Source organism: Parambassis ranga, chromosome 14 (genome assembly GCF_900634625.1).
Source record: "Parambassis ranga chromosome 14, fParRan2.1, whole genome shotgun sequence".
NCBI classification, from domain to species: Eukaryota; Metazoa; Chordata; class Actinopteri; family Ambassidae; genus Parambassis; species Parambassis ranga.
In genome coordinates, this window is record NC_041034.1 from 11,866,112 (window position 1) to 12,143,158 (window position 277,047).

Consider the following 277,047-nt stretch of genomic DNA (forward strand, 5'->3'; position numbering starts at 1 on the left):
AGTTTGTTTTGCTCCATAACATGCACGTATAATGTCTTTTTATAATGTCTTTTTAGGTCAACAAAGTGAGGTCCCTGTGTCACATGTAGTCAATGAGCACACACACAACTAAGTCAATAAGATATGAACAAGAAAAGCACAAAATGAAGAAAACAAACCAGCTCTCATTACTTCTGTCATCAACATTTGAACATTCTGATTTCACAGCATTTCTGTGAACATCTGATTCAATCTGCAGTGAGGCTGTTGAAAGGTTTAAAATAGGATTTTTGCTCTGATAAACAAATATGTGAGGCCTCTAATGGAGTTTAAAATCAATGTGAGTGTGTGTGTGTTGGCTATGGTTGACTATGAAGAATATAATCATATATGTGCAAAAGACTGTGTCTGAGTTCCTCCACAATACCTTTTAACTGTGCCAGTATTTGCCTTAAAAGGACGGCTTCTGGAGGTGAAGGACAGGCTGCTCCTTCCTGGGCAAGTGCTTGGTTGTAGAATCCAGTTTGGAAGTCCTGTCCTGGAGGTACACAGGTGGCCTAGCGGCCTGCCATGTGTTTCCTCATCTGTTTTGGCTCTTGGCTTGAAGGACCATGCAAAAGACTGTCTTTGGGCTTGAACCTCTGTCTGGTGCACATTCAAACACTGGATCCAAGAGACATTTCAAGCATTTGTTTGGGCATGGTGACAAAGGGTTTTTCTTACAGATAGATGGATGTAAGGATGTATAGATGATTTTTCTAGGAAAACAATAATCTTACATAGTAATGCATCATCTTACTTGGTGTGGCAGCATGTCAGGAAACAAAGGGAGAGTGTGGAGAGCTCACAGCCTCTTAATACTTCCTGTCTCCTCCCCTACACAGGTGAGCACACCCGCCCACTTCCTGTCTCCCAATATCTGAGATATTATATGAGATTATATATGAGATTCTTTAAAATATGTTATGAAATAATATTGAAAATATAGTTGGTAAGAGACACAGACATACAAATGTTAAATGTTAATTGTGGTTATGATGACAAGAGCACAGATTAGATGTGTCCTGTCTCTGTTGGTGGTGTGCAGGAAACGCAACAGGCTCTCTGGGTGGAGGCTATTTACTGGATCTCCTCATATTGTTGACGTGTGTTTGTGTTGTAAATGGCAGAAAAAGTGACATTTTTGATGACTTGATCATAAATCATTTTAAGAATCAGTTATCATGTGTCTACTTAGTTATAATGAATGCAGACATGTAAGTTTCAAGACAAAGAAATAACTATTTAGTGTTCAAATCCAAACGTTTATATATATGCGCGACATCGCTTACTTTGCATAAAATCTGATGATTTGTCGCCACCAAGTGAAATTTCTCTGGCAATTCGAATGGTCTCGTGCACGTGCACGCCCGCGCAATGAAAAAAAAATGAACCTGCTTTTTGTTATTGAATGTTAAACATGTTAAAGCCGAGGTCAATGCGCTGTCAGCAGAACCGGGCGTAACAAAATTTCGAGAATACCGATTTATGGCGCGTCGTGCGTGCGTGGGGGCAACCCCGTCTCAGCCTCCATCTGATGGCAGCATCAGGCAGTCCCGTGAAACATTTGCGTGGGAGTTCCCTTCACCGCCATGTCGGGATAGTGCACATCTCTCTCTCTCCCTCTCTCTCTCTCTCTCTCCTCCCCCACATCAACAGCTTAGCACAGCAGAAGCAGCTCCTACAGCATCCAGCAGCCAGCATCATCCATCCCTGCCTGGGGAGCAGCAGCAGTCCTACCCGGCGCAGCACCGACGCACGGAGGGGGCTCATCGTCTAAGTGATGCCACAGCATCAGTCGCATTTCGACAAGAAAAACCGAGAGTAGATCCAAACGGAGGGAGAGAAAACGCTTCAGCCTCGAAGACATCAACTGCCCATGAAGATGTCTAACGCGGACATCGTCTTAAACACCGCCGATCGGATGGTGAAATGTAAGTTAGCCTACATTTTCCGTTTGGTTATGGCTGTATTACATAACATCTCAAGTGTTTGGCTCCTTGCGCTTTGGCAGAACGTGGCCTTTATTACTGTGTCGTGCAGTGATGGTGTATATGCGGCCATCAAGTTGTGTTGGTGGTGATGGTAGTGGGCAACTGGAAGCTTTGATGTTGATAAACAATCCGGTTTTCTTTGCTGCACAGCCCCCACGAAGACCAAGCTCAGAGGCGGCAGCAGCAGCACTGGGAGATGTGGAATATATATGTATATATTATATATATATATGTGTATATTTTAATTACAACAATTTATTCATGTTTTCAATCTTGCCTGTCACGATCTGACTGTATCTTGCTTCCAGTAGGCATGAGAAGGAAGGAAAAAAAACAGCTGAATAGCTGAGCTTGTGGTAAAAGCTGGGGCAGTGATGCAGCAGGATTTCATGGGCTTTGACAGGGCCAACTGAGAGAGGAAGAGGCTATGAAATTGACATTTAATGGGGTATATTTCACCAAGAGTGAGTCATGTTTTTTAATTTGATTAGAAGGAATTCCACAAAGCTGAATGAGTATCTGGATCAATGTGCAATGATGAAGCACTCACTGTTGCCATAACTCACTGGACTGTGGACCAGTTCACTGTCAGCACTGTGTCTACATTTAGTATATTATCATAATGGGCGAGCAGCTCAGTCAGCATTAACAACTTTGTCCTGTAAGGCTCTGGAGTTGTGGAGTAATCAGCACTGTGAGACAATGTGACAATGACTACAGGCCCAGCAAGCACACTCTATGTGCAAGCAATTTCAGACATCACAATGCTTACTTCAATATTTATAATTGGATGTTTTACCCAAATAATTGGTTCATTCATTATCTATTTTCAACCATGATGACCATAACAACACACAGAAGTTGACCCTGTTATCAGTTTGGAAGGAACAAATAACTAAGACTAAACTATTGTGTTTATATCTTGGCAAACGACTCACTGACATCAGGGATCCAAAAATATGTCAAACAGAAGGTTTATATCAGCAAGCGCAGCGCAGCCAAGAATTCTGACTCAGTTTTTTGCTTTTGTAACATGATCATGTAACACTTAAAGAAGAGTCCGAAACACTTAGGCAATATGTTTCATTTTAGCCTCACACCACATTGTTTGGACCTGTGACCCTTTGGTTCATCATTTCCCCACATCTCCATCTGTCAGCTCCCTTTATTAAATTTTGTGTGACAGGCATATGGATATTCCTTTTGTCACTTTTATCTACTGTCCTATTTTTGTATTTAGCTTTGAAAATGTAGTAAAAGCCTTTCTTTTTGCTTAAAAGTGGAAAAAATAGACTCATGCATCCATCGGGTGATCAAAGAAAGCTATCAAACCATGGTGAGTTTTGTGCTCAGACTGACATTTCCTGCAGTTATTGTGCGTGATGCATGTAGCAAACTACCAAGCACTGACACTACAAGCTACTCCAAGCTATTTTTATCCCTGTGTACATAACCTAAACCACAGCATTTTTTACACGTTTTTCTCCGACAAGGCCTAATAACAGTGAAAGACCACCAAGATGCATGTTATCATGACATCTGTTATGTCACCTTTAAACTATATTACATCATCCTGAGACATTATAGGTCAATGCAAAACTCCCTGTCAGATAAACTAACAAACACTGAGCATCATTTTAACTCTTACTACCACACAGCTGTGCCATAAATGGGAATCTTTTTTGGGCATTTTAACATGGATGCCTGAAAGCACAGCCTCAAGTGACCATTTAAAGAACTGCAGTTTTTTTTTTACACATTTGCTGTTTTCGAGGTCCGTGCAGTGCAACACGTCCTCACACAAAAACAATAGAATCAGTTCTTTCCCGATGATTACCACCATTCTTATTTCTATTAAAGTCAACAATAAAGACTGACAAAGTAAAAAGATAGGAAAGGTGAGGTGGACAGCGGTATTTTAACTTCCATCCACAGCAGTCTTTGATTTTGGTAATTAGGTTAATATTGCATTTCAAATTTCTAACAAAGCCTCTTTATCATGCAATGGTGACAAGTCTGACCTTTCACAAGCCATTTTCAACACCTTGACAAATTGATCACGATCATTTTTGTGGAAAGAATTGGTGGCTAAGTTAACACCTTGTGACATACAAAGCAGGTCATTACAGCTGGAGGTGGAAAGAGTTAACAGAGGAAGATAATCAAGGCAGTATGCTGAAAGTGTGACTCCTTGGCCTGTGTATGTTAATTGGACCTCTCATAAATGCTCCCTGTCCCGTTAGTCCAATCAGACGAAGCCATGCAGTGCTTCCTGTCTGAACCCAGGCTTGCTCATTAGCAACATAAAACCACCATGCTCACACTCTTTCAGTTGTGCAGCACAAAAGCTTTGTGTGTTTTTGTTTTTTTTTTTACGGTAATGCCGCACAGTTTGACGTTCCCACTGTACATGTGTTTTCAACGCAGTACTGTATGTCAACCTCCAATGCAAATTGCGTTTTCAGTGTTGGTACTGGCTGTATTCCAACAGTCAGCTGCTGATGCTGCTGATGCTGCTGCTGCTGCTGCTGCTACTGTTGCCCGGCAACATACTGTATTTCATAGTTCAACTCTACTCGGATGCTGTGAAGAAGTCAGCGTTTCATCTCTCCATCTATACCAGTGTGCTTGTATATCCCTGTCAACATATTCTGTTAGGTGTTAATGAAGAAACTGGTTTGTTTTTATTAATGGTGTTAATCATCTGTTGTTTCATTATACCTAAATATGTGTAAGGTCATCCTTATTGTTAGAATTGTGGCATCAGTTTATAATCAGCTACAAGGGCAATGTCCTACTGATGTAGAGTTATTTAATTATTAAAGCCCATAGCAACAACAACCAATCTTTTAGTTATATCACATTATCATTTGTTAATTATGATGTTTTTCTACCAGTGTTGCTACCCTATACCTCATGGGCCCATTCACTTCCTGTCCACTCTGACTGTGCTGACTTTGTACTTGCTGGTAAAGTGTCAAAGCACACATCGCCATCACAGATACACACTGCACACTGTGAAAATTTTTTAGTCCCATTACATACACTCTCTGGGGCTCGCCTCATTATCCCAGGAGCAGCGACTTTGAGATTTCTCTAGTCAAGCATTCATTATTAAAGAGCGTGTTGATCATGTTCAGTTTAAGCCTGAGCTTTGAGACTCTTCCTTTTGTCTTCCCTTCATTTGGCACTGCTGAGTGGCCCTGTTTGCCATGCACTGCACAAAGCTGGAAAGTGCGTACCCTTTCTCCTGAATATACTGCCGCCAATGGCTTGTGTTATATGGAGTGTTTCGCTGCATCTAATGAATTCTGCAAGTGGACTTTATTTTTTCTTTTCATGTGAATTATTTACAGCTCAGACACTTAGAAAGAGTTTTCTATGTTAAGCCTGATGATCTGTAGATTAACATCAATACTGGCATCCTGAAAGCTTGTAGCCACAGCACACACAGAGCTCAGCACCAGATCTAATCTAATATCTAGTCTAAATAACCTTTGCTGCCTCTGAAGTAATGATCTGTGGTTGGATTTCACAGTTTCACAGGCGGTCTGTTGGGTAGGTGACTGGTGCATTTTAATGGCCACAGGCTTTAGCAATCCATAGAGAGTGCTGGATGAATAGATGGAGTGCTTAGCTGTTTTATCCAGCATTTAGAAAATACTTAGCAAGTAACCACACGTCTGTAGAGGTATAAATATTATTAAATTGCATGTGTGAATGTATCCCAGCCACTGAAGTGACACTGCAACCTCTAGATAGATAGATAGATAGATAGATAGATAGATAGATAGATAGATAGATAGATAGATAGATAGATAGATAGATAGATAGATAGATAGATAGATAGATAGATATTAAGCGGACAGCTTTGATGCAAAAAATGCACATATAGTGTCAACAGAGATGGATGCAGCTGCAGCACATTATTGCCTGCAGGCCAAACATGGGTGGACTTTTCTGAAATAGATTTCTGCATGAATTCCTTGATGATATATTGTCTGTAATCTGAGCACTGTTTATCTCACAGTGGCACAAGAATTGTCTTCTCAGTACTTCAAACAGTAGCCATAGTTACTGTAATATCCTCTGTGCTTAAATGTCACAATGTGCCTGGTCTCTGTCTTCAGCTGTCCCCTTTCCTTTGAGCCACCGCCTTACAATGAAGGAAGTATTTGACTGTGAAGGGAAACCTCGTGTGGATCTCCTGAAGGCTCACCTCACCAAGGAGGGGCGCGTAGAGGAAGCGGTGGCACTTCGAATCGTCAATGAGGGAGCAGCTATCCTGCGTCAGGAGAAAACCATCCTAGACATCGAAGCACCAGTCACAGGTACTGGAGACATTTACCTGCTGCTACAGGTCATAACTCAAGTCAACTTTAATGTTTTTTAATGGCACACCAAGATGTTGTTACCCTGCTGTTTGACAGTCATGATAGAGCGGGTATTAGTTTGTAGTGTGGTGTGTTGTTCCCTGTCCATCAACATGTCACACTTGTCAAACATAGCTGTTATAATAGCTTTAAATTGTTCACTGCTTATGCTGGAGGCCCCGGGAACATTGGCCATTAGCCCAAGAGAGGTCATGACACAATGGATTGCATGATTGATCTATTTGATGATGATAGGTCTGCCTTTTTTTATGGTGATTATTTTCTGGAAGAGAACAAAGACAGTGGAAGTGCATTAGACTTCAGAAGGAGGCGGGGGATGTGGACTACCTCTGTACCTGTAGTGCAAAAATAACAACAAGGCAGCTGACTGGAGCACAACTGAGGATTAAACATAGATGAAAGAAGAATTTACTGTATATGAATATAGCAGAAAACTGTCACTTTTAGGCAGAATGAGCACATGTAGAACTTGAAGTACTTCAAACAGTGTGTCTCTCTTTATCTTGTGATTCTGGTCTGCTGGGGAGGAATTTAGTACACTTCAGTTTGTGCTTTGTTTTGTTCTGTATTGTTCTGTATTGTTCTGTATCTGTATGTTACAACAACAAATCTTAAGCTTAAGCTGAGGCTAGGACTAGATGAGTTTGGAGCTAACATGGCTCCAAATGACAATATTTACTGCTGTCTCCTCTGTTCTTCGGACTTGTTTAGCCTTCTGATATTGTTTTCTTCTCAAATGAATAGTCTTCATTTTAAAGAACATAAATCCTTTTACAGGGTAATAAAATATGTTGTATCTGTACTGTGTACATATTTAATAGTATCAGTATCAGGAGATCAATCAAGTTTTTTCTTAATTGGTGCAACCTGACTCCAATGTTGGTTTTGGACTGCTGTAATCCTGGCCCTGCTTTATTTTGAATAATATGTGGCTCGTACTTTATTTTAGACATAGACCAACTACATTACTGACTTGTATGTCGTGGTTAGAGGAAATAAAGAGAAAATCAAAGTATAAATTGCTTAAATGTTGGTGCATGTGCATGTTGGCAGACACAAGCAAAATTCCTGTGAGAGAATTAATGAGGAGACTTTCTGTTGTCATGGTATTAAAAGAACACAATCTATACAACTAATTAATATCTTAACAAACCTCTAGACTCTGACAGAGTGGTAGAACTGTAGGTGTGTTTTAACAGTATATAATTTGAACTTTGACTTGCTGTGTCAAAATAAAAGGATTATTTTTGGTGATCTACTGCATTACAACACATACCATGTAATCACAACACCTCGTCTTCAGCCTGAAACCTTTGCTGCAAATCATACACCCTCTCTCTCTCCAGCTAAAAAAAATAACTCTGGAAAAACAATAGGATTTTATAAAAGAAAAGATGATTGATGTTACCTCTTCTTCTGTGAGATAGTGAAAAAGTAAGTATTGCTGCAGGCAGTGACACTGTAAAAAAGAGACAGAAAAGTCAAATATCTTGGTTGTGGTTGCAACAACTCCATTTCCAGTTCATTCAGTGCAGTTTAACATGTATATTTATATTATTTATATTTGATGTCACAAACTGTCTAGTATTAAATATGCATTATGCTTTTAATTAGCTTTCCTTCAGCTTAATTGCCCTAATTGAAAGCAAGCAGCTAAAACAGAGCAGCAATGAAATGCACATGGCCTCACTCTTTATCTTGACTGACATCAGGGAAATGGAGGTTTTATGTATTAAGCATGAAATATGTATGATGAGGTGAGGATTGTGTACAGGCGTTTGCATTAATTTTTTTTGTTATTGTTTCTGCAGCTGTATGTGAATTTTCACTTGCATGCCTTGTGTTCCACGACTGTTTGGGTATACGTACTTGCATGTATTGGTATGTGCGCATGTGTGCATTTGATTGCTTTAGTCACACAAGCACTCTCCCACTCACATTGCTCTAAGCTTTGAGTGGGCGAAGGCCACTGTGGAGCTGATAGGGGAGACGGAAAAGCAAGAGGAGATGGAGGATGAGTAGGAGAGAAGGAGACAGAGAAAGACGATAATGAAAAATTGAAGGCAGTGAGGAAATGAGATGTAGGTTTGCACTCCTGAGCCATAGTGTTCTCTACACACACAAAAAAAGTATTTGTTCCCCCGGGGTATAAAGTTTTTCGTTTTTCTACCTCTTTGAGGTGAGATTTTCTTATTCCTCAGAAGCAGAGAGGACAGAGGTCTTTCCGCCAGCAACCAAAGAAATGTGTCAATATAGTGACAATGACCTGAAATAACAGCAAAATTTACACTGTTATATCCCCCAATTATTAAACAATTAGCTAATGTAAATATATAATAGAAACACTTAGTAATGCAATGCAGGTATATCATTATAATATATGACCTATCTGATTATTATGTTGTCATTTAAAGTTTGTCAGGGAAAAAAAAGACTCATCTTGCACTCAGGGGTGTGTGCTAAATGTGGATCCAATAAAATTCTTTCTCAGATTTCTATGCCCTTCCTTCTCTCCCCCTTGAACCAACCCTGCTTCACAGTGCTGAATGCTGGGAGCAGACTGGGCTTTCAAAATGGTGGGGACGCACAAATATATACGAAAAATAAACAACACTCCAGTAGAAGATGCTAAAAACAATATCAATGCAGCAAACTATGATTGTTCATGCAAAGAATGCAAAGAATAAAGATTTTGAGTTCTATATTGTTATTTTCTAACATCAGCTGTCCTTTGGCTGTTTTTCAGTCTGTGGGGACATCCACGGTCAATTCTTTGATCTTATGAAGCTGTTTGAAGTGGGAGGATCACCAGCCACAACACGGTACCTGTTCCTCGGGGACTATGTTGACCGTGGATACTTCAGTATTGAGGTAAAACCCGTAAGAATACATGTTGGGATCAAACTGAAAGAATGCTTCACAGATACATGAGTAACACTTTGTTTTGTTTTGACAGTGTGTTTTATACCTTTGGTCGCTGAAAATCCTCTATCCAAAGACACTATTTTTACTTCGTGGAAATCATGAATGTAGACATTTGACAGAATATTTCACCTTCAAACAAGAATGTGAGTACCTCTCAGTCTTTCCCCGCCTCCATTTCCCTGTCTGTCTAATGTCATGTGTATCCTGGAACACTTTTTTCTAATAATGCACCTGTTTGTTGCCTGTCATGTTAATTCAGTGTGACACCACAAACAGGGACAGGATCTGTGTACAACTGAAAATGTGTTTTTTTTTTATCACGATACAACAGTACATCTGATTGCATTCCTGTCTTCTGTCAGGTAAAATCAAATACTCAGAGCAGGTGTATGACTCGTGTATGGATGCATTTGACTGCCTTCCTCTGGCTGCACTCATGAACCAACAGTTTCTGTGTGTCCATGGCGGACTGTCACCTGAAATACACACCTTAGATGACATTAAAAAGGTAAAGGCTCCCTGCCTCAGTCCTACCAGATCACGTTAGGTATGTCGTCTGTGAGAGTATAATATAAATATCTTTGTCTGTTTGTGAAGTTGGATCGGTTCAAAGAGCCTCCAGCGTTTGGGCCAATGTGTGACCTGCTGTGGTCGGACCCTCTGGAAGATTTTGGAAACGAGAAAACCCAGGAATATTTCAGCCACAACACGGTGCGAGGCTGCTCCTACTTCTACAGGTAAGTTTGTTTTCTTTATGCAGCACTCAGGGTTGGGTTGTTGTTGCAATCTGTGCCCCTGGGTCAAATTAGACTGCAATAGTTTATCAGCTTTTTCCTAATCCGGTGTTATTAGACTTAGACTATGACACATATTGATGGTAATTTCTTGTTTTGGTCCAAGCAGTGCTTGATAATTAATTCCTGACAAAAGATTAGGATTCAAATGAAAGAACCTAAGAGCGTTTGTATCTGCAGCAGTCTATCCATTCTCTATTAATGTGTGAGAATGTGTTGTGTAACCAATAAAAAAAGATGGTAAAAAGAAGATGACGTGCATCTAAGGTCAAGAGTTAGATGATGAGATTCTGTTTAATCTTTCGAGATCACTGCTGTAGTACAGGGTGTAAAGACTGTTAAACAGAATGCTTAACAGCCATGCAATTGAGTTCTTACTATCAAAAATAGATTTTAACTTAAAAAGTTATGGAAAAAAAAAATTAAACAAAGGTTTATACTTCAGCAGAACTTAAAAGAACAAATCTGAAAAAGAGCCACGCTTGATAAAATAAATAAAACAGCTTATAGTGTTTGTGTCCATGAATCACTGGGACACACTGTATGTGGTTAGCATGGTTAGCTGTTAGCTTACAGAACAGATTATTACAGACAAGTTATTTGCTGGGAGTCAAATAAAAACAGAGGCAGAAAGAGGCTGGAGCAACATAATTTGAAGGCACACTGTGACAGTGCATGTAAAAGAAGGAGGAGTGAGAGCTGTCCTAATACTGTTGTGAGATGGAAGAGATCTGAGGAAAGTAGGTGGTGGTGAGGAGACGAGATTAGGTGGCAGTTATGGTGAGAGTTTTCTTAATGAAGGTTTAGAACAGTACAGAACTCCTGCGTGGGAGCTGCAGTTCTACTCAAAACACACACAAAAAAAGTAGGAAGACTTATTCTTCTATCACATGACATGCTGGACTGAGCATGCACGGTAATTATCGGACTGTAATTCCCATTTATTTGCAAGCACGCGTGTCAAAGGTGTCATCCTTAGAGCTGTTATCAGATTAATTAGTTCCACAGAAGTGCAGTTTGGATCCAAGATAAAAACACTAATGCATGTTAGCTTCAACTGCAAAACATAAAAGACTGATAAAGTCACGTGAAAGCTTTTAAAGCATCTGAACTTCCCCTTTTCATGTCTGTAAAATGGTCACTGATAGCTGCTCACAGTGAGGGAGAGCTCAGTGAGGATTATTCTGTGGATGTGTGGAGGCTGCTGCTATAATAGTCATCTGTCTCCCCATGGCTTTGTTCTGCCTTCACTCTCAAACTTACCTCTCCATCATTATGACTCTTACCAACCGTACAGTATGTATGCAGCACAGAGCAATCACATCCTCCTGGGGATTTTTGGGAAATGGAATCTGAAATAGAAGTAGATACAGCAGGTTGAGGGGAAAAAAGGACATTAAGAATTCAATCAAATATAATGCAGTTATTTGACTTAAAGCTATGCACTGGCAATGACTGATGGCTATAATACATGAAATCCATCTGGGTTTTATTTTTCTTATTTATTATTTATGCACAGTATTGGCTACACTGCATCTTATGGGACATCACACCCTTAATCAAGCTTTTGCCAGAAAGGTTCAATAATCAAGACTTCTGTGAATCTTTAGCCTCTTTTCATTTTTCAATGCTCTCCAACAAGGTGTCATTCACAGTACAGTAATATACTGTGATAATCAAAACTACAGTGAAAATTCTGTGTGTTTCATTTTAGTGTAGATCATTTTATTTTGACATTCTTGTGTTGTTAATTCACAAGAATACAATAAAAACTGTCATATATTGTATTTTTGGCGGCTCTGTCTCAGGTTGTAGAGCAGCATGAGGTCGGTGGTTCAATCCCCGCTCTGGCCACATGCTGACGTGTGCCTAAATTAAAATATGAAAACACAAACTAAACAAGTCTAATTTCTAATCATGAGAGAAGTAAAATTGAGTTTAGGAACATTTTTGTATATTTTCTCTTTTATACTGGCTAAATTGAATGTGATGACCATCAGCCTGGCAGATGGATTTCATAGGTGAAAGAAAAAAAACCTCTCAGTTTCACACTCACAACACAGCGCTTCCATCTCTGTGTGTCTCTTTCACTCATCTTCACTTGTCAGATTTCTCTCTCTCTCTCTCTCTCTCTCTCTCTCTCTCTCTAACAGGCTCACTGACACATTATTTTGCGTTTTCACAAAGTGGAGAGAAGGAATGTGAGCCGCAGGCGAGCACTGTGTGTGCGATGTTCTCTCTCACAGTAATCAATAGATAGCGTTGGAGCGGACCGAAATTAAATCAGCAGTATCAGTGTATGTTGGGTGGTTGCTGCATGACACAGGTCATGTAACACAAAAAATACAGTTTGGCAAATTGAATCTTCAGCCAGTGTGGTGCAAGAATTGTCCGTATTCCTAAAGTGTGTTGAAGATGTGTTTTAATAGAAACAGTTATATAACATTTTGCAGACATCACTGTGCAGTTCTGTTACGATGCAGTGTTGACTACAATGGAAAGTGCTACAACACATTCATGCAGTTATTTATTATAGTGGCCACTAAAGGGATGTCATGTCAGTCATGTGACCTAGATAAGCGGTGGGATGGCACAGTTTCTCCAGGTGCTTGGGGCACAGCAGTCTCCTTGTTTTTCTTCCGGCACAAACCTTTAAACACTTAAATATTTTAAACACTTCTGAAAGTTTGATGGGTCCAAGGATGGCAGTGACTGTAAGAGAGAGAGAGAGAGAGAGAGAGAGGATTGTTGCTGGGGAGGATTTACTGTATGTCATTAAGGGTCTGAAAAAAAACTGTTTCATTATTTTTACCATATATGAAGAAAAGATTCTATTGTGCTTCTCAAAGGTGAGCTCATGAATATTGTTTATTATAATTAACTAAATGGGTTAATCCAACTTTAATTGACAGATTAGCTGATAACAAACAAAATAAAATTATACTGCGGTTATTGATAATAATTGATTAAAAGAAAGACGTAATGACTGGCAACGTGATCTTTACTTGCTCAATGGGATTTAATATTGTGTGCTAATATGTTAATCAGTGTCAGTCTTTGAAATTAGAGCGCACAGTGTCGAGCCTGAATTACAATGTACAGTCAATATTGATCTTTGTAAACAGCAATCAGCAGACTGAGACTAGAACAAAGGTTTTATATCTTATATAAGTCTAATAGGACCGGGTATAAGAGTGTTACTCAGCAGACGGAGGAGTACTGTTGGTTTTCGGGTGGTGTGTAGGCATCAGCACTGTTTGGTTGGGTCATAAACAGTAAGGCGATATGACAAACACAAATATTCTGCCAAAATCTTCGCTTGAGACATAATCAGAAATCTTGCAGCATGTGTTTTGTACAGACAGAATGATTAGACTGCTTCATTGCAAAGATTGCACTAGATAGCAGCTGTTTAGTGCCATGTATGACTGTAGCCGTGCACATGTTTCCTGTCAGAGTAGAGCTGTGGGGCAGGAAGCTGTGACTGCACTTTACTCTGTCAGCTGGTTTTTTGCTGCAACAGGTCGCTGTTGAATTGGTTTTTCACACCTTTGCATCACCCTCAATTGAGACTTTCATAAATACATTTATGAGAAACATGTCATTATTTTTTCCATTTCTTTATATGAAATTAGTTAGCCTATATGTAGTAGTGCTGTGGTAAGTGTAAAAAAAAGAAAAGCAAATTGTGTATGATGCTACATTACAGTAAAATCCTTTTGATTGATGTTCATATTTTCTTTTTTCCAGTTATCCAGCTGTTTGCGAGTTCCTACAGAGCAATAACCTATTATCAATCATCCGAGCACACGAGGCACAAGATGCCGGGTATGTGATCACTCCAACGCACAGAAAAACACAAATCTACCCACACAAACAAAAGAGAAACTTATTTACATGTATAAGAACCTGCTGTTTTTTTTTGTTTTGTTGTTTTTTTGTCTTCTGTCACCTTCACCTGCACTTTGAAGCTACCGGATGTACCGTAAAAGTCAGACCACTGGATTCCCATCCCTCATTACCATCTTCTCAGCGCCAAACTACCTGGATGTTTACAACAACAAAGGTCAGATTTTATATATATACATTTTATTAGTATAATTTATATGACTTTTACAGTCATTAGATTCAGTTACTGTGTAATTAAATATTACAAGAATATAGCCTGGAGAAGCCCTGATCCGTACAGCCTTAAAGAGACATGTAGAAATTTTGAAAAGTGGCCATATATATGTCTGATAAAAGAACTGACAAAACCATCATACATGGGTATATGTAACTTCATGTAGCTGTGAGCGGGCATAAGAATGCATTAGGGAGCTCCTGTTTGTTTGTGTTCTCATATCTGTCTTGGTTGCCATAGGCTATGGGAGATGGGGAGCGTGGGAGGGACTGTCGGCACCGCTGACTATCTCCATGTGGCTTTATCCCTATTGATGTAACAGTGTCAGCAATCTATGGCCTCATCTAGGCCACCTAGTGGCTGATTATTACATGTTCTTAGCATATGAAACACCATTGTGCATATACCTACAGCACTGTGATGTAAACATTCTGCACAGTGTATTAAATTCTAATAAATAATTGTGATTAACCCACAACAGAACTTGAGTTGTAAATATTCAGTAACAATTAAAAGCACAGCTCAGGCTGAGGTTAAATTTTCCAATGTAATGCAACATTTTAGCATTTGTGGTGCTCAAAGTGCAAACAGACATTTATAAGCTGCTTACTCACAGATCTACATACATTTGTGTGTGCAATTGAATGTAGCAACTATTAACTAGCAAACTACACTGCACCAGGGGACCAACTGCTCAGTTGTAGAGGAAGCTGTTAATGTTTACATCCAGCCATGCTGTCACAAACATGAGCCTGTTGTTTCTGGCAGCTGCTTTGTGTGTCATACAATTGTGAAGTGTAGTCCTTATCTACATCACATGGATAAACAACACTACGGGCCAGAGCAAACAGCTTTTGTGGTGAACTGTCTCTTTAAGCAAAATGTACCCTCTGTAATAATAATAACTATTTTGTCTCCTGTTGTAGCTGCTGTTCTGAAATATGAAAATAACGTCATGAACATCAGACAGTTCAACTGCTCACCACATCCCTACTGGCTGCCAAACTTCATGGATGTCTTCACCTGGTCTCTGCCATTCGTTGGAGAGAAAGGTATGAAATGAATACAACCCCATGTCCCTGAGCTGGTATGGCCACAATCTATTGCTTAATAACTGAATAACTTTACTGTTTGCTCCACAGTCACAGAAATGCTGGTGAATGTTCTGAGCATCTGTTCAGATGATGAACTCATGAATGATGAAGATGAGATATTTGATGGTGAGAGGTTTTGCAAACAACTACGACTACATTATTTATGTTTTTGCAGCAAAGGTTCACAATTCATACATATCATAAGTACAACAAGGATTTAAGTATTGCATCTATGAAACATTACAATGGGCTTGACTTGCTGTGTGTTATTACACATCATAAAGTCCAATTCATTACAGGCCTATACTGCATATAGATGATTTTAAATGCATTAGCATGCTGTTGTTTCTCGTGCACTATAAATGTGACGGCATCCCTAAATTTTTTGCAGCCAATGCAGCTGCAGCGCGCAAGGAGGTGATCCGAAACAAGATCCGTGCCATCGGGAAAATGGCAAAAATGTTCTCAGTTCTCAGGTAGACTCTTTGTGTGTGTGCACATGTTGTCCACTGTTGTTGTCAGATTGGAAGCATCAAGTTTTCTTGATTTTTGCAGTTCGACCAGGGTTCATCAACGTTTTTTGACCTGTGTAACCCATTTGTGTTTCTTTGCAGAGAGGAAAGTGAAAATGTGTTGACGCTTAAGGGCCTGACGCCCACAGGCATGCTGCCTAGCGGGGTTCTCTCTGGAGGCAGACAGACACTGCAGAGTGGTGAGTACAAGGCTCAGCTGGAGCCGCTTCTTTATCGTTTCTTTCCACTTTTTTGTTTCTCTGTCTTCATTACCATTATCGTTCCTACCATCTCTCTCCCAGTCTTTCTGTTTCTTCTTCTCTACTTTAAATAAAGAGCAGCCTGCAAGGATTTTGGACTTACTACATTTTGGCAATAGAGAAGCACACACACAATGAAAGCAGTTTTTTTAGGGAGTGTTCACACTTGGCACGTTCATGTGCTGAACAAATGTGAATGCTGCCATCTAAACCTTGATGAGCACCACACCAGAAATCTGGTGAATTGGACTGAAATCTGAACCAAAGTAACACGATGAACCAAAAATAGGATGTAATATCATATGAGCCTAAATATCTCTTTTTGACAGCAAAGGAATTGGAGTGAATATGGTTTCTGTCCTCCTCTTTCCATCACAGTATCTCTGTCACTGTCCTTCATTATTCATCTTATTTTTCATATCAATTTTCTAACCCCTGACTGACACTAATTTTCTCAGCATGGCACCTCTTCTGAGTTCGGCTGCATTACCAGTCAAAGCATTTATATATCTCATCTGACCCAACATGAGCCGTCTTTTCTTGCTGGGGCTGCGTTTTTACATTTGCATGGCTTTATCAGGAGTAACCTGCTCCCCTCCTCCCCCTCCTCAGCCACCATTGAAGCCATTGAAGCCATCGAGACGCATGATGAGGACAGAGAAGGTAAACAGAGTGCACCTTCTCCCACCCCTCTCAATATGATTGGTCTACTGCTATAAAAGCCACCTGACACTGCACACAACAGCTCACACAATAACTTAACTAATACAACTGGTTTGACTAGCACTTTACTTTGCAGTACATATGATCAATAGATAGATAGATAGATAGATAGATAGATAGATAGATAGATAGATAGATAGATAGATAGATAGATAGATAGATAGATAGATAGATAGATAGATAGATAGATAGATAGATAGATAGATAGATAGATAGATAGATGAGAAGGAGGACAAACAAACACCACATAAAGATAGAAAATCATTTTAAGGTATCAAGGAATGCTCATGATAAATTTAAACTGCAAAGTCAAGTGCTGCTAAGAGATGCATGACTAAAGCACATTGTTTTGGGTTTGGCTTGTAAATGGCCTCCATCTGGTTCTAAAAAGTGTAGCATGCACAAGAACAAGAAAACAGAGCAGAGCATCAACATGAAATATGCATCCTGAAGCCTGAGGTCCTGAGGTAATGTGTGCTTACTAACCAAGCGGCAGCAGTATGAGAGCAGCTTACAGCACTTTTATTTCAAAAGAGAAGTGGGATGATAGCAGGCCGACACTGAACTGATGTTTAGAATGCTTCTTGACCCTCTTATATGGCAGCTTTCTGTGTACTCGAAGAGTTGAATAACAAGTGAATTTAATTCCTTGTAAAGACAATAGTATAAACAACAATGTAAGGTGTCATTTGGGATGTGCTGCCATCACATGGTGATCCTGATCATTTCACATGTGTTTTTCTGTCCAGCAATCCGTGGGTTCTCCCCTCAGCACAAGATCACAAGCTTCGAGGAGGCCAAGGGCCTAGACCGCATCAACGAGCGCATGCCACCTCGCAAGGATGGGGTGAACCACGTGGGTCACTCCATGGGAAAGATGAATATGTCAGAGGCGAATGGCACAGAAGACAACAGCAACATCCAGTGATGAGCCTCGGAGCAGTGCTGCTGTTGGAGCTGTGCAGCAAGACTTTGCTAGATCGTGAATTCAGGCCTCAGAACATAGAAATAATACGGGCCCACAGATAGAACATGAAATCTGCAGCAAATCTAAAACGGGCGAAAAGGTCATTTATTTCATGACAGTATGTCATTGCACAGTTGTGGGAGGGGGGAGCTGGGCTTCACAGCAAAAGGCAGGGATGAGGAGAGGCCAGCAGCAGGCTGCAGCTTCACTGGAAAAAGTCTGGCTGAAAGTTATGTCTGCCTGTTGTTCCCTTTCTCAGTTCAATTACAGACTGAATCGCTGGGGGGTTGTGTTGTTTTGAGTGCTGACACATGACTGCTTCTTTCTTTACAGGGCCTGACAGAAGAAATAATTGCAGTATCCATGCCACACAAATCCTTTCACTGTTTTGTAAAGTGTTTATTATGAATCACTCACAAATTCACTTCATGAGCAAAGTAATCTTGTTTACCTACATGTTTTGCTAGTATTAAACAACACCCCTTTGTAAGAAAGAAGAAAAATGGAAGTACAAAGCGTCCGAAACTTGCAGTGCACTCTTACCAGTGGACTTAAATTTATTGATTTACCTTGTAGTAAGATGCTGATATACTGCGAGGAGGGAGGACAAGGTTCTCATTTGTCTGCATCTCTGGCCAAAGCCACTCTGGGTGTCTCATAATCTGCTCCTTTCTTCAGCTTCCTCAGCATCTGTCACATCATGAGGAAATGAAGGGAGGGGCTTTTGGGATCCTGCTTTATGTAGTTACCTCAGCATCACCAAGATTTAACATGTCACACACAACCCTATATATATAGATGCAAGTTCACCACCTCTTTGCTACCTGAAGCATGGCATTAGATAAAGTTTTAACTCACATGTCAAACAAATCATTAGAGCATCCTCTGGTTTTCTCATCTCTTCTGCATTGACTGTGACTGACCAACAAAGCAGCATTAACACCAGTTTCTGGACCACAGAGAAAAATCAATCAAGACACAACCTGATTATTTCTGCTCATTGCTAAAGAAAAATATGTGCAGTCACTCATTGGACATCAGCGCCCTTTATGAGTTTTTGCACCTTGTTTTGCTGCAAATTCAGTGAAACTTCATGCCTAAGAGCTACACAAACATCAGGAGGAAATTCTACAAAATGTGTGAATTTATAAAAATCAAATATATTTTGTGTAAAGAGTATTTAATGACCATACTTGCTTATTTGATCCATCCTGTTTCAAAATCTCATTCATTACTGTTATTTATTTTAATATTCACTTTGTCAATTTGGATTGATCTGTCATCAGTCGATCCTGAAAATGGAATGCAGTCTAGTGTAGACATTTATGAAACCATTATTACCATTTCTATAATTTTCTTCAATCATTACTCATCAACCATTTTTCTCTTTGCTCTACTTCAAACAGGCTTATTAAAACTCTCCAGACTAATGCAGCCACACCCACAGATAAAATCTGTGCTCAAATATTGTGTTAAAACGCCCATTATAACCAACAGTCTAACAATATAACAGTCAATGAACCACACATATAATATACATTTTTAGCCTTTTCTTTGATACATGATTTTTTTCTACTTTATATTCCATCTTTCTATTTAATAATAAAGTATGTGAATAAAGGATGGACAAGTGATTTTTAAACACAGCATCTATGGTATGGAACGCATCAATGCATGCAGTTAAGTTCCTAATTGTTATGTGAAATTAAATTGTGATAGTTGTGTTTCAAATAGTAAACTTGAATTTTATTTTTATTTTATTTTATTTTTGGAATTTGTAGTTTTATTTGTCTTGTTTTATAAATTTTATAAATAGGCTTCCTTTGATTGTTTTGGTCCATTTTTTTCATTCTGTTATTTATTACCACTGCTTTTAATTTTATATTGATTTATTGTATGCAGAGATGCCCTTCTAAGGTGTGAAGCCTTGTGTTATATATACTTTTTTCTGTTGTACTGATGTACAGAAAATGTTCAATAGTGTGAATGAATATAATCTCAGTGAAAAGCAACTTTCAGGCTGCCAAAGCATGATAGCATGGTTTTCAGATGTAAATGAATCGGACACACAGAAAATCATGTGTCACACGTACATTTAACAGGAAACATTGTACTCTGGTTGTATTTACTGCTGATATTATTATGATTATGATTCTTATAATTACTATTATTGTTACGATTTAGCTTATGGTTATTTTCCCTCCTCTGTTTCTGGTTCTTGTATGGTCTACATGCATATTTCAACAAACTATAATGGATTTTATCTTGCAACATTTTTTTTATTATTATTATTTATGGGAATATGTTTTGGCATTTGACTTCCTAAATAATACACACATTGTAAGCATGCCCTATGGGACAAATCACATTTTTTTACTCTTGAATAAAATATGCATGAACAAAATGTGTGCAATAGTTTCTATAGCTCAGTAGATATCATGTTAATTTTACCTTTCTTACATGTTTATATTGAATATTCTGCCACTGCATAGTTACATTTTACTAAACAGTGAGGCAACATCTATCAAAGCGCCAATATTATTATTATTATTTTATTTATTTATTGAAATGTCTAAAATATTCATTTTTCTATGACACGTAAATGCACCACGTGTTATTTTTTTTTAAAGCTAACTGACTGCTTACTATTAGCATCGTTTTTTTCTGATAAAATGAGGAGATGATGCTGTATTTGGAGCTAAACTTAGGCAAAAAGCTGCAACAATTGTATCTTAAGCACAAATACTGATGTCAGTTTTTTTCTTGTGACACTAACTTCCGAGTTGGAACAAAAGAAAATCAGCTGTCTTTCGTTTTTTCACAGGTACATGAATGCATCACAGTCGCCTTTAATGAAAGCACGTAAATGCAGCATTACACCTGCTGAATATAATCAAACTGTTGGGTAACTAAAGCAGACTGATGAAATCCTGCATCTCCGTTCAGTCCTTTACAGAATGACAGGACCGGATGTGACGTCGCTCTGGTCTTACCTCTAGCTCTTGTCCATCACAGGACAGGACGGGAGAGGGGTTTCACTCCAATGTATCAGTGTGGCCCTTCGAACACCGCAACAAAATCAGACAACAGCAGCGGTGTTCGGACTTCCAGCGTAAATAATGGCTCAGTGGCAGGCCTGTTCGCAGCCTGACAACAACCAACACCGTGTGCTGTTCGGATAGAAGGACGCGGAGGGAGGACTGCAGGCTCGCAGCTAGCTAACGTTACGCAGCTGTTAGCTTATCGGCTAGCTGAAGCGACTCGCTTTTGCCATATGATATTGACGCACATTGCACCGGGACAGACCTACACACACAGCGGCTGTACCTGTTAAATAACCCCGTGAAGACTGCAATGGACAAAGAAGAAGCGGACCGGCTGATAGAGAAGGCGAAGCTGTGTTTACGATCCGGACGGAAAGATCGGGCGTTGCAGCTGCTATATGAAGCGCAGAATATATACCCCAGCACCCGGGCTAGAGGTAAAATTAGCTGACGCACATTTTGCAAGAGCTGTGTGACTAGCTAACGTTGGCCAACTTGACACAGACATTTCAGTACAGGTAATGTATTTTCAGATTTTAGGATGAATGCACAGAAACGCTGTTTTCAGATGGGGACACGATAATAGCCTCCTTCCTTTAATATTTCATGTCTGTTGAGGGTGCATGTGAAATTTTAGAGCTGCTTAAGGCTCCCCGTACCCTTGCAATTCATAAAGAGAACCACAGACAGTGAGGTAGCGCTGTGTTTGGCAATTTAAACCAGGATAACTGAACTGTCATAAATCACTTGTAGCTCTTTGACATGACATGCATGAGGCACCCTAAATGCACCATGGCCAGAGCTCTTCATTTGGCAAGAAGTGATATATATTTGATATGCACTGCATAGTTAGTGTCACACTGCTCATATGCAGGTAGGTGACAAAAGCAAGAACTAACTAAGAGAAGGAGAAGTATAAACAAATCCTTTTTATTTGGGGCAAAACTGGGATGTTCAACACCCTCACTCAGATATTTAGGGGTTAACATTGCTCTACATAACAAAGGTTGTTGTCCAGTAGTCATAATTTCCATTCTTTGGCTGATCCTTGTTTTGACTTCCTGTGTTTTTCCTTGTCAGTTGACCACACACACATTGTTGTTGCTGTTTACAGTGCTTATAGATGCCATACTAAGAAATGGAAGCAGTGCTGCTCCAGAAGCAAACCACGTGCCCCCTCCAACAGGGTGGAGAGATGAGGACATAAAACACAATGAAGCAAGTAATGCAGGCGGCGACGACAAGAAGAGCTACACTGAAGAACAGCAACAGAGTGTTCTCAGGTGTGCCAGGAATCTTTTACTGTTTGTTTTTCACATTATGTGAAAAGGCCATTTACTCTTTGTCTTTGCATGTAGATTTAACAGTGTATGTACAGTAACCTCTCATGAGTCCATCTGTTTGTTTACATGTCCATTGGGTTTTCTTAATGCAGGATAAAGAATTGCAAGGACTTCTATGAAATCCTTGGAGTTCACAAAAATGCCAGTGATGAAGATTTGAAGAAGGCATACAGGAAGTTGGCTTTGAAGTTCCACCCTGACAAGAACTTTGCCCCAGGAGCCACAGATGCTTTCAAAGGTTCTTATATATGTTTTGCAACAGCTTTTTTTCTCAGTTGTACAAAACACAACACAAAACATTCCTCTACTGATTGTGTAGTTGATAGCACTGTTAGAGGTCACCCTCATGCTGGTAGAGTATCATTTAAACAAATGTCAGCAGGGCAAAGGCGTTAAGCTTGGTCTGCCAGTTTTGATCAGCTGTGCTTCGATTTATGCCAAGAAAACTGAACAAAGCATACATAGAAAAATAAATGCTGGGGAAGAGGTACATAATGATGTGACATTTCACACACAAGGACATGGGTATATGCATACAGAATAGTGTGGAATTTGTGCATTTAATCCAGCAGCAGATGTAGTCACAGCCAAATTCACAGTTATGTGTGAAGGAAAGGCAGGAGCAGCACATGCCAATGTAACAACACATCTCTGATTAGAAATGGTGGTCTATGTTCTCCTGGACCATGCTGTGTTAATTTAAAGGTGTTGAAATGACAGGTAAATAAGTACATTTATACACTAACATTCTGAATATGACAATAGTCCAAACTGAGCTTTATTCTGAGTATAGTATATCCTGATAACGACTTGGCGATGTGTCCTTGGGTAGAAAAAAGCACTATATACAAGAAAATACAACCGCCATTAGCAAAGCACAGCCTTGTACCTGATTAAAGCAAGGTTTTGGTACATATGCATGCCCAAAAGAAAAGCCCACAACACAGACATACAGGGGAAAGGGAATACAAGAGGAATAAGCAGGGGGAACATGCATATGTGTTGTAGTTATTTGTTTTCTGTTGAAATTGTGCTTTGGATTTATTGTATGCCAAATGTCTCCATTCTCACTCTACAGCAATAGGCAATGCATATGCAGTGTTGAGTAACCCAGAGAAGAGGCAGCAGTATGATCAATATGGAGATCAGTCTGCATCGAGTGCTCCTCAGCAGTCCACCCACAGTCGCCATGGACACTACCGAAGCTTCCATAGAGACTTTGAGGCTGACATTTCCCCCGAGGAGCTCTTTAACATTTTCTTTGGAGGAAGGTTTCCCACAGGTATGTCACAATTGTCAGAATATTTATTTCATCTCTTAAAAAATAGGGATATTATCTACTATCTATTATGGAAATGTACCGGTAGATGCTGTATAACTGTGTCTCTCTACAGGAAATGTTCACGTGTACACCAACCAGGGAACCTCCTACTCTCAGTTCTATCAGCCTCGTCGCCGACGTACTTATGAAAGGCGTGAGGAGGTGGTGGTGGAGGAGAATCAGAGTCAGGTCAGTGACTCACTAAACACAAGGATAAATCCGTTTTCATCTTTGCATCTTCATTTTTGGAAAGTTAGGGGATGTATTTTAACATGGCTGCAACCCTCAAGAGACTAATTCTTTACAAGACGGTGGTTTGCATTAAAGATGTGCTGGCATGTGTGCAGTGTAATCAGTTCAGCCTGCATAAAGTATTACATGCTTTGTAATCTGTGCTGATTTTATCTTCCCACAGAACACCTTCACAGCACTTCTGCAGATTCTCCCCGTGCTGGTGCTAATCCTCATATCAGTGTTTACTCAGATGATGGCCACTAACCCGCCCTACAGTCTCTTCTATAAGCCGTGAGTGTGCAGTGCTGTGTATCAGTCTTACTGCTGTGACATTTTGACAAATCCTTGGCTTTCACCATGCTACATTTGAATTGTGTTCTGATCACAGGGCCATGGGGCTGGTGGTGTCCCGGGAAACTCAGCACATGGGTGTACCGTACTATGTAGATAAAAGTTTTGAGAGGGAGTACCGCGGAGCTGCGCTGGAAGAACTCGAGAAAACCATTGAGAGTGACTATATTGAACACTTACAGAGCAGCTGCTGGAAAGAGAAACAACAAAGTAAGCAAGCAGCCTGATTGACTATGGACTTTATTACTGTAAATGTATTAAAAATCAGATCTGGAATTCTTCTATGTTGTTTTCTGTGACGTAAACAGACTCTCCAGTTACATGGAAGCTAGCTGCATCTGTACAATTTGTCCATAAACGAAAATAAAGGCAACCATCTCTCAAACACTTCACACAATGGGCCAGGAGAAGTCAGGAAATCAAGTTGAACTGAAATGTCCTACCTGCCAGCTAATGTAGAAAAACTGTTGACTATAGCTTTGTATTTCTCGTACTGATGCATGCTGTTGAAAGTGATGATACATCTTTGTTTTCCTTTTCAGAGTCGGACTTGGCAAACCTCGGACAGCTGTACCGAGACGAACGGTTAAAACAGAAGGCAGAGACGATGAGGCTGGACAACTGTGAGAAGCTACATCGATTGGTTGGGCGTCAGAGAGTCAAATGAGAACAGTGTGAGAGGAGGAAAAACGTTTCTTTGCAGACTTTACAGTAATGCGTTTTTAGTGAAGTGTGTAACTTGTCCAATCTGGCCGCTTTGTAAAGAAACCTATGGGTACAGCGCAGTCGGTGGGAGATGATGCAGCTGGAATCAATGTGCCTTCTCTCCTCTTTGGTGGTAGAAAAATAAGAGTTGCATGTTAGCTGCCAACTCTGGCTGTGGTGGTAGCAGCTATCAAGTGCAAACTCACTGTGGCAGTGTGTATGATGTCTCCGAGCCTTTAAACTTTCTTATAGAAATGGCATGACATACGCGGTCACCCTTTGTGGTTACGAAGGCTGTTGTATACTCACATGTATCCGTTTAGGTTTTGTAGTTCTATTTATTTTTGGATGTTTTGTGTCCCTGCTGATATTTGTGGTGTATTTATTTAGTAGTTAGTAGGTGAGCGTCTTGGCTCATCATTTCTGTAGGAAATAATGAAGTATTTATATAATACTGTAGTCTGTGGACAAATCAGAGTGCGTCTGTACTGTGAAATGACAAAGGACCTATTTATGATAATAACACAGACAAATCAGGCCATTTGACCTCTAGTAGAAGTGTAGGGGATACAGTAGAGATGTTACAAAACAGTTTTCTAATTAACATGCTTATTGTTAAATGTAACGAGTTGCCTCCCATAGCAGAGCATGCTGCACTGCTCCTTCCATTGGTGTTCATTGTTAGTTTCTTCCAATCAGGAACCAGTGTGTATTTAACCCAGAGAAACGACATAAAGGCTAAATTCTGAAGAAGTCCTTTTAGTTTGTCACAAGTACAGATGTCAATTCAACCACAAATCCCATTCACAGTGTCCCCCTGCTACTAATGTGGAGTTCAGCTGCTGTGTGCATCAGATTATGGGAGTTTAAATGGAATGCAATAACCTGTGTTTTTTTTTAAAAAAAAAAAGGTTCTCTACCCAGATTTACAGAGTTTTATAAAAACCTGCACTCTTCATTTTTACAGACCTTTTTTTTTAAAGAAGGCACATTTTAATCAAGTCTCTGAACCTTTTCCTCCCACTGATTAGACTTATAACTGCTACACGTCATTGTGGAATTGTTACACTTTTTTAACCCCACATGATGAAAACCCTTCATATTTGTTGCTGTGCACTAAGACTGCCAAACTGCCTTAGCTGTTCTCATTCTTGTGAAATATTCAGGTTCATCTCGAGCACTTTTAAGTTGATAATTTACTCCTGTGTTCCATATTTTACTCCTGCATGCACCCTAGTGAGAGTGTTTTCTTGGCTGCATTTTTATTTTAGTCCATCTTCATGACTACTGACACTATAAATGTTAACTGATGAGAATATTCAGGCGCACACTGCAAGTCACATACATACTGTGATATATACACATCAGGATTTGGTATCAATCAGTGTGGAAGTACACTCGAGTAAATGGAATGAAGTTTTCAGCCAAAAATAACAGAAAATTAAAGTTGTAACCAAAATATTTTTTCTTCTTTCCTGTCTGATTTAATTAACTGATATCTGTGAAAGCTTCTTGTGTTTGGTCATATCATGAAAACAGCAGTGACATGTGATAAATAAGCACATATGAATGAATTTCAGTACCTTTGTTAAGTATTATCACCTTGAAACTATGTATTGACTACATGAACTACATCTTGAGGTATAACGCTCAAAGTTCAGGACAATTCAAGCCATTGACAGCCTAAATTTAAACCTTCATAACACCTGTGAAGATACCAGTATCACTAATCAGGTGATCTGCCAGTAAGTAAGACAGTTTAAACAAATTGAGATAACATTTTACTTTTTATGCTTTAACACTAGGTATCAGTACATTAAACAGAAATGAGCAAGGGGAAACTGAACAAAGTGGATCACGAGCAGACTCTAGAGTTTAATAAAAGGAATGATTTTATGTGGTTCCTTGGGCTGATTTACAGAACACTTAAACCCAGTCCTGAAAATGTCTGCGAAATACACAACCAACTATCCCACACATGACAATTTAAACATTTAAAAAGTAAGAATTCAATTCAAACCATTTAAAAGTCCAACAAGAAGATCAAGCATTTGGATTGGACAGTTCTTAAAAAGAAACGTTAGGTTGTTACAGTAACTGCGGTGGTCTGTTTTACGTTGGCACTGTGGAAACATTTTGTGCAAATTCAAGTTTAACATGGTAGGTTTGAGGCTCTTTTTGGAGTTTTATTCTGTTAACACTGATATCCACAAAACAGAAATGTGACATTTTTTTCTTAAAACCACTGAAATGACTGTAGGTACCATAGGGAATCAACACAAACAACAGCTATACTTAAAATGGTCTAAAAGTTTTTAGATATTTTAAAACTGAGTTTTACCAGGAATGAAAATGTTCAAAATCAGTATGTGTCCCTCTGATTATCCACTTTTTGGGCACAGTCTATAACCATTTACAATCAGACTCTTTGAACTTTTCACCCTGAGCCAATTTGAGCCTAACCATAGGCTAGGAGTAGGTTTCATCCTCAATTATATAATGAAGCTTGTGACCAGGTTAAGTCTATGTGATCTGTAGTTACGTCTATGAAAAGGTTGACCTAGTCTTTCCGAATGCCCCATTGTAATCTGGGATTATACAGTATGTAATCCATGTCTGTATGGCTATCTCAGAAGAAATGAACTTCTCCACTTTACAGTCCACGCATTTAATCTGAGAGTGCAAGTTAAGGTTACGCTGCACATTATGCAGAGTAAGAAAATCTGTGCAACTGACAGACAACAAGCTCTGTCTTTTCACTTCTCCTCAGGGGCACCGCTGGACAAGATTACTGTGTGCTGTTTTTTTTTTTTCATTTCTTCATCTTCAGGTCAGCTTCTATGGCACTTCGGCGCCCTCTGGTGCCTCCATCCTGCAGGGAAAGTACAAAAATTCAATCCATGTAACAAACAAGTAAAACATTAAACGATATGAGAATAATTCACATTATATTATTACATTTGTTTACTATGTAAATGCATTTTTCTTTATTTTGATATCTGCACTTTTTCATTAGGTGAAACACGTACAGGAAAGAAATGGAAGGCTTTAAAGGGTTTTGTAAGAGTACTTACAAAAAGAGAAAGGAGGAAGGCAGGGGAAGACATGGAGACAGTGTCCTGTAAAAGGAAGAAGATGCACATCAGAGCTGTGATTCAGAAATACCCCAAAAGATTAAAGAAAAAGGAAAATAATGCCAACAGAAAGGCTGAAGCAAGCTTTAAGAGAAGCACTCAGAAGATTGTCCCACACACACTGGGTGGTGTTCTTTTATGTCCCTGCTGCCCTGCCACTGCTCTACGTATTATCTTAAGAACATGCTAGCATGTTAAGCTTATAAATTACACCTTACATATACTACAAATAGTCACTAAACTCTCTACCTTCCAGTCAACTACTGGTTTTAATTATTCAGTATGCTATGAAACATCAAAAAGGTACAAACACCCAAAAATGGAAAAATATTTGTGGTGGAGTTATAACATAAATCTGGTAATTTGATAATATATAGTAGCATATTTCAAACCATACAATACCAACAAATTATTTGCTCAACAAGACCCGACAATAAAGAGTTCGTTTCCTGTTTATACTGTAATAAGCTTTAAAAATGTGATGTTTCTAATCTAAGCTTGTGAATTTTCATAGCATATAAAACCAATGGCTGCCTAAAAGGAAATCAATCTAAAAATCAAATGATTTTTTTGACTGATCACTTTCTTCTACCTTTATGCCAGCCTGGTTGTCTCACCATTGTCACTTCTTCTGTACTTTCTGCTTTTGTCAAAATTCTAGTGAAGCACCTTGTCAGTGGAGTCCTGTTTACGTGTGTTCTCACGGCCCCTCAGGTTCTTGGCGCTGATACCGGATTCTGACGTCTCCATGATGAGCTGGGTGGCTAGAAACTGCTGGATCTGCTCCAGGACGTCACGCTGCATCTCCAGGGCCATGTGGTATACATCGTGATCCAGGCTGTTGTACATAACTGCGTTCTGAAACATCAGCATGATGTCCCTCTGGAACTCAGCAGTGGTACGTATCAAACCTGTCTCTATGTTCTTTTTTATGGTGGCCAGGTCCATGGGCCTGTAGAAGTGAAGAACACAGAGCACAAGCTGTGTTAGCTCACATTATATATAAACCTTTTGTGATGAATAAAAATATTTGCCTAAGCAAACATATTCTGTGCTGACCTGTGCACAATACTGTGGTATCCAGGTGCAATTTCATCAGTCACTGGCTGAAGGAAGACATTTGCATACCTGCAACAATTTCACATACAATCTGTTAACAACGGGAGGACAAATACCAAAGTGACAATCAGAGTCTGGTTTCAAAAAGTACACTGTGACCTGTGATTGGCTGCTGCACGCCACACAAGCATAATGGCTTTCTTCCAGATCTTGTGAGCCTGTTGAGCTTCCAGGTCCTCGCTGCCCACAGAACTGCACAGTCATGGTACATTAGAAGAAAGCAAAAGAACTTAATCTCTTACTGAGAAATAAAATGTGATTGCATGTTATCGGGATCACCAAAATGTGTTACACTCACAACTGCGATGAAGCTGGGCTGCTGGGGATGGAGTCCACGGTGGTGTGGAGCTGCAGAGACGAGGAAGCCGTGTGGAGGCTGTATCCATCCTCACTTTCGCTGGCCGCAGGTTCTAGCTCCATCTCGCCGTCTGGCTCTGAGAACTCCTCTGCTCCATCACCCTCTTCTACTCTACATATTTCTGGGCCATTCACCTCACCATCTACTTTAGAGGTGTTCCTTCCTTCTCCATTCTTCACCTTCATCTCCTGCAAACATGGAGGAATGGTGCAGAGTAATTCAAACAAAGCTTAGAGTGCAGGGATACTGTGGAGCTACACACTCTGCATGTTAGTACAGCAATTACACACATCATGTTCTCTTGTCCTCGTTGAGTGCTATACCTTGAGATGCCTTTCTGTCAGTGGGCTATCTTCTAATACTGAGTCTGCCAAGATAGTAAAGACGAACAATAAGAAGGAAGTGGTTATGAAGTACACACTAATGTTTAAGCACTGGTGTGCATACCTCTGTGGGTGTTGTCGGGTCTTTGCTGTACCCACTTGTCATTTTCACATTTTATGGTTGTAATGTGTTTTTTCAGGTGCACCGCTCCTCCAGTCTCTCTCATTGCCTCCGACTGTGGAGGTGCTTCACTATGGCAGTGCTCCAAACACTTTGAGTTGCATGATGATGAGGGAGTGGGAGGAGGGCTCCTTGCTCCCATGGGAAAGGCTTGACTGTTGCACAGAGAGGAGAGTGAAGCTTCTGTCCTCCTCTCGAGGCTACTGGGAAGAGATGAGGACTGTGGAGCCCCTGTGGGCTGAGACTCATGTGGCCGGAAAGGCCCAGCATCCCAGGCACCAGACAGAGTGTGCCCGTTCTCCTCACAAAGAGACAGAGCAGCCTCAACTGCAGCTGCATCTAAAGCCTCTGCAGCCTCATCTGCCTGTAGGAAAAGAAATGACTAGAATAACTGTGATGCTGGTGCATAATCTGGCTGAACATGAATAATGACCGTAATGACAACGCCTACGCTGCAAACCACACATGCACTTTCAGTTATTAGATCAGACTGCTGTGAAAATATACTGTATTTTTTTGGTGTTTTTAAACCTTGTCTTCAATGATGGCAATAATGTCGCCCACTGTCTTCAGGTCCAGCTCATCTCCCATGTAGGACACAGTCACATCTTCCTCGCTGAGCTCTGGCACCTTTTCCTCTGTTGGGGCAGGCTGGCATCCAGGGGGCACCGACGGCACCATCACCTCTACACACAGGCAACAACTAATTTTACTATTTGTAAGTCACTGTGTAGATGTTCTATTATTATCTGGCAATGTTTTAACCAAAATTATTCAGTTAATGGTGAGGGTATGAAGAGGTCTGGTGTGAACTGTGCAGGTGAATGCAAACAAACCTGTACTTGCTGAGACAGCAGAGTCAATGGGGACAGGAGCGGCAGCAGAAAAGGGGACACTGGAGGGAGCGTCTGCACTGACCATAAAACCTAGTGGAGGAGAGAACTGGGCAGGTCCTGCCTCCAGGAGACGGGACAACATTGGGGCACCTGCAGTGCAAGCATGTGCAGACAAAGCCCTTTTTCATCCGAAGCATACATAATTCATGATTTAAAAGCAAAATTAACAAATTGTATCTGTACCTGCTGCTTGAGAGGGAGGTTGAGTGGGTGAAAGTAGCTGTAAGTCATGCGCATTAGTAGTGGCCAGATCACTCTCCCCTATCTGGGATACAGAAGAAAAGAGAGGTCATACCTTTAATGTATAATATTTTGTCTGTTTTCCTTTGCAGAGAGCACATCAAGTATTTTACATTCGCTGCTGTTAAATCTGTAATTATGTTACTGATTTAAACACAGATACACATCATGTCAAGTTGTATTTTGAATGTAATTTAATACATAATACCAATCTAAAGTTTAATGTCTTAGACTAGGGTAGAATCACTGTGTATGTGTGTGCAGACAGCACTGTATGTCAGAGCAGAAACATTACCTTAGGAATGTTAGAAGGCAATGATCTAATCCAATTTCACATGAGCACAGAAAGCATAAATCAAGGAATTGAATACATGGCATTAAGTATGTTTTTTGATTAATCACAGTTTTCAGGATATTAACATTTTTTACTATTATTAGTAAAAACAACGTATTTTTTACTATTTTAGGCTAAAGAGGGCTGAGAGCTTTGACCTTGGAATGCCTCTGGTTACTGATGTCACCAACAACAACCACTACCTCCACCAACAATGAAACTGTATTCCTGATTAAACACTGTACATCTGCAAGAATAAACCCTGAAATGTGTGCTCTAAAATGGCAGGTATAAAATAAATAAAAAACTGCAAATGATTCTAAAAAAAAAAAAAGGAAGCACAGTTTGCCATTGCTTCATTCAGACAAGAGTCAGGGCACTGAGTGAGAGAACCACAGAACACATACAGTATTTGCCAGACGTTTGAGTTCTGGACCATACCTGGGCATCAGACCCAGTCCTCAGTGTGCCCATTGTTAAACTAGCAGCAACTACAGTAGTAAAGATTGCTATTTCAGCTTTTATGTAAAAGGGAAGTACTTAGTCATGCATGAAACATCCACATTCAGATGCTGCAGAGTAACATTAAGCAGTGGATGTCTGATAACATGCTGTAGAGTTAGAGGGGCTGTTGGTAAGTCAACTTACCAATCTGGAATTTGTGGCAAGAATATTGCCTTTCTTCAATAACTCTGACAGGAGTGGAGATGGCGGCGGTGTGGCTTTTTGGCTTAGGAGCTTCTTTTGCGTGGAGTCATCCAGGAATGCCCCGTGGCTAATGTCATCATTGCCACATACAGAAGTCTCAGCAAATAACCTGGCAGTTCCTGAAGCCTACAGATAGACAGAGAGGAATACAATACAACCAATACAACAATCAATACAACACTCCCATACTCTGAACTATTAAACTCTTTCCAAAAATATTCATTATTAAAGTAAAAAATGTCTAAAAAAATGTAGAGACTTACATTTTTTGTGGATGTACCATCTGGCGTTAAGCACTCGAGTGGGTCACATGGTGAGAACTCCTGGCCTGGGGAGCTGCAGCCTGATGGTGAGTGCATGGTGACGCTGGATATTCGCTTAGGTGTGTTCTTTGCCACCTGTCTGGCTGAAAGATGGAGTGGCAGCATAGAAAGGATTTTCTTATGAGTATCTGAATAAATATTAGTATAAGTAAATTAAAAATGATCCTGAAATATTATTCTATGATTATATCCCCCCCCAAAAAAATACCCAGTAAAACTGAAGGAGATACCCTGATAGGCAGCATCTGTGTTTTTTCTTTTCAACTCTGCTTCTTCTTCCTCCAACTTCTTCTTCCTAACAAACAATGTTTTTCCTTATTCGGTGCATAAGCTTTTAAAAAAAGACATGTTGGGGTGTCATTATATAAACAGGACTCTTACTGCAGGATTTCTTCCCACAGCTCTTCTAGTTTGGAATCCAGATGTCCTGCTTGAATCAGCTCAGCCTCTCCCTTCAGCTTCCTATGAGAACAGCCCATCAGCCATCGGTCAGCAGTTTACTCTCCTTTACCTTTATTTTTGTTTTGTTGGTCTAAAGCCACGGCACGTACCTGTGCTTCTCCTGCGTTTCTTTGATTAACCTCTTTAGTTCCTCAATTCTCTCAGCTGTCAGCCTGCGTACTATCACATCTTCTACCGTCTCCACCACATCACCTTTGTCGCCACGCTTCCGCCTGAAGGTAACATCAGGTAAATCAGTTCATGACATTGTTTTGCTGTTCTCTAGGTAATCTATTGTTTGTTCAATGCTTACTTTGGTGCCTCTGTTGTTTCTAGGAGCTCAGAGTACTTAGATGCACAGTGCTGTGAAAACCAAAAGGAAAACTAAGGATACATTGCACACACGTTGCAAAATATGTTCATACCATTTCAAAATATTCTCATACCTTTTGAGAGAACCAGTCAGGTGGGCGCCCAGGTTCTGCAAATGGTTTGATGGCTCGGCTGACAGACACCCTGATGAGATGAAGAAATCTGAGATGAAATAAGTCTGACTTCAAAACGCTGTCCTATTTCTGTCCTGCTTTCTTCTATGGTCTAAATCTATTGTGTCATTTCATATTTGATCCTCTATTTGGGCAGCAGATGCTGGTCTTCCCAAATCTGTAATAATCTCAGAATACACCAAGAGAGCATATATTAACATAAATAAAACCATGATCAAAGCTAGGATGTGATACTAATGAGTGTATTAACTAAAGATGATACACCATGCATTAAAGCATCATAAGCAACGCATGAGTTAATCATATGATTTGTATTCTCATTATTTTCTGTTACAGATGTTTATTACCAGTTCTGGTCTCCACTCTTCATGACAGATGTGGCCAAACACAGCTTCTCCCTCACTGACCATGGCTCTGTTGGTCCAATGACTAGTAGCTTGTGCTCTGCAGATGTGATTAAAGAAAATATAATGCATTGTAACAAAACCTCTTTACTATATAGTGAAATTTCCCAGTAAAGTACTGCTATGTATTGATCTATCCCCCTGTCTGTTGTGGTTCTCAGGCCTGGTACCTACAGTACTGTTATTCTCTGGAGCTGTGCCTCATTTCTTATGCTGTTTAATGAACGATCTGCACACCGTACCAGCGTTTTTACAGTAACTGCTCGGGATCATCACACAAAGAGGTGGTCGTTCATACAGTGGGTGTTAATGAGGAACCACCACTACTGTAAACAGAGCTGTCAATGTGATGACAGCATTTAATCCCACCAGGCTCCCCTGCAGGGATAGAAGAGAGGCTGCCATGAAGGGAAGTTAGTGGTGATAACATCCACAGTACGACACATAGACCCCCACACACACACCGCTAACGGGTAGCATGTCATGACATTTGCTATGTTACTCACTTCCAGCCCCGTTTGCCATCTTCCTGTCATCCCGACACTCCATACATCTTGGTAGACGGAAACCCAGCAGTTAACAGCGCTGGCGACGTCCAAAAACAACGATGTGCACACAAATACCGCACGTTAACATCAATGGATGTTTTGGATGTTTCAAGATTTTTCTCACTAGCTAGCACGATGAATCACCGTTGTCCGTTAAAGTCACAGTCGTGTGTGTGTGTGTGTGTGAGTATGCCTTAGCTGTTAGAAACTTAAGGATTAACTAGCTAGCTCAAATGCTATGTGTGACTGTGTTTATAAAGAGTCCCAAAATAGAGGATTTATTACGTCTGAACATCAACAATGTCTCAGGCACGGGAAAGAAATGTTAGCTTACTGTATTGTTATTTGTCATTCTGGCTAACAGCAGCGAACTGTTCGTACACGCCCACCACAGAAATGATGGTACAGCCCTGGAGGAGGCAGCTGCAACTTAGCTAACTAGCTTGATTTGGTTCATGCCGTGATGCTGCCGCTTTTTACTCTACTCTGACTCTTAAGCGTGTTGATTCAACAGAACTGACGTGTGCATTTGATATGTTTGTTTCGTGTTTGAGCAGAACTTCAATCGCAAACTCCCTCACACACAGCAAATAGTATCATACATTTAGCATGCTAGTGCAGATATAAGTGCACCACAGTCTGCACTGATGAGGCATCATTCGAATGTTAATGAATTGCAGTCCTTGCATTGCAGCATAATTAAGATGACAGGAAGTAAAACTGAAGTGAGGCCAGAATATGTTCACAGCTTTGTTTGTGGTTGTGTAAGTGTGTGTCACACAGTCAGCAGGAGCTGGACCCACAAACAAGAAAAACTGGTTTGTGCTCAGCAGCCTGTGATATGACAAAAATAAATCAGGGGAAATGGAGACTCACACTGCAGTGAATACTTTGACTCTATTCTTATTTTACTGTGTGAATCTTTATTTTAATAAATAACTTTATAAATATTAAGAGTTGTAGCAGATGTCATACACAAGAGGGAGTATTTTCCCTTATTTTCTCCTTTTGATAGACCCCTTAGACTGGAATTATAAACAGATTATAAGCTATTTAATTCACTATTAACATGTGAGATGGCAGCTGTAAGAAGCCGGGTTGTGTTAAATGACATACGTCCCTTTTAATACTGAAGAGGAGCAAATTGTGTGCATGACTGCTAGTGAAACATGAATATCTACTCTTTGTTTTCATCCATTATATGCTTTCATATCTTTATAAATGCCAGAAAATCCAAACATTCCTGTCTGGAATTATGCAACACAACCTGACAAATTACATTTTTTGGGCCCTTGGTGACAGGCTATATAGCTGCTGCACTCATGGTCAGGTCCTGGATCCTCCATAAAAAGAGAGGCAATTACTACAGGGGAAACAAATGTTAATGAGGCACTTGACATTTAACTCCATAACACTGCCACTTTACCCCCTGCTGCTCTGTGGAATAACACTAAGCTCAACAGGACAGACTGGCAGCCTTGAAGAGAGGAGCGACAGAATGAGGCTAACAATTGTGTCGATTGAGAAAACAACACACCTCGACAGTCACCTTACCCTAAAAACGTATTCGAATTAGGCTTTTAAACCATTTGTTTAGAGCTTTTCTTTTGTTTATTCTGCACATCCTGTTCAGATGTCAACACCATGTAACTCCATATAATCTCTACAGGGAAACTCCTACAAATACAAAACAGCATCAGAATTTGAGATTATGTCCTTCTTCCTACTGTGCCTGTTCAAAAGAACTTTGTCACATAATACATTTCAGGATATCGCTAATACCTCGAAATAAATGTAATTAATAATAACATTTCTAACTATTTAAGAAATTAATTAAAGTCTAAGAAAACAATTCTGCTTACTCTCCTGAGGTTTTTCCTCATTGTGGTGTTTTTTATAACTGGTATTTTTCCTCAGTTTCACAAGGTTAAACAAATTACTATTAGGCTTTTTTTCTTTTCATGAAAACCTCTGTCGTCTCAGGTGAGCGAGTCATAGAGACTCCAGAGATGAAGGTCACACCACATGTTGCCTTTAACCGCTGCACTGCTGCTCTGAGCCCATCCTGGAGGCAGAACCGCCGCTAATTATTTGAAGGAGGGAACCTGCTATTGAAGCGTTCCTCCTCGTCTTTGCCATTTAATCTCATTTGTGACTGTAAGTTGGTACAGTGGACCCTCACTGGAGGCGAGTTTACTTTTATTCCAGGAGCCCATCGGTTGCTTGTAGATCTCGGTGGTAAGTCGACTTGTAATTATTATTAATATTATTATTATTATCAGTATATAGGATAAATAAATGATCAGTTTCTTTTTTTAAATTCCTTTTGATCAGATGCATGAAACAGCTAGATATAACAATATGCTTCTGTGCTCAACTGCTGATGTTCTGTGCATATTTAAATCATGTGAATTATATTAATTAAGAATGTATTTATTACTGACATCGGCATAAAGTAAATATATAGTGTTGATGGTGTTTAGTTTAGTTTTTCATTATCTGATTTTTCCTCTGTAAGAGTTTTAATTAGCCACATGATAGAGCTGTGTATCAGGACAGAAGTGGATAAAAAGCATCAATAGTATCTATAAATGTGCAGTTTGTGACAGAGCAACAAGTTAATGTTGGGTGTATTTACACTCTGAGGTGAAGCGGATGCCTCCCCCTTGGGAGGGCTGCTCTGCCTCTGCTCCCCTGCCCGCCTCCTTTGGGACCCTCCCTGCACCACTGGCAGCTGAGACACAGGGAGCACAATTAACAAGCAAATTGAAACAGACTCACATAGATACCCTCAATTATTAGTCACTCACTGCGCGTTCTGCATGAGGTGCATTCTGTTACATTTATGTTTTTGCTGTAGGCCGGCTGACTCTAGAGGGAAGGAGCAGGATGTCCAACAACATGGCCAAGATTGCAGATGCTCGAAAGACAGTGGAACAACTGAAGCTGGAGGTCAACATAGAGAGGATGATGGTCAGTTACAACACTGAAGAATATCAAAGCAAATGCAGAAGTTTGAAAAACAACATCTTCTGTTCCTTCTGTACAGGTATCTAAAGCAGCGGCTGAACTGATGGCCTACTGTGAAACTCATGCCAAAGAGGACCCCCTGGTGACGCCTGTGCCCTCATCAGAAAACCCCTTCAGAGAGAAGAAATTATTCTGCGTGATACTATAAACTGCACGTGTGCCACGTCATCATATTGTAGCCATTTTATTGTTGGAATTTATTGACACAATAATAATGTTTTTACAACCTTATCTTCTAGTTAAAATTGGTCTTGGAGATCAAGATTTGAACATGATAATGATGGCAATAAAGATGTATTGAAAATGGGTGCAAAGGTCATTGCAGCAGCGTAGCACTGCTGCCTTCCCTTGTACACACAGCTTATATATTAACCCAATTGTATATCCTAATCTTGCGTTTTAAAACACTAAAAATATGTGATGCTATCTTGAATGTGTGTTTTCAGACTGACAAATGTCAAGATAGATGCTGTTCAATCTGATTCCTGTACTTAAACTACATTCCCTTTAACAGCGTGACGAGATTAAAGATGAAACATGTTGAAGTGAATGTCTTTTGTTGTAAAATGAACCTTAATAAACAGCACGATTGTTAATCAGGTATTGTTTTTCTGCCGGTTTCCCCTAGAGAGGGAGGATGTTTCTTTGTCACTGAAACTAGTGCAAAAGAGGGGCGGGGCTTAGTGCAGGATAGAGGTGCAGACAACAGGTGTGTACAGTTTACACAGGGTAGAGCTCTCACTCTGACCACTGCCAGGATTAATCCATATCCTGTGGAATAAAGCAGCCAAAACTAAGGTATGTACATTTTGTCAAACATAAGAATGAGATTAAAGAATTATTATTTTATTTTTTTTACATTTAGGATTTATATAGAGACTGTTCTGTAACAGCAAATGTGTGCTTTAGAAAAGCAAGCAAGCGAGCATTAAACAACAACAGACAGTGAATATATGAACTGTCTGCTTACATGTATGTTATTGGTATGAAAATGGATCAACTGTGAGTACAAGAAAACTAATGTGAAGTTTATATCAAGTCAAAGTAGGCAAGTCCAGAAAAACTTGTCTAACTGAACAGGCAGGGAGGACAGCAAGAGGCAGTTTGAACACAGAAAAAAAAACCTCAGGTAGTCACTACTGGTGTTATTCTGATATCCACACAAATAGGTCAGCAACCATTTTATAAAAAGCACATTGCTGGCTTAACTGATGGCTTTACTGTTGTTTTTCCTCTCTAATATTCTCACCTGCCAAGAGCCCTGATTTAATGTCCCTTTTGCAAGACAAATGAGAGGCTATGCTCTGAAATACAAGGCCCTCCCTCTGCCTGATAAGATAAAGTGCAGGATACAGTAGGCAGTGTTTACTCATTTACATTAAATGTGTACAAATGTTTGCTAATATATATATATATATATATATATATATATATATATATATATATATATATATATATATATATATATATATATATATATATTTCTCATGATTTCAGGAGTAACAATGGCCAACTTTGGAGGTCATGCCATCCCTGGATCTTTTTTTCTCTTGTATGGCTTCTGGCTTGCTGTGAAATACATTCTCAAACACTACTGGAGGACAAGGCAGCATAAAGGAAGACAGGTCACGCCACCTTTCTTCAAACGTATGGAGTACTTTGAAGGAGGACTGCAAATCTTTGCTTCATTTGTCGGTCAGTTATTTTTTTTTTAAACCTCATTATCATTTAAACCTGCTCTCAGGCCTCATGTTATTCATCTGATGTTCTGTTTCAGGTATTATGGTCGAGCAGTTTGTGGTGGACGGGCCACACGCTCACCTCTACAACAAGGAGAGCAGCGAGTGGGTCAAGCTGATGAACTGGCAGCACAGCACAATGTATCTGTTCTTTGGGATTTCAGGAATAGCACTGGTTGCCACAACTAGATGCAAAGTGGTGCCAGCTGGTACAGACCGTGTTGCTCTCTCATTGGCTCTTTTTGTTGAAGGTGAGCACTTCACGTTCTACTGTATATTTTTCTTCACTGTCACATGTCTCCGGTGTGTATATGACAGCTGTGTTTTGTGTTTGGCCAGGGTTTCTGTTCTATTACCATGTGCACCACCGACCCCTCCTGGACGCTCACATCCACTCCCTGCTGCTAGTGGCTGTATTTGGTGGATCAGCCAGCACAATGTTGGAGGTGTTTATAAAAGACAACATCATTTTGGAGCTGCTCAGAGCGTGCTTCTTCATCTTGCAAGGGTCATGGTTCTACCAGGTGATTACTTTTGGTGATCAATACCAAAACAAGGAAAACTTTTGAAAGCTTCTCACGCATCATGCTGATCGCACACCACGTTTCTGTTTTTGTAAAGACATACAACATAAACACAGTTACCATCTGTCCTTTCAGATTGGATTTGTTCTCTACCCCTTAAGTGGACCGGTGTGGGACCAGACCCTGCACGACAACATCATGTTTGTCACAATGTGCTTCTGCTGGCATTTAGCTGTAGCTCTGCTTTTAGTAACTTGCACTTCCTCTGTGGTTTGGTGGTAAGTATCCCATCCTACACCTACACAACATTTTAGATCTAAACCTTTACTATAGATTTACACTGAACCCTCTTTAGAACCTACCTATATTATTCAGGTTTTTACTGTCCTCTACTGGTGCACTTTATTTGTGCCCTAACACATAATGTAAATTAACTTCAACGTCAAATACATTCAATTTTGACAGTAGAAACCTGCCTGAAAATCCCACAATATATTCTTATGCATCCTCATGCATGTTAGATGAAAATGAGATGATTACAAACAGCTCACAGGCACCTTATTCGGGTGTTTTCCCTGTATTTTTCACAGAAAGTCTGTTTGTAATTTGTATGTTGATTCAAGTCTTTTATCCTGTTCTTGCAGGACTGTGTCGAGATTCTCAGAAAAGGGACAGGACATAGAGATTGGAATGAGAAATACATTGTCCAAAACAAACTCTCAGAAAGCTCTGCTTGAGGAATCTGATGAAGAGTAAAGATTATTCTTTGAAATTTTCTATCTAAAGGTATGCAACCCTGTTCTGCTCATTGTACTGCTATTTTGTAAAAAAATATATATATGGAAAATAAATCTTGTGTGATCTGTTTTATGATATATGTCTATCAAATAAAACACAACACACTATGAGAGGTTATAGAGTTATATATTAACAACACAACATTCAAACGAAACAGACCTGCTCACTTCATAGACAGAAAACATAAAGATGTGGGAGAGCAAGTTTTTTAACCACTGATGGTAACTTTGAAAACACAGGAAGTCTAAATCTGAATCAGATCGCATCTAGAAGAATTCAATCTTTTGCGAAAGTAGAAACACATATAACCCTGTAAAGCTTGAGAACAGATTTAGAACCATCAGTTTTAGAACACTAAACCTACAGTTCCTCACTGGTTGACAAGATGAGCTCACTGTTGAGGAGCAGGCGGAGGATCGGGTGTACATTTTGGTGAAGGTGCTGTTGTGACTACAACTGTTGAAACAGATTTTGGAGAACCTGTGGCCATGTGCTGCTGTAGTGGCTGTGCCTGCACTGTCTGGATCCGGACCTGACAGAAGAAAGCAAGGACAGCAGTGTGTGAATGTTCACTCATAATACAGTGTATGAAAAACCAGTCACAGATTAAAAGTTTACATTAAGATCTCAAATAATGTTTATTAAAACAACAAACCTACAAAGAACTAGTTTTAACTGTGCATTAGTTTCCCTTTCATTTGAACTGCATGTGCTAAGCAACCTAACCTGTGTGGCCTGTCCTTGCTGCTGAAGCTGCTGGAACTGTTGTGCTGTGACAAAGCTGACTGGTTTGTTTCCTGCAATCAGCTTTGTGCCTGCAGGCATAGTCGTCAGGATGATGTTCCTACCCAGGCTGCTGATGCTACTCAGAAATGATAGAACAAAATCATTCTTACAGCCAACACATATTCAAGATCCTCCAAAATTCAGTTATTCACAGTAGGCACACACTCTAATGACACTTACTTTGTGTTAAGACTTCCTTTAACAATTGGTGTTGTCACAACACTCTTGCTCTTCAGTGGTTGGTTGAGGACGGACAGGGGCACAGTGATCCGTGCAGGTAGCTTCCCCTAGAGTGTGGTCAAAGAAAAAGATGGTTCTTGAGCTTTGTGGCATCATTTAAGTAAGAGCAACATAACAATACCTCTGAGACTGTGCACACTGATTATTATTGCAAATGATTAAAAACATCTTTACAGCCCTATTGATTTATAAAGTGGAATGTAGACTGCAGAAAAATGTGTTGGAGAAACTATGCAGATCAATAAGTTAACTAGAGAGGCTTAAATATCCAGTGTAAACTTTAACTTCATCTTGTCACAATAAATAGAATTTCTTTTGAATATGCAGACAGCAAATAATTCTCTTACGGTTTGTGTTGTAACAACTGTAGCAGGAACCTGCCGCACAGTAGATGTAGCTGTTCCCAGTGTCAGAGGTGAGCCTGAGGCTCCAGGAGCCACAGTGATGCCCTTAGCACCAGCCACCACACTGGCTGCCATGGTCACTACATTAGCACCTGTGGACACTGTGAGAGATTTACTCCCAGGGGTGGTTGTCATTGTGATCATCTGACCCTGTTTCTGTGGAATAACACCAAGGCCTGGCATTATCCGAATGGTTGCACCACTCTTGTCCGGGGAGCTGACGGTGGAGAAGGTCCGAGATTTTTGGTCAGCCACAGAGACAGCCAAAGTAGGCATCAGACGTATGGCTGTGTCCCCGGCAGCCTTCAACAAGGTGGAGGCGACGGGGGTCGCTTTAGTGGTCTGTGTGTCTCCTGTACCGGATGTAGCACCAGAGGTAGAGGAAGGTGAAGGGTGGGGTGGTGTCACGTGAAGAGTGGCTGATATGCTCTTGCCGCCTGTGGCGGCAGTGCCCAAAAAATCTGAAGAGAGTTTGACAGTTGCAACTGGGGATTTGGCTAGAGTTGCCATCATGTCTGGGGTGATCCGTAGCACCGTCTGGCCTTTAGCATCTGTGGTAATGGAGGATGGTGGAAGACGAAGGACGTCTTTACCCTGGATGCGAAGGTTTGTAGCGGTTATTGGAATTCCTGTTCCTCCTGGAGTTTTAATTCCCAGTTGTCCAGTGATGGACACCTGCAAAGAAACCACAATAATAGGTATATCTTCTGAACATTAACCCGATACATGGACTTTGCCACTTATGTATGGATACATTTAGAATCTTGTTTACTGCCATGTAAGTGAAAAGGTTTCACATTACCATGAATTTGCTTTGGTTGTTTGGTGCATACATAAAACAAGTAACATATAGGTTTATTCTGTACTCATTTCTGTTTCTCGCAGTCTATGACTGCTCAGAATTGTCATAGTTAAAACAAAAAGCTTCACCTGTTTGATGTTTGGGCTGGCAACTCCCTGCATCACAGCTGGAGAAGCAGGGTTGTTAGCTGGGCTACCAGGCGAGCCCGCCTGAGGTTTGGCCACAGTTACGGCTGACACGGAGAGGGTTGTTGGAACCTGGACTGGACTACTTGCAGACTGATTCCTGAGAGGCACAGACACCACTGCCTAATGATACACACAACAAACAGACAATATTAATTATACATTCACAATACAACCACTGATATTAGTTTTGTGTTAAAGTGTTCTGGTTACTTGTGGAATGCCCTTGGCTGCCACTGACACTGGCATCCTGATCTGGTGAGGAGTTTGATGTACTAATGTGGCCTGCTGACTCCCTGTGGCAGAACCGACACCAGACTGTGCAGAAACAACCCGCACCTGAGGGAGGGAGCCTGCTGCCAAGTGACTCACTATCCGAGCCGCGTGCTGGGATGTAACGGGCTGTGAAGCTGATGGACAGGCCTGACTGGTTGGTAAGACAGTTCCCAGCTGGGGCAGTGAGGGAGGAGACACAAGCAGAACACTGGGAGAACGAAAGAGAAGCAACACACAAGAGAGCACTCAATATTAAACACAGGTAGGTATAATGTGAAATATCAATTAGAAAAAAAACAAAATCTTAAGTCATACTAACCCTGGGTTGTTTTTCATTGCATCTGGGACTCCGGTCTTTGTTGGAGTGGTGGTTGTGCTGGGTAAAGGTGACTTGGGAGTTCCAGGTGTGGTTGGGGTGGGTGTCGTAGGGATTGGTGACATAGGATTAGAGCCTACATCCTGTCCTGCCTCCAGAGATCCAGGGGTTTTGTTGCCTCCATCTTTACTTCCAGACTTCTAAAGCATAAATGTAGATTGAGATAAACAACAACTACTATAGAAGCACAGCAGTGCAGTGTATTCTGGAGAACAGTGTGGAACAGTGAAGGCAGTGAACTCACAGGTTTAGATGCAGGTTTAGGTTTTTGCTGTAGAGCTTTTCTTGCTTTTGCAGCTGCCGCTTGAGCCTGGTGGATCCTCTCTGAACAGAATGAAAATCAAATGAATTATATTTCTACATATTACATATATTTTTATCTACTTTCTTTTAATATACCTATATGAATATGTGTTGTTAACAGGGTAAAGAGGTACAAAGAAAAAAAACTTGCACAGTAAGCATGTTGTTGCCTACCAAACTCTTCTTGACTACGATGGCGGTGCAGGTAAATCCACAGTTTACGGCCAATGTCGTACTTCACACAGGGATCTTTCTCGTAGTGAAGTCTGTCCAGAGCCCCACTGACAACAGTGTTTACCTACATGAAAAACATTGATCTTCACTAACCGAAAATGTCTCCATAAAGCAAAGCTTAAAAATAAACTGTGAAACTGGCACACATGCAAAACTTAATCTTCTATAACACCGCTTACAGACGCTAAAGTAACAAATGGAAAACCTTCATTTACCTGTGCACTTGTGACCTCTGGAGCTAGAAACTGTGAGTCTTTCAACAGCTCACAGATCTCAGCCCTTGTTCCTTCTCCATTAGGTAACCTAGCTGCTGCATCCCGCACTGTATAAGTAGGGAAAAGGGTAGAAGTCAGAAATAAGTGCTTTACTTCCACACAGTCCACACAGACTGCAATAGTGTAAAAGAGAAGCTCTAACCCAAAGAGAGAATGGTGACGTATGGTGGCCTGTCTGAGCGGAGCAGCGTGTGCTCCCTGGCTTTGTTGAGAGACATCTCCTTATCAAACACCCCTTTAACCGGTCCAACTACAGATTCAAAGCCATGCATCCTGAAGGTAAAAGCTTTGTGAGGCTGGTTGTATCGTTGAAGCTCCTAATAAACAAAAATAATTTAGATGAAAGAATTCATGACAAGTAAAAAGTGCAAAATGTTACTATTCCAACAGCAAAAACAAACCTGGACTTGGAACACTTGTCTCTCATCTCCAGTGCTGGGCCGCACCACATAATCAGTCGAACTACAGAAAACAAAAATGACTATAACACATGCGATACAACGAGTATATAATAACGAGTAACACTTGCCATATATGATTTAGTGAACACCAACCCACAAGCCAAAACCTATTAGTGATATCAATTTATAAATCATTGAAGCTTACACTCTTGGTGCAGGAGAAGTCATCTCTAATGTATCTTCAGTTTCTGTCTGTTGATAAAAACAAAACCTTTCCATTACTGGCAAACATTATGATAGCATATCTCAACAGAAAGTGCAAAATCAGCACTGAAACTATTATGGTATGTATATACTACCTTGACAACAAAATCTTTGGAGTCCATCCACAGCTGAAAGAGAGCACTAAGATCCTTTTCTGCATCCTGAGTGGGACCTAAAAGAAGTATAATGTTAGACTCCATGCACAGAATAATTCTGAACACACAGCTCTACATCAGTTGGTGTTTCAACATTCTTACCAATCCACCTCCACTGCTGAGATTCATCCACAAACTCCACAAATGGAGAAAAGCCACTAGGGAGTGCCATCATTCCATCTGATAAGCAAAGATGAAAAATAATACACTGACATTCATATAATGCTAACATTATATAAAATGCAAATGCTAACATTTCTGATCCTTTCAGTGTGGATGACCACTGATTCGTACCTTTAGTCTCTCCTCCAAGAAACTGCAGGGCTTGAAGAATCAAGTCAGCCCAACATGATGCAGATGAAAACCACACATTGAGAGAACTGGCTGGAGAGGACTGCCATATTTGAACTTTCTCCTCCAACTGAGGAATCATACAGGTGACGTTACATTGTGTGATCAGAAAATGAGTGTTTTACTAAAAGGTATGATGTGATTCTGAAATGAGAACATACCACTGAAGTACTGGCAAGACCTTCTGCCCTCAAGATGTTCTCCAGCAAGCTGAAAAAGCTTACTGCTATTTCCTCAACTATAACTGGGCTGCTCTGACACTCCTCCACAATTCTGCAGAAAAAACATCAGGCATGACAGAACAAAGAATTAAAGGATATTTACAATACAGTTCAATTCTTTTGTGGTGTGGCAGCAGACTCACTCCTCCTTGATGTTGGGCATTGGAGTAGATGGCGTGTCAGGCAAGGAGTTGATGATGTTCACTGGTGGAGCTGATTGAGTGTCTGATGGTGTTAGAGCTTCACAGGGATCCTCGGGTTCTACTTTTATTGTCCTCAATTTCTTTTTCCTTCTTTCATCTCTTATTTTCTTCTTAGGCAGAGCCAGATCAAAGAGGGCTTGAAAAAAAAAAACCTTAAGTCAACCGAGGCCAGACTTTACCTAAAATATATTTTATATTTAGATTATTTTACTCACGCATGGTACCCTTACGTCCAATATTTGCTCTTGAAAGTATATCTCCGAGGTGGATGTCAGAGGTTATCAGGTCCGGATGCTCCTGAGGAAATCAAATATAACTAATGTACGTACCATACAAACATCAAATCACCAGTTTTTTTTTTTTTCAACTGTTACAACTTACTGGCTGTCGCTTCCTCTTTTCGCGATGGTTTTGCAGCATGACTTTCAAATCGTGCTCACCCAGTTCTATTTTTTCTGTTATAAAATAAAACAATTTTAAACATGATATTGCCTCTGCTCAAACAAGTAATCTCATGTGGAAAAAAACTGCCTACCAGTAGTCTTCATGTCTTGGGTGGAGAGGCTCGGAAGAACTCTGAGTGACAGAGTTGTTGTTGGAGAGGAGGGTGACTGAGGTGCGGGCGTCCATAATGAGATGTCTACGAACATATGCAATAAGGCATACAAAACAATTAACTTTCACAATAGATCTAGTCTTTGTACAGATTTCATATTAATACAGGGTTTAAGAAATCATTGTATTTTCCCCAAGAGTTCTGCGAGTATTAGAGAATACTAACTGAAGTACAGACTCACCATCATCATCAGATGAAGCATTGCTGTCCCCACACTCAGTTTTGACCTCCTTCAATATGCGGCTCAACCTCCGTTTTACCCTCGGCTCACGTATTTCCGCTTGAGTCTTGGTTGACAACCTTCTTTTCGATGGGAAGTCCAGACCATTGTGAACTGCAAAGTCCAGCAGCTCCTACAACAAGAAGACACATTGAGACCAACTGCAAGATGATATGCCTCTTGCTTCAAACTTAAAATAAATACCTTTCTGGAGACAAGGATCTGCTTTAAAAGTCTGTGGTAATACTGCTGAAGGGAGTACACATGGCGTTTTCTTTGGGACTTGGCACACAATTGTCTATACTTGACCACCTCAGGGTTGAAGTATCCATCTGGGTTGAGAAAATATGAATTATAATCAGAGAGTGATTTGATAATTAATTCAGTATGACAGTTATTTGTTTTAAAGGATAATACGTGGCCAACCTCTGAATAGTTTTTGTGCTAGATGAAGAGGGTTTCCAAAGTTAAAATTTCTGTTGTTGAATAGATCACTGATGGTGCTGTCCTGCTCCACAACATTGTTGTCAGGAAACTGTGGCAAAAACTGTCGAAGATGCTGCCTCTGGGAATCTGACAGTACCTCACTCCATGTGCTTTCACTCATCACAGAGAAGAAAATCTCAGGCTGTTGAAGACATAATTAAAATAAAAGTTTAATGTATGATTTGCCCGTGTCTTATGGTGTCAATAAGGGGGGGGGGGAAGAAGTATAGAGCAACATTAGGTCACCGAGGGGCTGACAACTCACGTCTTCAAGTAGGTCCTCTGGAAGGCTCACTCTACAGTTCCCTAGCATGCATTCCTCTGTAATTTGTCCATCGCTTTCCTCTTTGGGATCAAGAGGGTCTGTAAGCATGTGTGCCAGCGCATCCATTCTTCTCCTCTGCACTAACCTTTAAATATTTCACACAGAAAAACACAAAGTCTGCAAAAAGTGCAAAGTCTCACACATCTTAAGTAAAGCAAACTGAGGCGAACACCGGGGTTCCTTCCTCGATAGGCAACGTTCTTAGTTTTATAGTTTTAAAAAATGTGACGTTTCACTGCTACAAGCGACCTATTAACAAGCTTTCATCAAAGTCAAAACATTAGCAACACGCTAAGGAGCTAACATACGCTAGGTACGGGCAAACGTAGCTAGTAGCTAGCTACAAGCTCGCTTTACTTGTCATTAATAGTTAACGTTGTATTTCTTGTGTCAATGTACATAGTATATTGGCAAATAAATACAAAACACGAGGTCGGTTATAATGTGCAAATAGTTCTTACCTTAAACTGCTTTATGTTTTGAAAGAAAGAGGGAACTATTTTGCCGACGTACACATTTCTTCTTCTACTGAAAATGGTGACTTCCCGTTGGACGCTGCTGCCCACGTCTGCTGCCCTCCACAGGAAATGAAGGGGTCTGTACTGTTGCAAAAGTACAATCTTAAACTTTAAAACTTTGTCTGTATGAATATTGTACCATTAATCTTTTATAGTATTGGTGTTAATATCTTACGAGCCAAATGATTTTATAACGAATCTCATATGTAGCAGGCTAAGAGCTAGCTAAGAACACAGGTAGTCTAGTCAACAGGGAAGCTGTAAGCTATTTCCTGTCATGTTAAAAGAGCTAGTTATTGTTAGCATTAATTAATTAGGCTACAAATACTTCCTCAGGACAGTAATCGCAAAAACATGCATTTATAAATACAAATATTGTTACTTATTTGCTATATACTATTTACGATATGATACAAATTAATTGATAAACATTGATAAAATACACTTTTACATAGGAAAATCTATAGGCCCCTATGTTTCACATTGTCATGTTATGAAATGTTTTATGTTTTTGTTACAGATTTACAGTTTCTTCATAGACTTTTGTAAATGCTGTTTTTAATTATTTGGGCATTAAAAGAAAATACAATATTTTTCTTTAATGTAATTGTGACACACTAGAGAGAAAAAAAACAATGGCCTAGACGTGAAGACTTGCTGCAGCTTGCTCCACCTCTTTGTGATGCTGTAATGAACAGCTGTAATGAACAGTCAATCCCTCTGCCTCATAACACAGGCGACATAGGACAGACAGGGGGACACGCATTGCCCTTCAGAGATCTTCAGCAACATTTTCCTGCCCTATGTGGTGGACTTACAGGCACCAGGATTCACAGTCGTGAAACTAACAGTTTCCCATTTCTCAAAGGGTTTTGCTTTTAAAGCCTTGAGAGGATGGCAGAAGGTGCAGATGAGGAAGAGATCCAGTTCCTGCGTACAGTAAGTGATGCTGTTTACCTCTTCCCAGATAGTTTACTGTTAGCAAACGTATTTAGTCAGCAGCGAACAAGAACAAGAACAGACAAATATTTATTGTGTTTCCTTACTTAGACAGCGAAGATTGACAATGACAGGTGGTTGACTTTGTCAGCATTGTTACCTATTTATATCCCAATGGGTGCTCGGTATACTACTGCTTTGTCATAGTGAAGAAAAGAGAAAAAAAGAAGAAAAGTCCTGTTGCCAGGTTGCTACATTTTAACAGATTTGGGAAAAAATCAATTATACATGATTATATAAAAGTACAACCCCAATATATTTAGAGAACAGACTCTCATTGGGATTACAAATACATAAAGGTGATTATATACATAGTTTTCTTTAGTTTGTATATAGCAAACTTTACACAGACTGGCTGCAGTGAATACTGAAGCCTCAGTTTGTGGTGTGCCCACTCCACACCACACCATGTGAGCCATGTGGACTGTACCAACAGTCTGTTAGAAAAACAGGCATTTGTAATCATTTGATTGTTATATGTAATATAAACTGATTTTATTGTCCCCATCTGGACAATAAAATGGTAGTACTGGTTGGTACTGGTTACATTACACTCTCAGTATTTAATGGCAGTGACGGAAATGCACAAATTTTCTGTAAGTGTAGATTATAGGACAAAGGATGCTGTCATTATTTTGTGTCTTTAGTCATACTTTACTACGGGGAGGTTTTCAGAACTTTACAAAGATTTACCCCTGTGATATATACTATATTAGGTGAATAAACAGTAATGACAGTATATCAAATATTCAGTTTATTTTTGCTGCTGCACCCCTGGGCTATCAGGTTTCCTTTTTAGATCTCTGTGTCAGAAGCTACAGAAGGGCATTGTGGCCTTGCAAGCAGACCACTGTAACATAACACTCTTTAGTCGATGGTCAATGTTTATACTGTGTTCAACAGAGTATCACTTGAGATTTTTCACAATCCTGGTAACTCTAGCCATGATGTCATGACAAGCCACTGAACTTCTATATGTTGGATTTTGTTGATTAAAGTTGCAACAGTCTGACATATGATAAGCATAAACACATAAAACATAAATCGGGCTGTTTTTCTAAAACTCTTTTTCATATGACAATGTCTCCCAGGTTGAAACCCAGCACTAAGTAAAATATGTTAACAATGTGTCATAAAGTTACTGCCAGTCTGTAGCTGTTCACCCTGAACTCAGCTGAGTTCTATATTTACTGTGTGAGGATTAACAGGTTCAGAGCTTGGCCCATTTTGGCACCTGCTTACTTCAGTCCATGTGGGAACCTGACTGTTAAAGAAGTACTAGCAATGTTTCCAATCAGATGCTATTTTGATAATTCACCCAAGCCTCTCAACAACTACTGCTTAAGACTGATTAAGACACTCATACTATTTTTACATGCACAAAATATATGTTTGCTTTAAAAATAATATTCTTACTAAGTACTGAGTACATGGCTAATATACATTTTTCATACAACTGTCTGTTTCTGTCACCAACGATCATTGAATGAGGTAACACAATGGTAACTGAGGCTATTGTCTGTAATGTTTTGCATCTCCTATTGCATTACAATTGTTATTTACATTTTACAGTAATTGTATTAGTTGTAGTAGTAACTGGGCATCTGTGGCAACATTCCTGCACAAAATCTCAAGCATACACAGTTAGTGATGCACAAATATTCGTGAAATTAGTGTACATGTAAACATTCTGATGGGGATTATGACTGCTACACCTGCCATATTGTTTTGTTGTTAAGACAATGGCAGTGACACATTAGTTAAATTACATACCATGAAGACATATCTGCAGTTAATTGACATGTTAGTGAAGGCCGACTGTTGCATTGTTATACATTTGTCAGCTGTTTTAACATGCATTTCAGGGCAGCTGTGACACCATATATTTAGCCAAAATGCTGCCAAAGCAAACAACTGTCATTCACAGACAGAGCAGCTACCATAAAGAACAAGGGAGTAAAGGGTTTTCTTTCTTTCAGATTATTTTTGTATCTGTTGAATATGATCAGCCACTGGGGACTTTATATACATCTGCTTGGAATTGAGATAGTACACTTACATGAAAAATATACAGAAATAATCTTAGGTTGTATGGCAGTTTAGGTCCTTTTTGCCTATATGCATACTTTTCTCTTTGTTTTATTTATACTTAAAGTTGTGTAGCAAATTACATATGTTTACACTCTATATTGAACTCAGTGATATTTGCTTGCTTTAATGTGCTATTAATAAGGTTCTAAAAAAACAGCTGAGGTGGATGAAAGTAAAATTTGGGACATTCCCCTTCTCAGCAAGCTGACTAATTACATTAATGAATCAGTGCAATGTGGGCCAGTTTTTTTCTTTGCTGTCAAATTGTAAATATCTGTTGCTTTCCAGAAAGGGATGTGTGAACAGCAGGTGCAGTGGCCTGAAATAGAGAGTGGGCCGTGGGTCTTGGAGCCAGAAAGGCAGGGAGATTAAAGCTTTGCCAATGACAGGCACTGAGAAGTATAGTAACCTGACGTACAAGTGAAGGTTAAGGAGTTGTGTAAAGGAACAGCTGTATTCATGTCTAACTGCTGAAAATATAACACAGATGGCTACAGTTTATGTGCTAATAATGAATTGTAAGATGGATGATGTATTGATGTCTAAGTTTCCTGTAATAATCCTCCACTCCTCCACTGTGCACTTATTTTGTCTCTGTAGGATGATCAGGTGGTGCTTCAGTGTACTGCATCTATCCTGAAGGAACAGATCAAGCTGTGTCTCTCGTGTGAAGGGTTTGGGAATCGGCTGTGCTTTCTTGAGACCACCTCAAATGCTCAGGTATTTAAAGGACACAGTGTTCGATGTCTTCACCTTGAGATTTGTAAGTAACCACTGAATTCTGGCCATTTTGTGTTTCAGAATGTCCCTCCAGACCTTGCTATCTGCTGCTTCATTCTGGAGCAGTCCCTGTCTGTCCGAGCATTACAGGAGATGCTGTCCAACTCCTCTGTGGATGAGGTAAGACCCAAAATAAAGGAAACTAGCAAAAAAATATTAATTGTACCCTTTATTGACATCCTCATTCTCTTATCTTCCAACCTGTAGGCCGTTGATTTGGATAAATGGGTATGTTTGTTCAGTTGTCAGTCAATGTCCTATGACTTTTCTATTGAACTCTTTAGGCTGAGCCATATTATGTTGCACACATTGCATCTTAATATTTCAAATCAGTTTGACTCTGCCTCTGTTTTCCAGTCATCACAGGGTGGCGGTCATCGGACCCTGCTGTATGGACATGCAATCCTCCTGAAACACACTCACTCCAGCATGGTGAGCGCATTTACAATCAATGTCACTATTGTTTCCCTGTTTTACCCACAGCAGGTCTCTTTGAAGTTGTTGTTCCTGTCTTTATCCTGCAGTACTTGAGCTGTTTGACTACGTCACGCTCACTGACAGACAAATTAGCTTTCGATGTAGGCTTGCAGGAAGACTCCACAGGTAACTATGAATGTTACTGCCCTGATATATCCCCCTCCACCTCAGACACACACCAGATGTAGGTTACTTAATCTATTTGTCCATCACAGGGGAGGCCTGCTGGTGGACCATCCATCCAGCCTCCAAGCAGAGGTCTGAAGGTGAGAAGGTCAGGGTGGGAGATGACCTCATTCTTGTCAGTGTGTCGTCAGAGCGTTACCTGGTAACCATCATTTCTTTTACTTGCACTGTGAGTAGCATTTTGTTTCAGATTATTATTTGGATATTACCGCCTCCATTATTTTCCAGCATCTCTCCTATGCCAGCGGTGACTTGATGGTAGATGCTTCCTTTATGCAAACACTGTGGACAATGACCCCTGTGATGTCTGGATGTGAACTAGCAGAGGGTCAGTAATTCCTAATGAAAAAAAAGTGTTTTTCTCTGCAAACATGTTGACATTGTGTTTATAATCTTGTTTTTTAGGCTTTTTGACTGGAGGGTATGTGCTTAGGCTGTTTCATGGTCACATGGATGAGTGTTTGGCAATCCCAGGAGCTGACCAAGGGGATGACCAGCGCAGGTGACCAGTAACTTTCATTGCATTACATGCCTCATACCGATGGAGTTTTATTTTTAATTTTTTTTTTGCATTTTTAGCCTGTTCGACTGACTAAATAGACAATATTAATAATGACATGGATAATTGTCGTCCTTTTTTGGATCACAAAATATATGCAAAATATTCTGGAATTCATCAACCCTAAATTTGTTGCACATTGTTGACGTGTTTTAGTGTTTTTTTTCCTTAGAGTTGTTCACTATGAAGGAGGGGCAGTGTGCAGTCATGCTCGATCTTTATGGAGGCTGGAGCCACTACGTATTGGGTGAGTGTCCTGAGATTGAGCCATTGAGCAGTTCAGTGCTCAATCATTTATGTCCTTTAATATCTTTTGCTAGATGGAGTGGAGGACACATTAAGTGGGGCCAGTCTTTCCGGATACGTCACATAACAACAGGCAGGTACCTTTTTCTGGATGAGGAGAAAGGACTTCTGATGGTGGACCCAGAGAAGGCCAATTCCAAGATGTCAGCCTTCTGCTTCAGAATTTCAAAGGTCATTGTCCTGCAGAGTCAATTGTGCCAGTGTTTCAGTAGAGACAGTTGTATCTTAGTATACACTTTTTTTTAACCTACAGGAAAAAATTGAAGTCACCCAGAAGCGAGATGTGGAAGGTATGGGCATCCCTGAAATTAAGTATGGAGAGTCAATGTGCTTTGTACAGCATGTTTCATCCGGCCTCTGGCTCACATATGCTGCTGTGGATGCCAAGTCTGCACGTCTAGGTCCTTTAAAGAGAAAGGTAAAGCAGAGTTACACATCAAGATGATGCAAAATATAAGTGTAAAATATGTCTCATGCCCTGCCTGTATGCATAAGCAAACACATCTGTTTTGAGATCATGTGTGCTTGATTTTTTTAGGCTATACTCCATAAAGAAGGTCATATGGATGATGCTCTGACAGTTGCTCGATCACAGACAGAAGAATCTCAAGCTGCCAGAATGATTTACAGCACAACAGGCCTCTTCAGCCAGTTCATCAAGTACACAACTTCATGATATTCTGTTCATGTCTTAGCTTGTAGTCATGTTTTCTTTTTCATACATGTTCATCTTTTATGTCTCCAGAGGCCTGGATGCTTTGAGTGGGAAAAACAAATCTGCCAATCCTCCATCTCTGCCAATGGATGCAGTGGTGCTCTCCCTGCAGGACCTCATTTTCTACTTCCGACCCCCTGAGGAAGAACTAGAGCATGAGGACAAGCAGTTCAAGCTCCGCTCCCTCAAGAACAGACAGAACCTCTTTCAGGAAGAGGTTGGTGCAGCTAATGAGGATTTATTGTTAATGGAAACTGCTGAATTCTACAGTAATGTTTGTCTGGTTGATATATTTCCAGTCTGTGTTTACAAGTTTTTGCTGGTTTTAACAGGGAATGATTACCCTTGTTCTGGAATGTGTGGATCGGCTAAATGTGTACAACACAGCGGCACACTTCTCTGAATATGCTGGGGAAGAAGCTGCAGAGTCATGGAAGGAGATAGTAAATTTGCTTTATGAATTACTCGGTATGACCATGTGGTGTTTGTAATTGATGACAATCCTTATACAATACCTCTACTTATTGGTAATTATAATATTTCTTGTGAAGCTTCTTTGATCAGAGGTAATCGTGCTAACTGCGCCTTGTTCTGTGATAACCTGGACTGGCTGGTCAGTAAACTGGATCGTTTGGAAGCATCTTCAGGTATCCTAGACACTCGGATGATTTTTTAAATGCTTTTGTCTAATTGCATTAGTTGCACTCTTCTAACCAGGAAAAATAACACCAATGTTTGTGTATTTACTTTCCTATGTGTATATGACAGGAATCCTGGAGGTGTTGTATTGTGTTTTAATTGAGAGTCCAGAGGTGCTGAATATTATCCAGGAGAACCACATCAAATCAATCATCTCTCTGCTGGATAAGCATGGACGCAATCACAAGGTCAGCAAACACGTAACATTTTGTTGATGAAACATTTCAAATATTTAATACAGTTCACCCTCACTCACCTATTTCTTTTAGGTCTTGGATGTACTCTGCTCCCTGTGTGTGTGTAATGGAGTGGCAGTTAGGTCAAATCAGAATCTCATCACAGAGAATCTGCTACCAGGTCGTGACCTCCTCCTTCAAACTAACATCATCAACTATGTAACAAGGTGAGTCAGTCTGTACTAGTACCTGCTCTTTCTGCTAATAATTTAAACTCATCATAATCTTCCTTCTTAGCATGAGACCCAACATTTTCCTCGGAACCTGTGAAGGATCCACTCAGTATAAGAAGTGGTATTTTGAGATGATGGTGGACTATGTGGAGCCATTCCTGACAGCTCAGGCGTATCACCTGCGTGTGGGCTGGGCTTTGACAGAGGGCTACAGTCCTTATCCTGGTGGAGGGGAAGGCTGGGGGTGTAATGGGGTTGGAGATGATCTCTACTCCTATGGTTTTGATGGGCTTCACCTCTGGACAGGTAAAGTAAACATGATGTAAGCCTAGAAGTCGTTTTTACATGTATCTAAGTTCAGCACCATCACTGTTTTTCTGCACTTTCGCTCTGTTTGCAGGTCGTGTTCCGAGTCATGTTGCCGCACCTAACCAGCACCTCCTGGCAGCAGAGGACGTGGTCAGCTGCTGCTTGGATCTGAGTGTGCCCAGCATTTCCTTTCGAATCAATGGTCATCCTGTTCAGGGAATGTTTGAGAACTTCAACCTGGATGGCCTATTTTTTCCAGTTGTCAGCTTCTCTGCAGGCATCAAGTATGACATTGAGAACTAAAAAATTTAAATGTGCCATAGCATCTTCAAAAATTAATATAATTTTTTGTATTCTAAATTCAAGGCTGCGATTCCTTCTTGGAGGTCGTCATGGCGATTTTAAGTTCCTCCCACCTCCAGGCTATGCTCCGTGCTACGAGGCGGTGCTGCCCAGGGACCGTTTGCGCATTGAGCCCATCAAAGAGTATAAGCATGACTTTGATGGCATCCGGAATCTTCTTGGTCCAACTCAGTCTCTGTCACACACAGCCTTCACTCCTTGCCCAGTGGACACAATTCAGGTAAAATTCTTTTCCATTTTTTAAAAATGAAAATGGCAAATATGGCAAATAATTTAATCTGAAAAAAGTTTATATTTTTTTTCAGATAGTGCTTCCTCCTCATTTGGAACGCATTCGAGAGAAGCTTGCGGAAAACAGCCACGAATTATGGGCTGTTACTCGAATTGAACAAGGGTGGACGTTTGGACCAGTGAGTGTTTTCGTTTGTTGGTGATCTTTATCATAGTAAATGTTGTTGACTACTCTAACAATGTTTCCCTTTTTAAAAGTTTCGTGATGACAACAAGAAGCTGCACCCCTGCTTGGTAGATTTCCAGAGTTTGCCTGAACCAGAGAAGAACTACAATTTAGCAATGGCAGGAGAGACACTGAAGTATGTTGGAGCCTTCTCTTAATTAGCAGCACTGGGATTGTGTCTCTGCGTGTTTCTGATGACTCATATGATTAATTTCAAAGGACTCTGCTGGCGTTAGGCTGCCATGTAGGCATGGGAGATGAGAAAGCAGAGGAGAATCTGAAAAAGACCAAACTCCCGAAAACGTAAGCTGCAAAAATTTACTGTATTGATTCATTATGTGAGATTGTTTTTCTCCCTTTATTATACATAAAGGCCTTGTGAAGGACCGATTTTCATCCCAGTATATTGTTTGTTAGTTACACACAGAGCAGTGGATACAAACCGGCCCCTTTGGATCTCAACCATGTCAAGCTGACACCTAATCAAAACACTCTAGTAGAGAGGCTGGCAGAAAATGGACACAATGTGTGGGCAAGAGATAGGGTTCGCCAGGGCTGGACATACAGTATTGTGCAGGTAATGTCTTTCTTTTTATGGAGAGGTCGCTGTAATAACAATCAGTACAGTATATGTATTTAGTAGTATTTAGATCCATACTTGTTGCCTGAATGTGATGGTTGCACGATTGATTCTGTTTTATTGTACAGGATATACTGAACAAGCGTAATCCCCGCCTGGTTCCTTACAACCTACTGGATGAAAAAACTAAAAAGACCAACAGAGACACAGTTTGTGCTTCTGTTCGCACTCTGATTGGTTATGGTTACAACATAGAACCACCTGACCAGGAAAGCAGTAAGTTTGCACTTGGTGCTATAAGTAGGATTTTCATTTCATCCCAGAATATTCTGTCATTTATCAAATCCACAAGATTTGTAAACATGCATCATTGTGTTTGGTTTAATGCAGGTGGACATGGACCTGGCAGCACACGTGAAAACAAAATTAGAGTGTTCAGAGCAGAGCGGTCTTACGCTGTCACACAGGGGAAGTGGTACTTTGAGTTTGAGGCTGTAACAGTCGGAGAGATGAGAGTGGGCTGGGCTCGGCCCAGTGTTCATGCAGACACTGAACTTGGTGCTGACGAATTGGCTTATGTCTTTAATGGCTTTAAGGTGGGAAACATAGTTCACGTAGAGGTGAGTGATGCCTAAGCCCCTGTATAACTTAATCTTAAATTATCTCCTCTTCAGGCCCAACGATGGCATATAGGAAACGAGCCCTTTGGCCGTCAGTGGCAGTCCGGTGATGTGGTGGGCTGTATGATTGACCTCACAGAGATGAACATCATGTTTACACTAAATGGAGAGATGTTGATCAGTGACTCCGGCTCAGAGATGGCCTTTAAGGATATTGAAATAGGAGAGGGTAAGTACAGTAACAAGTGACAGCCTTGCTGGATTTGTCTTTGTGACTCAGACTGATGTCCATGCATGAATTGGATATCTCTAGGCTTCATACCTGTGTGCAGTCTGGGTCTGGCGCAGGTCGGCAGGATCAACCTGGGTCAGAATGTCAGCAGTCTTCGTTACTTCACCATCTGTGGGCTGCAGGAAGGGTTCGAACCCTTTGCTATCAACATGAAAAGAGACATCACCATGTGGTTCAGCAAGAGCCTCCCCCAGTTCATCAATGTGCCTACTGATCATCCTCACATTGAGGTATTGCACATGCTTGTCCCATTGCCTTGTTCAAACTCTATAGTAAAGTAAGTATTTTCACATATCACCATTGGGTTTCTTCTGTTCACCCTTTAGGTGTCACGTGTTGATGGGACAGTGGAAAACGCTCCTTGTCTCAAAGCGACCCACAAGACATATGGATCTCAGAATGCCAACACAGACTTGCTGTTCTTTAGACTCAGCATGCCGATTGAGTTTCACGAGACCTTCAAAGTCCCAGCAGGGACCACTCTTCTTACTCGTGCTCTGACCATCCCTGAAGATGAAGTGTTAGAGGTTGACCCAGACTCTGACTTTGAAATACTCAAAAAATCTGCAACTCGAAAGGAGCAAGAGGAAGAGAAGAAAGAACCATCTGTACCTAAAGAGACCCCTACCATAAAAAATGGAGAGAATGAGAAGGATGCCTCTACTGAGAAAAGCAAGAAGAAAGGGTATGGAATCCTGTATTGTGACATGAAAAAGGGTTGTATGCCTTGACAGTTTCACAGTAGTGTTTATAGTTGCTACTGTTATTTGCAGTTTCCTTTTCAAGGCTAAGAAGGCTGCCTTAATAAGTCCACCGCCTGTTGTTCCGACCATGCCCCGATTGGTGGAAGATGTAGTACCTGATGACCGGGATGACGTTGACATCATTCTCAACACCACTACAGTATGACTATAACTTTAAGATTAAGATTAAGAAACCTTTATTAGTCCCACAATGGGGAAATTGCATAACTCAGATCCAATAATAAATATACATAATATTGCCTTTGTCTGTTGTGACTTTAACATGAAAATATACCAATAGTTCTTTTTCCCATCCACCTCCTTCCTTCATCAGTACTATTATTCAGTGCGAATCTTCGCGGGACAGGAGCCAGGTGGTGTGTGGGTGGGCTGGATCACACCTGACTATCATCAGTATGATCCTCATTTTGACATGAGCAAAGTGAGAAATGTAACAGTCACCGTGGGTGACGATAAAGGCAACATTCATGACAGGTACGTACTTGTACAGAAGAAAAAATCAAATGTGTTTATTATTTAAAAATGAATAATAATTTTGTCTTCTTCAGTATAAAACGCAGTAATTGCTACATGGTATGTGGAGGCGAGTTCAGCAGCTCTCAGCAGACCCGAGTCAGCCAGGAGGATTTTGTCATTGGCTGTCTTGTTGATTTGGACACAGGACTCATGACTTTCACTGCTAATGGGAAGGAGATAAACACATTTTACCAGGTTAGATAAGCTTCAGTCTCCTATCCATGCTATAGCTTATAGAGTCCATTTTATTTACAGCAACTATATATGTTCTTTCAGGTGGAGCCGAACACAAAACTGTTCCCAGCTGTCTTTGTTCTGCCTTCCAATCAGAATATGATTCAGTTTGAACTAGGCAAGCTAAAGGTCTGTCACCAAGTATCAATGTATTGAGTACATGCCTCCTTTATATAGACAGAGTTTTTGGGTTAATCCTTTCTACTTCTCCACTTGTCTTGATAGAACATCATGCCTATCTCAGCTGCCATGTTCCGGAGTGAACGCAAAAACCCTGTCCCTCAGTGCCCTCCCAGACTGGATGTCCAGGTATTAACCCCAGTCATCTGGAGCAGAATGCCCAACCACTTCCTGGCTCCAGAGACAGGGCGTGTTAGTGAGAGACTGGGCTGGATTGTGCAATGTCAGGAGCCGCTCACCATGATGGCTCTACACATTCCAGAGGAGAACAGGTCAGAGCTGCTGAGCATTTACAGATTAAGAAATGTTATTAAAGCTTCTTTTAGCTAAATGTATCCATTTGTTTTAACTAGATGCATTGACATCCTGGAACTGTCGGAACGCATGGACCTGTTGAAGTTTCACTACCACACTCTAAAGCTGTACGGCTCAGTGTGTGCTCTGGGAAACAACCGTGTAGCACACGCTTTATGCAGCCATGTAGATGAATCTCAGCTCTTCTACGCCATAGAGAACACCTACTTACCTGGTCCAATAAGAAGCGGCTTCTATGACCTGCTGATCAGCATGCACCTGGAGTCTGCTAAAAGAAATCGTCTGGGAACCAACAAGGAGTTCATAGTTCCAATGACAGATGAAACACGCAGTATCATCCTGTACTCTGATAAATCACATGCTTTGCCTGGGGTCGGCCTTACTACATGCCTGCGTCCCAAACTCCACTTCTCCTCTGTTGGGTTTGTGGGAACAGACCCAGACATTTATACACTGAGTCCAGTCGTTCCCTTACAGGTGAGACCAAAAACGTTTAGCACTTTGGAGTCATGTTTGGATTTATTTCTAATTATATATTTGCTTGTATTTTTAGGTTCTAAAGACAAAGGCCTTAAACATGCTGACTGAAGCAGTGCAAGATGGAGGTCAAGCCATGAGGGACCCTGTGGGGGGCAGTGTTGAGTTCCATTTTGTTCCAATCCTGAAGCTCATCAGTACCCTTCTCATTATGGGCATGTTTGATGATGAAGATGTTACACACATCCTGAAGTTGATTGAACCCACTGTCTTTAGTGGCAAAAAAGCAGAGGAGCCTGTTGAAGAGAATGCCAAGATGAAGGAAGAAAAGGACCCAAAACCAACTGTAGCAGCTGTCAAAGAAGAAGAGCATGAAGCCATGGTGGAAGAAGAAGTGGAAGAAGAGGAATTTGAAGATGGTGGGTTGGGTGAGGATGAGGAAGAAATGGAGGAGGAAGAGGAAGAATTAGAGGAGATAGAGTCAGCCATGCCACATGATGAAATGGTGGAGGAAACAGACAACATAAATGGTGAGAAAGGAGCTGAGGAAACAGAGAAAGAAGTGAGACCTGTAGAAACAGGTGGAGATGCAAAGGAAGAACACCTAGAACAAGGGCTTTTCCAGATGAAGCTGCCAGAGTCTGTGAAACTGCAGGTATGAGCCTCCTTATTGCTATAATACAGATGTATATTACTATATATATAATTGATTCACATGGTTTTGTGCTTTCAGATGTGCACACTACTGCAGTATTTCTGTGACTGTGAGCTACGTCACAGAGTGGAGGCCATCATTGCATTTTCAGACCAGTTTGTGAGCCAGATACAGTCCAACCAGAGGCAACGCTACAATGAACTTATGCAAGCTTTCACCATGAGTGCCGCTGAGACTGCCCGCAAGACCCGTGAATTTCGTTCTCCACCACAGGAGCAGGTACATTTAGACAAATCCAAACTGCATTAAGAATTTTATTATTAAATCAAAGAAAAGCTCCTTAAAAAATATATCCTTGTACTATCTCTCCCCTGTAGGTCAACATGCTCATGCACTTTAAAAACTGTACCGAGGATGAGGAGTGCCCTGTCCCTGATGAAGTCCGTGAATCTATGCTGGATTTTCACAACCATCTACTCGTACACTGTGGTCAGTTTTCACACTACCAAAATCAGCATTTACAATTTATTTTGCAGATTGCAGTGTTTAATATCTTATTTAACTTGCCCTTGTCAGGTGTTCATATTGAAGAAGAGGAACAAGAAGAAGAAGTGGACAATTCTGTCCGTGGGCGACTGTTCCGTTTGCTGGAAAAGGTGAAAAAATTCCGTGAGAAGAAAGTAGAGTTAGAGCCTGAGCCGCAGGAGGATAAAAAACCAAGTAAGCGACTTTTGCCATATTATGCAAAACTTTCTCCATTTATGGTCTGTTCTTTGACCATTTGTTCTTTTATACCAGGCACATTACAGGAGCTCATTTCCCATACTACGATCCACTGGGCCCAGGAGTCATTTATCCAGAACCCTGAGCTAGTACGTATGATGTTCAGCCTTCTTCACAGGCAGTATGACGGGCTTGGTGAGCTCATGCGTGCCCTCCCCAAGGCTTACACCATCAACGCAGTGTCAATTCAGGACACCATGGACCTTCTCGAGTGCCTGGGCCAGATCCGCTCACTGCTTATTGTCCAAATGGGTCCAGAAGAAGAGAGGCTCATGATCCAAAGCATTGGGTTGATATAAGATTAAATTATTGTAAAAATTCTTAAATTATTTGATAATTGCATATCACTAAAACCGAACTTTGTGTCTTTTGTAGGAACATCATGAGTAACAAAGTTTTCTATCAACATCCCAACTTGATGCGAGCTCTGGGCATGCACGAAACTGTCATGGAGGTCATGGTTAATGTCCTGGGTGGTGGGGACTCAAAGGTATTTTTTTAATCTATTTAATTGCAGCTAATCCTAGTTTAAGAAAAATCAATATAACATTTGTAACTTTCTTTGTTCCAACAGGAGATCAGGTTCCCTCGCGTGGTCACAAATTGCTGCCGTTTTCTCTGCTATTTCTGTCGCATCAGTCGTCAGAATCAACGTTCTATGTTTGACCACCTCAGCTACCTTCTACAGAACAGTGGCATTGGCCTGGGTGATTGTCCTCTTGTAGTTTCAGTATTTAACTCGATGATTTATTCTTGATATGTGAAGGAAAATAGAGCTGGATGTTGTGTGTTCTTCTTTAGGAATGCGTGGCTCCACCCCCTTGGATGTGGCTGCAGCCTCTTGTATTGACAATAATGAGCTGGCATTGGCTCTGCAAGAGCAGGATCTAGAAATGGTAAATAACTGTAGTAGCGAACATAAAAGTAAACATTGTAGACATGTATTCGCATTTAACACACTGGCACCTTTCCAGGTGGTGAAATATTTAGCTGGATGCGGACTTCAAAGCTGCCCAATGCTGCTAGCTAAAGGTTACCCTGACATCGGCTGGAATCCCTGTGGTGGAGAGAAATACCTTGACTTTCTTCGTTTTGCTGTATTTGTCAATGGTCAGTTTTTATTTGCTACACATTGTAATTTATCATTTACACTTTTCTCCCTTATATTACAACAGCTTTTTTCTCTCTTAACCTTTAGGAGAGAGTGTTGAGGAGAATGCCAATGTGGTCGTACGTCTCCTCATTCGTAGACCTGAGTGCTTCGGTCCAGCCCTGAGAGGCGAGGGTGGTAATGGTCTTCTGGCAGCAATAGAGGAGGCCATTAAAATATCAGAGGACCCTGCACGAGATGGCCCTTCTGTTAAGAAAGACAGGCGTTTTCCCATGTAAGAGCTGTTGAATGTGGTTGAAAGGTTTTCTGATATCACTTAATGAGGCTTCACAACAATTTAGAGAAACTTTTTTGTGATAGGTTTGGAGGAGAGGAACAGCATGAGGAGAACAGGGTGCACCTGGGAAATGCCATCATGTCCTTCTACTCTGCTCTGATTGACTTACTGGGGCGCTGTGCTCCTGAGATGCATGTAAGTCCTTCAGTATTTGCCACAATGAGTTTAGTGTATCTAACAGATTCGTTTTTTATTAAAACAAACATTTTTCTACAGTTGATCCAAGCCGGTAAGGGTGAGGCTCTGAGAATCAGGGCCATTCTGAGGTCTCTGGTCCCTATTGAGGATCTGGTGGGGGTTATCAGTCTTCCAGTTCAGATTCCCTCTTTTGGAAAAGGTAGGAATGTGGGAGCTCATGTAGAATTTGTTATGTTGTTTTGTCTAAACTCTGATTCTGCATCATGTCATTGACAAAATATTTATTGTGCTTAGACAACAGTATCATAGAGCCAAAGATGTCAGCTAGCTTTGTGCCAGATCACAAAGCTCCCATGGTACTGTTCCTGGACAGAGTTTATGGTATTGATAACCAGGATTTCCTGCTCCATGTGCTGGAGGTGGGCTTTCTGCCTGACATGAGGGCCGCTGCCTCCCTGGACACGGTAACCCTCACATAGTTTAAACAGTGTTAATAGTTTTTGGTCCCTGTCGAGAGGTTGACTAACTGATGATTTTTTTTCCAACAGGCTGCTTTCAGCACCACAGAGATGGCTCTCGCACTGAACCGCTACTTGTGTTCTGCTGTGTTACCACTGATAACGAAGTGTGCCCCACTCTTTGCTGGCAGTGACCACAGAGCCATCATGATAGACTCCATGTTGCACACAATCTACCGGCTGTCTCGTGGACGAGCTTTTACAAAAGCCCAGAGAGACATTATTGAAGAGTGTCTGATGGCATTGTGCAAGTGAGTCTAACGTCATCAAAAACATTTGTGCCAGGTTTATTGTTGAAGGTTACTTGATTAACCTTTTTTTGTCTTTAGGCATCTGCGTCCATCCATGCTGCAGCACCTGCTAAGACGGCTGGTGTTTGATGTGCCTATTCTCAATGAATATGCCAAAATGCCACTGAAGGTAATGTCTTATGATATTAGAAATAACATTTATTTTGCATTTAATTATGTTATCATTTCAATTTTGTTAACTTGTAACCTGCAGCTTTTGACCAATCACTATGAGCGTTGTTGGAAATATTATTGCCTCCCTAATGGTTGGGCCAACTTTGGAGTTGCATCAGAAGAGGAGCTGCATCTGACTCGCAAACTGTTCTGGGGGATCTTTGAATCACTTGAACACAAGGTGTGCAAATACGATAATGATTTTTGAAATTTCATTGGATCATATGTGAGTATATCTTCATGTTCTGTTGTCGTGATTCCAGAAATTTGATGCTGAAATTTTCAAAATTTCAATGCCATGCATCTGCGCCATTGCCGGAGCCATTCCTCCTGACTATGTAGATGCCAGCTACTCCTCCAAGACTGAGAAAAAGGCATCTGTAGATGCAGAGGGAAACTTCGATCCTAAACCAGTGGAGACAACAAAGTGAGATGACCTTTGTTTTATTGTCATTTAAGAAGGTATCCCTGTGTTCAGTAGTGTTTAAGACTTCTTCTTTTAATCGTAGCACCATCATCCCTGAGAGACTGGATCCCTTTATCAACAAATATGCTGAATATACACATGACAAATGGGCCTTTGAGAAGGTACGGTTGTTTTTACCCATGGTAAACACTCAACTTTAATAATGATTGAGGATTTATAGTTCCAACTGTATGCATATATGTTTCAGATTCAAAATAACTGGTCATATGGTGAGGTGCTGGATGAAAACGCAAAAACCCATCCCATGCTCAGACCTTACAAAACCTTCTCAGAAAAGGTAAGTTTACAGAAATGCTGTGCATTGAATCTTACTGTACTTTAACTCTTCCTGCTTCTTCTCACACCACTTTTTTTATTAAGGACAAAGAGATCTACCGATGGCCAATCAAAGAGTCAATCAAAGCCATGCTGGCATGGGAATGGAACTTAGATAAAGCAAGAGAAGAAGAAGAGACAGAAAAGAAAAAGGCAGCTTCACGAAAGATCTCCCAGACTGCTCAGGTATAGAGCAGTTACATACTATACTAATATTTATATTACTAATATTCAGTAACATTAAAATAGCAATGCTATCTTTTTGTACAATGTGCAACCTCTGTTTTAGGCGACGTATGACCCAAGCCACGGCTACAGTCCACAGCCCATTGATATCTCACATATGGCTCTTTCAAGAGATCTGCAGGTAAGGTGGCAAATATTTGAATCTTCTGTCTTATAATCTTAACAACTTGTTATTCATAGCTTATATTGGTCCATAGTCAATGGCAGAGCAACTGGCAGAAAATTACCATAACACATGGGGGCGGAAGAAAAAGTTGGAGCTCCAAGCCAAAGGTGAGCTTGTTCACAGGAGAGAATATGGAAAAGAGGTTTGGTTGTTCCTAACTGTTTTGGTTGCGCTTCTGTTTTTAAAGGAGGGGGAACACATCCTCTGCTGGTACCCTATGATACTCTGACTGCAAAAGAAAAGGCACGAGACAGAGAGAAGGCTTATGAGCTGCTCAAGTTCCTGCAGCTTAATGGATATGCCGTCACAAGGTAATAATTACACTAAGAAACACAGTTAGCATGCATGCTTCTGTTAGGAAAACAGTATTAAACTGACATAGTTTAATATTGTTTTATAGTGAAAATACTCCTCTGTTATAACAGGCAAATGCAAAGTATAATGAGGTATACTCTGTGTGTCTGTAGGGGCCTAAAGGATATGGAGTCTGACATATCATCCATTGAAAAGAGGTTTGCTTATGGCTTTCTTCAGAAGCTGTTGAAATGGATGGAAATTGCCCAGGAGTTCATCGCTCATCTTGGTACTGTGGGACAAAGATTAGAACCAGACAGCAAAACATGTAATAAAGTGTGTTTGTGTAACACTGTCTGTAATGTGTTTTACAGAGGCCGTGGTAAGCAGCGGACGAGTGGAGAAGAGTCCTCATGAGCAAGAAATCAAATTCTTTGCCAAGGTGAGACCATTAAAAAAATGTGAATAAAACCATGTTATTTGTTTGTTTGTCGTGTTGAAACCTTCTGATACTCTTTCTCTTAGATCTTGATGCCCCTCATTAACCAGTATTTCAAAAATCACTGCCTCTACTTCTTATCAACACCGGCAAAAGTTCTGGGTAGTGGTGGGCACTCTTCCAACAAGGAGAAGGAGATGATTGCAAGGTGAGCACTCCATCAGAGGTGTTTTGTTGTGTTTTCTTTTTACATATTATGCTCCCCTTTATTCAGTATTTCTTTTTTTCTTTCATTTCCTTTCCTACCCTTTTCTTTTTCTCTCAGTATCTTCTGTAAAATGTCTGCTTTGGTGAGGCACAGAATTTCTCTCTTTGGTAAGATGTCAGTCAACAACAATACTACTCAGGCTTTTCAGTCTTTTCTGTTTTTCTTTTCACACTGCGTAAGATGAAATGTGTTTTTTCAGGTTTGAAGAAGTGTTGTTGATCTTATTTTATCTGTGTATTGCAAATAAACATAACAGCAAAGCTGTATTTGTACATGCAGGAACGGATGCTTCAGCGATTGTTAACTGTCTTCATATTCTGGCGCGGTCATTGGATGCAAGGTTTAGTACTTCTGATTCACACTATTAATAATAATGTTTATTGTCTTCTTTTGGTTTGCATTGTAACCTCTCTTATCTTATATTTTAGGACAGTGATGAAATCAGGGCCTGAGATTGTGAAAGCTGGGCTGCGGTCGTTCTTTGAGAGCGCTGCTGATGACATAGAGAAGATGGTGGAGAATCTCAAACTGGGCAAAGTGTCCAAAGGAAATCAGGTACATAGCATTTGCAAACTGATTTAACATTGGACATTAAAAAACATCCAAGCTCATATTCATGTGCTGTTTCTATCCATTCAAGCAAGTTAAAGGCGTTTCCCAGAACATTAACTATACAACCATCGCCCTGCTCCCAGTGCTCACGTCCCTGTTTGATCACATCGCTCAGCACCATTTTGGAGATGATGTCATGTGTGAGTGCTCACCCCTATTTCATATATTAGGATTTCATTTATTACTTTACCTGACTCTGCTACATCCACTCTGTTGCTTGGCACAGTGGATGATCTACAGATGTCATGCTATCGTATCATGTGTAGCATCTACTCCCTTGGGACTGTCAAGAACCCACATGCTGAGAGGTAACTTCACATTTGCATATGTAAAAAGCTGTAAACAAATGTAGATACCTGCAGAAGACATACATATTTATTGTACTTGTCCTTTCCATTTATAGGCAGAGGCCAGCTCTTGGAGAATGTTTGGCTCACCTTGCAGCAGCCATGCCAGTGGCCTACTTAGAACCTCATCTAAATGAATTTAACGCTTTCTCTGTTTACACCACAAAAACACCCAGAGAAAGAGCTAGTGAGTCTAACACTCAGTAGCTTTTCTTTTCTGTCTTGCACTTGAATTTATTTTCACTTTTTTCACTTCTATAGTCTTGGGCCTCCCCAATGAGGTCCAGGAATTATGTCCAGACATTCCAGAGCTGGATATTCTGCTGAAGGAGATTGGAGACTTGGCAGAGTCCGGAGCTCGTTACACTGAGATGCCTCATGTTATTGAAATCACTTTGCCCATGTTGTGTAACTACCTGCCTCGTTGGTGGGAAAGAGGGCCAGAAAACTTTCCTGAGATGGAAGGCCGGGTCTGCACCGAGGTCACATCAGAACATCTAAATCAGCTGCTCGGCAGCATCATGAAAATTGTAGTCAATAACCTGGGTATTGATGAAGCTTCCTGGATGAAGAGGTTGGCTGGTGAGCCCTGTTTTGATCTCTTTAAATGTATGTCTGAGTGTGTTGTCCTAACAATGAGGTGACACCATTTGTTATCTGCTGTAGTGTTTTCACAGCCCATTGTCAGCAGGGCAAAGCCAGAAATGCTCAAGTCCCACTTCATACCAACAATGGAGAAGCTGAAAAAGCGCACTTCAAAGGTGGTGGCCGAGGAGGACCATTTGCGTATGGAGGGGAAATCAGAGGGGGATGAGGAAGATGGCACAATACGGGATGAGTTTGCTGTCCTCTGCAGAGACCTGTATGCCCTCTACCCTCTGCTCATACGATACGTGGACAACAACAGGTACAGTCAACTTACTTACCAGCTGTATCTGCCTTTTATTGACTTTTTGTCGCATACTTTCTTACCCAGCCATGTGTAATTACCCTGCTACAGGGCAAGATGGCTGACATGCCGTGACCCAGATGCAGAAGAGCTCTTCCGTATGGTCGGAGAGGTCTTTATTTTCTGGTCCAAATCTCATGTGAGTATGTTTATTTGATATACAATGCAGTCAACTTCTTTATTTTGTGTTTCACCATTTCTCTTACACTATTTCTCTTGTAGAACTTCAAGCGGGAGGAGCAGAACTTTGTGGTGATCAATGAGATCAACAATATGTCATTCCTCACCGCTGACAGCAAGAGCAAAATGAGCAAGGTTAGTCAGTAAAAGGCAGAGCCAGCACTGCACTCATGCTGGTGTAGTGTCAGACCACTAATCAGTCATTATAAGAACTGTATGTTTCTTTCCTGCTATAGCCTGCTATATCTTTTTGAGGTTTTATTTTTTATTAGTCATTTTTGAGAAGGATAGCAGTTGTGTTAACAATATTCTCTCTTTGGCTGTCCATTGTCCTCTTCTTTTGGGTTGCGGCTGGGTTTCCAGGGCGGGGACACAGAGGTTAGACTTTGTTTCTGCACGACCGCTGTGCTGACCGCATGGCACCTCACTTTGGGGGAGCTTTTCATCAACCTCTCCAGCACACTGGCACATCTGATCCACACACACTCTGCAAAATGCTCACTCACTCACATATACATAGACAGAAATGTGCACGAAGACCTGCACATATCATTTAGAGAAGACAAGTAATTCATCCATTGCCAGGGACAAATGCTTCTTTGTACATGCAGCTGTGCCTACTCCACCAAAAATACTGCAGTCAGTCATGAGTGACACAAAACTCAACTGAGAATGTGTCATTGCTATAAATATGTTGTTATTTATATTAATAGAATGTGAATAATTTAGCCACAAGATCCTCCGAAGGAGCAACAGATGGCATTTAGATCCAGTTACAGTAGTATTGCTGTACCCTGATGTAAGAGTGTCTGACACATAGTCTGGACATAACACAGACATATGGCTTCAACTAGTGCAACATTATTCATACGAACCATATCCACATACACTCTCATAAAGGATCATCGGACAAATGGGCAGCCCCATCATCTGTGGGCCCTCCCCAGTCCTGCCAGTGTGTTATGGGGGGGAGTCTGGAGGCGCTTGATGAAAGTACTCAGCTGTAGAGTTGGGCTCATGGCACCGGGCTCTGCACCAAACCCAACATGGGCAGTGAGAGCATAGTGCCATCATCCTGTCACTGAGTTTGCTCTTTTTTTGATCATAGTTGAGTTGGAGTCTTCTAGTGTCTTTTGTTTCTTTTTCATGGAAGGATGGTTGACCTGTAGGTTTTTGTAATGTAGCTTTTTGCCACTAGGGGATGATGTTAGTCTTCTCTGTGCTCTTTCTTCTCTCCTCCCATTAAATGCCATGGTACTCCATGGTTTAGTTTCCTTTACACTCCCTAGTTATCCACACTAACACATGGCTTGATGCTTAATGTCACTGAAGCAGATTTCCAGTGACATTTGTTGGGTTCTCTCTTTGAAAATTACCACAGACCTAACCAATACATTAATTGACACTTATTATCTAAAATATTTCCCAAAATGCTTTGCACCCTGTTTCCCCTAAACAACTCTTCCATAACATACATACCTGTTTAATTGCATAGAGCCTCGGAGAAAACATTTTTCACAAGGTAAGATAGTTGTTGAGCCATTGTAGTATCAGTCAAGAGTGTCAATTGTCAGTACAGTCACCAAACCAGATTTGTTTCTTTGTCCAGCTTGCACATTTCTGTGAGGTAACCATAGTTAGATCTCCATGCTCAAAAGACCTATTCATGGAGCATGCATTTAATAAACTAAATATTCATCCATTTGTTTTGGAGGACTCTAGAAAGAGCAGATAACAGAAGGACTGAACTTTCACATAGACAGAGCAGGATTAAATTACAGACATAGTTTTTTTTGTACTGTATATGTGTGTGATCTCTAACAGCCTGCTACTGATAAACATAACTAATTTCAAGAGTTTTTTTCTTTAACTTCAGCTAATATTTTAACATGTCACTAAGGACTGTGTTTGAAATCGAATCCACATTTGGAGAAAACATACATTTTGTACATCAGAATGCTGAAATGGTGCTCTCTTGAATGAAATATTTCCTGTTGCATGTTGTAAATGTAATTTCACTGATTTACTTTTATTAAGACCCATTCCTTTTAGCCACCCTTTCCCAAAAGGCAGCTACTGTATGCCCCGTCCTCACAAACCCTCTACTTACCATTTTGAGCTCAGAGAAACATGTTATATTAAAGGTAATAACCAGAAACAGAGCACCTTTGTTGACAGTGACGTTTAGTAAGAATACTACATGGAAAGAGATCTACTGTCACTGCCTAGTAACAGAGCACTGTGTAGTGCTCAGCGAATGTAGGATGTCGCTCAGCAGGTAGTAATGAAACAATCACACCATCAGTTTTATTTAATGCCAACTGTGTATGTTGGGTATATGTATCTTATACATACAGTCAGCCACTAGTGTCATTCCCAGCAGAGATTATACAGCTAAGGTCTGGTGATTTTATAGGATACTGTGATTATTTTTGGTGTATTGTTCCTTTAAACAGGGTGGAGGATCAGATGCTGAACGCACCAAGAAGAAGAAACGAGGTGATCGCTACTCTGTCCAGACTTCACTTATTGTGGCTGCCCTGAAAAAGATGCTTCCCATAGGCCTCAACATGTGCTCTCCTGCTGATCAGGAGCTTATCAACGTGGCCAAGATCAGATACTCTTTGGTAGTCTTTTTTCTTTAGTCAAAAGGAGTTTAGTACTGTAATGTAGAGGACAATGTTTGCTAAAACTCTTTACTTCACAGAGAGACACTGATGAAGAAGTCCGAGAGTTTCTACAGAACAACCTGCATCTTCAGGGCAAGGTATCATTGCTGGGCTATGAGAATAGTGCAGAAATGCAGGAATTTGTTGTGTGTATTTTTTTTAGAAATATTTGTATCCCTGCGTTGTGGAAAGGTGGACAACCCATCCATGCGCTGGCAGATGGCTCTGTACAAGGAGATGGCAGGAAAAGCTGAAGATGCTGATGCTCCAGTGAATGTCGTCAAGAGAGTTCAGGAGGTTTCTGCTGTCCTCTATCACCTTGAAGTGGTGAGCAGAAAATGAATCATGATCACTCCACACAAGTTGGAAACTTTTTATTAATTTCTGTCTTCTCTGTTAGACGGAGCATCCGTTTAAATCCAAGAAGATGGTGTGGCACAAACTGCTGTCCAAACAGAGACGCAGGGCTGTGGTTGCTTGCTTCAGAATGACGCCATTATACAACATTCCAAGGTGACACTACATCTGTGGATGGTGTGTAACAACGACGAATGCTAGCGTTAATTGACCTATTTTGGTGTTTGCAGGCACAGAGCTTCAAACATGTTCCTTGAAGGATACAAACGCAACTGGCTTCACCTTGAGGGTTACTCATTTGAGGACAGGATGATAGATGACCTATCTGTGAGAGTCATCCCAAACCTTCTTCAGTTTTTTTGTGTGCTTTTCCTCACCCTTTCTTCTTCTGTACATCCCAGAAAGCAATGGAGCAGGAGGAAGGAGAAGAAGAAGAGGAGAAGGAAACTAAGCCTGATCCCCTGCATCAGCTCATTCTGCATTTCAGTCGTACCGCTCTAACAGAAAAGAGGTGGAGAAATGCAGACATGCCCTGTGTTAATCAGGCAAACATAGCACTGTGTTATTCTTATTTCACCTGCGTTCTCCCCTCTCCATTCCAGTAAACTTGATACAGATCATCTTTATATGGCATATGCAGACATTATGGCAAAGGTAAGCTGCCACAGAGTGTTAATTTGAAACATAAATCATCATGCACTCTGAAAAATGTTCACATTTATTTTTATTTTTATCACCTTTTATTTAGAGTTGCCATATTGGTGAGGAAGAAGAAGGGGGAGAGGAAATGGGGGAAAATGCTAAGGATGAGATGTCCTTTGAGGTGCGACAGTCAGAACTGGTAATGGGCGGCCAGGGGCTGGGGACCAGGAACACAGTGGAGCGGTAGCTCTCAACGCATTGAGTGGCCTCATCATTGGAACATTACTTCACATCCACATCCTTCTCTCTGTCTGTCTCTGTTTTTGTCTCATCACCTCTGTCTCTGTGCTGCCTCTTCTGTTTGTTTGTTGTGCTTCATCCATAAAGAGTTTCTTAATTTAGAAACTCAAAGCTCCAGTCCAGATGTATTTTTAATTGTCTCAATTACTATAATCTCTCTTTATTCGACTATAACAAATGACATACAATTTCACTTTCAACATACTATTTTTAAGACTTACTTTTTTGTACCTGGATTCTGGATTGGGTCTTAGTAAATTTAATAAATGTGCAATTAACAACAACAATGATAATAACAATTAAAATATTAAACATGGCACTAATAATCATCTTTTAAATCAGCTTGGTGGACAGTGCAAACCACTTTGGATTAAGAGGTGGAGATAAAGCAGTGTAAGAAAACCATCTGATACTACAGCTTTTTATAGTGTCCTTACCTCTAGTTTAACCTGTTACAGGGTCTGGTCTGGCAGGGCTTTTATACTTTGATTTGCAACACCAGCTGGCTCTATGCAGCCTTTACTACATTCCTTGTGTGCAGTTTATGAGTCTTAGACACTGTACTCATTGATACACTGTTTTACTGTTAGAACCAATAGAGACAGAATTGTGGAATAACTCTTTTTTAAATGATAAATTGTTAAATGCAAACTCCATTCAATACTTGTAGTGTGCTTTGAGTGTGATTTAACACATACTAACTGACTAGTGATGTCATTCCTCCCAGTTTATATAGCTGTCCTTGTCATTGTTCTCTCTGTCTCTTTTCCATTACTCCATGTAACTCCTCTAACCTTCATAACACCAGTCTGTACTAACTGAATGCTACTGATCAGTGTTCCCCTTCCCCCCACTCACATAGCATACTGACAGACTACAGTGAAAGCAAGTGTAGGAAATATATAGCTATATGCTCACACACATAGTCATAGTACACATGCATCATGCAGTATTTAAATCAGTTGTCAGGCTTCATTACAGATAGTCAGGGACTACAGTGTAGGAATGAGGTCCAAGTGCACGACACATAGAGGGTAGTGCGCGGCCAGGCATATGTGGGTGGGCGGGAAGGGTGGGAGGGAGGGAGGGCCGGAGGGAGGGCGAGAGGGCGGTTGGTAGTGGTGTTTTAGGGTCAATATGTGGCGTGCTAAAAGTTGATTTGTGATGTGGCTGAACAGAGGAAAGGTCTCTCACTTCAGAGATATTGATTTGATCCTTTAATTAGTTTTTGGCTGAAATTTTGAATTTGAATAAACAACTGGGTATAATTAAAGCCAAAATTTCACCTTTTCAAGAATATTTCCAAATTTATCTTTACAATAAAGCCAAAGAAATATCTCTGATACAGAGGGATTACAGCTGTCATCCAAAGTGTCTTATGTGCAGGTGTGCTGCAGTTAAGACACTTTGGTGAGCTTTATTATGGCTGAAAGGCTAAACCAGTGGGGCTGCTTCCTGTAGTCTAACGCTTGCTCCAGCCAGCAAACGTGATCTGTAGTGTAACATTTCCACGACTAATAAAGTGAGCTGTCAGAATGTGTGCAAGAGTTAGACTTTAAAATTTGCAATGCCAACCAATAATGCCTGTGACATGATGATGTTTCTGCTGTTGAAACAGAAAAGAAAGTAAGTGTATGAAATGGCAGTAATTGTATTAAGTTATTTATTGATTGATTTATTGTTCATTAGTAATTACTTGAAAATAGTTAGGGAGCTGTATGAAAGGTGATTGAATGGGAAATGAAATGGAGAGTATAAATTGATAGAATGGACTTTTAGAATGATCCTCTTTGTGTTTTAAAGTGACAATAATCAGATATCTGACCTGACTGAGTCCATACTATCTCTTTAAATTCTCTCTGTAAAATATAACAGTAACACATGCTCATAAAGCGCTTGTCCACCGCAGGAAAAAGAAATGGAGAAACAAAGGCTTCTCTACCAACAGTCCAGACTTCATAATCGTGGTGCTGCAGAGATGGTCCTGCAAATGATCAGCGCCTGCAAAGGTAGCCTTGCTCCTTATCTTTTGTCGACACTTTCTGCCTGCAAACCAGCCAGCACTGTTTTTATGGCTTCCTGTTTCCTGTCCTGTAGGCGAGACTGGTCCAATGGTATCTACAACCCTCAAGCTGGGTATCTCTATCCTTAATGGGGGAAATAGCGAGGTTCAGCGGGTATGTGATCCTCCAACAAACCTGTTAGATTTTATTCAATGTCATAAAAAGGAGGCTGATTCTTTCTGTTTTTCATCAGAAAATGCTGGAGTACTTAAAGGACAAGAAGGATGTCGGCTTCTTTTTGAGTGTGCAGGCCTTGATGCAGACTTGCTGGTCAGTTCTTACTGAATCACTGGACACAGTTTTATTTTTATGTAGTAACTTGACTTTAAAATAGGTGAAATAAATACTCATCTTAGAGAATAGGTTGCACAACTCATCTCTTTCTGTGACTAGACCACCATCTGATCAATTACCATTGCAGGTGCAATGTAATGCTGTGTTTAAATAGTGGGTGAGCACATGTAAAATATGGGTTATTTTCTCTGCAGTGTCCTGGATCTAAATGCCTTCGAGAGGCAGAACAAGGCAGAGGGCCTGGGCATGGTTTCAGAGGAAGGCACTAGTAAGTCATTGTAGTTTTTAAGTCATCATCATCTTTTTCACATATTAAGACACAGCAGGCAACAATATTACACAGCAGCTATTCTTTAGTGATTGAGGAACTGGAAGCAGACTGGAAAGGTTGTCAGAAAGTATTTACAGATATGTTTCCACTGAGAAATATGTGAGTATCGTGTGATACCATTATTCATTGTATCACATGAAAAGAAATCTAACATATCAACACCCATTAATTCATCTTCCTTCTTCAATCTATGGCACTACTGTACAAATTTGATTAAAGTGAATGATTATGTTTTCTAACATCAAGCATTATTAACACCTGTAGAAAAAATACATTTGAGGATTTTAAATGGAACTTAAATGAGTTTTTCTCTTGTATGTGTAGTAGTTTGACATGCCTATTGGTCATCTAATTCTGGAGGTTAATTAGAAATTCTACCTGAATGAATTTGCCATGGAATGTTGTTAATCTCCCCCTCCTCATCTCTTAGTCCTCTACTGTTGTCAACACACTGATCCTCTCTCCCTTCCCCACGATCACTGCCACCTCTCCCTTGTCCCTCCTTTCATGGTCCTCAGACATGAACCTAGATCGGGGTAAATCATCTTGCTGTCCATCTGCCTCTCTGCTCTCCTGTTCCTCTCTCTGTTCCCTGTCTCTCTTGCTCCATTACCTCCTTTTTTCTTCTAACAGTGAAATTCTTTCAAAAGAGAGGATTGGATGCCTCTGTCCATCTTTCATGTTCATAGCGTCTCCTCAAATGTCTTTTCAGAGAGTAGCGAGTGGAATCTGGTCGTTTCTGAAAAATACTAAAACTGTGAATGAAACCTTCATGGAGAATATTTTTGTTTTAAACAGTGATAGAGCTCCTCAGTGCACATTTTTCAGTCACATGATAAACTTATTGAAATATAGCCACAAACATAGACGATAGAGTTTTCAGTTTAAGGAAGGTGGCACGTTCATGTACAAACCTCAACTTAGCTGCTTGGCAAATGCAATTTATTTTCATGTGACTAAAGAATGTGTTGTCCTTTTCCCTGATATTCTCTTATCATGCACTTGATTCCAATCAGCATTTTGATGGACAGTACCCCCAACCTCTCTGATATTTAACTCCTCTAGCTTCATTAGAGCAAAGTTAGTATCTGCTGCATGTTTCTGGGGTTGTGTGTGTCTTCTGTGCGGCCAGTGGTGGACTGGAAAAAACAAAACTTCTGCTATAAAACAAAGGTTTCTAAACATATAAAAATGTTCTCAAAACTACTCAGTTTTTACTTTGTTTACACACAGTTTCTAGATATACTGATCAGTTAATATTCCACCCCTGACTACTGCAATCTTTGCGGCTGTCTTTCTGTCTGCACAGCAGTGCATTATTATTGTCTGCTCACTTTATACATGTTGTTTAAGTGTCTGTCTGTTTCTGTTTCTGTGTCAACCTTTCACTGCATTAAATGCATGCATGTGATGCTGATGCCACCTGTATGTTGCTTGTCATGTGAATGTACATAAGGCCATTGTCAGACCACAGTCATTTGTATTTTTTCTATTAATATAATTTATATTAGTGTGACTCATTCCTTAATTTACTGTAACAGTCAACACTCAGTCAGACTACTAAAATCCATTTGGACATAATAGTAAGTTGAGAAACAAATCACGTTCAGGCAGGTGTTTCAGGAAATACCAGTAAAACCTTTTAAAGTGTATGTCATCTCATTTAACTTGAATGTTGTGATTTTTATTTATTTTATATTGCTTGTTTTTTCCTAGATGAGAAAGTGATGAGTGACGACGAGTTCACCTGTGACCTCTTCCGTTTCTTGCAGTTGCTCTGTGAAGGACACAATAATGGTGAGAGCTACTCATACTTTACGACATTAAATATAAATTCTATTTATAGCAATATTTAACTGCTGTGTCTATTTTTCTACAGATTTCCAGAATTACTTGCGGACACAGGCAGGCAGCACAACTACCATCAACATCATCATCTGTACTGTAGATTATCTCCTCAGACTGCAGGTGCAGCATATTATTATAACAGAGAAGAAGTGTGCCCTCTTCCGTGAAGACGCCATAATGTGTCACTGATCTTTCTACAGTAGCCCAGAATAGACAAACTAAACACTGACTCACTTTTCATTTTGTCATTCAAGGAGTCAATCAGTGATTTCTACTGGTATTACTCTGGCAAGGACATCATTGATGAACCAGGCAAAAAAAATTTCTCCAAAGCTATGACCGTGGCCAAACAGATTTTCAACAGTCTAACTGAATATATTCAAGTAAGATTTGAACAATTCGGGCCTTTATAATATGTCCTTAATGTCCATTTACTTTCTGTATAACACACAGTGTGTCTCCTCAGGGCCCCTGTACTGGCAACCAGCAGTCCCTGGCCCACAGCAGGCTGTGGGATGCTATTGTCGGGTTCCTTCATGTCTTTGCCCACATGATGATGAAACTGGCACAGGTAGGCACAAAAGGGTCGTCAACTAAGAAAATACAAATGAGAAACATGTCAACAGAAAGTCACTGTTGCCTCAGTTCCCCATTATCACGGGGCGACTGAAGTTGCTGACCTAAAATCTGCACTTCTGTAATCTGTATTGACCACATTGAACACATTTTATTTTTAGTGATAAAACTCAGTGGAAACCTCTGAAAACAACAGAATAAAACTACATACATGGTCAACGTCATAAATACCTTACTGTAGATGTTCAATGGAGATTAGCTCTACTGAGTACAAACTACAGTATGTCAGCATAGGCCTAGTTGTGAACTGTTGTTTCAAACTGCCTGTAGCATGCCTTTGGGGTGAAAAGCCACTTTATGGATTTTATGTTGATTTTCTAGTACGGACTGGTTTCAGAGGCATTGTGCACATTTGACCTGTCACAGTGTAAGTGTAAAAGATAAAATTACTGAAGGCTTAGTTCCATGAAGCTGCTTCAGCTTCAGGGTCCTGACACTGTGCATCTTGGTTCCCTGTCATGGCTTACTAGCACACTTAAACAGAACATAGCCATTGTTAATATATTTAGTCACACCTCTTCTTTCTATGGGAAGTCTGATTTTTCATTGCCAGAAATGACCTTGATATGCATTTATCATGTATATACCATTTACATTTTGCAAATCAAAATGTATGTAACAAAGTATTAAAATATAAATTAAAATATAAAATGCATTTAAAGGTCATTAAGAAAGCAAATGTGAGTGAAAGTGTGGATTTTAGACTATACGGTGCAGTTTGTAGTACTTCAATGGGAAAGCACTTTTCGACTCCATATAGTTCAGTCATCCTCTGTGGATGAATGAGGCTAATAACAGCTTTATTATTAGCACAGCGTATGCATGTGTAACCCTGTAATCATATGCTCAAGTGAAGATACGAGCCACATTACATCCATAAGTCCCCAGCTCAGCACACTCTAACACATATGAAGCACCTAACATGTGCGCTGTGGCTTTGTATTCTCACAAGTATAAGCTGTTTCACATTTCTCATTATACTTGTAATGCGATGACATATTATTTGGAGTTTAATATGTTTACAAATATTGTTTAAAAAATATTTGTCATACACAAAGGTATTTGAACATGCAATAATGTTTTCTTGTTTAACAACTGAATAATTCATTTATTATTTAAACTGTCTTCCACATGGTCAATGCAGGGTAAAGTATGTATCCATTTTACTTATTTATTGATGTGATATTGTGTTTACTAGTATTTCATTTAGTGTTGGTTTCTCTTGTCAGGCTGTTTTATATCCACCTGCTATAAAAACCCTAAATAAGAAACAAGCTCTGTATTAAAGGATACTTCTGCATTTTTTAAACCTTAGCCCATTTTTCCTGAAGATTCAGATGACAGACGGAGACTAAAGCAAAAGTTATTGCAATTATTATCTTCATTAATTGCAAATTTATATGTTAAATGATGGTCCAGGATTATCTAGTATATCTACTGTAGCTTTGCTTGATAAATTATACAGCTACTACAAAAAGTTAATTTTACATTATCCCTTAGTTATTGTATAATGCATAATACAGCAATGGTTTGATCAATCCACTTCTATAGCACGTGAAGCTGTGTGTTTTCCTCAATAATCTCACCAATATGCATATGTAGTATTCTCCTTATTTTTGCCTTGTTAATGTCAGAGCAATGTTTTGCAGCCTGAGTTTAGAACCAGTAAAATAAACAAAGAAGGTAAATACAAAACTTCCTGACAGAGAGACTGACCTTTAACCGCTACTATTAGAGTATAAACTTTAATATAAAATTATTTGTTGTCATACATTTTAATGTGACATTCACTTTGTGTGTACACATGTAACAGACTGGTTTAATACTATTTCTCTTTATTCTTTTGTGCTGTGTTGCTTTGTGGCATCTGTGTTGCTTTGAATGACATAACAAAATATCTGTGCAGCCTTCAGCTGTTAATTCTAATGATCAATATACAGAGAGGAACTATTGACATTTAACTAGTGTTATACACATACATACATACAATAATTACAAAAATAATATACCAATGTATTGAAACCAGGGTAAGACTGAAGGAGTTTGGTTAGGTTTCCATTTTGACCCTGAACCATTCTCTCAGCATGAGGGTTTGGATAATTAACGTCTTTTTGCAGCACCCTCTTTGTTGTGAATATACTGAATGTACACCTCATATTATAACATGTATTTGGATTACTTTATGGTAAAATAATTGTGCGTGATAACTCTTGACACCTTTTACTTGTGTTTCAATGCCACCAACAGCTATATACCTTTGTTGTCTATTTGTTGTCATTACTGTAAGATCTTGTGTATCTTGTGTTTTTTCTTTTATGCTCACAGGACTCCAGCCAAATCTGTCTGCTGAAGGAGCTTCTTGACCTACAGAAAGACATGGTTGTCATGCTGCTCTCACTGTTAGAGGGTAAAATAATGTCTCTATGTTGATGTTTTTTTGCATAATTTTGTTTGTTTTTGATGGTTTTTAATCTGAGTTTTTGGTGTGTTCATATAGGAAATGTAGTAAATGGTACCATTGCTCGCCAGATGGTTGATATGTTGGTGGAGTCTTCCAGCAATGTGGAGATGATACTCAAGTTCTTTGACATGTTCCTCAAACTCAAAGACATTGTGGCTTCGGATGCTTTCCGTGATTATGTCACAGACCCTCGAGGGCTGATCTCCAAGAAGGACTTCCAGAAGGCCATGGACAGTCAGAAACAGTACTCCCCTTCGGAAATCCAGTTTCTTTTGTCTTGCTCAGAAGCAGATGAGAATGACATGATTAACTATGAGGAGTTTGCCAGTCGCTTCCAGGAACCTGCCAAGGATATCGGTTTCAACATCGCAGTGCTCCTCACGAACCTGTCTGAGCATGTCCCCCATGACACCAGGTTGAAGAACTTCCTGGAACAAGCTGAGAGTGTGCTGAACTACTTCCGCCCATTCCTGGGCCGGATTGAAATAATGGGTGCCAGCAGGAAGATTGAGAGGATCTACTTTGAAATCAGTGAGGTGAACCGCAGACAATGGGAGATGCCACAGGTCAGAGAGTCCAAACGGCAGTTTATCTTTGATGTTGTCAACGAGGGCGGCGAGTCTGAGAAGATGGAGATGTTCGTCAACTTCTGTGAGGACACCATTTTTGAGATGAATATAGCCTCACAAATTTCAGAGCAGGAGGAAGAGGAAAAGGGTGAAGAAGAAGATGAAGGTGACGAAGGTGGAGGTGAAGGGGGACAAAGCGGGGGAGCAGGTGGAGGAGGAGATGAGGACAGCAACGGAGAAGAAGTGCAGCCTGAATCTACATCTGCCTTTGCAGAGTTCATAAACAGCACGTTGAGCTTCTTCAGCATCTTCACCTTTCGTAACCTTCGCAGACAGTATCGCAGAGTTAGAAAGATGACCTTCAAACAGATTGTTGTGGCTTTGTCCACATTCTTCTGGACCATCCTGATGAGTATACTGCACTTCATTTACAATGTGTGCAAAGGCTTCTTCATGATCATCTGGCAGACGCTGTTTGGAGGTGGCTTGGTGGAGGGAGCTAAAAATATTACAGTGACTGAGATTCTGGCGAGCATGCCAGATCCCACGCAGGACGATGTGCACGGAGACGGACCAGGGGAACCAGGAACTGGGGAAGAGCAAGACACCGGAGGGATAACAGACAGTGGTGAAACAGGGAGCGGGGAAGAGGAAGAGGAGGACACTCAGGAAAAAGAGGGTGGGAGGGTACCAGGTGTTGATGCTCCAGGTGGACTTGGAGACATGGGTGTAGAGGCACCAGTTGAACCTCCAACTCCTGAAGGAAGTCCCATAACAAAGAGAAAAATGGTCAGTGTTTTGCATGTTGTGTAGATATTGCTGCTACTGCCACTTAACTGTTAACACATTCCAGAGATATATAGACACAAAATCAGACGGTTCTTGTTTTGTTACAGCCTCAAGAAGAGACTGATGCCACCCAGAAACCTCCTGAACCCCTTCCTGTAGAGGAACCTCCTCCAGAACCTGAAAAGGCTGAGTAAGCGTTGAGAGTTATTCCACCAGAATTATGTCTTTCTGTGAGGGGTGTGGAGAGGAAAGATTAACAGATTAAAAAACAACACTCTGTTTCCTTTCCAGTGTTGAAGCAGGAGAGAAAGCAGAGAAAGAATCCCCGAGCAAAACCGAAGAAGAGCCACAAAAACCGAAGGCGGCAGCAGCAAAAAAAGAAAAGAAGATTAAAAAAGGAGGTTTTCAGATTTGGACTGAGCTGGAAACCCAAAGGATAAAATTCATGGTGACACATTTGTTTTAAAAGTGCACAAGTGCATAAGTTGTAATGTTACTCCATATTTAATTTTTTGTTGTTTTTTTTGTTGTTGTTCTAGAACTACCTCTCCAGAAACTTCTACAACCTGCGATTTCTGGCTCTCTTTATTGCATTTGCCCTGAATTTCATTCTGCTGTTCTATAAGGTAAAAAATAATCTTATTTCAAAGGATACACCTATAAATAAACTGAGCTTCAGATAAAGACAGTGACACTGTACCATGGTCTTCTCTGTTGATCTTTTCAGGTGTCTGAAACCCCACCTGAAGGTGACGAGATGGAGGGATCCGGCCTGTCGGAGGGCAGCGGGTTGTTCGAAGGCTCTGGGCTGTTTGAAGGATCTGGAGCAGAGGCTGAGGGATCTGGAATAATTGAAGGAGGAGATGAAGACGAGGAAGACGTCCCACTTTTTTACTATTTAGAGGAGAGCACTGGATACATGGAGCCCACGCTGGCCTTCCTTGCCATCCTGCACACAGTCATTTCATTCATCTGTATCATCGGCTACAACTGCCTCAAGGTATGATGGGAACACAGTAAAAAAATCAATAGACTCCTGATAATAATCATCATTCAAACTTTGAATCTGATAACAAAAAAGTAACAAATCATTGTTATTTATTTCTGTCAGATTCCACTGGTGATCTTCAAAAGAGAGAAAGAACTTGCAAGAAAGCTGGAGTTTGATGGCCTCTACATCACTGAGCAGCCGGAAGATGATGACATTAAGGGCCAGTGGGACCGACTGGTCCTGAATACACCGTATGTGGACACAGAAAACAGCCAGCAGATGTCTTTTATTAGCTTTTCTTCCTAAACAAATAAAGCTTCCTTTCTTTACAGCTCTTTCCCAAACAACTACTGGGATAAGTTTGTCAAACGAAAGGTGAGTCGTGTTGGATTGAGGTGGTTTAAAATGCACTCAGTAGAGCATATTATTGTTTAATGTAATATGTAAATGTGTCCAGGTTCTGGATAAGTATGGAGATATTTATGGAAGAGAAAGAATTGCTGAACTCTTGGGTGTGGATTTAGCCTCTCTGGATGTGAGTCAGCAACATGAGAAGAAACAGAAAGAACCAGACAGCTCTGTGTTTGCATGGTATGGCAAAAAAAACACATAAAACGTGTATTCATCATAACACACAAATTTTGGATATTGGATATCAACCAGTATCGTGTCTTTTAGGGTGACGTCTATTGACATCAAATACCAGATCTGGAAATTCGGTGTGGTGTTCACAGATGGTGTAAGTAAACCCACATTTTGTATACTAACCCACACCCACTGCTGCCAGTGTATTATACTATTGTGCATCTCTCCACAGACTTTCCTTTACCTCTGCTGGTACATGGTGATGTCTTTGCTTGGACATTACAACAACTTCTTCTTCGCCTGTCACCTGCTGGATATCGCCATGGGTGTCAAGACTCTGCGAACTATCCTGTCCTCAGTCACACACAATGGCAAACAGGCAAGACCAGACACAAAATGCTGGATATACACAACATTGTGCTCCTCTTTGGATGTACTTTTTAAATGTTTCCTCCTTGTCTCTGGCAGCTCATGATGACAGTGGGCCTGTTGGCTGTGGTGGTGTATCTTTACACCGTGGTTGCCTTCAATTTCTTCCGCAAGTTTTACAACAAGAGTGAAGATGAGGACGAACCGGACATGAAGTGTGATGACATGATGACTGTAGGTCACTTGTATTTGAAACAAATGATACTTTAATGTGTATATCGTTTGCCTCATGATGTTTTTGTTTTGTTTTGTTTTCTTCACAGTGCTACCTGTTCCACATGTATGTGGGTGTGCGTGCTGGTGGAGGCATCGGGGATGAGATCGAGGATCCTGCCGGAGATGAATATGAGCTTTATCGAGTCGTCTTTGATATAACTTTCTTCTTCTTCGTCATTGTCATTCTGTTGGCCATCATTCAGGGTAAAGATCAGAGCATACAGCAGGACGCTTTTAATAATTTATGTCACATAGCCAGGTCTCCACGGTGCTGGAGAAGGGTCTATCTGCACATAAATGTCATTTAATAATAGAAGGTAAAGCCTACAAATATTAGTTATAGCTGTGGAGGAGAACAGTAAAAAGAAAGTAACAATTGTAAAGCTTGAAAGTATACACAGTAAATGTGATTCTAGATACTCATTTAATGATATTATTGTAATAATACTTTAGGTCTGATCATTGATGCCTTTGGAGAACTCAGAGACCAGCAGGAGCAGGTCAAAGAAGACATGGAGGTATCATACTTTTATGAATGTACTTTTACCTGTTTAATACACATCAGAATTTAAATCCACCCCACTGATATTTCTGCAGACAAAATGCTTCATCTGTGGCATTGGAAGTGACTACTTTGACACAACGCCGCACGGCTTTGAGACCCACACTTTTGATGAACACAACCTGGCCAATTACATGTTCTTCTTAATGTATCTTATCAACAAAGATGAGACAGAGCACACTGGGCAGGTCAGTCTGAACTGTTTTTTTTATGAGGGGCAGATCCTTTCAGTGTCCTGGTGTCTCATGTATCCTCTCTTAATGTTCTTCTGTTTTTAGGAGTCATATGTGTGGAAGATGTACCAGGAGCGCTGCTGGGACTTCTTCCCCGCTGGAGACTGTTTCAGAAAGCAATATGAGGATCAGCTTTCTTAGCCAATGAGTCCTTTATGCTTCCAGATGGACTTCCATGTAAACTTCTTTTAGGCAAAGTCGTTTTAATGAGCAATCATCAGCATGATACACCTGCCCAAACATGATGTTACCTCCTTGTTTTTATCATACCTGATGTTATGAGTTTCAACACCTTTGTTTTAACTTGTGACTGTATGTCAAGTCAAGTCATCTTTACTGGTTATAAACATATTTCATATGACGAGTGCAGAATCAATGTGAAAACAAATGAAACTAAAACTCAACAATACAAAGTGAGAATGTTTCAGTGTTTACCAGTAAAGTGCCTTTCAACTAGAACATGGGTAACAGAGTGTTAGTAGGAGGTTCATTTTGCCTTTTTGACACTGAGTAACTGTGAAGGCAGTAAAGGATTCTGTGCCCTGCTGAACACACTGGAAATGTGCGATCAGCTCTCTATCTGTGTCTAAACCTATTTTAAAACCGTGTGTAACCAGGGCCTTTGTCACTACATGTAATCAATACTCTTGATTATTTACAGTGTTTCTTTCGTGATTGTTTGGCACAGTTTCTCTGTTTCCTTCCCTATAACATATATTAGATTTTACATAATTTTATTTATTGTTTTTCCAAGACAACTAAAGGAATGACTGTGACATGACAATGAATTGATTTCATGCTTGGTTATTGTTACACTGCAGTGTCTTTTTTTATTCTTTTTAAGAGAACAAATACAGTGAGTGAAAACAGCTGTACAAGTAAGCAAAGTGGAACAGAGAGCATGATATTTGAGTTTTTATAAGATTTAGGCTCATTTCTTTTGGCACTTTTTTATAAAAGCTGGGCCCGATTTCTACATCTTTTTACTGAAAAATTCACTGTAGGATTTTCTATGTCTGAGCTGAATGTTAACAATGATTTTGTGATTTTATTATCAAATCCTTTCATGTCTTTAACAACAAGCAGACAGCACTTTGTGTTGTACTGACTGGATATCAGCCAGATAAATATGCACAATTACAGACAACAGGACATTAAAATACTAAATGACTTTGATTGTAATTATGGAAAGGACTGTTTCCATCATATTTACTGTGTAAAGTGTTCTCAGCACATTCAGTTAAACTCATTTAAAATGACAGTTTTTGAAAATGACATTTGAGAGACACATTAAAACGCGTTTTGCTCTGATCTCAGTTCGTGTGTAACATCTCGTCACGACCCGTTTTCACGGCACGCTGCTGAAGCTGCGTCTCTTTGGAGCATCCCAGCTGCCTGAGGATTAATGCTGAGCATTAAAACTCACATTGAGGCTCATGTGCTTTTCACTCAACCTGTCCTCAAACATTTGGACTGAGACATGTCGACCGCTAACACGAACCTCTCGGGGATACATAGAGGCATGCTGAGGATGTATGGTGAGTCGGATCATCAGCACAGATGTGGTGATTTTATCAGAATACTGTCATTTATTACTGCTATTATCAGGCGATGGAATTATTGTACAGTTACATACAGAATTTACAGTGTTTACGGAATTTGATGCCTTATCTCTGTCAAGCTTTAAGAAATCATTTGAAATGTATTTTTCTGATAGAATGTTAGCTCTAATCGAGTTGCGAGGAAGCTGAACAGATGTTTAGTAGGAGGATAGACAGTTTGCATGAACAACAACGGCAAATGGCAATTAGCAATGATCTTTAGTGTTTAATTTTTATTAGTCTGTAACAGCTAAAACACAATTAAAAGCATAATTGTACTTGAAAATACATTTAATTATCTAAACACTTACACACACACACATATTTTTCTACCAACTCTTGTTTTGACTGTTTTATGTGTTTAAATCAAGATTACTATGTGCTGTTTACTGTATAGATGATTGGATCCAGGTGTGTGTGTCTGTGTGTGTGTGACCATGCTAGAGGATGCTGCACATCATCCGATTGGTTGAGCCCAGTATCCACAGCCCCTTGATCCTCCCATCATCTGAGCTCCTCTAATCTGCAGGGATGATGGAATGATTCACTGCCTGTTCTTTAATCCACATGTACTACTGCGATCATGATGTCCACGACCATGACTAATACTGTTAATATGTTTGAGTGTTCCACTGGTAATGTTTGGAACATGTGTCACACACTGTGTCTTGCATCTAGGTGGGTTTATTTTCAAACAGTGGAAGAAGAGGTTTCTGGTTGTAACAGCTGAAGGAAGCCTCCTGGTGTGCCACGATGCAACGTCTCCTCCTGACCAGCTGGTGCTGTTGCAAAGCAGCTGTGAGGCAATTGTGGAAGGGAAGGAGATCTTAGACCTGCCTAGGTTACCCTCCAGCGGATGCAGGGACTGCTGCTTTGCTCTGATCCTCTCCCAGAATAAATACCTGCTGCTGCTTGCTGACACCCCTGCAGACTGCAGGTGTGGTGTTTACTCTGTTTTCTCTGTTTATCACATCCCAGTTTCCTTCTGTACACATCCTGGATTAGAGGAGAGAAAGATGATTTTTACCAGACTCAGGATGGAAGCTTGTCTCTACCAATGAGAAATGAACACTGAGCAGGGGAGATGCAGGCGAAAACTAAACTACAGGAGAGAAAATTGCATCTCATATGATGTCTCATAAAAGCTCATACATTTGTCCTGATGTCTTACAGTATGTGTGAGTTGCATGAAGGTAATAACAGAATTGCTTTTGTGTCTTTTTAGTCAGTGGCTGAATGTGCTGAGAAAAGTCAAAATGGTGAGTTAATAAAACATATCTACTACAGTATACTAGTTATATGTAGTATGGCTCAGTGTCAACTTGTGCTAAACATATTTTATCTCTTCTTTTGTACCCTGCAGAGTCTCTCGTCACCTCTCAGTCTTTGTAAACGACATCAGATGCCACCGCCACGCATCACTCTCCAAGACCTGGTTCCTGAGCAAATCCTAGACAAAGATCCCCCAACCCCCCCTATAAGCCACACAGAGTCCCCCTCCCCAGGGCCTACCACTTGTTCTTCCCCAAGGGAGAAAGGTGAGCTCAGCTGTTTTAATTATTTAGAAACTGCTGTGGTGCTAGGATATAAGACGTGTTGTTTTCTCAGCAGGCAGGAATTCTCCCCGCACAAAGTTCTTCACAGGAGGAGCACATTCTGCAGGCTGTCTGCGCCATGGCACTGTCAGTAATGCCCAAGCAATGAAGGCAGTGTATCTGCTGATGGGAGGGGCCGCAGCCTCCTCTGCTATGGGTTACCTAAGCGCATGCTCGCCCGCTAATCTGGAAGCCAAAGCTCCTGACCTACCAATCAACCCAGATTTCTCCGGTGTGGGACCTGTAGGCGCGTACAGCAGCGGCGGCCCCGCGCTCGACTCCTCACACTTTAACAGCTTTGACTTTGAGATGGCAGACTCTGATTTCGATGCTTTCGACTGTGGTGGATTTACTTTCTGATGATGAGCTGCTCGCAGGAAATGTGTTTGACCTTTGACCTCAGAGCTCCCTTTAGTCCTGTTGTGCAGGTTTCTTTCAAACACCCATTTATGTTTCAGCCTGTTTCACTTAATAAAACTGGTGATGTGAAATTTGTTTCTTTGTACAGTTGTGGCATGAAGGCATTTGCTGAATGTTTGAGAACCATAAATGTACCACAGTTTACAGCATGTAATCAGTGGATGGAGCCAGGAGGGATGAGGAGCCTGCATGAATACAGACACTGATATGGTTGTGACGCCCCGGTGACAGGACACAGGAGACATAATAACAGAGAGGAGACATGAAGATTTGATAGTCCACCATTTTGCTTTGAGCTAGGGTGTGTGCACATTTTTCCAAACCTGTCAGTTTGGGTGTTGTGGTGAAGCAATTTACTTCTTTCACAAATAGAAAACAGTCCTTGTGAGTCTCCTCGTCTCAGCATGGTTATAGAACTTTTTAAAGTTATAGTTTTTCAACCCTAAAATACTACTTAATACTACTACTATTGTTATTATTGAGCCAGACACTTGGGCAACACACTTTTGGCCGTTCTCAGACCTGAAAGTAAATGAATTTGAGAAAAATCCAGCGTTGTGCCTGTACCATACATGGTTAACTTTTAGTCAGCTATCAAATATGGTGTGATGGACAGAGTGCAGCACAAAAATTAAACATTTAATAACCTTTACCCTCATGTCTGATGCTGATAATTAAATTCATTGGCAGCTTAAGGCGTTTGTACTGCTGTATAGTGTAACTACAGTGTAACGATGGTACATATTTGACAGTGCAGTGTTACATTATTACAACGTTAGTCACTTCCAAATAAAGAATAAATAAATAAAAGTCTAATAAATAAGGAGGCACGGCTCGCTCGCTCATCTCCGCCTCCGCAGCGCGCTGGCCCCGCCCCCTCAGGCAAGTGTAGCAGCATTGGTAGCAGCAGGGGTAGCAGGGCCCATCCTCTGTCTCTGCAGATCAATATATGTAGGCTGCTATTCTAGGCATGGATGACGGTTGCAGGGAGACATGGCAGTGCGACATTATACTCTCGACTTCACTCTCTCCACGGCGGGTAAGTTAAACGCGATCACCCCCTTAAATACAGTCAGTACATTCTGGTTAAAGCCACTGCATCAGGACTGCATGCTAGCTAGCTGGTTAGCCTGCTAAAATTAACCTGCTAGTTTGTGGCTGCCCTTCAAAACAGTGATGGTTCAAATGAATTGGTCCTAACGTGGCTTTTTTTAATGACATGTACGTACATATAAATATAAACACAACATTTAATGTTGGAAGTTATTGCTGGTAAATATCTTTAATGTTATTTGCGTGTTCGTGCGTTGTTACACATGATTCTGTCATCGATCCCGTCCCGTTGCTGTGCACACAGCGGTTCAATACGTTTGTGGCTAACAAATGTGAATCAAGTATGTCCAATCCAGCGCTGTCGCACAGGAAGTGGCGCATTTTGAGCCATTTTTGTAGTTTTTGTTAAATAGGTTGAGCACAAATGAACGGTAAGGGCAAGTGTAGGTTAGATTAGCTCTAAACTTTCTGTTAAAAAAGAGTCAAACTAGTAACAAAAATAAGATAATATATAAAAAGGTAGAGTATTAGTGATGCAGCAGTAACACATAAGGTATGTATTTAATGTACGTTTTGCTGTGTTTTATGTATATTCATTTAATTAATCACACTGTAGTTCATCATTTCCTCCTGTTTAATACATTCTATAATAATCCTTTGAAAAGTATGTGAGTGGATTGTACATAAGTGAAGGATCTGAGGACATCCTCCTCCTCTGATGCAGAGAATGTTTAAAGGTGATGGTTGCTTTGTGTCATCTTTTCATCCTCCTTCTGTTCCCAGTTGACTCTGCCTCAACAGTTCGCGGCCTGCTGTCCATATTTCATGAGCAGGAACTGACAGAGACTGTTCATGATACTAATGGACACGGGTATCTGGCAACGTTTCTAGGCAAGAATGGGCGGTAAGAAGAAACAAACGTGTTTTTCTTGTTACACTTGTTTGAGAATTGCTTGTGTAGCACTTGAAATATTTAACAATAACAATATACGCTGATGCGTTTAAATGCTTGTTTGTGAAAAAGGTAATGACGGATTTATTCCCATGTTTCTTAGGCTCGTTATTCTACGTGTGCACTCCCATGGGTTGGTTACCATTGATCTACAGTGTTATGAGGAGGATAACATTGCACAACTAGACAATGTAAGTGCCAACAAAAAAAATGAATTCTTTTATATTAAATTCTTTTTGCCTAAACATGCATAATCATGTTCCCAGTTTCTGTGGTGTGCCAAGTGCTGGCATGCAGAACATAATTGAGGGGAAACATGGTGCAACTTAGTACGGAGTGTTTCAGTCTCTGTTCCTCTCCACAGCTGTTAAATGCACTGGAAAAGAAGCTAAAAGTTCTTTTAAATGGCAATATTACATGCATCAAGAGGTACGTATTAGCCTCCGCTCCAGGTTTGGACATGTGATCACTGTGCTTGCATGTTTCAGTAATATTGATTAGGTGTAACATTAACTCCCCTCCCCCCTTTTTGAAGGCTCCCAGCTCTCATCCGGGGAGGGAAAATAGACCGGTACTGGCCCACGGCTGATGGCAGACTGGTTGAGTACGACATTGACCGGGTGGTGTATGAAGAAGATTCTGCATACCAAAACATAAAGATATTGCACTCGCAGCAGTATGGAAATATCCTGGTGCTTGATGGAGATGTTAGTAAGTGTTTACAGCAGTACACTGCATGGCACGCTGGTTTAGTGACAATAAGGAGTTTTCTAATGACCAAGAACTGCTACACATCTTAAAGTGGAAATGATATATCTCCCTTACAGACTTGGCAGAGAGTGACTTGGCTTACACCCAAGCCATCACAGGTAGTGGGAAAGAGAATTATGCTGGAAAAGAGGTGCTGATACTGGGAGGAGGTGATGGAGGCATCCTTGCTGAGTTGGTTAAACAAAAGCCAAAGATGATCACCATGGTGGAGATATCCTTTTATGGAGTCTGTTTTACTGGGCTGCTTTAGACCTCAGTGACAGTTTGTCAACTTTACAATCTGCATCTGACTGACCAAACCTTAACAAAGCATCTACATCGACCAGAAGGTGATAGATGGGTGCAAAATGCACATGAGGAAGACTTGCGGCAATATCCTTGATAACCTGGAGGGAGACTGCTACCAAGTTAGTGCAGATTAAATGTATTGGCAGGAAATATTCTGTGCCGATGTCTGAGAGGATTGCGAATAATCAGTTTCTGTCATGTATCACAGATTCTAATTGAGGACTGTGTCCCCTTGCTAAAGAAGTATGTCCAGGAAGGAAGGACATTTGACTATGTAATCAATGACCTTACTGCAATCCCAATATCCACTGCACCTGAAGAAGGTATCTATCTTACCTGTCTCCATTATATCAGTGTTGTTTATTTCCTCTGAGTGAGTTACAGAGAAGTCTTTCTGTCTCCGTTTATAGACTCTACATGGGAGTTCCTGCGTCTCATCTTAGATCTGTCAATCCAAGTCCTGCATCCCTCTGGGAAATATTTCACACAGGTAAGTCTGCCTCCTTTAGGTCAGGTGTCCACATTGTTTTTAGTTATTTCAGTACATATATTTGATCAACAAAACCATCAGAGGTGAATCATAGATAACATAATGATAGCTTTTTAATGACCTCCTGGTCTAAAGTCTAAAATCGCCTAACAAAAGCAGATAATGATGAGAGAGAGTGGGTTTACTTTTCCTGCTCTTCAGGGTAACAGCGCAAACCTGACAGAGGCACTGAGTTTGTATGAGGAACAGCTGGGAAAGCTGTCGTGTCCAGTGGACTTCCGCAAAGAGGTGGTGTGCGTGCCCTCCTACTTGGAGCAGTATCCTTTCATCAAATGTAGTGTCTAATGAGCTGTTATCTCAGCATGTAGCCTGGTAAGCACTGTGTTTGTAAAGCCAGTAGAAAGGAAACCCAACAAAAAACTTTTCTGTTTGCCGTTTAGGTCATTGTTTCTGATTGTGTTCAGTCCTTAACTGTCATGTGTCAGATGGGTTTTCTACACCACTTGGAAGAAGTAAAGACTTTTCTCTGCTTGAATTCCCAGCAGCTGGAATGTGAATGCTCCTTCCGCAGCCTTGAAGATGTGTTTAGACTGAATGTGCTGGGAACATTACAGACACACACACACACACACACACACACACACACACACACACACACACACAGACACACACACACACACACACTATTGCTGTGTGGCATTCTATATGAAAGTCAGTACTTATTATTTTTTAAAACAGCCTATAGTAAACATCAGCACTGTAATTTCGAAGCACTGCAAAACACTCCAACTTCATTCAGTCATGTTGGTGTGAGTACACGAAAATAAAACTTCACTTTGAATTCAGTCTGAACACACCTTAAACGGCCCACTCTACCACCCCCTTCCATGCTGTTTTAGTTATGTTACCTTTGCTTGCTACAACCAGTGAGTTGTATTCTGTTTACTTGAGTTGAAATGTCTGTCTGTGTGTTCTCTGAAGGAAGTGTTGGATGACTGATTTGATACACTGTAAGTCATCTTAGATAGGTGTGTGTTTCCTCGTTTCTTACTTTAATCCTGAATTACAACATGTCATGTACAACATGGCCAATGCATAGCAGAGCCTTCCTGAGTTTGCTTTTAAGCTTCATTTTTTGTTACTGCCACTCAAATGTGATTTGATTTTCAGGTTGTTCGAGGCAATGTGATCATGCCCAGTAAGACTGATGTGTTTGAGTCCAAATATCTTTTAAAAGGGAAACAATTCCTCCACGTTGTTGTCACCTCTGTGCATGTGCTGTTTTTATGTCATGTTTGATTAGCACCTTTGGTTTCTCCTGATATATTTTAAGTTTTTTAAGACTATATTAGGTGCATGTAAAGGACGGTGAATGTAGCTTGCTTATACAATACACAGCACATTTGATCTGCCCTGTGGGACATTTATTTATTCATTATAATTTCACCAAATGCTGTTCTGTCCTACTTCAGATAATTTTGTGACCAGCTACCAATTAAAGTGTTTTGGGGAAAATGTCTTAAATTGTAATTTTTCAAGCCTCCACTCTCAAACATGGCAGAGAGAGCCTGATAGATGACTCCTGCCCTAGAAGGCAAGTCACCACCACTACCACTGACACGATTCTATGACAAACAGCAAAGGTAGTACATTATAATCAGAGATCAGTTTAAACTAAATCTAAGGCTAAGTCTGTTGGCAGGGGGTGGGCTGCCTGGAAAGGGGTGACACTATTATTACATGGGCCAGCGATGCTCATCTATGAGAGAAAATACAGAAGGTTCAGTGTGTGGGAAGCTGAAGGAATCACTTCTTTTTTTTATCAGGGCAACTGCTCTGCCCATTGTGGTGATGGCTGCCATTCAGGAATGTGGATTTGTTATACTGGGCTAAGTCTGCCAGTGTCATTCAGCTACTTCATTTTTTTTAACTTCATAAAACCCAGCATATCATCATCCTAAATGTACTGTAGTAGTGCAGCATATCTGGGCCTTGTGGACTACATATGAGTTTAGATAACTATATATTATTTATTCGGTCTTTTGACGTGTTGACACTGATTAATATAAATGCATCATTTACCCTTAAAATACAATCTGTACAGATAATACAAATATACAAATACAAATGGACGGTGCATGAATTGCTGTCTGTAAATTTAAATTATGTGCAAGTATTTAAAATAAGAGGCATTAAACAGTTGTTGTTTTGGATCAGGATGAATGAGAGTGTCTGTGCTGCCTGTTGATCTCATTGAGGACCACATCCATGCTCTGATCTTCATTACCTATGATTGCTGCATCATCAAAGGGGCTCCCTGTAACACATTATTGTTAATTTGGCACAATTAACTTTTTTAAATAAGGAGAAAAAATACAATAGATAAAACATTTTTGCACAGATTGACTAATCCATGCTACTCTCACAGTAGCTGGGACAGACAAAACCCCGATGACAAAATCTGTTCTCTTACCGATGCCATTGATCTGCTCTGAAGAGTCACTGACGAGGAAAGAAGATGAGCTGGATGAGTTGTTGCCACGCGAAGAGTTTGAGGACTGAAGAGATGTTAGTTTGGTCAAAGATAACTTTCTCACGGTCTTTTGTGTTGCAGTGCGGCTCCACTCTGTTACAGATAAACATGAGATGTGATTAGTGGCATGCATCATATGTGCAGTGATATTATGCAGAAATGTAAACCTTCTTCTAACCTGAGTTCTCTGCTAGCCTCATGCTGCCACAGCACAGGTAGGTCCTCCACTGCCTCCTCACGTTCTCCTTCACCGCACAGTGGAACACAAATATAAAGAAGCCTACAAAACACACAAAACCAAGTTCATGTTTAGAACTACACCAACAAGATATTCAGAACTTCTTCTCATTTCTGTTCATGAGCCCACTCACCTTGCAGAGAGTTAAAAATGGCAAAGAGGTACATAAATGGCAGGTTAACAGGCCCCCAGGCAAAAAAGGCAAAGCCCCATGTGAGGCCCAAGAGAATGGTTATGCCCACCACACTGCGCACATCCTGCAGTGTGGTGCGGTGCTGAGTATTCTGAGGGTTCTGCTTTTTGATGCGATACAGCTGGACTAACACTACGATGAACATGGCCAAGTTGAAGAGAAAGATGACACAGAAATAGGCCACCACTGCCACGTAGAAGGCGATGTCATTTTTCAGCCAGCAGCTGTGGAAGAGAGTTTAATCATTATTTGTGTCGTGCATGAAAAAGAGATTAAAACAGCAGAGAGAAGACTCACAATTCATCACTGGTGCCATCGGAAAACTTTCCATAGGAGACAAGACCGTAGTTATTTTTGTCAACTGCAATGACAATAATGACCACAATCATCGGGACGCCCCATCCCACCACTGAGAACCTCAGCATGTAGTGTGATATGTAGCTGTTGAAGACTTTCACAAGAGCCAAGTACATGTGGACGGCCCCCAGTCCCATCCAAGTGAAGGAAACCAGCAAGAAGTAGTGAAGGAACCAGGCTGTGGAAATGCAAAGACCCAAAGCTCCAGGATAGAGCGCCAGCCACGCGTCCACCAGGAAGACCAGGTTCAGCAGCAGCAGCGACAGGCACAGCTGAATCAGGATCTTGGAAGGAATGTCTTTACGCAACTTCCTGCAAGGTTGAAACAGACACCAAAAAGGAAACATCTTAGTGAATGTCGCATCTTAAAGCTTTAGTGCAGAACATTTGTTGCCCCCTACAGGTAGTGTGAATAACTACACAATGTTCAATATTTACCCAAAGGCCAAGTAGGTGAGGAGGGTGACAGAGAGGAAGATGGCAGAGAGTCCACAGCCAATATAGGTGATGAAGGTGAGGATGGTTGCCTGGAGACGGCTGGTTATAGGCTGTCTAGCGAGGTCCTACAAGAAAAAGAATCAAACAAACGAATGGATCAAGTATCAATTATTCCATTTGGATATAGATAAATGTGACAAGTGATCAAATACTTACCAGCAGGATAGCAAAGCTGGTTAAATGGTTGCAGCCGCACACCGTCTCATTGTCTGTGCTCTTTTGAACGTTACAGCCATTGGAGTTCCAGCCACCTGATCCTTCTGAAAAAACCAGATGAACCACATGTTCAGATTTGTTTGGTTACATTCACTGAATTACACTTGATGTTAAAAGCTTACCATTTAATGTAAAGTCCCAGAAAACACATGTGGCCACAAAGTTAGCCTGCAGTTTGAGGTGAAGATACAAGATACAAGTTTGTATTAGTTTACAGTTCTACAATTACACATTACTACATTGTTTTTGCTTCTGTGACTTAAATTTGGCTGTCGGTGGTCAGTGTGACATAACTGGGCAGGTAACACAAAGCATCAAACGAAGGACTTACTGGAACTGGTTCTGTATTTCTCAGGTGGATTATAATGTCATCTTTCAGTCCTTTAATTGACAGGTTAGCCACACTTGCACCCAGGATCCCACTGTTAAGTTTGCGTTTACCTATGGATCGATCCTGTGTGACACAAGTTGTTTGTTTGTAAAGACAGTGTTACACTTAGGAGTTTTAAAGCACTCATTCGGGGATGGTTGAATGTGTAGAACCTGGAATACTGTGCTCTTCTGGTAGAAATTGAACTGGACTCTGGAGACCTGCTGCTGTTCCTCTGTGGTTAGGTTCTGAGTAAGAGAAGAGGGCAGGCTGATGGATCCCTGAGGGGTGGAGGAGTCTTTTGTCACACTCCTTGTCAGCCTGGGATCCCCACGGACCTGTGACACACATGCACAGAGAGACTTCAGCTTAACAAACAGATCACTCTCTTTTTGATTTGGGGCAACAGACATCTGTCTGTCTGTGGTCATTATTTGGAGCAGAGCTGCTGTGACTCATTTCTTCTTCTAAATTGGGTTACACGTTGAATAACAAGTGTAATCCAGGGATGTACCCACATAAATCAAAAGTCATGTCATTGTAAGGACAGGAAGGGGGCTGACCTAGTTCACCTCGCTGTATGTGTTCAAGCAGAAACAGGTCACAAGACAAAAGTAGTGTTATATGCCCCCTTCAATGTTAACCATGCAAATGCAGCAGGAGGATGACACTGTGCCATATGGTCTATAACACTGCAATATTAATGTCATACCTGTACATTCGTGGGGTCTGAGATGGAGAAAAATGTTTGCTGAAAGTTAGCACCATCTGCAGGTTTCACAGACAGTGCCACAGCTGGTGATAACAGAGACTGTGCCTTTTCTCCCATCACCAGCTTTAACCCCACCGTGTCGACAATCCCTATAATCCTGAAGAAGAACAAAATGAGTTATTGCAACAAAAAATCAGGATGATAAATCGGCTTTATAAGCTGTTATAGAGTCATGTAAATATGTGTGTTTGCAGACAGTATACCTGTTGGAGGACTGTGACAGTGTCTGAGGTGAAGCACCCAGCAGCTGACTGACGATGTTGACGGAGGTGTTTCCCAGAGCCAGGCTGACAGTTGGACCTGACAAAAGCTTCTCCAGCTGAGACACCAGCTGATTCACCTGACTGGCGTTTAGGTTGGACACGTTTTTGCTCAGCTCCAGCAGTGCGTTGGCTTGGCCTTCATCTGCAGTGACGGAATGGGAACATTAGAGTGATGCCGGGATTGATGTAAATGTAGCAGCATGGGGCTGAGGAGATAACACACCTGTTCCAGCTGTTGTTGGCACAATGATGGTTTCATTTGTGGTCGTAGTGGTCTTGGGTGTTGTTGTTGTGATGTTAGCAGTGGTGGAGGTGGTGGTGCTGGTAGCAGTGATGTTAGTGTTGTTGGTGGTGTTTGTGTTGTTGGAGTTGGTAGTGGTGGTGTTAGTGTTGATGGAGGTGGTGGTGTTGTTGGAGGTAGTAGTGGTGGTGTTAGTGTTGATGGAGGTGGTGGTGTTGTTGGAAGTAGTAGTGGTGGTGTTAGTGTTGATGGCGGTGGTGGTATTAGTGTTGATTGAGGTGGTGGTGTTGTTGGAAGTAGTAGTGGTGGTGTTAGTGTTGATGGCGGTGGTGGTGTTGTTGGAGGTGGTGGTGGTGTTCGGGGCTGCTGTTGTGTTTAGTTGTGCTGTTGTGGTGTTCAGCGGGGATGAAGTGGCATTCACTGGCAGGGCGGTGTCGTTTGTTTGCATGGTTGTCATGTTTGGGCTGGCTGTGGTAAATACACCTGTGGCAACGCAATCCTCCTCCAGCTGCACTACTACATTTTTTCCATTTTGACTACAAAGAAAATAGACTGACTGTTAGACGCCATTTTGATCTGCTACAGGTTTTTTTGTGTTACACAGGAAGATCATACAAACCAGCCGAGGATGTTAGACGCCTGTATGATTGAACAGAAGGTTGCAGGCTTTAGGTTCATGAACAGCCATGTGGCCTGGGGTTGCAGTGGGTTGTCAGAGACTCCTGAAGTTTCACAGATTGCTGTGTGGAAAAACAAATGCAAAACAGTATTCAGCTGCAGGTATGTTCTGCATGAACTGACATATGACCTTGTGTTTAATATTCACACCTGCTCTGATGACCTTCCCATTAAAACTGATTTGTGTCTCAGACCGAAACACTTTCATCACAGCTGCAGCTACGGAGCAGATAGGGACCTCACGGCTAAAGCCTAGAACCACCATGCAGCTCTGAAGACTGAAACATCAACAGATCTTCATTCAGTGTTTACATACATCAGTAGTGATGACTTCAGGCAGTGATCCAGCAGGATCAGACTCACTTTGTTGTGCTTCCACAGGTCAGATTGGCATCCTGAGGAGAAATGTCCACTTTAGTCTACAACTGTTTCATAAAGAATAAAAGTACTAATCTGATTATTCTTCATCGATTACCTTGTATTCAACTGCAATGATGGAGAGTGGGCATGATGCACTGCAAAGCAACAATACAAAGTTCTTACAAACTTTTTAAAAGAGAATGAACTGATGTATAAATGTCTTCTCTTCTCTTGCATTTAACAAAAGCTTACTTTGTAGTTGTATTACATGGGGGAGGCTGCTTCAGCTTGGAAATCTGACAATATAATAATCACAGATTATTGATGAAAAAAATGACCTAATTCCAGGTAAATTGTACATGCATACTGTTTGAGAAGGTTACCAGGGATGAGACATAGGAGAAGTTCATCATGGGATCTTGCACTAAAATCTCAAAAGTGTAGTATGCATCTAGGGAAGAAAACAAACTGGTTAGAATTCAGGCAGACATTTACAGGGATTATTTCCTGGTATGTTCAGACACTTACCAGATCTGTTGCAGTAGGCAGAGCAGCTGCAGGTTCTGTTGGCTAAAAGAAAAAGAGAGCATGTTGGTATTCAAAAATAATTCAGTTTTTATGTAGTTTCTAGCATGTTAAATAAGCCTGCATGTTACTACATGTAAACTACAAGATGGCCCCTATCCACCAACTAGTGGTGGATGGGAGGCACTTTATTTTATGTGCTTTTATGTGTTTTATGTGAAATGTGTGGAGCTCACTTGCAGGACAGGTGCTCAGATTGCTTGGTGGAACCTCATATGCAGCCGCAGAGTTGTTACTGTAAACAAAAAACATAGCTGCATATTTTAAAAAAGTTGATCCGATAAAGAAGTAAAAGCCCAAGCTGACATCTTACCATGTTGGGCTGGTCGGGCCAGTATAAATGCAGCTGTTTTTCTCTCCTGGATCGCTGCTGCACTCATTGGAATGCAGTTGATCTGTTTAGAGACACAGAGGAATCTTAGCATCATTATAGTATTATGGAGCCTAATATGTATTTCAGAGCGTACAGCACTCACTCAGCCTGTCTATCTTTTGTCCCACCACGTGGATGTCCGAGGAGTTTTTGCTGGCTGCGCAGAGGGTATGGAGGATGCAACATGGATGAACTCTTTGACTGAGCTGCAGTGTCACAGCACACTTGGTGTTTCTGAAGTGTGAGATCAGAGTTAACAGCTAATATATCACAAAATACACTCGTCTCACAACTGAGCATAAGATTTAACTTACTTTATTCCAGTTTTAATGGCACATGACACCTCCATTTCCTGTTAAATCACAGATCAGTTGAGGTCCTCCTTTTCACTTTAACCTACAGCATCATTTAAGTGTGTACTTACTTTATATACACCCATTGTTGTGTCATTAGTGGTCCCACTGAAAAGTAAAATCACACAGCAGAATGAGTCACAACACTAACTTTATGATTCTTTATGTTTAATGGTGAAAATAAAACAAGCTTTGCATGGTGTTATGCTCTTTTTTGTGTATTATAGTGGACTGCCCCTTGATAGAAAACCTCTATGATAGAAAGTTCTCTGTGCTGTATGTAATTACAGCAGCACTTTACAACAGGAGCTGCAGCACCAACCGCTTTATTTTTGGATCACCTGTTCTGGATTATGGAGATTTTACTCTCTCTCTCATATACACATGCACACACACAGTTTTATTGCCTTTGGTGTTTTGGCGGCACATAGTGGTGACAAGCTGTAATTGCAGGTGTGTCATTTGACCTCCCTCACAATAATATATAACGGCCTCTTTGCACAGGCTGGTTGGCTCAGTCACTATGTTGTTGATACATATGGCAACACACACACATTTAATTCCATTTTCCCACATCAGCTGTAATCCCTTAATTTGAAAAAAGGTTGCAGTCATACCTGCTGTCTGTCATGTTGCCACTTATTTGACGAACTACGCGTTTCACTCGCTGATAGGACTTTGTTGCCCAAAATGGCAGATTCACTGCTACACTGATTCTTTCTCGAGTGCTGATGGCTGAAGAGGTGGTGGAGCTGCTGTTCTGAGTTGTAGCCGGTGTTGTGCTGGTGTTTGTTGTGCCTTCTGTTGATGTGGTAGCTGTGGATGTCGCTGTAGCTGTTGTGTAGTTTGCTGTTGGCACTGTGTCAGCTGTAGTTGTGTTATTTGGTGTTGTAGGCACTGTGGTTACAGCTGTAGTTTTGTTATTTGGTGTAGGCACCATGGGTACAGCTGTAGTTTTGTTATTTAGTGTTGTAGGCACCGTGGTTACAGCTGTAGTTGTGTTATTTGGTGTTGTAGGCACCGTGGTTACAGCTGTAGTTGTGTTATTTGGTGTTGTAGGCACCGTGGTTACAGCTGTTGTTTTGTTATTTGGTGTAGGCACCGTGGGTACAGCTGTAGTTTTGTTATTTGGTGTAGGCACCGTGGGTACAGCTGTAGTTGTGTTATTTGGTGTAGGCACCGTGGGTACAGCTGTAGTTGTGTTATTTGGTGTAGGCACCATGGTTACAGCTGTCGTTGTGGTGTTATCTGGTGTTGTTGAATTCACTGCAGATAGCTCTGTTGTGTAATTCTGTGTTGTTGTATCCACTGTGGTTGCAGCAGTGGTTATGTTGTATATTTGCACTGTTGTTGTCGTCGTCTCAGTTGAGTTGCTTGTAGGTGTGGATGTTTGTGGAGAGGTGGGCTGTGCACACTTCTCCAACTGGGTTTGGAAGATCTGTTTAAGCTGAAACAAAAATTAAGAAAAAAAAAACTTTATTTGCCCCACAATGGGGAAATTGTTGCAAGTAATAAAAACATAAAAAAGACCAGATAAAAATAATAATGATATATAGTATAAAAATAAATATCTACCAATAACAACTACAAAGTTGTGATCCATACATACCCAAGCAATAATCTCAGATTCATCTTTCTTCTGTCCAGTGACGTCCACAGTGACATCAATAAAGTAGTATTCTGTCATAAAAAGAGGAAAGATTTTAACCATCGGAGAGGATTAGAAACAAAAGTAAGACTTGTTTGCAGGTGTGTTGTTTACCTGAGGCCTGTGCAGCAGTGGTTGTTGTAGGAGGAGAAGAAGGTGCAGCAGAGGTGTGATTACAGGAAGCTTGGCCTGATTAAAGAAACAAAAGATTTATTAGTCTTTACAGAAGACCAACAAAGGAGAACATTCAGGCCTGAACGTATTATTATGTGTTAGAAAAGAGCCAGAGTTTACTTTCTAATTTTGTAATCTTGGATTTTAATCTTGTATTGGGGCAGGATTTGCTTCTGAAAATATCTCCCCTGTATCTGTTTAATCTCAGACCTAGATCTTTTTCTTTTTTTCGCATTTTCCGTCTTCTTCTTCAGAGAATTCAGCCTTGGGAAATATATGTGGCAACTATTGTACTAGACTAACAGGTAAGGGTACAAAATTGGAAGGAGCTGTGTGTGTGTGTGTGTGTTTGCATGCCAGACATTGCAGGTTATAAATAGAAGCGCAGAGTTGTCAGTTCAGATAAAGGAACCAGTCTGCTCCTTTGGTCTGATGTGGGACCTCACCTGGCAGCAGGATGACAAGCAGGTGTATGAGCAACCAGGGTAGAAACTGAACACGTGACCCTGGCGTCTTCGGTCTGTCACATAACAAATACAACAAATTAATCACACCCTCTCTCTAACAAAGAGAGTTTGAATCCGAGTGAGTCACACAAAAAGCTTCTTATCATGAACACCTTTCCCATCACACCCAAACTGATCTTTGGTTCTGATCACTCCGTCATCTGTCCTGGAGAGATTAATAAACCCAAATTAAACACTTGAATGCCTTCAAGATTGTCACAATGTAACAGAGCAAACACATTACTTTTATCACAGTAGTGTAGACACACAGCGGTTCCCATGTTTAATGTTTGCTTGGACCAAAGCTTTTCAGGACTGTTTACATCTCTTATGAAGTTATTGCTGTTGTCATGCAGGGAAAGTAAGCGTTTACCTTTATATTAAAATAAAATCATAGAAAGAGGTGAGAGAATAAGGCAGCAGAACCACAAACATTCAGGATTGCTTCTTCCAAAATTAGCACAAATCCACAGACAGCAAGTTATGTTTTAAAAGGGGACAAATCAAATGAAGCCTTATATTTTGAAACACGGCAAAGAGAATCAATGAAACGTAATAAGATATCTAAATCTAAGTTATATTGATTTGATGAAGTGATTTCTTATAAACCCATCGTGCTGAACAGGCTTGAATAATATGATCCAGCTGTGATTTCAGAGATGATCTGTGATCCCAATCGCTCCACCACCATGACTTTACCTGATAGACGAGGGAAACATGTGCCAGCATGAAAATCCACCTGAGTAAAATCCGGGTGCTTTCATCTCTTCATGTCTTCTTTTATGGAACATAACTTCTGACAAGCAAATACACATTCAGCTTAACCACAGACTTTACAGGCACATTCTATTAACTGCAGCTGGCTGTCACTGTGACACGCCCCCAAAACGTCAACCTGAACACATGGACGTCACTGTAGCTCAGTCACATCAGTTACCTAACAAGCGCCCAACACACGTAGAGAGTAAATGGTGTTATTAGATCAGAATAGTAATCCATGATCATAAAAACTTTCACACCTTAGATGTCCCAGGAGGTTTTTACAAAGGAAGACATTTGTGTGTTTCTGTTTTTCTTTGTCAGTACAGGTGTGCCCTCAGGGTGTGTCCTGGCCCTGTGACTGGTCCCAGACAGAAACAAGTGTTTCCAGGGTAACAATGCAGAGCTCAAAGAGGCACCCAGACATTAACTGCTTTCACAAGAAGTCACACATGATTATACATACCTGTTTTTCAGGACTATATATGGAGGGAGTGTGTGTATTTATTTCCTGTAGCGTTGTGGCTCTTAAATTTTAATTTAGCCTGTGCTATGGTTGGTATATATATATATATATATATATATATATATATATATATATATATATATATATATATATATATATATATATATTCTGCCACCTAACCCTAACCCTGGACTTACTTTATCAATGTTAAGCAATCGCTTAGGTTTAAGTCCAGGGCCAAACAAACTGGTAGTTGACAATAGTTCTACCAGAGCAAAACAACTGTTAATTTACACAAGAAAACTCCACAGAGCAACTTTCTTTCTGCTGCTGATGGACATGAATGTCCTATAATCTTGTAATCTCACAAGAATCATCACACACGTCTTTAAGAGCATACTTTTATTTTCCAAGGTGTTGTACAGTATTTAAAGAATGCAATCTTTTCTGCCTAATCAGGCGAGATAATAAAACTCTAAAAATGTAAATACACTGTTTAAAAAAATAAAGGGAACACTAAAAACAACTCAATGCAACTCCAAGTCAGCCACATTTCAGCCTGTCCAGTTAGGAAGCAACACTGATTGTGAATCAGTTTCAGCTGCTGTTGTGCAAATGGAACTGACCACAGACCATTTCCTTGCTCTCATCCTTTCTGCCTGATGTTTGATCACTTTTGCATTTTGTCAGTGCTCTCAGCCCAAGAGGTAATATGAGGCATTGTCTACTAATATGCATGTTTCTGCTCAATCTGTCAGAAACAGACAGAGTAAGGGGGTATGAGGGCCTGATGTCCCCAAGTGGGTCTTGCTCTTACAGCCCAACACTGTTCAGGGTGATTGGCATTTGGCAGAGAACATCAAGATTGGCAGATTCAAGATTGGCAGATTCAAGATTGGCAGATTCAAGATTGGCGCCCTGTGCTCTTCACGGATGGGAGAAGGTTCACACTGAGCACATGTGACAGACGTGACAGAGTCTGGAGATGCCGTGGAGAGCGTTCTGCTGACTGTAACATCCTCCAGCATGACCGGTTTGCTGCTGGGTCAGTAATGGTGTGGGGAGGCGCACAGCCCTCCATGTGCTAGCTAGAGGTACCCTGACTGCCATTAGGTACCAGGGTGAGATCCTCAGACCCATTGTGAGACCATATGCTGGTGCAGTGGGCCCTGGGTTCCTTCTGATGCATGACAATGCTAGGCCTCATGTGGCTGAAATGTGTCAGCAGTTCCTGCATGATGAAGGCTGGATGGTGGACTGGCCTGCCCAATCCCCAAACCTGAATCCAATCCAGAACATCTGGGACATCATGTCTCGTTCCATTGCACCACAGACTGTCCAGTAGTTTACTGATGCTTTAATCCAGGTCTGGGAGGAGATCCCTCATCAGGAACATGCCCAGGCGGTGTAGGGAGGTCATACAGGCATGTGGAGGCCACACACACTACTGAGCCGCATTCTGACTTGTCTTGAGGAACTTCCACTCCAAGTTGGATCAGCCTGTAATGTGACTTTCCACTTGTATTGTGAGTATGGTTCCAAATCCAGATCCCCATGGGATAATAATTTAGAATTACATGGATCTCAACACATTCCACTATGTAATGAATGAAGATTTTCAACCTGAATATTTCATTCATTGAGAGCTACGAGGTGTTATTTTAGTGTTCCCTTTATTTTTTGTTTTTGTTTTTTGAGCAGTGAATATTTGTTTGATTTGAAACTTTTACATTTATAAAATGTCATTCCAAAAATGCACATGAACATTCATTAAACAGCCATTCACTTCAGCTGCACTCAAACCTGGCGACCTCAGGAAGCTAAACTGTACAAACATGATCCCATTGTAAGATTTTTGAAGCCTGTGTAGCTGTGAAACTAGTAAGAACACTGTTGACTGTGCTGCATAGTTGATGCACTATGCATACATACTCCAGTAAATGATGTTGAAGAGCAGGTAGGTCAGAGGAAATATGACCCTGGAATACGAGTCGATCATGTAGCTGTTGCTCATTATGAAGCTGAGGTTCTTTTTTAAAGGGTTCCTGCGGCGTAGCCTGGTGCCCTCTGTAGGTGCGGAGACCGCCGAGTTTCGAGACTGGGTGTTCCTCTCTGTGTTTGGGGTGCTGGCGACCTCTGGGAAAGATGTCAGGTCAATGTCATTGTCATGAAAACAGCCATCAAAGGCCATCGCCTGGGCGGCGTTGAAGGAGCTGGGGACCTGCAGTTATAGAAGGAGTGGACAACGTCGGGATTAGGTTTCTGTGAATTAAACAAATCACACCAGAGATTTAAGAAGACTTCACAAAACACTGAATATGATCGACCTTTGCCCCTTTGAGCTTCTTCATCTCCTCCACTGTTGTGAAATAGTTTACAGCTGCATACTCAATGACTGAGAGAAAGACAAACAGGAAGCTTGCCCACAAGTAGATGTCTACAGCTTTGACGTAGGACACCTGTGGCATAGAGGCTGAGACACCAGTGATGATGGTGGACATTGTCAGGACTGTAGTGATACCTGGATACAGAGAACACCATCATCAATCATCATTACAAACATTTAGTGACAGGTGTTGTTTATTATAACACTATGTTGTGGGATGCTGTGTGTACAGATTGCATTGCATTAACAGCCATGTTGACTCTCAGTACCCAGAGAGACACGGGCAGGTACGGCCCTCCTGTCTATCCAGAAAGACACCCAGGACAACATCACCATCAGCATGGTGGGAAAGTACGTCTGAAGCATGAAGAAGAAGATATGCCTCCTTAGGATGAAGTTTATGTATAGCCGATTGTACCAACCTGAAATAAAAATAAACACACAAAAAATGTGAAGGCAGGAAAAATGTCTATTCTTATATTTCTATTTATACAACCCAGAGGGATTGTATGGGTCTAAGAAAGATGAGCCTACAGTAAGAACCCAGAACTTAGACAAGAAAGTAATTATTTTCTGGTGCAGAGAGCTGAGGTTATATAACATCCTCAGAGGAAACGTCTATAAGAGATTATTTCACACTGAGATGAAAATCTCTCTGAGGGCATTAAAAAGGACCGCTCGCATATGACCTGATTACATCTTTAGCGTATGACCTTAAAAACTGAGGTCAACAGGCTAAATCTTTGAACATTATATTTGTTTGAACAATATCTTATAGCTTTAGATGTGTATTTTTAGAAATAAAAACAGCGGCATTGATTTTAAAAATACAGGAGACAATGTCTTCCTGTTTTAGTGTATAATATGATAACAATTAATCACATGTTCACAATGCTTTTTCCTCATTATCTACAGTCACATCAGTATAGATCAACACCTCTGCATTGCGGAGAAGCATTGTTGACTAGTCTGTGTGTTTTTTTGTTTTTGTTTTGTTTGTTTTTTTGCAAAGGGCTGAGAAGCTCAATACAATTCATATTCTCCATTACTTCAACTCAGTCTGCTATGCTAAGCTAACCAGCTGACGGTTGCACCTTCATATTGAGGTGTTTTCAAGGAGATCATCTCGCAAAACTCCCGGTAAGCAAGCAACACATGCACTTTCATTTAAAGTGAAAGTTCAGGATGTTTAGACCTACAGTGTTACTGAGGCTTTATTATAGAGACAATCAGGGTTGGTCTTGTATTGGTACTACACAGAGCTTCGTCTACCTGTTGTAGCTGTGCTTGCTGCCACTTGGTCTTTCTTGTCGTTGCTTGGCTCTGGTTTAGACATTTTTCAACCAATCAACATTTGACCTGTGTGTAGTATCATCACAGATGCCAACAGATGTGCAGTTGGCATGTTGAAGGACTGCATGTGAATGCATCACCATAGCCTCCGCATTGGATGAATGTATCAATTATTAATTGTATAATCCTTCACTGTGTGATCATGAATAGCTATTTCCCTGCATCCAGTTGTCAATTGTTGCAAAAATTGAAGGCCTTAAACTGCCAAAAGCATACTGTAGGTTTAAACATCTCAAACTGTCCTTTTACAGTAAAATAGTAAGGGTCAGGAGCTCTCTGGTTGTTTCCAAAAATGGATACCACTCAGAGAGCCCCAAAGCTCTGACCTCACATACCAGTACTGCTGTAGAAGGCAAGCCCATAGGAAGGCTGGAAGTCTTCAATAAAAAACTGAGAGAGCACGATCTCGTCAGTCCTTAATGAATCGTTCCCGTTCTTCCAGTAGAGCATTAGGTCGTTCTCATTGTAAGCATCTTCAAGAGAGGAGAGAAGGGGTGGGGGGTGGGGGGAGTGGACACCTTCACATATTGCCTCTCTTAGAAGAATCATGGATGTTTCTCTCAGAGGAAAGGAGCGAGCTCCCAGAAACAGGACTCCCAGCTCTCCTCTGAGATTAGTATCCATGCTTTATCTGTGTAATAACTGGAGATAACAGAAAGAGAAAGGTACATAAAGAGACAGAGCAGCAAGACAAAAGAGTCACCGAACTGCATGAAAAGTAATTCTGACTCTAAAAATAATCCCCAGTAAATCCCGCAGCAGAAACACAGTCGCGTATAATGGACAGAGATTGACCTGGCTGAGGATTATGATTTATTTACTCTATGCAAAAAGAAGATGCTGATGGTCACTGTCAGTTTATGAAACACAGTTTCTGTTGGATTCTGACCAATAACATAGATCCTGTTTAATAATTTAACAAGCTCAACACGTTCCTCTCTCTCCTGCCAACATCTTTAAATTATGAAACACTCTCTCATAGGTTGTGTAACATGTTTACCAGTAAAGCATTTCAAGCAAACACAAGTGTGTTTAATGCAGGAATTAACATTAGTTCCCTGTAAACAGCATCACATCTCCTAACAGGAATTTACAAACAGCCATGTCACCAACTGTAGTTTGATACTCACAGCTCTCCAGCTCCAGAGAGCAGTTCTGTGTGTCCAGAGGGAAACTACTGAAGTCCATTGAGCACTGTGCAGTCACAGTGATCCTAAAACACAACTTACAGTTAGAGAAATACACACATACACACAACAGCTACACCAAACATTATGGATATCACTGGCTGCTCATCTGCTCATTCAGTGGTTGCTCATTGTGGCTTCTGAGAGCCATTAAGGGATGATGCCCTACTGTCAACATCTGTGGCTGAAATGGATATAATGAATTTAGTCCAAGAGCTTAGAGCCCACCTCGTCTTATTCCGCTCACTAAACCCAATAATAACAGTCCTGTGGGGTGTTTCATGACTGTCATGACTGACATCCTTTTTGAATTAACATTTAAATTGTACTTTGCTGAATTACAATCAGATATACATATAGGAACCAAAGCTTAAAACTCCTTAGTAACAGAGACACTGTGATATCTATGTTTACTGTAGCAGAGATTTCCTGCAAAGCCGGCATGCAGCCATACCATTATGTAATGTCTTTAGACGTTGTTTTTTAAATGCTAGCTGCTAATTGCTAAGTGGTCTTTAGAAGTACCGTAGTCAAGTGGATGTAATTTTTGATATAACATTATTTAATTTTTTTGCGTCAAAGTTCCAGTTTTTTAAGAGTAAATTTAACTTGTGTCTCACTTTGATCCCTTCCCACATTAACAGTGACTGTGATCTCTTTTTTCAAAGACATGTTTTGTACCTGACGCTGTAGAGAATGTTGCCGTCAGGATAAACCCTCAGCATGATGTTCTCCATGGTCGTATCATGGATAAAAGAGCGCTTAGAGTGGACAAAGAACACATCTGGAACCCAAATCTTCTTGACGAGACGGGCATCAAAGGTTCGACTTTTATTGTTGCTGGAGGGAAACGCAAGTCTATCATCCTGCCAGTAATGCCTCAGGTAGAGAGTCATGGTGAAGTCCTAAAAAAAATAGAAAACAAAACACAAGTGTTAAAGCCCAGCAGATAAAAAATGAGACATTTTATCATTAAGACCACCTACAGAACTTTCGTACCATGTTAACTTCAGATATGCTGTCGATGCTCTCCACCTGGACGTCGATGCCGACAGGAATAGCTGAACCTGCAAAAGGTCAAACCCTGTATTGGATCAGCTTAACCACAACAGTCAGATCGCATCCTTCACAAATTATCTGTCTGTACATCTGCCAGAGCTTATGCACGTGTCCATCCATATGCATGTGTGTGTGCATCCATGTGCTCCACTATACACACTAAGACATAAGCCACATTTTACAAATGACAAAAGGTTGGCGGCCTTGACATCACGCTGCTTCTCCAGCATGACTCATCAGCTTAGCATTGCGTTTATGTAATCTTTTAATGAACGCTGCAGAGCTTCAATGGTTTGTATGAGCAACACACAACTGGTAGAATGGTTTGTACGCAACACAATGGATGAAGCATTTTTAGTCTTCTGCTCACAGAGAGTTCCAACAAGGTATCACAAGTATGCATATAGGTTTATGGTTAAGCCATGTTATGATATGCTGAGCTGGGATAAACTAAAGAAAAACCCTGTTTTCTGTCTGACTCTAACTACATCAATTCATCAGTCCACATAGAATAGATTTAGTTGGCATAGGCAACAAATCCTCTCAAAACTAAGCTGGCCTATGTGAATAACCTAAATGGATAAAAAATATTTCTTTTACATAGCTGACAGCCTATGTAATGACAACACCAGTTCAGTCATATTCTGTAACGGCCCCTGTTTCCAGAAGAGTCTGGAACTGATCCCAGTTCAAAAAAACAAAAAACAAAGAAAAACCAATCCAATCAGTGGCCATTTTAGTTCACATGACCTGGAGTGACCCCAGAGAAATACCGCTGTGCAGGAGGAGAAAACGAGGAGGCAGCATTGCAACAATGAGATTAGAGCACATACTTCCAGCACAGCAGCACTTTGTTTGCTCAAGAATACAATGTTGTGTAAAATGTCCCCATATTGTACTTTTGCATAAATATCGAGGATATAATAAGAGGAACGGTTCTTATGTCATCATCCAGTGGCAGAATGTGGTTAATGTATGATGTGCACTATAAACATGCAATTACCTAATGAAGGTAAGCACTCAGTCTACAATTACAATAGAGTAGTGAAGGGGGAGGGATTATATCAGGCTGCTGGGGTCCTGGAAGTAAGTAAGCTTTGTCAGCTCTTTCATGTGTGTTAACACACCCCAGCTACAACACAGATCGAGTGCAGCGAGGTACAGGCAGGTAGGTAAAAGCCTGCAATCTGGGAACCAAACGGATCTGGGAGCTCATTCTGAATCCACCTGGGTTTGCCTGAAGGGCTGAATCCCAGCAATAAAGTATTAATCAGGTACTGTTGCAAAAAGCCAAACTGGCTACCACATGTTTTGTTGCTCTGATATTATTGAACTGGGTTGTTCCATACTAATTCACATTGGTCGATTATATGGTATAGTTATAGAGCTAATGTTATCAGGCTTCTTATGCCTCTGTGTCCCAAAATCTGTCCCTCTACTAAACACACCATGCAGCAGCAGAAAATCAGAATGAGAGCTGCTTTTACTGCTTACACACTGTGCAACAAGGAAACAAGAGATATGCACTTTAACAGAGCCCAACCACCAACACTGCTGATGTTGTAAGACCTTATTGTTTGCAAAGAAAGCACAAGAGCTGGCTCAATGACACAACAAGACGGGAAGTCTGTCGCGGTCAAGTTCACAAAACAATAACCTCACAGTGTAAGTGTGGAGTGCAACAGTGCTCATGTTTGCTGTGAAGGACAGTCCAATGTTGTATTAAATTATTACAGTGATGCAAGAATCCTATAAGGTTGCAGCTGAATATGAATGTAAACACAGTCCAGGGCTTTGATTGGTGAGGGAGACAAGTTAAAGTTACGACACTGTCCTCTATAATCAGTCATAAGCAAACATCCTGCATTGAAAACATGTCAAAGTACATAAAGATTGGGAATATCTACAGCTAATGATTAGTCGTACTATGGATTAAACTTGTTGATTGTTATCCTCTCCATCAATCCATTTATTGATTAATTGTCATAAACTCAGTTCCTGTTGTTTTAGGTTGCGAATTTGTTTATCAGCTAAAGCTGTCACTTAAATGTTGTAAAATACAATATAAATACTGAGAAGGAGCGGACATATGAGAGGACCTAAGTACAGGTCTGGTACATCAGATGTGTTTTTAAGTGAATACACTTAGTTACACTGGTTTGGACGCACACAGAATTAGGAACACAGTTCAGATTATTTTATCTGCACTACTGTCTGCTGTCATTGTCTCACACAGCAGACAATCTAGGTCACCAAGGTTTTTTTTTTTTGGGAGGCATAATACCAAAGACAGCACAGTAACCCACATTAACCTTACTCAGCTGCCAGGGAAGCACATGGTTATTACAAGTGATAGGAAGAATTTAAAAAGAAAGTATGCAAATGACACTGGTGGATGGATGAGGCAGGTACCTCCAAAGCCTGGACGCATTGCAAAGTCATGGTCTTCAATCCGAAGCAGCTGCTCAGACTTAATTAGCAGAGACTTGGTGCTGTCGAGCTTTTTCATCTTAAGATCCACTCGTCTGGAAAAAAACAAAAAAAAAACAAAGACGAGATGTGACAGCTTGCGTGAAAAAATCTTTCTCTTTCTAACACACTCTGACACCACTGACATCTGGTCGATGGTGTTAGTGACAGTTAATTGGACTTTAGCACTCCGATTAAAAGCAAAGGCCCCAAAGGAAATGAGTTCTCTTACTTTCAGTGTATCAGTGTGATGCTGATCTAACACACTTGTAACTGGGTCACACGTAACGTGAGGCCTCTCTTGTTTTTTTCCACAGAAAGGTTTTATGCTATCGTCATAGACCCAAACCAGAACAGAGTTTAAGGATGCAAAATATCATTTTTTATATGTACATATAGTCCTATCCTTTGCCTGCTCTTACCCTAATCCACAATGACATCTCACCACACACACACGCCTCACATAGAGTCACACAACATACAGAAGCAAAATGTCAAAAGCTTTTAACTTTATGTAAGATACTCCAGTTTGGCTCACCCTCCATGTTTTTGTTTAGTGTTCTCTCCAACGAACATCTCCTTGTGTCTCCTCTTGCTCTGGAACTGGCTGCTGTTGAGCTGAGTGACAGGCCACAACCAGGCCAAGCACATCAGTCTTAAGGCCAGGAGGGCCAGTCTCATGGTTGAGCTGAAGCTGGAAAGACGAGAGGAACCCACACGTCCCTCCCCACTTCGTCAGTGTCTCACCCAGGGATTGCCACAGCTGTCCCCGTCCTCTACTGGCACATCCATGTCCCCGTTGCACTCATTCTGTCCCACCACACACACACATTGCCACGTCTGCGTTATCCCTCTCTCTCATCTCATGTAACATGGTGCACATCAGCTGAGATATGCAGTGCTTAGCTCTGATGCACAGGCATCCCCCCTGGCTGACTTGGCTTGTCACTGTGCCATCCCTCTGCTTACGTCTCCTGACACAACATGTTGCTCTGACTCCCGCTTGTCCCCGCCCTCTGATTTAAAACCAAATATCAATTTATTCCTATAATGACAAAGGAATAGCATTAATTCCTCTCTAATCTTCTTTTCTGTGGTTGCTGAAATCTTTCAGTAACCTACAAACTGGAGGCAGCAGAGGGTGGGGACAGGGAGGGATAATACAACCAGCAGTTTCATCATCGCTCTGACCAGATAAAAATAAAAAGCCTGTAGCCTACTTTTAGACAATGCAGGATTCTCCCTGCGGTGGTGGGAGGATTCAAACGATCCTACGAGTGGAGGCAGATGCAAGCATATGTCTGGGGCAAACTTTGCATTAAATGCTCCTCAGGGATCAGCATTTGAAGCAGTTGATATGATTACTAACTAACTTACTGATGAGAGGAAAATCTGCTTGTTCATTTGCCCTGGTGGCCAGTTCAGTAATTACAACTAGTGGTCTTTTAACTGTGAGCCACTTTTGTGAGGAGTTTGTGAGGTGTAAGCAGAAAGATGACTTACCCATCTGCAGACAGTTTAAGTACTCTGTAATTAGAACATGTTCCAACAAATAGATGACTTCCAGCAGGTCAGCCTTTCAGCATTATTAGCATTGTAGCCTCCACTGTTAGGCAGAGCCAGCTAACAGTATAGTCCAGTTTATCACTTGTATAATTATATAATATACAGTATGTGTGGCCACTACTTAGAGGTTAAAAAAAGAAACAAAGAGAACAAAGAAAAAGAAACAAAGATTGTGACTTGTTAAAGAGCATTTAACATTTAGCATTTGGGGGCTGGAGCCTGTCCCAGCTAACTTCGGGTGAGAGGCGGGGTACACCCTGGACAGGTCACCAGTCCATCGCAGGGCTATTTGGATCGCTTTCAAAAATCAACGTCCATCCTCTGTCAAAAGTTTTTCTTTTCTTTAAGTCATGTTACATGTCTCATTACAAATTTTTGATAATGTTTTGTGTCTTAGTCTAGTAGGAGACCCTCTACCCGTGTGAAATCAAGGATGCCTGATGAGTAAAATGCACACATGCAAAATGTTTAGCAGCATAGCAGGTATGTAATAGGCTTAAGATGATGTGGTTCTATAGATTCATTTGTAACAAGATGCTGGGAAAAAACAATGTAACTGTATTTAATCAACAAGGAATGAAAGAGCAGGAATGAAGAGAGGTGAAATCTGTGCTCAATCAATGACATAATCGAAACATGGGCAGCACGACTCTAGTGGCATGCTCCCTTTAATCTGGGATTAAAGTTGACTGAGGGCTGACATGAGCAATGCCATCTTAAAGAATCATGCACGTGGGCCTCCGTTCACTTGTACATGTGACCCCACAGCGGCTGGACAGCCATTCACATGTGGAAGTGACATGTCATCTGTGCCCACTAGAGGTCAGTGACCTCTTTATCTGTAGAGAGAAACAGTTAAATAGCATAAAATTAGAAATATTATGAATATATATCCACCTGTTGAATTAGGAGGCACATAGTTTAAGATAATAAGTCCAATAAGAGTTTACTATGTTTGCTATTTTGTGCAAAGTGATGTTGAAATGTAAGGTTTGACAAAAGGCATCCAGTAAATGCAGACAGTGTGTTTTTTTCTGGGATCAAACAGCCCCTTGAGGTTTCTCCTGTTTTTTTTTGTACATATAAATCAGATAATTGTAACTTTAGGAGACCATTTCTTACAAAAAGGAACCAAACAGGTGTTTTGTGAAGTGTTTCAGTGGAATCGCGTACGTGTTTGTGGGAGCATTTTTCCTGGGTGGCTGGTTAAACTTTTACCCATCTGGTTAATTAGTTAGTGTTTCATTAGTGTTAGGGAGGATGTAAAGTGGAGTCGCACAGAAACACCTCGCTGCACACCACTGTTCTTTCACACACATACGTGTCAAATACTGTTACAGCTTCAACACCTCAGCACGGGCCATGGCAGAGACGCATGGACTCATCATTATGCTGCTCATGTTCATGGAGAAGCTGTTATCCACAAACTCAAAAGGTACTGTCAGGCTTATTGTTTGTACATTTTACACTTTTTGCTGTATAGGATGCTACATGTGGGCTTATGGAAACTGTTGTGGTATCACTGTCACTGGTAAGCTTATTAATCATTTCAAAATCCAAATAATCTGATGGCAGCTGTGATGTCACTAATATGCTGATTACATTTATTTATCTACTTAATAATATATGTTGAGGCCATTTGAAGGACACTGCATAGATAAAATGCAGTTTGATTACACAGGCTGTTGCTCAGTTCGATGTGTCATAATAATCAAAAATCAGAATCTGATTTCACAGCTCAGTAAACCATGTCATGTCATTTGAGCAGCAGCATCTGCTAAAAACTATATAGAGTCCAACTATGTGAGCTTTTTTACAGATAACGTTCATTGTGCCCTCATATTTCCACAACAGCTGTAACCACAGCTGCACTGTGTCCTCAGTGCCCTGCGAGCGTCACCCAGCTGTGACAGAGGCCCACATCTGGGGTAAACACTGACTGCACTCATCAGGGGAGAGAAGGCGTGATTTAGTTTAAAAAATATTATTTGTGTAAAACAAACAGCTTGTGTTAAAAAAAACAGCAAATATGATATTGAATTGCTTTTTTTGAATGCTAATGAAAGTTTAAGGATATAAAAAACTGTTTATCCAAAAAAAAAAGCTCAGATTGACTTCGGTTCGGTCCACTTTAGGTAGCTCTGTTGTGTGAATATGGCATTCAGTGTAATATTATGGCGTATAGTCTGTAACATTCTGAGGAAAATCACATTCAATTTTTCACAGTTTTACCATAAATCACACATTAAATCTAACAGCAACTGTATCATCTCAAAGTCTTGTTACCAGACGCCAACGTTACCTGCATCATCCACGACGACTGCATCCTGCCCTGTAGCTTCAGACCCACAGGCACTGTGGTAATCCACTGGTACAAGCAGCAAATCCCTGTTCACAGCTACTACTACCACAAGGATCAATTTGGACTCCAGAACAAACACTTCAGCGGAAGAACCTGCTTGTTCAACTCCCACATCCCACAGGGTAATGCCTCCCTGCTCCTCAGGAAGGTCAAAGTTCAGGACAAGGGCAGGTACAAATGCTACACAAGCACGAGGAAGGGTAACCAGGAGATGTTTGTCAACCTGGACCTGAAAGGTTAGTGTGACAACTGCATTACAATTTATGCTTTTCACTACCTTTCTAAGCTTTAGTTATAAATGAAAGGTGTCTCCTCTTTTGTGGTGCTGTTGAATTGTACTGCAACTGACCTTTTAAAGACCAGATGAGCATGTTGTTTTTATTAAAAAGGGGATAAAGAGAACAGAAATGGACCGAATCATCATTAAAAGAAGAGATTTATTTATTTTAGCAGCATTTCTAACAAATCCTTAGAAGAGGCAGATGCCAGAGGCTCTTTCCTAAAAAGGCTGTGTTATTTCTTCTTTATGTAGCTGGATACACTAGCTTAGCTCATGTTAGCTGTCTGCCCTACTAACCTACAGTCAGGCTGGTGAAACATGGCATTTAAGTGCAGCAGCAAAGCACCATCTGCAGGAGATTTGTTTAAAAAAAAAGTCACATGCTGTGTGAATGAATCCACCATCACCTAATGTCACCCTGCATGCTCGCTTCAAAACAGTGTCAGACCAGCAGACCTGTTTGTGTTTCTGAATCATCTTTCAAGTGTCCTCTGTTTTCCTTCTAGCTCTCATCCAGTCTGTAACCATGGAGATGACTGATGACATGGTGACCTGCTCCTCTAACAACATCTATCCCGTCCCTCAAGTGACATGGGCCGCAGGTCCCGCCTCTGCTCAGGAAGCTCTTGAGAATTTCACCATCAAAACCACAGACCACAAGGGTCTGTTCAGTGTGGAGAGCACTCTGATGATTCTGGGAAATCTCTCCACTCACACCTACTTCTGCTCGTTCATATCAGCTGACAAATCCCAGGTGTGGACGGCATCTCGGAAGAACCAAGGTGCGGTTTGGTTACATACAATGTTATTTTAATGAAGGAGATGAATTATGACAAACACATTTTAATATATTTCAGAAGCAATAATCCATGAAGAGGGTCATCCACTGTCCATCCCATGCAATGCTCCACACAGTCTCCAGAACTTCTCCCTCACCTGGGCCTTCGCCTCATCCACTGAGCCCACGGTTATCTTGAGGTATGACAACAGAACCAGGCACACCTTTAACCTGTGGGAGGGCCAAGCTGAACTGGATCAAGACCTGCTTCTGCTGGGTAACGGATCTCTTCTGCTGCACAAGCCAGACAGTGAAGAACACTCTGGGACGTACACCTGCACCTTCTCAGGCCTGCAGAGCCGACATGTTGTTCAAACTACAGTTAACATCACTGTTGCGTCTATAAGTGAGTATTAAATATTCTGAAATATCTAAAAAAATACATTTAGGGAGGAAAAACTCTTACTGGTCGGTGCTCTGCAGGTGTGGATGAACAGAGTGTGCAGAGGTCCTGGTGGAGCACAGTGGCTTCTGCAGCTTTCGTCCTGTTCACCATTATCATAGCTCTCCCTCAGTGTATGAGGCAAAGAGGTGAGTGGGCTTACATCTTTGAATAACTGCTATAAACTGTGCAAAAACTGACACACTGTAAAATCTAATTCATATGTTTAGCTCAATAAACATGATTCATGAGACATAATTGGTGTATATAATGTAAACACTACAACAAATCTTCAAATCAGAATTATAAAGTTACATAGATATTATTCATGTACATTGCTGGAGTGAATCAACATGGAAAATCTCATATTTGACCACAGGGTGGCACTGTCTGCACCAAATCATCAGCCTGCTTCAAACCCTGCACCAAATTTGCCTTAAAATCGTCTTAAATGATTTGAGGAATTAATATTCTGCTCTTCCCACATGTCTTTTTATCTGATTCAGCAGTGGAGATCAGAACATCCTCACACAGGTACAACGGAAAAGGACTCGTTGAAGACGGATTTCACAAAGATTTCAGCACTGCTGCTTTGTACATAATTGAAAAACGGGATGCTGAAAGCAACAGACAGCCTGCAGCACAGGACGAACTACAGGGCGGTGTGCCAAAAACGGCAGAAGACAGCAGTGTGACCTTATTATCAGACACTAAAACAGAAGAAGAAGGGAAAGTAGTGGAGCCGCCTGTGGGTGGAAATGATGGGCTACAGTCCAGCAGCATGGACAGGGCTGGATCTGAAAACATCCGGACTGGGCTTTATATACCATGAAAACGCACCAGGTTCCAAGTGTGATGCATGAGAATGAATGAGTCTTATAAACTGCTTAACTCACTGAATTAAGATTAAGAAACCTTTATTAGTCCCACAATGGGGAAATTGCATAAATGCCCCTGTAATCGAAGTCTTACCTTAAAACACAGCTCTCCTGACTTTTAAAATAAAAATGAACTTTCTCTCTCTCTCTTTACTCTCTCTTTAAATAATTAAGTTGTGTCTCATCAGTGCCCTCCTGCATGGTGGTGTGGTGTCTGAAAGGTCAGGGGTCATCTTCCTGCACCCTTTAATGGTGTCACCAGTTGTTCTGAGGGGTTTAACACAGACTCTGATGAGGTCTGTTTTATCACACATTGGATTATCAACAGATCTTTTAGCACAGAGGAGGACATCATCTGTAAACATGACACCACAGCCATGTAATTACTACAAGCTCACTGCCATGACAAAGACAAACATCTTGTTTTGTGGTTTCCAGTGGACTTTTAGCCAATTTACCAATTAAACTGAATTTGGCCTTCTAGATAAACCCTGCAAACAGCCATGATGTGACTCATATTGCGACCAACATCCGGCTAATTACGTAGCTTTGGGACTGGCTCATTTTGTCATTAGCGGTTACAGGGACTTGTGTCAGAGCACCCCAGGTGTGTGTGAAGTGAAGTCTCATACAAGAGCAGGTGAGTACATGACCATTGCTTTTTCTTTGACCTATTTAAATCAGACTAAACAAACTTCCTATCAGCTTGGGTCTTGTGTTATTGGGTGAGACATGTGAGACTTTTTTCACCATGACTCAGACTTCCCCACAATTACCAGACACGATCATGTGCCCACTCCCACAATCTGACACCAATTTTTCTTCCCTTTCTGCCCCACTTTTTCCACCAAAGCCTCCACTACACATGGCTCCAGTCTATAGTTTAAAAGACGCATACACATGCAAGAGCTTGAAGGAAATGTTGGTTACTTAGGAAGCTGATTGATATTCCAGCGCTGTAAGACAAAAAAAATGGGTCCCAGTTTTCAAATGAGACCCACCTGAGATTCATGTGTGTCCTTTTATTCTACTGAAATGGACGTGTGTGTGTGTGTGTGAGAGAGAGAGAGAGAGAGAGTGTGTGTGTTTATGACAAAGGCGCTGTATCTGGAAGCAATCATCTCGTCCGGGCTGCACTCCACAGCCCCCTCCTCTATGATGTAATTGGAGTTTTTGTGCATGATGGTTGAAGCTTTCAGAGTATTTTTTCCAACTTTTCACTCATTTCAGTCTTTCAGTATTTACTTTTTATTCACTTTATGCAAAGTTGTTAATGCATCAGAGCTCTGAGATGTTTGATTTTTGCTCCATGTTGCCTCACACTGCAGGGGTTTTTACTCTGAGGTAGTTGAGAAGGGGGGGCTGGCTCTGTTTCAAACACAGCACTGGGGCCTCCTCCCGCCTCCACATACTGCTGAAACAACAATCTAAGATTTTTTTGTTTTACTGCTTTGTGCACTATAGTGCCTACTCTACTACTTTCTCTCCTATAGAAAACGCACATTAAGCACATGTCCCATATCTGTGTCCTCTGCGAACAGACAGCACGAAAGAGCCGGCAGTTTGAAAATGGAGAATCCATACAGTCACATGATGAGTGCAGAGTTTCAGTGATTAACTCAGATGTCTGCATGTTGTAATGTGATCCAGTGCAAACATGATATTGATCAGCGTGAGGTCAAAGGTCAGAATCAGCAGGAGAGATTAGACACACAGCTTCACCTTTAAAAACATGTGCTGCTCATGCTTTTTAAATGTCTTTATGTTTTTTTTTGCTGTTTTACATTTTGTTCACACATGCAGTTCTTTAACCGTCCAGAGGGGGCAGTAATCCTGCGACATGCAGAAAAGTAAACACTGAGCCTCTCAGCAGCAGAGAGTGGAGGGTGGGAGGGGAGAGAGAGGGTCTGCTGTCTGCTCCTTTGTCATGGGAAGACTTTACTCTGCTGTTTGACACAGAAAGACAGACACAGCGAGGACAAACACGGCGTCAGGACCAGCGGACAAATTCTAACTATGTAACAGGGACAGGAGACAAAGGTGAGGCGCTTTTCTTTCATCAAGATAAAGTGATGCTCCTGTAAAGTTGACGCTGATTGTCCTGCGCATACACCGCTGTTGTCAAAGCATGTTTGCCAGTAAAATATTGTACTTTAAGAAGTGCTCAAATGCCAAGTAGCATAAGTAGCATGTAGGTAAGTCAGTTTCAGCTGCTGTTGAAAGACTTTCCACACAGACTGCAATGACTGGAGTGCACCTTTTTATTTGTGCTGATATAGTCCAGCTCATTGTGGCTGATTGCTGACACCATATATGGACATATATATTTTTTTCTAATGGCCAAAGAATTACACAGACCATTAATGTAGATCACTGCTTTCCAAATGTAGAGGGACACCTTCACATTTACTTGATGAGTATACATGTGATCACCAGCTTCTTCCCTGACAACATGCAAATGTCAAAAAACACAGAAAACAAACATTTTTAATGATACTGCACATAGAAGTTTGGTCAGTGTGAACCACACACACTGTGTGTGTGTATAGAGAATGAGTGTAGGCTTTAATAGTGATGGTGAGAAGCCATATTTTTTTAAGCTAAGCTATTATAGTGTGAAATATCACATCATGTATTCATATTATGTGTGCTAACCTATGCTATCTACTCTGGCTGTTAATGCTGCATAGAGACAGATGAGAGGAGAAGGGTGGCAGCAGTGTTTAGACGTCATTGTCAATAATCATCCCTGTACAATATAACCGAGGTATTAACTGTGTGATTTAAAGTGAGAATCTTTAGTTGGCTCATTCCATTTCATGCCATGTGTTTTTTATTTAGTTTGAACAGTTTGAACAGTTTCAGCCTGACACTGTGTGTGAGTGTTCGTCTCCACAGTGTTAGCACCATCATCCATCTGATGAAAGGCAGCTTATCAGGGCTCATTCCTCAAACTGTTTATATCTCCTGCTGTGTTTAGAATCAGCACCACCCTGCTGGCCTGTAGTCTGGCTGATGCAGTCAAAAAAAAAAACTCCTGCTCTTGACACAAGGCTGGCTTCTCTCCCCCCCCCCCCCCACTCCTTTTTTTTCAGGTCTGGAGAATGAACTCATGCTGATTGATTGTGTGACTGTGTAAAAGGATACCCTGCTTCCTGTCGGCCCTCTCTTTCTCTCTCTCCAGACGGCAGCGGCAGAAAATCTTGGATCAGCCGTCTCTTCGTCTTTCTCTGCTCTGTGTGTGTGTGAATAAAGGAAACAGTAATGTCTGACTTGTAAAACCCCCTCTCTGGTATCACTGGTACTCGCTCGGTGTGATTTTTGGAGGTTAGAAGACAGATTTGATTTATTTTCTTAGAGGTGAAAGTTAGTCTTTAACTGGAAAAAGACACTGTATCTGCTGATTGATGGTCTGATTACATCCTGTGTGTAACCCACCTCAGGTCCTCTATGTCTGGACGGTTGTTTGGAGCTGCCTCACAGAATAAAGAGAATACTTTGGAGGACTGCTCATGAGTGGAGCTTTAAAACATCCACAGAGCTCTGCTGCTCAGACTCGGATTTATTGGTGTCACTGGGCAGGACGTAAAAACGTTCCTTCTGGGTCTGTTTAAGTCTTTTGGAAACTATTCTCTCCCTTTTTAATATGCACATCTGAAATATCTGTTGAATTGAGGCATTGTTGTTTTCAGCTTGGAAGCATAAAACTGGAATTTTTTTCATTCATTTCCAAATTAAACCATGCTTTTGTTTTGTAGCTGCATCTATTCGTAGCAGATGAGTTTTATATGAGCTTTTGTTTGAATAGCAGAAGTTTCTGTTTATAGGGTCAGTAACATTTGAGAGTCTCCTCTCCTCTCCTCTCCTCTCCTCTCCTCTCCTCTCCTCTCCTCTCCTCTCCTCTCCTCTCCTCTCCTCTCCTCTCCTTAGGGAACAAAGTACAGCTGCATTCTCAGACTGAATCAGAGACAGGACGTCACTGAGATGAACAGCATGCTTCCTCAAAGGAGTGCTGTCGCCACACTGGGCTACAGTTCAGGTAAGATAGTGATGATATTTTGCTGATTAGCATAACAATAATGACTAACATTTTGTTGGTCATTATTGTGCTTATAATCAATTATATAATAAATAATAAATTAATAATAATAATAAATAATCAATCAAAGGAATTAGTCAGCTGACTACCCCCCCCCCATCCACCCCCACCTCATCAGTATTTGTTTTATTGTTTTCCACATGCAACACTTTAAAATACCTGAGAATACTAAACAGCTGTTACTATAAGGCCAGATGCTGCTTCAAAGGTGACATACATTACACAATCCAGCTGTGAGGGCTTCTGGGTCTTCTCAGAAGACTCACTCACTGTCCTTACTGTGCCTGCGTAGATTAATTTTGGTGCCCTGAGGATTTCTCTTGCAGTCCAGACTGTGATGTATTCTGGTTTGTCTTGGTCCATCAGCATTCTTCCATTTTTAGAAGAAAGTGAAGCACTGATTGAGCCAATGTTTGTGTTGGGCTCAGAACTGTGTGAGCGTACATTCTTCTCTGGTTTCCCCCCTCTGACTCAGCACATGTGTGACAGTGCTTCTTGCTGCTGAGCTGCTGCTTAAAGTTACATTTAACCTGCATGTATAGTCAGAAAAGATTTGGGCATTTCATGCTCTATCAACTTTCTCTCTGCCACAGACTGTGTGAAGATGGAGCACAGTGGCAGTGGCTCGGTAGGTGGGACACTTCTGAGGGGCTCCCGCTCTAAGGCCGAGCTGCAGGACTTAATGGAGACGCTGCAACGCAGGAAGAGCGCTCTGGAGGCCAGCTTGAGAGCAGCGGAGTGCAGCCGCAAGTACCTCAGCGTCCCGTCGCCTGTTGGAGTGCAGACCACCAGGCCGCTGTCAATCCTCAGCAACACAGAGCGCCCTCCATCTGCCTCCAGGAACTTCTCTTACATGTCCAGCAGCAGCGTGCCTCCATCACCCCGTCAGGGTGAGCGCCAGCTGAGCCATAATGGCTTGCTCCGTCATTCACACTCTCGCCACCAGTCACAAGACAGCCTGCTTCTCTCTAATGGAGCAGATGGAAGCTCTCTGCTCTTGTCCTACGGGGAGCCTGTACCTCGTTCCCCCAGGGTCAAAAGCGGAGCGGCCAGCATGCCGTCCAGCCCCCGCATGGGCCGCAGGCTTCACTCTCAGGGCAAAGCTGGAGGAGACACCAGGCAGAGGAAATACTCCACTGGCTCCCTGAACAGTCTGGGGATGCACAGTCGTTCACTGCCACGACTTCACAACGCAGCAGAACCCCCAGCGCTGTCGCTGCCATCACGCCACTCTGTGGGCTCCCACAGGGTGTCAGCGGGGCAGCGGCGCAGTCTGTCCTCCCTGGAGCAGCCACCAGACGTGACCGTACCGGCCAGCATGCCAAGCACACCCAGGAGGGCCAGTCTGGCTTCTCTAAGCTCTCTGGGTGTAGAGATGGATGGGACAGGCTTAGATCTGGGATTCGGAGAGAGGAGATTGTCCTTTGGGAAGAGTGGGTTGGGTCCAGGACAGAGGGTGGGCAGCATCAGCTCTTTGAATGGCAAAGAGGAGCTGAGAGACTACCACCAGCACCAGAGAGATGAACGACTCAGGGAGCAGAAAGTGCAGAGACTGGTGAATCATTTTATTTTGACAATTCATTAACACCTTGTAAAATACTTTCAGATGGCTGGTAGAATAACAGAAGTGTCGTTGTATTTTTCTGCAGGAATGCCAGCGTCTGGAGACCATCTTAAACCTGTGCACTGAGCTGGGACAGGTTGCCAGAGAGCCAGCGGGCTCAGCTGTTTCTGACCTGCAGAAGATTAATAAGGAGCTGGAGAAGCTGCAGGTGTCAGATGATGAGTCAGTGTTCTCCGACTCTCCCAGCAGCACTGCTCCAGAGAGCTGCTTCGGGGCCAAAGCCAGAGACTTCCAGCTCTCTGAGGAGCAGCAGGTCGGCCAGCGTCAGCAGAGTACCTACAGAGAGGCCAGGTCACATTCACCTGCAGTCAGTCTGAACAGCAGTGCCCCCTCACCCTCCACACTGCACAGAGCCAAAGTAAGTCAGGCTCATCCTCTCTGACTCACTGAAGGACAGAAGAGGGAATCAAATTAAAAGGACTAAGAATGAAATTAAATCTTACAGTAGTGATGTTTTGTTAGCTTTGCTGCTCAGCTATTTTGAAGCTGCTAACTACTGTTTGCTACTGTGGTGCTCAATCTTATACTGTGTGCTTGATAGGCCGGGCCTTGCTAACTATTAGGCTTTGCTGACTTTGGTTCTTTGTGCTAATTTGCTTTAAGTTACTGTGCTGTTTTGCTCATGTTGATGCTTTACAGACCTGGTGTTTGGTAACTTTGGGTACTTAGGTAATTGTGGTTGTGCATTGCTAGCTGTGAAGCTAACTCTTTGCTAACTTGGATGGATGCTTTGCTAACACTGATACTTTGCCAACACTTATGCTTGGCTAACACAGTTGCTAAACTAGTTAGCGCTTTGGTAAGTATGATGGTTTGTGTAGCTGGTTTTGTGCTTTGCCAGCTGTGGGGCCTTACTAAACGTGTGGTTTTGCTAACTTTGGTGCTTGGCTGGTTTGGACTTAGCAAACATTTATGTTTTGCTAACCTTTGGTTGTGCTTAACTATGGTGGTTGTTGGTGCATGCACATGTCTGTCCCAATCTATCAGTGCGATGGTCTCTGTGTGGAATCCTGATATGGTAGTGAAACAGGGATTTCAACCATTATGTCAGTGTGGACCATACCAGGACACTAAGTTGTCTGCTCCTGCATAGTGTTACTTCTTTCTACATAATGAAAGCAAACCACACAGACTAATGAGACGCACCCCTTCTCTGGAATGCAGTTAATCTGCCCCCCTGATAGCTTGTTTACACATCATAATATCAGAGTATTCTGATATTATGATTAAGTTCATTTGAATTTCCTGCTCACATTTCTACAGAACTTCTTCAAAAGTCTAGCTGATTATGATTCAAATGTTAGAACTTCATCTACGTGGTCTGAAAAAAAAACAGAATTGTCTTCGCAAGTTAAATTATAATGAATTTGATGCTTACATAGAAACACGTGTAATAATAATAATATGAAGCTCTTCATGCAGTGTTTGCGTTATTGTAATACAAAGCATTCCTAAGGTAGAGGTTGATTTCAGGATTACCGTAAGTGAGTGCAGTTTGTACATTTCCTGTTTATGTGGGTTGCTCAGACACATAAACAAGACCGTTGCATAAGAGTCACAGGTTTGATATTTCTACAATTTGACCTTATCTTTTCTCTCACCACATTTTTTTAAATGTGTGGCAGCAGTGGAAAAACATACCCACATAAATTAATGAGCATATTTAAATTACAGTGTATCATGTTCTGTTATTTTATTCTCAGAGACAGGCCACCTACATTTTTTCCACTCTAGCACAGTAACTACCTAAAGTTGTGTCTGGTTTTAATGAAGAAGTCCCAGTTTTGTTTCAGCCATTCAAACTGAGGCGGGGGCAGGAAATGACTTTATCCCACGGAGAATTAGTGTACGCATGCGGGTGTGTATATGTGGACGAACGCTAGTGCACGGCAACAGCGTGCGCTTTTCCAGATGTTTTGAACTATTCACAGGGGCAAAATGGATGGACTTTTGAAAAAATTAAAGTTAACCCAGATGATCAAGCAGACTTTTTTATATTATATAAAAGTAACTGATCTAAGGGCCGTTATTCCTGTGGTGTGTCTTTGTGACAGAGGTTTACAGACTCCTCTCTCTCCCATCTCCTGCATTCCACAGAGTCGTGTGTGCAGAAAGAGAGAGCGCTCACCGCACATCTGGGAAACTATAAATCCTCTGAGCCCCACACAAAAAAATCCACCTTTTAAAGAAGACTATCTGATGCTGCAAAACATCTTAAGTACACCCACACGTGGGTGAATGTTGGTGGACGGTGCAGTGTGTGGGAGCTGCTTTGGCGTGACTGGCAGTGGAGTGCAGTGATAGAGATTTCCATTACAGCCAGTGGAAAAGAATTCTGTCCCTGCTGTCAGCCATCCAGCTCTGGATGAGTTAAAACAGCAGCTGCGGTCATGTGATTAAATAAAAATTGATTGTATGGACAGCACAATTATTTGCACCGCACAATTTATATTATAAATAGTTATATATTATATAAACTCTGTGCTTTATTCAGCACAGAAAGCTCCTGGGGTTTAGGATTGTTGATTATTAGTTATATGTTCACACATAGAGCCAGAGCATTTATATGCATTCCTGATTTCTTTACAGGCCTTGGAGAGCATGCAGCTGAAAAAAGAAGTAACGCATATAGAAGAAGAGAGAATTCAAGTTCTGAACAACATAGAGGAGCTGGAGCAGAAGATTAAAGACCTGGACAACCAGATGGAGGAGTCACTGCGAGAGGTAGGGAGCCCAGAGCAGCACGTAAACACAGCTCCTCATCATAGTTGTCTCGATAGAGTGTTCACCACAGCAGACACTGCATAAGAAGTACATAAGACGTTTACCTTGTGCTGCTGCTGTGTGCAGATGGAGGTGGAGTGTGCTCTGCTGGAAGGAGAGCATGAGTCTGAGGAGGCCCAGCTGCAGAAGGACAAGCAGCTTCTGGAGGAACTTAAAGGAAAAATGCACAATAATGTTGAGAAGACAAGTCCTGCAGACAAGACACAGGTAAAGGTGTGTAAAACTGAAAAATCATTTGGGGATTTATAGGTTAAACCTTTCCATCCAAGTAGCAGTCACAGTCTGACTGCAGAGTGTTACAAACACAAAGAGGCCAAGCTCCAAAGGGTTAAAGCTGCGTTTCATTTAAGTTTTGTGTGTTTTTGACGGGCGTTGTGGAGAATGGAGTTAACTGGAAATGGGTCTCCATCAGGAGTTGTGTGGTCAGAGGTTTATCATGGGGGATGATGGTATCAGGGTCCTGAAGCGTAAACAAACTCAAACATTAGGTCATTGTAACCATAACTTCCTCAAACTGTTTGGTTAGTTTTCTTTTAAAACCAAACAAACTCTTTTATTGTGAAGAGGAAATGCTTCCAGCAAACAGGATTTACAAAACAAATATCCACACAGACCACAAAATGTAAAGTCAATAGAGATGTCTTATTTCTGTCTTCAGACCTGCTGGCTGATCCGTTCTTCTGATCAGTTGGTACACACACCAACTGGTCCCGTTCCAGTGGCCAGTCCAGGGCGTTCATATTGCTCATGTGAGCACCAGGACTCAGACAAACTCCTCAGTTCTCAGTTTTTACTTTCACTGTGTGTTATTTGTCTTTTCTTTGTTCATCATTTATCCTTTTGACCTTGTTTGCTCTGATCCTGCATCTGTTCCTTCACTTCCTGTTTTCACATTCACAGCTTCTGTGCCAGAACTGGAATCCATTAGAGCCGCATTTGGGAAAGGGGCCCACATAATTACCATGTGTAAACCTGGGAGAGATGTGAAATGTAACACTCTGTACAAAATACTGTCCATATTTTCATTTAAATGTTGAAAACATTCAAGCAATTTCCCCCTGGGATCAATAAAGTATTTCCGATTCTGACTCTGATTCATGTTAACTGGCATTCTACAACCAGCCATTTTTACAATAATGAATCTCCATTGGAAACATAGACAGTCAGCATTTTTACTGTAATCTGAGTATTTGTGTCTCTCTGTTGTTTCTCAGGATTCTGAGGATCAGTCGAAGAGTTTGGAGGACTTGGAGTTCCAGAAGCTGGAGAGAGAAATAAAGCAGGATGAAGAAAAAGAGAACAAGAACCAGGAAGTGCTGCGAGAGATCGCAGAGCGCCAGCGCCTTACTGTCACACGCAAGGTACAGAGCACTGAGAGTACTGAGAGTGTGGTCGGCATGCATCACACCGCTGTCATCACTCTGATGTGCAGTTTTCTGCCAGAAGTGTCTGCAGTGCCTATTTTTAGAGCTTTAATCTTAACAAGGCGCCAAGACCGAAAGTGTGATGTTCGTTACAGAGACGCCAGCAAAATCCTGTTAAAAAACGCAAGATACACAACAAGTACAAAACAATGGTTCTATGTATATTCTTATTTTTTGTTGTGATTAATCCTACTGCAGGTTGTGCATGAAAATAAACCTGCACAATTGTGAGATTTGCAGCACAGAGCATGAACTAACAAGCAATCAGCAATGGTAAGCATGCACCGCTAACAAACCTAGAAACATATCTGATGTTATGTATGGACAGATGGGACGGACACAGGTTTGGTGGTATTAGATGTGTTGTTTCTCTCTTTTCAGTCACACTCACAGCTCTGTTTTGCCTCTGACTTTGTGAAGGTGGACATATGTTGTGTACTGATGCTGTGCTGCTCATTTCTCATAGGAAAGACTCATGACGCTGAAGAAACAGTCCTCACAGATCACATTACAGGCTCAGCAGGAAAGAGAGAATTTCCAGAGAGAGAAAAACAACTTGCTCATCATGCTGCAGAAGGTGAGAACATTTTCTGAATACTCGCAATGTTTAGATTTCGTTCTTATGTACTCATAAAGTGCCTGACGTCTGCAGGAGAGAGAGAAGCTGGTGTCTTTGGAAGGAAAGTATGCTGAGTTGTCTGAGGGGCAGAACTTCACCAACAACCCTGTAGCGATCAAGGAGGTAAGAGGCAGAGTGCAGTAATACTTTCCACCAGCAGAGTGCTCTTCAAACATCCATGAACAGTTTCTGTTATCTTTGCAGCACCTGCACACTCTGAAGGAAAGGAGAAGGAGCAGTAAAGAAAGCTCTTCAAACGCAAGTGAAAGCCTACCTCACAAGAGGAGCCAGCAGCTTTTGGGCTCCTACAGCAGATCCCTGGGACGCACGCTTCCTCCCAAGGTCCTTACAAGATCTGAAAGACTTAAAACCCTGTGTTATACCAGCCTGATGTCGGTTAACAGTGATATTCACATGCATCAACCTTCAAATAAATCCTTAGAAGTTACTGCTTTATGGTTCTTCTGGCCAGTAAAAGAGGGGATTTCATTATTTGTATCCAGACAAGAAAACATCCCCCGAGAATGATCCACCCTAACTGGAATTCTATGTTTCAGTCTTGCTTGCAACACCCATCCAGCTCATAAAATGACTTAGAATTTTTGTAAAGTTGCAGAGCCTTGTGCTGAACTGTGTGTGTTTGTCGGTGTTTCCCTCTCAGGCTCACCTGCCCCTGTCCCAAAGCTCCAGCTGTGGCAGTGTCATCCCACAAGCTTTCAGCTTCTCCCCCCGGGAGGTGAACACCCGCCGCCTGCCCAAGAGTGAGTCAGAGCACAAGGCTGTCGCATCACGTCTGCATCAAATGTAGGAGTCATAGTAGTGTGACTGTGAAACTTCAGGCTGTTTGCCTGTGTCAGGTCAGGAAATGCTGTGGAGGTGCTGTCATCTGTGGCTCTGCACAGGAAGCTGCATTTAGTCCAAAACTGATATTAAACACTAAAACTAAAGAAAACAGATGTGCTCTACAGGAAGACACGATAGAAGTTTAATGTGTTTGATCTAGTTTATGCAAAACAGATGACAGAAAAGCATGAATAAAAGCACAAATACATGCATGGAACAATTTAAATTCTACGTCCAGGGTTTAAATTGAGGCAGCTGGACTTATAGCTCAAATAAATATTGACATAACATGACCTGGAGGATATTTATATTATATATTTTACTTGTCTATATTTGATCTGTATGCCTTTGTTTCTGTAGCTCAACCTTTGTAAACTGGTTCATTTGCTGCAGATATGTCTGCAAATGTATACAAGATGCTATCCCAATATTCCATAACCTGCAGTCCTGTTGTGATGTTTATACTGATGGGGTTTTGTTTGCTATTGTAATATTCTCCTTTATCAGCAGGCAACAGCCACACACACATGAATGACGACAGACAGAGACAAAGTGATTTCTGTAGCAGGATGGTCTCCGAGCCCAACGTGTTCCTGGACTCCTTCTCGTACCCGGACAACAGCCAGGCCTCGGACACTGTCAGCGTGGACAGCTCAGACAGCCTGGAGACCAGCTTCTCCGCCTGTTCCCCTGATAATATCTCCAGGTGAGAGAAGAGGAGGCAGCTCTTCAGAGAGCATGCCTCATTGTTCTGATTTTGTTTGCACAGGCTCATTTTTATTTTGTTTTCTTACCTTGAGCTGTTGTTCTTGACAGCTTGTATTTCTTTTTTTTGTCAGTGCTAGTACATCCAACATGGCAAAGATTGAAGAGATGGAGCGTTTACTCCGAGAGGCCCAGGCTGAGAAGCTAAGACTCCTCGAGCATCGGGTAATCTGCCTAACTAAAACTCACTGTGTTATATGGATGTGTGTCTGTTTTACTTATAGAATGGATGTGCAGGAACGGGAGATGGAGATGCGCAGGCAGGCTCTGGAGGAGGAGAGAAGAAGAAGGGAGGAATTGGAGAAACGACTGCAGGAGGAGACGAGCAGGAGGCAGAAACTTGTAGAGAGGGAGGTGAAGCTGAGGGAGAAACAGAGGTCTCAGGTATTACAACTTACCAGAAGAGGTTGGAATCTGTTGTCTGCCTATGTAAATACTCTGAGAACTAAGCAGAGAGAAATGTTTACATCTTTTCATCTCATTTCCTTCAGTCCCGCCTCTTGACTCGCTACCTCCCAGTTAGGAAAGACGATTTTGATCTTCATGGCCACATTGAGGCAGCTGGACACAACCCAGATGCCTGCTTCCATCTGGCCATCACCGATAAAACATGCAGAGGATTCTTGGTCAAAATGGGAGGCAAAATCAAGACGTGGAAGAAACGCTGGTTTGTCTTTGACCAGAATCGCAGGACGCTGACGTACTACGCAGGTGAGGAGCTCCTCCTCTCAGTTACTGCTACAGTGCCGTGAGGCCATGCCGGGGCTCACAGCTTTGTTTATATTCTCTGCTGCAGACAAACATGAGACCAAGATGAAAGGAGTCATTTACTTCCAAGCCATTGAGGAGGTGTACTATGACCATTTGAAGAATGCACATAAAGTAAGTCACTTTATGGGTTTGTGTGTTTTATTTAAACATGCTCTATTGTTTGTTCAACACTGACATCTGTTCTCTGTCCTCTGCCTCTTTCTCTCCCACACATCCATCTCCTCATCCCTTTCACTGTGTTCTTTGTTTTTTTTCTCCCACAAAATTTACATTCACTTCCTCACACAAGAGCCCCAACCCCTCTCTGACCTTCAGTGTGAAGACCCACGATCGGGTGTACTACATGGTGGCTCCTTCTCCGGAGGCCATGCGTATCTGGATGGACGTTATTGTGACGGGTGCTGAAGGACACATGCACTTCATGGTGTAACAGATCAGGGTCCACAACACTTTGGAAACATGCAGAATACACATGCAGCTGTTATTGCACAGTGCAAAGCTGAAATGGATGTTCATCAGGTAAAAAAATAACTACGTAGCTTCTGATTACACTTATAGTCTGCTAGAGTCCAAATACACACAAAGACAACTCTACAGCGGAAAAAAAGGGGAACACTTAATCAGGGAACAATCAGAAACTCCTCGAGATTCTAACTTAAGTGCACACAGATGCTGCTTCTCCAGCCTTTAGTAATGTATGTGTGCAAACCGTACTTTTCCTCTGTTTCTTTGCCCGCTTTGTTTCTCCTTTCTACCAGTTGGAGTCCACCTTATAGGTCTTGCTCTAAAACATCCCTATAGGTTCTCTATATTTGTGGTTGCCACAATGCATATTTTCATTTTTACTTCACCTATATTAAGATGAAGTCTGCGTATTACAACTCCGTCATTTTGACTACCAGCATAAGCTGATCTTGTCTGCTGACCTAAAGCATGACTGTCATTGTCCTTTTTGTATCCTTTCATTCCATTGAAGTCGTTATTCTTCATACATGAAGGGAATATGATTATAGCCTTTTTATTACCTTTTAATTATTACAAACAATTATTTTTAATCGTTTTCAAATATTCTACTCTTAGCAGTAGACAATCAATGGTACTTTTTGAATGCTTACCACTGTGCAGCTAGCTCCCTCTGTCTCAAGTGGAGGCTGCAGTCCTGACATGTTGAGGCCATGTTGTGCAGCTGTGACGCTGGAAGTACTGCATCACCCGCTTCCACATCATCCATGATTTGGAATAATATTTTTCCACCAGCAGAGGTCCTCAGTGCAGAGCCGCTGCACAGGAATGACGTAATGCTCTGGCTGGTCGGCCCTCACTCCTTATTAAGAGCAGTTACTGAGAGGACTGAGCCTCTGTATTTTTTAATGCCTAAAATTCAAATACATGCAATTATAAGCACAGTTATAACAAAAAAGCATGATATTTGCTTATTGTAAGCAAAAATGTGTATAATCTTTAGTTTTAAATATGTTTAATTACATACAGTATATTTGTGTATTTTCCAAGAGTTTAAATCCAGGCATAAGTCCAGTTGCCTCCATTTAAACTCTTGGAAATGACTATGACCTGGATGAATGAGAGCATCCACAGATATATATTTGTGTATTCTTTGACTTTAAATTGAAGGATCATTTTAACAAGTTGTTTGTTTACAGACTGCAGGGCTCACTGCGTCTTGTGCTGGTTGAGTGTTGGTTAACTCCTGCAGAGTGCTGATGAGGCTGCGGAGCTGACGGTGTTACAGATGAGTTGTTTTATTATGCTAGTGGAGAGAGGTCAGGTAAACGGCTCATCCTCATGCTGTATGAAACAAAAGAAATAACTGCATTTATATATATATTTTGATTACATTCAAATATTTTATATTTTGTATATAAATATATGGTGATTGTAGTTGACACTATGCTACAGTTTTTTATACGCGGTACGTGTCTTGAATAAATAATTTTGATTATGAATAAGATCTTTGAAATGTTTTTCTTTTTCTTGTGTGAACTCAAACACACCTCGGAAACAGTCTTAATAATTCAGTTTAATGTGTTGTGACATATAATAATAATTGGCCTTTATGTGTGCTCATTAAGGCACTGTTTTGAAACTCCTCCTCCTGACATTCTCAGCTTTCCATTGGTTGACCTAGTGGGGTTGGCATGGAAACGCAGAATGAAGCATGCTAAATTAGGTTCTAAAGAGGCACGTTGCCTCTCCAGAGGCTGAAACCGACACAAACACATGCAGAGAACATAGAAAGCCACGGTGGCCTCTGTTTTATTTGTGCTGTAACATATTTTTGCCTTAAAGACTGTGTGTGTGTGTGTGTGCGGGGGGGAAAACACACAAACAACCAACAAACAAAGGTGTTCTAAGGCTGCTTTTGCAATGTAGCTCAGAAGTTTATGGTCTGCACTCAAGGCTGTTATCATTATCACTTATAAGCATGAAAGCCACACTGCTGGAAAATCATGTGAATGGATGCTGACAAAAGGCGCTATTCATTACACTCATCACTTGCCTCTTTTAAACTGCAGGAAGCATGTTCACACCGGCCTTCTGTTGTGTCACACTGTGTCTAAACTTCGCTCTAAAAGGTGCGATTATACATTTTAAACACTTTAATCCCAAGTGGCGGGTGTTGTGTGCGAGCCTCAGGGGGAAAGTGTTCTTTTCTCATGGAGGTGGAATTGCCCTCTCTGGTCTGTATCAGCACCTGATGTGGTAAAATCCTCGTGTTTTCTCAGGCTAGTGATGCTGCTCTCTTCTCAGCTTGCAGCCTCTGGCTTCATAAAGCAGACAGAGGTCTTTTTGTGTCCCCTCTCCAATCCTTTTTTTCTATAAAGCAAACAAACCTTTACCCTTTGTCCTTTTTAAATCCTCACACCAAACTCATCTTGAAGTTACCCCATGACTCACATCAGCCCTCTCCTTAACCTGAGGTTTTATATCTATATTTTCAGTGAGATTTCTGTTTAATATGTTTCTGTCTTTTCTCTTTAAATAATGATCAGCTTGTTATTTTCTGCTGTGATATGAACTTCAAGGGTCCACTTAGTCTAAAGGGAATTATTCAGCAGATAAATTAGGTGCATTTTACACTAAGAATAGCAGTGACACACATTCCCGAACTCTTTCTCTGATAATAAGGTAAGCATGTTAAGCGTTTTCCCTTGCAGCTGATTGGCTGTGCCCTGCTGACATTCATGTGCACACTATTCAGGTCAGTGAGCTTCTATTGTGGATGATGTTGGAGCGATGCTGCTATGAGGACAAGCTGAGCTGAGGCTGTGAAAAGATGCTGAGCTATTCTGGGCATTAGTCAGTGAAAAAATCTCAATCTGAAACTATATAAAAACAGGATATAATTCACAGATATCATCTCAATTTATTGATTAAATAGGAAACAGAACAACATAGATGAGCCTCTACACGGATATTGTTCTCATCTGAGTATAATTGGGATAAGGATAAAGATAGTGCCAGTGTATGCGCTGGAGATCTCACCATCCTCTCCTTGTCTTCCTCAAACATCCGCAATGCCATTCATAATGGCTGCTGTCCAAAGAGTTTCCATTCTGCCCTCGAGACTCTCAGTCCCTCCCATAGTTCACAGTGAGATCTGATAATGTTACATATGAGCAGGCGGACAAACAGGCGCTGTACAGTTCAACATCTTTGTGCAAAAAAATTCATGGCACGTTTTTGCTACATAGATCCAGAGAAAGATGTGGAATGTAAATTTGGTTGTTGCATGTATTTATAGAGCTCCCGTGTTTCATCTCCTGGCATAAATAAAAAGTAAAGGGACTGGTTATTATCAAAGAGACTTTGCTGGAAAGAAAGAGACAGTTCCTACAAAAAGTGGGAGTAACAAAAGTACTGTAGAAAAGACAAGAGAGTCTGTAGGAAAAGCACCCTTAAAAAGGCACTCGCCTATGTTGTGTGTATGTGACTGTGTTCCCAGTCGACCTTTTACCTTGCTTGTCCTCAGTCACTGATGCTGCTGTGTGTTCAGGTGTGACCCTGAACCTTTCCTGAGTGCATGTCCAGTTGGCTCAGCACCAAAGAGCCAGGCTTGTTGCTCCAGCTCCCTGTGGAGATGTTTTGTGCTTAAGTGCTGTCAGCCTCCTGTTACTGTTGCTTGTGGTGTAGTGAAGCCAAGAGATGACACAAAGACAAGCCGAGAATTACAGTATAGAAATGTGAATTTAGAAAGAGTGGTACTGGGGGGAAATAAAACGTTGCAGTCAGAGCCTTCATTTGTGTTGATTACAGTCCATTGTTTCATTTTCTTATCTGGGTGCTGCTACCTGTAGCTGCAGGTTTAGCAACCCTGCGGACAGGAACCTTGGACACGGGTATCTTGGTGCGGGCAGGCTCTTTAGACTGAGGGGAGGCAGTGTGAGACTGTGCACCGTGCTTCACGGGGATCTTTGAGTCACGCGCTGCACTGGTAAGGACCTTCGGTTGCTGAGGCTGCTGACTCTCCTCCTGGGTGTGTTTTGAGGTGGCAGCGTTTGCCTCAACAGTACTGATTTTATCTCTGCTCCCTGCATCATGTGAGTTGAAATGAGGCATCTCTTCTTCAAGCACAGGAGTAGGTGGGTCCCTGCTAGGTTCATCATCAACATGCTGGCTGTCCCGGACAGGTAGCTTGGTCACTTTGCCTCCTCCAGCTACAGGTATTTTGCTAAGCCCTGAGGGCTTCGCTTGTGATATCCTTTTTTCTCTGGAAGGCCCTTGTGACTCACTGTACAGTTCTTCTGTTTTGGGTGTACTTGGCTGCGCTCCCTGTGCACTGCTGCTTTGACTCACCACTTGCTTATCCACTGATGACAGTCCCTTTGTTTTAGCTGAAGCCAGAGCCTCACTTGGCATAGGCGCAGGAGAAGGAGTGACAGGGCAAGGTGCAGGAGTTGGTGCAGGAGGGGCTTTAGTCTGAGAAATGGACATGTGAACAGAAGCAGGAAGGTCTTTAGCTACAGAAACTGGGGCAGACACAGGGGCAGGAGGTTCCATAGATACAGAAACTGGGATCTGAGTGGGAGCAGAAGGGGGTTTAGATGCAGAAACTGGAATCTGAAAAGCGACCGGAGGGGGTTTAGATTGAGGAACCTCGATTTTAGCAGGAGGAGGAGGAGGTTCTTTAGATATAGAACGTGGGATTTGAACTGGGGCGGGCAGGGGTTTAGATTGCGTTTGCAGAGCAGGCAGCTCTTTAGATTCAACTGGGACTTGAGCAGGAGGGGGTTTAGTTTGAGAAACTGAGATTTGAGCCAGAGCAGTAGGTGGCGGCGATGCTGTAGAAGCAGCAGTATGAGTGGTGGGAACTGGAATTGGTGTGGGAGTAGGGGGCATCTTATCTAAACAGACTGGGGCAGAAGTGGGTTTAGTCGTGGAAGGAATCTTATCTAAAGAAGTTGAGGATGGAGTTGGGACAGATGCTGGGCTGGGCTGGGTTTTACTTGCAACAGTTAAAGTGGAAGAGGGACAGAGATCTGGACTGGTTATAAGCGAGGAAGGGGTTTTATTTAGGTCCATTGGAGTGGAGGTCAATGTAGGCTTGGAGATGGCTGCAGGTACAGGGCCTGATGATGAAGTTGATGTGGGAGCAGTTGTCATCTTAGAGAGTGTAACCACTGCAGGAGAGGAGGGTTTGGTTGGAACACTACAGGCCATTGGTGGGGCTTTAGCTGCTCCGTCCACTGAGCTTAGAGGGGGTTGGTGGGAAGTTTGAAAGTTCAAACTGCTAGCTGAATCCAATTTAGCAGATGGAGGTTGAGTAATGGTAACAGGAAGTGGAGCGCTATGGGTTACTGGTGGAGTTTTAATTGAGTCAGGAGCTAGAGGTTTACTTACAGAGGAAATACTCTGAGGAGGTGCTGCACTTTCTGAAGCCAGTTTGCTAGCTGTGAAGGCAAGAGCTGGATTAATTGAAGGAGCCTTGACTACAGTGGCCGTGGAGTTCAGAGGAGCTGTGGTGGTTGTAGAGGTGGAGCTCAGTGGGGATTTAATTGAAGGTTCAGACCTTACTGGAGTTGAAAGACTTGTTGATGTCACAGGAGAAGTTGAGGATTTTGCTGCAGTCGGGGCATAAGATGATTTAACTGTAGTGCTGGTTGAAGGCTCAGAGGCTGGAGGAGTGTCTGAACTCTGCTTGATGGAGTGAGTCGTCAAAGTGGAAGATTTGGTCAAAGTTGTGATGATAGCGCTTGGCTTGGAAATAGGAGAAGAAGTTGATGTAAAAGATTGTGACGAAGCTGTTGTGGGGACGGCTGCAGGAGAGGGTTTTGCTGTAGAGGTCAGTGGAGGGCAGATGGTGGGTTTGGAGTAAGGGGATGTAGACAACGATCTGGCCTCATGAGCCACAGGACTGATACCGCTGCTGGCTTTCCCCCACTCTGCTTCCACATCAGCCATGATGTCTCCACCCCCCGAGATTGAGTCAAAGGTCAGAAGAGAGGAGATATCTGCCAGCAGGGAGCTCAGGCTTTTTTCACCAGGTACCAATGGTGGTTCAGAGGTGGGTAAAGGTGGCACATGCTCGTTAGTTCTACTCACATTGCCTGTTGTCACTTGGGGAGTCTCGGTCTTTGACGGGGACGTGGCTGCACTGTCTGGAGTAGTTAAGCTCTTGACAGGCTCACTGCTCTCTGTGTCAGGGCTGTCCAGAGAGCGAGGCAGGGATTTGGGTGTGAGGGTGAGGTCCTCTTTGATGATTTCCACGCTGTTGGCACGGGATGACATGAGAAGTGGGCTCGGAGGGGTTTCCTCCTTCTCCTCTTTAGATCGGAACTTAACATTGCCAAAGAGACCCTTCAGCCCACGTCGATGCCGACCCACAGGCTGGGCCACTGTGTGGACTCTGCGTTCCCCCACTCCTCTACGGCCACCCCTCAGCAGTGACAGGAAGCTGAGGGACTTAGCTGAGCAGGCTGAAGAAATTGAGTTGCGGGCAGGGGCGGCAGCCAGAATGCCATCTTCACCAAGTGGCTCCTCCTCAGCGTGCTCCCTCTCTCCTTGACTCTCCTCCTGTCCCTTTTCCTTGTCTGGCTCCTGCTCAGAATCTGGCGCAGGAGTCCCTGATAATCCATCTACAGTGTTGCTCCTAATAACAGGTGATTTGTTGTTTCCATCCCCTTTGCTTCGAATAGAAAAGATGTTACCTGGCTTGCGTTTGCCAAACAGCTTGAATCCTTTTCTGATTTTTCCACTTGGCTGCGATTCGCCAGGCGGGGGGTCCATGTTGTCCGTTTGTACATCCATCTTCTCTCTGATTTCCCCTTTCTTTGTATCCTCTCGTCACTTGCTGCTGTAATTATTCCCCAGCCAGTGGATGGAGGAGCATTTACATTCAGACCTTTATCTCCGTCTGTAGCTTCACTCTACCTCTGCTGCTCTGTTTGTTTCTTTATCACTTGTCTGTATCCCTCCCTCTGTCTATATTTCCCATCCAGTCCTTTCTCCTCTATTTCTCCCTTGAAAGCCCCTCCCCTTTGCCTCGATTTTTTTTTCGTCTGGCTGCCCTCCCTGGTTGCCATAGCAACTGAGGAGCTAAGCAGCTTTCGTCAGCAATGCAGAGCCAGAGGCTGTCATCAACCCACCCTGAACGCAGCTTTCTCTTCCTCTCTGTCTGATGACTCTGTTTACATAAACAGCAAAGACAAACGCTCCATTAATAGGGGGAAATTCTTTAATTCTGTATGATCTGGTTTTATATAAACATCTCATCCAGATTAATGCAATGTGGCTGTACATCATGCTCAATAATCTGGTAATGGAATGGATTTGCCTAAAATCTAAAAGATAACAAAAAAAATTTAAAAAGGTTATTCATTACTGTACTAACTGTTAAAAGTATTTTAGAATATACATTTATAAATAACTAAATAAGTAACTATTTGGGAGCTAATTAGCCGACGGATCCATATGTATTCAGTTTTTTTACTTAACCAATATTTGGACATCTATCAAAAAACAGATGTGAACTGTGCTTTGTGTAAAGTATTAATGTTGTTTTAATTTTAAGGTGATTAGTGTTGTTTGTGTGACCTTTTGAACTTAACAGAGTCAACAGCAGAGAATCGCACTAAGAACCATTACATAATTGTAATGAATGGATTTTCTGCAGAAACCAGCAGAAAAAGCAGTAAACCATGCGGAGCAAACTGTAAGTATACTTATTGTTTGTATCTGTCTGTAACATGGACATGTGTGTGCGGGCTTTTAATTTTATAGGTCGTATGATGGTTCAGATTAATGAATGGGGTTTTGGAATGGAACGTTCGCGGCCCCTTGTGGTTGCTTATGAAACAACACGTGGCACAGCTTTTCTGAAACGTACTTCTAAAGCTGCTGTCTCATTTCCATGTGTTCCCTGGCCCAAATACGTCTGTCTAAGTGGGTCAGCTGCCTTTTTTCAGACCGCATTAAGAAGCAGTAGGAGGTCTTGGTTTGGTTATTGGTCTATTTTTATAGACTGCAGCAGGGATGTGAATAGATGAAAATGTTCATACTGCATTAAAGGCAATAACAAGTTGTGTCAGTGTTTACATTCCCACAAAAACACACATCAGACAATTCCGTGTGTCTGTCTCTTTCTCACACACACAAACACATTAACAAAAATAAATAGGTGTCTTTGTTTACTCCTCTTTGGATAAATGTAAATCTGCAACCTGTCCATCTATGACATCCACAGAAGAGGTGGTTAATAGGCTGATGGTCCATGGTGGAAGGAATGAGTACTGGTGGATGTAGTTTCCAGCACAGATCACTCCTCAAAGAAAACTTAGTTGTAAACTTCAACACAGTGTTCCCCGCAGCAGTAATGTCATCATCATGGTCAGAGTGGTGACCTTTGAGGTCCTTCTTCATCTTGGTGGTCTGAGGTGCCCAATAAGGGGCACGAAGGCCGATGCTGATTTAATTGTCCATTGTCAATTGTCCATTAAATAGTGCTGACACATTTATAAAATTTATAGATATATCTGTTGCTTATATGTCAATCCAGTGCCAATTCAATTTTAGCTGGTCCTCCTAATTTTTTAACTATTTTAAACATTATTAAACAGTAGAGGGTCTCAGTGGGCAGACAGTAATAACTTGGGTGACACAAATTAAATATCAGTGAGTGCAGGGGGTGAAGTTCCAAGAACAAAAGTCACCAAAGTCGTCCTTATATCAAAAAAGATGTTCATTATGAGGTAAAATGTTATATAACTGATGTTCAACTATTTGATGATCTAACTCTGTGTGATGTCATGCATTAGGTGATGAGCAGCATTGACATTCAGCGTCTTCTTCTTTTAGACATCATGCTCCACGACAGTAGCCTGCAGCACAGCCTGTGCATTCTGGTCATTGTCATGCTCCTCGAAGGGAACTGCGTCATATGTGCGACGGTAATAAAACCGAGTGACCAGAGTAATGAGGAACATCTCCATGATCATAATCTGCTGACTGAGCACTGTGGGACAGAGGGGGGGGGGGGGGTATTAAAGACATTTAGACTCTGGGTTACAGCTGCTGCTGCAAGTTTCTCTGAGATGTTTCTTACAGGATCCACGAGCTTGAGAAGAGAAAGGAGGCGAACAGGCGATGGTTCCGTCTAATGCCAGGATGTTAATGATGGATGTCTGCAGCTGACTTAATACAAGTACTAGCTGAGAGTGAGATAATAAATGATCAGTTGTACATGTAAACATGCATCTAATTATTAATGTTTTTTTTCTTAAACTAGGTGAAAAAAAATGTGTAAAAATTGTGAAGCGCCGTGATGTGACAGAGGTGTTCACTCACTTGGTACATGGCATACTTGGGTACGATGCTGAGGCTGCGCAGAAGGCCGTTAGTGTTCATGAAGACGATGGCAACAGGCCAAAGAGAGGTGATGGTGAGAACACCAATGAAAGGGTTAATCCAAATGGCTGTGCCAGTGATCTCCAGCTGAAAGGAAGCCACGTGAGTATTTAAAGTTGATGTCTTTTTTAGTGCAGTCAGATTTGCAGACACTTACATCAGAGAGATCAAAGTTGCCGTTTGTCCACAGTATGATGGAGAGGACAGACAGCACTGTTTTTAGGATTGCATACTGAAGAGCGCCAATCTTCAGTAGGAATAACATTTGTCTGAATGACCACAAAAAACAAAGGCTAACATTATTAAATAATTACAAATATACAGATATGAGACCGTGTGTAGGCAACATGAGAAAGACTGTGTTTGTGTTCTAAATACCGTGACATGGGCACACGGGGTAAACACAGGCAGCAGCAGCAGCAGGGTCCTGTGTTGATCCTAAATGTTGTCCCAGAAAACCGCTTCAGGAAAAGTTTGCTGCCCCCCAGTTCCTCAATTAACAGAACCAAGACCTTGTACACCACCACTGCAAAATAACTGCAGGAAGAGATAATTTACACACATGTTCCATGCTTTGCTCTGTGTGTGTAATGATTCATCCAGTAGTTAAAATGTATAGTGCTGCTTTATGTAATTCTGTATGTAATTCTCTCCATTATATATTATATTTACTTTACACAGATTTTAGAGAAATGGGAAATATATAGGGCACAAAACAGTATGTAGGTCAGATAATGGAGGCACATGCTTAACATCTGTTAATACACACTTGATGTGCTGTTGGTATTTATCCTAGAATATGAATAGAATTGTCAGTATGGACTCATTTGCAGTTAGAAACTCACCAGTTAGACGTCATGTCTGTGATCATGACGGCCCTCGGGATCCACATCCCAAAGCAAGACATGGTGGCGATGACCTGAGCCCAGAGAAATACTACAGTAACACGTGTGATGTCAGCAGCACTAATGTTATTAAAATGGTTTCTGTTTCCATGTTTAATTTCAAAGAATGCCTCCTCAATAATGTGTATATTTCATTTGCTTTTTTATTGTTGTATATGCTCACCGGTGCTGCACCGTTTATCCAAATGATGGTGGTCTTCTTGGGGTAGGGCAGCTTTTTATACATATAGACACACTGCTCCAGGTACATCAGTAGAGACACACAGGACATGAAGCTGAGCACGGCGTACAGGCAAAATCCAAGCAAGTCTAGTTCTGAGCAGAGAGGGAAGGTTTTAGATTACACATGACAGTATATTATAATATGAGACATATTTTGTGACACACACAGGCTCATTGTTCCTGTCAGATCATTATTTTTACTTCCCAGGACATCATGCTGCACTTCAGAAACTTTCCTCTTTGAGACTTTCAGGTGCACAAATGTACAGAGTGAACTCAACCATGCTGATAAGAATCACAGCAGATAATGATAAGCAGATAGGATGTAGTAATGGCTCACTTACGCTTTATCACGTCGATAGCCAGCGGGGGCCCCTGTAAACACGCCGGATCAGTGATGTTTTTGAGGACTTCCTCCATGACAGGTCGATTCTCTTCACAAAATCCACAAATAGTTAAAAAAAATGAAAGAACCAGTCACCTGTTATAGTAAAAGTCTACTGAAACAGTCTGCTTCACCTTCACATGGCAGTGTGTGGATCCAGCAGCCAGTGTACTTTACACTTAGTGAAGGTGGGATGACTGCTGCAGTTTACAAGTGACTGTCACTCATTCATTCACAGACTTAAGGCACGGTAATTAAAGAGAGGGTGAGAGAGTCCTGCTCAGCATGTCAGGAGAGCTGAACTTTGACTTTGGGTGTGTTGATGTCAAGAATTTGAATTCTGTTTCTTTGTATAACAACAACGTTTCTCACAATATATGAGTTTACCACAGTTTTTTATTTGCCTTTTTTAAATGATATCACATTGTACCATCATAACACTGCATTATTGATTATTAATACATGATCAGGTTAATGGATTCAAATAGCATGAATACCACAATTAAATAGTATAAAAAAGTACTAAATGGGTTATAGTACATTTAGAAACATGTGCCAGTATATTAGAATGATATATTTGGATTACTTAATCTGACTTGTTTTGTTTGTGTGGAGCTAATTGTGGACTTTCTGTTATTCAGCTTCTGCTAATAAGTATTTTCAATTTGAATTAATCCGCTCAATATAATCTGACCCACCAAGTTATATAACCTTAGAATATAGTGAGTAATGAAATACTTCAATTAACAGAGAAAGCAGAAGTGTATGAAATGAAATGTGTACAGATTTAAATGATACTCTGGGATTGAAACTCAAAAATTCTAAAAAGCGGTTTATTGGGGTCAAAGCAAAGCTGAGTGTTGAGACGTCAACAATTTTATCTGTCATTCTATTCTACAGATGAATGGCCCTGAGGTCGTTCAACTTCCCCAGGCTAATAATTGTCTAGTCATTTCCTCTGCCAGAAGTCAGCTCAAGAGTCTTGAGAAATGAGAACTTTCTTAAGCAACATGAATTTTTTTAATTAAACAATTCACACCTTTTAGTTTCTTACATTACATTTATTATTACAGATAAAGATCAATCTGTATGAACATTTTCCCCCATAAAAAAGCAGTTTCTCACAGGCCTAACTACATTAGAAGCTCAAGCTGCTGGTGGTGCATTAAAACAAGTTCAGTCAGTGAAGTTAGTTATTAAGCTACTCTAAGAACATTCACATGTTAAAGCTTCTCGTCACCCAGGCAAAGCCCATACTGTGCTGTGCATCATAGCCACCAGAAGGAATGCAACATCATAAAACATGTGCCAACAGTACAGACAGGAGGATGTACAGTACAATGATACTCCTTCATCGCTGGTGTATACTGCTTTATAAAATCCACCTTATCTACCGTGCTCAAGGACACTGCAGAACAAATGCCTCTAACCTCTCTGAAAATTATAGCATTTCATTTTATGGTCTTTGACTTCTAAACCTAGAAATAAATCATAAAGCTGGTAAAAGACTAACATAAAGAAGAATTATTTTAACACTCAAATCAAACAATAATACAAAAACATAGCAAACCAACATTCTGTGGAACAAACATGCCAAACATGCCCATCTACTAAGTATAATTTAAACAACTGAATATAAATAAAAGCTGACAATTATTTTATAAAACAAGTTTTCATTGTTTATAGTGCAATGAAAATGGCAATCTCATATGTAATTTACAGCGATCTGTTGGTTGTAATCATTTGGAATGAGATTAAACCATTTAACCTTTAGATTTGGTCCTCACGTTAGCTTATATCGTCAGTAAATATAAAAAGTTGAAATGCAAGCAAAAATATAACTCTTAAACGTGTAAACAAAAAGACCGTTGAATATTTTAAGTCATGTAAACGTTTAACTAAATGTGAGACCATTAGATAATGGACTGGTCTTTGTAATTGCACTGTGCTTGGAGTGTTGAAATCCTTTTGTATGAATTATCATACACACACACAAACTATGACTAATAGTCATATTCAAGGTTTAGTGATTAAATCCTTAATTAATACTGACAAAAGGGCAATCTCTGGGTAAAATGTGTAAAGCCATTTTTGAGTGTAGATAAACACAGAGGGATGAGGATGTGCAGCACACTTGCTCCCAGAGTATCTGGATGTCTTTGGTCAATAAAGACAAACCTCCTTTGAATCACCTCTGCTTCAGGCTGCTGCAGTCTACGAGGTCACTGTAGAGTCTCTGCTGAGTTGTTTGTGCTACTTTAGAGCACACTGAATGCAGGATAGTCCATTAATGTACATATACAAACATTGAAAACATACGGTTTGAGGCTGCATGGAAACGAAAAATAACATTTGTGTGAGGTGGCTCCTGTGGGGTTTGCTGATGTTCCGGCTTTTAAGGCATCATAGCGGACATCTTTGCTGATATGCCAATAATCTGTAGCAGCAGACAATAAAGCACAAATAAATACAGGAAGTGACAAACCAACAAAATTTGGAAATAAAAAAAAAAAACACACCAACTACGGCTCACTCTCCACCGTCACAGACACTGTCTGACCTTCATCTGAAAGGTGATGACACACAATGTGTCAGGAAATGTAAAAGGCATAGTTTATATGACAAAAGCAACATACCGAGCACAAGCAACATACCGGTCTTCTTGATGCTGTTGTCCTCTGTGTGTTGCACACTGTTACTAATCACATGAGGGGTGGTTTCTCCTTCAGCAGGGCTGTGATTGAAGTCAGCGATTTAGAAAAACCACAAAACAGGCTTCTGATGACTATGTAATTGACATTTGTATAGTTATTGCATACAGACTGAGAAGCACTGTTCAGCTTTCCATTAAGAAGTACGGAGTTGTCTCAAGTGTTTCAATCCATAAGAGCACTAGATGATTGTAACTGCAGATAAATGGTTTCCATTGTGTTTAAAATAATACTTGCCTTTTGCCATTCTGCTGTAGAACACTGTTTGCTTGTTCAGGATCTATGTGAACCAATCTGGTGACAAATGAATGTCCATCTCCCAGACTGAAAGGAAGGAAGGCAGCAAAACATAAATAGAAATAATCATAAATAAATAAACATAAATTGCTGTTTAGGTACTAGAATTGTTCTCATTTTCTACACTGGACAACCTTTAAAAAACAAAACACTGCTGAATATGGAGGTTAGTCCTACAACACACACACTGTGTACACACAGTAGCTCTGAATAATTGTTTGTTATTGGGAACCACTTAGTTGACTTAAGATAACTGCAAAAAAAGAAAGAAAAAATAACCACTGACCTTGAGAAAACTGGAAATATCCAGTACTTTGCTTGTTCTCCAAACACCTCAGCTACATTTTGGCTAAAGCCAAGAGAAAACCCGTTTTTATCTGGACCATTAGGGAAGACAGGAGCTCTGAAAGCCTCTGTAAAGAATTTCAAAACATGTACTGAGTGGGTGCTGATTCTTTAAGGATGTACAATTAAACCACAGATAATTCTGTAATTACCTATAGTGGTCCTGTTCTTCCCCACAAGCCATAAGTGGTAGCTGAGAAGTGACACGATGCTGATGAAGAACAAGGCCGCCACAAAAAACAGAAACAAGATGTGGAATTTGGCGTGCGTGTCAGGCAGCTGTTTCTGCAAAAAAAAAAAAAAACCCTGTTAGAATTGTCAATCCTAATCCTTATCATTTTTCATTTTTATTATGTTGGCTCTATAGCATCTCATTTTTTCACAGAACCAAGTCATGGGAAACATCATCCATTACTGTTACGGTATGTTTCATTACAACAGCATTATACAACTTCAGGACAGGAGCCATAGTCTCAGTATGCTGGCCAGGATCCCCTGGTAACAGATAGGGTCGGGGGATGCTCCATTTTTTGGCATATGGCAATGTGTCCAAAAACACCGGTGGCCTTTCACCTAGGTTAAAGTCTCAACTGACTCTCACTCCTGGTTAAGTTTCATTTTCATTTGAGGCCTTGTTAACGTAATAAAGGCCTTGTTAATGTTAAGTGTTGGAAAAAAAGGGGCCGGTGGTTGGGTGACGTGAAACACAATTTTACAGGGGGGAAAAACACTGTCGCCAATTTTGCTTAACCCCATCCCAAACAACAGAGATCCTCATCATCCTAAACATTGTTATTCAGTTGGAAAAATGCAATGTAATAAATGACTGTTTCTCCGGAATAATTTATCAACCTGATATTCTGTTTTCCTGCTGAGGACAGGCTGCTAATGGATCATTATTTTAACACTCTTTGGCTGACAGTTCTATACTCTGTTTAATTTCCAGGGAAAACCCAGCAAAGGTTTTTTCCGTCAACTATTACATGGACCACAACTACAGTCTGTCAGGTGGGGGGCATGGTGTGCAGGATGTTGGCTCGCCACCGAGAAGTTGGTCAGCCATCATGACAATGGTAAGTAACCGCATGACGCACTTGTGCACCAGAATGACACTTTTCTACAACTAGTTGCTATCTTAGGATGCAGTCAGATGAGGCTGATCACATGTCTGACCACTGCCTGCACTTAATCTTGAATTAAATTTAATAATTAATGAGGAGGTTAAATGTTGTTAAGTCAGCATTTTAATAGTAGTTGAAAAATGAGGATGTTTCTGTACTTACGGTCCAGAATTTGATGAAATACTGAACGACTGTCGCACATATTACTACACAGTAGAGTGAGGCGTAGGCCAAGAAGAGGACAAAGTACTTGTAGTTTGAGAATCCAACACAGTTATTGACCCTTAGAGAAAAGAAGATAGGAACATGAAACTGTCTATTTACACTCTATTTTATAATAAAATTGTAAATATTGTATTTGTTTAAACAAATACTACAATATTTACAATTTTAGTCAACCTAACCTACGTCACAATTAGCATAAATGTATCGATAAATGTAAAAAAAACTTACCAGGGGCAGTGATGGTCCATTTTCAGCACACACCTTGGTGAATAATGAAAACACATCATTATTAACTGATCAATTTACTTATGAAGAGGTCTTTTGACTTGCTGAATAAACCCAGAATTTGTACTGAATGTCATTTATACTTTTTTTGTGTTGTGTAAGCAGATGCAGCAGTTCATGTTGTCTTAAAGCCAGAAAGGACTCATTAGCTACATGAGTGAACATGATCAGTCTCAAACATACAGTGTGTACACAGAAACGCTCACATTTCACAGGTTGAGCAGTGATGGCAGCGGTCAGGTTTGATCACCTGGCAGGCGTCACAGTATCGGATGGCTGTTGAAAGAAAATGAAATTAAGATTATTGCTCACTGTTTTTTGCGCACACAGTTCTGCTGCACTGTCATTGTGTATGTAAGGAAGTTAAAAATTATGTGTATTTGTTTTTTGTTTTGAATCAATGTTTTACTAATTCCGTACATTTGAGCTATATTTTTATATCCTGTCTTTGTGGGTGAAACTAAGATGGTGAGAGGAAGATTGTTAGTTAGCAGAGAAGGCAGGTGCAGCCCATAGAGAATACAAGATGCACCAGGAGTCCAATTAACCTTCCTGTTATGTTCAGTAAACATAAAGACTGATAGGCCTGATACTCTTTAACATAATCATATAGATTATATTGTTTTTACTTTTACCCCAAAAAGAAAAACACAATGTAAGAATGCAGCTGTTTAGGCAAAGCTACATTTTCACATATCGCCAACATGAACATAACAATAAGAAAAGTGTCTCTGTGTCTATTCACAGAACATTCCCCTTGGGCTCTGCTTTCAAACAACGACTGGGAATTAAAAAAAAGGAAGCAAACCATGTCACTGACACCACCACAGTGAAAGCCTCACCTCCCCCTGCTGTGCGTGTATACACTGGTAACGTCTTCGCCACTTTCTTCAGAATTTCTTGTTGTCTCTCAGCTCGCTCCTCTCGCTCATAGAGCTCCTTCTCCGCTCTGGGCAGACCAAACTGACAAGAACAGAAAAACCCCAGAGTAAGAGAAGGCTTAACAAAGATTATAATTTTTCACAAAAACACAGATGTGTTAATGGGAATATTTTTTTCCTGAGGCAAGCAACACAGTTAGCTCACCGCCATTGAAGGGCTGGCTGGTCTGGACCAGATAGTTTTCCAGTACGCCCATATAAACATGAAGAGGAAAATATGAAAGACGACCAAATAGCTGACTGTGAACAGAAAGAAAAGGCTTGATTCGCAGTGACCTCTGACATAATCCTCATTACAAATGTAATGACAGCACAAAACCTGAATTAAAAAGGTACATGGACAAATCAATGAAGGGTTTGTGTGCGCTACTTACTACGTTCTGCATTGTTTGGGATTGTATCTACATAAAGGAAGGAAAAAATATATATGTTAGTGATGAATGCATGACTACACATCCCCCCAACTACCAACACACACACACAACACCACCCGCTATATCGCACCATGTGGCAGCAGCCTGGCACGGCCAGCGGTGGCCCTTCCATAACAGGGAGCTTTGTTTAAGCAGCAGGGATGTCCCTTGTCCTGACAACAGCCGCTCATTTACACATATAACTACAGTACAGTCAGCCTGAACAAACTATATGCCACAGCAAAAAAAAGATCGATAACTGCTGAAAACCATAAATCTTACTGCTTGTTGAACTGTGATCCTGGTGCATACTGATTAAATATTAATGCAAACATAATATTGCATCACACACTTTTTTGTTACTATAATGCTTTTAATTTATATAAACTATTGTATCAGTGAGTACATAACACAGGCAGATTCCATTGCCTTAATGAATAATATGTTTCAGTGAACTGTATAGCACAAAGTATCTTCCACTATCTGATCCTAATGATAGAGGAAAATCTTTTTAACTTTTGTTTTATTAATCATGTAATTAAACAGAAAATGTGATTTTTTTTTCTTTCTTACTAAACATAGTTTCACTCATTATCATTCTTCCCCAGTTAACTCATTACACACTGCTTTAAATAATCAGTAACATATGATGCATCAGAAGATTTCATTAAATTTGAACTCTGGCTGTAGGAATATTTTTGACAGATTCAGAAATGAATAATTTGAAAAATATATCAGTTAAAATATCAGGTAGTGATCAGTTAATAACGTTTATTTTTTTAACGAACGTTTGGGGTGAGGAAAAAGAACTGCATATCACAAACAGACGATTTAAGGATGGTTAACTGTAATGTAAAGACATATTTTAACGCGTAAAAATAACTTGTCCCATTATGATGAGCTCTTAATTGATTTGTCCATTCATTCTAATACACAGTGCACAGTTCACTCTAATCACACCTGTCTGAGTAATAGCTGTTGTTAACTAAGCCATTAAAACTATGTAATGAACTTATTAATTATTGATGACAGTAGTTCCTCAAACATTCTACATGACAAAAGTTGCCGGTTATGCAGATGTTATATACGCTGTTGTCCTGTAAAAAATGAGTTTATTAGGTGGGTTTTAAAAAAAAAAAATAACTGGTTATGTCCTGACGTGTACCCAGTCTGCAGCCTGATTTTAAATCTCACTTCAACTACCTTATCAAAGTTGGCAACCCAAAAACTGTCCACATAAGATCATATCGGCCCCGCGAAAGCAGAAATACTGACAAAAATAAATATACTTACAGACACAAAGCTCCACGACATACGCGTAATAAGACCAGCCGACGACCAGGTTGATAAACAGGACAGGTGCCCAATTCAGAGTCCGTTTACAGCACCTCAGCGCATGAGAGGGCGCCATCTTTAATCCGTGTAGGGCATTAGCTGACGGTGACGTCACCTCCGTGGTTTTAAAGGATCCAGCCAAAGATCTTACAAACGAGAGATACACAGAGGCTGATGTGCACATGCGCAGACATATGGATTGTTCTGAAACACTGACAAATTAAAATACTCATTGTTCTACTGAGCAGTCTGTTTTAAATTGATCAACGTCAGACTTGTTACTGTAAGTAGAGTAAACTAGTACCGTGTTTTAAGGGTTTTAAAGGTTGGTAGCCCTTAGAAGGCAGACATCTTGCATTTTACTATCTTTGGTTGCATGAATGAATATAGAGTCCAAACAACAAACTTTATTGAATACATAGCATTTAATAATTAAAATCAATGGAAGAATAAAGTAATGGATGATTATTTACAACTGGGGCTGTTTCTGTCAACCAGGCATACACATCAGTATTCAAGTAAAGTTGTGAAAAGGAGTCCATTAAATATTTCTGAGAAAAATATCTATGTCATCTCATAAGATGATCAGCAGATAGTTTGCTATATTCTTTATTTGGTCAGCTTCCCCAGATTACCATAAATTCTAACAGTTTTCATGTAGGTTGTTAAATTGAACTCAGGTCTGAATAGAATAGAATCGAATAGAATGGAATATACTTTCTTTATCCCTTTGGGAAGGTCCCTTAGGGAAATTTACCAGCAGCAATACAACACCGACAGTCAGAGCAAGAAATGCACAACTGTACAGCTGTAGCTGGTGCACATGTAGACGAGCAGCAAATAATAACATTTTATGTTACATTTCATTTTTAGTTAGACCCATTACATATATTATAATAATATAATATTAAGCTGAATAAATTAGAAAAAGGTTATTTTTTATGCTCTCAATGACTGAATCATGTCATTGTATATGTCTGCTGTGTGCAGGAGCAGATCTGCGAGAGGAGCGTGTCCCCTTTTTGGGTAAGGAGGGGGAGGATGGAGAGGAAGGCGGGGAGGCAGAGGGGAAAGAGGGGAAGGAGTTAGGAGAAACTGAGCGTCTTCTGGTAGGACTGCTGCTCGGGGAGCCACGGGGTGAAGAGTAGGGTGACAGGGCCTGCAGCATACGGCCACTTTGCTCCTGAATTGCATGCTAACAAGACAGAGAGAAAGATGTACAGTGTTTTTCTGCAGTGGTTCAACAAATATAAGAAACTGCTTGACCGTTATTGTCACATTAATGTAAAAGTAAACTTACCCAGGCTCCATCTGGTCCAAAAAGTTCCAGGAAGTTGCTGATGAATTCTCGAGACTTTTCTTCCCATTTGTGGATGAGGTCCTGGCTCTTCTCTTCCACTCTGTAAACAAAGTGTTTCGACTTCTCCTCCACTGTACGGACCGTCTCTTTCATCTTGTCCACCTGGTTCTGGAGCCGGTACTTATTCTCCTGTGAGCGAAGAAGACAATGACAGTTTGTGCCATTCATATTTATTTCTTTGCTATTCTATCGAAATAAAATTTTTGTTTTTTTACCTTTATGAAGCCAACGTTTAGCTCCCTGGCTGTGTAGCCTCTTTGCAGGTTGCGTCGTACATAGATGTCATAGTCTCGGACAATCCGAGTGATCAGATCAGATGTGGAGATGCCCTCTGTCCTCTGAGTGGCCACAAACATTCCTGAAATAATTGAATACACACTTTCAATCACATACTATTAATCTAAGTAATATAAAAATAATGGATTGCATGAATCTTCACCTGCTTCCTTGATGTGCTTATAGACGTCCTCTGATCCAGCAGAGGTGTAAGGAATATCATCATGGGCCACAAAGTCAATCTGTGTGTGTAAAAAGACAGTGTTCACCACACATTTTTTACCACAGTATGACACTCTAACAAGCTGTGTACCCAGTTACTGTGTGACCTTTGACCTTATGTTTCTTGAGAAACTCTGTAGTGAGGGTCCAGGGAGCATCCCGCACCACCTCATCGACATAGCGACAGTGCCTCAGGGCTTCGTAGCGTTCATCTTCGGTCATCACCGTGTAGCCCTTAAACTTGTGGGTGAGTTCATCACTGCACACTAGAGACACAGAGATGTAGTGAGACTTAAGTAAGTAGTATGCAATAAATCTAAGGACAGATAGGGTTGACACGGATCCATCAAGTCCAGCTGCTGTCACACAATTATGTAAAAACTGTTGCACTATGCTATATGTCAACATCTGGCCCAACCATGAGAACATGGGTCTTTTATAGATATTCTGGTAATTTTGTGTTTGTCATTGCCTGAATCATTGTCCAAAATGTTCATGATTCATTCTGGAGTTGAGCGAATAAACCGAACCACCCCCGCTCTCTGTATGTTTCCTCCACCACCAGCAGCACCACCCCTGATAAAGCTGATAGTAAATGTCGGGTGGTGTCTGCTCAGGCCATGGGAGCTGACCAATCAGTGCAGCCTGGGATTTATTGTCTTGGGATGACGTCTCTATCTAACACTGACTGTAGCACTCTGCCAGCATCTCATGGTAAATTCATAACTTCAAATCTTTTGTTGTGACATTCACAATCAGCTAACTTCTTGTGTGTTTTTGTGGTAGATGGTTCAGATGATCCTTACTTTACCTCCTACTATCAGGTGAGCGTTGGGGAACAGGTTTTTGGCCTGCATGAGAGCCCGAGCATGCCCCGAATGGAAAAGATCAAAGATTCCATCAGCATAGACTCGAACCGGACGATGAGCTGCAAGATAAGCAATGCCTTCAAGTACAAGCAAGACCTAACTTATTTTTACTTTAAGTTCTTTTTAGGGAGTTTGCTGATAAAGAATTCTAAACAGATCATTCTGCTAACTTGTCTCACTCCAATCCACCACTTTTTACAGCCATACTGCAACATCTGGTTTGGTTTTTCCCATCATCTTCCCTTATTCACTGTGGCTACAAGCTGTGGTTTTTATTCAGCAATGTAAAATAAAAACACATTGAGGAGTGTCACCTGGTGTGCCCTTCCGTGCTTGAGCAACGGTCAGCTTTTCATGTGGAACCTCTGAATCACAGCCTGTAGGTTTGGCAAAAGCAGCCGGCTCCCTCAGAGCCTGAACACAAAACCATAATAAAAACCATGTTTTGACAAATGGTTCCCATTCAGCACATGTTCTCCAGACTACTTGAGGTTCTCAGTCTATCTAATATGCATGTGTTAGACTGTGGGAATAAGGTGTCACCTGTGGTCGTGCTGCATTTGAACAACACTGATTCAAAACAAAAGAGTGCAGAAAGCCAACATACAGTGTGGCGGCAGAAATGAAAACACAAAAGTTGCAGTAATAACAGTAATAGTGAAGTTATTCATTAATGGGCTGGGACTCCACTCTGGATTTGATGTTGTAAAATCTTTTCACTTAAGCAAGTCAGTTTTCGTCATCTCAGCTGTCTGAAGTAACATCTAATGGACTTTGTGTTGTGTGCAGATACATTATGCACCTTTATCTGCTGTGTTGTAACATCTACTTTGAACTGAAGCTCTGCTTTAAGTGTCTTCATTTCTTATATTACATAAGAGTGTTTACAGCTCATGGTTTTCTTTAGCATTATTCTCCATCTATGAACACTAATAACTTATACAGTAAGATATGATTTGTCACTTTATGCCTTCACATACAATGTAAAGCCTGCACGTGTTAGGTTGTCCTCTTTCATAGCACACAAGCCTGTAATATTATTTCAGATTCATGTATTATTGTTGTTCCACCCATTAGTTATCTGTTCCAAAATCAAACATGTTTCACATTCACTTCATGTTACTAAAAAAGAAAAAAAAAAGAATCCCTTGTCTGACAGAGCAGGACTTACCCTGTGAGGGCCTCTTCTTTGGTTCTGTGTGGCCTGCTGCTGCTGTGCATTGCCGCCTCTTCCGCGTCTCCTTCTAGCCATTCTGGATGTTACTACTCGCAGAGATGCACCTACTTGTCGCTTCTCTCAGCCGACCTGACTATCACACCGGGATGATTTCTAAGCCTGTGTGTCTTTTTAAGTGTAGACTGCCTGACCCTGATGACGGCAGAAAGTAATGGGCAAAGTTCACTCTGGGGAAGGCAATCAGAACTATAGACTGCATACAGGATCAATAGTCTGTGAAGACTTTTCCTTTTCTCCAGCTGTGTAGTTTATGAAAAAGAAAAAATGTGTGTTTTAACACCTTCCTGACTGACACACAGAACAGAAGCTTTTATAGGATAATATTGTGCAGGGGAAAGTTAAATAAGCTATAAAACTATGGAGCTGGCAGCCTTTGGAACCAAACAGAGTGTCCCAACAGAAGCTGTCCCAAGTCAGCCACAGTACCATGCTGGAGTGTGGGTACATCTTAAAATCAATAAAAACCCAGCCTTTCTTCTTGTTACAGCACAGGCGGATCATCAAAACACTACTTACTGTTTATCTCATAAAACCACCCAATCCAACATTAATATCAGACATTAATAGCCCTGATAGCTAGATTGAGTATTAGACAATGGGGCAGATCCACAGGACTCTGTTCAGTTCTCTGTTTACAATGTGTGTAGTACACATTGTCAACACATTGTGTCAGCAAAATTTGCAGCATGCCAGTAAACTAGACTAACAACAAATACAGAGCAACAACACTGAGCGAGCCGAAGTGCCAGCTGCACAGAGGTGTTTATCTATTGATGCGAAGGGTGAAGAAGGCAACTGGACACTCTGGACTCCTGAATGAAAATGACCTGGATGACTGAGGATCAACATGTTCTCACTTGATACACCAACAAGTTTGACAACTACTGACCGGTACTGATAATATCTGAGAAGAAGAAATGTATCAGTACACCCAAAGCTGAGGTACCAGTGTCATTATAAGGACTGGATAAGGTCATTGGTGCATCCTTAGCTTTGACTGAAGCTGCTGACCTAACCATCCATTACAATTGAATTGTATTGGAACACTGATGCTGCATCCAATGACACAGTTCTCCTGGGTTTAGTTTAGTCTTAGGATCGCAAAACACTTTGAACATGGGCCCCTGGGAGCAGACCAGACATTTCCAGCACAGGACACATCTGTTTGGAAAGTGTCATGACCTTTGAAAAGAACTTTTACAATGATGTTTTTGGAAAGAAAAAAACCACAATGACGTATTTTACTTACATTCTCATTCCCTCCACATGAATAAGACTGGTTTCAATACACAAAGCTTAAGTTTGACAGAACTTACATTAAAAACAAAGAAGAGTCGTACAACCGGTTTCTGTTCACAGCAACCGGGAGTGACTTCATAGGAATGTTTCACCTGTGAACACAATGACCTGGGGTGAGGGGTGTGGTTATCCTTGAGAGACTATGCAGACGCAGGAGTACTGCTGCTGTTTTCCTCTCATTTCCTGATGCAAACGCTGCTGAAATATGTGGAGTTACAAACAGAAGATAGTGTGTATCTGTATGGATTTTTGACACTCCCGGCCAGGAAATATTTTCATCTACGGTAAGACTGACAGCGCTGAAGGCGTGTTACACTCTGTCCTTCTTCACAACTAAATTTGAGCAACATACAGTACTCTCAGTAAATGTAAGGCGTCCCCTTGTAGCAGAAGAAACAGAGACACAGATAAAGAAAAGATTTCAGTTTCAGTTATGATAGGTCATTGGCTGAATACTCACAGGGGGTGGAGGCATGTTCAGTCAGAAAGTTTCCCGACTGCCATCAACACTGTAATTACTTTTTTCTGTTCATTCATGAAGACATCACATCAGAAGATAAGTAGATAAGTAACCAGACTTCTTAACTTTGGTCAGTGAGCTCTTAAAGGTAAACTCAACAGAAAAGTTTGTCTTGGTTTCCTTGGTCGTTTGTTTGTAAGTAATCTGACTACTCTATCCACAGGTTGTTGTTCAAAGCTGGTGAAAAGCATGTTCCTGTGGCAGTATCTGACACCCCTGCTGCTGACAACTGTTCTCATATGCACAGGTAAGGCTCAGAGCATAACACTATAAAATGCAAATCACCCTATTTACATTGTAAACTTTGTCCATATATGCTATTTGTAGACACCTACAAGTGTAGTTAGAGTTCAGTCAACACACATTTCAGGAACTGAAATTTCCTGAGAAAAGCCACACATTAGGGCAGATATCCTCCCGTGATCACACGGTGGTTACACTCTGGTTAAACTGGCCTCACAGCTGATATACTGTATGCCTCTGTGGGAGTATGTGCTCACAACTATTGTGCAACAGATACTGTCAACAAAGGTGGAAACATAGATGAGTGTTTTTGAATGCCTTATTTTGTTGTCAGTTGTTTTTTATTGTTTAATGTGCAGTTTTGTTGTGGCATGGACAAAATGACAAATCAAGAAATAACACTTTTTACGTACTTTTCTTACATTTTCTTGTTTCACTATTTGTATATTTTAGAATGTATTTTTCCATTTACTTGCACTGCCATGTTTTATAGGAGGTTCACCAAACTATACACCTGTAATGTAAACCACTATATGACAGTCCGCTGTACAAGGTTAAACACTAACAATGTGTGAAAATCTGACAGCTATCTAAAGCTAATGTGAAAAGTACAAACTGTGTCAATGACAAACTGAACAACACCACATTAGGTCCCGTTCCCTTATCACAAGATGTTATAAAGAAGGTGACATCTTGTCTTTTCTCTTGCCTTCCCTTCCAGCTCAGGAGTGTCATGAGTTCACAGATCTCAGTCTCAGTCATGCCATCATCGGCACCAGCCTCAGAGTGAGGTTGCTCCTGTACACCAGGGAGATCAGCACCTGTGCTGCCCTCCTATCCCACACCAACCTAACGGCCCATCCCCAGTTCAAAATGTCGAGACCCACCACCTTCATCATCCACGGATATCGGCCCACTGGATCTCCACCTGTGTGGGTGAATGAGATCAGAGAGCTGCTGCTGGACAGGAAAGACATGAATGTGGTAGTGGTGGACTGGAACCGTGGAGCCACTAATGTGAATTATCTGAAGGCGGTGGAGAACACACACAAGGCAGCAGGCAACCTCACAGCTTTTATTAAAAGGATGCAGGTATGTATCTGACTGTTTAGACCACAGCCTGTTATATATAATAATAATAATGAGACTAATAACTGATCTTTTCAGGATCATGGCGCCTCTCTGAATGACATCCACATGATCGGGGTCAGTCTAGGAGCTCATATATCAGGCTTCATTGGTGCTAATTTGAATGGACAAGTTGGAAGAATTACAGGTAAGCTGCACATCCTGTTCTGTTTCCCAGAAAATTACAATAATTTCACTGAAACAGCATAATAATGAAGTGAGCCTGATTAACCCTTCACAGCCCCAGCAGAAAACACAACTTTCAGCCCTGAAATAATAATAATGATATTGTATACTGCTTGGATGAATATCACCAGGAAAAAACAGTACCGTTTGATAAGTCCCTGTAGACTCAATCAAACAAAAAGAAAGAAGGAGTTTGGCTTTCTGGCCCCTGTCATCTAGTGTTAATTATTCTAAAACACTACTGAGATTCTCTAATGTAATATTTGCAGCTCTGGATCCTGCGGGGCCTATGTTTACCAGCCTTCCTCCAGAGGGCAGACTGGACCCCACAGATGCACAATTTGTGGATGTCCTGCACACAGACATAGATGGTCAGTTTATAAACTATTGAAAATAGCATACACACTTTATGTACAGTTATTGTTCTCATATTCACATGCAAACTGTCTGCTTGCAGCACTGGGCTTCAGAGAAACTCTGGGTCACATTGATTTCTATGCCAATGGAGGAACAGACCAACCTGGCTGCCCCAGGACCATCTTCTCTGGTAAGATCATTAAGCATCTCGTGTTAAGGAGCTGAACTATAGAATGCTAACAATCCACTTTCTTGACTCTGAACAGGACAATCCTATTTTAAATGTGACCACCAGAGGTCAGCGTTGCTCTTCATGGATACTGTGAATCGGACATGTGACAGCAGAGGCTTTCCCTGCTCATCTTACAGCAAATTTCTGGATGGAGACTGCATGGATTGTGGGCAGTTTGGTGATGCTGGATGTCCTGTCTTTGGTTGGTGATGAATATTGTCACACATATTGTCACACACGTTTGATGATGTATGTTTGTTCTATTTCGCTTTCACCCTCTCTGTCCTATGCCTGCCTTATGACCCAGATCCCTCTGCGTGTTTCTTGCTTTTAAAAAGTAGAAGGGGAGCTTGTGTTGTGTTGAGTTTGAGGCTACTTAATATGGTGCTAACCCACCTACTGAAAAAGTGCCCTATGCACATTTATGGGAGTAAAATCAACTGAGATTCTAAAATGCACATATTTTTGATGTAAAAGTTGAACTACCTGTCTATATGTGTATTTTAATAGTGTGATACTTTAAAACTGATGCAGCTTTTCTGTTTAAACATCCAGGTTATGATGTGACCCAGTGGAAAGACGTCCTGCTGAAACTCAACCAAACAAAAACTTACTTCACAACAAATGCACAATCTCCATTCTGCAGTAAGTAACTAAATTCAAATATGCCTGCAGATAGAAAATAGATACCAGATGTATACCAGATGTAATGTATATAAGTTGATTTGTTTAACAGCAAATTTTTGTTTTGATGAAACATAAAAGAGGAAGTGAAAAGGATGTTGTGTGATGGTTCAGTTATTGTTTTGTATTTTAATGTGTCTGTTCTGTTTTTCAGTGAATCCTGTATGTAACAGCAATGCCACCTAATTCCTAAATGAACAAAAGATTGATTTGATGTTGGTATTTTTGAATAAAAATGTAATGTCCTCTCTCAGTGACGCAGTACAGGGTGGAGGTCATGATATGGAACAAGGAGGTTCGTTGGGGATACTTGACTATAAAACTTCATGGAAATGGAACAGAAGCTGTGGCAGTCATTGACCAGTGAGTGCTCATAAATACCTGCTTGATTTCATCCCTTTCTTCTGTTCTCACTCAGTATTGTGTTTTTGTTTTTCTAACAGTAAAGCCTCAGAGTTCAGGAGGTACACAGACACCAGGCTGCTGGCCCAGTTTAACAAGGACATCCAGCCAGTGAAAAAAGTGTCTCTCAAATTCTCCATTGGGAATGCACTTAAACCCAAACACAAGCTCCGTATCCTCCGAATTCGACTCACACACGTGGTGCGCAAAGAGAGGTATCCACACGAACACACACGCACAACCCCTCACACCCTGCAGCTTGACACTTATAGTAATAACTCCATCCCTCACAGGCCTCTGTGTCGATACGACGTCCTTCTTGAGGAAAACAAAGAGATCACCTTCAACCCCATTCCCTGTGGAGAATCCAACTTCTGATCCAAAATCAGACCTTTGTTAAAAAGTAACCTCACATATTCTCCAGGAAAAATAAGGATGTGCTTGAAAAATTGAAATGTAATATACCGCTATATTTTAACAGAAGATATATGTTTTTCAGAAAAAGGGGGAGAAAGAAAAAAAAATGCTGAAACAGGATTTTATTTGCTTCCATTTGTGGAGCAAGAAAGACCTGTGTTATTAAAAATTGTATAACATGAAAAAAAGACATATTAAACCCATATTCTGCAGAATCATATATTTCTCACAATTCTTACAATGTCCAACATTTTAATTAATACTCTTATACATCAGGAAACAAATCCATTAACCAACAGGTCAGCTAAAAATATATGCAGATATAAATATGATAGTGTATGATGTGTAGTGTAGAAAAGATCGGTCTTCACCTGTGGATTAACTTCCTTCCTCTCTGCTGAGGCCGCATCATCAACACATCTAAAGCCTGCAATACAAACTTCTTCAAAACACTCAAGATAACATCTTCTCCATCAAGCAATGTTAAAAGATGTTGCATAAGTAAATATAACCTGCAGCACTGCTCACTCCCAGAGACAAGTGACAGTCTGCTGCAGCCTTACACCTTGAGTCTGCTCCCTCTGTGCTTCTTCTCTGCACTCTCAGCAGTGACTCAGTAAAAACACTCAGTCCTTGTGGTCAGTCCACTCGGTAATCCAACAGAAAACAAAGACGATGTCCACCAAACAGAAAAGTTTGGATTATTTTGCTGATTTTTCTCACCCCTCATTTAGCCATGTGTTTCTTCATACGCTGAATTTCCAACTACAACAAAACAAAAAAAGTCTCATCTTAAGTGTTTCTGTCAAGTTTTTTTTTAAAGTTAATTCTGTTTAGTTTCTTTACCTGTAAAGTTAAACGAATCCTCTTCTCCTCATCAAGCTCATTCATCAGCAGTTTGATTTCCTTGCTGAAACATAAAACATGTTGAATTCACATGTACTCTAAGAAATGTTATAGCTCATATAAGCAGCATACTTGTGCTGGCTCTTCATTTGTTCAAACTGGCCCCTCAGGTCTCTGAGCTCTGACTGCAGTTGCTCCAGGTTTGGTGAGGTGTGCTTCTGTGGACTTCTGCTTGGCCGGGGCTCAGATGTGAGGCCTGGGTGTAGTACAGCAGAGAGAGCCTTTGGCAGCAGAGAGGAGAAGGACTGTGTGGGTATGCTTTTAGTTTCTGCTGCCTGTATAGAGAGTGAAGATTTAACATAATGAATCACAGCCATTTACACAATAATGACTTGTAAATATATATATATATATACTTACGGGCAGGGTGGATCCATTCTGACTTGTTTGCTGGGAAACAGTTTCATGAAGTGTTGAAGAATTCACAGCCTCACTCTGGCTTTTGTTTGTTTCCTCCTCCATCATGAGTGTTACCTGTAAAACAAATCTAGTTTGAGACATCTTATAAGACCTGTTTGTGTAGTTACTGTCATTGCCACAAGGGGTAGACAACATGTCCACACTGTAGCTTTCAATAAGGAGCCAAAATAGATATCTTACGGCGCTGTACAGACTGTGTCAGTGTGTGCATGAGGCAGCTCAGGAAAAAGTTAAATTTATCCCAAGGACAGATAGGACACAAACACGCCAGACCACACACTCCTTTTACATAAGCCACTACAAGTCAGACTGGATAGTCATCAAAATGGAAGTGACCACTTTCAAAAATGTATACTTCCCAGAGTCTGAAGCTCAGACTGTAACCTCTCATCAGCAGCATGAGCTACCTGCTCATTTAGCTTCTCCGCCACAGACACAATTGAATCAAACTCTTCAGTGTCTTTGAGAGAAAGTGGAGAGTAGATGTTAAAACACATCTTACAAAGCCAGGAAATAGTTTATTAACCTATAATCTTGTCCATTTATTCACTAATGCTTTAACAATCAGTTTTGAACATGCAGTAATAAAGCATTGTAGTGTGTCAATGTAACAGCAGCGGTGAGGCTTACCAGGAATGAGGGCTGAGCTATAGCTGCCCATCGTGACAGAGAAGCAGAGTAAAGGACAGAAAAACCTGCAGACCCTTTAAGTCTACATCTACAAATGACAGATGGTAGCAAGTCAGAGGAATTCAGACTTCTTCCATAATAAAACAACTAACAATTTGACCAAGAACTCTTCATCATAGTGTAAAAATCTAAATGGGGGTGTGACAGTAAGAGGCAGCTGTTTCTCTCATGCCAGAGCATTGAACATTGACACATGCTGAAACCAATGCAGAGAAGAGGAGCATACAGTCATTAGTAAACATATCAACCAATTACCAGATTATTGGCAGTTACGGTACAAGATCTGGGGTATACACTCACCTTGTTTTTCTAGAGTCACTGGTGAGATACAGCAGCATCTGGGGTAACATGACACCATCCATTGTGATCTACAGTGGTCTGCAGAGCATGTTGTGATGAGGAGTGGGACTGTCAGGGCTAAGTTTAGCACAGGACAGAGTGGAGCTCCACTCGCATACAAATAACACTGGGGGCTGGGTGAAGGCGGTGCAGACAGGACATAACAGGGCAGAAGAAAGTGTAATGGTTGAAGGTTTGGATTTATCACTAGATTATCCTTGTTCTGAAATGGGCAGGATCTCCCTCTGATATCATAAAAGCCAGAGTCAATACTGTCACACAGCAGCAGCTTTAAAAGTACAGATTGCAAAGCTCAACCCCTTTTGAGCAACAATGACTAAGGGAGTGTTCACACTGCCATGTTTTGCTTTCAATTGCTCTTTAGTTATGGCTTATTTAAACAAGCGTGTATGCTGCCAGTCGAGCAGATCAGGACGCACCCATCCCATCTACTTTATTACAGAAGATACAAAGACTTCCTGGATGCACAATAAGTTACTGAATGAAAATAACAAATCTACAATGTAAAGAGAACCACATTTTATTTCAAATGTCAAACTCAACATGTGATTACAAGTTTTACAAGGAGACAAAGAGTTGCATCAGCTGCAAGGCTGTGCTCTAATCAAAACATGTTTAATCAAGAAGTCTCATGTTATAAGTCTTTACCAACCACAAAGGTCAAAAAAAGTGTTTTTTGCACGTAAACATGAAATAGATTGCTGCTGGTAAACAAAAAATGCTATTTTAGTACTGTCAAGATCACAAGCAGCAAGTCTCAACCCCCAAACAGCAGGACAGTATCATATAAAGGCATATATTACAAATATCTAAAACAGAGTACTGCAGTACTTGAGATGCAACTGAAACACTTGTAGCAAAACTCAAGAAACAACACTGCAACAATACACCGGTGGGTTGGATGAAGGTTTGTGCAGTCCACTCAGCAGTGAAGGTCTTTGTTTCAGCATTCTCCAGCTTGGGAAACAGAATGCAGCTCAACTCACTGGATTATCACCAGCGTTGTTGGTTGGGTCCTCGGTTGTATGGTGGACGTTGACGCATCACTCTCATGTTGCGGTATTTGGACAATATGCTGTAACTTTTCTTAAACACTGGTCTCTGATTCGGGAAAGGACGTGGCACTATAGTCTCCTTTAAGAAAGCAAAATAATGAAAAATAAGTTTAAAAAGAAGGCAGCGTCATAAGGGAAGCGGTGATTTCGGAAGTCACACATGCATACATACCATGAGAGGTCTTCTAATATTTCCAGACAGGTCAGGGCCCATCCTCCTCAGGCCACCAGGCCTCTGCCAAACACAAGAGTAAGGAATTTGTGTATTAAGTATAATTTTATGGATTCTAGATTGTTGTATGACATCATCATACAGTGATCAATATATAAAACTGAGAATTGTTGCATATGTGCGCTTATATTGGCCTTGGACTGATCTTCTGGCAGTAGTTGAATTACCATGACATGATGTGTGACAAATTTTCACTGACCTGCATAGGTCCTGGTCCTGGTCTCCTGAAGGGCCTCCCAGTTCTGTGGTTGTCATGCATCATATTAGGTGGCCTACAACAAAAAAACAGGAAGATCAGAATCCACATAGCTGCTGCATAGAGCTGCCATTCCAACCTGTTGTCAAAGTTGAAAGGCTGCAATTCCTACTCAGCTCAAGGGTTATGTTTTACTATTAGATAATTCCCATTCTAAAGTACCTGAACATCCTCTTATCCAAATATTCAGGTTTTCTGTTTTCTGGTGATCTGGAATCCTCAGACTTTGAGAGTCTCCTGTTTGGGGAGGTTTCTGCATCTGAACTGCGTTCTGAAAGAAACACAAGCTCAACTTGAGTAAATACATAAAAACCTTTAACATCAAGAGCAAGAGCATAGGCAAGTTAATAAAAAATGTCCTTACCCGTCTTTGACTTTGGGCTGCGATCATTAGGGGGCGAACCACCTTTGGAGGAGCTTGGTCCAGGTGGCCAGTGGGACAAGACAACAAGATCACGTTTCTCGATGGGAGAGGACCTGAAGAGAGATTTATAATCTCCATAAGCATTCTAGTCCCTACAACAGCACAGCTTCAAGTCTTTAGAATGAATTAAACAGACTGAAAGACAAAATACAGTTAGCCTGTCCGTTCTTTTAAGCAATGCAACTTAAAGCAGTCATGAAAAACACTGTTTTGCAGGCAACAAAATTATGATAAAGCCACACTTGTCTTTGGTACTTACAAAAACCATGGAATGTCCATGCTTCTTTACTCCTATTTTTGTACCCTGAATCAATCTGAGTTCTTGTCATTTACTCAGTGATTGTTAGAGCGGCCAAATGTTGGAGAGGACTTTAAGGTATCAGCTTAGATCACGTCAGCAAGTCTTCGATAAATTATTCCTCTTTTAGACACACAGGCAATGCCTCGTTTTCACAGCAAGGTGGTTTTATATTCAGGCCCTTCCTAGTTTTCATTCCAAGGGTTTCACAAGAGGCCATTTGGTTCTTTAGGACAATTGTAGTTTTGACTGGTGGAACACATCTGAAGTAATGATTATGACAGCTTAGCAGCGTCTTCTCTGTAGCTGTGCAGCAGTTCAAAGATGATCCAATGTGTGTCTCACAAGTAGGTCCAAGCTTTTTTGATTACTGAAGGCTTTGCAGGGCGCAGGTTAGAGACTTCCATCTCTTTAGATCCAATATTCCTTTACATGTGAGGCCAATGACTGCAAGGTTGACATCATATGACAGCTTTAGGAGCATGTGCAGCGCAGTTTGGAGTAGTTGTAAGTTGCAGTAATATAAAGTAGGAGGGGGCCCGATTTATACCATCTTCTGTCCATCACACTCAAGATAATATCTTTGCAGGTCGGCATGAGCATGGTTTGGCTTTAGTGTGGCAGGGTTTCGTTCCATTAGCCTTGGGATGAGCGATAAGGGCTCACATCTCTCATCATGAGATTTAGGTCACAGGTCAGATCAAGAAATAACAGACATGTCGACCTGTTGGTCAAAACCAAATTCACACTGGTATGAAGATAAAAAGATGGAGTGATAATAAGCCCAGAGCTAAGGCTTATTTAGCTGCTGCCCCAAATGCAGTATTGCGTTACAATTCTTGCCACTTTTTATCTTATTCACAGCAATTTATGTCCAGTCTGTTTCGATGTGTTAAGTTCCACACTGTTTCGAGGTCTCATCCACTGTAGGTTTTTCCCAGCTACGTCAAACATCACCATCCGTATTCTTGCATATGCTGAACTGCACTTCATCAAAACAGCTTTGACATGGTTCAGATCTGGTACGTGCCTGAAAGCATGGGATCTATAGAAATGCTTCTTCGGGGTTCCTGACTGCAGGGAAGCAGGAGTGAAGTACAAGCAGTAGCAGTAGTTGTCTCCTCTTAGTTTTCAGTGGGAATGATAGAACTACACATCTTCTTCTTGTGTGACTTACTAAATTCTTTGATTTCTGCTGCTCCGGGAATGAGGACAAAAATCCTGAACCTAGTAGCATCTTTGTCTAGGTTTTAATAATTTTTTCAAGTTTCAAGAATAAATATTTTGAAGGTTGGGGGGGGGGATATGCACCTATGTAGGTGTTTGGTAATTTAAAGTTCAAACTATGAATTATGTTCTAATAAATTTATCATCAGGGAAAATGAATATGAGCAGTTTTCAGCTCGTAGCACCCCTAAGCGACAGAATTTCGTCTTCTTTTGTCAGCTGTTCCCAGCAATGACCACTATGTGTGTCATCCGAATTCCCATGCTGACGTATCCGTAGTTCAGGCTGTATTCTTGGGAACTCCATCAGTCTTGCTACTTACTTCGTAATTTCTCTTGGTGTTTATCGCAAGCCTGACCCATTTTCAGCCATGTAAAGTTGCAGCATGGCAATTTCCTTTGATGATTTTAAGGGGAGTCTGCTCCTCCATTAGCTGTTTCCGTTTTACAATTTTACAGCGTGTTGAATCTCCAGCTTCTGTTTGGCCATGTCCTTTGTTAAGGATGAAGTGGTATCCACAACATGCTTCTTTTTAAGCTTAGAACTGAGAAATCCACCAACAGCAGAGCTCAATCATTTTCCACACTCCTCATCAATGCTAATAAACATTTGTCAGGGTTTAAAATGGGTTTGGCTTTAAAGTTGTGCTGTGTGACATCCCACTTGATACGAAGTTACTTTGACACATGCGTAGCACACAGATAGGGAGGCATTTGAAAACACTGTTGCTCACTTATGTCATCATGATATCTCCATTTTCCACAGCTGGCACCCATTTCAAAAAGAGACATTCTTTCTTGATCTCATTATTTCATCAAGCCCCTGCGAACAGTGCAACAAGGAAAATACCGTACCTGTGTGTGTTCAAGGACCGGCGAGACTCCACCTGTTCTTTTCCTGTATCAGAGCCTCTTGAAGACTTGGCCTCTTCTCTGGGTGGTGACTGTTGTAGTTTTGCCCTTCTTGGTTCAAACTTTTTCAGTGGAACTGCATTGAATGGGAAACGCCTCTTCCTTATAGCAAAACCATAGCTGGGATTTCCTCGAGGTGCAGGGTCACCCAGGTGAAACCTGGGTTTCACAAATGGAGGTAATCTGAGCTTCATGAGAGACTCTGCTCTAATTTGCCGGTTTTTAACTAGGAGACTTCTATCTCTTAGAGACAATGGTTTAGGACCAAATGGCCTGGGAATACGGAGTGGCTGGGGTCGCTCTCTCTTGGGGTATTTTGGATTGCCATGCTCCAGCACAGGGTCTGAGGAGGGCATGCTGATGTCTGATATCCTCCTCTTGCGGGGTCCTGCCCCTTGCCTCTCATGGGGGCTCCTGTGGTATGAGGATGATGGTGATGGACCTCCTTTCCATGAAGGGGATCTGTAAGGGGGTGGATGAGGGACATCTTGTGCCCTCTCTCTACTGTGGGAACGACTGCCCTGCCTCTCTCCGGGACCACGCTGCCGCCTGGTGTCTTGCTCAGATGACCACCTGCATATCCATCAAACAATACAGAAATCATTACAATGACAGATCCATTGCCATTTCAAGTTGGAGGCCGAACTTTTAACTTCTATGTTAATGTAGCCCCTTCACAATGCCATGACAGAATGAAACAGGTAGAAGTAGTAAATTTTCAAAGAGCAATTACAGATGTTACATTCCTCCTTAATGGCAGGTGAACCCACATTTACATCAGACCCCCCTCAATCCCCTCTAACAATTATGGGCCGGGGAAATCATTACAACCCCTGTGCCTGGGAGGAGTGGCAAGCCTCAAGCCTCCTCTTTAATAATTTTACCCAGCTGGGGTTGTTGCTTCACTCCTGTACCTCTCTGTACATGAGCCTCTCCCATGTATCTCTCTGGGGCTCCTCTGTGACCCAGAGGGCCCGTGTTCTCCATTGTGTGGATGAGAGAATGAGCCAGCTTCATTCCAGCGCTTCATGCCATGACCAGGGTGATCATAATGCCTTTCTCTTGGACTGTAACTCCCTCGAGGGTCTCGATTTCGCTGCTCATGTTGGGGAAACCCAGATTGCCTTTTATTGCCCCTGAAAGATCCCTGGTAGGCGGGGGAAGGGCCTGGCCTCCTGTCAGCTGGGTGGTTATGGAAATGTCTCGGGGACGGTGACCTATGCCCCGAGGGTTGGCCGTGGAAAGGTGGGCCTCTTTGACTCTGGTGTCCTTGTGAAGGACTGTGAGAGGATGAATGATGCTGGACGTGAGGGGACCGATGTGGCCTTGCCGGAGAAGGCCTTCTTTGGCTATGATGCGGATCCATTTTGGGAGGGTATGCTTGAAAAGAATCATGATTCTGGGACCTCCAGTGATTGAAACGTTGCTCCCTTTGCTCTCCACTTGGAGGAACTCTTTTGGCAACAGGGGGTCGTCCTCTACCTCTGGATTCTCTCCAGTTAAAAGGGCCTTTTACTGAGTAACTTGGGACATCTCCTCGCCCTTTGGAGTTTGGGTTAAAATTCCCTTCACGAGGTCCCATACCACGATCATCGCCATAAGGTCTGTTGAAACACAGTAAAAAAAAAACTGGTGAGCTACAGCTTATACATTAAACTAGTTTACAAAATCAGGGGCAACATTTGTCTTAAGTCTCCCCAAAACATTAAAAAATTGGATTGGCTGCAACTAGACATGAGAGGCATACATTACCTGTGCTTTAAGCGTGGTGGCCCAAAATGAGTTCGGACCATCTTTGGAAATTGGTGACTAATCTAAAGGTAAAAAACAGCACATTAAATTAGATAGAAAAGTTGACAAAGCATTTAGAATCATTGACTAACTGTTACTCAGCCAAAACAAACTATAGGGTTTCAATTCATGATGCTGAAGAAACTGTCACAACACATTAAGTGCAGCAAGCATTAAATGCTTAGTACACAGAGAGGGTAAGGCCCTGTCCACACGGATCCAGCGTATTAGCAGCTCAAAAATTATAACTTTTGAAAATGACCCCACAGCTCACCCCGTGCCCTAACTCTTGTGCGCTTACTCTGACAACAACAAACTACTGAACTTGTTATTCCTTTCACAGCAAAATCTTCAGCTCCTCTGCCAACACAGCAAGTGGATGATAACTATTATGTTTTTCTGTTACAGTGGTTTTGTGTGGATACATGCGGATACATTAACTGAAATGATGCCGCCTTTACGGAAATTGTTTTTTAAATGAAAGCGACTTTATCTTTTGTGCACGTGGCCTGAATTATATTTATTTTTTACTTTTTTTTAAATCCATTAGGTTACATTAAGATGAAATGCATAAAGCCAACCAACTACAATATGTAAAACATTATGTAGAGATCAAGGTTTGTTAGTCTTATCAGCAGCCAGTTTATTCAGTAGCGTCACTGTGTAGATTAGATTAAACAAAATGCACTATTGCAATATTCCATCCTGCCTTTTCTTTTTTTGTTATAGCAACAAATGGCCAAACAGCGTATTGTCAACATTGTGCAATTTTGGGTTGGGCGAGATAAAGATAAAAAAATGAATCACAATTAATTGTGCCATTTAGCCGATAACGGCTTGACGGATTGATGACAATTGCACTTACATGTTTTTGACTCTAAATTCACAACATTGTTCCAAAATGATACTGACAAATCATCAGTCAAGTTAACTCCTTCATTCTAACAGGTTAAGCTGGTAACAGCTCTCACCTGTCCACGACCCTGTCCCTTCATCCCACAGTTTCTGGTCGTTAACTGGCCATTAACCAACTATAGGGATCTTAGTCATGTGAGCTCCTGCAAGAGCCACCCACAGAGGTCCTGAACACATAAAACTCAGATTCCCAACCAGAAAAGTAGCAGAACTGACGAAGCCACTTGGGGGAGTGGCGAAACGTCTTCAAAAAACAATCCTTGAGTCCAGTTGCCTCGTTTTAAACTCTTGGAAATGACTATGACCTGGATGAATGAGAGCATCCACAAATATAATAATAAGAATGTTTCTTAAATGGCAGGTCTCCTATCATTTATTGTGACTGATAAATACGAGAAGGAATAGTGCATTGTCAGCCCGTAAAATACTCCAAAGTCTCCGCTTTAGCTTTATGCGCGTTCCCGCGACGGGGCACGCGTTTCTCGGTAGGCATGCAAAACTCGCACAACACCAGTACAACTGACCACGTTCTTACTCTTCGCCCAAATTTGCAGTGTTGACTAAATCTGAGTTAATTGACTAAACGGATCGGGCAACGACTCGGCTATGAAAATAGGCTATAGTTAAAACATTTATTTACATATCCCAAGAAAACCTTTTGGACGCACCTGAGACGTAAGTCACAGTACTAAATGTAATTCAGACTCACTAACTGGCAGCCAGCCAACCCATTAAACGCGACATCACACAATACTATCCTAACAAATTGACTTTTTTATATAGCAATATTTGACACCTGATAAAAATATATTTATAATGGTGCTGATCGTTTGGGTTGGTACTGATAAATATGGTGGCCGCGGACTCAGTTTCACTCCTGCTCCTTACGGCCTGATTTAGGAACAGAGCGTGTCGAGCTTCCATTTTTAGCATTAGCTCCTGGAAACTGCTCATAAAATGTAACAAGACCGATCTTTCGATGAAAGAAAACAATCCCGCCTCTGCTGTGATGAGTACACTGTCTCAGATTTTTACTTGGTTTTCTTTCCTCGACACAAACATGGGAATGCGGGTCGAGCAAACCACATTATCGAATTGCTAAATTAGCCAAGACCAGCTAGCGATACCCGCTAGTTTGTAACACCCAATAGAACTCGGACAAAATGACACTCACGCGGAATCATTTTGAACAGCTTTGCTGTACGGTACAAAATTGAGCAAAAACGTATAAATGACAAAACTAATAGGTGTAATTCAACATTAAAGAACGCGTACTTACAAAAAACAGAGGTGAAAATGACGCACAACACAGTTCAGCTGTTGTGCTCTTCTTCGTCGCTCTGCCTGTCGGACCATTAACTAAACACAGCTCCACAGAGGCGCTGGAGCAACTCCCAGCCGGTAGGAGCCCACCTACCGGCTGGGAGTGTGACATCTACTGCTCACCCCAGTGCAATTTTGTTATGTTATGTTATGTTATGTTATGTTATGTTATGTTATGTTATGTTATTTATTTATTTTTGGAAGATGATTGAGTTGTTTTGCATCCTGTTGAGTATAATTTTCTGAAAAATCTTAAAGGTGAAGAATGTAGATTAATCTGCAACTAACTGAACATGAATGTTTAGTGTTAAGTTCATTTTAGGGTCTATGTGTGCCATTACTAAAATTACTGAACATGTTCTGCTCATTGTATGTCTTGTAACATCATATGTGAATTTATAGCCTTATTTTTAGATTACTTTTTTTTTACTTTGCTGTTACTTTGTTACTTTGTAAAATGTAAATATGTAATGTTTTTCACTTTTATAAGCATGCATTTCCACAGAAGTAAAACCCCAGGATTTACAGTTTTACACTTTATTGTTTCAGACAACATTGTCCCGACCATGCTAACCATGCACAATGTCTACAGTAATTGTATAACTTAAAGGCTGAGATACTGTTTTGCTATATGGATATGAGCACACATGAATACTTTTTAAGTGCTTTGTTTTTCTTTAGCTTATTTGCATTTACTTTGAATTACTTCTCTTTTGGAAAAATCAGAAAAAGCAAACACTAACTTATATCATTACTGCTACTGTTTCTATGTGGCTACTTAACTTAAGACCATTAAAAGCTTCTGTTTTCTTTAAGTATTACAGGACACAAAGAACTAAGCATGTGGACAGCACAGATGAGTTCCTCATAAGGCGCCTCTACTGAAATGACTTGTGAGACAAAACAGAATAAGAATACCTAATTGTACAAACTTCTCAAGACTTTAAAGAAACAAGGTGGAAGTAGAAAAGCCAGCAAATCACTAGGCAAACATACCTGCTCCAGTGCATTACAATCTTACATGTGAACAGCTAGATAGGTTGTGTCTAACACAGTCTGTAACAGCAAGGCACTCCTACAGAAAACTTTTTAAAGTTGCTCAGCATTGTCAGCATATTCATCAGTTGAGTTATTGAATAAAGGGTGCCTTGCTTGCTTGATTAATGTATATTTGCAAACAGTTCCAAAGAATTGACGCCATGATTTTTTTAAATGTGTCATAACATTCAAGATGGCAGCTATGGTCTCATTTTTTTCTCATTCACATGCAACAGAAAGGCCTAGCAAAAAGAAAGCAACCATCTTGTTATTAAGAAATGTGAAGGTACTGGGTTGTCACTCTCTCTCCCAACACTCTGGACTCCAGCTCCACACGTCCATAATCAGATGTCACTTTTTAGGACAAATGATTGCAGTGCTTTCGTCTGTATGGCTGGATTTTTGTGTGCCATATAAATCCAGCCCCCATCATTCCTCAATACATGCATGACTGGCATCGGCTTTGTTTTAAAGACATTAGATGCCATGTGCAAAGGCAGGCGTACAAAATGCATTCACTGGTGCTCTGAGCAAACTAAAGAAATAGTTCAGTTTCTTGGGTGTGGGGTTGTATGAGGTGCTTATTCAAAATCAAGGTGTTAGCTACAGTAGATGGTGGGTCACAGGCTCCTGTTCAGGAGGACGGGCAGGTAAGCCACACAGTGAATTGTTGGGGGCAGGGTCAAGGGCGAGTTACACTTAAAAACATCAATATCAAGTCAATTGAAGGCTTTGGAAAACTTTCACTGCTGTATTCGTTTTCAAATCCACCAAACTCCCCTTTAAAAATAGTTTTACCCTACTAACCACTGGGGTCACAGGCCTACCTACTTTAACTGGTTTGTTAGTTTGTGTTATTGTGTGACCTTCTTGTGTTGGGTAGAATTAAGTATGATCCACTAAAATCACACAGCCGTAGTGCAGCCAGTGTTCTGCAGTGTAAAAGTGACATCTACTGTATACTGGCTATGGTTAAGTACTTTATATAACCCTACTTTAAATAGGTGAAACTGCCCATTTAATACTCCAGCAATGGAACCTAACTGGGACCCAGTGAGGAATCTGTGCATTAAAATGAAGCTAAGACTCTTACAAAGCTAATGTAGGTTAGTAATCATAATATAATGTTTCTAATTTTCTATATTATTATTATATTTTCTGATATTTTCTATGTTAAAACCCTGATATTTGTACATTTTGTCATTTGTCACCTGCTTTAATTTCTTTTACATGTGCTCTACTTTGCACACATTAAGAATCAACCATATCACTGCAGCAGTCAGTTGTTGTATAATTAGTGAATAGGAGAAGTTTTGTTTATATTGCCAGTCATAGTTTACATTTTATCTCTATGGCTCTATTCCCATAACTGTTGTGACACAAGAGCACTAATGTGACATCCTGTGTATGAGGGAGAGAGGGGGAACTAGAAGGACACTACTGGTCCTAAGTGCTAAGTGCTAAGTTTATTTGAGGATGGAGACGACATCCTGATGAGCTTTGAGTCTGACATAGGACTAACAACGCCCTCGATGAGGTTCTTGTTGCAGTCGCCTATGCTGCTCTCAGAAGACAGTTTGGGGTAGGAAACACTTCCTGTCAGGTCCATCAGATCTTCCAGAGCACGAGTGTTACTCACGCCACAGTGCTCCATTTCATTGATGGGTGAGAACTCTGGGATTGAAATCAGCTCTTCTTTTGAAGCTGGGCTGAAATATCACAATAAAAACTGACATTATTTATTACATTGAAGTTTATTGATGAGCGTGGGTGTAAAGTCAAACTATTTTTCCAGGATTACCTGATAACTCACCTGACATCCATTGACTGCACCTCATCACTAGACCCCGTACGCTTCACATCTAGTGGCTCCAGCTTGATAACTGGTGGTGATAGTTGTCCCACCGGTAGCGGTGTGACAGGGGGTCTGGGGACCTCCACCTGTGACCCTCCTGTAGCTTGCTTCTCAGCTGTTGATACATCCGGGCCCTGCTGTTGGTTTATTGCAGCACTTGCTCTGCTCTTCAAGGCACCCTTCACTGCTCCATTCATCCTGCTGCTATCTCTTTCGTTCACTTTGCCATCTGCTGTCGGCTTTGTTAACTCTTTATGTATTTGTTCTATGACTTTAGCATTAGCTCTGTGCTGCTTGTTTGCATTAATCTCCTCCTCTCTTCCCTGTTGCTTACAGGCTTTGTTGAGCGGGCTGCCGGGCTCTTCACTGGCTTGTTTTGTGTCAAGTCTCTTGTCGGGAACACTCTGCGTTACAGTCACATGGTGAGTGTTGTTTTTAACTTGCGTGCTCTTCTGAGTGTCTCTCTGTGTCACTGCTACTTCTTTCCTCACAAGGGCACATTCCTTTGTCTTGATCTGGACTGTGACCTGTTCTTTGACCTTTTTGTCTGTGTTCTCATTCACATTAGCATTTGTTACATCCCCTGTTGAGAAGGAAATAAAAACACCCCACAGTGGGCCTCACTTTATTTGAACTGTCCAGTTGTCTAATGTATAAACCATTCTTTTGTTCAACTGATAACACAGCATTTGAATAGATTTCCTATTAAGAGATAAAAATAAATGTGGATGAAAGAAGGGTGCAAGCCAAAAATAAATGCCTGTAAAAAGCAAAATAATGTTTTGATCTATAGTGACATACATTTATTTTTAAAAAACACTTGTTCTTTGGCTACAAATATATAATATCTGATAAATAGGTTTCTTAAAAAAGTAATCATCCTCTATACAATGCCGGGATTTAAATGTATATTAAAAGGTTATAGTATAAACCTTCAGAATAGACAACAGGAAAGAGTTTTTCAAATACCATGGTGGAAAAACAATAGAAATGTAATGTATATATTATTATGTCTGTCACTTGTTTTTAAGTATACATTTATATTTGGGCATATATGTGCATGTCCATGATGGGCAATCAGAATAATAAAATTGTGTAACTGTATTTTGATCACTAACTAATTAAATGGTAACGGTATCTACAGTCCTCATATATTGAATTTTGTTGTAACAAGTACTCTGGTACTCCTCAACACTGAAAAACCTAGTTGAGTTGAGTATTAACACTGGACAGCTCAAATAAAGACCTGGCGGACACTGTGAGCCCCTGAAAAAATCTTCCAAGGACATTTTCAAAAGCAGCTAATTTTACAGTCAGCTCCCATGGTACTGCTCTGCAGTGAAACGTGTCCTCTCAGCATCCAAGTGGAAGGTCCTTGGCTGCTGCTCCCTTCTCCAACATCAAAGATTTTCAATGCAATGTTCAAAGTCATAAACCATATAACAATATATAATGTTGCTTTTCAACTTAAGCTGATTTTTCTAAATAGCCAACGCCACAGCATGAAAATCATTACATAACAAGAAAAGAAGAAGAAAGCTGGAACAATATTGGTATCTGTTGCCCATTTGATAGAAGCCAAATAAAAATGTACCGCAGCACATGCTCAAGATGAAATCATAAACCATACATGCCCTGTTTGCATTTTTACAGCTGCAAGGCATGCGGCGAGAGGGCGGAATTAAAAATGGACAGCAAGCAAACTCAGAGTATCTGCAGGGTGACTGGATCACGCACTAACCTGGTGGTAAGACAGAGTTCGTCTCCACCTGCTCCTCCTTCTGATTCAATGCAGAATAGAGACAAACATTTGTTTATTAATCAGGACACAAAGCAAAAGTATAACAATAATAGAATTTAATAAAGACAACAGATAGTCAAAATAAAATCACATTATCAGCTGGTGCTTAAAGGCAGTCGGTCTACTGTTCGAGAACAGGAGGTGTCTCTTACAGTACCTTCATATCAGCTTCACCTTTCCTAGTTCTCTTCATGATCTCCTCAATTCTCTGCAAAAGTGTAGCACAAGATTCAGTCATTCACAGATTCAAACATTTTAAGTCAGAGTTCAGTGGTTGTGTTCGCTCTCCTGACCTTTTTTCTTAGTTGCCTCTCCTCCTCTTCTTGTTGTGCCTGCAGTTCCCTGTCTTGCCTTTGGCGCTCTGCATCTTCATGAGCCTGGGCTTTGACTTTTTCTTTCTGCTTTGGACAAACAGTCAGATTATACTTCATAAAAATATGGCAACCAGTGACTAAACTTATTACGACCCCTGACCTCTCTGTCCAGCTGCAGCTCCTTCTCCTTCAGATCTCTCTTCCGCTTCTCTTCTTCTTCTTCTTGTTTCAGCCTGTGAGGCTCTTCCTTGCTTTCCCCTCTCTCATTTGCTTGAGCTTTCGCCTCCTTCTGCTGCTGTTCCTGTATGACTTGCTGCTTTAATTTCTCCTCCTTCAATCTGATCAGCATAGAGACACACTCATTTTTTGTTTGACCACTATTCATTTAATGCTCTCTTAATGTAACTAACATACCTTTCTTCTGCCTCCTGCTCCCTTTTCTTCTCCTCCAGTTCCTTCTGTGCGCGAGCTTGGCGTCTACGCTCAGCCAGCAACCTGGTGGCCTCCTCTGCATTTGTTGTGCCAGCTGCCACCTTTCCAGTGCATGGTGCTGATTCTGTCACACATTTAAAAATCTGGTGTCAGAATCACCCAAACGTGCAAATACTCAATGCAAGCTCAATGTAAGCTTTAAAATGCTTTTACCTTTTGTCTTGTCTCCAACTTGAACGTTGCTCTTCTTCTCTGAGTCTTTGTGGTTCCTCCTGTCAGGAGACTCATTTTTCTCCGACTTGAGATGTTGTTCTTTAGAGGATTTGGTTTTAGCAGTTTCAGCATTGACCACATTCTTCTGAGTTTGTGAAGATGAATAGATGCTGTTGATGTCGGTATTCCTTATCAGCGTGGTGTCAGCTTTGGATTGCTCACAGGTTTTGTTCACCTTCTTGTCCTCTGCTCTCCTGTCATCACCCGACAGGTTTGGCAGATGTCGTGTCGGAGAATAATGGTACTGATGTGCATTGCTTGGGGACTGGGCACGCACCTTTGATGCCAACCTGCACACAGGTAAAGATGTTAAGAACCACTTCCCTGCACACACAATTCCAAGCTGATAGTTAAACTACAAAATACGCTTACTTGGAGGGAGTAGGGGAAGCCAACTGCTTGGTGACACTTGCAGGAGATTCAGATCTTCTCACAGGGGAGCCATAACCTGGGGATGCAGTTCGTCTCTCTCTGCGAAGCCGCTCTTTCTGTAAGAGTGATATAAAACACAGTTTTTGTACGATAACTCTATGGTACGGACTGGTGAAATGTGTAGACTCTGACCTTGGGGGTATTTGGAGTGGACTGAGAGCCTCCCTGATGTCCAGCTCTGTTGTGATCTGCATGGTGTGAGCTGCGGAAGGGTGACCTGTGAGGGCTGCAGGGTGCTGCATGATGAGAAACAGGAAGCTCATAAATTCAGACAACTGACCAAAAGATATTAATGGGACAATTCTATCCAAACTATATTTAAGTGGAGTTGCATAAGGGTACCTATAGGATGGTGCTATGAACTACATGAACTGCTTTAGATAGGGTGAGCCCGTCACCAAAAAAAGAACATAATTTAATCACTCAGCCTTTACTGAACTAAGCCATTCTAGTAATTGTATTGTTTTAAGTTGCTGAAAGTGCCTCATTTAACACCAGTTAAAAAATGGAAGTGTCCCTTTAGTTCAGTCGAGTTGAAAGGAGGCTTGTCTGGACGGTATGTGCTGCACTCAGCTGAATCTTAAAAATGTAAATTAATTTGCAGACATAAACAAAATATTATAAGAGTGTGTATTTTAGGCCATAATATTAAATTTTAGGGATAAATACGTAGACATCCATGTTTCACTGAGTGTTATATTTCCTCTCTGGTTAACTTTGGACAGAAAACTTCAAACATAACCTGGTCTGTAGAGCTGTTTTGTTTTGGAAATTAACCTGTAAGTCTGTATGCTGCTAGGCAGTATGGTGGAAGTGGCTACGCACAACAGTCCAGAACCCAGTTACTAGCATTGCTAAAACAGTGATAGCAACAAAAAAAACTACACACACTGACCGCATCACAAAGAAGCAGCACAGCAGTTCTTTGTCCATCTTTAATAACTTCTCATCCCTTTATTACTCTTAAAGAACCCATTTCTAAATAGAGTCATCTCAATGGGAGGTCTCTCTGGCTATTTTAGTACACATATTTTTATTCTAGGCCATTTAATCTAAAAAAGTCAGTTGCAGGGATCCAGAGTGAGCGGCACTTAGCTGCTTTCAGTTTGAAACCCTGATCCTAGGAAATTAAAGCAAAACACTCCTAAACACATCTACGCAGTCTGAAAATATGACCACCACTGTGTTTCAGGGGTTTTCAAGTCATCCTGATTGAGTGTTCAGCAGCCTGTTTGTAATTACTAAGATGTTACTAATCCGTGGGAAACTAATCCTGAGGTTTTACTTCGAGGGAAAGTCAAGGGAATCATAATGAAAGTACACTAAGCAAACAAACTGTGGTGAGAGTGATGGATTGATGGAGGAAAACATGTTTCCACGACAACATCTAGTACCTAAAATAGCTGACACTGGTTTACACTAATTATAACAAGATGGTAAAAGCACCACTAAATATCTAAAAATCTTTTAGTTTAGTTTTCTTGTGAAAATTGTTTGTATGTGAAGCCAGAGGACACAACACATACACAGTAAACATAATGAAGCCTGCAGAGATACAAAATGCATATATGCACAAAAAAGAAGCATAAAAAACAGAACACATTTTCCTTAAGAGCCCACACACAGACTGACATGGTAACAGTTGGACAAATCGGAGAGGGGATATACATTCAGGGCGGCATGGGTGGTGGGGGCTTAACTTTACCAGATTCGCTGACAGCAGGAAGGGGGAAGGCAATGCCATGGGAAAAGACGGAGGCAGCAGAGAAAGGGAGTGGGGCATTCTCACAGTCACCTATAGGCAGCGGGCGGAGCAGAGCAGAGCAGACAGAGCATTATGAACAGTTTATCTGAGCAAGTCCTCATCCAGCTGTAGAGACATGATGGCAGTTAGCATGCCAGCAGGGATGCTGTGATCAGATATTGTTCTGTGTATGTCTTTGTGGTAAATCTAATGATTATTATATAGATTTGTTGCACCCCTGTAGACATGTAAAGCCATCCTGTCTGTGTAGGGAAACAGGTACAAGCAAACATATCTGTTTATGCATCCTTTAGCAGCCAGGCCATCAGCAATGGTCGGGCCAAGAGAAAGCTCTCCGCACACACACACACAGTATCCTGCAGTATCAGACTGAGCATTCATATCTCCTGTCCCTGTCATGCTTCTGCATCCAGCTTCTTACCTGCTCCTGTTGGGCAGCCCCTGTTCCAGCGTCTGGTCCTCTGCTCCAACTGAAGGCTTCGTTCCATAGAGCGTTTCATCAGGGCCTCCAGCCGCTCCTGAACACAACACAACCAAATGAATACTCAGTATAGACTTTAGATTCTGGATGTGTGCTGCTGAGACCATCTCTTATTATCTTTCCCACAGTATTTTTAACCAGCTGACCCTCTCTTCCTCAAGCTGCTGCCTCCTCTTCTCCTCCACCGCGGCTCTACGGAGCTCCTCTTTCTGCCTCTGCTCCTCCAGCCGCCTCCAGCGCTCCTCCACCGTGCGTTCATACTGCAGCCGAGCTCTGCGCTCCTTTTCCCTGATCAGTTGCTCTCTGGCCGCTGAAAGAGTGTTCACAAAATAGGATGTGTCATCAATTCACTTCTGATAGCAGTGATTCACAAATTCAAACATTCTAATTTGGGTAATGTGTGTTTTCTTTCTTTCTTTTTTACGCCATTTGTTGTCATAAAGTGAGCTTGAGTTGTTGAATTTGATTTTGTCTGTCATCCCTCCCCCAGATTAAATCATCAAGATAGGAATCACCAGAGTGCAACTGCAGGATTATCTGTAAGTGGGAGACCTACTTTTGTGCAGTATTCAATGCCACTGCTACATTCTCTAAAGTGACACAGCTCATCATATCAGAAACCCAGTGAACTCAAAACGAATCACCATTACCTAGCAAAGCCCTTCCAAAACCAATTAAACTGCAGAAAGAAACATGACAAAAACTTTTCAGAGTAAATTCAAAGGCACAGGAACCCAGGGGCGTTTCAGAGCTTCTTATTTTATTTGCACTTGTGCCAAACAAATCCAGGACATCACCTACCCAGACTCCTCTCCCTTTCCTCACGTCTCTCTTTGGCTAAACGCATCCTGTCGTCAGTTTTCATGTATCCCTCAAGAGCTGAAAGATGAGGGAGGACATCAGTGAGCAAAAAAAAAGACATTGACAATGCAACCGAATGAAAAGCATAATGTCAACTTACTTTGTTTACCTCCATGGCTGTTAATGATATTAGCTGCAATATGTGAAGGGGATGCATGGCCGTTCATGTGTGGTTTCTTCTCTGAGTTAGATGGAGCTGGATTCACCATGACCGGAGGGGGGATGAGAAAGCACACTCAGCTTTGTGTAAAGAGGCATGACATCAGTAGCCAGTAATGAACTGCAGTGCTTCTTCAGTACCAGCAGAGGGAACATTAAATGCATTGTGTTGCAAACAGTTCTACACTAAGGACCAACTGCAACAACATCTATGAGAGGGGTGGAAACTGTTCTTAGTCACTCCACCCATGCTGAATGCCAATTTGTGCTATTGTTACTGCAGCTCATCCATTCACTGATAGTAGAGATGCCTTGAAACATATCCTCTTAATTGATAGAAGAAAAAGTGGGTCTCGACCAGATGAATCCACTTGAAAGTAAAGTGTAATGTGTGTGGAAGATTACTCACTAGTTTTCCCAGTCCGGGCTGGAGAGCGGTGACCGTTTGTTGGGGACCTTTTTTCAGGAAATAGAGTGATGGATGGTGGTGCCATCTTTTCGCCTAAAGCACAACAGAATTATGGTGGAGAGGTGGTCTCCTAACACTTCATTCTGACATACCAAAACACTTGGGAATGGAGCAATGTGCTGGCAACAAAGACTTACCATACAGTCACAGGGTGTGTGTGTGTGTGATACGTCTTCCCGGGTTACTGATAAAGGGTTTGTGAACTAATGCATGCTGACAGATCTCCATGGTAACCCAGAGAAGAGATTGCGTTGATGGTTTTATGAAAAGGTGGATTTTAACACAAACAACAATCTTTTCTGAACCTGACCTGAAGTTAGTGTGTTGCCTAAATCTAACCAGTCTTGTTATAATGATAAGTCACCACTGGAACCTACTGGTTGGCCATTTAATACGATGATAACTGGTAGGACCCTACTGAGAACAGCTTATCCAGTCCCAGCTTAAAGCCAGTTATTTATTACACATTTGCACAAATCTGGGAGCTGCTTCATTAACATAGTAAACAAATGTCACAAGTGTTGTTAGTCAAGAGACAGTTCACCTCGCGCTGTCGCTGGTTCTGTTGTGCATGCAGCTACATGTGCTGCATACAGTGCTAGAGCGCACTCTGCTGAGCAACTTATGTGATGACACTATTACAAAACTATTGCTCAGCACAGACACTGTTATACTATATCAGGGATAGACCAGATATTGGTTCATATAAGATGATCCATACAGCCTATCGGACAGGCTCTAAGTGTAAATGTGATAAAGTAGGTGGAATCGTATCCTTAAACACTCCTTTAAACAGCTGTGTAAACTTTAAAGGCATAAAGTTTAATTCCACAAATTCACTGAATCGATATGTGCATTGTAGGCTAAACTGTCAGCTCACAGTGAGGAGTCGCTTCACTTGATCAAGTAAATTACTTACTTTTCAGTCAGTGCTTTTATTGTGTAGTACTGAAACCTGGCAGGCAAGCAACCCTGACTCACTGTTAAATGTTGTTCTGCAGTCTGACAGGAGACCTAAATTTTCAAGTCAAACTGATTTAATCAAACTTATCAGGCTGCCATTGATAACATGGGCCTGTTGTATTGATCGGTACAGTGACCACAGGGGTATAGTCTGCCTGTAATGAACTTTGGTGTATTAACTGTGTCATTTACGGGTGATACAACTTACATTTTGTGTTATGAGGCCTTTTGATATAAACATGACTGTGAGTGCAAGTAGTTGACACAAACATAGGTGTAATGTTGTGTTTCAGTGTTTATGGCTTTAAAAGTTCAGCAATCATTCCGTCTGTGTATATCTTGTAGCCAGTGTATAGGCCTATTCTTAGTGAAAGTGTTCTCACTCCAATTATATTAAATGTGATTATTGGCCTGCAGGGAGGTTTCCCCTCTTTCAGGGTGTGGAGGCTGAAAGATTAATCTTCATCCTGCTCTACAGAGACAAAGGCCCAGTCTTAACCCACAAAGTCTTCACGCAATGCTTTAAAGCTCATACAAATTCTCCAATTGCTACAATCCACGGGCCTGTCCTGTGTCATTGGCATCAATCCAGTCTCCCTCTCCCCATCTATTTGAACCCTTTTATCGGATTGAATCACGTCATCACCAAAAACAGCAACACAGTCTGCCTGTTTCACTTGACCGGACCCTTATCAACGCTTTAATGCTTTGATGATGTGAGGAAAAAAGAGATCACACAAGGACAGTACACAGAGACACACAAAGAGGGGTCCCTGTTTTTCTGCGTAATCGTGATTAAAATCACTATAAACAGCTTTAAAGGGTTCCTGCATTTTTAACAATGCGCTTCACAATCCTGGACACCAGCACAGAGAGCATTAGCGATCACCCCGATCACCAGTGCACAGACAGCGTCACACACAGAAAGACGTGGAAATGACCGTTGCGTCATCCATGAGTCTGCTTTAAAATCCAGGCGTAAACACAACACAACGCTGAACAGCCAAACAAACGTTACACCAAGCTTACCTGTTATTGCGCTGGATGATGCGACTGTTTTCGCCATGCTGGCCTGGCTATCACAGGCGAACTATAACAGCCCAGTGTGGGGATGCACTGTCACCCAAAACACAGTCCGCAGTGATGCCAACGCAGCACAGGTATCCGTCCCCCTCCACAGCAGCAGCGGCAGCAGCAGCAGCAAGAAGCGCAGCCACGGCGGACAAAGACAGCCACACACCATTCAAATATAGAGGGGCTGAAGGTCAATAAGAGGGCTGTGACGATGTGGATGGGAGAGAGAGAGAGAGAGAGAGATTCTGCTGGGTCTGCAGCAGAGATGATCAGGCGCATACAATCCAGTTTACCACCAAAGCGAGCGCTCTGATGCACGGGCTACCAACACACCGGCAGATGGAGGTTTCCTGTGTGCACAGACCAGGCACGCTGATTACCAGTTTAGATAAACTTAAGACATTACCCAGGAGTAGGCTGTTTATTTATTTATGTATTTATTCAGAATACATGTTCAGCTGTGGTATATATTTATAAAAACACACAATTATAAAAACTGTTATGAACATTTGATTTTTCAGACACACCATTTGTAGCTTAATCGCAATTAAATACAATTCATAAGCCAGTTTTATTATACTGCACTAACCCTGCAAAATCCCGAATAAATCTGCTATAGGATTATGTAATTTAGGCTACAGAAGTCTATCAAAGATTAGGGGTGAACCCATGTTTCTGTACCCGCATGCCATATTAACATGAACTCTTTCTTTCTATGGTGTAATAACAATGGCTTGTTTTAATTAGTTTGATTGCCGTTGCTAGAAATTATTGTTCTTCACCCTATTTCTTCTTCTTCTTTTTTATTCTTCCGTACGTTTTTTGGCGCAATATCTCCAACATACATTGACCGATTTCAGCAATTCAACTATCAAAATATTCATCTCAAAGAGGACATTTCGGGTCAGCTTCAAGTTTTTTTCAAAAATTATAATTTTTCAAATATTAAGAGATTTCTGTGTCATTTTTAACATGGGAGTCTATGAGAGAGCCCTTCAATGAGGGATCTGCCAAATGTATCTCCTCCTACAAATTTCAAGCTACAGACTCCATTTTAGTCTTACAACGCTCATTAGATGCTGCTCTATCAAACATGTATTCAGAATGTTCTAATTCTGAATCATTTCCGTACGCCAGGCTCTCAAATTTGGAGTGTTTTTTGAGGTCTCCTCTGAGTTTAACATTTAACATTAGTGTGTATTGTGCGGAGGGCCTCAGGCCTGCAATTCCACATCTTTGACATCATAGACATAAAAATTGCACCGCTTTGTAGAGCAACATCTTGTGATTCTGACGATGTCCATATTTTTTGTCTGAAGGCTTCGGTTTGGACAAAAACAGAAGTTGTTTAGAGGGTGTTTTTACATTGGAAACGCATTAGGAGGGGGACAGAGAGAGCTGCAGTTAGGGGCAGTTGATAACATTCAGATTGCCATGGATGCAGGCAGGCAGGCAGGGCTGTGCTTCTTATAAGCTTATGGTATTATTCCAGGCCTTATTTCCTTTACATTTATACAAGTAGAAGTGTGTGTGTATGTGGGTATTTCTGTTTGTATGAAAGGTGCTCTATAAAGTTTGATTTGATTTGATCTGTTTGGAAAATGATGGTTTTTAACTTTGACAGCTTCCCTCACATCTGTCTGACTGAACCTGATGACTCTTCACCTCTGTGTCCTTTCAAAAGGAGAAGATGATCCTGCTGCTTCTCATCCTCACCTGCTCAGCAGCAGCATTTGAAGTGAATGTGGCACAGAGCTCCTATCAGGCGGAGGAGAACCACAACATTACACTGGAGTGGACGTTCCCCACAGACACTGAGACTAAGATTGAGGACATTCATGTCTACTGTTCTCATTTAAACAAAAATGAATCAGTCCTGTATCGGATCCATGCTGGTGTTGAGTTCTCAGAGTATGTGGATGAAGGTTTTTCAGGAAGAGTCCAGAGTGACACAGACGCCCTCAGAGAAGGACGAATCAGACTTCATCTGTCCAGACTCAGGACTGAAGACTCTGGTCTGTATATGTGTGCAGTGAGGACAGCTTCTGGTTCTGATTCTTCCTTCTGTGACCTCACAGTCTCTGGTGAGTAAGTTAAAGCTGCTGTCTGATGAGAACTGTCTGATTTCTGTTCTTCTAACTGTAACATATAATATTCTGTACAGACAGACAGCATCGGGTTCAATGCAAACAGTCCACATGTTCATTTAAGCATCAACAAGTCAACTCACATTTTTCTCCTTTACAGCAGGACAAACAGCTCTGAGTCCAGCTCTGAGTCCACTAGCAGACACAAGAGGACGGACAGGACTCATCATTGGACTGACAGCAGGATTTCTCCTGATGGTCTTTGTGGTTTTATGTTTTGTTTTTAGAAAGGAACTGAAGTATTGGTTCTTAGAACAACAACCCACCACATACAATGTTGTTTTTGGTGAAATTATACTAACTGTGTAATGAATATAAAATTATATCAACAGCATGTAAAGGGTTACATACTGAAGTTAAGCTTGTCCACTCAGTTACTGTGTTGTGGTGCTGTTGTCAGTCTCCTCTGTACATTTCATACTCTATGTGCTAAGTGAGGGACTTTGCAGTGTTTGGTCACCATGTGGACAAGATGGTGGAGTTTAAAGTAAACATTGCAGCTGCTGAAGCAAGTTTGTTAGTATTGATGTTTATATTGGGCTGATAATAAAATTGTATCTCCTGTGAAGATGCATAACAGTCTTCAGACTGTTGCACTTACTTAAAGTCTTATACTTCCTTTATTGTTGTTACTTAAACCCTGTCATACAGGAACAAGACCATGTCATGATTATAGAGGCATGTCTGACTTCTCTGTGTGTTTCAGTCTCTTCATCCCCCTCCTCCTCAAACCTCCTCATCCTTTAACTCTTTCAGTCTATAAACCTGCTGAATCAGCATGTTGTTGTGGTCTTGTTCGTTAAAACTAAACTTTTGCTCCATGTGGGCAAAAAAATCCTTTGTTCTTTTGCTGTTGATATATTTAATAGATTTTTAAAACCCCTTTTTTAATACAAACTTTGTACCTAAAACCCTTTTTAATAAAAAAAAACTATGATTAACTGTTTAGTGTCTGTGTCATCAAACATGCTCCAGAGTTTATTCTGTTCTCATGAAGGTCTTTTTATAACAACTCTCTGGCGCCACCCGCTGACAGTATGAGATGAGCTGCTGTGTGGGTTCAAAGGAGAACGTGATGAGAGCAGGAGGTCAGATGTTACTGCAGCAGACTGCTGATGTGTGACTGTTGAAGAGCTGCCACAGTCTGCAGCTGCTCACTGTTGTTCACACACACTGAACTGCTGCTTTGTTTCTATTGACCCACGGTTCTGTTCAGACTGGTGACAGTTTATTGTGTGTCACATGTTCACAGCCATGATGCTGCTCTGTCTTCAGACTCCTCCCTGACTGCACTTATTATCAGACTCATTGCTGGCAGCAGCAGATGTTTGGGGTTCTCTCATGGAGGTTCAGAGCTCTGATGATCCTGAAGAACTCTTCCACTGTGAGTCTGTGAGCCTGTGCCTGCTGCTGTTTGTGTGTCTTCCTATATTGTGTGTCTGTGTTTGTGTCGATGTTCACATGTTGATGGATTTGAGCTTTAGTGACATGAAGTCTGTGTTTTTGTGTCTGAACTGTTTTCTGTCTCCTTAAAGACGATCTGATGACCAGTTACAGCTTCATGCTGCATGTTACGTTGAAGCTTCTTCTTCTGCTCTCTGCTTCTCTCACAAACATACAAACAAAATGGCTGCAGAGTTCCTGGAATCATACAACAATCTCAGTTTAGTTTCACTTTGAGCAACAAAGCAGCTGTGTGAGTGTTGTTGTTGTTTTTGTTGTGTAACAGTGAAAGAATGTACATCAAGTGAATGTTTCAGAGACTTGATGTGAGCTGCTGTCTGTTCTGAACATGAACATTTATGATGTTTACATTTATGAAGGAGTTGTATCATATAACTGTCCTTTAGCGCCACCTGGTAATGAATAAGAATCCTATCCATTGAGGAAAGGAAGGCCCTGATCTCACTACAGAGACACCAGGACATCACAGAGAGAGCAGCAGACAAAGGAAGATGCACAGTAGTCCTCAACACACCGGACTACCACTCCAAAGTGACAGATCTCCTCAGTGACACAGCCACATATGAGACACTGAAGAGGGACCCCACCTGGCTGAACTCCTAACAGCACTGGTGGGGAACCACATCACACCATATCACATCCACAACTCTCAGGACTTTGTGAACAAGGTGGAGAGGATCCAAATGGACCCAGACGACAACATGGTCTCATTTGATGTCACAGGAGAATCAACATGGAAGTGTACAGGAAACCCACACACACGGACCAGTACCTGCTGTTTGATTCACACCACCCACTGGAACACAAACTGGGAGTCATCAGGACCCTGCAGCACAGAGCACAAACTGTACCAACCAGCTCAGAGGGGAAGAGGAAGGAGCAACACCACATCAGGAAGGCCCTGCAAACCTGTGGCTACCCCATGTGGGCACTCATCAAAGCCACAAAAACAAGACCCCCTAACAACAAGAAGGACAACAACCGACAGAGAAAGAACATCTGAGAATCTTCATCAACATGTCTCAAATGATAGGTTCTCTTCTAGTGTCAATTGTACAATGGTGAATTTGTTTAAAACTCACTTGTTTTAATTAGTTTGATTGCTTTTGCTAGGCAATCAAACTCTTGTTCTTCACCCTCTTTCTTCTTTTTTATTCTTCCGTACATACATAGACTGATTTCAGCCATTCAACTATCAAAATGTTCATCTCATAGAGGACATTCCAGGTCAACTTCAAATTTTTCAAAAAATTATAGTTTTTCAAATATTAAGCAATTTCTGTGTAATTTTTAACATGGGAGTCTATGAGAGAGCCCTTCAACGAGGGTCATCTGCCAAATGTATCTCCTCCTACAAATTTCGAACTACAGACTCCATTTTAGTCTTAAAACACTCACGAGATGCTGCTCCATCAAACTTGTATTCAGAATTTTCTAATTCCGAATCGTTTCCATGTGCCAGCCTCTCAAAGTTGGAGTGGTTTGTGAGGTCTCCTCTGAATTTAACATTAGTGTGTATTGCGGAGAATGTTGGGAGCCAGGGTGGATGATGTCATCACTCAGACTGGAGAGAGGCTGAGGAGATGGTGCTTAGAGAGAGTTGATACAGTTGATAAACATTCAGGTTGTCATGGAGACAGGCAGGCACACAGGGCTGCTACCATGGTGTCAGGTGCAAACACAGAAGCATACAAAGCAGCCACATCTGTAGTCTTTATCAGATTTTGAGTATTGTATGTGTCATATTGATCATCCTTCAGCTGTATACTACTTTTCTACATTCAAATCACGCAGCCTGTGCTTCTTATAAGCTTATGGTATTATTCCAGCCTCAGACCTCATATGGTATATTCACAGGCTATTTTTTAAGGACTTCATACTGTTCTTGTCTTCAGCTGTTTCTCTTTCATATCTTCATAATATTAAAACATTTTTTAATTTTCAAAATAAGAGCTTCATCTTTCTAAATTCTTAACTGTGTTTCAGCAAATTAAATTCAGATTGCAAATTCTCCAGCAATTCAGAGCAATCCTTCACATCAGCATTCAAAGCAATGCTTTAGCTGCAGCAATCAAACTTGCATTTTCTTCAGGAAATGCCCTTTTCTAGTTTTATTTTTAGTTAATTAGTTTGATTGCAGAGCAATCAAACTTTAGTTCTTCTACTTCTTTATTTTTATTATTATATTTTCTTCCGTACACTTTTTGGCTCAGCGTATCTTGGGCATACTTTGTGCTATTGAAACCGTTCAAATGTCAAAATGTTCAGCTTATTGAGGACTATTTATAGTTTTTAAAATATTAAGCATTTTATAAAATTAATTTAACATTGAAGTCTATGAGAGAGCTTTTCAAAGTCTTCAACATTTAAAGGTTTTCAGCGCCTGCATACTTTCAGCTACAGAAACCGTTCATATATCAAAATGTTCAGCTTCTTCTGATCTTTTCAGCTATTACTTTTCAGAGTTCTCCTGTTTCTAGTTTTCAAATGGTTAACAGTTTTATACCAAGTGGTTTTGAGGTCTCCTCTGAGTTTAACATTAGTGTGTATTGTGTGGAGACTTCAAAGGCAGAGTGGGTGATGTCATCGCTCAGAGTGCGGGAGGGAAAAAAATTAAACCAGTTTCTGCGTTTCTATCCTGCTGCCATGTCTGCACCTTTTATCTGACAGGGATAATTTGGCCGCCAGTTCGAAGGAAAAATGGTCTGGGTTCTGATGGTGTCGGTCTTAAAACTCAACACCAAACAGTTTTGCCTGTAGATCGAGCTGTTCGGGGAGAGTGCCGGTCATTCTTCCATTAAGACATTATGTAAAACCAAAAACAGAGAAGCAGAGCTGCCATATTTTCTAACTCGCCGCCATGTCCACATCTTCGACATCCCAGACATAAAAATCATACCAGTTGTAGAGCAACTTCTTGGGATTCTGACGGTGTTCTTATTTTTTGTCTAAAGTCTTCGGTTTGGAGAATACGAGACGTTGTTCGGAGGGTGCAACCCCCATTAAAATACATGGGATCTGCCTGAGAGGAGTAAAAGGAGAACCACACAGGTGTCTTAAATAGGGCTTAATTAGGCAGGCAGGGCTGTTACCATGGTTACAGGCTGACACACAATGGCATACAAAGCAGCCATATTTGTAGTCTTTATCCATCATTACGCATGATATGTGCCATATTCATTGCTATGGAGCTGTTTGCTACATATCTACATCAAAATCAGCTCCTGTTCAGATTAATTCAGCTGTTTTATGACTGCTTCAGCTAATATTCAGATTAATTCAGCTGTTACATGCAGATTTCATATTCTCAAAGAGTTCAAAGCAATCGTTCAAATAAGCGTTCAAAGCAATGCTTCAGCTTCTGCAATCAAACTTGAATTTTCTTCAGGAAATGCTTTTTCTAGTTGTTATTATTATAGATCTGTCTGTACTGTACAGACCAACGGGGGCAGCAGCGTTTTTCTGCTGCCTAGTTTTAGGCAGTGAAGAAGAAAAGAACCGGAAGGACAGAGCCTGACAGAAGGACGGATCCGTGCCGAGCAGGGGCTGAGGTGGGCTAGCTGAGGGAAGATGCTGACCAATATCTCTAACGTGTTGCGAGCTTGCGCGCAGAGAAATGTAAGTACACACATTTTGTGATGTAGATAGCATTAGCAAGACACTGAACCTGTCTCAAACCTTAAATGTTTATACTCAAAACAAAAGTGTCATCGCTGTTCTGACCTTGTGAGGCCGAATGATAGCTTGTTTGGCTAACGCCGCTAAAAGTGTGCAAACAATCACGTTTTTACGACAGTTTGAGTTTGGAGTGGTACAGATTGATTTCTCAAATTTACCTTTCTTTGAATTTGTTGCTTCATGTTAATGACAGCTTCTGTTTATGAATAGTGACAGCTAGCATTTGTAAATGGTTTCCAAACTGTGGAACTATTTGTTCATTTGTTGTTTTGTGTACAGAAACATGGAACATTATTTATTACTAGACAGGATGGCATATAGTTTCTAAATTTTATGTTTAAATGACAATTTATTAAAGATCTTCTACCTAGAACTTTGTAGTAAATGCTGCCATCAAATATCTTACTACTCAGATCTTTCTTGATTTAAATGAATATTGAGATTTGGTGACTTATGTATGTAAAGAAACCGTTTGTGCAACAGTATTTACTTCATTTTTCAATATTGTAGTCATTTGACAACTTGTTTATATTGATTCTTAAACATTAAAAAAATGTTTAAACTTTAATCTTTGGCTTCAAACTTCATATCTTTTGCTTCAATATTTTCTTTCCTCCAACAGGGAGCTGCAGCAGTTGTGGCAGCACGCACTTATGCTGACTTTACAACCCAGGCTACGTTTGAAGTAAAGGTAAGAGTCAAACACTATGTTGTACTAAACTGATGAGTGCACATGGGTACTCTGTCCCTCTTGTCCCTCTAGAAATGTGATGTCTTCAAGCTGGATGAAGCCCCGGCCACTCAGGTGGTCATGACTCGCGATGAGGGTCTGCGGTACTATCGCATCATGCAGACCATGAGACGTATGGAGCTGAAGGCAGATCAGCTGTATAAGCAGAAGATCATTAGAGGATTCTGCCACTTATATGATGGCCAGGTTGAGTATTGATTACATACAAGGCAAAGTCTGCTTTGATTACCAGCTTGATATCACTTGGAAGCTTCATAAGAATGGGCCCACAAAATGTGAATCTGTCTTTTCCTTGTAGGAAGCTTGTGCTGTTGGTATTGAAGCTTCCATTAATCTGTCAGACCACCTGATCACTGCATACCGCGCTCACGGCTACACTTACACCAGGGGAGGGACTGTGAAAGAGATCATGGCTGAGCTTACTGGTGAGAATCCTTGGATGTTTAAGGTTTTCTGTATACATTTCTGTATGGTCTGAGGACTGCAGCAGGAAAAAAGTGTGATGTTTTGGCATGACATATAATAAAATAATTATTACTGGATTTAAGATGCAAACGCTTTTGTCTTTTTCTCACATAAGTATATCTCTTCATGCTTTTTTTAATATACAGGCAGAAGAGGAGGCATTGCAAAGGGCAAAGGAGGCTCTATGCACATGTACTGTAAACATTTCTATGGAGGAAATGGAATTGTTGGAGCTCAGGTAAATCACAGAATTTTAGGTGTTTGCCCCTTGTGTTCTCTGAACTCATAATTTAGTGCCTTTAACTATTATGATTAGATTAAACTTCACAGGTTTATGTTTTGATGGCTTTTAAAAGCTGTATTTGTTGTCAGTGTGTTGTCATTGTAATATCTCTTACAAGCACTTAATACATGCAGCCAGAGTAACCTGTATGATGTTGTTTTTAAACTCCCTGTAAATAATACTAAATTTTATGGTTTAACTTTCAAATTAAATTCTGCTCAGGTTCCTCTCGGCGCTGGCGTGGCACTGGCCTGCAAGTATCAGGGCAACAATGAGCTCTGTGTGTGTCTGTATGGTGACGGTGCTGCTAACCAGGTACTGCACAGAAATACCTGCTATAAGCCACATATTTGCCACACACAGACAGACATTAAAAAATGGATTAAGAACAACTTCATTAACCATGACAGTGCTATATGTCCTATTATAAGTGTATATATGAAGACATTTGACTAGAAAACTTAAGGTACAAGGTTTGTGAGAGAAATGATAAAATAAACACTCTACATTACTTCAAATCAGTAAAGTGCATCCTGTGTTAATGTTTAATTCACAGGGCCAGATTTTTGAAACATACAACATGGCAGCTCTGTGGAAGCTGCCCGTCATCTTCATCTGTGAGAACAACAGGTATGGCATGGGCACGTCAGTGGAGCGAGCTGCAGCCAGCACAGATTACTTCAAGAGAGGAGAATTCATTCCTGGTCTTAGGGTAAATCTCTTTTTGCTGATTTAAATGTGTTAATCTGAACAAGATGTCTTTAGAGTGAAGTAAAAGACTGGAATTGTTGCTGTCTAAGTTAGCATACATTACAGTTTTTCTTCCTGAAAAGGGGCCCACTAATAATGCAGTGATATCTGGGATGTGGTTATTATGAACAGGTGGATGGAATGGATGTTCTGTGTGTTCGGGAAGCAACCAGGTTTGCGGCAGATCACTGCAGATCTGGAAAGGTGTGTTTAGTGTGACTCTGAGTTTTTTTACTTTTTTATTGTTCATTTTTGTTAATCCTCACTTACTCTATACATTTCTGTATAAACCATGCAATAAATATGCTTGATCTCCCCTTAGGGTCCCATTCTCATGGAACTGCAGACATACCGCTATCATGGACACAGTATGAGTGATCCTGGTGTCAGGTAAATGTTCCTCTTTTTAATTTGAAGTCTTGGCTGTGACAGACTTGTCGACTATCTTAAAGTCATCAATAATCTCAAATGTCATCTTCACTGTGCCACTGCCCCTTGCTTCTGCCATTGTTCCACAGTAGTCTCTGTGTATTCTCCTGCCCTCTGTAGTGGCCTTGCAGTGCTCTGACCACAGTCTCAGGTTGAACTGACTACTAACATTGGTATTTGCTTGAGCAGATTAATGCATGATTAAAATGGATAATGAAGGAAATTCCGAAAATTAAGACCAAAGTGGTGGCACAACAGAAATCAAAGCAAATCAAACTTTTTTGATTTTTGATCACTCCATCGGTATTACAGATAATTTGCATAATGAGCTCAAATCACATTATTAACATGGTTTAGTAAAAGGATTATAATACTAGTTATCAATGTGTTTTTTAAAACGCTCACAGTACGCCTGTAGTATTTACCATCCGCTGTAAAAAGTGATTAGAGCATCCCTACAACATCCCTGCACAAATCTCTGCTCTTCTAGCTACCGCACACGAGAGGAGATCCAGGAGGTCCGCAGTAAGAGTGACCCAATCTCCTTGCTGAAGGACCGCATGCTCAGCAACAACATGGCTAGTGTGGAGGAGCTAAAGGTAACCAAAACTTCCAAGAAAAATTATATTTCCAAAAACCCTACAAGAGATATGGGAAAGAAGCATAGTGTTAATCAGACTCAGAAAAATTGGCCAAACCTTCTGAGGCATTTAAGTGCACATGTAATGCATTATCATAGCTGTAAATTCAAGTTTAAATTGTACTGTAGGTCCTTTTTTGTGTGTCACATAGAATGATACTACATTATGTAAGCACAAGAGGGTGCTCTGTATTGTTAATATTTACTGTACAGAAGTTTTTTTATGTATGCATAATCTAACAGTTTAGCGGCATAAATGTTCTTGGTTGTGCAGATGTACAGTCTGTGTCAGATCCCAGATAGTGATAGTTTTCTGTCTTACCTGTCTGTAGGAGATCGATGTGGAGGTGAGGAAGGAAATTGAAGACGCTGCTCAGTTTGCCACCACAGACCCTGAACCCCCACTGGATGAGTTGTGCAATCACGTCTTTTCCAACAATCCACCACTAGAAGTGCGAGGCACACACCCGTGGGCCAAGCTGAAGTCTGTCAGCTAAAGTCTTCTTCATCCCTCTGCCCCCCCCCCTTCCCCTCATATATGCGCACACAACACCTAATGTACCATCAACCATTGCCTCATACCCAGAGCTTTAAACATCAGCAAGTAACTTAATATCAGTGTTGTACATTTATATTCACATTGTCACACTAACAAAACTGTTAACACCTTTTTAATTGGCTCAGTCCGTCATTTTTAATACATTTTGATAGGGCCTGCATCATCTTTGGCACAGATTAATAAAATTCTGATAAAACATTACAAACTTAATTCCTAAGAATATAGTTAGTGTATTTGTCCAGCATTTAAACCCATTTGTTTTTGTGACTATAAGAGTGAAAAGTGTACATTTTCTTTTTGCTTGTTTGATGTTTAGCTCTGGTCAGTTTTGAGGCGCTAAAAGTAAATGTCACCTGTCACTGTTCATCTCAGAAACAGAGTGACCAACCTGTAAACAAAAATGTTTTTACTCTTTATACAGACATGATAAATTATTCAGTCTGAGTTCATCAGTTTTGTCCCCTTTTATTTAACCCCTTTATTACAAGGACATATAACATATAAAGGGAAAGGTTGGAAACATTTAAAAAATCTTGCCAAACGAAACATGTGCCTGTCATATCTGGTGCCATTTGGCAGATGAATGTGTCTTGTGTTCTTGTCACACTCCAAGTTGAGTGAGTGTGTTTACATTCATGTGGTGATTTTGCAGATGCTCAGTTCCATGTTGGAGTTAAATGAGGGATATTGTAAATATTTACACACAGAATTCCCACAGGTGGAACTATTGTCTGCAACACTGGTGGATGTAAACATAACTCGGCCATTTAAAGGATCGGTGTGTCACAGACAACTGAATACCTCACCTCCAGGTGTGAAGAGTTTAGAGTGGTCATCAGATTCCAGAGGCTGACTTACAGCAATTAGCGTTAAGGCTAATTCCAAGTTGAAACAAACCACAGCAATGATTATAGACTATTCCCCCTAAATCATACACATTGGTCCTTTAAGTGCATTTATCCAATAATCATCTTAATGCATTTTATTTTTTTCCAAGTCAAAGAAAGAAAGTCTTTCTTTTTTCATTATTGTTTTGGGAAAAAAATCTGCAGTGACTCCTCACTCAGCCTGCCAACATGCAAAGCCTTTTCTCTATGAATAAGATCAGTAGAACAGACAGAGTGCATGGTGTCTGTACAGCTGAGGATGCCTTCAGTGTGAGAACTTGTTGTTGTAAACTGTTACATTTGGGGTGGCAGATGATGCAAAGAAATGCTCCTTGGCTTATGAGTGAGCCATTGGAATACAAAGACTGTAAGCATCCTCCTCTTTTTCTGTTTAAACAGCTATTGGGTAAATTATAAATGGTGGTCAACACATGTTACTATTTCAGTAATTATTGCTGAATAAATGTGACAGTGTATGGGACTTTGTATCATCATTTTTAATAGCAGCACCTCTTATTTCTTATTAATGCTGTTTATATCACAAATGACATCTGGATGATCAAAGGTCAGTGTGACCTCACATTCAGCCCTACATATGAATGTGGTACATTTATCACAAGAAGGTGAACAAAGCAGAAGTTTGTGGTCACTGTGGCCATAAATGTATATACCAATGATGGCCAAGTTTTACAGAAAATCATATATCGGAAAGGTCAACTCAAACAATACAATATAAAATCAGTCAGTGTGTGTCCCTTCAGCCTGTGGCAACTCCCTCACAGGGAGTAGAAAAAGAGAAGAGGTTTGTGAACATGACAGAAAATATTTGACGATGTCATTCAATGAGACTTACAAAACCAGATCTTCTGCATTTTTGTTAACAGCACAGCCTTTCATGGGTCACAGCTCATTTACAAGTCAATGAATCTTAGTGAGACCAAAACAAATTCCCCTTTAATGTTGTACAAAAAAAAAACAATTGAGCAGGAAGGTGATCTAAAAACATTCCTCTATAAAGCTGAGATTTATTTCTTTTTAAAGTATATTTCATGTATTTATGCAATTTTTATTTTTCCTGAAATAATATTCTATTTACTATACTATTCCATTTCATTAAATTGAACCATTAACTAGTTATTACCTTACTGTACTCCCTTTTCACCACAAAGTTGGCCCTTGGAAATTAAGCTAATTAAGTCCAGAAGATGGCAGTAAAGCAACAATAAAGATCCCAACTACCTGAACGAAGAAGAAGAGTAGAAGGAAGAAGAAGGCTGCAACCCTGCTAAAAGTCTGACACGCATCACCAGTCAGTCAGTATCTACGTGCTCTCAACTCACGGCACAATGGAGACTATTTTCCACACTAATGTTCAGAAGGAGCTCTTCTGCGCGCTTTGCACCGCTCTCCTCTTCATCACCTCAGTCACATCTGCAGAGGAAGGCGCTAATGTGAAAAACTCTCAGTGTCATAACTACGCGGGAGGACACGTCTATCCTGGAGAGGCTTCCCGTGTGCCTGTTTCTGACCATTCCCTGCACCTCAGCAAAGCCAAGAGTGAGTTCCTCTGCTCGTTTCACCCGGCGGTGGCAAAGTAGGGTTTGCACAGTGGAAGGCATCATTGTGTTTCCGTCGAAGCTGCTGTCAGGACAACACACACACACACGCACATACACGCTGTCTTATACTGAGTCTTATTGTTTCCTTCTTAAATGTAAGCTTTATGAGGTTAATGTCATCATTTCTGGCCTTACAGTGAATCTTTTGTAGGACACGTCATTCTATGAAGTTCATCTGATTGTGTGTGCGCGCCTCTCTCCGCCCCTCTGACACATGACTGTGTGGAGCACCCACACTGGCTGCTCCACACAGGACATGTGGTGCAACAACATAGAATTCACACAAGTTATTTTGGTGACATCTGGTGTTTTTTAGACTTCTACCTCCATGCCACATGCCTCTGAGCTCCCAATACTCATATGCATCCCAACACTATATTGATTTAAAACTTGTGCCATACACATTTTAGATGCAGGGAAGCTACACGGTATGCAGATATTAATATTTATTCAATACTTGTTGTGCAGTAAAATGATACAGCCAAGGACCTGCACAGGATAACAGAGGCTGCCTGGGGTTTCTGTGTCATATTTATATTTATCATGGATATTTTCACACTTTTTATTAAAAACCATCCTGGCTCCAACAGTGCATGTATCTTCTATCTACTTGTAGTTTCAAAGCCGGCACCACACTGGGAAGGAACAGCCGTCATCAATGGTGAATTCAAGGAGCTAAAGCTGTCAGACTACAAGGGCAAATATCTGGTTTTTTTCTTCTATCCCTTGGACTTGTAAGTACACACAATTGCTTCACATGTCGTCCACCATAGCAGAGAATTGTGTTGACTGTGTGTAAACATTTCTGCTGTTTGTTTTTTTTCATAGCACGTTTGTCTGCCCTACTGAGATCATTGCATTCGGCGATCGTGTGCATGAGTTCCGTGCCATCAATACAGAGGTGGTCGCCTGCTCCGTGGACTCACAGTTCACTCACCTGGCCTGGTAAGATGGCTTTCTTTATGAGGATTGTTCTTCCTTCCATGGACGCCAGAGATGTGTGTTCTAAATGTATTTTTGTTGCACGTATTATGTTAGGTATGCTCGTTACATATTTCAGTGTCCTGGACAAACCAGAGAAATGTGGGTCAAATATTATCAGTGTTTATTAGAGACAAAAGCAATTACAGGCTGGCTGAGACAACATCATAAAAGCATGAAGACCAAACCTACTAATAATAGATGTACATATTATTATTATTTTATGTTTTCGTTCCTCAGTGCTCCTCTTTTTTGTCCAGTGTGTTTTATTTCTTAATAGCATGAGTCATTTTGCTTTCTCTCTCTTTTTTCTGTTCTTTTGTTTCTGTTTCTGTTCTTTTTTTTTTACAGGATCAATACTCCCAGAAAGCAGGGTGGACTCGGCCCTATGAAAATACCTCTGTTGTCTGATCTCACACACCAGATTTCAAAAGACTATGGAGTCTACCTGGAGGATCAGGGACACACACTGAGGTGAGGTTTCATATTTACATTTATGACCACCATGAAAGGCACCTCCACTTAAAGAAAAACATGTCTTGTAAAATAATTGTTTGATTTTACTATTTGGACAAATGTGTAAATCATACTTACTGTGCACATTAATAACTTTATGATGTTACCAGGATGCAACAGTAAATCCTGCTTGTGTTTTTTTTTTTTTCAGGGGTCTCTTCATCATTGACGACAAAGGCGTCCTGAGACAGATAACTATGAATGACCTGCCCGTGGGCCGATCTGTTGATGAGACTCTGCGGCTGGTTCAGGCCTTCCAGTACACTGACAAACACGGAGAAGGTACAGGAAGCAGATAAGTAGTGTAGTCACAGGTGAAAATCAGCAGAAACACAATACTGAGAGCACGCTGTAATTACATTGTTTTTTTTTTTACAGTGTGTCCCGCAGGATGGAAGCCAGGCAGTGACACAGTGAGTATGACTAAGATGGACACTTTGTTTTTAAGTGAAATAAAAGTCAGTCTGTGTTTAACCCAGTTATAGGAATTCAGATGATGTATCATCACTGTGGTGCATTGTTCAGGCATATTTTTGAAAACATTACTTCTGACATTTTGAAGTTCATTCAAGGTTGAAGATATTCAGAAACTGTCTGCAAAAAAAGAATTAAACCTTATTTACAAATAAATGTATAAGTTACTTCTGCTGTATATTTAGCAGATCATTGACCCCATAGTTGGTAGCGGAGCAATAATAGCTGACATGGTTTTAGGGTTGAAGATATATCACTCCTATGGTGGCAAGGTCCACAGGATTATGCCAGAATGATAGTGTCATTTACAAAAGGGGTGGATAGTGGTGGTTTGGTTATAGCTGATGTAAGCTGAACCTCTGAATCTAACCTCTGCAGAGCACTTTGCAGCATAGGTTATTATGGCCAAAAGAGACAAAAGAGAGGCACCTCTGTGAGAACTCTAGCTCCAGTTATCTGGTAACCATGGATTTTCCGAGGTGTCAAACAGCAAATTATTATGGTGCAATAACAGACTAACAGTTTTGTTAAGTGCAAAACTAACGTGACACAACCTTACTGTGCACTAATTTGATGAACCTTTTTCCACAGATCATTCCTGACCCTTCAGGCAAGCTGAAGTATTTTGATAAACTGAACTGATGCGTGTTCTCCCAGTCTGTGAAATCAAGCACTTACTGAAAGTCCAAATAAAATGTTTTTTCGTACAATACTGTCTGTCTGGTCTTTAAAGTTTGTCTGACTTAATGACTGAAAGGTTTAGATCATACTGCATCACATATCATCACTCTCTAGCAATAATACACATATCAATCAGACATGGGTCGATGCTTATACCCTCTGCTGTGAGTGTGTTTGAATCAGGTAGAATGTAAATGTGTAATTAACATGAGATTTTCTGCCTTGGAAACTAGCCCCAAGCGCTTAATGTGGACAAGATTTCCTTGTGCGTTTAACTTCAGTGGCTTCACTGTACGAACACTGGATAAAACTAAATAATGGAGAAAATGAGGGAAAAATGTTTTGCAATGTTGTCAAACAACATGCCTGTGATGATGTTTATGACATGTTGCTGACTAATGTCTGCATAATGATAACCTATGACCACTTTTATTTAAGTGTATACCTTGTATAAATGTATTATATAACTACGTATCAATAAAAAGTGTAGTTTGATCTTGGCAGTGCAAATGACTGCGTTGGAAGTTTTGCAGAATCAGGTTAACGGTGCTTGTACATAATGTAGTCTCTCATTTTCAAATGTAGGTTATTTACATAGGTCGATTTCTGTGCACTGGTTCGTGTGTTCTTTTCCAGGTCTGGTTAATGTTTACTTTTTAAACAACACTGAAAGGAAGCACAGAAAGAAACAAAGATAAAGACAGAAAGGAAAAAGAAACAGGACGTACAGAGCTGTTAGTCCATTTATGGATTACCAAGCAGGTCAGCCTCCTTCAGGAGTGCATAAAAGGGTCCTCTCCTGAGCTTCTGCAGACTCTATGACAGAGCTACAGCAATTCTGTATGCTGGTTTTCTAAAATTCTTAGCCGGGGGGTGAACTCCTGAGGAGCGAATGAAGAAACAAATTTTGCTTTTGTTCACATTCAGAGGACTAGTAAGCAAAGGGAAGAAGGGTAAAAAGAGAAAATGGCCAGTTTTATATTACGGACAGCCCAACCAAAGGATGTCTCCGATATCCTGCGACTCATAAAGGTAACAGATGGCCTTATGAAGCTCGCAGCACATTTCTCTGCAGATATTTATAATTAAAAGCTTAAATCATTATTGATTCTTACTTTTCTGGTTTTAGGAACTTGCTAAATATGAAGACATGGAGGAGAAGGTGAAACTGACTGAAAAAGGTGCAGCAGTTTAGCTCTTTTCATGTTTATTTTAACTAGCAAACGTATCTTTAAAAAAACATTTTCAGTCCTCTAAAGTCAATGTCCAATTTTAGATCTACTTGAAGATGGCTTTGGAGAACATCCATTCTATCACTGCCTGGTTGCTGAAGTCCCTAAAGAGAAAAGCTCTGAAGGTAAGAGCCCTCATGTCATATTTCTGTAGTTTTTACAGCTATTCACAGCTTATTGTTGTTACTCATGGTGTTTTTTTCTGTAAGAGTACACTGTGGTTGCCTTTGCAATGTACTACTTTACATACGACCCCTGGATTGGAAAGCTTCTCTACTTGGAGGACTTCTTTGTCATGCAAGAGTTTCGTGGTAAGGCTGTTGGCAAACGCTTTTATTTTATGGTACTAAAAGTTAATAAGTTACATGGAAGATGTTTTGCAACACCGAGGGACATTTTGCACTCCACTTTAATTGCCTTGTATACATTTAATGTTTCACCAGGTCTTGGCATTGGTTCACAGATCCTGAAGGTCTTGAGTGAGGTACAGTTTCCTCTGAAGAATCAAAGCTTAACTGTTGGCACATTGAGCCTGATTTTATGTTTTCTCCCACAGACGGCAGTGAAGACACGCTGTAGCAGCATGCATTTCATCGTAGCAGAAAACAACAAAAAGTCCATTGAGTTCTACAAGAGAAGAGGTGCAGCTGACCTCTCATCTGAGGAAGGCTGGCGACTTTTTGCATTTGATAAGAAGGGGCTGATTAAAATGACAGCCAATTAAAGTGTACTGTTTATTGACTTGTGCTGATTATAATGATGATTGTCACACTTAATAAATTTTCCAGTCAACTGTTACCTTTGATAATAAACTCTTTCTGTTGTTTCACCTCATCTGAAATGAAAGCAGACCTCTGCTGCTGAGTGAAAACTGTAATCTGCAACTAGTGAGATAAGAGTAAAAATGTGCTTTACTGTAAATGAAAATCCCATGATATGTAGAAGCAAAAGAGTTTTGAAGAAAAGTTAAAAAAGGAAGAAAGAAAATGCCCTATGTTGACCCCTTGCTGGGCCCGACCTCAAAGCTGGGAATAACTGAACAATTATTTGCAGTGATATTTATATTTTGGTTCCTATTTGTTTAATAATTAATATAAAATCATTTTACAATACCTTATATAATATCATCTGAGGGTACAATTCCACTAGGTTACAGAACCATGTCTATCCTCATGTTTTAGCAGCTTGTATAAGTGAAACCATAAAAGTGCAGAAACCTTTTTGCACTTGATTCATTTAATGTGTGATTTGATATATAATCTGAAAAAGGTCATGCTTACGTATTAAATCTTAAATCTTTAGTCTAAAACTAGATTAAATATATTTTTAATAGACCTTTACTTTGCCATATATCATGGTAAAAATATGAATTAAAATATGGCTACATTCTATTTGTAAACATTTAGGTGTGGGAACTGTTTATTTATGCAGAGGATGATAGTGCAGCATTATTGTTGGGTTTCACTCTAAACTAGTCAGCGGTTTTTTTAACCCTCATGCATTGTTCGCAAACACTACCCTAATGTGTTGTTCGGGGACAAAAACGTCCCCTAACTTTAACGGTTTTAAAAATATATTAGATAAATATTTTTTTGAAATTTTTTTGCATAGACCTTTTAATTAACTTCAGTTCTAATCAACAGTAGTGAAAAAATCATTTTCCCCCAGGATTTTAACCCTTTAATCACCAATTTTATGAGGGGTGGTGCTGAAAATTGAAAAAAAAAAACACAAAATGGCTCATTTTTAATAGAAAAGGTGAATGTGGACTGGATTCTTTTGAACCTTTATTACAGTCTTGGTCATGTCAAACATCAGTAAAAAAATTGACTTGATTGCATTATTAGTTTTTGCACAGCACTGGATTTTCTTTTTTTCTCCCTAATGTGTTGTTCGGGGACAAAAACGTCCCCTAACTTTAACGGTTTTAAAAATATATTAGATAAATATATTTTTGAATTTTTTTGCATAGACCTTTTCATTAACTTCAGTTCTAATCAACAGTAGTGAAAAAATCATTTTCCCCCAGGATTTTAACCCTTTAATCACCAATTTTATAAGGGGTGGTGCTGAAGATTGAAAAAAAAACACACAAAATGGCTCATTTTTAATAGAAAAGGTGAATGTGGACTGGATTCTTTTGAACCTTTATTACAGTCTTGGTCATGTCAAACATCAGTAAAAAAATTGACTTGATTGCATTATTAGTTTTTGCACAGCACTGGATTTTCTTTTTTTCTCCCTAATGTGTTGTTCGGGGACAAAAACGTCCCCTAACTTTAACGGTTTTAAAAATATATTAGATAAATATTTTTTTGAAATTTTTTTGCATAGACCTTTTAATTAACTTCAGTTCTAATCAACAGTAGTGAAAAAATCATTTTCCCCCAGGATTTTAACCCTTTAATCACCAATTTTATAAGGGGTGGTGCTGAAAATTGAAAAAAAAAACACACAAAATGGCTCATTTTTAATAGAAAAGGTGAATGTGGACTGGATTCTTTTGAACCTTTATTACAGTCTTGGTCATGTCAAACATCAGTAAAAAAAATTGACTTTATTGCATTATTAGTTTTTGCACAGCACTGGATTTTCTTTTTTTCTCCCATTTTGTCCCATAGACTTACATTATAAACACACTTTTTTTGACTGCACAGCCATGGCACTACATAATCATGCATTCTTGATTGTTGGTGGTTTACCCTGTTGGTAGGAGGTAAAATTTGTGATTTTTACAGTTAACAACTTAATTACCATATTAACCCTTTACCTGCAGGCCTGTGCTCATGTAGTGTAGTTTCTGGCTTGTATATGGAGTTATAGGGAGTATTTTAGCACATAATTGTGTGTCTACACACTGTGTGTGTATGTTAGAGAGGAAGAGAGCCATTTGCACACTGATCTTGTTGTCTGTGAGTACACACAACCACAGAGTCTTCATAGTAAACAAAAACAAAGAAAGTGTTGCTATGCACGTGTGGCCCTTTGATGTCTACAGGTGCAGACTAAACAAAACAAAAAGGCAAGTGGTCTTACATGTGACCTTGTGGTCATTTGATGGTGAGAAGAGCAGAAAGCAACATGAAGAGAGGATTCACTTGTGCACAATCTCTGGAAATGATTGTGCAGCCTGGCTCTATGAAGGGCCAGGCTGTGAAGCTGTGAAGGCTGCACAAGTAGATCCGTCACTTGTTCACAAGCGAATCCTTCATTCGTTCACAAGTGAATCCTTCACTCATGCACAGGTGAATCCTCTCTTCATGCTGCTTGCTGCTCTTGTCACCATTAAATGACCAGGAGGATGCATGCAAGTCCACTAGTGTTTTTGTTTTGTTTAGTCTGAACCTCTCAGCATCAAAGGGCCCGGCACTTACTTTTAGGGCTGCAACAAATTTACTTTACTTTACTTTACTAAACTACTTTTAATACTAATTTTAGTAGGGGACTAAACTGTAGATTAGATTTGGTTAGTCAATGATTATTTATTATGTTATCAAGTTATCTATCTATGGTGTCTATTTAGTAACATGCACATGTACGTATGGTCGTGTGGAGCGCAACACACCATGGAAAAGGGGCACTTAGACCTCACTTAGACTAATTCAGTGATCTCAACTGAGACACTAACCTAAAAGTAAAGTCACTCTACTGGAGGACGTGTTTTCCGAAAGCTAAAAAAAAAAAAAAAACAGCTATTTTACCCATCCACAACTTCAGACGCCAGAACTCCTGGATGTTTTCATTTTACATGCTTATGCATTGCCGTTGTACGTCTGAATTAGGTACACTTCACTTACTTAGTAACTTTATTTTCCTGACTTTCCTTCCCTGACAGTGTGCAAATGGCTCTCTTCCTCTCTAACATACACACACAGTGTGTAGACACACAATTATGTGCTAAAATACTCCCTATAACTCCATATACTTAAGCCAGAAACTACAGTACATGAGCACAGGCCTGCAGGTAAAGGGTTAATATGGTAATTAAGTTGTTAACTGTAAAAATCACAAATGTTACCTCCTACCAACAGGGTAAACCACCAACAATCAAGAATGCATGATTATTTAGTGCCATGGCTGTGCAGTCAAAAAAAGTGTGTTTATAATGTAAGTCTATGGGACAAAATGGGAGAAAAAAAGAAAATCCAGTGCTGTGCAAAAACTAATAATGCAATAAAGTCAATTTTTTTACTGATGTTTGACATGACCAAGACTATAATAAAGGTTAAAAAGAATCCAGTCCACATTCACCTTTTCTATTAAAAATGAGCCATTTTGTGTGTTTTTTTTTTCAATTTTCAGCACCACCCCTTATAAAATTGGTGATTAAAGGGTTAAAATCCTGGGGGAAAATGATTTTTTCACTACTGTTGATTAGAACTGAAGTTAATTAAAAGGTCTATGCAAAAAAATTTCAAAAAAATATTTATCTAATATATTTTTAAAACCGTTAAAGTTAGGGGACGTTTTTGTCCCCGAACAACACATTAGGGGGTAAAATTTGCCCACAGTGTACCGTTGACCTATGAAAAATTTTAAAATCATATTAACAAAATTTATGTAAAATTAAGCTTATTGAGGAAAAATGATTCAATTTGTCCACATATTGACAAAGTTATGGCCAAAATAAACAGAAAAATTTCTCTCAGAGGACAAAAATGTCCCGAACAACGCATGAGGGTTAAATAGTACATGCTCTGCGTCCGGAGGTCATAGTTTATTCTCCTTTTATTGTCCACCCCACCGCTGCAGCCTCTGCTGTTTGCGGGGAACTGAAGCAGTCCTCAGCCCATCACTCGCTGCATCAGCTTTGGGGCATAAACTCATTAAAATTAACACTGCATTGAACGCTTTGACATAACCCGTTTGAGCAGCGGTCTTCAGATTATGGCCTGTTCGGTGCATGTCGGGGTGATTTCCACCTGAACCCTTCCGCATTTTCCTGCTGCTCTCGGGCTGTGACGTGTCGTGCTGACGGCGGCCTCGGAGCTGGAGGAGCGGGGGGCTGTAGCATGACAAGAGCTGGCTCCAGACGTCCTGCTTTGCTTTCAGCGGTGCTCCAGAAACAACCCCTAACCCCTCCTTCTCTGCTCTTCTCCGGCCCGCCCAAATAACACAAAATTCCCGACTGAATCCTGCCCGAGACTGGGGGAACCAGGCGGCCTGGGAAGCCGAGGAGCGGACAGAGGCCATCCCTGCAGCACAAATTAGGTATGCGGATCATTTTTGCTCGCGAGACGCCTGTTTTCAGAGCTATGTTTGCATTTACATGTGTCGGTTGGTGTCTGTTTTTGCATGCATGTGCTATTTTGATTTAATTCATTATTCTCGCCGAGAGGCCGCAAAGGGATGGGCCTTTTCTTCTCGGGCCCAGGCCTCAATAGAGGCCGTAATTGGTAAATCAGGCCTATCCGGATAGCTAGCCAGCCTGCCGACACTAAAGGTTCACGTAGATTCGCCAGTCTTCAGTTGTCATCGTCGTTTGTTGTTGATTATAATGGCTGATGTGCAGTCTAACCGTCCCTTAAATCGCAGCTAACAATTTGTCGTCGCTGTTGAGTATTTTTAGTTATCGTTAAATTAGCATTGACCAGACATCGAGCTAACAAAATGGCGCACGCTGGTATGAGGAAAATTGATTGTAGAAAAGGTGTGTGTATGTGTTTAGCCCTCCTCCCGCTAGCAGGCTACATCAGTGCAGACCTAATGTAACCGTCCGTGTTTCCTTTGTGTTTGTATCCTTCTGTGTGCATGCTGATGCAGTTATCCTTCCTAAACGTGTGTTCTAGCTGTGATACTCGGGCTCTGCATGTGTAATCAGTGCTGACGTTACTCCAGTGGTCACTTGAAGACATTACTGTTAATCATCGGGTTTTGTGCTGTGTTTAGATTCGCATGGATGTGTGGATAAGTTATGCCGATCACCCGAGCAGGTTTTAATGTGTATTTCAGCACACTGATGCTCTGGTTTGCGCCACATCTCCTCACACCGTTGTCATCCTTTTTCCACCTGAATGTGGGGGATGGTGCATCCAGTGGAAATTAAATGGCACCCCGGCTGCATCGTTTTCTGTTTACATCTCTGCATCCTCCTGTGATGTCTCTTTGAGGGAGAGATATTTTGTGTTGCACGTTATCACATCTGCATCTCCACGAAGGAGGTAGTGTTACATAGCCTGTGAGAACTAATAAGGGTAATATGTGTGTGATCTTTAGTAACTGAAGTAGTGATGCAGACAAGGGAATTGTGCCACTGGTCATTTCTCTTGCTGTCCTCTGCTGCAGACAGATGCAAACACTCAGTGAATTTTCTCAGTTGTGGTCAATCTATTTTTTACTCTATTTACAAATGTCAGTAGGCATAGAGGCAAGACTTGTGGAGTTTGCGAAAGGTGAACTGTCACAACAAACAAATCTCTCCAGAGAGAAGCATTATTGCACCATATAGCAGAATACAGCAGAGTACTATATCGGCCAAGGGCAAAAGTTTCTATACAAATGAATATTAACTGACTAAATACTGTGAGGTATGATTTTTAAATGCCATGCCTTAAGTGTCAGACTCTGGTGCTAGGGAGTTTTCAAGACACATTGTTTAAAGACATAAGAAAAACATGTATTTAATACAGTTTAAAAGAATGGTACATATGCGTGGCATTTACATTTGCAAGTCTTTACTAGCATTTAGTATTACCAGCAAAATTGAAGCCAGTGCTCAGGGTGCAGAGGCTGTGCCAGGTCATTGCTCTCTTTGTCATGTGAATCACATGTTTAATGTTAGCTTAACACATTTTTCTTAAAAAGGCATAGGAAACAAGCTTATCGTTCCTTTTCCTGTAAACATCTTAAAAGAAAGAGGCAGAGTGACACACAACAAGTCACATCTGCATCATGTGGCATTTTGTTAGGAAATGAAGTCTGGAACAAATCAAATTAATGTTTGCATATGTACAAATGATGTGTGATTGTATGGGCTCAAATTCAATTCTCGTTATACCCAGTCTCAAACACATGTGACACCTGATTTATTATTGCGGAGAATATTGACCTGCTGCTATAGTATGTGGACATCCTTGGTTACAAACAACTTTTATGTCACTTTGGTGCCTAAGACTATGATTACAGCAAATCTGTGAATCTTTAGAATTGCAGGGGTTTGCTTCAATCTAAACTTTTTATCGTTTGGTTCCAGCTCTCAAGTGACAAATGCAGTGCAAGGACGATGGATGAGGATGTCACTAGGCTTGCAATACATTCTGAGGAGCCTAAAATAATATTGCACGGATCGGGTAAGCAGCCTTGCTCGTGTAACTGTGCTTTACTCTTGCATGTTATCTGGATAACTGGGTAATCCTGTTTCTTCCAGATGAGGGTGGTGCCGGCGGGCAGGAGTTTGTTGTGGAGCTTCAAGAGACTGTGTTGGTGTCAGAAGGCGAGGGGGAAGGCATGGCAGTTCACAGATTTGCCCCGGATGAGCTAGTCATCCAGGATGCTGTTGAGGATGTGGTTTCTGAGTATGTGCATTGCGATGAAGATGAAGATGTTGCTGTAGAAACCTGCGTGATGGCTTTGGAGGGTGAGGAGGAAGGTGTTGCCATGGGAGACATCCCTGAAGATGGGCTGGACCCAGAGCAGCAGGAAGATGACCAGGATGGCTGTGGAGATTATCTAATGATATCCTGTAAGTTTACTGCTTTGTTCTGAATCTACACCAAATCATTTCATTTTTAATTGTATTGTTGTCTGATCTAAGAAAAAATAGAAGTAGGTTTTCTCAAGTCACCATTACAAATGTTTTGAGATGTATTGCATTGCTACCTTCCTAAGGACTGGAGACAAGCAGGATTTTATCCAGATGTGACAAATAAAGTAAAACCTATGAGTGTCTAGACCCCACATATCAGTAATGTACTGTAATGTGTGTTGCCTCACTAGTGGACGAAGCTGGAAAAATGGTGTCTGAAGATGGGACAGAGGTAACAGTGGAGGGAGCTGTAGAGGACCAGGAGGTGGAGAAAGATGAAGATGGACAGGAGGTGATAAAGGTGTACATCTTCAAGGCAGATTCTGGGGAAGATGACATGGGTTAGTAGATGCTAATGTTATCCTCCTCATATGCTGAGTACAAGTGGTCTAACCCCTCTTTACATTACTCTGACATTAGTGCATATACACAGTGGTACTTTGGTTTGTGAGCATAATTTGTTCCATATAACTCAGATGATTCATTCCACAACCCCAAAAATATTGATATAAAAATGATACAAAATATGAAGGATAGTATTTGTTATTATATCGCTTAATTTGCTTACTTTTTGGTGCTATCTGTGTGTCGCCGTGACGTGTGTGTGTGTGTGTGTGTGTGTGTGTGTGTGTGTGTGTGTGTGTGTGTGTGTGTGTAAAGCCCACATGTTCACATGCTCATACAGGGTCACAATGCTATAGTAAACAGTATATGCTCACACAAGTGTTGATTATATGAGTAAGGCACGCCGACTGAGACTGACGATTACCCACAATCTCGCAGTGAGATGTGGCGCTCGACAGACAAACTGTAGACTCGCAACTCGTATTGCAATACATCACTCGTTTATCAAGTTGAAATTTATCAACTTGCTTTATTTTGCTCGCAGACCAAGTTACTCATAATCTAAGGTACCACTGTAGATGTTTTTAATGATGAGAAAATGAAAAGAAATAACATGAATGACTGTCATTTTTTTATTTAAGCAAGTGTAGCTATTGGGTTTTTTGTAATGTACTGAAAAAAAACTAGACAGAAAATCACTCAATCGCTTAATTTTCTGCAGTTCAACAAAAATGTGGCATATTTGAAAATAAATAAATAATGTTGTCACATTGCAGGAGAATCGGTTGATATCAGCGATGGAGACACAGAAAGCGTGGCGTTAACGGAGTCTTCAGGCCAAGCGCTCAGAGAGAAGATGGTTTACATGTCTGTTGGGGATTCTCATCACAATCAGGGAAACCATGGTGAGTCATGTTGCTGTAACGAGCGGGGACAGCTGTCATGAAACTGAACGTCACTAGTTTTTTGGTTTTGTACATGTTGGGCTCATCTACAGGTGGGTCCAAGGTGACTGATGAGGTTTATATGGAAGTGGTGGTAGGAGGCGAAGAGCCAGTAACTCACGACCGCTCGTTTGACAGTGTGTCTCTAAGCAAGGACTTCATGCCTGTGGCCTGGGCAGCTGCTTATGGTCAGCACCCTTGTCTATTAAATTGCTTTAAAACAACACTGGAAGCCTGTGCATCAACCACGACTCTTGAGTGTCTTGGCCTAAGATTTACACATGTTGGTTGGTTTTGCGGATTGTTGTTTTAAAGACGAGTTGTTTCTCTAACAGGTGCAGATGATGGTGAGGGCTGTGAAAACCGAAACGGTGCAGCCAGCGCACTGCTGCATATCGATGAATCAGATGGGGTTGATGAAATCAATAGACAGCGCAACAAGAGCAAGAGAAGGTCTGAGCATCGACAGGTTCAGACAGGTACGTGTAATTTTGAATGTAAAGGGTCAAAGCTGATGAACTTTGAGTGTTTTGTTCTGCCACTATTTAGGAACTTCCAATGATTTCATCATTGTAATCAAACAACAAAAACATACTCTTCTACTGTATTTTTTGAATACAATAGATTTAAAAGTTTTAACAAAAATTGAAACTAAAATGCCAAGATGACAGTTTATGTTACACGATCTAGTGTCTTGTAGTCATTTCCTTCTCCATGTTTTCATTATCTCCTCAGCCATCATCATTGGTCCTTATGGTCAGCCGTTGACAGTCTATCCCTGCATGCTTTGTGGTAAAAAGTTCAAGTCACGGGGCTTCCTGAAACGCCACACTAAGAATCACCACCAGGATGTCTTGACCAGGAAAAAGTACCAATGTACAGACTGTGACTTCACAACCAACAAGAAAGCCAGCCTCCACAACCATATGGAGGTGCATGCTCTGAGCAGCAAGGCCCCTTTTGAGTGTGAAATGTGTGGGAAGGAGTTCCACCAGCAGGCGGCACTGTTCTCTCACAGACTGCAGCACCATCACCGGGAACCCAAAAGCCAGCCACCTCCAACGCCTACCAAGATGCATAAATGCAAGTTCTGTGACTATGAAACTGCTGAGCAGGGACTGCTCAATCGGCACTTGCTGGCTGTTCACAGCAAAAGCTTCCCCCACATCTGTGTGGAATGTGGAAAAGGCTTTCGACATCCTTCAGAGTTGAAGAAACACATGCGCACGCACACTGGTGAGAAGCCGTACTCCTGCCTGTACTGCGACTACAAGTCAGCTGATTCCTCCAATCTCAAAACACACATCAAGACCAAGCATAGCAAAGAGATGCCATACAAGTGTGAGCGTTGTTTCCAGACTTTTGCAGAAGAAGAGGAGTTAATGCAGCATGGACTAACACACGAGGAGAATAAGACCCACCATTGTGCCCACTGTGATCACAAAAGTTCCAACTCCAGTGACCTAAAACGCCATATCATATCTGTTCATACAAAGGACTATCCCCACAAATGTGCCGTTTGTGGGAAAGGCTTCCACCGCCCCTCAGAACTAAAGAAGCACTCGGCATCCCACCGCACCAAGAAACTCCATCAGTGCCGGCACTGCAACTTTAAAATTGCAGACCCTTTTGTTCTCAGTCGCCACATCTTGTCTGTGCACACAAAGGAGCAACAGGCCTCACCTGAAAAGAGTGAGACCAAAAGGACAGAAACACACACTCCTGCTGTGACGCCTAAAAAGTCTGCACCTAGTGGGTCAAGCAGTGCTGGCCCGCCTGCTAGAGTCAGTGCAGCCAGCTTAGCTAGTAGCGTGACTGTAGTTATTGGCAAAGGACAAAAAGAAAGGAGAATTTACCAGTGCCAGTACTGTGACTACAGCACCGGGGACGCATCGGGCTTCAAGCGACACGTGATCTCAATTCACACAAAAGACTATCCACACCGCTGCGAGATCTGTTCAAAAGGCTTCAGACGACCTTCGGAGAAGAACCAGCATATCATGCGCCACCACAAAGACGTGGTGCAGGCAGAGTGACTCTGAGCGAGCCAAATACTGTGCCACTACAAAGAACGATGTTGTAAGCATCAATCACACCCCAATCACTGCACCCCTCAGCACAGTGCCACTCACATGGAAATTGGTGAGTGTGAGTGCTGCACTTAGTCCATTCTGTTGTTTTTAAACCTCAAGAAATGTATACACATGTACATAACATTAATGCTCTGTCAGACTTAGCAGCCGAGCCCCTCCGTAGACTTGCACTTTTAACTGCATGTCCCTTACTGGTGACAGTGTGCATGGCAGATTGTGCAGACGTCTCTTTGTAGATACAATTTTTTTTGTTTTAATTTTGCAGGTAGCAATCGGTTCTTAATCACAATGGTCCTAATTAATTGTCTTCAAACTGAAGTGTGATTTTCAAAATGTTTGCGTCATTTTGTCAAAATGTACTTAACACAGCAGTATGGATTAGCAACCTGTTCCCAGTAGCACTTGGTAAAATCTTGTGTGTGTGTGTGTGAGAGAGAGAGAGACAAAGGAGAGAGTGAGGGACTGAAAAAGCAGCTTGTGCTTCCTGGTGCTCTGGCCCCACTACTCTGTACATAATACTTTTTGTTGTGTTAACAAAAACACAAAGCTGGCTCTGTGCAGAGAACTGAAGCGACCACTGAGCTTCAACTCGGCGTTCAACACAACATGCAGTTTTTTGTTTTTTTTTTAAAAAGTGGATGTGAACTTATGTTCACATATGCACATAAATTGTGAGGCGGTATTGGTCTTTTCGCTTTGTTGTCACATGTCCAATCAAGCTAGCAAGTGTTCAGAACAAGTGCCCAAAGCAGTGAAGATGGAGCCCTGACTGACAGTATTTGTAATTCATTAATGCTACCTGGGGGAGTGAAATCCCATCTATTTGACAAAGAATAATATTCATACGGATTCATTTTCTATGAATTGACATATCTGGTTAATCGTTAAAAAAAACGCCATCTATGGACTATGTCCCTTTGTAACAGTCTGGTCTAAATGGGAATCATACAGTATGTCTGGTGCTGCCGTTACAAAAATCATGGACTGAAATTCTCGCCAGTGCAGATGTACTTTTGCCACTAAAAAAGGGAAAATGTATATCTTTTTTAGATGCAACTTCAGACAAGACCGGTGCTGGTGGTGTACATGTACTATGGCTTTTTACATTTTTTTGTTATCACCTGTGATGATTTCTGTTTTTATATTTATTTCATTTACAAGTTGTTGTATAGTTAAGTGTAACTAGACTTCTATGGGACGTAAATTATTGTTTTGTATACAAATCTGTACAAAGCGTGTAGATGTAAACACTTGATAAAAGGAAATCTCAACTGTGTTGTTATGGATGTACTTCAGCGTATTTGTTAAAAAAGCAAATAAAGCAAAGTATTTTATCTGTTGTTCTATTTTATCTGTGTTTATCTTTTTATTTTGCTGACAGTGTTGCTAAGTTACAACTGCAAGAACATGAAAACAGCATCTTGCTTATAGAAACCAGGTTGAAGAGCAGGATTTATCTTGATAGATGCAGATTTTTCACATTGTCAGATTTAAGCAGCTGGGCACTCCGCTAGAGAAGGAAAAACAGAATAAGCTGATACAAAACATCACTCTTCATTGATTTGAGGGTACAGAAATCTTTAAAAAGTACCGTTTTTGGGAAGAAAAGCAATGTTTTCAGGCAGGATTCCCGTCTGCAAGGAGAACTGTCTGAACTTCTCCATTATGTCAACACTGAGGTCGGCTGCACGTCCTGTGAACACATGCAACGTTAATCTGCTGCAGTGGGCTTAACACATTTCAATGAGTTGGACACTGATGATAGTGAGGACTGTACCATATAGTTTGTTGACCACAGTGAACTCATCCCCCTTGGTCTTGATGGTGTGAATCAGGGCGTACTCGTCATATTTCACATCAACCATGCGCATGTCATTCACATTGCCCCAACCTGGTAATGTAAGGGAATATCATAAAATGATATGAAAGCAGGCCTGCAGAACTGAGCATGCTGTCTCTGGGTTTGTGCTGCACTCACGCTCGCTGGTGTATAAAAACTTTCCGGGCACGTCAGTGTTCTTGGCCAGGTGGTTCATCCTCCAACAAGAGCCATCAGAGCTGCAGAGAAATCACCATTCACCTCTGTTATGAATTGTATGAAGTCATTAATGCTCCTTCATTCTGTCCTCTCACACTCACAGCAGACTGGCGTATGACATGTGCAGATCCCCATCTGCAGTTGGGGTGAACATGGCTGTGCCCATCTTCATGCTGTCTCTGCGGCTGACAAACCACTGGGCATTAGTGGCAAATCCGATCAGGTACCACTTTCCTGCCATCTGGAGACACACACACACACAAACATAATACAAAAATAACACAATATACTGTGCAAATATTCATTTAATAACCAATATTTTTAAGGTTATACCTAATTTAAAATGTGTAAAAGCACATTATCTTCGTGCAAGATTATAACTTAAATTCCATTTGATTGTATACTACATATGTGTTCTCTGAAAAAGCAGATTAATACAATAAATTAGTAAAAACATCGATGAATCCTGTGATTATATTCTAAAATAAATATTTGTGCCACTAAAAAACTGCTAACACATGCTCCGGTCTTTAAATGTCCTCAGCCAGTCATGTCACTCACCGCCTGTACGTTGAAGTCTGCCTGAGGTGCCACTTCAGAGGAAACCATGAGGGAGCAGAGCACTGCTCCCAGCAGGGTCAGCAGGAGATTCATAGCTACTGAGGAGGAGTGAGGTCAGTGCAGAGATGGTGATGGAAGATCTGGAAGTCTGTCTGTTGTTAAAGTTCAGCCTTGCCACCTTTTATATAGTGACTGAGAAAACCCCCTTTCCCTTACAGCCAGTGTACACACCCACAAACCCACAAACCCCTGGAGCTGGGATGGGTTCAAACATGCAAATCACACAGTATATTTTCACAGCAACAAGGTTTAGTGCTGCCAGCTCAGACATCAATCAAAGTGTGAGGGATAAATGGCAGACAGTGAAAACATGCAAAGAAACATGACTTGAAATGAAATCCTGTCAATCAAGCAGTGACTGTTAAATAGCAGGCCTTAAAAGACTTCATTTTAAACTTTTTATTTTCTGAGCACAAGCTGTAAAAAAACAAAATGGCACCTCAAAGTGGTAAACAAGGCAGTGGCTGCCCTCCAGTGCTTTCTGCGGCCCCGACCACAGAATCAAATTCATCTGTCAGCAGTTGTGATAGTTGTACACCACACAAATGCTTTCAGATCAGAGTCCAGATCATACTTCATGAGGAGAACTGCATGTGTGTCTCTTTTGTTGGTATAAAGCTGTAAACACTCACTTATAACCACCATAATTCAAGTGGAAGAATGGAAATAAAGTGACTCAATTGTAATTTACTGCAGTATATTGTATGAGTAGATTATATAGTGAAGCATCTCTAATGCTGTTAGCTGCTGGGGGCTTATCTCATGCACTCTGTTTTCTTCCTGATGCTTTGTGCAAAGACAAAGAGACGCATGCAGCTGACTTTTTACTGCATCTTTTCTCTGCTGCACAACCATGACTCCACTATGAAGAGAGGAACAAGTGCAATGTAGAAACAGAGCAGTGAGCCAGGCACAGGCAGATACATGCTGCAGTTCAAAGATTCCTCTGACCTACATACTTTGCTAGTTTAAACAGGTATGTTGTTAGTTCTGAGAAAATGATTGTTCAAGCCAATCTTGTGTTAGAAAAGTATATATGTTTGGGCATTTATTCAAGGGCTGATTGATCCGTCTGGAGCTGGTGATGGAAGAGCATTCATGGAGCGTACATATCCCATCTGTGTTATAGTAAAGTTCTTGGACCTCCTGGACGTGACCCATAGCAGCAGGTAGTAGACTGAGGGTGATAAATCATGTGTTAGTTGACTTCAGATTTTTGTTCCTGGGTGACTGCGTGAAGGTTCATTTATCTAAAAAAGTGCTGACGTTCTTTCTTTTTGCATAATTAGGGTTGCATAACTCTCATTCTTCTTTAGACTGTGGACTCCACAAACCTGCCACATGCATGCAAAAGTCTTTAGAATCAAAAGTTAAAATTTGCCAAAGATTTTGTGTCAGAAGGTTTTTATACACATAAGCCCTTGTGGATAAACTAAAGTGGTTATTATAGGATTCTGTTTGAATGTAACCCCCAAGAATAAAGGCTAGTTAGATATTCCTTATGTTCTTTTCTCAGATCTGATATATTCTCTTTTCTAAATTCAGACCTTATGGTCCGCACCCAAAGAATCGCCCTACTTTTGACTGAAGGTTTCAGTGGGATAAAAAAAAAACTGAAGCAGGTTTGCCTGAGGGCAACACCAGTGGAATTCATAGTTATGATAGCTCATTATGCTGAACCTGCTGCTCAGATGATTAGATTTCTAATTTGACATTTAGGCCTTTGGGCCTTTTGCAGCATGGCAGTTGTCAGTTCAGTAAAACTGTAGAGTTGTAGCTACTGAGCAGCCTGAGGGTGGCGCCAGAGGAAAGACTATCCATACTGCTGCTTCTGAGGAACATGCCAAATAAACCTTTCAGCTGAGTGATGGAAGAAATGTATTGATTTAAACAGTCCGGTCGATCTGCTCTGCCCATGATGTAGATGATATGTATGATAAGTAATAATGGTTAAGAGTGGGAAATGAGGATTCAAGAGTCTAAAAGGGAGACTATTTTTTATTTAACATTATAGTATATAGAGAACATTATGGTATATAGAGAAGTAGATAGAAGTAGAAGAAGTCCAAATATTTATGACAATTATACAAAATAACAATATTGCACTACAGACATGGATGGGCTGTGTCACATATGGTGCATATAGTCATGAAAGCACAAAGTGAAACTAGACCAAGTCAGTGAGGCTGGAGCGAGGAGAAACCGAGGCATCTGCCATGGTGAGGAACTCAACCCAATTCTGGTAGAAGCCACGTGAATGCTCTCCTGTGTTGATGACGAGTCCCCACAGACGGCTCTGGCCCGCTTTGTACCTGAGAGCCAGCTGAGCCTCCCGCTCCGTCACATTGAAGCTGATATTCAGAACTTGCACCACTAACAGGTAAAGCAGTCCACCGGTGACAATGCTGCTGTACCAAGCACAGGTGAAGCAAAGTGCTGTGCTGTAGAGAGAGAGAGAGAGAGAGAGAGAGAGAGAGCACAATGTATGTGCCAAATAATTAAGACTGGAAATACATAAGACAGAATACAACAGAACAGAACAAAAGTTGTGTACCTAAACTGGCCATAAACTCCAGGGCAGTAGAAGAGGGCTGTCATTAGATACTGTTGAGGGCAAAGGCTGCAAAGCACCAAGCTGATCCCATACAGAGAGGTCAGCACAAACACACACAGGGTCAGAAGAAAACTGCGATGGTTCGCCTGTCCAACGCAGCTGTTTATCCTACAACACCTCGACACATCACACAGACACACAACACAGCAGTCAGACCAGGTGAAGGCAGCAACACAACGTCTCCTACCTGAAGCTCATATGTGACTTATTTTTGTTTTTGTTTGCAGCCCATGTCTTTGTGTAGACGTCAATCTACGTATTATTGTGAGGAAAGTAAAGTTCACTGCACAGGTTACAAAAGAAATCTGACCCACCAGATACAGTGGTGGTCCAGTCGCTGTACACATGATCCGCAGGTCCGGCAGTGTCCAGCCCGCGGGGGTCGCATTATTTTGCACACCGGACACCTGCTCCAGTTTGTAGTCTGAGTCTCTTTTGTTATCTGCAGGCCTGAGGATGCCTCTGATTGGATAGATCCATTAACTTGTGTAGACTCCTCTTTACCCTCTTTACTGTGGCTGTGTGCTTCATAGAGGGAAGCTGTCACAAACCCTGGGCCTCTCTTGGTGTGAATTAGAGACACTATGGTGAAAATCATGCCAGCAGTCACAGCGCACAGCTGCAGCTGGCTGACATCCCCGCGAGGTAAAATCTCTGTGATGAAGAGGTAGTACATGTGGGCCAGAGAGTAGAGCGCAAGGGTGAGGAAGAAGAGGGTGCGCTTCTTCTTTCGGTGCGTGGCGTAGTAGTACCACAGCACCAGGCCAGGCAGAGCTGTCAGGATGATGAGTCCCAGCAGGTAGTGCAGAGCAGCAACCCTCAGCAGGACCGGCAGCAGCAGCAGGGCCGGGATCATGGAGACCTCTAGGTTGTCAATAATGGCCCTCAGAACAGCAGGCTGACATCCGCTTTTAGTGGGTTTGTTCTTCAGCCACCTACAGATGAACAGCAGTCACAAAGCTGCATTTCTTTTTTAGCTTTTTAAATATTGCCAAAATCCTTTAGAGGCCACAGAAACAACAGACTGGCCGAGGTCCCCCTTTAGTTAGTAGGAGCAATGTGTAAGATTGTGTGCTTCAAAAGTACAAATAAGTTAGCATCCTATCTGCTAGATGTGGACCAGTGTAGGCTAATACCTTCAGATGGGCTTTTAGTTCATTTGTATAGTTGTTGGAGTCCCATGATGCCAATGGTTGGGGTGACGGGATGTCACAAGACATGAAAAGGAAATGGAAGTGTGTCACAAGAGTGTCTGTGCTAAGGTCAGTCCTCTCCAACATCTGCTCCCTGGACATTGAAGTGGACTATATCTGATGTCTGCAGAGCATTGTCGATGAAGTGTAGAGACATTCTGCCTCTGCTGTGGAAGTAATTTTGTGTGGAGGCTTGTGTGTTCTCACTAAAGCAAATACCTGTTTTACTACCTGTTAAAGGCTTCATCCAGATCTTCACAGTCACAGCAACATCCGTACTGGTGGTTATCACACTCACAGCAACACATGGGCTCATCGGGCTCTGGAGGCTTTAACTTCTCCCATTTCATAATGGCTGGCTAAGGATGACTGAAGTTTGCAACACAGAAAGTGGCTGTCATTTAAAAAATGCACAGAGTAATCTGGTCCTATACTCACTGAAATTCTGTCTCATGTCAGAGAGGCAGGCTGACAACGTCCTAAACTACGCATCTACGCAGAGCAAAAATAAACACAAACCACTGATGCTGTTGTATACTACTACAGCACTGATCATAGTAATGCCACAGAATAACAATACATTACTATGAACGGTTACATAAATACAACGATTTTATAAAAATTAATAAATTCCATAATCAGATGATTCTCAGCTCCCAGGAGCTCCTAATGTAATTTGTTGAAACAAGGCCACTGCGTCCACAGGGACAAACTATCTGGGCCAGTAAACCCAAGATTTAAAGACTCTGAGATGTCATTGTGAGTTATCTTTTTAGTTTGATTTGTATACATCTGAAATATAGCCTGACACCGATCAATGAAGGAGCCATCAGAAAGATATTACAAAAGAAGGTCACATCACAGTGAGCGCTGGGCTAAGTTTTAAATCAATCATCATTGATTATCATTTCTAATAAAAAATAAAGAAGCATCTTCACAAAGATGCGTAATTTCTCTGTTGACTTACCTTTTGTTTTCCAAAATAAAAGCAGAAAAACTTCAGTATGGCTGAAGCGTCTGGTTTCCAGGAAAGAGTTCTGTGGTCTTTAAAGATGAATGATGAAAAGAAGATGAGCCCTTGTCACCAAGCTCCATCTGTGAGACACTGAGGGTAAAAAAGAGAAGAGCAGCCTAGTTTCTCATCAGTCATTTGTGTTGAAAAAAGCAAATTGGCATGTTTCTGCGGTGGTGGTGCTGCGGCAGCGCCGTGTCAGTGCAGTGAGCTGGTTTCTTGGATTCCCATGGTGGAAGTGTCCCCACAGACAGCAACTTCAAGTCCAAGTGGTTTGGTATTGTGTTGCATCGGCCAGCTCACTTTTCCAAAGGCTATCTTTCTCACATATCATTAAATAGTTCACAAGTCGTCCTCTGACATACTTGCTTTACAGCATCTATCAGTTTTCATTTTAGATTTTAACATTGGCATGCTTGGTAAATATAGGCGCTACCTCAACTGGCTGAGGGAGCCGGAGAGCCAGGAGTCTGTCATACCTCTCTCCACAGCTGAGGGGCTATGATGAGCTGTTCAAAAGCAGCAACAGCAGCCCTGATAATCCAGCTGGACGAGGGTGCGTGTATATGAAACATGACAGGCACTCATAGATGAGGGAGTGAGCAATGATCCACAGGGCAGCCCCACCTTCTGGGATCATGTTTCTTCCCACAAGCACTTGGACCTTGCTGCTCACACGCAGAGAACTCTGGAAGTGTGTGTGTGAGTGAGTGAGTGTGAGCGTGTGTGCGTGTGTGTGTGTGTGTGTGTGTGTGAGAGAGAGAGAGAGAGAGAGAGAGACAAAGATACCAACATGACAATGTGGTAAGTGACCCCCTCAGGTCATGTTTTCTTTCCTCTCACTCCCCAACCCACTATTCCCACCGTGGAGCACACACTCACGAAGCTACCCCACACAAGCCAGTTATGAGGAGAAAAATTCCTTTATTTTTATTTATTATGTCTCAAAAAACTTTTTCTACATATATACGATTTGTTTTTTGTTTTGTTTTTTGGTCTAAATGTATAAAATACATAAAAAAAGAAGAACAAAGAAGACACAACAATGTCTGCTTAGTTTCTTCCAGTTCAATTGTGCTCTGGGCCTGAGAGACTGGTGGACATAAAAGCATTTAGCGTTGTCAGACTGATGCAGCAGATAAGATGCAGATGAAAGCTTCTTGCAAGAAGAAGGTTTTGCTATTTCAGAAAAAATGCTAGTGATGCTAGCTGATCTGCAGTCAGCTTGAAATTCTAAACTAATCTATAAGGACTACAACATGAGTGTAATAATGCACACTATACCTACTGTATGTGTGCACAGCACAGGATGCAGCCTTTACCCCACTGCCCTCTCTTTACTACATCAGTGGGTAGCACTTAAACCATCAGATTCAGCATAATGGGAGCAGAAAGGAGTATTAAGTGTTTGTAAAAGCACAGCTTTTACTGCCCGTCAGTTAGTCAGTTAGTACTTTTTATAGAGCAAAACTTCAACCACAGCTGACATTTATTGTAATTAAGTAATGTTCATCATCACAAAGGTAGCAACATGAACACACTGTTCTGCTCTTCTCTACTTTCACCTTAACATGAGCAAACCCACTTAGCTTATGGTTTTGTTAATTTTTTTCAACACAGATACACACAGAAACATAGAAACCTTAATGTCTGCACTGTGTGTGTGTGTGTAAGTCTGGATAGATGGAATCAATGCAGAGAAAAGATGCTACTCTTGCTCCTGTGGGTTATGCTTCCATTAGTCTTAATGGAGCCCGGAACCTGAGATAGCGACTCTAATCTATTTTGGAGGATTTGATGCTGGACCCCTCTTAACCAACAGTGCATGCTGAAGAGAATGCATCAGCAAGCTGCTGAGACAGTGTGTGTGTAGCAAACAAAGCACAACAAGAGAACAAGGGTGAACAGATGATGATGATGATGATGTTCTTGCAGGGTGCAGGTTTTCATGGTACTTAGCAAGTATGTTGTTCCAGAATATCTACAAACATGTAGCTTCAGACCTACTTTTTTCAGTCCTGAAAACTTTTTTTAAATTTTGTTTAAATTGATTTTAACAGGATGTTAGCTTGGAACCATAATCAAACCGATGTAGACAGGGAAAGATAAATCTGGCATCAAAGGGAAAAGATGCAAATTGTTTTTCTATTGTTTCACTTTGAGGCTTAAATACCAAGTGTTCATAAGCTGAGTGTACAGTGATGTATCGCTTAAACAGGTCAGGACAGTTTAAGCAGATTGTTTCAAAGAAATCTTCAAACTAGTAGGTGGCTTAACGTTTCTGCCTCCGTGCCTTTCTTTCTTCAGCATGTGTGCGCCACCTACAGTCCTGACCTGTTCATAACTCAAAAGTCTTTCTCACACAAGTTGTAGTTATGATTCATAAATAATACAATCTTACTGAAACAACAGAAATGTTTTTGTTTACATTTATTTTAGGAGACAGTAATGTACCATGAACACAACAGTGAGATGTCTGTTACAACACAAACTAACAGATTCATTCATTCACAAGTTTTTATACATAATATCAAGTATATAGCCGTCACAACATCACACTTAAGAGGTAAGAGGTGGAAGAATGTAAACCCCCTGATACATTACACAGTGCCTCTGTCCCTTTATTCAAGTGCCTGTCCCCATTTGATTCATCATCTGCATTGATCACTGGAGGGAAAAGAAACACTCATTTCCATTCTTCGTTGCAGCTTGTGTGTAGTGCAGCATTGATTTTAACCACAACATGATGGTGTAGTGATCTATAAGTGCTAAGTAATGAGAGGACTAGCTTTTTTCAGGTGTCTCTGGGGTTTCCAGTATTCATGATGGGTAGAGTTCTAAAAAAAATAATGACAAATGCAAATTTGTGCAGGTCATGGAATGTTTAAGGGGATGTAAACACAGAGGAATACACATGACAGAAGCACACATTCAGAACACGGGCCAATTCATCTGCACTCTGTTGCACTGCACTGGGGTTTTGGATATTTGGGAGAAGAGCTGAGAGGTAAGAAACTCATTCCTCCAAAGTCCGGAAGGCGTTCTGCATGTCCTCCAGCAGCTGAGCATACTCTGCTTTTATCTTAGCCTCACCATCTTTAACAGGGTCCTGGAGAATATACAGTAGTTAATACGAGTTTTATTTTTATATAACTAAAACAATCCTCTCCAAAAATGAACAATGGCCCACCTTGAACTTCATGGAGCTGATCTTGTACAGGACCTCTCCCATGTGCTCCCTGATCATGGCCCAGGTGATTTTGTTGTCGCTCTGAGCTGTGGACTCCACAGCATGTCGAGCCATGTCGTAGAAAGCTATCATATTTGAGAGGATGCCAACAGTCTTGTAGAAAGGGCAGAACCTGTGTTTGACGAGGGGAGAGCGTGTGAAGCTCGTTATGTAATCATCAAATCAAAGAAAATATTCACAGACATGTCTCTTCATATCCACTGATACAATAATGATAATCAGATGCTGCTTACTGTAAAACATTTTGATTTCTGACATGTTTACTTGCTTAACAGTGGTGACCTTCCTCTGGATCTTTATGTACCAACTCGCTGCTCTTGTGGAAATTTTACTCATAAAATGTTGTCTTTAATCACACACGGACCTAATTTTACAGGATCCAGAACTTTCCAACTTTTATATCACTTCTAAATGTGTTTTTAACAAGCCTTTACCTGTCATAGGGGGTGTAACCATTCTGCTGCAGGAAGTCATCCTTTATGAGCTTTGCGACCTCCAGAGTAATTTTATCAGTCTCAGCAAGGGAGGCCTGTGAATGAAACAGAGAAGTCAGTTCCCCTGATGTTAACCAGGTTGGCATGCTATCAGTTTGAAAGACTTAAGCTGGACCCATACTCCGCGAGAACAGAGAACTCCCTTCCCCCTGCAGACGTTACGCCCACAAAATGACGTCATTTTTTTATCTCGGACCGCCCGTTGGGCAGCTCTCTCGGACACATGGCCCAGGCAGAACTTTTTCGCTCAAGGTTGTGTGTCAACCATGCTGTGATTGGTCGGAATTTATTGGGCATGATGAATGTGGAGAAGCGCAAGAGCTTCTTCAGGTGCAGAACACACAGACAGAAGGAGGAAGTACAGCGACAATGGACAATTTAGATGAGCAGCTGGCAAGAAACACCGCGCACAGAGGAGAGCGTCTGTCCAAAAGGTGGCGATAAAAATTAATCCCAGTATTGATCATGGTGTTACAGTGGCTTGCGCACATTAAACACCAGGAGACGGGATGTATTATTGCAGATAGTCATCCACACATTCACAGAATTAAACTCACACAGACCAGAGGTCTGCTACAGTCAGCTACACTGATCTTCTATCTATTGTCATGCTATGCGCCCTCTTCCCTGAACATTATCAGCTCGTTAGGCCAGGTAACCATGACTGTGCTCACAATTTGCAATACAATTGCATTGTCAACCTTTGTGTGTGACGTGCGCTGCGTAGGAGGGCCGTATGAGGAGTTCTGCACACACACGTGTGTACCACCCATGGAGCGAGTTCTCTGTTCTCGTGGAGTATGGAGCAACCATTAATTATGGGGTTCTATCCAGTGTATACAAATGAACCTCCCTCACCTTGCCTACAAGCTGCACGATTTCAGCCAGGTCCTCTTCCTCTTGTAGAATCTCCTTTGCTTTTGTCCGAAGAGGCACAAACTCAGGAAAGTGTTTGTCATAATACTCATCTAGAGCTCTTGTGTACTTGCTGTAGCTGATGAGCCAGTTAACAGAGGGGAAATGCTTTCTCTGAGCCAGCTTCTTGTCCAATCCCCAGAACACCTAAAATGAAGAAAAAAGTCTCACACACAAAAGAAGACATCCTGACTGCAAAGATGTTCAAATGTTGGGATGAGAAGCAGACAAGTCATTGCCCATTACTTACCTGAACAATTCCCAATGTGGCAGAGGTGACAGGATCTGAGAAGTCTCCACCAGGGGGCGACACACTACAAAAAATTCACAGTATTAAATTAATATTCACCTAAATTATTAGCACTTTGGTGTGTGTAGCTGTCCGATTGAGTCCCTCAATTGAAAAGCTTCCTAATCACTTCAATATAGATTTCAACGGCTACTCACGCTCCCACTATGCTGACACTGCCTTCTCGCTCTGGATTTCCCAGGCACTTCACACGTCCAGCACGCTCATAGAATGAGGCCAGCCTGGCGCCGAGGTAAGCAGGATAACCACTGTCTACAGACACAGTCAAAAACAATCACCTTCACTGTCTGGTTAACTTATAAACAAATCACATCTAACCAATAAACTCACCAGCAGGCATTTCTGCCAGCCGTCCAGAGATTTCTCTCAGAGCTTCAGCCCATCGAGATGTCGAGTCAGCCATCATGCTGACATTGTAGCCCATATCTCTGAAGTATTCAGACAGTGTGATTCCTGCAGAGGCATGTTGTAAATGTCAATGGATTAATTCCCCTCTAGGATTAATAAAGTGTATCTATCTATCAGTCTGAATGGTTGATACCTGTATAAATGGAAGCCTCTCTAGCAGCCACAGGCATGTTCGATGTATTAGCAACAAGGGCTGTTCTTTTCATGATGCTCTCTACTTTGCCATCAACTTCCATAGTAAGCTGTTGGGCAAGATCAGTGTTAACATGAACACTGGGGAATTGTTTTCTCAAACAAATATCTTATAACTTTTTTCTCTTTAAGTGTGACTTTTTTTTCTTCCACTAACCTCGGGGAAATCGCGCAGTACTTCAGACATTTCATTTCCACGCTCTCCACAGCCGACGTAAATGATAACGTCACTGTTGGAGTACTTGGACAGTGACTGCGAGATCACAGTCTTTCCACATCCGAAGGCTCCTGGTATAGCAGTGGTGCCGCCCTGCACACATCTGTAAAGCACAAAGGCCATACAGTTTCATCTGCAGTTTGCAGATTTATATACCATAAACAAATGATGTAGCTCTTGGAAGACACCAGCTGATGAGCCACTCTGTGAGCGATACATACGGGAAAAGTGCATCCAGAACTCTCTGACCAGTCAGGAGTGGATGGTTGGCAGGTAGTTTCTCTGTTACTGGACGGACTTGTCGTACTGGCCACACCTGCACCATGGTGAACTTCTCTTTTATTCCTTCAAACTCAAGCTCCAGAACCACATCCTAAATGAAAAAAAGATCTGAAAATCAGTTTTTATCAAACTGAAAGCCATTCTGCTTTTGGAGCAACACTCACAGAAATGTCATAGTTTCCAGGAGGTGCCAGGTAGGTGATGGTGCCCCTGTTGCGAGGTGGAAGCATCAGCTTGTGTCTGATTAGAGAGTTTTCAAACACAGTCCCATAGATATCTCCGCCAGTTATGTGACTGCCAGCCTGGAGAAGGGATCACATAAAATAAGTCAGATCATTTAAAAGACACGAGAGACTAAGCTGAAATGTGTTTTTCTTACCCGAAGGCTCTGACCAGGTGAAAATTCCCATTTAGTGTCTCTGTTAAGAGCGCCGATGTTTACTCCTCTTGGGATGTAGATGCTTTGAGTGAGGTCATTGATGTCTTTTAGTGGACGCTGTATACCGTCAAAGATGGAGCCCATGATACCTGGTCCCAGTTCTACAGAGAGAGGTTTTCCTGTTCTAAGTACAGGATCACCAACAGACACACCAGCTGTGGTATAGAGTAAAGGGGAACCAACAACGAAATCTTTGAAGCCTGTTTATAAAGTTTAACTACTGCGGAGTGTAATAAGGCAGCAGAAAGGATACATGTCTCCTCGTAGACCTGGATAGTTGCCATGTCTCCTTCTAAACGAATAATTTCTCCCACCAGCTCACTGTGACCAACACGAACCAGCTCGTACATGGCTGCGCCTGCCATCGCAGTAGCTGTCACCACTGTTGATTAAAAGACAAGATAAGGACGTACTAAAATTATTTAATGTCTGCTGGATAAAGAATGAAGTGGGCTCTGATATGTTTAATTCATGTGTTTGGCAGGGGCTTGAATGTAGTGTAATCATTTAATACTATTATGTAATGCAACCAGAAGAGAATAAACCAGACCTGGTCCAGAGACACCATGTACATATCCAAACTGGCTTTCTCGCTCCTCATCCCGAATCTTAGGAAGCTTTGAGGTATCCATCTTGGTAGTTTTTGCCTTAAAAAAATCCCTTGAAGCACAAATAGGAGGCAGAGATGCTCACATGTCATTTATGTTTAAATACACTAAGGAAGCAAAACTTCAACACACATCCTACATAATGATAGCGAGCTACACAGTAAATAAAACAGCACATCTTTGTTTTAAACATTCATCGATTACAAGGAGACTTAAGTGAGCACCACAGTGTGCTGCTTTGAATGAATGGCCAAGTCTAGCAGTGTTAAGGTCACAAGCTAACTCTCTAAAGCCGCAAAATGTTTTACCAAAGAAAATATACATCAAGACAGTCGAGGATGTATCTTTAGCCAGATGGCAGAACAGTGTTTGTCACTACTACACACGTAAGATCAGACCAAAGCTGATTTGTGCGTGTGTGTGCGTATGGGAGGTCAGGTGACTAGCTAGCAAACACTAGCTACCTAAATCATTCAACACACAGGTTAAGCTAAACAATCGATTGTTTTGCAATATGTAACACGAGACTGAAATGAAAACTATTCTGGATCAACAACACATTATGTCCAAAATAAAACTCTCACCTTTTATTGAAAAACAGTTGTCCAGCTTTATCTCCACCGTAGCAGGCTGAGGAGAAGCTTTACTGTGCTAATCACCTGCCAAACACCGGACTGTCACAGGAAGAAAACACCTCCATTGTGGCTCAAGCGGCTCTCTCCGTATAAACGGCAGTTAGCCGTCTGTAGAGCCAATATGGCGTCTGACGGTCAACAGTTTCCTGGTAGATTAGTTCCGTCGTTCTCTGCCTCCAGATGCACTACTGACCTCTGCTGGATAAAAATACAAAGTACACCTACTAACTAACCTACTAACTAATCTTTATTTTATTTAATGATTTGAAAGATCAAACAAAAATCTTAGTTTACCGACTGCAAATTCCACCTTCCATTCAAAACATTTTTATCTTGTTTCTAAATTTTATTTACATTTTCCATTATTATTTCATAAATATGTATGGCATTTTCCCCCTAATTTCAAACACATTTAGTGTGTAGAAAAGAGGAAGAGAAAACAGACAATTACGGCAATTATTTTAAAAACTTTAATGTTAGTTCATCATTTTCAAAGACAAACATCACAAACAAATAATAATTTACTGGCAGAACCAAACTGTGCACAGTTCATAATAATCTACAACAACAACTACTACACACATGGTGGAACAGTGAGATGGTCACAAACTGAGGTAGCAGTTATAAAAGGTCAAATGAATGTAATCTTCAAGGACTGACATTATACAGGGATTTGTGCTTTTATGTGCTGAATATCACCAGGACAATAAATTAACTGGTAACTAATAATGTCCAGAACATTGCTTTATAAAGCTGCAAGTGTTAATGATTTTCATTATAGCAAAAGAGGCAGCATGTCCAGTGCCCTGACACTCAAGCATAATATTAAGTCAGTCTCTACATGAATTATTTGTAGCTGTTCTTAGCTTGCAGTGACACATCAGAAACAAGACCTGGTGCTGAGACTACTGTGTCATATAGGTGTGGTGTGTTCAAGGACAGTTTATTAAAAACATGCAGTTTGATGTTCAAAGTTATGAAAACTAATGGCCTTTGTGGTATAAAACAGAACATTAATCCATCTTTAATTTATCATAGTTGATTAAAACAGTGGTCCAAACTGTGTAGCTACAGAAGTAGTGGCTTGATGCACAGATCCCACTAGGTGGAGCCAAATGCTGCCTTGTTTTATTTACAATGAGAAGCCAATAAGGCAAAACTTCAACCAGCTGCTGTGTTTTTTGGTCAGTCAGACCACTCATTTTCATCAAGCTCGGAGTCATCTTCAGAGTCACTGTACTCAACTGCAATGCGCCTGGAAAGAATGGTGGCCACGTCGTTGCCTACTGGCTCCCGCTTGCTCTGCTGTTCCTGCTGCTCTTGGACTTTCTTCAGCTGTATGCCTGGTGAGGACAAGCATGTATTAAATCTTCAAACTCTGTCACAATTTTACTCACTGTGGGTTCATTTTTCACTGGAGCCTTTAAGTTATGTGCCTCTATGGAAAGAGCACAATCATGTCCAGAAGTACAGTACAGGTTTGTTTTATGTCCTCTCAAGCACTCTTGTCCTCTCTGCTCTGTGTAAACACAGCCTCACACCTACAAACAGATCCCCCAACTCACCCATGCGGATGGCAGACAGCAGGTCACTTCTTGCATCCCTCACAGGTTTGGTCTCAGCTCTGCTGCCTTCACTGTGTCCTGCTAGGTGTGAGGGAACAACAGGAGGAGGGAGTGGAGGAGGCGGGGGACCTGGGGGAGGAGGAACCATACGAGGCCCCAGAGGAGGAGGTACTGGGGGGAGTGGGTATCCTGGTCCTACATGCAAAACTCCGTTATGTGGTCTTGGTGGAAGTGCACCCAGGGGAAAACCAAAGGCTGTCTGGGCTGATGGGATAGGGGGACCTGGAACAGGAGGTGGGGGTGCAGAGCTGTTTGACAGCAAAAGAAAGAGGATTATGTTGCTGGAAAAGTCATATTATATTTGGGTCGCTCTGTGATTATGCAGCAAACAAACATACTTGTGATCTGGAGGTAGACAAGTAGAACCATTCATGCGGTCTGCAGCATTGGGCTCTGCTATGGCATAGGTTACTCTCTTGTAGTTTACATCAATGCTGTGGTATTCATGCTCCACAGGTGGCGAGGGGTGTGCATTTCCAGGGATGTAATCATGAGACTTGGCAAAGTTATAAGCAGTGTGGGCGGGCACCGGAGGGATCGGGTAGTCTAGGAGGTCAGGCCTGGAAAAAAATGCCACACAGAGAGATTCTTATGCAGATGCCTTCACACATCCAGATGGTGGATTTGCTGTTACAAAAATCAAATCTGAGGAGTCACTGAAAAAGTGAAAAAGTCACTGATTTTTGGATAAAAAAAAATAACTTTCTTTTACTTTTAACAAAAGTTTTCCTGAATCTACATCTGGTTTCACACATTTCTGCATATAACCCAGCCCACCTTGTTTAAGTTTAAAACAGGCACCAGGAAGCATACACAATATTTTAATATTTAATTTTTATTTTGAACACACAGAAATCATGCATGATTTTTTTAGTATAGTTAAAACAAGGCCAAACGTTTCAGGTATATAATAACACAGTACAACTTTAATCAAAGCACTGACCTGCCATCTGGAGAGAGCGAGCCCTCAGACGACGCTCCATGCCGGAGCGTCTGGGGATGGCGGTGATCCGGACGGAGCTCTTTATCAAAAGCCATCATGTTCCACTCCTGCCTGCGGTTTCGTGCCTTTCTCACCTTCTTCACCTCACGTTGAAGGGTGGTGCTTTCCACACATCGCTTCTGCTCCTAGGAAGGAGGTGATGAATAGAATGAACAAGCATCTCATGATGAGTAAAGACATAGAACAGCTGAACAGAGTATGTTGTTACCCTTTGCCGTCGCCTTTCTTTCCTCTTATCCTCTGTGTCCTGAAGCATCTTCTCTTTCCACAGGTCGAAAAAGTATGATGGGTCCGAGTAGAAATTCATTGCATCAGTGGAGTCCTCTCTTTATGTCAGAAACAAGTTCCAACATGATACATTAGTATCTGGAAGATACCATGTAACGATTGTGCTGTCAAGACATCTACTTAAGTGAGCATGCTTGAAGAAGTGTGATGAGATAGAATAAGTGATGCTTGTTTTATAGTGTATTGTAAGCACATGATGTGAAGTTGTTGTTGATGCTGTAGAAGTGCCTGGCAAAGGTTGATGGGAACACTAAAATATAAAGATATACGCACATGGCATACGACCTAACTTTAACACCTGCAGTACCTGTAGGCAGTGAGAGTGCTGAGAGGGGGAGGTCGGTCGCTACTGTTGTACATGTCCGCCACACAGTTCGGAACGCTGCACTTGGACAAGACCTGCTGGTTTTGGACAGTGGAGCTTTTGAAAGCTTTCCTCATGTTAATATCTTGAAGAGAGACTAAAAAAACACCAGGAAAAAATGTTTTAGGTTTAATACAAAGCAGACTGAATGACAGATATGAAAACACCAGACAGATGCTTACCCTCCTCCACGCTGGAGTCCAGCTGGGTGACCTTGATGGCCAAGCGGTCCATGCGGTCCTGGAGAGAGTTGGCACGTACATAGAAGGTGTTGGCTTCATTAAACAGCTCCCCAAACACATTTTCTGCATGTTTACCTGCCACCAGAGAAAAAGGCAGAGGAAGACAGAAAGTGTGTCACATATCACAGGCAATAACATCAAGAAACATCTGTGATATTGCACATTTCTAAATCAATTATAATGTTCTGAATTACGTACAAACATTAACTGTTAAGTTTCAGCACATTACACCATGAAGGAACAGCTCTGATCCACTTAACGTGGAAGCTATGATTAGACTCCCTGTGTTGTGTCTCCGCCCACCTACTCTACTCTCCGTCCTGTCTGCCTGTGATACAAAAGCTTTACGGTAAGCCCTAAGCTGCAGTAACTTCACTAAATCCGCATATACACACAAATGAGAGTGTTCATGGGCCAGATGTCCAGGAGTAGCTTTGCTTCCTAAAATAGTCAGTCCCTCTTCCTTGTGTGTCTCATATTTGAGAGCACAGCTGTTAAAAAAACACATAGGTATGCTAATCCCTTCCTGAACATTGCAAATTAATGAACCACTCGTCCCCTGCCCTGGTTATATAATGAGTGTTGATAGTCTCTCTTGGTGCAGTAAGGCCTTTTCTGATGATAAAAACAAAGCAAAACACAATGACAGTGACAGAAATGTTATTCTGATCTTACTCAGACTACTGAGCTGCCGGATGATGGCCGATAGTGTGTTGTTGGTTACACATTCCAGCTCATTTCCAATTCCCTCAGGCACGACACCGTGGCACAGGTGCCGAGGCTCAATGTTTCTCTTGACCAGAGGCATGACCCCTTCTCACATCTTGGCCACCACACCTGCTGATGGACAGAGAACAGAGCTGAGGGCTCAGTGGATACTGTGACCGGCAGAGTGCAACAATCAACACATTTAAGCAACATTAGATCAGATAATCTAACAAAGAGACTATGTGCATAGGGTGCACTGACCTCCATTAACAAAGTCAAGGTTAATGCATATATTTGCTACTGCACTGTTATTCATTTTCTTTCTATAGTAGCAGATAAAACAGTTCAATACAAGTCTTGTAATTCTTTACTTAAATCAACATTATGCAATCAACAAGTATGCTTGTTGAATAAGTGTTCAGAGCTGCGATAGACAGACAAATAAATAAATAAATAAATGAACACCTGAATATTTTGTTTTATTTGTCGGGCCATTTGTGGTTGAATGTCTCAACTTATCACCACCTGTCAAAGTGGTACACCTATTGTATGTGTCTAGGTATTTTGTTTTTGTAAAGACAACAGATGTGCCAGTTTTTTTTTAGCCCTTTTGCAATTCACTTTGCACATGTTTAATACATGGACTTGAAACAAGGGATTGTGTGACTGCTGATGATTATAGACAGAGGTGAGCCCGAAAACAGAAAAAACAAAAGTAACATCAACTATTACATACTTTTAAAATATTTATTTAAATCAGAAAAAAAAACAAATGAGACAGAGCATTTCCAATTCAAACATATTGTATAATGTACAGTATTCTGTACTCTGATTATTGTGCTCAAAACGTCAACACAAAATAAGACCAAAGAACAGAAAAAAATGAAACAAATACCATAATCATACAAGTATATAACAGATTAGATTAAGAATTATGAACCCTAATGTTGCATTTATAAATATTTGTATTATGTAGGCTAATTATACCTAACTGTGGAAGTTGTTAGGAAAAAGAGCGGTATTAAAAAATAAAAATAAAAAATAAAGAAAATGTGTAAGGTTTAAGAAAAGAGTAAAGACCATAGACCGTATTGAAAAAGAAACAAAAAAGAAAAGGTAAGAGGCAGAGAAAATTTACTAGGAAGCCATATTTGTTTTTAGTGTGACAGGTGTGTTACGTTTCCCATAAATCATTGCGCAGCGGAACGCATTGATCGCACGTCATCTTTTAGCTAGCAGGCACTCAACTAAATCTGTTTTCGCAAGAGAAAATGTGAGCTTCTAACGGGTAATTTTGTTCATACTCAAAACATGAGACACATAACAATATAAGTGCTAAACAACATTACTGTTTTAACACGCAGTGCGGTTTCCTACCATAGGTTGCAGTTGGGCTAGCTTGTCAGTTGCGTCAACGGACGCCTTTTTCGCGTCAGCACGCAGGAAAGTAGCTGTTAGATGTCCAGTCCAGTGTGTTTGTGCCAAATTAAGCAGACTATCCGCTGGCCTGTTGCAGTGTGTTGAACGGTGACAGTCATCTCTGCAGGGCGGCGTGGCACTCTGAAAACAAATCTCATGTCCAAATCGCAGCTTGAGCCATGGGGGGATTTGGCCAGCAGATTTACTCCTGTCATCCAATCAGAGCCTTCATGACAGCCGTTTGATATCCAGCAGCGTTTTATTTCAGGACCTATTAGTCCTATTTTTGTGCACTATTAGCTGCCTTCTATGAATCGTATATATATAACATTTTTTCATAGCATCTAATCCAAATTTAAGACTGCACCTTATTGATTCTTAAGTGCTGTTAAGGGCTTGTTTTTCTTTGAGTCCAGCAGCAGAAGATAGCTTATTGGCCCATTACACAATGCAGCCCAATCACTTCAGTAACCTCAGGGTGTCATTTCTGCAGATAGACCAATTTGTTTTACCTATCCAAGATCATTAAACACATTTAATAGTCCTATTCAACTATAGGACATTTTCATGCATGCTTTAAATCTTTGTTAATGTACTGCATCATTTAACTTGCTTCATATGTTATTACTCCACACCACCCACTTGACATAAACAGCAGCATATCAGACCCAGCTTGTCTGTTAACATCTAAGTGGGGACGACCTGGATTTATAGTGAAATGAGACACTCAGATTGAAAGCTCCACACACATACATACTGTTCTTTTCTCACAGATGGCATAATCTGGATTGTGGGAGGGAGGAGTGTAACCCAGATATGTGGGCTTACATCTTTATAAGTAGCACAGCATGAAACTAAAACTCACAGTTATTACAGGAGAATTGCTTGTTTTACACTGACTGTGGTGACTTCCTCAAACCTCCAAAGTCGCCAGATGAGAAGAGAGATGGGCCCTACCTATTTGTCTAACGCGCTGTAATGTGTGATAAATAAGACACTGAATCCGGCTTCCTCTTGATGAGATTTTATATAGATGATCATGAAATATAACACTGCATTGCTGAGATGAATACTTAAACCAAAATAATGAACTGGTGATGAACGTGTAAAGGTGTGCGCTATGGTATGTTACATTACACTGAGTTATATATAATGATACTGCTGACAACAAAAACTGTGGCTACCCAGCTTCCTTCTCTCCTCCTAACCGCCGGTGAGCGAGTGCCTGTTTTATAGATCCCAGCAGAGCAGTAGATTAAAACAGAGAGCAGGCGGTTCTTTGATAGATCTGACACATGAGTAAGGCTTCATCTTAACATCTGCATGGTTCTGATGTGTGGCACAGAAGTCAACTGGATAAACACACACACATATATATATATATATATATATATATATATATGTATATATATATATATATATGTGTGTGTGTGTGTGTGTGTGTGTGTGTGTGTTTGTAAAGCAGACACAAAAGTTCTACAGTCCTGTGATACTAAAACCTCAACATAGTAAATTGTCCAACACCTTATGATAGGAGTGAGCAGACTTTTTAAATCTTAAATTACAGTTCATAACCCTCTCCACATAATCAAGTCTCGCCACAGAGGCACGAGCATTTATTTGTGGGTTAAGTATGTTTTTTCCTTTGTTTAGTTCATAGCTTTCATTAATGTTAACTGAACAGCCTGATGAGCGAGGTAGAGGTTGTCTAACGCAGGCTACTGTATCTGCTAAAATAGTGGTCAACACCACTACTCGAATGCATAACTGACACAAATAATGGCTGGACATATACTTTTGTGGGGTTTATTTTGAAATTATAATGAAATAAGGCACTCGCTGCTATTTTTCTCATAGAAGTAAACAGCAGCACGCAGTTTTGGTTAGGCTTACATGTACCACGTGATCACTGTAGTGGTGACATCAAAGCATGTGATCCCAGTGTCATCACCTACACCCATGTGACGCAAATATTTCCCATCACCGTGACAACCAGACTAACAACCGACTCACTATACACTAATACATTATATGGCTCCTACACTGACATTGTTTAATCCAGCAATCTCAATGCAATCTTGGTAACGGATTTAAAGAGGACAGTAAATAGAGGTATGGAGTGTACACTTTACTCTGTATATTTCCAACAGCCACGGTTTGCACCACTAGCACCACTTTGGTGTACCGTGGAAAGCTGTACAACAAAGAAAGTGAAGAGTCAGTGTTGTAATTCACATAATCAATTGCTAGTGTACTCTAGACAGAAACTATTATTATTACAATAATTAAACTAACAATTATTTGTTATGTATATAGAATTAACACAGGAGTCAACACTCAACATGTCAGACAGCCTGTCCAATATGGCAGAAATAGTGGAGGAGACGGAGGATAAAACAGTCATCAGTGAACATCCTCAAGGCAAGGAAGGCCCAATGAGAGAAGGTAGGTGGGGACGAAGAGTTACCTAAATGGATAAGTTTGGCTTTAGAAGACTGCCTGTTGACAATCTGTCCTCTGCCTTTAGATATTATTGGACATATGCGGGAGCACATGGCCTTTCAAATGGAGAGAGAAGTTCAAAGGGTAACTGACTAATGGCCTAAATTGTTTTTTTTGGTTTTCTCGCAGCTTAATTACAGGCAGTGTAAGAATCGTATAAGGTTTTACTAACAGTACAGGTTCTGATCAACCAATCTAGAGTTTGGATTGTGTAATAAAGGAATGTGATCAATGTTTGATAATCAAAATCCTATAGCCACTCATGAAGCTGCCATTAAAATAGTTTAGAAACATTAAAAAAGAACTAGAGGAAATATCCCAAGTAAAACAACTGGATCGTGAGTGATTTTGATCTTCAGGGCAGCCTAGTCTAAGAGAGAAAACATTTTCTAGTACAGTTCTTTGAAAATAAAAATATGGTAGTATATTCAAAACAGTGAGGCTCATTATTTATTTGTCATTAAGGTTTAAACTCATGTAATAAATGTGTTGAACTGAGATGGGATTTTTTATATCCTTTTTTCTCTGTACTGTAATTCACTGTGCCTTAATTGTCTTCAGCGCTTCCTTACCCTTTTCTTTTTTTTTCCTCAGACCAAGTCGGAGATCAAGAAGACTTTGAAAGAAATTGCTATAAAGAGGGAAAATTTAGCAAAACTTCAATTAACCAATGACCAAGTGAATTACACCGTCAAAAAGTACCTTAACATTGCGAAGTGTTTTGGGCAGCCCAAAGCTCTGCAGTGGTTGGTACCATGTTGTGTCTTATGACAAAGAGTATTTTATCAGGTGCTGTCATAACTTTAACTTTGTCTCTGTTGTCAGTTTGGTAGCGGAGATCAAGAGGACAGCTGGAAAAAAATGGACCTATGAAGGGTAGCTTTATAATTATACATGTCTTTAGGATAGAGTGGTGCTCTTTTCTGAACCAGCCTCATTCTTCTTCTTAGAGACATCCACAATTCTGAGGAAATACTGAATGAATACAAGAAGTACAAGATCATTATCTTCACGATGTCGTGTTTAGACACTCAGGATGAGCAGGTCACTGAGCTTCAGGAGGCAGTAAAGGACATGGGTAAGTGAATCAACAGGAAATAGTTGGAGGTCAGAGCCATGACTCTTTATTCTCTGATCAACCTTTTGTTACATCAATGTTGTTTTAGAAATACTTGCTAAAAATGCTACTGAGAATTGGAAATCATTCAAAAAAAAAAAAAACGAACCCTGAAAAACTCCCCTTAGTAGTTGTCAGGCAGAAGTTCGTGTAGTCTTTTAATGACAGATAATAATAATGTTCACACAGGTCTGGAGTTCAGTCCAGATAGAGTGCCGCCTTCAACCAAAGAAGCCATGCCGTCTTCAACCCAGAGTGACACACTGTAAGGGCAGACCAACACAATCAGTAATCCAAGTCTAAAGTTATGAAAAAGGCTTAACATTCTTAAAAGTAAAAGCAGCATATCCAACACCCATAATAATTTTAATTTTAGGTTAATTGCCAAATGAGCAAAAAAACTGTATCTACCAAAAAAAAATCCTGATAAAAGGGAAAATGAATTGTTATTTTCTTTTTTTTAAATTTCAGGACCACAGACTGTAACCTAAACAGTGACAGAATGGAATATGATGTAAGATTTCTTAAATTTGATATCATCATCCTGAATGTTTGTGGTGTTCCAAATGTAGATTCACTTACTCTATCTTTGCAGGACAATCTGAAGCAGTACCTCACTGATTGCCAGAGGCTAGTGGATCTGTCTGATGGGACTCGGAACCTGTCTCTGACTCAGAATTCTAGAAATATGGATAAAGTGATGGAGCAGACCATTGAGACCACCAATGAGATACGGAAGAACCTGTGAGAATCATACTTATCTAAAATTACAGTATTAAATGAAGAGTATCAATAGCAAAAAGACCTAAAAGGCTCTTGGGGAAAAAAATGGAAAAAAAAATCTTTTTTCTGTGTGAAGGCTAAATGAGAAGGAGAAGCTGATGTTAAAGGAGAATGAAATGAAGGACAGAATTGAGAGAGAGAAGAAGAGAGCTGTCATGCTCAAAGACCTGATTGAGCTCCATGAATCATTGCACTCACTGGACCAGGTAAGGAGGCTGGGTATGTTGTACTACCCTTTTTTTGTAAAGTGGCATCAGAAAATTGTTTTGACATTTAATTTCTTTGTCTTACTTGTAGGATGTAATGATGCAAGATCTGATGAAGAAGATGGATGAAGTCTATTTCTACTGTGTGGACAGGCAGATTGCAAACCTAAGCACCTTGGAGAAACTGTCTACCACAGAGAGACGTATGCATTTGCTTTTACAGCGACTTGAGAGTGTCCCTGAAGAACTGTTGAAGAAACTGAGGTTTAGCAAAGCGCGCGAAAGGAGGAGCAGGTTTGTCTTACACAACATAAGGCTCCAAGTGTGTTGTTTATTACTGAATATTGTACATGCTGTATTTGATTTTCAGTGTCCTTTTTGGGTTTTGGTATGGGAAGATTTTAAGTCTGCTTGATTTAACTACCTCAACTTAACCTTAACTTTCTACATAAAGGTTGAACTGTGCATAAAGCCAACGTATTGATTCTGACTCAGCTAGCAGGTTATTAACTAGCTAGGTTATTTCTTTGGTCTAGTTGCAGTTTATAGTATAGTGAACTCGAGGTATAAACTCATTATTTTTCCTTAGAGAGCATATTACAACTCAACCCCTTCTTATATTAAATTTGCCATTCCAGGCTAGATCAAGAACGGCTGCAAAAAGAGGCGGAGAGACGCATGGAAATGAGAAAAATAGAAACAGGAAGAGCTATAGAGCCACCAAAGAGAACTGTGAGTCACTAAACAATAATATATCAGTAAATAGACCAAATATTTTACTCTACTTTAAAACATTACTCTGTCATTATACAAAACCTTTTTTTTAAGACTGGAAGAAAGCTCATGCCCAGACACATGCTTGTCAAACCTAAAGTAAAGGCCAGTGAAGAGGCCACCGATGCAGTAGACGACTTCAATATGTATCTCTTCGATGAGGACTCAGACTAAATGAAATAGTCTGTATTAATAAAGATGCTTAATTGCATATTGCATGGTCATGTTGCTTTGCCTGCACATTTGTGATTTGTCATCAATGAAAATGTAGGAATCTTGATCATTGAAGAGTTCCAGCTCATCATCGGCAGATATAGAATATAATTTTAAACCACATTTAAGAAGGTCTTGTAAGTTTTATAAAATTTTAATCTCAATAATATGGTTACCCAGTTATGAGGTGTTTAGCCTTCATTGAATAACTATCCCTTGTTTTTACTCTTGAGTAAAATGTTGCTCAGTAACTCAACAGATGCGGTGCTGCTTCTGTGATTGGCTGAAGCAGAAGGTGCCTCTCACAGATAGTGGGGTGCAGTTTGAAAGATTGGCTACATCAGATTCTGGTAAGAATGTCCACAATACATATGAATGTAGGAACTGTATGAGAATGACTTTTAAGTGGATGTATTTAATATTTAAAACGAAAAAAAAACATCTAATTTAGACCACTGCCAGCTGGAATATTTTTGAATAATATTTCATATTGAACAGCCAAACTTCACATTTCAGGCATTTTAATATGTAGTTTAAAAGTTTTTTCTTCATCTTATGTCTTTATTATTATTTTACTAAGAGGTCTTCCATAATTTAGGTAGTAAGATAATCTCTTAGCCAGCTCAGAAGTATTAACCCCAATAGAGTGCTTACCCTCCCCATTGTCACCATCATTGACCCTGCTGGTCTCACACGATGTAGCCAACTACCAGCTTATCCACTTACTGCATACTGGACCAAACACTATCACCTCTATCATCCATTACACAAAGACTGCCTCTCCTCTGATTTTTGTCCTGCTATTATGGCTTCTAGTCCTACTCTATATCGATTACTGCCAATGCCTTTCCAGTTATTACCTACTAAAAGTGAGCACCACAAAAATGTCAGTGTAGGTGTGTGTGTGTTTTTTTAGTATCCTTGTCTTATGGAAAATAATGAAGACTGTCAAGCTCTATCTCAGGTGGTGCAAGTTTACAGATTTTTCAGGCTTGACCCATAGTAGTGACATTGATACTTCAAAAGGTAACTGAAAAGTTTTTGTTTTTACAGCATATTTTAAGTACCGTAATGCAGTTATTTATTGAACTCAGACACCCACAAGCTCCATTTTAACCTTTTACTTGGTGCCATCTGTTGGTGATTGTAGGTAGCACGGCTGATGTTCAGTTTTAATCCTTCTTCAGGAGGATTTATGGTCGTAGAAATTCCTAATTTATATGTGTTGGCAGGAATGGCTGTTCTCTCTGGCTATGTGTATCTTTTGCAGACTGGTTATTAGTGTTCAGGGGAAGGTGATATGAGGTTTGCACAGAGAAAGGTGTATTAAAAATAAATACATTTCTTCATTGTGTAGATCCTGCTGAGGAACTTAAGGAGCAACAAATGAGCTGACCTACTCATCTCCTGAGCAGAGGCATAGAGGAGGAGTTAAGAATGGATTTTTCAGAAAGAACTAAAAACCTTCATTCAAGTGAAATCTGTATATACACTTAGACTATTTTAGAATAAAAAAGAAATCTAAATTTGTCATATATTGACATACAAACTCGTCAGCTGGTTCACTCTGGAATTAAAATGTAAGTGTGGTTAACAACTCAGGCCAACCCACATGTATTTGCTTACTTTGGTTGTTGTTTTTCCACCTATTAAGGCAACTAACAACCTAAAGCTTTTTTATGAATAATGGGATTTTCAAATAATTCACATGGAGATGGTTAAATTTAACAGTGCTGCTTCTTTCACAAATCATTAAAATTCACCATACTCTATCATTATAAAGCTATCATCAATTTATCCAACTGTTTTTGTCTCATCCTGTTTACAATGGGCCTTTACAAAACACAAAACCTTAAATTTTCCCATAGCAGAGTGCAGCACATCACACGGCAGTGGGAAGAACAATCAGCCAGAGCTTAACGGCGTATCAAAAGCCTCACAGTTCCTGAACAGCCGCTTTTAGAGGGGGTGACTCTTAGAATGCTTCAGCTTGTTTGTCTCATGGTTTAAGTGCTGCACATAGCCATGGAAAGATCATTAAATCACTGTTTTACCACTTGGCTTAATCCTTACAACAAAAGAGGAAGATACAAAAAAGAGAAAAAGGAGAGAAAAAATGGTGGGCGAGATTAAGTAGAAACTTGATGGATCTAAACTGACGGCTCTGTTTCCCAGCGTTGCTAAGGAGAGTTAAGAATCTTGATTCCACATCTTCCAGTCTGCAGAGTGGCTGCTGATCGGACATTCCCTGTTACCCCTGCAGTGGCCAGCCTCGCTTTTAGTGTCCTCTGCTGTGGCCATCTGCCGGATTACCCAGCAGGATATATTTTTATAGAGAGCATCCTATTCATATCCTGCCTGCAAAGGTTTACATTAAGGTTGAACTCGGGTGCACTTACAATAGCAGATGAAATAAGCTCTATCCTTCTTACAGCACCCCTCCCCATCTTCTCACTATTTGGGAGACTGATAGCACCGGGTTGAAAGGGGCTGCTTCACCGTGGCATGAAAGAGGATCTCATGTTTGTCATTGTTTCTTCTAATAGGCATCAACAGGCCAACTTCTCTGTGTTACCATACAGGTGAACTCATTCCTGGGAAAATGTTTTTTTCTTTCTCAGCCTTGTAGGCGCGATGGCGTCCCCCTTTTTCCTTGGCCTAACGGGATTAGTCGTGCCAGTGCTACCCCGGCTGTCACGGTACTGTCTACTTCCCATCTCTTCTCTGGGCCTCTAATGTGATTAACCCATTCCCTGTGGTCCAAATGGTTCTGGAGGGTGGGTAGAGGTACAGAGGGGTGGATGGGGACATCTCCTTGGCATGTTCCTCCCCATGCCTAACTTGCCATCACTGGTACATTTGACAGGCAGGAAGGACTGAGGTCGAAGGTCTGTTTGGGTGTGGAGATGAGTGTCTAAAGGAAAAAAATTAAAAGATGGTGACACAGTTTAAATTACGTTTAATTGAGTTATTATCTTGGTAACATTTTAACATTAGAGTACTTTTTGTATAGAATCTGTTTTTTTTGACCTGGAGGCTTTTCCTCCATGCGAAAGCAGTAAGGTGCAACACTTAAACAGCTGTGTTTGAGCCTCATCACAGTCTATTCAAACACCTCAATCAGTAATGAAAATCTGGTCAAGCTGATTTGTATTATGGCTTTTGCTTTGAAAGACTTCAGCCCTGAATATTTACTGCTTGCTTAAGTAGAGACAATAATGATTGCCTACGCCCATCATCTTGTCAAATGTCAGTGTAGTGGGGCTTCGCCTGTTTAACACATGTCACGCTCATTTTCAACTCATCTGTTGCAAGTCTTCTTCGGGGCATCTGCTGCACACAGAGGACCACATGGCCTTTGCCACCGCTCAGAGGGAGAAGCCTCAGAACCTTAAAACTTGAGCTGAAATCACCTTTACAGTACTGAGCACTTGTCACTTCACATTTTATCTGTGTGATGACAAAGCGTACTGTAGCTTCATGGTATAATGCGAGAAATTCATTAACATAATAGTAAACTAACAAATTAGATTCCTGTTGGCAAAATCACTAGAAGTGAAAGATACACAGTCATTATTACATTAAATCTATCTATTCATGCTTATTGATTTTCCGTAAAATTTAAAAATACATTCTTAATATTGTATAAATAAATACATGAATAAATGTATTTAATAAATGAAATAAAAGCTTAATACTTTAATTTTTCTTCTCTGTGGAAAAACTGCTGTTTCTATTCAACAACATCCACTGGCATGCTGTGTTTAGTGGCGCTTCACGTGAGCCCACAGTCATGGTCAGGCGACGGCATGGAGAATTAAGAGTCTTAATTAAGATTTTTTTACAACTCTGCATGCGCTGTTCGTATGCGAGACAACAGGCTGAATAGGGTGGGCTACGGTGGGTATTTTAACCAGCTGCCTGCTCTGAAACAAACCCCTAAGTTAACATGAAGATCCACACGATGAAAGAGTCTCTGTCACTTTAGTTTTTTCTGCGCCAAGATAGTCTGTAATGTGGTTTTTATATCAGAGTACGGTCTTGATACAGCAGAAGCTATATAGTTTAGACATTACTCAAAGAGAAAATAGAAAACAATTCAACATTGTGGTCGAAAGACAATACCAGGCATGAGGGGGTGGCACCCCTTGTGTGGAGGTTTGGTGGGTTTCCAATCCTGATATCCAACCCAGGACCATGTAATGGAAGCTGACACTTATTGTATTAGTAGGGGCTAATGAGTGTCTAAAAGCCTGTGTGACTGTGAGCGCCGAGGAATCTCATCGTGTGTGTAGGGTGGTAGGAAGAAAAGACAATATCTCTGCAAAGTAAAAGAGGCCATGAAGTGCAGCCTAAAAAAAAAGAAGTCCACCACCGTCACTGCACATCTCACAGGAGGCACGCGAGGCCTCAGAAAGGAGTGTGCACTTGATCTCTAATAGAGATATGAGGAGAAAATGAGTGGCCAGCTTTATTTGAGGCCTATTTCATTAAACACGTCACAAAGATAAGTTTTAGTGCAAAATCCTGTGCTACTCTATAATGCAGCTTCTAAGCAGCTAAAGACAATATCAAAAGGATACTTGGTTACCTTGAAGTGGGTTTGTATGCAGTATTTCTACCCACATTGCATTATCCATACTAAAAGGTTATAGGTAAGTTCCAAGTTAGGGAACAAGGCATAATAAACTGCAGTGGACAGGATCACCTTAAGAAGGCATTAGCAGTTTAATTATTTATACTACTGAGAATATCATGCCATTTTATTTTGCCTGATAGCTGGAGCTGCTATATTGGTCTCCTTGAACCAAATCATTTGTGATTCAACCATGACATGAAACAAGAAAGCAGAATAACTTAATATATATTTAAATGACATTAGAATTTCTGCAACATCATTAACTTTTAAGAGTGCAGTACCACCTACTTACCACAAGGTGGATATCTAACTAAATGAGTTGAACATCATTAACAAGCAGAAAGTGTCATGTCTTAATCACTTCTTGGCTAGTAATAACTATCTATCACACTATAACTCACTGTCATTGACATAAACAGGCTTACATCACATATACTAAACAGCTGTACACCAGTAGATTTCAGTGCATGGCTCCAAAAGAAATGTTGTAGCGGTTGAAAATTGGTACTTCCCATAGAAAGAAAAACCACTCTTTCTCAACACAGGCTCTTCACGTGGTCTCCATTATCTTATGTGGCATTTACTGGGTTACAGAGGCACTGAAACCATGAGGCGGCAGAATGTGTGCAAATGGGTCATATGGGCTACAGAAGAGACAATGTTATCTGAGAGCAGCAGATTAGACAGAATGTCCATATTGTCACATCTTTGGTCAAACCCACTCCTGCATTATCGGGTCAGTGCTGACTTGCAATGTTAATACATTTAACAGCAAAGTTATTGACTTCAAACTTTTTGCAAAATCAGAGAGTTGAACTGTATGTACATTTAATGAGAACTGAATAACCCATCTCCCTCTTTTTTGACCATGGACTATTAGTTCAGTCTGTACATTCTCTCCCGATTGCCCTTTTGTATTACAAGAAAATAATACACATTTGTAAAACATCTAACTGCATGTTCAATTTTTAGATCTTATCAGCAAATTTTATTATTAAAAAATGACAACAACATAGCAGCAAACAGTCATCCATGCATGTGCTCCTTCACCAAATTGTCTGAATGCTGAAATTCTTGTCATTGTTACAAGCAGCCTAACGTTCCATTTCACAAATGCTGCAGATTTTTTGTGACACTTTCACTGATGGATGGCTTTGAAAAAATAATGTTGTCAAACCAGGAGGCTGTCAGCTGAAGGCACATGGCCCACTGGAGATATAATGACATCAAGGAACTGAAATGAAAGTGGGCTTTTTAAACAGGCCGGTGCAAGCTTACACTTGGTACACAGGTCAGCTTCAGTGCGCTCATCTGAACATAACTCAGGTTGACACAATTTGACCTCAGCCGGTACCCCTCTCTGCTGGTCTTTGTTTTCACCCTCTCCCTTGGGAGTTTCATTTAATACTATCCTTACACATTCTAATAAATTTTCTAGTCTTCTAAGCTCTCATTTCTCAACATTTGCTTTTCCATTATTTCTTGAAACTCTTCGTCCTTTCAGAAATGATCCTTTGTAGGCCTTCTGATAGAATTGTTTCTCTTGTTCTGGCTTTTAAAGGAAAAGCCTCTTTAGAGGCTTGAATGAAGAGGCTATTGTTGACAGCTTTTCTTAGATGTTCCAAATATGGCACATTTTAAAATTGTAACTTTTTTTAAGTATTACATTCATCTTAATGTCTAGGATGCAATGTTTGTCCTGCATATGAAAGTTCTCTTGCTAAACTTTCCATGAGTTTGGCTAATTGATAAGCTTTACTTACTCCCGTTTAGAATGAATAATTCCAAAGATTTCACAGTCAAATGAACAGCAAAAGAGTAATATGTTTAATGCTGCTCAGCACAAAAAGAATGTAATCTTTGCTTTTGTCTGTGGTTTTAATCTTAGCATCAAGCAGAGGAGTGTCTTAAACCAAATGTTAAACTGACAGGTGCCGTCTCCGTTTCGATCCAGATTTTTGCCCCATAGAGTGTCTTAGAAATGCAATGTGAAGCTTGCAGATATGGTAGAGGTTTGAAGATCACACTTAAATCATCACATACTTTTGCTCAGAGTACTCAAAGTATTTTTTATTAAAACACTTTGTTGGCTGATGAGCACAGCGATCACTCCAGTGACCTAGCAGCACTTTCTATGTCTTGTTGTGCACAAAGCGCAAATGTTTGAACACCCATTTAAATTCTTTTTAGGAAGAATCTAAACAAAAAAGCATCCATCATTTAGAGGTAGCAGGTGGATGATTGTACACGGTTGACCGATCAGAAATAAAAAGATGCCCGAAAGAGCATTCAGCATGGGGAAAGCCGATGTTCCTCATTAGTGTTTGGATTCTGCTTCCTCGTGCAGCATCCGGCATTCTTGCAACAAACCAACAAAAAAGTTAAGCCACAAAACATTCTGTATCTTTTCAGCGGAAAAGGTTCCCCTTTGGGGGGCCAGTGCAGCCCTGTTTATTCTCTAACAGTGAATGGGGGTGAGGTGTGAAGCTATGAATACTGTGAGGTCAACCCACCATGATGCTGTAAATACTAACAGGGCCAGTCTGTAATGAGTGAGGCCACGGCCCAGCACTCTATTCAATCTTTTAACCAAAGAAACTAAACAGGGAACAGTGTTGCTCCCTAACAAAGCTACACATGAATAGGGATACATTTACAGCTGACAAAATGAGAAACTAATTGTTATTGATCTCACATTAATCTTGTCTGTAACTTCAGCTGCTGGTGTTTAGTTGGATTTTAGGATATATGACGCTATCAAGATACATATTGGAATGACTAAGAAAAAGAAGAAAAAAGAGAACAGAAAAATGCATCTGTAAAACATTCATAGATACAAAAATAAAAAAATCATTTGGATTGTTAGACTAATTTCAAGTGACTAAATGTTGTGCATGGCTATGTTGTTTTGACTGGCGTGGGAGGATTTCCACCTTCACAGGCAGCCTGTGGAGATCCTTAACACTGAGGTTAAATGAAGCATGGGGATCATTATATACAAACACCTTCAAATGTTAATGAAGCATTTGTCTCCATTTTTTGTGGATTAAATCAACAATATATATGTAGCCACAGCTATGCTGCTTCACTTTTCACATTTTTTTTTAAAGAATATTGAATGGAAAGTTGTGACGTCTCAGTTGTGCCTTGCAGAGAGCTCATGAAGCAGACAACAGGATTTAATCAGGAGAACATGCAGCTTTGTGTTGGCAATATGGGGCCTAATATAACAAGCATGTCTAAGAGGAAACTTCCACCACAGTGCACTTCAGTAAATCAGTAACTGTTTCTTTACTCTGAGAAAGTTAGTGAAGGTTCATTTTTTTCAGATGATGATGAATGAATAGTGTATATCTATGTGTGTCTGCAGATAAAGTGCACTGTAAACAGAAACATCTCAGACACCAGTCTTTGCATATTAAACCATTAAGCGAGGAGTCACTGGCAGCAGATCAGTTTTCTTACTGAGTAACTGCAGTTTCACCATCTGCCCATAGGATGTCACTATATAGATGATTATCTTAGCACAACTGGAGCATACAGTGTGTTTCTAAATGTGAGGTGCTGATGAAAGAAAGTCATTTGTGCACACTTAGAACTTAGATTCAATATAAGTGCTGATGTAAGGTGATGACAATCAAACTAAAGGATTGTGTAAGAATGCATTGATTTTTACTTTACAAAACACATCTTGTTAAGTCTAAATCATCCATCTTATATACATAACAAGCAGTTGCAGCACTGAACTTGTAGTTCCATTAGTCTATGATAGACTTTTCTGTGAAACAACATGTAGGTATGCTAAAGTTTGATGCCTTTCACAGTGACTAGCTACTCCTACGTTTTAGTTTGGCACTAAAGCACGTAAAAGATGCAATGACATTTACAAGACATTCACGTGTGTGGAGATTGTATAGCATGTTAAGGTCAAAATGGAAGCTGTGTTGTGGGATTCCTGAAAGGATTCATCCCTTTCTGGGAATTTTAGGTATGGATAGTCACAGTCTCTTCTGGTGGACCACCAAATGACACAAGAAAAATGTATCATATGGGCTCAAAAATATTCTTTAACTGAATATTGTGCATATTTTTTTCTGAATAAGATGTGGTTCACCACTGTCCTAACCTGCCTCTCTGGGTTTCACATTGAACTCGATCTGTATGTCATTCCTGTCTGCAGCTGCAGTTGTTGCACTCCTGCTTGCAGTTTCCTTGGCCTTTTTTCAGTTTATGACACTATTTGGGTTAACATCAGTGGATCACTATCACTTTTTAAGTATTTCATTTAACCCATTTGGGTTCACATGTTAACAGTTTAAAATTATTTGTGTGTGTTATCTGATGGTGCCTCATTTAAAATATTATTGAAAGACAGTTAAGAAAAACTACATCTAAGGAGAGATTCAGGCAAGACTTTACAAGGCTCACATACAAAAATTAAAGATGTTTGGGCGTTAAATAATTTTACTAAAACCTCTTGATGAAAAGAAAAAAAAGGTAACTTTATACCGTGATATTGTTTTAGCAGACACTGTAACCTTTAAATACCTATAGCTGTTTTTAATCCAAATAAAATCAAGGCTAATGCTTCATTACTAGGTATTTTTACATAATGATCCTCATGCTGCTGCTGTTAATTTTTTTATTAACGCAATTACCAAGCTCTTAGTGGACTGGGTCACAGAGGTCTAATTACCCTGCGTCATGCTGATAAATAGTTGGAGGTGTCTCTGAGCAGGTGGCCCCTGAGGTAAGAGGGAGACATGGGGCATACCGAGGCGGGCAATTACTGGATGAATTTCACTTTAATAAATGTTGAGCTACATTTGGAAATTCAGATAACAGAGCTTTCTGCCTAATGGGTGCTGCACTGAGGCCACTTGAGCAAGAAAATGATCTGAAAGAGGGTTTAATTAACACAAGCTACATGATCCAGGGAGCGCGTGACAGAATGTTAAAGTGAGGGGGAGAGCACACAGCTCAGGGATAGTATGAAAATTAGTGAGGAGGAGGGTGAGCTGGGGAAGGGGGAGAGGTTGGCTTGCCAACTTTTATTTCACAGGTTTAAAGTCTAGAATGTGCTCCTGGTTTTGTAAATTACTACAGATGCAAAAGCGAAAGTCACAAACATGAATATGATGACTGAGGAGATACAGAGTGTCAGGACTGGACTCTGACACCAGCAGTTAAGAACAGGACTCTGTTCTTAACTGCTGGTGTCTCACATCTGAATCCACTTTGTCTCCTTTAAGGTTCCATGATTAAGTTTAGTTTCTAAAAAATTAGGTTAAGCTTCTTTGCCCTATGGTAATACTATTCTCACATCAGCACTCTTTTCCTCTTTTTTTAGCAGACAAAGTTGGCACCTTCTTTCATACAAAGTCAACAAAGAGTGCTAATTTTTGTATTGTGTTGTGTATTTAATTACACTCCTTTTCTCTCATAATGGAAAAGAATTAGAGTCTTGTCACAGATGAGTGAAAACTGCCTTGTAATGTGTTTAATATTGTAAAAGTGTCTTTTTCAACCCAAGCTATACTGAACTATGTAGTCGTGACCAAACCCCAATACTGAAGACAAAAGTAATAATCCAAAAAGTAAAGCCCAGTCTCCTGGGTGCAAATCTGAGGATTTTATAAGACTTCATCATGGAATTCTTTGGCATGAGGATGTTCTAGTGTGGCTTTTTTCTGTCCTTATCTTTCTGGCTCTTGTTGCTTTTCATAAAGAAGGCAATCATGTGGGTAAAAACCCAAAGACTGTTGTGAAACAGAATGTAGGAAGCCTAACCACTGCAGGGAACATCTTCCCTCATTTGGTGTTTTGCTGATTCTAGTGTAGACCAATATGACACCCAGGGCTTACATGTGTTTATACATTTGCATCATTTTTACACTCGTCAGACCATTTAGTGAGTCCTCGTACCCTTTGAAATGTTCCTCCTCTGTACTTTACTTCCTGTTGGGTCGGACTAATGCACTGACAAAAGAATGCATCATAAACTTTCTTGACTTTTTACCTCCAACTGAAATCACTGTAAATAGCAAAAGCATTGCTTCAGCCTGCTTGTTAAGCGATGAAATGAATCTCCCAGTTTCCAGCTCTCTGATGATGCACAACACTTCTAAGTGGTACCTACTGTTGACCTAGGATACAACAACTGCAACCCTCTCTCTGCTATTTATAGATGGTGGTTACTTATGGTGAATTAGATGTTTTTTTGTTTTTAGAGGGGAAGCCTGGAGGGATGCATATGCACATGAGATAGCTGAGCATGCAGTGACATAATAACCACATGTTTAAAAGTTACAGCACACATAATCCAGTGTTGCACCTGCATTATGTGTCCCTGAAAGGACTGTGTTTTGGCCTGTAGCTCGTGTCACTTTTCATGTTTTAGTGTTTGTTGCGCGAGCTGCACTAAAGCTGCAGCGTATAGGTCTGTGTGTGTGTGTGTGTGTGTGTGTGCAGAGGACGCAGGGTTTTGTTTTTGTTTAAACTGTGTATATGTGTGGTTTTGTGCATGTAAGGTCCTCATGGTTTTACACATCGTGGTCTCCCTCCACTCTCCACTGGAGCTAAAAGCCCCGAAACAGAACGGTAATTGCCCAATTAGGGCCCTCGCTCTGTGGGCCGCAGAGCACTATGCGCCTCCACATGCTCACAGAGTCAGATAATTGAGCTGAAAGCAAATGAACGGATGGCAGACAAACAAGCTACTAGAAAATAATTACTTGGAGTGTTTCTTTTCAGTACCTGTACAGCGAATTTCATTATTGTCAATAGCCTCTAAAGCTGCTCGAAACGGTGGTATTTGTCATTTTCATAGAGACTTGATAATGACATTAATTTGTCTTAATGGGTTGGTTCTATTGTTAAAAATAGTAAAATGAGCAGAAATTGTCTTTCCTCAGCAGGTAGAGAGGACTTCACCACACTCCCGTCAGGCATGAGGAGATAATTTGGTGTGCTTGTCAAATTTCCAATAATTTGTTATATGGAACATGAGTAATGCTAATGCCATTAATGTCCATTTTCCTCTAAATTCATTACTGCCCTTTTTCCCTTTTATGTTTTTTAATGCCTCTGACATTTTTTCTGTGCTTCAAGAGGTTACACCAGGACTGATTAAAAACATGCACATTTAGACTTTTGCCTCATATACACAGGGAGAGAGAAGCATAAACACATCAGTTAACATCTGTAAGATATGCCTGCTGTCACACAATATAATATCATTTGTTGGATAAAGGTATCATGAAACAAAACGGCTTTAAATTATAAAATCAAGAACAGCTTCTGTGTTTTCACTTTTTGTCATCGGAGTATTGTTTATTTAAGCAATAATTGATATTCTCTGCCTAATTTTACACCACACAGGTGTGTAATATTGTAATACACATGTAGAACTATAGCCAACTGCTTTTAAATCCTATCGTTTGTTTCATTATTGAGGAATTCAAAGATAAGATGTGTATTTTTATTATAAATGAAATTATAATTAAAAGTAATATTGAAGCATTAAATAATATTTTAAAAATATATAGATGATGTTGGAAATATTACAATTATAAATGTGTGAATATTTATAGTAAAAATGTAATAACCCACAGACACATAACCACATTTTATGCAATGCAGAGACACACACAGCCAGTATATTTAATGAAATAGTTTACTACAAAAATAAATTTAGTTAATGAAAGCAAAATCATAATAATTACTCCAAAATCAAATGTAAGAGATATCTGAAATAGAAAAATCATATATGATGTTCGACAGTATTCGTAAATCGCTGACAACGGGATGTTTTTCCAGCTGTATATCAGCTTCTGATCTTACAAAATCCCAGCGACAAAACAACACAAAACAGAACGCAGTTTGGACTGTATGGCTGAAGTCAAAACCCCTTTCACCTGTCTCCTTCCTCATGTGGAGACAAAGTGGAAAGGAGAGCACAAAATAAATTCATTTTAATTTAGTACAATGGGGTAAAATGCTGAACTGTTATTGATCTTTTGATACAGTCTGACAGGACACAACTTTTTTGTTATTTGAGGAAAATAAATCCACCAGGCTGCTGGTGATATGTGTAGAAATGGATGGTCACCACAGCTAAAAAATCAGATCATAAGAAACTTTGAGATTAATCTTAAAACTCTGAGAATTTATAATAATAATAATTATTATTATATAGCATACTTTTAAAGGTAATTAATGCACAATAAGATTTTTTCCCCCAATCTGCAGTCCTGTATCGACTTACATATGTGTGTTTTTCTGAACAAGATTAAAAATGTTTCTTTAAATAGTATCTTTAATAAACACATAATAAATGCAGTGTAAATAATATGAAAGTCTTTAACTGAATTCATGACTTGTGTTGAGTGTTTGTAGTTGGGAAGTCTCCCTCATTAGTGACTGTTCTCTAAATTTTATAGCCTGCAGGGGGCGCTAGTAAAAATAAATGAGCAGGGAATATGTATATTATTTTACATTTTTCAGAAAATAGATAGTAAAAATATAAGATGTGTTTCAATATCAGTTTCTCTCTGAACATACAGTAAATTTTGCAAACTAACAGCTGCATTCTGACGAGTGTCAGATTATAGTAGTCATAGTATAGAGAAATATAGTCACGACTAATGTCTGTGAAAAAATAAAAGCAATAATTTAAATCATTCATTTCATATAGAAAGTAATCCAATCAATAGGGGAGCATGCTTCTAAAAAAACCCTACATCTGTCATCTGTCTTGACAGAGGATCCAGTTGTGTGTGTGTTAAATGACAGTATAAGGCAGTCTGTGCTGGAGTTTTGTGCAGATGTTGGCAACACCAAATTATAAAACAAGGTCAAATTTTATCTCATCTCTTTGATTTGATAGTTCAGGTTCACCTAGCACAGATTAGTCAAATTTATCCCTTTCTTCTAATCTCAGGTGGACGTCTGAATGTTACATCTGTGTGTTTTAGCACTATTGTATATAAACCATGGTATTTAATAGAATAAACTGATACATTCATTTGGAAACTTTGCTAGCAAACACTGGACTCTATGAATTTAGGAAAAGCAGGATCCATTCATGGTGACAGTAGTGATTCAGGTCACATCAGCCTGGTTCGCTGTCAGTAAACAGCAGTATTTGATGTATAGACTTTACCACCAGGGAACCAATCATAAACTGTCTTCAGAGGCAGAGGACTGTTTCATATTTAAAATGTGAACATGAACACCTACAGTGAAATTTGTTTTATCAAACCTGATTCTTTTAAAATGACTGCAAAGAGTTTCACTCTCTTGTTGCTGCTCTTCTGTGTGCTGAAGCTGAAATGTTGAAAAGTAAAAAACTAAAAACTGTTAATGTGCATCTAAGTGATACTTCTGGCTGTATTTAGTTGCGTATGAGCCTTTTTATATTGTGTAAAATGTCATAAAGTGCTGTGAGTGCCAGAGGATCATTGTTTGACATGATGACTGAGCTGATGATTCATTTGTGAGGCCTGACTTTTGTTTGGAGCTTCTTATGCAACACTGTTGAATAATACTTTTTTAAATAGAGGCACTTTTACTTTCTACAAGGCCACTGATGGGAAATCATGTCTGAGTGTGAGGCAACGTATCTTAGGATGCTGCAATCAGGAAACAAATTATGGATTCGAAAACAGCTACATACAGTAAGCACGTTGGATGCATTTCTTCCATTCTGATGACATTGTATAGCCTTTTTTATATGTGATCAGATGGCCTGGGGAGAAATTTAAAAAAGGTTGTCATGAGTGGTGTATTTATTGCCCCCAAACAAGTTGCAACACATTGTTTTAATGCAGTCAGAGATCTGAGCATCCTCATAGAGTCTTATGTCTGTCTTCACCAGGGCAGCACAGCCATATTTCACATCCCTGAGTGGCAATTATCACCTTCATATTGTGATAATGTGATTAAGGCCATTATTAGTGATTAAGGACGTGCCATTTTATCCAGCGCTCCTTTTAAACATCTAAACCACACAACTCACATGAAGTTTGAAACTGTTCACTTGTCTGGCATATTTTAACAACCTAATGTTTCATAGTTGAGGTTTAAAAGTTGTAAGATGTTTGATAGTTTGATAGTCAATGACTGCAAGCAGCAAAACCCCCTCTTCAAATCATACCACTTCCACCATGCTTCACATTTAAAGGAGGTTTGCACTTTTATTTAAATTTACCTGCTGCATCTAAATCTTGATTAATCTCTCCAGAGCACATTCTTCTAAAGGTCTTATATACATTTGTTGACAGTTTGTTTCATGACTCATGTACCATGCATGGAGAAATCTCTTTGTTATTGTAAACATGGGGTTGCCAGTTCTGGACAAACTGTCAATCACTTCATCAAAGCTTTATGAAGCCTTTCACCTAATATCCAACCATGATTGTAATTTTACAGATTCAGACTTGATACATATTAATCTGTTCAGCTTTTAAATTCATAATACTGATAATAATGAAAATAAGTATCATTTTTACTCCTTCTGGAATGATATTCTGACAGTGACAACATGAGAAGAATAACTTAATTATTAATGTAACAGTGCTCTCTGACAAAGCACCAAATAGAACATAATCATCTCAGTATTATGCAGTGCTGGTTTGTTTATTTGTACAAATGACATTTCTCGGTGGGCCTCTGTGTGCAAAGCATTGTGATCTGCATGTAGTTTTCATTGTATCATCTCTCTTCACTTCAGTAATTCACATCTTTTCTTCTTCTTTTTCACAGCATATAGTTCTATACTACTTTTATTACTACTACTATGGTAACGTTTTTTACAACAGCATATCACCCTTGTGTGTTACTGGCAATGGCAACCCACTAAACAACATTAACCCAGTATTTAAATTAAATTTAAAGGATATGCCCAGGGTCTCATTTGACTAATTCATTGATGGTGTATCTCCACCTGCTTCTGCCTCTGTGCCAGTGTCTGAATTTGTGTGACGGAGGGGCTGAATAGTGATGTGTGACACACTCCTGATGAAAAATAACAGCGGCCCTCAGATCTGCACAACAGCTGATGAAGAATCACTGACTTTTATTGGTGCCAAATAAAAGGATGTGATGAAAGAGTCAAAGGCTGAGGCAGAGAAAGAGGGATTCAGAGGGAGGGGCGGAGGAGTGCAAAACAAGGCCCCATCCATCACATGAGTTGAGAAGACACATTCCAGTGCCCTTAGCAAGAGGATACATTCACTCAAAGTCACAATAGAGGGGGAATCTGGGAGAAGCTGGGAGGGGCACCCATCAATACACAACCTCACCCTTGTGCTTTCTGTGCGCTCATACTCAATGCCCCTTCCAGTTCAATTCAGTTCCCTCTATAGGCATGACAAATGTACATTTTGCTGCCAATGAATGTGTTCATACTCTAAACAACAGATGAAAAAACAAAATCAGGGCATGGTAATAGTGGAAATTTTTAACTGCTCTGCTTTCTCCCACCCTTTCCCTCCCTTTCACTCTCTGTCTCTCTGTCTCATTACCCAGAGTTGGAAAAATTCTAGCTGGGGTTGTAGGATATCTCTGTCTGGCAGAGTTAGTGGGGATTTTGGGGTGGAGGGAGCAGGTGATGGCTTTCTGGAGTGCACTCATTTACACTCCTCCCTTTCTCTCGCTGAGCAGCGTGAAGAGGTGGGAGAGATGAGGGGCCGCCTCCTCTTACTCCTGTGAGCTGCACCTGCCAGGGGTGAGAGGATCAATTGTGAACTCTGACCTTGTACCTTGCACAATGCCCAATACCATGTAATATATACATCATACATTAAGAACGCACACAAGGGTGTACTTTCAGGCTATAAAGCCTCAGACTGCAGAATGAATTTTCAGGAGTGGCATGCAAACAGGATGCTGACAACAAAAGATGAACTTGCAGTTTATAAATCTACAGTGGCCCAGAAAGGACAATGAACTGCAAACACTGAAATTGGAGATAAATCCTCACATACACAAGCTTTAAAAGATACAAAAATAAATAAATCAGGAACCTTTGAACTTATTATTGATGTGATAAACTACAACTGTTGTTCCTCTGCAGGTGTACCTGTCAACTGACTTGATATGGCGTTTGTCAAATCATTACAATAAATCTTTTATCTTCCAGATGTGGTTTATTGATGAAAGTGGATAAACAGCAGCACACTGAAGCGCAAGATAGGTGAGTATAAGAAAAAGACACACAACATATACAACTCACTCAACTTTCAACACCACAGGTAAGAAGCAGACTTCAAGTCAAAAACATTTGAAATTTCTGCTCTTTAAACTGCTTGCAGCTTGTTTCTCTATTTGCTTGTGTTTGCGTTTGTAGTGAATGTGTGTGAAATTTACAAGGTTTCCCTCTCATGTATCAATCCAGATTTATTTTTTGCCTTTCAGTGGTTCTCTTAAGTAACAGCAAGCCAAAGTACTTTATAATATTGAGGTTTAGAGGTTGCTAAGCGGCTTTCTTTGCCGGTGGATTGGTTCAAGGCCAAGCGGCAACCTCCAAGGCTACAAAATGAAGCAAATCCAGAAGTGTAGTCCCTTGAATAGCCACATGAGGCTGGTTTCCAAAGTCAATCCTTAAAGATTTTCATGACTGTGTGGGGTTATTGTTTTTTTAAAAAAAAAAAAAAACTCCCAGTCTACATTATTTTAAGGCTTATATGCATAATTAAGAAATGACAGTGGCAGGTGGCCTGCCTGCTTTAGCTCCACTCATCCTCAGTGTCCTCAGGCTCCACACAGATGACAGGAGAGTGCTGGAGCAGCCACAATAAGAATCAAAAACACCCCTAAGAAAACTTTGGCTTTATTTAATTTTCTTCTCTTTTCATTGTTTTATGTGCTTTCTGTAGTTTTAGCATGAGAGTGGTATCAATCTGTGATTAGCATATAATCCTGGGGATCTTTTCACTAATCTAGATACTTCTTGCTTGAATAATATGCTGTAGTTTTGACTTCACTCAGAGCCTGTTTTCCCATGTTCATTCAGAAAGGAGGCCTCTTTATTTCTCAGTGTCATAGCATTCTGTTGGCAGCTCATTTTGTCAGTGAACTGGGTACAAATGGGTATTATTCGTAGTGATGAGATCCATTTGGGTTTTTGTCAAGACTTAGAGTAGTGTGAAAGTCGGTGTCAGTGGACCCCTGGCCTAGAACAGCTGAAAGCCAGTGTGTTAGTTTCTATGGTAATGGGGAAATAGTAACTACCTCCCAGCAGCATCCCGCCGCGTGTCGCCTCCTCAATAGAGCGCATCTGCAGAAAAGTGGGGGACCCCGTGAGATGGGCAGTGACCCGTCATCACACCAACTCTCACATATATGGTCATACATAGAGACTGAATTAGCCTAAACCTATTTTTTTCACACTGCTGACGTCATAACTCTTGAGAGAAACTTGAGACTGAGCCATATATTCCCCATTTAGTCAAAAGCGGAGTGTGAGACTGAGTAAAAAGCCACTGCAGAGGTCATTGGAATGAGGGGGGGGGGGGAGTAAAATGCAACAAGTGAAAAGTGAGGGGGAAAAAAATCAAACAAAAGCTGACTCCAAATCACAATGCCTGCAATAGAAATTTGAGAAGAAAAGAGGATATTGAGTTATGAAATTCATACAGGGGGTCTGCTTTTACGCATGCAAATGTCTTTAATTTCTGATTCATTACTTTGGAAGTGTCGCTCTCACCCTGGAAACACATTCAACTCAACTCCAAATGTGTAGGTACGGTTTAAAACTTGAAAAATTATCTTTCGTCAACATTTAAAAGTTAATTTAGAAATTATTCTTGTGTACAAAAGGAAAGGCAATTGTGATCTTACAAATCAACTTCTTAAAAGTCAGTTTGTTTGGACATTTTAACCTTTTGTATCCCTAAAAAATGAAAACAATTCCAAAACAATAGTGACTCCTGAAAGGAGGCTAATGTGAGATGAATAGAGAGGAAATGAGCCAAACTGCAGGAGGTCATTAATGAAAAAACCCATAAACTTTAAGGAATCACGGAGCTTTCAGTCTCTGCTTCCTTTGAGATTCCAGGCTGTTTTTCCTGAAGCTCATCCTCATCCTGTTCTTTAGAGGAGCACACTGAGATGAGGTAATCATGAACTGCTGAGCTGAAAATGAGTAAGTAATGGTTACATGAGTAGCTTTTTTCAGGGGGTGTTTATCCCCCTCCTCGCCTTCCCCTCCTGCTCTAACTCTCTGACCTCCCTCCTCCCTAACACTTACCCCCCTTGATGATTTCCCATGGGCCTTCAATTGATTCAATTAAGTGAACACACAAAAACCATATGCTTAAGATGTTTTTTTCTCAACTGCCAAGAAAAACAACTCAGCAGTGCCATTGCTGAGTTGTTTGGAACAACTTGGAAACAATCAGCGATGCTGCAAAAGTTTAAATCTGCCATTTGTGTTGAAATTGTTTGTCCCCTTGTTTTGTTTTTGAGTTCTCACTGGAGACATTAGAGCCTTAAAAATGTAATCTCAGAGAAAATGTGACTGATAGGAGGCAGTGAAGGGAGGATCACAAAAGTAGACGCAGCGAAAGGGAGGGAGGAGCAGCAAGTCACCATCTCTCCACAATAAAGTCTCGGCCTACAGCAAAATGTTCGGCCAAGGAGAAATGAGGCAAACACAACATCGCGAAAAGACGCTTTGCATTCTTCGGCCTTTGTACTTGTGAGACTGTTTGTGAAAGAGCAACAGACACCAAATAGAGAACAAAGGGGGCAGTGTGGATGAAGGCACTATCGCTGACATCCCCAGCACTTTGAACAACTTGTCAGCTCAGACACTGAAGCAACTGCATTCTGTCACATTTGTGTACAAACCCCTTGAAAGGGCTTGCTGACCTGCCCATATCCCTTTATTGGGGTTCAAATGGCAAGAGGCATTCATTGTGTCTGGGAGAGTTCATTAAATTCATTGGTTTGACCTGTTATTTCTAGGCCAAAAGTCTGCTGATTTGGAAAAATGTGAGTCAGCCATACGTGATAATAGCCTTCTGACCTCCGCAGGGTTACAAACCCTTTTGAAGAGCATTTCAAGGCATCTGTATGAATAGGGTCAAAGGGAAAGTTCGAGACATATCTATAGCAGAACCAATGGATTTGCATCAAAAGGAAATTTGAAATCATCCAAAGATATTTAGGCATCTTTAGGTTTTCCAATAATATTTCTCAGTGCAGCTCAGTTTCTGATTAATTTTCACTCATGAGTAAAGTGAGAGGATTGATGAATCTCTGACAATCAAACAACACAGTGGACAATCCAGTCATTAACAAATGCTTTTGAATACAAGACAAGTCAAAACAGTTCAAGGGATGATATACTTGACCAGTTTAGTTCCCATAACATCATCACATTTAGATGTAAATAGGCTCATTAGAGCATCCATTTCTCATTTGTTCTTGTCAAACAAGCCAGGGCAACACATACACACAGCATATGTTTTTCTGCAGTTGTATTGTTGCAAATTGGAGTTTAAAATAAAATTCGGATTACACTAGATGTCCAAAGTGGAATGTTCATATTGCCACAATCAACTAAAAATCAGATTTTAAAAAAGACAACCAATAATCCAGGGATACTCAGCTTACTCTGCATGCAGCTACAGCAGTATGACAGGAGGCCAGGGATCAGATAATAAATATTTATCAGAGAGCATGGATAAACAATAAAAGGCCCATAACTCAAATAGTTTATTTACAAATTGACTGGCTTTTAAATAAACTAAGTAAACCAGTGAAGTGGCAAAGTAAAGGTAAATTCGCTGGTCCATTTTTTTTCTCTGAATTACTCATCTTAAATACTGGTCTATGTGGCAAAGATGCATACTCTGCAAACTTCAAGTGAAGTCAAGTGTCGCTTCTTTTGGACAGTGCACACATCACTGCTACACGTTACATTTGTGTAAAAGCATTTATTTTCATTAGTTGAGGGTCACTGTAATCATAAAAATATTAAGCATGAAATTGTCATTAGTGTAATTATTATTTTAAAATACATGCTAAATAGATGCTTATGCAAAGTAATTAAAATTACTGTCATAGTTCTACCGAGAGTTGGCAATTTACTTCATACTTTGCTTTTTTTCTGTGCCTGTGTATTTAGGGTATGGGCTTGTTCCCTGTGCATAGGTGCTCTGATGTCCGATGATGAAAAAGAGCTCTATTAGTAAATATATTATATTATAACATATCAACTCAAGTCAAAAAGGTCGGCAGTTCTCTCAGTCATTAGTTTGAAAGGTTGTCCTTCCTCTCATTTCAGACGACCTTGAGCGATCCTCCGTCCACAACATACATGTTTTTTTCCATTAATAATAGTTACTCATTAACTGCAGTGAGTTGCTGTCAACCACACGGTGACTGTCAGTGCTGAGGCAGTCTGTGTGGCCAGCTGTGTAGCAGCATGCATAGCTGTGAGGACGCACCTAGCAACAGTACTTGACCTGGACTCAACCACATCAGAGAGGCTCAGCACAGCCAGGCAAAAACTCAGCAACCAGACTCACCATCAGGGGAGGCAGTTTAGTGCTAATCAGAAAAACATCTGAAGAAACTAAACTTCTTATGTCAGACACATCAATTATTTTTTACCACTTTGTTTAATGTGCTGATTTAGGCCCATGCTGCGGGTTTTACATATTATTGTATGGATTTAACTTTGTCCTCATTAGAAACAAATAATTGATATGATCATTACAATTGATTGAAGTGACATCTAATATATATTCTCACATTAACACCCATGATCTGGCTCTAACAAGCTGCTATAGTGGTGTTTGCACAAAGACTTCAGATCCACCTTACAGCAGCGCAGAGTTGTGTCAGCATGATGTATGACCTGTGGTTTGTCATACTTACACAACATGGAGATGTTTCAGTGGGCTGGGGTTAGCCCTTCATGCTTCTCAGTGGAAGGACCTTTGTAGTGCTCTCATCATTAATGCTTAGATGGTATATGTATGGTAATTGTCTTCACACATTTACATACATGTAGAGCATATGGATATCATCTTTATTGTAGCTGGCAACATGCCATCACTGTCAAAATAGCATCACATTGCTCCAAATTGATCAATCACCCCCCTGTAGTAAAGAGAAGATCTGCTTTAACAGAGATAATATGACAAAGCATATTTATAATATACACTAAGACAAATAACACAGAGAAACAAAGCAAAAACTACCACAACAGCAACATAAAAATTAAAAAGTTTGTTATTAAAAGTTACATATTACCATTCGCTGTACAATTATGGATTATACATAATCATCTGTTTAAAATATATATCCTTTACACTATCAGCAGTGCATTTGATTGCAATTCTATTCAATAACAGTTTTATTTTTTTATAGCATCTTTTACAATCAGAGCTGTCTGTAGGTACTTTACAGAACTTCAGCTACGTTCTTTACAGTCTTGTATTCAGTTCTGTCTCCATTCCTAGAGCATCAAATAAAGCTGAACTTCTTGGATGTGCATACAGAGCATGTGTCCAACAAATCATATATTGATTTCAAACTCTTTTTTTGCAGTAAATCTAAATTAATCGAATTTAATGTTCTGATTTATATTTGTGGGGGTTAAATTAGGAATGTTTGAGAAAACAGTATCAATTTAAGATTCAAGCAGATATCACTTGAGATTAAAGCACTCTTTTTGACACACTAAAAACACAACACAATCATATTTGATATCAGCACAGTTTGAATTCGGCATGTTTCTTAAAACTTTAGGAAAAATGTGAATGTCATTTCATCAGTTGAATTGTGAGGCCAGGCTGTGTGAAGTTGTACTCGTATTTAATTATCATCCTTAAATGGTCACTTAAATATCTCCTCCAATCAAATTAATCACTGCGATGGCTGCACTTTTAATATTACCAGCTTGATAAAAACTAATAGTTCATAGTTCACAGTTGCTCTGTTTCACTCCAGTCTGCATTCACCTGTAGAGTGTTATATCTGTCACATTGTGGTACCTCAACTGTCAGCATGTCTTTGTGCTTCTCCCTCTCTCTTAAGGATTCATTAGTCCCTATAGACTCCAGCAGCCTAAACATATTGCACCATTCAGCTGGTACTTATGTGTCATCTGTTATCTATTGGACTGGTGTTTCTGGTGAGCATATGAATGATAATCAGGCCTTTGTGTGACCATAGAGGTGCAGCGGGATCTGCAGTCTGTGATGTTGCCTCAGGGGGAGATTAGGAGGGGCAGCCGGGCCCTCTGTGTCACGTCGACAGTCACAGCGCCCATCCACGGCTGGGCCAAACCCCACTGGGACCTTAAATCCTGTTACACTGTCAGCTAAAACCATCATTTGTATTAGAGATGTGTGGGTGTTTAAGTGTGTGTACATATTAAGTGAGGGGGGATAGTGTCTTAAACTATGAATTATTCATACCAAAAAGAAAAGGAGATATTGACTACATCTCCATAAACAGACTGCTCTCTTTATGTCATCAGGCACGAGATCTTTGGGTATAATTGCATAAAAGCCCCTGAAAATGTGCTTCTCCAAACGGCACAGCAGGCACTGGTCAGTGTTATCATCAGGGATGAATCTGAGTGATGGCAATTGTTCCAACTTAATATCTTATAAATAATTTACTATTCCAGGGGCATTGCTCCCCCCCTACCGTATCAAACATTAATGTTAAGAAGCTTTACCAACTCACAGCTGTATGCTGAACACATGAAGCTATGCTAAACTAGAAAGAAAAAAACACAGATGTGACGATGCATGAATCATAAAGTGGCTGTGGATGTATATTTTTTTTACAAGTAGTGCAAAAAAAATGAGTTATAATGTGAGTGGGCTATTTTCCTCGATTATTTATCTCAGTAACAAGTGATTATGGAGAATGAGATTCTTTGCACTTCTGGCCTGCGCCTCCAGAGGGAGGTCAAAACTATTTGTCAGTCTCCAGTTGGGATTGCAAATTAGGATGAGTCTCCCTGCGTGACGACCCATGAAACCTCTATTCCTATCCACAGGATGACTGCTGTACATAATTTGAAAATTAGGGCCTTTGATAACATCTTTATGTCGAGCAATACATCAGGCTGCCACCGGCGTACACAGGCTACCTGCTGCTGGGTTTGAATTCTTTATAAAACAGAAGCGTTTAGGCCTGGATTGGGAGGGAAAAAAGACTATTTAATAATGATGAAGCTGGATTTATCGTGGTGAAAACATGTCACTAATTTATTATGATTAGCATCAAAAGCCACTGATTTGTTTTTACAACTCATACAGATTGACACACTGGTTAAATCCTGGCAGGGAATGAAAGGACAGTAATAACAGGTTTTTGTCCCGATCTCTAGATCTCCTTAGAGGTTTTAACTGCTCCTAATTTGCGCCTTCTTTAATGTTAGGACCTAATTACAGGTCTGTTTTTAAAGGAAGATTGAGCACATTAAGCCTCTATTATGAGGAAAACGCAGATAGCATCACACCGGAATTGCTAAAAAATGTGCAAATATAAGTGTGAAGAACAGGAAAAAAACTTTGTGTTGATTTTAATCCGTATATTGTGAGATTATATCCAGCATTTAAATCATTATGTAATGTTTGTACGCCTAAGAAAAGAAAAGAGAAATGACATTCCACTATTTACTCACATATTACGGCTCCGGTCCCTTTGAAGGTCTCGTTCAGAAAGCCTTAAAGTGAAAGAAAATGTTTTCCTATTACTTAATTCAATCAGATCGCGAGGCGGGGGCTTCACGCACAGCGCATTGGGCTCCTCTATGACAGAGTCGCCTTTGTTGCGTCTATCCGCCGCTGTCACACACTTTAATTCGACTCTCTTTCTCTCTCATTGAAAACCCTCCACAATGACATTCAATAAGGGCCGCAGAGTGAAAACCTGGTTATTTTTACATATTCTTTCCCCCCCGGCTCGGCAGGGGCCCGAGCAAAGGAATTAATCACTGCTCTTTAACAGCACTGCCTTCAGGCAATGACTTGTCTCTTTTTTTGTGCCCAGAAATGACACATTAACCCTAAAATGGATATGCATAAACTTTACATTCAGCTGTTGCGTTTATGTTTGCGCTCAACAGCTTCTGTAAAGTAGCCACACAAGTGCACGTACCTGTCAGGACGCACGCAGGCATGCCAGAATTATACAAGAGTGATTGTTTGTTGGTTCTAATTAAAACTCGATTCTGCTCTCGCCAAATGCAGACATAATAAACCTATAAACAAATGAAGGACATGTATCCAGTGATTTTTCCGGCTTGTTTTGAAAAAGAAACGCAGCATTTATCTCGGATCTACAGGCGCCTTCTAACTTATACGGACTGTTTAACGTCTAAGACAAAACTTGAATACACAACGGCCTTCCAAAATGTGACAGAAACGTTTTCTCTCGCAGATTTAAGCTCTTCACTATGATAAAATGAGAGTGATGATAAAAGGGAGAATGGGCAGTGCCGCCTCTTGCGGCGTGGGTGGGGCTGACAAGAATAGACTACATTATGCAGTTCATTTAGTTAACAAGTGAAATAATGGGGAAGCGTGCAGTGGGAATGCCGAGAGAAAGGCACAAAACCCTATTGAGAGCTCTTGGCCGCTTACAGCGTAACCGTCACATGGCCGAACCGAGTCCACGGCGGCTATTTAAAGAGAGGCTGTGCGCCTTCAGCACCACTTCGCTGTCCACCGTCCCGAGGAGAGCACACTGACGCAACCAGCGACGCACCGGCTTAGTAAACTTCAACCACGCTGAGCAACAAGTTTGCAAACATGCCGAGATCTTTTCTCGTGGATTCCTTGATTTTAAGGGAGGCTAACGACAAAGGAAACGAGAACAATCCGCCGTTATTCCCGTACGCTGTGCACACGCCGCACCATCCACACGGGCTGCCGGGCTCCTGCCACTCCAGGAAAGCCGGGCTGCTGTGCTTCTGTCCGCTGTGCATGGCAGCGTCCCAGCTCCATCCGTCTCCACCCACACTGCCGCTCCTTAAAGCATCTTTTCCCCCTTTCAGCTCACAGTACTGCCACTCAGCTCTGTCAAGACAACACACTTCATCCAACAGCGTCAACCTCAGCCACGGACCAGGACTATACCAAGCTGCGTACTCTGTCCCAGACCCGCGCCAGTTCCACTGCATCTCCATCGGTGAGTAAAAACTCTTTTAACATTTGACTGAATGAGTGAAACAAAACCAAATCTCACGTGTTGGAGTTTTATCACTGTGTCTGACAGTCTCTTATTTTTTTATTTCATTTTATTTCTTTACAGAAAACAGCAACAGTAAACTTCAGAGCAGCAAGCGCATGCGCACCGCCTTCACCAGCACACAACTTTTGGAGCTGGAGCGCGAGTTCACCTCCAACATGTACCTCTCCAGACTGAGGCGCATCGAGATCGCCACGTACCTGAACTTGTCTGAGAAACAGGTGAAAATCTGGTTCCAGAACCGCAGAGTAAAGCACAAAAAGGAGGGCAAGAGCAGCGGCCAAAGGACTGGGTCACATAACTGCAAATGTTCGTCCCTGTCAACCGCGAGATGCTCAGAGGAAGAGGACGATGACATGCCCATATCTCCATCCTCGTCCGAAAAAGAGGATGTGGACCTGTCCGTCTCCCCCTGAACTTTCTCTCTTTACCCCGTCTGAAAGTTTTTGCTTCTAATGTTTTTGAATACAGCCAAAAAAGAGACTGTGCCACCTGTGTTCAGTCACCTGTATATAGACAGAGAATATTTAATCAGGGGACTGCCCTGAATTTTATGTATAGCTGTATACATGTTGTACGTTTTGTATGTAGTTTTTTTCTGAAAACAGTTGATTGTTGTTGCCAATCCGATGAGTATAGTAGGCATAATTGTAAAAGCAAACCCCAAAAACAATAGCAACATTGTTGATTAGTATTTTGGGGGAAGACAGTATTTTGTACGGTACATGGTTACTACCGGTTAGATTCATTCTGTGTGGCTGGAACTGAGGCTTCAAAATATGGAACGCTTGTCACATCGATCAGATCACTCTGAAATTATATCTTCAGTGTAATTGAAAAAATATTTATTTATTTAAAAATGTTGATACTTAAATAAAAATATTTCTGAGCGATAGACTACGGTGTCCTGTGGGTTTAATTTTGAAGCTTTTACGCACCACTGAGTGCGCACAGTGGCGCACCTGGATTCTACTTGGTATTATCAGATTGGACATTAAATTACATTAAAAAGGTTGTATAGAGCTGAAATACTGTGTGTCACAGTAGCTTTGCTGAAAATGGTAACATTTACGTTCCCATTCATTCAAACCCACGTTTACTGCGCCCGCATGGCTGTGGTGCACCTTAGGGTTTTCAAGCGTGAGAGTCTTTCTGTGGAAAATGCAAAAATATATTTAAATTAATATTTTCCTATTTATCTATCCTACACACATCTTTAAAATGTGAGTAACATTTTATCCAAAAAGATAAATATTTTTCTGCGTCCTCCATACAAACCAAATGTCCCTGTGTATGTAACCAGCTCATCAGGACATATGAACTGGGCGAGTAAATCAAATGCTCAATAATCTTTATCGCTTGGAGGAGATAAAGGCTTTATTGTGGGGTCCTCTTATGTGCTTTCCCTTGGGGACACTCAACCCAGATATCACTGCCCTGTCCCTCTGGAGCTCTTTTCAAGTTTCATCCCAGCTGAAATAATCTGTCTCGTGTGTGACTGAGTTAATAATCACTGCTGGTATATAATAGTGCATTAGGAGTGTGCATATCTTAAGATATTGATCTAACATGAAAATAAATGAGGAAAGAACACAGTTTGGTGTCCATGACCCATATTGTGCTTATTCTTTACGCAGCATTGTGGTCAAGTTTATGGTCGGTTTTATGAGCTCCATGGGTTTTAGTTTCCTTTTCAACTCCACCGATATGTCCTTATAAATGACAAAATCACAGTTAGAATTTATCATTTAATTTATTATTTTATTTTAAATTGTTTATACAACAAATAAAAAAAAACAAAATATATATATTCCAAGTGTAATACGCACCATCCTCGAACATGCATTCAGTCTTTTAGACTGAAGCAAAATTTATTGTATAGTTAAAATGAGTGTGAAAGGAGTGTTTATGTATTTTCTGCTTCAGATAAAAATGAGGAAACTTATGAATAAACCATCTCCAGAAAGACCAAGCCCGGACTTGAGCGAATAGTTCCAGTTTTGTTCGCCTATTTTACGCACCGTTACAGCTGCTCTGGGCCTGAAGCTTTGGGTGTCAAATTTATATTTATGATGCTGATTAGGGTTTAAATTATATTTTCCTCCATGTAAATGTATCAGTAGACTTTTTAAAGTAAGTAAAACTGTTCTTAAATTGCGTACAGCACATTATCTGCATCAGTGTGCCTTGTCTGGTTTCACTTGTAAACTTTCCTTTAATTGTTCACTTAACTATTTTAACAAAACTCCAATATTTGCATTTGTTAAGATATGGGATTAGACTATTTTGTTAATTGCACCATAGAGCCCCATTTTGCTCACAACGTCCTCTGCAAAGCACCCTTTATCCATTCAATAGCCCGGGGGTATGCGCCCTGGGGGAGCTTATACGCTCGGTGCTCCAAATGCTCAATTTATTTATTCTTAATTTTGTGCCGATCAATTCATTGAAGCAAAAAGGACTACGGTGTCTTTTTAAAAAGAAGAAAAGGGAATTGTGGACGTAACCTTGACGGAGCTGAGTAGAGGGCTCCCCTGACGCTGGAGAGCCGCTTGAGTCAACAGGCGCCCATCTAGCAGACTCGCCCTTGTCTTTATTCTGGCTAATTTTTTATTTACGGCTTTTCTTTGACATGTCTCTTATCTATCAGATTAAAAGAACAGCTTGTAACAAATCAGTCTGCACGATTTACAACAGCATTAAAAGGGGACAAAGGGAGCAGGCAGTCAGTACCTGAGAGTCTGGTAGACGGCGCGGCGCTGCAGCTGATTCGATGGTTTGAAAATACGCACGAAACAAAATACTTGAATCCTGAAAAAGAGCCTTTGTACGTTTCTTTAGAAATCAAGCAATTCTGCATGACAAAGGACAATTAATAAGCCGTCTTTTCACGACCAGCAGCTGGTTTCCCCGTCAAGGAAAGTTGGAAAAAATTCAGACTGAATGCGCGCAAAAGCCCTTTGCGCGCAGACAGCAACCCAAGGTGACCCATTTGGCACAGTTAAAATAACCAAGCCGAGGTAAAAGCGAGGGAACTGTCAAAAACATTTAAGCTGAAATATCTTGAAATTGCAAATCCCTTTATGTGGAGGGACGCTGCCGATGTGGGTTAGTCGTACAAAGGAGGTGGTTAAGTTGGAGAGGCTTTGGAAACGGACACGTGGCTTCTCAATGAGAGCTCTTTTGGACCCGCGTGGCTTGCTGTGGCACTGCACATTCAACTACTTTAAACTTATTCAGCTTTAGTAAAAGTGTGTAGTAAACCTTGACGAGTTAACATAGCAACATTAACACAACTGTTTATAAACTTTTAAACACTTTAATGCATTTATAAGGTGTTTGTTTACACGTGTTCTCAGAGGACAAACGCGAGCTGCTCGAGACTTCTAACCTCGCCTGTAAGTAGAGAACTGAGTTATTGTTGGAAGAAAGGAGATATTATATCAGCAGGATATTTTTTTTAACAAAGATGTTATGATACATGCACTTTTATCCTCACAATATAATGCTCCCTGGCGTGTGTGCTATTAAATTTCTACGTCTTTGGTCAATAAATACATTAAATGTGACGAGTTTAAACAGAAATGAAACTTTATGGTTAAAAATACGACAAATTTGTATTTTGCACTAACTGTGCACTTTGATAGAAAATCAGCTTCAGGTTCTCTAACAGACACATTCTTTTTTTATTTTAGTAGCGCGTCACGTTAATGGAACCGATGGACTGGAAACAGGTTCAGTTGCTCTCCGCGCTGTTTAAGATTGTTAAAAAACCAACTCATTATGGAGCTGTTGTTGAAGACAAAAGTGTGTGCAGCCGGCTGAAGTGGCGAGGAAGGAAACCGCTCGTCATTGCCTTGAACTCCGGCTGTTTTCTGCTGCAACATTTGAACCCATTCAGCTGTATATAATCTGTTTAACAGCTAATCAGTAATGTAAGATGAAGGACTGGCACGCAGCTTCACTCCTTTCCTGCGGTCCCCCCCTCGCTAATTGAATATTCAACGCGCGCACCGTGCTCTAGCTGCATGCCTTTTTCAGTGTGCTGAGAATACGCCTTTTTAATTCTCGGCCCATACACAAGCAGTGTCAAAGGTCGAGAAATAATGAACTGCGCAGACATGGAAGAGACCTCTGCAAGCGCCCGCTGCTGCACAGTGAATGCCCCTGAATGTGATTTTAGTGGAGATATTAGATGTGACATTTGGATAAAACTACAGTGAACTTAACGCTTGACGGTGTCACCTGTCGGCGGTTAATATATGAGCACATGGAGGATGTTAGACTTGCATAAGGTGGTAATAAGAAGCCTACCTGTGCGGTGAGATGCTGGAAACAAGTTAGACGCTAAATGTATCCTGGTGGGAAAAATCTGTTGGAGCTTAATGGTGTTGATGTACTTTTGATGTACTTTTCATATTTGTAATAGTTTAAACAAACTTGTGTGTATCATAACCTGCGTGTCACGTACCTACTTGTGCATTTTGTGTTTCAACCATGTTTATAAAAAAGAAATGTAATTCCCGTGTCTACATTAGTGCCTAGACTTTACTGTGGTTTTCGGTGAAATCTGCACTTCAAAGTATAGATTTTTTAAAAGGATGTCAGACGGTCCACATTCTTTGGCCTCGCCAAGAACGCACAAGCCACGCGTAATTGCGCAAATACATGCCCAACATATTGGACAGTGGTTGACAGATGATTTTGCAGAGTCCCCAGAGACACGGGACCTGTCACTTTCCCACTGCAGCGTGTGTTAACATTAACAAACTGACTGTTTGTTACATTCCTGTCTTTGTTTCAGTGCCAGCAGGTGCAGTGTGGAGCAGGAGCGTCATCTCGTGGCAAAGCTCATAGTTTACCACCAAGCTGGAAGTGCGAAAACAAGCTTTGTGGCTTTTCAACTGCAGTGAAAACACACCATACGAGGCGAGGTCCGAACTGCACAGTCACATTCCTCCTCGTGCAGCTGCTGCAGTCTGATGCTCCTTTGTGAGGGTAGAAGATTCTGTATGACATACACACTTAAACCAGGTGCTGACTAACCAGTTAATTTGGAAAACAGCACATGCAGGCCACAAAGGTAAAACAGAGAGACACAAACTATTCACTGATTACATTTTAAACATTAAAAATGTCCTGACTGCCACAGAGGCTGCTGGTTGAGTATGCCTCCCTCTTGTGGCGAGAGGAAGACTGGAGCTCACAAGGGGAGTTGTTTATCTTGTCAGTTAAATATGTGAGCTGTGAGTTTGCTGTGGATCATGTGTGTTGTAGCAGGCGGCGTTCTGGGCAGGTGTTCTGGGCAAGGTGAAGACATCAGGTTCAAATGTATCAAGGTTGGAGATGTGTGGTGCAATCACAAGATAAAGATGCAAACTATAGGTCATAAATCATCCGGATTTGTTTGGTCCTGTTCAAAGTGGAATCGTCACTAAAAATGTAACAAAAAAAATGTTTCATGGTGAATCAGACACGTCAATCAAAGAGAAACATGAGCAGAGCTGTTCATTTCTGGCTTTTTATTCTCATAACTCTTTGTTGTAACAAAACTCATTTAGCATCTTATGTACATTAGGTTCCTTCGTCACATCAAATGTTTCAATTCATATGTTTTTTTCCAATGAATACACACACGGTTCAGTTCAGTCAGTCATTTCCAGTATCAACAAGTATACAGGCGTTTCAAAATGAATACAACTTTCTTCATTAACACTGCATTCACTCAGTCCAGACCCAGTCCATCCAGACTGCACTGTAACCACAATAACATCTGTTTATGACACACCATGAAAGGCAGTAACGTCAACTTATAGAAGGAGAAGAATCTGGATATTGCTTCCTCTGACTCAAAGCACCATGAAGATCTTGAACACATTGAATACAGTCAGCATGCACAACAAAGTCAACTTCCAGTTTACTGTCTGACAAGCAGCTCCAGAAATTCAGATCACCAAAAGAAAATGTTCCTACAAAAACAAACATAAAATCCAGATACACATGAATCAAAGTCCTTCTGTAGGTGAATTAACCTTCTGATGTATTAAATCAAAAACAACATTTTTCTTTTAAATATTAGTTTAAAAAAATCACATTGACTTCAGCTCATCAGAGAGCCAGGCGTACATACAGTATATAAATGTATCAAGGTTACTGCATATGATGTGGAAGGTGATGAAAGAATAAATAAATTCATGGCTGTTTAACATTTTGTCATTTCCTTGGCAAACCTTTAATTATTCAGACACCTAGGAAGATTAAACAGGTTATATGTCTTGTTGATGTGTGAAGAATAGTATCTCAAAAATAAGAAATAAAAAAACAATATATAGCACCTGAAATTACACTAGCAATACTTTTAGGTAAGTGTCAAATAACGTTTTTACTTCACTGAAACTAAACAAAATCAAAGGAACATTTTGAGTGTAAATCTCACACATATACATTCTTCCTCAGCAGACGGCCTCCAGCTGTCTCCATAACTAATTAAAATGCTGAAGGTTTGATTTGAAGGTTTTAAACTACAGTATTGTTGGAAAGTAACAAAGTGTATTTAATTTTACTTAATAAGATTAAATAATAATAAGGAAAAAATATCATTAGTTGCAGTCTGGGATCTCAGCATGGCTTCCTCTTCCTCACATAATTACTTTTCAAATAATGTGTAAAGCAATACAATCCAATGGATAGGATAACATCTTCCTCCACAGTAAAATTATTTATGTACTGCATCTATTTACAAGCGTCTCCTCTGCAGTGAGTGCACCTCCAGTCACTCAATCTGCCTGTGGCTCCTGCTGTCAAATATCATGGACCTCCTCTGTGGCTGGTAGAAGCAGCTGGTTGATGTTTCCAGTCTCTGTCCACTTTTTGGAATAGTCATTTTATTTTGAAGGGTAATCCCCTCTGCCATGTCTTTAGAAAACACGTTGACCGCTGATGTGTCGTTCAGGCTCTTGATGGATGACAGGAGCTTGCCATCGTCACCTGATGGTGGATAGTCCATGATGGGAAAAGGAGGGCTGAGCAGGATGAGGCTCTGAGGTCTCTGCCTGTTCCTAAAGGAGGGCCTCTGTAAGATGTTTCCTCTGGTGGGTTTGGGACAGTCTACGAACACTTCCAGAGAGGGTGCGTGTCTCCTGGTTATGACTGGCAGCTCTGGAGTGGATGTAGTCTTCGCAGACTCGGCAGATTTCTCAACAGTTGGGTGTTTTTGGTGTTTGGGGGCAGGTTCTTTGTTTTCCAGCTCCTCCTTCAGGTCTGACATCATCAGAGGAGGTGCAGCGTTGCTTTTCTCTGTGCTTATTTTGGGATGTTCCTTTTCTGGTTCCTTCACTGCGTTGTCATTCTCATGCCTGGAGTGAGGTATCTGACTGTACTGCACCTTTGGGGGGACGACAGGCACAGCTTTGGCCTGGCATGTTTTTATCATGAAGGCTGTCCGCACTGACGACACGCTGACCGGGGCCGAGTTTCGCCTCAGAGGGGCCTGCCGATCACTGAGAAACAGCTCCAGCTCTGAGGGCAGTCCGTTGTTGACAGTTCCTGATGAGGCCTGTAATCCTCTCTGACATGAGGAAAACTCTGATGAATTCCTGTTTTGTTGATTGGAAATGTCTCTGATGCATCGATGCCCCAGGTCTAAGTTAAGAGAATAGGGCCTGTGTTTCGAAAAGCTGTTTTCCTCTCTTTTCTCTGAGGCAGCTGCCTCATAAGACATTTGTCTGTTAAACCTATGAGATGACACTGTGTTCTTCTGCTTTGCCATGCTGCACTTTACTGTTTGTGGTTGTGCTGTGCTGCTCATATTCATCAGTGTAGTTACTGATGGGAAATGTTTCCATTTATTCTCTGGCCTGTTGCTGGCAGTCTGAGGAATGTGTCCTGAGAAGCGTTCAGTGCTCCTAATGAGGGTTTGTCTGTTATTATCACCTGTGGGGGATGAAATCTTTCCTGTGTTGTCCTCATGTGAGCTGAAGGGTGAGAGCTGGTTAAACAACTCCTCCACATCAGGTGAGTGGAGGGGGCTGGTGACCCACTGCTTAGTGGAGCTAAGATCCTCCCAGGGCTCCACCAAGTCCAGCTCCTCTGTGGTCCCACCACATCCTTCATCGTCATCGAGGATTGGCACGTCCAAGGTGCTACGCCTCTCCTCCAAACACACAGGCAGCCTCGGGGTAACCTCCACCTCTGGAAGCTTTTGACTTTTGTTTGACATTTTTTCATCTTCTTGAGAAAGTTTCTGAGATTTTCCAGAGAAGCTTGCCACCACTGGAACATCCTCTATTGTGAATGGATTTATAACTTGATCTAAACTTTCCTTTAATGGAAGGTTCAGCTTGTTTTCAGCTGGCTTATCCATCTTTAAGGCTGTGTGTTGCTTCTCCTTTTCTTCCACCATGTCAGCAGCCCGGGCATTTTGTGTTTTTCCACCAGAAGTTACATCAAAGTTTTTGTGAATAGAAAACACGATGTCTGACTCTGAGGGTTGCTTCTTTGCAGAGTCAGATCCAGTGGCGATTACACTATCACTCAGAGAGGTATTTGATGACTGCTCCCTGCACAGCAACGACAGAGATGGAGAGCTGCGGCTTCGCTTTGACTTAACATCCATCGTTAACTTGGCGTTCTCAAAAGTGCTCACTGAGCCAAAAACGGGTCTGAAAGTCTCATCCAGCAGGTCAATTTCAGGTTCAGTTATCTTCAGTTCTTGGTGGGGGTCAGGCCACAGCTTTTTCCCAGTAGAAGTTCCCTTATCCTGAGGACATATACAAACAGGAAGAATGAAATGACCAAAAATGATTCCACCTTTTATTTCTAAAACAAAAATATATGTGCGCAAAATGGCTCCTCTCTCATTTAAGTGGAGTTTTTGGGATTCAGAATACAATGCTACCCTTTTTAGACAACATAATAACAGCTTTATTTACAAAGTAATCAGACAATTATATTATTCCAGAACACCAAATGTGCAGTGATTTACCAGTTGTGTGTCTGTGGACTGGCTGTGCAGTTCTTTCCCAGTAGATGGCACTGCATCTGTGCCTTCTCTTGCATCTGCAAGGGATGGTGGTTCCAGTTCAGAAATGTTCCTCCCTCTTTCACCTTCTTGAATCGCTTTCTTGCTTGTATCTGGATAAAATTAGTATGTATTTATCATCACATCCTGTTACATATATATAAATATATAATGTTTAACATAAGCCACTGTAAAATGTGATATAGTAGGATGCTCTCACCTTGTGCTGGTACTCCAGAGGTCAGCTCATCTGTGTTTATCTTCTCTCTTCCTTCCTGCTTCTTGGGTTCCAGTTGAGGAAACGTGTTGCTCTTTCCACTGCTGCTGCTCGGCTCCATGCTCTCTTTGCAGGGTTTCAAAGTAGCTGCTTTGTCCTTGGCGTGCCCCCGGCATGGCGTGCTGTTAGAGCTGATAACGGCTGACACGCGCAGAGGTACAGACACAGCAAAAGGCTCAGATATGTTGACTGCTCTGCGCTGATGCCTCGGTGAAGACTCCAGTGGGAAGAAGCTCCCTGGAAAGGATGGACGGGAGGAGCTGCTGTGGGAGGAACCTGAGTACAGCATCCTCCTGTTTTTTGGGGAGGTTGGCTTATAGCTGCTGATGTCATCCCCTTTGAACACCTTCAGCTGCTCAGGTAGGGTTTTCTGTGGGGGTGCAGAAGCACCAGGTGAACCCCTATGGTTCATGCTGGAGCTCCAGCCACCTGTTGCCCCGCCAGCTGCCTTCCCTTTAAACTCCCAGTTATGATCACGTTCACTCAGGTCATAGAGCGAGTCAGATCCCAGTGTTCTGGATTTTACATCCGGAATGAAAATACTGCCTCCAGCTGGACTATTACTTCCTGTCCTGTCATCATCTGTGCAATAAAAATGACACAACCCATAAATTGAACACATGCAGTGTTTTCATCTAGTAGTGCTCATTATGAACACAATAATACAAGCACCTTTTTATAACAACATTTTATTTGCTAAACAGTCGTTTTGTTCTGTGTTTAAATGAAGGTTGTAGCCCCACCTGTCGGTAATGAGCACAGGGATTCCATACTCCTGGATGGACGGAGAGCTGTTTTTTCTGTGGAAACAATCATAGCAGTTATAGAACAAGACATGAACAGGACATAACCTTTTTATACTGATGTGTAAATCAAGTTACATCTCAGTAACACACAGTTTCTTATTTTAGGTCCTTTGTCCAGGTTAGGAAGTGTAATTTCTGTAGGCATACCTACAGTATAAGGAAGTGCCATATTAACTTTCAGTGAGTTTGGTGCCATAGAAGCTGTCCAATCAGGTTGGGTCCTCAGCCATGTGTCTCCTGTTTTGTATCATTTGGTTGTACTATTTCTTTTTGTCCCTCCTTATACACGATGATGTTGCTGTGTCTTAATATGGATATAATTAATGTCTGATTATTGTACCTGTTATCCCCTGTGCTCTTATGAACACACTGCCATTGCGGCTCAGTTTTCCCTTTGAGTCCACAGATCTTCCGAGGTTGAAGATGGACTTCCACTTTTTTGATTTCCCAGAAAACTTTCTCCTTACACACACATAGAGAGAGATTGTTAGGAGAGTGAGAGAAACATGAAGTATACATGTCCAGCATCAGATGAAGACAGATCTTACTTGTTGTCTGATATGTCTATGACAGTGTGATAGAGCGTGGCAGTGCTGGTGTCAGGCAGGCTGTTCTCTCGCTGACGTTCTTTGTGCACGGGATGGTTTGGACTTAGTGAGCGGGCCTGAGCTTCTTCCAGGCTCATCAGTTTCATCGGGCCGCTCTGCCCACTGATGGGGAGTGTGGCGTACTTCTCCCCACACATCAGACTTGGCCCTGCAGGAGCATCATGAATCAGTTTTTACAATGTTGATCTTTTATCACAACGAATCTCTCACAAAAGAATGTGTTTACATTTTTTACATTTCATACCTTCTTTGGGTTTTATTTGCGTGAAATCACAGCTGAATATCTGCTCTGTGTGGTTCAAAATGAACTCGATCACTGACTGTTGTATCCGCACCTCCTGGAAGGCCATGTCTCCGTTACCAGATGCAGCCTCAATGTCTTTAGATCTACAAAAATGAGTGATCCATATAAGTATAAGAAAGGCCTGAGAGGTTTCCATAGAAACAGACGTTGAAGTGTTTCAGGCACATCTTTGACTTACCTTAACAGATTTGGAGCCCAGACCAGGGCCAGGTTACGTGTGTGCATGTTTGTTTTGGTGCATAATGTGGCGAGGTGGGACAGGTGTTTGGTTAGATACTCCAGAGTCCTACAGGCAGTAGATAAAGAAACTTCTTGTCACATTTATTACTCAGACAGACTTTGTCTTAACGGGTGAGTGAAAGAAATTCGATGCTCACTTGAAGTGAGGGGTCGGCAGTTCTTTTATGACCCTCTGAATGTGTAAAAGTCTCTCATGATCCCCGTGGACCGAGACAGCCTCCTGCATGGAAAACAAAGGAATCCATATGTAGTCTTCAAACTGTTCCTGTTTCTGATCCCAGCACCCATTATGTTATTGTTAGAATCAAAAACTGTTTGACTTATGAATAAGATCTGATATCAAATGCCTTCTCAACCATAAATATTTAGTTTTTTCCCCCATCTATTTAGTTCTGTTTGGCTCTGCACGCATACATGTAGCCTGTGTGTGCACTTAAACTAATGTGACCCAGACCAGCTGAGCATGTTAATCTTATGTGAGGCTGTAAACATACATGCAGTCAAAGTCAAACTTGAGAGTCCACCATATCCCACACAACAATGTGCTGCATAGTAACACAGAAGCGTTGGCGTCATCAAGCACACAACACCGGCTTCATTCTTTACAAGAAGACAAGAAACTTTTTGTGATGTGTTATTTTTTTTTAGTGCGCCATGTGAGCCGCAGCTTTTTTTTCCTCTAAAAACACTGCAGAGCTGGAGTTTTCAGCAGCGAGCAGCACGAGATGTACGAATGCCAAGGTATGCAAACGGCCCGTCAAGATACACAGGACGGGGCACACAGAAAGCAATGGTCACACAGCCTGGCATTCCCATTCCCTCTTCCTCTCTTTCATGTCTGTATTTCATCCAGAAAAATGCAGCTATAAAGCTTCTCTCTGCCACTAAATGTAGACTGAGTCACCCCAGTTTTGTTCACGCAGGTTGTTTTAAATGTTTTCTAGGACATGTTTATACATGAGCACTATTATTTTACTTCTTTGTGATCAAAAAGTGGCAGTAAAAGATGTTTTCATCTTTAAAATAAATTGCATATTAAATAAAAAAACAAGTTATTTGCCGGATTTGTTATTTGCTTTCATAGCTCAAGTAAATCATCCATGGTGTTTTTGTGTAATTATGTAATAGTGTGAGATTTTTTGACTGTAATGAGATGAAAACACCAAGTCTCAGAGATATATAGAAGGTTTTTATAACGCTGACACAAACATACTTGAGGGACCATGTGAAGGATTTAAGCCTTTTTGTCTGTAACTAATTATCATTTTTACAGCATGATTTTGGAACAAATCTGCTGTCAAACCACACACAGTCATACATGATTACCCTCCTCTCCCCCTAGTGTAACCCACAAATGTGATTTGAATGTATACTCACAGTGAATTTGTTGTACAGCTCGTATGTGAGCAGAGGATTAGGTAGCTCCCGGAAGTACAGCTTACATAAGGAACCCACACAGTGGATGTCCTGGAGGTACACTTCCTTTGTAAGGTCAGGGCACGCCTCAGAGCAGAATTCCTGCCTACACACACACACACAAACGAAGTCAGCTCTGTGTTTTTAAAGCTGTCTATTATTTCACCCAGTCACCTACTATGTAATATTTTTGGAGGTTTTCCAGATTGCAGGAGTACCTGAGACGCTGGATGTTCGAGGTGACCCCTGACAGTCTGTAGATCCCGTCCACGATCCCATGTTTCTCAATGAACTCCGCACATTTCTTCAGAACCTGGGGAACTTTAGTGAAGAACTGTCGTTAATGACACAGCCACAGTTATTTTCTACTGTTCAAGCTCTATTACACTGCATGTTGGACTCAGTTTTAACAGCGGGGGAAGGAAATTGCTTTAAATGTAACATTAAGTGGTAACAATGCACATAAGGTTGACTTCATAGTATGTGGTTTGTTTCCACCGTGGCTGTTTTCTGTCTGCTCCTTTGGGCCGGTGATTGTAGGTGGACTTTGACAGGAAGTTAAAAATGGTTTGTTTGTTTCAGAGGAAAGTTGACACACCCAGTCCTTGTAACTGGTATTACTTACGACATTTCCTCTAATAGAAAACGGCTTTTGAAATTTAACCACCGACCTACTCAGATTATCACCTTCTGCACACAACAACTGCATCAGACTGACGCTCTGATTCAACTGTCTGCTGTGCTACATGTTCTGATTCATGCTGACCACAGCTTCCCTTTCAATAACACTAAAAACAACAAATCAATGGAAACATTTTCTGCAAACGCAAAACTGAACTTTAATGTATTTGGAGTTGTATGAAGGAGAGGATTTAGCTCATATTAATAAGGACAAGATCTTTATTTCTCAGGATATTAAGCACTAATTAATAGTTAATAGTTAATGTGAGGACATTTTTGTGTTATATTCTTAAAAATCTAACTTAATGTAGTATTCATCCTCCACAAAATGGATACATGAATATTTTTGGCGATGGTTAATTTCTCAGT

General features: G+C 40.9%; 29 protein-coding genes across 55 annotated transcripts in view; 13 read left to right on the forward strand and 16 right to left on the reverse strand.

The window, feature by feature from the left end:
• Positions 1-1,699: 1,699 nt before the first annotated feature.
• ppp3ca (protein phosphatase 3, catalytic subunit, alpha isozyme) lies at positions 1,700-19,321 on the forward strand. 2 transcript variants are annotated; one of them, XM_028421110.1, is made up of 14 exons: positions 1,700-1,952; positions 6,143-6,343; positions 9,153-9,277; positions 9,363-9,474; positions 9,694-9,839; positions 9,929-10,068; positions 13,876-13,953; positions 14,097-14,191; positions 15,175-15,300; positions 15,391-15,468; positions 15,734-15,818; positions 15,957-16,054; positions 16,727-16,777; positions 17,587-19,321. In XM_028421110.1, the coding sequence occupies exons 1-14, from the start codon at positions 1,898-1,900 to the stop codon at positions 17,763-17,765; spliced, it is 1,569 nt and encodes a 522-aa protein (XP_028276911.1). In that variant the 5' UTR covers positions 1,700-1,897; the 3' UTR covers positions 17,766-19,321. The 2 variants fall into 2 exon arrangements, with proteins under 2 accessions (XP_028276911.1, XP_028276912.1); XM_028421111.1 differs by lacking the exon at positions 16,727-16,777.
• Positions 19,322-20,773: 1,452 nt separating this feature from the next.
• dnajc18 (DnaJ (Hsp40) homolog, subfamily C, member 18) lies at positions 20,774-25,693 on the forward strand. The gene is made up of 8 exons (XM_028422326.1): positions 20,774-21,285; positions 21,963-22,131; positions 22,284-22,429; positions 23,270-23,473; positions 23,586-23,701; positions 23,928-24,037; positions 24,135-24,307; positions 24,640-25,693. The coding sequence occupies exons 1-8, from the start codon at positions 21,159-21,161 to the stop codon at positions 24,762-24,764; spliced, it is 1,170 nt and encodes a 389-aa protein (XP_028278127.1). The 5' UTR covers positions 20,774-21,158; the 3' UTR covers positions 24,765-25,693.
• Positions 25,694-26,717: 1,024 nt separating this feature from the next.
• Positions 26,718-34,703, reverse strand: brd8a (bromodomain containing 8a). Of its 2 annotated transcripts, XM_028421365.1 has the most exons (21): positions 34,652-34,703; positions 34,276-34,354; positions 33,713-33,809; positions 33,306-33,375; positions 33,173-33,222; positions 32,970-33,092; positions 32,800-32,880; positions 32,649-32,713; positions 32,359-32,501; positions 32,036-32,221; positions 30,997-31,078; positions 30,754-30,903; positions 30,449-30,603; positions 29,861-30,281; positions 29,737-29,780; positions 29,354-29,601; positions 29,155-29,247; positions 28,996-29,064; positions 28,606-28,888; positions 27,877-27,921; positions 26,718-27,674 (listed from the first exon to the last, which is right to left on the reverse strand). In XM_028421365.1, the coding sequence occupies exons 2-21, from the start codon at positions 34,316-34,318 to the stop codon at positions 27,615-27,617; spliced, it is 2,508 nt and encodes an 835-aa protein (XP_028277166.1). In that variant the 5' UTR covers positions 34,319-34,354; positions 34,652-34,703; the 3' UTR covers positions 26,718-27,614. The 2 variants fall into 2 exon arrangements, with proteins under 2 accessions (XP_028277166.1, XP_028277167.1); XM_028421366.1 differs by lacking the exon at positions 27,877-27,921 and having other exon boundaries at positions 34,276-34,688.
• A 2,485-nt stretch (positions 34,704-37,188) lies between these two features.
• Positions 37,189-37,495, forward strand: gng8 (guanine nucleotide binding protein (G protein), gamma 8). Its single transcript, XM_028421630.1, has 2 exons — positions 37,189-37,290; positions 37,367-37,495. Exons 1-2 carry the CDS (start codon positions 37,207-37,209, stop codon positions 37,493-37,495), a joined length of 213 nt encoding a protein of 70 aa, XP_028277431.1. The 5' UTR covers positions 37,189-37,206.
• Positions 37,496-38,050: 555 nt separating this feature from the next.
• tmem45b (transmembrane protein 45B) lies at positions 38,051-40,461 on the forward strand. The gene is made up of 6 exons (XM_028421709.1): positions 38,051-38,145; positions 38,845-39,042; positions 39,125-39,337; positions 39,426-39,610; positions 39,746-39,888; positions 40,255-40,461. Exons 2-6 carry the CDS (start codon positions 38,853-38,855, stop codon positions 40,364-40,366), a joined length of 843 nt encoding a protein of 280 aa, XP_028277510.1. The 5' UTR covers positions 38,051-38,145; positions 38,845-38,852; the 3' UTR covers positions 40,367-40,461.
• A 56-nt stretch (positions 40,462-40,517) lies between these two features.
• Positions 40,518-48,079, reverse strand: nfrkb (nuclear factor related to kappaB binding protein). The gene is made up of 26 exons (XM_028422319.1): positions 47,993-48,079; positions 47,472-47,616; positions 47,147-47,348; positions 46,925-47,052; positions 46,682-46,853; positions 46,420-46,524; positions 46,266-46,339; positions 46,100-46,181; positions 45,825-46,020; positions 45,622-45,733; positions 45,404-45,530; positions 45,212-45,289; positions 45,050-45,126; positions 44,896-44,942; positions 44,691-44,751; positions 44,432-44,606; positions 44,230-44,336; positions 43,955-44,078; positions 43,722-43,801; positions 43,421-43,617; positions 43,039-43,309; positions 42,769-42,948; positions 41,782-42,513; positions 41,375-41,481; positions 41,135-41,270; positions 40,518-40,940 (listed from the first exon to the last, which is right to left on the reverse strand). Exons 2-26 carry the CDS (start codon positions 47,595-47,597, stop codon positions 40,800-40,802), a joined length of 3,837 nt encoding a protein of 1,278 aa, XP_028278120.1. The 5' UTR covers positions 47,598-47,616; positions 47,993-48,079; the 3' UTR covers positions 40,518-40,799.
• A 716-nt stretch (positions 48,080-48,795) lies between these two features.
• LOC114446700 (ryanodine receptor 1-like) lies at positions 48,796-85,836 on the forward strand. Of its 10 annotated transcripts, none has more exons than XM_028422441.1 (107): positions 48,796-48,988; positions 51,740-51,859; positions 51,941-52,039; positions 52,127-52,147; positions 52,277-52,351; positions 52,444-52,522; positions 52,612-52,724; positions 52,811-52,910; positions 52,988-53,084; positions 53,314-53,388; positions 53,462-53,618; positions 53,701-53,865; positions 53,986-54,107; positions 54,193-54,379; positions 54,495-54,630; positions 54,714-54,809; positions 54,931-55,049; positions 55,131-55,264; positions 55,335-55,576; positions 55,671-55,863; positions 55,946-56,162; positions 56,248-56,352; positions 56,432-56,535; positions 56,619-56,702; positions 56,817-56,976; positions 57,108-57,255; positions 57,370-57,575; positions 57,654-57,828; positions 57,913-58,121; positions 58,218-58,576; positions 58,665-58,794; positions 58,969-59,129; positions 59,204-59,366; positions 59,448-59,534; positions 59,631-59,857; positions 59,939-60,377; positions 60,454-61,032; positions 61,111-61,311; positions 61,410-61,521; positions 61,609-61,752; positions 61,831-62,104; positions 62,191-62,305; positions 62,390-62,522; positions 62,617-62,711; positions 62,790-62,925; positions 63,014-63,200; positions 63,287-63,398; positions 63,480-63,600; positions 63,696-63,865; positions 63,950-64,170; positions 64,249-64,339; positions 64,424-64,564; positions 64,647-64,810; positions 64,893-64,971; positions 65,058-65,147; positions 65,231-65,371; positions 65,475-65,552; positions 65,629-65,704; positions 65,785-65,908; positions 66,065-66,180; positions 66,266-66,333; positions 66,417-66,538; positions 66,656-66,705; positions 66,878-66,938; positions 67,027-67,153; positions 67,239-67,350; positions 67,437-67,518; positions 67,614-67,744; positions 67,819-68,139; positions 68,224-68,464; positions 68,558-68,645; positions 68,729-68,821; positions 69,050-69,064; positions 71,143-71,313; positions 71,394-71,453; positions 71,548-71,682; positions 71,756-71,868; positions 71,943-72,039; positions 72,114-72,223; positions 72,315-72,366; positions 72,461-72,553; positions 74,564-74,663; positions 74,752-74,831; positions 74,911-74,987; positions 75,206-75,279; positions 75,861-75,878; positions 77,059-77,139; positions 77,222-77,310; positions 77,445-77,573; positions 77,657-77,761; positions 78,971-78,976; positions 80,152-80,233; positions 80,324-81,645; positions 81,753-81,835; positions 81,937-82,093; positions 82,185-82,271; positions 82,373-82,645; positions 82,757-82,887; positions 82,969-83,011; positions 83,094-83,227; positions 83,315-83,375; positions 83,454-83,600; positions 83,690-83,824; positions 83,914-84,070; positions 84,320-84,384; positions 84,464-84,616; positions 84,707-85,836. In XM_028422441.1, exons 1-107 carry the CDS (start codon positions 48,944-48,946, stop codon positions 84,800-84,802), a joined length of 15,276 nt encoding a protein of 5,091 aa, XP_028278242.1. In that variant the 5' UTR covers positions 48,796-48,943; the 3' UTR covers positions 84,803-85,836. The 10 variants fall into 10 exon arrangements, with proteins under 10 accessions (XP_028278242.1, XP_028278245.1, XP_028278243.1 ...); XM_028422444.1 differs by having other exon boundaries at positions 72,461-72,535; XM_028422442.1 differs by lacking the exon at positions 78,971-78,976.
• Positions 85,837-89,169: 3,333 nt separating this feature from the next.
• On the forward strand, positions 89,170-92,575 carry sms (spermine synthase). The gene is made up of 11 exons (XM_028421460.1): positions 89,170-89,316; positions 90,114-90,234; positions 90,386-90,473; positions 90,647-90,711; positions 90,818-90,993; positions 91,110-91,264; positions 91,371-91,460; positions 91,550-91,664; positions 91,752-91,831; positions 92,033-92,148; positions 92,317-92,575. Exons 1-11 carry the CDS (start codon positions 89,271-89,273, stop codon positions 92,345-92,347), a joined length of 1,083 nt encoding a protein of 360 aa, XP_028277261.1. The 5' UTR covers positions 89,170-89,270; the 3' UTR covers positions 92,348-92,575.
• Positions 92,576-93,539: 964 nt separating this feature from the next.
• LOC114446051 (mucin-5AC) lies at positions 93,540-103,115 on the reverse strand. The gene is made up of 30 exons (XM_028421459.1): positions 102,889-103,115; positions 102,130-102,203; positions 101,624-101,698; positions 101,471-101,541; positions 100,479-101,308; positions 99,933-99,969; positions 99,823-99,860; positions 99,612-99,742; positions 99,449-99,530; positions 99,312-99,370; positions 99,079-99,120; positions 98,934-99,001; positions 98,803-98,846; positions 98,666-98,705; positions 98,554-98,585; positions 98,341-98,468; positions 98,132-98,252; positions 97,495-98,048; positions 97,212-97,413; positions 96,949-97,105; positions 96,410-96,574; positions 96,198-96,320; positions 95,989-96,034; positions 95,807-95,910; positions 95,591-95,715; positions 95,093-95,464; positions 94,736-95,019; positions 94,543-94,644; positions 94,305-94,457; positions 93,540-94,148 (listed from the first exon to the last, which is right to left on the reverse strand). The coding sequence occupies exons 1-30, from the start codon at positions 103,002-103,004 to the stop codon at positions 94,045-94,047; spliced, it is 4,479 nt and encodes a 1,492-aa protein (XP_028277260.1). The 5' UTR covers positions 103,005-103,115; the 3' UTR covers positions 93,540-94,044.
• A 2,217-nt stretch (positions 103,116-105,332) lies between these two features.
• On the reverse strand, positions 105,333-112,549 carry gabrr3a (gamma-aminobutyric acid type A receptor subunit rho3a). Its single transcript, XM_028421431.1, has 9 exons — positions 112,407-112,549; positions 111,812-111,924; positions 109,340-109,407; positions 109,022-109,245; positions 108,284-108,366; positions 107,489-107,626; positions 106,070-106,222; positions 105,742-105,935; positions 105,333-105,635 (listed from the first exon to the last, which is right to left on the reverse strand). Exons 1-9 carry the CDS (start codon positions 112,547-112,549, stop codon positions 105,333-105,335), a joined length of 1,419 nt encoding a protein of 472 aa, XP_028277232.1.
• A 7,528-nt stretch (positions 112,550-120,077) lies between these two features.
• On the forward strand, positions 120,078-131,702 carry phldb2a (pleckstrin homology-like domain, family B, member 2a). Of its 3 annotated transcripts, none has more exons than XM_028421496.1 (17): positions 120,078-120,214; positions 122,105-122,213; positions 122,867-123,828; positions 123,923-124,255; positions 126,487-126,621; positions 126,748-126,894; positions 127,896-128,042; positions 128,572-128,682; positions 128,758-128,847; positions 128,929-129,066; positions 129,386-129,485; positions 130,078-130,273; positions 130,407-130,497; positions 130,570-130,716; positions 130,824-131,043; positions 131,129-131,214; positions 131,393-131,702. In XM_028421496.1, exons 2-17 carry the CDS (start codon positions 122,159-122,161, stop codon positions 131,531-131,533), a joined length of 3,099 nt encoding a protein of 1,032 aa, XP_028277297.1. In that variant the 5' UTR covers positions 120,078-120,214; positions 122,105-122,158; the 3' UTR covers positions 131,534-131,702. The 3 variants fall into 3 exon arrangements, with proteins under 3 accessions (XP_028277297.1, XP_028277296.1, XP_028277295.1); XM_028421495.1 differs by having other exon boundaries at positions 126,748-126,888; positions 130,075-130,273; XM_028421494.1 differs by having other exon boundaries at positions 130,075-130,273; positions 130,407-130,716.
• A 2,826-nt stretch (positions 131,703-134,528) lies between these two features.
• Positions 134,529-138,526, reverse strand: LOC114446085 (APC membrane recruitment protein 2-like). The gene has a single exon (XM_028421506.1). It carries the CDS (start codon positions 138,367-138,369, stop codon positions 135,388-135,390), a length of 2,982 nt encoding a protein of 993 aa, XP_028277307.1. The 5' UTR covers positions 138,370-138,526; the 3' UTR covers positions 134,529-135,387.
• A 611-nt stretch (positions 138,527-139,137) lies between these two features.
• Positions 139,138-142,645, reverse strand: LOC114446307 (organic solute transporter subunit alpha-like). Its single transcript, XM_028421828.1, has 8 exons — positions 142,436-142,645; positions 142,033-142,184; positions 141,810-141,883; positions 141,343-141,501; positions 141,122-141,233; positions 140,905-141,051; positions 140,663-140,768; positions 139,138-140,572 (listed from the first exon to the last, which is right to left on the reverse strand). Exons 1-8 carry the CDS (start codon positions 142,509-142,511, stop codon positions 140,412-140,414), a joined length of 987 nt encoding a protein of 328 aa, XP_028277629.1. The 5' UTR covers positions 142,512-142,645; the 3' UTR covers positions 139,138-140,411.
• Positions 142,646-144,732: 2,087 nt separating this feature from the next.
• LOC114445885 (palmitoyltransferase ZDHHC20-like) lies at positions 144,733-150,232 on the reverse strand. The gene is made up of 13 exons (XM_028421194.1): positions 150,108-150,232; positions 148,776-148,802; positions 148,547-148,641; positions 148,303-148,423; positions 147,667-147,736; positions 147,404-147,436; positions 147,113-147,233; positions 145,982-146,114; positions 145,771-145,897; positions 145,425-145,511; positions 145,131-145,210; positions 144,996-145,042; positions 144,733-144,913 (listed from the first exon to the last, which is right to left on the reverse strand). Exons 1-12 carry the CDS (start codon positions 150,223-150,225, stop codon positions 144,999-145,001), a joined length of 1,056 nt encoding a protein of 351 aa, XP_028276995.1. The 5' UTR covers positions 150,226-150,232; the 3' UTR covers positions 144,733-144,913; positions 144,996-144,998.
• Positions 150,233-150,555: 323 nt separating this feature from the next.
• Positions 150,556-154,393, reverse strand: LOC114445942 (choline-phosphate cytidylyltransferase B-like). Its single transcript, XM_028421284.1, has 8 exons — positions 154,048-154,393; positions 153,191-153,290; positions 152,819-152,935; positions 152,122-152,273; positions 151,949-152,027; positions 151,725-151,867; positions 151,450-151,638; positions 150,556-151,344 (listed from the first exon to the last, which is right to left on the reverse strand). Exons 1-8 carry the CDS (start codon positions 154,126-154,128, stop codon positions 151,114-151,116), a joined length of 1,092 nt encoding a protein of 363 aa, XP_028277085.1. The 5' UTR covers positions 154,129-154,393; the 3' UTR covers positions 150,556-151,113.
• Positions 154,394-155,533: 1,140 nt separating this feature from the next.
• On the forward strand, positions 155,534-159,799 carry lipia (lipase, member Ia). Of its 3 annotated transcripts, none has more exons than XM_028421280.1 (11): positions 155,534-155,696; positions 156,096-156,179; positions 156,897-157,267; positions 157,343-157,451; positions 157,759-157,860; positions 157,947-158,036; positions 158,113-158,280; positions 158,634-158,723; positions 159,017-159,125; positions 159,206-159,379; positions 159,458-159,799. In XM_028421280.1, the coding sequence occupies exons 2-11, from the start codon at positions 156,122-156,124 to the stop codon at positions 159,540-159,542; spliced, it is 1,356 nt and encodes a 451-aa protein (XP_028277081.1). In that variant the 5' UTR covers positions 155,534-155,696; positions 156,096-156,121; the 3' UTR covers positions 159,543-159,799. The 3 variants fall into 3 exon arrangements, with proteins under 3 accessions (XP_028277081.1, XP_028277084.1, XP_028277082.1); XM_028421283.1 differs by lacking the exon at positions 155,534-155,696 and adding an exon at positions 155,750-156,002; XM_028421281.1 differs by lacking the exon at positions 155,534-155,696 and adding an exon at positions 155,751-156,020.
• Positions 159,800-159,807: 8 nt separating this feature from the next.
• On the reverse strand, positions 159,808-162,099 carry LOC114445943 (SH3 domain-containing kinase-binding protein 1). Of its 5 annotated transcripts, none has more exons than XM_028421289.1 (7): positions 161,898-162,099; positions 161,538-161,625; positions 161,315-161,367; positions 160,848-160,961; positions 160,560-160,762; positions 160,428-160,491; positions 159,809-160,346 (listed from the first exon to the last, which is right to left on the reverse strand). In XM_028421289.1, the coding sequence occupies exons 2-7, from the start codon at positions 161,566-161,568 to the stop codon at positions 160,308-160,310; spliced, it is 504 nt and encodes a 167-aa protein (XP_028277090.1). In that variant the 5' UTR covers positions 161,569-161,625; positions 161,898-162,099; the 3' UTR covers positions 159,809-160,307. The 5 variants fall into 5 exon arrangements, with proteins under 5 accessions (XP_028277086.1, XP_028277090.1, XP_028277087.1 ...); XM_028421286.1 differs by having other exon boundaries at positions 161,267-161,367; XM_028421285.1 differs by lacking the exon at positions 161,538-161,625 and having other exon boundaries at positions 159,808-160,346; positions 161,267-161,367.
• A 355-nt stretch (positions 162,100-162,454) lies between these two features.
• LOC114445798 (uncharacterized protein C2orf16) lies at positions 162,455-170,471 on the reverse strand. The gene is made up of 9 exons (XM_028421020.1): positions 170,346-170,471; positions 168,113-168,174; positions 167,275-167,964; positions 166,304-166,933; positions 163,865-163,977; positions 163,663-163,771; positions 163,444-163,516; positions 163,185-163,247; positions 162,455-163,091 (listed from the first exon to the last, which is right to left on the reverse strand). The coding sequence occupies exons 2-9, from the start codon at positions 168,151-168,153 to the stop codon at positions 162,951-162,953; spliced, it is 1,860 nt and encodes a 619-aa protein (XP_028276821.1). The 5' UTR covers positions 168,154-168,174; positions 170,346-170,471; the 3' UTR covers positions 162,455-162,950.
• Positions 170,472-171,167: 696 nt separating this feature from the next.
• On the reverse strand, positions 171,168-182,513 carry map7d2a (MAP7 domain containing 2a). Of its 4 annotated transcripts, none has more exons than XM_028421018.1 (17): positions 182,262-182,513; positions 180,210-180,302; positions 179,751-179,837; positions 179,582-179,659; positions 178,927-179,090; positions 178,721-178,817; positions 178,240-178,329; positions 176,667-176,770; positions 176,475-176,590; positions 176,043-176,392; positions 175,812-175,953; positions 175,558-175,735; positions 175,377-175,481; positions 175,241-175,291; positions 175,024-175,063; positions 173,241-173,865; positions 171,168-173,136 (listed from the first exon to the last, which is right to left on the reverse strand). In XM_028421018.1, exons 1-17 carry the CDS (start codon positions 182,296-182,298, stop codon positions 172,881-172,883), a joined length of 2,613 nt encoding a protein of 870 aa, XP_028276819.1. In that variant the 5' UTR covers positions 182,299-182,513; the 3' UTR covers positions 171,168-172,880. The 4 variants fall into 4 exon arrangements, with proteins under 4 accessions (XP_028276819.1, XP_028276818.1, XP_028276817.1 ...); XM_028421017.1 differs by having other exon boundaries at positions 175,024-175,060; positions 179,742-179,837; XM_028421016.1 differs by having other exon boundaries at positions 179,742-179,837.
• A 6,884-nt stretch (positions 182,514-189,397) lies between these two features.
• Positions 189,398-194,018, forward strand: pdha1a (pyruvate dehydrogenase E1 subunit alpha 1a). The gene is made up of 11 exons (XM_028421883.1): positions 189,398-189,535; positions 190,218-190,286; positions 190,359-190,532; positions 190,645-190,771; positions 190,958-191,049; positions 191,317-191,409; positions 191,651-191,806; positions 191,977-192,048; positions 192,167-192,234; positions 192,764-192,872; positions 193,246-194,018. Exons 1-11 carry the CDS (start codon positions 189,488-189,490, stop codon positions 193,408-193,410), a joined length of 1,173 nt encoding a protein of 390 aa, XP_028277684.1. The 5' UTR covers positions 189,398-189,487; the 3' UTR covers positions 193,411-194,018.
• Positions 194,019-195,590: 1,572 nt separating this feature from the next.
• Positions 195,591-198,661, forward strand: prdx4 (peroxiredoxin 4). The gene is made up of 7 exons (XM_028420924.1): positions 195,591-195,916; positions 196,595-196,712; positions 196,807-196,923; positions 197,311-197,433; positions 197,627-197,757; positions 197,854-197,888; positions 198,541-198,661. Exons 1-7 carry the CDS (start codon positions 195,706-195,708, stop codon positions 198,589-198,591), a joined length of 786 nt encoding a protein of 261 aa, XP_028276725.1. The 5' UTR covers positions 195,591-195,705; the 3' UTR covers positions 198,592-198,661.
• Positions 198,662-199,292: 631 nt separating this feature from the next.
• LOC114445939 (diamine acetyltransferase 1-like) lies at positions 199,293-200,660 on the forward strand. Of its 2 annotated transcripts, XM_028421279.1 has the most exons (6): positions 199,300-199,662; positions 199,760-199,811; positions 199,907-199,987; positions 200,072-200,173; positions 200,306-200,346; positions 200,419-200,660. In XM_028421279.1, the coding sequence occupies exons 1-6, from the start codon at positions 199,597-199,599 to the stop codon at positions 200,584-200,586; spliced, it is 510 nt and encodes a 169-aa protein (XP_028277080.1). In that variant the 5' UTR covers positions 199,300-199,596; the 3' UTR covers positions 200,587-200,660. The 2 variants fall into 2 exon arrangements, with proteins under 2 accessions (XP_028277078.1, XP_028277080.1); XM_028421277.1 differs by having other exon boundaries at positions 199,293-199,662; positions 200,072-200,346.
• Positions 200,661-204,614: 3,954 nt separating this feature from the next.
• On the forward strand, positions 204,615-211,603 carry LOC114445721 (zinc finger Y-chromosomal protein 1). 2 transcript variants are annotated; one of them, XM_028420872.1, is made up of 8 exons: positions 204,615-205,073; positions 207,055-207,151; positions 207,229-207,543; positions 207,798-207,947; positions 208,728-208,856; positions 208,949-209,083; positions 209,231-209,374; positions 209,631-211,603. In XM_028420872.1, the coding sequence occupies exons 2-8, from the start codon at positions 207,085-207,087 to the stop codon at positions 210,929-210,931; spliced, it is 2,241 nt and encodes a 746-aa protein (XP_028276673.1). In that variant the 5' UTR covers positions 204,615-205,073; positions 207,055-207,084; the 3' UTR covers positions 210,932-211,603. The 2 variants fall into 2 exon arrangements, with proteins under 2 accessions (XP_028276673.1, XP_028276674.1); XM_028420873.1 differs by lacking the exon at positions 208,949-209,083.
• A 719-nt stretch (positions 211,604-212,322) lies between these two features.
• On the reverse strand, positions 212,323-213,754 carry LOC114445722 (lipocalin). Its single transcript, XM_028420874.1, has 6 exons — positions 213,588-213,754; positions 213,128-213,267; positions 212,967-213,046; positions 212,766-212,879; positions 212,580-212,681; positions 212,323-212,498 (listed from the first exon to the last, which is right to left on the reverse strand). Exons 1-6 carry the CDS (start codon positions 213,678-213,680, stop codon positions 212,479-212,481), a joined length of 549 nt encoding a protein of 182 aa, XP_028276675.1. The 5' UTR covers positions 213,681-213,754; the 3' UTR covers positions 212,323-212,478.
• A 2,013-nt stretch (positions 213,755-215,767) lies between these two features.
• On the reverse strand, positions 215,768-218,950 carry LOC114446297 (palmitoyltransferase ZDHHC23-like). 2 transcript variants are annotated; one of them, XM_028421813.1, is made up of 5 exons: positions 218,422-218,950; positions 217,686-217,823; positions 216,576-217,196; positions 216,202-216,369; positions 215,768-216,088 (listed from the first exon to the last, which is right to left on the reverse strand). In XM_028421813.1, exons 2-5 carry the CDS (start codon positions 217,802-217,804, stop codon positions 215,815-215,817), a joined length of 1,182 nt encoding a protein of 393 aa, XP_028277614.1. In that variant the 5' UTR covers positions 217,805-217,823; positions 218,422-218,950; the 3' UTR covers positions 215,768-215,814. The 2 variants fall into 2 exon arrangements, with proteins under 2 accessions (XP_028277614.1, XP_028277613.1); XM_028421812.1 differs by having other exon boundaries at positions 216,202-216,378.
• Positions 218,951-221,435: 2,485 nt separating this feature from the next.
• On the reverse strand, positions 221,436-226,316 carry LOC114446392 (V-type proton ATPase catalytic subunit A-like). The gene is made up of 15 exons (XM_028421994.1): positions 226,166-226,316; positions 225,524-225,633; positions 225,227-225,355; positions 224,914-225,128; positions 224,699-224,836; positions 224,474-224,625; positions 224,193-224,355; positions 223,977-224,085; positions 223,766-223,888; positions 223,573-223,687; positions 223,376-223,439; positions 223,069-223,272; positions 222,151-222,245; positions 221,657-221,828; positions 221,436-221,575 (listed from the first exon to the last, which is right to left on the reverse strand). Exons 2-15 carry the CDS (start codon positions 225,603-225,605, stop codon positions 221,483-221,485), a joined length of 1,854 nt encoding a protein of 617 aa, XP_028277795.1. The 5' UTR covers positions 225,606-225,633; positions 226,166-226,316; the 3' UTR covers positions 221,436-221,482.
• A 1,085-nt stretch (positions 226,317-227,401) lies between these two features.
• LOC114446281 (wiskott-Aldrich syndrome protein family member 3-like) lies at positions 227,402-230,546 on the reverse strand. Its single transcript, XM_028421792.1, has 8 exons — positions 230,414-230,546; positions 229,679-229,813; positions 229,440-229,593; positions 229,053-229,170; positions 228,785-228,969; positions 228,180-228,401; positions 227,782-228,089; positions 227,402-227,559 (listed from the first exon to the last, which is right to left on the reverse strand). The coding sequence occupies exons 1-8, from the start codon at positions 230,544-230,546 to the stop codon at positions 227,402-227,404; spliced, it is 1,413 nt and encodes a 470-aa protein (XP_028277593.1).
• A 32,265-nt stretch (positions 230,547-262,811) lies between these two features.
• LOC114446354 (GS homeobox 1-like) lies at positions 262,812-263,743 on the forward strand. The gene is made up of 2 exons (XM_028421907.1): positions 262,812-263,267; positions 263,391-263,743. The coding sequence occupies exons 1-2, from the start codon at positions 262,889-262,891 to the stop codon at positions 263,741-263,743; spliced, it is 732 nt and encodes a 243-aa protein (XP_028277708.1). The 5' UTR covers positions 262,812-262,888.
• A 5,091-nt stretch (positions 263,744-268,834) lies between these two features.
• LOC114445886 (rho GTPase-activating protein 31-like) overlaps positions 268,835-277,047 on the reverse strand; it is a 10,564-nt gene continuing 2,351 nt past the window's right edge. The window contains exons 2-12 of one of the 2 annotated variants that reach the window (XM_028421196.1): positions 276,216-276,318; positions 275,959-276,103; positions 274,719-274,801; positions 274,520-274,627; positions 274,282-274,424; positions 273,978-274,185; positions 273,770-273,888; positions 273,367-273,423; positions 272,567-273,205; positions 272,311-272,459; positions 268,835-272,085 (exon numbers count right to left, since the gene is read on the reverse strand). In XM_028421196.1, the coding sequence (XP_028276997.1) occupies positions 270,100-272,085; positions 272,311-272,459; positions 272,567-273,205; positions 273,367-273,423; positions 273,770-273,888; positions 273,978-274,185; positions 274,282-274,424; positions 274,520-274,627; positions 274,719-274,801; positions 275,959-276,103; positions 276,216-276,318 (3,740 nt within the window). In that variant the 3' untranslated portion in view covers positions 268,835-270,099. Of the gene's footprint in view, positions 272,086-272,310; positions 272,460-272,566; positions 273,206-273,366; positions 273,424-273,769; positions 273,892-273,977; positions 274,186-274,281; positions 274,425-274,519; positions 274,628-274,718; positions 274,802-275,958; positions 276,104-276,215; positions 276,319-277,047 lie in introns of both variants that reach the window. The other variant, XM_028421195.1, reaches the window with a different exon arrangement.

Bases quoted from the DNA above. Each gene is read 5' to 3' on its own strand.
- LOC114445722 (XM_028420874.1), bottom strand. From the start codon at position 213,680: ATGAATCTCCTGCTGACCCTGCTGGGAGCAGTGCTCTGCTCCCTCATG. The intron at 213,268-213,587 runs GTGAGTGACATG...GTGTGTCTCCAG, and splicing joins CAGACTTCAACGTACAGGCG to ATGGCAGGAAAGTGGTACCT. The intron at 212,499-212,579 runs GTACTTTTTAAA...TTCCTTCTCTAG, and splicing joins TGCTTTTCTTCCCAAAAACG to CGGAGTGCCCAGCTGCTTAA.
- LOC114446392 (XM_028421994.1), bottom strand. From the start codon at position 225,605: ATGGATACCTCAAAGCTTCCTAAGATTCGGGATGAGGAGCGAGAAAGC. The intron at 223,688-223,765 runs GTGAGTTTATTG...CTGTGTCTGTAG, and splicing joins GCTGGCAGAAATGCCTGCTG to ACAGTGGTTATCCTGCTTAC. The intron at 222,246-223,068 runs GTGAGGGAGGTT...TTTCATTCACAG, and splicing joins TCGTGCAGCTTGTAGGCAAG to GCCTCCCTTGCTGAGACTGA.
- LOC114446051 (XM_028421459.1), bottom strand. From the start codon at position 103,004: ATGTGTATTTGCTTGTCAGAAGTTATGTTCCATAAAAGAAGACATGAA. The intron at 98,253-98,340 runs GTGTGAATATTA...TTTTCCACACAG, and splicing joins TGGGAAGGTCATCAGAGCAG to CAATCTGTGAAACTTCAGGA. The intron at 96,321-96,409 runs GTTCTACACATT...TGTGTCACACAG, and splicing joins AGAAGAGCACAGTATTCCAG to GATCGATCCATAGGTAAACG.
- LOC114445721 (XM_028420872.1), top strand. From the start codon at position 207,085: ATGGATGAGGATGTCACTAGGCTTGCAATACATTCTGAGGAGCCTAAA. The intron at 207,948-208,727 runs GTTAGTAGATGC...GTCACATTGCAG, and splicing joins TTCTGGGGAAGATGACATGG to GAGAATCGGTTGATATCAGC. The intron at 208,857-208,948 runs GTGAGTCATGTT...GCTCATCTACAG, and splicing joins TCACAATCAGGGAAACCATG to GTGGGTCCAAGGTGACTGAT.
- LOC114446700 (XM_028422441.1), top strand. From the start codon at position 48,944: ATGGCAGAAGGTGCAGATGAGGAAGAGATCCAGTTCCTGCGTACA. The intron at 55,864-55,945 runs GTATGACATTGA...TCTAAATTCAAG, and splicing joins AGCTTCTCTGCAGGCATCAA to GCTGCGATTCCTTCTTGGAG. The intron at 56,977-57,107 runs GTAATGTCTTTC...TTTATTGTACAG, and splicing joins GGACATACAGTATTGTGCAG to GATATACTGAACAAGCGTAA.
- phldb2a (XM_028421494.1), top strand. From the start codon at position 122,159: ATGAACAGCATGCTTCCTCAAAGGAGTGCTGTCGCCACACTGGGCTAC. The intron at 123,829-123,922 runs GTGAATCATTTT...ATTTTTCTGCAG, and splicing joins AGCAGAAAGTGCAGAGACTG to GAATGCCAGCGTCTGGAGAC. The intron at 130,274-130,406 runs GTGAGAGAAGAG...TTTTTTTGTCAG, and splicing joins TCCCCTGATAATATCTCCAG to TGCTAGTACATCCAACATGG.
- gabrr3a (XM_028421431.1), bottom strand. From the start codon at position 112,549: ATGAGACTGGCCCTCCTGGCCTTAAGACTGATGTGCTTGGCCTGGTTG. The intron at 109,246-109,339 runs GTACGAAAGTTC...TATTTTTTTTAG, and splicing joins GCATATCTGAAGTTAACATG to GACTTCACCATGACTCTCTA. The intron at 108,367-109,021 runs GTACAAAACATG...GTTGTGTTTTAG, and splicing joins AACATTCTCTACAGCGTCAG to GATCACTGTGACTGCACAGT.
- LOC114445942 (XM_028421284.1), bottom strand. From the start codon at position 154,128: ATGGCTAGAAGGAGACGCGGAAGAGGCGGCAATGCACAGCAGCAGCAG. The intron at 153,291-154,047 runs GTAAGTCCTGCT...TTTTGTGTTCAG, and splicing joins AAAGAAGAGGCCCTCACAGG to GCTCTGAGGGAGCCGGCTGC. The intron at 151,639-151,724 runs GTAAAAAAACAA...CTTCGCTCACAG, and splicing joins TAAACGTTGGCTTCATAAAG to GAGAATAAGTACCGGCTCCA.
- tmem45b (XM_028421709.1), top strand. From the start codon at position 38,853: ATGGCCAACTTTGGAGGTCATGCCATCCCTGGATCTTTTTTTCTCTTG. The intron at 39,043-39,124 runs GTCAGTTATTTT...GTTCTGTTTCAG, and splicing joins AATCTTTGCTTCATTTGTCG to GTATTATGGTCGAGCAGTTT. The intron at 39,889-40,254 runs GTAAGTATCCCA...CTGTTCTTGCAG, and splicing joins ACTTCCTCTGTGGTTTGGTG to GACTGTGTCGAGATTCTCAG.
- LOC114446354 (XM_028421907.1), top strand. From the start codon at position 262,889: ATGCCGAGATCTTTTCTCGTGGATTCCTTGATTTTAAGGGAGGCTAAC. The intron at 263,268-263,390 runs GTGAGTAAAAAC...ATTTCTTTACAG, and splicing joins GTTCCACTGCATCTCCATCG to AAAACAGCAACAGTAAACTT.
- LOC114445798 (XM_028421020.1), bottom strand. From the start codon at position 168,153: ATGGTCCGAACTCATTTTGGGCCACCACGCTTAAAGCACAG. The intron at 167,965-168,112 runs GTAATGTATGCC...GTGTTTCAACAG, and splicing joins CCACCACGCTTAAAGCACAG to ACCTTATGGCGATGATCGTG. The intron at 163,772-163,864 runs GTAAGGACATTT...TGTTTCTTTCAG, and splicing joins CAGCCCAAAGTCAAAGACGG to AACGCAGTTCAGATGCAGAA.
- lipia (XM_028421280.1), top strand. From the start codon at position 156,122: ATGTTCCTGTGGCAGTATCTGACACCCCTGCTGCTGACAACTGTTCTC. The intron at 158,281-158,633 runs GTTGGTGATGAA...TTAAACATCCAG, and splicing joins TGCTGGATGTCCTGTCTTTG to GTTATGATGTGACCCAGTGG. The intron at 159,380-159,457 runs GTATCCACACGA...CATCCCTCACAG, and splicing joins CACGTGGTGCGCAAAGAGAG to GCCTCTGTGTCGATACGACG.
- map7d2a (XM_028421016.1), bottom strand. From the start codon at position 182,298: ATGGCGAAAACAGTCGCATCATCCAGCGCAATAACAG. The intron at 179,660-179,741 runs GTAAGTTGACAT...CTCATCTTTCAG, and splicing joins CAGCCATGGAGGTAAACAAA to CTCTTGAGGGATACATGAAA. The intron at 175,736-175,811 runs GTATGTTAGTTA...TATGCTGATCAG, and splicing joins GAGCAGGAGGCAGAAGAAAG to ATTGAAGGAGGAGAAATTAA.
- LOC114446281 (XM_028421792.1), bottom strand. From the start codon at position 230,546: ATGCCTCTGGTCAAGAGAAACATTGAGCCTCGGCACCTGTGCCACGGT. The intron at 228,402-228,784 runs GTCAGTGCTTTG...ATTTTTTTCCAG, and splicing joins TCGCTCTCTCCAGATGGCAG to GCCTGACCTCCTAGACTACC. The intron at 227,560-227,781 runs GTGAGTTGGGGG...TGTCCTCACCAG, and splicing joins GCTGTCTGCCATCCGCATGG to GCATACAGCTGAAGAAAGTC.
- dnajc18 (XM_028422326.1), top strand. From the start codon at position 21,159: ATGGACAAAGAAGAAGCGGACCGGCTGATAGAGAAGGCGAAGCTGTGT. The intron at 23,474-23,585 runs GTATGTCACAAT...GTCTCTCTACAG, and splicing joins TGGAGGAAGGTTTCCCACAG to GAAATGTTCACGTGTACACC. The intron at 23,702-23,927 runs GTCAGTGACTCA...ATCTTCCCACAG, and splicing joins TGGAGGAGAATCAGAGTCAG to AACACCTTCACAGCACTTCT.
- gng8 (XM_028421630.1), top strand. From the start codon at position 37,207: ATGTCCAACAACATGGCCAAGATTGCAGATGCTCGAAAGACAGTGGAA. The intron at 37,291-37,366 runs GTCAGTTACAAC...CCTTCTGTACAG, and splicing joins TCAACATAGAGAGGATGATG to GTATCTAAAGCAGCGGCTGA.
- LOC114446297 (XM_028421812.1), bottom strand. From the start codon at position 217,804: ATGAAATGGGAGAAGTTAAAGCCTCCAGAGCCCGATGAGCCCATGTGT. The intron at 216,379-216,575 runs GTGGGTCAGATT...TGATGTGTCGAG, and splicing joins CTGGACCACCACTGTATCTG to GTGTTGTAGGATAAACAGCT. The intron at 216,089-216,201 runs GTACACAACTTT...CTCTCTCTACAG, and splicing joins GGAGTTTATGGCCAGTTTAG to CACAGCACTTTGCTTCACCT.
- LOC114445939 (XM_028421277.1), top strand. From the start codon at position 199,597: ATGGCCAGTTTTATATTACGGACAGCCCAACCAAAGGATGTCTCCGAT. The intron at 199,663-199,759 runs GTAACAGATGGC...TTCTGGTTTTAG, and splicing joins ATATCCTGCGACTCATAAAG to GAACTTGCTAAATATGAAGA. The intron at 199,812-199,906 runs GTGCAGCAGTTT...GTCCAATTTTAG, and splicing joins GGTGAAACTGACTGAAAAAG to ATCTACTTGAAGATGGCTTT.
- ppp3ca (XM_028421110.1), top strand. From the start codon at position 1,898: ATGAAGATGTCTAACGCGGACATCGTCTTAAACACCGCCGATCGGATG. The intron at 6,344-9,152 runs GTACTGGAGACA...GCTGTTTTTCAG, and splicing joins CATCGAAGCACCAGTCACAG to TCTGTGGGGACATCCACGGT. The intron at 14,192-15,174 runs GTCAGATTTTAT...CTCCTGTTGTAG, and splicing joins GGATGTTTACAACAACAAAG to CTGCTGTTCTGAAATATGAA.
- sms (XM_028421460.1), top strand. From the start codon at position 89,271: ATGGCAGTGCGACATTATACTCTCGACTTCACTCTCTCCACGGCGG. The intron at 90,235-90,385 runs GTAAGAAGAAAC...CATGTTTCTTAG, and splicing joins TTTCTAGGCAAGAATGGGCG to GCTCGTTATTCTACGTGTGC. The intron at 91,665-91,751 runs GTATCTATCTTA...CTCCGTTTATAG, and splicing joins ATCCACTGCACCTGAAGAAG to ACTCTACATGGGAGTTCCTG.
- prdx4 (XM_028420924.1), top strand. From the start codon at position 195,706: ATGGAGACTATTTTCCACACTAATGTTCAGAAGGAGCTCTTCTGCGCG. The intron at 195,917-196,594 runs GTGAGTTCCTCT...ATCTACTTGTAG, and splicing joins GCACCTCAGCAAAGCCAAGA to TTTCAAAGCCGGCACCACAC. The intron at 197,758-197,853 runs GTACAGGAAGCA...TTTTTTTTACAG, and splicing joins CACTGACAAACACGGAGAAG to TGTGTCCCGCAGGATGGAAG.
- brd8a (XM_028421365.1), bottom strand. From the start codon at position 34,318: ATGGAGTGTCGGGATGACAGGAAGATGGCAAACGGGGCTGGAA. The intron at 33,376-33,712 runs GTAATAAACATC...TCATCTCATCAG, and splicing joins AAGAGTGGAGACCAGAACTG to GGTGTCTGTCAGCCGAGCCA. The intron at 30,282-30,448 runs GTTTAAAAACAC...CTTTTCCTACAG, and splicing joins TTGCCATCATTGAAGACAAG to GCAGATGAGGCTGCAGAGGC.
- LOC114446085 (XM_028421506.1), bottom strand. From the start codon at position 138,369: ATGGATGTACAAACGGACAACATGGACCCCCCGCCTGGCGAATCGCAG.
- LOC114445885 (XM_028421194.1), bottom strand. From the start codon at position 150,225: ATGGCGCCCTCTCATGCGCTGAGGTGCTGTAAACGGACTCTGAATTGG. The intron at 146,115-147,112 runs GTAAGTACAGAA...TTTTTTTTGCAG, and splicing joins ATTTCATCAAATTCTGGACC to AAACAGCTGCCTGACACGCA. The intron at 145,043-145,130 runs GTATGTTGCTTG...ATCACCTTTCAG, and splicing joins CAACAGCATCAAGAAGACCG to ATGAAGGTCAGACAGTGTCT.
- nfrkb (XM_028422319.1), bottom strand. From the start codon at position 47,597: ATGGATGCGCTGGCACACATGCTTACAGACCCTCTTGATCCCAAAGAG. The intron at 45,531-45,621 runs GTATGTTCTCAT...ATGATTCCTCAG, and splicing joins GTCTTGCCAGTACTTCAGTG to TTGGAGGAGAAAGTTCAAAT. The intron at 42,949-43,038 runs GTAACCAGAACA...GTGTATCATTAG, and splicing joins CAGCCAAGGGCATTCCACAA to GCAGTGGTGTCTGTGCCTCT.
- LOC114445943 (XM_028421285.1), bottom strand. From the start codon at position 161,955: ATGGTGTCATGTTACCCCAGATGCTGCTGTATCTCACCAGTGACTCTA. The intron at 160,763-160,847 runs GTAAGTATATAT...CTCTCTATACAG, and splicing joins AGAATGGATCCACCCTGCCC to GCAGCAGAAACTAAAAGCAT. The intron at 160,492-160,559 runs GTATGCTGCTTA...TTTATGTTTCAG, and splicing joins CAAATGAAGAGCCAGCACAA to CAAGGAAATCAAACTGCTGA.
- LOC114446307 (XM_028421828.1), bottom strand. From the start codon at position 142,511: ATGGAGGAAGTCCTCAAAAACATCACTGATCCGGCGTGTTTACAGGGG. The intron at 142,185-142,435 runs GTAAGTGAGCCA...CTCTCTGCTCAG, and splicing joins GGCTATCGACGTGATAAAGC to AACTAGACTTGCTTGGATTT. The intron at 141,502-141,809 runs GTGAGTTTCTAA...CTCTTCCTGCAG, and splicing joins ACAGACATGACGTCTAACTG to TTATTTTGCAGTGGTGGTGT.
- pdha1a (XM_028421883.1), top strand. From the start codon at position 189,488: ATGCTGACCAATATCTCTAACGTGTTGCGAGCTTGCGCGCAGAGAAAT. The intron at 190,772-190,957 runs GTGAGAATCCTT...TTTAATATACAG, and splicing joins GATCATGGCTGAGCTTACTG to GCAGAAGAGGAGGCATTGCA. The intron at 191,807-191,976 runs GTAAATCTCTTT...TATTATGAACAG, and splicing joins AATTCATTCCTGGTCTTAGG to GTGGATGGAATGGATGTTCT.